At 42.0% G+C, this 267,045-nt stretch overlaps 1 protein-coding gene and 2 long non-coding RNA genes across 6 annotated transcripts; 2 read left to right on the top strand and 1 right to left on the bottom strand.

Annotated features, from left to right (window-relative positions):
• Window positions 1-82,373: 82,373 nt before the first annotated feature.
• Window positions 82,374-125,576, top strand: LOC125331810. Its single transcript, XR_007206206.1, has 4 exons — window positions 82,374-82,775; window positions 97,970-98,156; window positions 113,672-113,897; window positions 125,457-125,576. It is a non-coding gene; the product is annotated as an uncharacterized LOC125331810 (long non-coding RNA).
• Window positions 125,577-133,043: 7,467 nt separating this feature from the next.
• On the top strand, window positions 133,044-265,527 carry SFMBT1 (Scm like with four mbt domains 1). 4 transcript variants are annotated; one of them, XM_048315478.1, is made up of 33 exons: window positions 133,044-133,175; window positions 134,146-134,291; window positions 135,561-135,660; window positions 138,404-138,488; window positions 140,333-140,796; window positions 143,592-143,679; window positions 146,520-146,580; window positions 146,768-146,956; window positions 163,932-164,245; window positions 166,988-167,090; window positions 167,216-167,348; window positions 174,624-174,691; window positions 183,461-183,555; window positions 229,541-229,702; window positions 235,982-236,076; window positions 240,687-240,927; window positions 241,279-241,367; window positions 242,292-242,538; window positions 243,248-243,345; window positions 244,100-244,201; window positions 245,079-245,229; window positions 247,059-247,141; window positions 249,050-249,176; window positions 249,864-249,977; window positions 251,369-251,411; window positions 252,303-252,367; window positions 253,814-253,953; window positions 255,792-255,901; window positions 257,574-257,749; window positions 258,509-258,687; window positions 258,811-259,056; window positions 259,294-259,422; window positions 260,055-265,527. In XM_048315478.1, the coding sequence occupies exons 14-33, from the start codon at window positions 229,675-229,677 to the stop codon at window positions 260,193-260,195; spliced, it is 2,604 nt and encodes an 867-aa protein (XP_048171435.1). In that variant the 5' UTR covers window positions 133,044-133,175; window positions 134,146-134,291; window positions 135,561-135,660; window positions 138,404-138,488; window positions 140,333-140,796; window positions 143,592-143,679; window positions 146,520-146,580; window positions 146,768-146,956; window positions 163,932-164,245; window positions 166,988-167,090; window positions 167,216-167,348; window positions 174,624-174,691; window positions 183,461-183,555; window positions 229,541-229,674; the 3' UTR covers window positions 260,196-265,527. The 4 variants fall into 4 exon arrangements, with proteins under 4 accessions (XP_048171435.1, XP_048171437.1, XP_048171438.1 ...); XM_048315480.1 differs by lacking the exons at window positions 133,044-133,175; window positions 134,146-134,291; window positions 135,561-135,660; ... (3 more) ...; window positions 146,520-146,580; window positions 146,768-146,956 and having other exon boundaries at window positions 162,917-164,245; XM_048315481.1 differs by lacking the exons at window positions 133,044-133,175; window positions 134,146-134,291; window positions 135,561-135,660; ... (8 more) ...; window positions 174,624-174,691; window positions 183,461-183,555 and adding an exon at window positions 190,436-190,818.
• On the bottom strand, window positions 186,424-190,386 carry LOC125331459. The gene is made up of 2 exons (XR_007206062.1): window positions 189,442-190,386; window positions 186,424-187,772 (listed from the first exon to the last, which is right to left on the bottom strand). It is a non-coding gene; the product is annotated as an uncharacterized LOC125331459 (long non-coding RNA).
• Window positions 265,528-267,045: the final 1,518 nt, after the last annotated feature.

Genomic DNA, 267,045 nt, shown 5'->3' with positions numbered 1-267,045 from the left:
TGGTTATTTGCAGATCTGGTTTCTTTGAATGAAGTGAGGGGCATATGATGTACAGTAATTTGGGTAAATGAAGAAACAATTTAAAGAAAGGGACTGTCCCTCATGCTTGAGGAGGGGAAACTTCAGCCATTAAAAAAGTAACAGAAGATTCTGGGAAATCACTCTTTGCCAAGAAAGGTGTGTGCTGAGGGAGTAGTGAAGTACAAACACCATTTGGGGGCGTGTGGCTCAGTCCCCAAGGATTATACAGGACTACGTTTGTGTGGAAAGGTACCACCAGCTGTAAGTGTAGAAAGCGGTTGTGGTGCTGTCTATCAGAAAGAAATAGTAGGATTAAGAGTAGACCAAAATACAAAGACCAGTATTGGAAGGAGTGCTTTAATTGATTCAGATAAAACTTTGAAAGAGTGAATTAAAAACATATCCAATGTTAATATCCATTGTTAAGTTCTTATGGTTTATTTTACAGAATGATGCTACCAGCACTATTGGCTTGAAGAGAAGTAGCTCAGTGTAGTGAGGATGATGTTGATTTCAAGCAAGTGTGTAGCTATAGAGGGATTCCAGAAGAGGTGAATGAAACAGAAGGGAAAAGGTTTGAAACAAAGGAACATTAAATACTGACAGTACTTTAATAAGGAATTTGGAGAATCGTGGAATTTAATGTGTATATGAAAGAAAAATTACTGGTGAAATAGTGCAATCCAAGTGGGATAGAGGTAACATGAAAGGAAGATTGTACAGGTGAGTGTTAGAGGAGCCTTGTGTGTGTGTGCTAATCAAAGCTTCCTCCCTCATTCCCTCCCCTTAAGTGTGTATCTGTAATATTTTCAATGTTAACCATTATTGCATTTGCTTATGATTACTATTTATAAAACTGACTGTAAAAGGAATACCTCTCACTAGAATAAAGGACAAAATGGTAGAGGCATCTGTAGTCTAGTCACAGTATCAGACATCTTGACCATGAACGGCATTTTTTCTCTACAAGCTATAACAGTTCAGAGTAAAGACTTCTGTGACAAGTGTGTGCCAAGGAAACAGGATGATTCTTGGTAGTTAATTGTTCTTTCCTGGCTATATTAGAACACTACTGTAACAATTATTTGTACTAAATACAAAGTTAGCTGCTTCTTGAAGGGGAAAGGTGGAACCAATGGGTATTGAACAAATAGAGAGCAGCCATAAGCAGATCATAACATTATTTGAGCTTTACTGGCTAAAATATTGGCAAAAAAAAAAAGAGCAAGAACGTTGTGCCTGGATACAATTAATGCCTGACAAAGGTGGGAGGTTTGCTCAGTGAATAGCTTAATCAAATTAAAAAATAATACAAGTGATACTGTAATTTTTCTTCAGTGATAACCAAGTATTTCTCTGTCATTAGAAATGACAAGCAACAGTGATGACATATGAATTTACAAAGAATGCCACTGCCATGGAATATTAACTGAAGACATCCCTTGATTACAAAAAAAGCTTTGTGAAGGAAAGAAGTTAAATGAGCCTTACAGTCCAAAACAGAAAACAAACATAAATGTAAGTGAAAGCTGCTCATGCAGAACTTGAGCAAGTCATTACATGCATTAGTTCCTCTACTCTTTGGCCCTGAAATTAATAAGAGTTTTGATGACATATCTCACTTATCAATAAATTGCCTGGCCACTAACAGGAGTAACGGTATCAACATATCAAAACCTTGATGGATTTCTGTGCCATTTGTTGCCACCACAAAGTGCTGATGTTTGCTTGGGTTATGACAGCCTGCACTGACTGCCAAATGCATTCACCCAGGTAAATATAAGTGTGTTTGTCAAACAAATCTGTACCTGTGTTAGAAGATCACAGACCAAAGAAAACGTTTCTGTTACTACACAGCAAGCATTAGACATCAGTGGAATCCAGTTTGTACTGATGTATTCATAAATATTTATTAAAGTTGCAGTTCTTGGGGACCATTTCTTATGGAATGCCAGAGGTAGCTTGCAAATTCTCCTTTGAAATAATTTGTAAAACTCTATGTTTTGGGGTTTGTTTCCTTATTGTTTATGTTGTGGCAGGGTGCACAGGATCCTGGGGACTGTGACAACTTGTATAAAGTCAGGATGAGATAAAGGGATTGTGATAACCTTTGGCCAAGGGAATGGTGCCCTGCTGCTCCTCATGGGTACACTGGTTATATGTCAAAATGGGCTGTTTCTTGGATGTGTATGTGGAGTGACTTAACTTTTCCCTTCTATTTTAGAAGATCACTTGAGAAATTGTATGGAGTTCACCTGCTGAACAGTATTGTTTTTGTCAAACCAAGACTGATTTTTATAAAATACTTCAGGTTTCTCAATTTCTGCCTGAGGGAAATAATTCGTTGCATGTCCTTCCCCCCTGCCCTCCCGACTGTCTCCAGAGTGGTTCACACTGGTTCTTTGATGCCCTGGCTGCCAACCATTGCCAACAGCATCATCTTGGCAAAAAGAACAACAAAGAGAATTGCCCCCCTGTAGGTTGTGAGTCCTTGTTCCCCTCTTTGCTCTCTCTTGGTGCCATCTATGTTTTCCTTCTTGTTCCTTTGCTGTAGCAGCCACAGGACACTGAGGAGATACTTTTTGTGTGTTTAACTGTGAAATGTTTACATGCATGTTCCAGTTGATCCTTCAGCTCAGTCCTGTATTATTTGGGCAAAGTCCATGTGTAGCATTTCAGAAAAGGTTTAGACACCATCAGTTACTTCACTACCTAACTCTCAGTTTAAATGTTTTTGTTCAAGGTAAGAATATGTTCATCTGATCACAGCAAATAAAAAGCATGTCTCAATTCTTTTAAAAATACCTCCCTATTTTGGGCATGAATTTAAGTTCTTAAGTTTTAGAAATCATCTGTTGTTAAAGTAAAGCCTGGGAAAAAAAAGGATCAAAGCCATTTGTTAAGCAAATATAATTTTCCAGTAGTAAATGGATTCTGTCACCTGAATTGAGATATACTACCTGAAACTAGTTCCCTGATTACTTTTAACAGTTTACGAGGGATTCTGACTGGTTATTTGGATCTTTTTTTCCCTGCAGCTGCGAATTAGATGAAAAAATACTGCAGCTGAATATAACATTGTTTTGTCACTAGCTGGCATTGAATTCAGCCTGGAAAAGTAAAGAGGTCATGACACAACATCTGTTTTGTGGACAGCATAGTTTTTACCACCAGTAATACTGCAAACACTGGAGTGGAAAAAATAACTCCGGAGCAAAGATGCTGCAAAGTTGCCTTTTTGACCATTGTTTTATGGACTGTGTTAGCTGGATTTCCCCTCACATGTGTGTTTGGAGGGTAAGTTTGAACAAAAAGCTTGTGGTGCTCAAACATAAGGTGGAGCTGTTTCTTTGTGATAGAATTTCCACCTCATCTCCTCCACGTCTTCATTTTTTTCCCCTCCTTACCACATTTTCAGTGTTGCCAGTGATTTTACAGGCGGTGTGCTGGAGGCATGTGACTGAGGTTTGCTAAACTCCTGTAACGATTCACATTTACTCTTAGGTTTCATTTTTAGCTAACACAATCCATATGAGATGTTAGGGGATCTCACCCTGCACTTAACTGTGGTTAATCCCCTCACCTGTTGCTAATCTGAAGTGACTTGGATTCCCATACTGTGCTCCCTTGGGCTGGTTGTAACTGGCATCTTTACCTCTTCCTTGGGGTGATGGCCTTTGTGTGTTAGTGACAAAAATAATGTAAGGTACATAAATTTTTTTTCTCCACTTCATGTCATTATTTCTATATTTCTACAAATAATTTCAAGTTGTAGCTTCTAATGAACATTTTCTGAGGGCAGGAAGAGTTGTGACATCCTTGGAGGCAACTTTCAGAGTTAAGAGTTAATGTTTTACAATGGCTGCATTGGCACCTGTGGCAATCACAGCATCTCTGAGCTACTGACCCTACTGAAATATCAGAGTGTTGTATTTCTCTGCTTTGGAGGAATGATTGGAAGTATGGATGCAGTGCTCCCAGGGGACAGTCAGGGACTGCAGTTGCAGGCAGCTTCCAGGCATGAGCGCCCTTCCCCTGTGCTTGTAAAACCTCTCTTGTGCCTGGTTTGCTTTAACTTTGCAGTTATTTTCTTCAGGTCCTGACTTGCAGAGATTCAGACTCTTACCCTTCTTGCTAAAAGCCAACTCCTCAATCCTTTCATTATCTAGCTCACTTGAAAGTCTCAGCTGTGGATTTCAAAGCTCCTCTGTGAACTGGATGTGTCTGTGATTTAACTGGGAGATAGCCAGCAGCTCCTAATGTGAAATTCACTTTCTGTGTGTAGCAGATAGTGTTACACAGCCCTGAGAAAAACCCATCACATACACACAAAACAAACTGTGGCAGCCCCTTGGGATAATGAAGGTTTCTTTATCCTCAGGTTTTGCAAACTCTCTAGGTATTAATAATCTAGAAATAATCTTGTATCTGCTCTTAGAAGTTGCCTCCCCTGAGTTCACCTGCAGCCAGTGAGAGAAAACCCTTTTTATGAGGTCACTGTTCTCTCATTCAGTCCTGTAATGGAAAGGTTGACTCACCAACCCCAGCCCTGGAGAGGTAGATAGGATATCTACAGTGTCATTTCACTTTTTCAGCCCTGTTATGCCACATATTAGTCAGAGTTCATTTATTTCATTAGTTTACTTTGTAAAGCAATTACATAACTGTTACCACAATAGGACTAGAATGGTGTTTTACATTTACTAAAATAACTTGGCAATTAATTTCAAATGATCTCTGTGCAGTAATCTCCTACATATAATAGAATTATTCAAATGTCTATGAACATTTTACATGCAGTATTAGAGTGAGTTAGATCAATCAAAAATTAATTGCATCTAAGGCATCAGTATAGCCTTCTGGGATCAGCTGAATGCCAGTATGTCACAATAAAGTCATAATAATTGATGTAGCATTGAATCGTGCCTTTGCTTCTCCCTTATAATGGCAATTTTATTAGCTGAGCAGGCTAGGTGGAAAAATGAAAAGAAAAGAGAAATGAAAGTAAGTTAAATACCAGCTAGTGGCCATTAACTTTGATTTAATTCTGTGCTTATGTGGTTTATCATCCTGACAATTTCTATATGCTTAAAAAAGCTTGTTTTGCACAATTGCACTTTCCCTGTGCTCCCTATTTATATATATGTAGAGTAGAATGGAATATATGGCTGAGCATTCAATTCAAGCTGTCAACCCAAAATATTTCTTCTGAACTTTGATTTGATGACTTGGGCATTTAACATGAAAAGTATCTCTCCTGGTAAGTATTTGGTTTTTCTTGGGCTTCTTTCTTTCTCAGTATGTGACTCTTGGACGATTTGTGTTGTAGAAATGAAGTGCAGATATCAAAATATTTAGTAATTCCTCTTGTCACTAGCAGATTTCTTCTGTTTAATGTTTTTTAAAATTCCTAAACCGGGACTATTGCTGTATCAGAACTACTGAAGAGCTATTGAACTGACTTAATACTTTGGCTTCTTACTCTATGGGTATTAGGGAACAAAGAAATTCCTTAACTTCAAATTCAACTACAAACTTTTTCATGTTTTCAGAGAATCTGTGAACTAGACAAGAGTTTGTTTTCTTTATTTGAAAAGCTGCATTGACAGTCAGCAGGCATAGAACGATAGTGAAGGCAAGCAGGGGTGGTAAGGGGCAAAATTGAACAACAAAACCACACTGTTGCCGTGGGTTAGGGGGAGGTGGTTGGCAGCTGTTCTTTTTTCTTGTTTTATGGCACAGGGACTTGAAAACAGATGGTGAAAATAGTTAAACACACTCAACTTGGTAGAGCTGCAGCTGAGTATTCAGGTGGGAAAAACATTCAAACACAAGATGGAAATCCAGATCTACAAAATTCTGAGCTGTCAGGTTTCATGAGTAATGCAAGAAAGTGATATAAGAGTCTGGAAGACACATTGGTGCCTGAGAGCTGGCAACGGGAGCAATGGAGATTAATGTAGGACTAGAGGAAGTCTCGTGAGTCCACATAAAGTGACTTTTTCCCTGTGAGTTTTCCTGTGTTAGCAATGCTGTTGTGTCTTATTCTCTTTAGTGCTTTATCTATCCAGTCTTTCCTTATTTCGTCTTACTGCTATGTTCTTAAAAGCAAGAGCAGAATGAAACCTGAAAAGCTGTGGTGCCTGTGGACAGGCAGGAAAACTGAGTGTTCCCTCTGAGTGAGCCTCAAATTGAGTGGACTCAGCTTGTTAATGGTGGAAGGTCGAAGACAAATGTGAAAGTCTTTGGACTTCGTTCACAAGAGCTGCTCAGATCCTGATAGATCTATTTAAAAGCACCTGAATTTCAGCAGAGAAACTGTTATCAACTCATTCCTGAAGGGCAAACCCAAGGCAGTAAGCGGGGAGGTGGTGTGTGACTCCAAGCGATTGAACTATTGCGGCATGTGGGTGACTTTGCAGATAAAGCAACTAGAACCTGACCTCTGATTGGGGCATTTCATCACTACAGAGTTGACAAAATTACCTTATCAGAAAAGTGAGTAAAGCATGGAAAAGGGGCTGAGGAGGAAAAAAAAAAGCCTTGAAAGTTTAAAAACCTGCATCCCTTTCAGGGCTGGAATTTTTCAGCCTGCATCTGAACAGCAGAGTTTGAGTTGTGAAAACAGCCAAACTAAAGCCGGTGTAACTGGCCCAGTCCTGGTACCAGCTCAGCTGTCAGAGGGCTGGGTTCATTCTGGTTTTCAGGCACCTGACCTGGTTGAGCTGGGCTGAGACCTGTACACCTGCAACCAACTTGCTACTTAGCCTAATTTTGCACACTGGCTCTGGAATGCCTGCCTTGGTTGTGTGTGCTTAGATTTGCCCAGCAGTTGGTGACACAGTGACAGATGATTATACTGACAGATATTTGCTAAATATGTGCAACAATGTGCAACATGAGCAACAATGGGAAGGGATTGTGACTGTTTATGGGAATCTGAAAGGCAGGAAAAAGGAGGAAGAGGTGAGATAGGTCAGCAGTGTATGGTTTGCATATGGTAAAAACACAACAGTTGACAGGAATTTTTCCTAAATAATAGCTTTTTAATTTGCTCCTCATTTAAATTTATCTAGAACAGATATCTCTGTGGAAGTGACAGCAAAGCCCTCATGTTTGAGAGGTAGTAAAATTAGCTGACATAAAGATGCCGAACATACTGCAGATTATGTGGCTGCAACTCTGTGATGCAAAAAATCTGTTCCCTTTTCTATTTACTGATTATGGGTCATAACATGCTATAGGTATTATCCAAATTGTTTTAATGCTTAAACCCAAATTAAAAGGGACAGGGATAATTCACTGGCATCATAAGGATGTCTTGTCTTGGCAGATATTGCCAGTCAGACTTTCTGATTAAACTTGCCCCTCAGAGCTCCTAATTTAAAATGAAATGCAAAGTGAAGGCATGACAGAAATACTTCTCACAGTCAACAGATCAACTTTCTGATTCTGAGCAGAATTTCCTCTCACTGTTTCCTTTTATACCAAGTAACCTGCAAAAAGGCTTTGTGAAGTACATGGCATCAACAAGTGGCACTGGATACTGAAGAGGCTGCTCAGCCTTTTAGATAAAAATCAATGTTCCTAAGGTAAAAAATGAACACCACTTATGTGTGTGTGGTGTATTTGGCTTTCCCTTCAACATCTGCATGCTTTGAAATTGTGTTGATCTTTCTCTAACTGGAGACAGTTCACTTTAATGGGGAATTTGAGAATATCTCCTTGCCTTTTTGTGCAGCTCTGGGTCATTTGTCACAATTGCTGTGTTTCAGCACAGTTGAAGTGTTTTAATGGCTTCAACCTGATTTCCCTGCAGACAGTTTATTATTTTCTGTTATTTTCCCCCCTTTCCCTTTCCCCTTCTGTACCTCTTCCCTCCTCTCTCCCTGAGTGCTGCCCTTTCAGTAGCTGGTTTGCTTAGCACTGAGCCATTGGATTCCCTTGTTTCCCTCTGGATGTTTCTCTGCCAGGTTCTGTGTCCTCTTTTACTCCTGTTGTACAAGATTTTACTGGTTGTATCCTCCAACACAAAAAAAGTGAAATTAATTTTGTTAATTAATGCTTGACTTCTTATAGTAATGAAGAGTTTATTAGGTTGCTTGTAATTATCTCATTTCTCAGTGTGAAGAGACCATTTTTTTTATTTGACTCAAAATTTAATCATATTTGAGTGATTTAACTAAGCTATTATTTGTGACCTTCATTTGTACAAGTATGCTTTGCTCTTTACTGGCAATACCTGTGAGGCTCTGCATTTTTTTTTTTTCTCTCTTTCTGTGATCTGATCTATAGTTGTGAAGTACAAAGTGTTTCTTCCCCCCTAAGGTGTGCTTGTATAAACAGTTTTCAGTCAATTAAGAATTTCTCTACAGAATTTTTTTTCCCTAAAATTACAGGTAAAGCCTAGCAAAATTTTGGGCTCCCCAAATTCGCTCCCTGTTAGGAGTGTAAGGTGCAGTCAGGGATCAAGCTGGCAGTGGAATTCAGTTGATTGATGTGCCTTCTGCTCCTCTCCTAAGTATTTCTGTCCCAGGTTTTTGTGTTGCAAATTTAAGGCTACTTTGAGAGAATCAGGAGTTCTGAGAACACACCAAAAATTCCGCTTGTTACTGGAGCATTCAATTTTTGTATTTCCATAAATGGATTTGTGAATAAGACTCTCTTAATGCTTTTGTCTTACAGTAACTGAAAAAAAAAAAGTGTTTTTCAAATGAGGAATACTGGGAAATAGCTCCATGTGAGCCCATTTATCTGCTTCCTGTAATCATGGGTTACATTACTGCACATAATGCTCGTATGCCTTAAGCAATGCCATATTACAGCAGCAAAAATAATAGCAATGTCATTTTAATAGTTATATGGAAGTATTTCCCATAACAGAGAAGTTATTCTTACCTTAGGTGGTTTTTTTTTGTCTTCTGTGGTTCTCCAGGGCAGAGCTTTTGTGATGTTCCTAGAGCTGGGTATTGTCTTCATGTTTTAAATCTGTTCATAAGCATGTATTCAAAATGCTGTCCTAATTGTTTACTTGTTCTGTGAGCCTTCTACTTTTTTTCTACAGCTAAAAAAAAAAGCACCACTATATGTTTAATTGTGATAATTCTGTGGGTTTGACTGTTGTTTTGCATTTTCATGGCTGTTATTGAAGAACCTGGTAGGAAGGAAATATTATCAATGACTAATGAATGAGGCTGCTCTTCATCTGCAATAATATTTTCATGCTTCTCCAAGTATTTCTCCAGTTACATTTCTTTTCAAGATTCTTTAAAGATGTTCTGACTTTCTTATTTTTGGTATGGATCTTTTTATTCAAATTAATTAAGTAGCAATAACTTTTAGCAACTTCAGTGAGAGCAAAGTTGTTGTTCAGTGAGAGCAGAGACCTCTTGGACTGGAGCCTGGAAACTTCCAGTGTCTACCAGTTCACGATTGCATGAAGATCTTAGCTGAGACTTGGTGCTTTTAAGCAGCATCATTTTATGCAAGGCATCACTATTTGGCATCTAGTTTTACTTTCTGAATGAAAGATATTCAGTGATGAGCTTTTCCCCCTGTGGGAAGAGCAATGCCAGGAGGCCTTTTGTATGTACAGCACTCTGAGTTCCCAGCAGTTGGTGGAGTGGGAGAGGAAGAGGGAACCCGATTGCATTGCACTCCTTTGTTCTGCCAAAAGATGGAGTAAATGATCTACTGAACCGCCTGTGCTGCTAATTGATTTTCTAGGCAACTAGGAACTTTTTCACAAGGAAGGAAGGTTTTCTGTTGGCTTAAAGTGTTAAAGCTTCATACTTCTCATAATCTGTGCTAAATGTAATGAGGCAGTTCTTCTTAATGAATTGACCAAATTGGTTGGTAACAGATGGGTTGATGACAAATGGGTTAATTAGTAGTCTTATCTAATCAGTTTTTATTTCAATTATTTTGTCTACTTACGTGTGAAAGGGTTATTTTAGTAACAGTCCTTTCACCTCTTGCAGACAAAAGAAGTATCTGCGATATTGGTGAAAGCAGTCCCTTCTACAAATACAGGGATCCTCATCAAATCAAACTAAAAATAGTAATGGTGTGCCATGATTACAAGTGGAAAAGCTGGCATTTTCTGTGATGCAAGCTTATTTTAGACAGTTGCTATGGAACACTAAATTTCTTTGGCAAATAAACCCGTGTGCTGTAAGCGTAGCTGGGTATATATTGTCTTTTTCTGCAGATATTCACTGTCCATGATGAAATTACCTGTTGGATTCTAGTGACTGAGCTTCTGCCATCAATTACATTGGCATGAAAGCAATAGGCTTTGTTTTTTCCCTGTACCTTTGTCACTGTATTTACCTCACTCAGTGTCTGCCTTTGTGCCAAAGGACTCTGTCTAATTGTTTCTCTCAGGTACGCACTGAGTGACTCAACACTATTACCAACCCCTCGAGTTAGGGGCTGCCAGTCTGCACCATTAAATAAGAAGTGCTGGGAAGACTAATCAGGATAAGTTGAAGGAGGCTGAAATCACAGGAGACAGACTGTGCAATTTAGATTCATCAGGTAAATGAACTACAGACGTGTGTTGTGGATAAAACTGGTCCCAGAGTGGCCTTTTTTACGTGGTAACACCATGGTGACTTTCCAAAGGTGCAGCATGGTGAGATGCTGTTTTTACAGCAGTCTTTAGTACTTGTGTTGCATCTGATGTCTTGTGTCTTCCTTTGCTTAGACTTTATTTTCCCCCAGCAACCTCATTTATTTGTAGAAATCTCCCCTGTAGAAGTGGTCTCGTTTGACTGCTTCCAGAAAATCCCTTTTTCAGTCCTGACTTTGTAGCTCTTCAGAGAATTGAAAGATGGAGGACTACTTTTAACTTTGAACATTTCCAATAATGCAGATTTTTTTCCTTTTAAATGTCAGTAACTTGCAGCATTAGAACAGAAGTGAAATGCCTGGTGGGTGGCATAAATGGGGCAGAAAGGTTAAATGACTTATTTGGATGTATTGGGAAGTCTGTGTCAGAGTGCAGTCCAGAGTAGGGTTTGGATTTTGTATCTATTTCTGGTTACAGATGATTCTATTATCAACCTCCCAGTATGAAATTTTAGACACAACTCCTTGATTCCCTCATGTCCTACAAAAACCCTCACAAAAGTAAGCACTTAATAGACGATAATGTGAAATGCAGTGTGGGAAGGTGAAGGAATAACGTCACCAAATTGGAAGGTCGTTTTGATGATTCAATGAATTTTGTACACTTTGGGCATTACAAACACTGGCAGATCTAATTGTGTCTTACAAGACTTTATTCAGCTTTCAAGTGCATTTATATAACTTTCACCCATTATTGTAAAAAAATGCAAGATATTCTAGCTAGATCACAGGTTCACATGAAGAATGTTCATACTGAGAGGATGAGGAGGAGAAAAGCTTTGATTTGACACATGGTGATGAGTTTTTACTGAAATGGAGTCCTTTGCAGTGCCATATTTGCATATTGTACTGTTCTCAAAATAAAAAGGACTCTTGGGCTCGCAGCAGTTCATATTTGAAATACTCTGACTTCGTTGCCTATTCTATGTAAGGCATAACTATCTGGAAGAACAAACTTAAATGTTAATGAATTCAACTGCTTTATCCATTCTATATGTATTCATTTTAGGAGAATTGGGAGGTGTGAGCTGAAGGGAAAGGGAGGTAAGAGAGGAAAAGAGATGCTTTGTGTAAAACTGTTACTTCTAGAAGTAGATTTTTCTCTTCAGGTCTAAGTACTATTTCAGAGGCAGTCAATAGGTGTAATGCACAGGTTTGCTCCTCCATTGCTTAAAAGATATCAGTAAATAATCTAAAATCTGATACTGTTGAGGTGGGGAAGGTAAAGTGTGTTTAAATTTACAGCACACAAAGCAAACATTTGTGAGCCACAGCATGTTGTGAAGAGTGGTGGCCAATACCATGGTGCTGTGAGGTTGGCCTGATGTTTACTCTAACTGCCATTGCCTTGTGTGTTTGGGTTGTTGTGCTGCATGGGAAAGGTCTTCCAATGTGGAGATGACCAATGCAGGTCAAGCTTCAAAGTACAGTTACTGTAGATGTTGAAAATGTGCTTTTTCCCTGACATCCCCAATGACCTCTGGCTCCTGTGGGCCACAGGTGTGGTGATATCCATTTAAACAGTGATGAGCAGATTTAATTCACTGAGGTAGACCAGAGTGTGGGAAGCTCTCTCTGAAATCCCACTGTTTTATTTCTGCTCTGTACTTGCTTTAGCTGTGCCAGAAGTTCTGTACAAGCTCTGCACATAATTTTATCTGTGCTGGGATGCAGGGATGCTGCTGAAATGCTTGCTGTGGAAATGGGCACTGAGCAAGAAGCAAGCACCTGTGGTGTCTGCTTGTGTGGGCACAAGGACTTGATTTAAAAGTTATCTGTGGCTGTCTTGGTGGTACAGGAAAAATAGGAGTGGTCTCACTTCAGTAGCTGTTTACACCACACACATAAATTGTTCATTTCTTCACACACGCTGGCATGAGGCACTGGGCAATGATAAGTCTGTTGGTATGAACATCTTTCTTTCAAAGCATTTAATTCCCTTAAGTAAATTGATTTGAGATACAGGATTAGTCTGCAGCCTGAGCACTCAGAAGTTAGTTAGACACTCAAATTAAAGGCATTCTCTGACCTCTTTACAGGGGAAACTGCAAACGGCAAATATAAGTCTCTTGGGTTTAGTTTGATTTCTGGATGTCCTTTTCTTTTAGCTGCTGAGAACAGGCAGAGTCACGCTGTAGCTTTAGTTCTAGAGTGTGTTAAAGGGGATTGTTTAATCTCTCACTGCAGCATGAGTCTACATCTGGAAAGAAGCACTAAGTGGTGTAATCGCACACACACCTTAATTATATGCTAGTTTTATCTGATCTTGCTCCTATTGAAGTCACAAAACTGTCTTTGAATTAAAGTGGATGTGAAGTTTAAAATCCTGTGTGTATATATAAATGTATCTCAGAGATCAGAAAGTTATCCTGTTGGTGTACTGCTTTTTAAAAGCAGTACTGCAATGTTGACAGTGCAGTTTAAGTCGAGGTATGTGTTTGTGGCAAGGTTGAGTGAGCTCCCACATCTGTCTTTAAACCCAAAATGTTGACAGTAATGTAATCAAAGTTCTGACTTTTTATAGAAGGTTTCCTGAGGCTGTCTGTCAGAAACCTATTAAATCTAAAAAAGAAACAAAGCCATGCTCTGCTAAGGCTGACTTAAATGATTCAGGAAAATCCAGATCTCCACTGAATCTCTCTCTTATTCTTGACATGAGACTAGCATGGACTTTGTGAGCATTTTCAAGTTTCTTTCCATGTGCTTATTTTTCAGCATTTTTAGAGGAGAATGTGCAGGAAGACCCTCCCTAGAGCTGTTAATGGCTTTTTTTTCACACACGCCCCCCCCCACCCCCCCTTTTCTCTGTGATCTGTTTAAAACCATCCACTGGGGCTATTCCTGCCAGGGCCTTTTCTATTTAAATCTTTAACATTCCTAATGTAAAGACCCACTTTTCCTAATGAACTGACTTTTTACACATATGAGTTTGTTTGAAAAGAATTAAAAAGGAGCAATCTGAAGTTTTTTTAAAAGTATATTACCTTAATTCCTAGCTACAGTGTGTACTTCATGATGGGACTCGGGGCATTGATGCACGCGTCTTCCAGTTAGCTGACCCATGACCCTTCATGTGCTACTTTTATTCTAGCCTGGAATACATTTTAACCTCCAAAGTGTCTGATATGCTCATCACAGAAAATTGTGCTGTTCTTTTAACTTTCTGTCAAATTTTTTAGGGAGAAGCCTCCATTTGCAGGAGTGTCTGTAAATAATAAATGTTTGTAAATAGTCTTCTATTTGCTCAGTTGTGGCTTCTAATTTAAAAGATATTTCTAGCTGAAAGCCATCTTACAGTTGGCTGCTCAAATTAATTGCAGAAACTGCTTTTCTTGAAAAAAACAGAATACATCCAGTGGGGTGGCTGCTACTTCATATGTCTCTGACTTGCTACTCATGACATCTCAAACACACTAAAAGGAGTGTCTGTTCTACTCACAGACAAAGATCTCAGAGGTGCCTTGTGTTAATGTCTCCTTAGGTTTGTGAAGGTAGGACTGGATGCTGACCTTTCCCAAATAATTAAAACTCTCCACTGTGTTCTTTATGTTAAAATAAGAAGTTAGTTGACTGGCCGTGACTACACCAGCTCTGCTCCACCTTCTTCCTACCTGTCCTGCAAATGCCTCAAGCTTGGGACTTGTTAGTCTTGTTTTCTTCTGTACTGTAATCTGTCTTGAGAGCATCCTGTATCCCCCTGCAGGAAAGGGAAGCTGAATTGGTAGGGAGTTACTGGTTTTCCTTCAGAGGCAGTTATTTAGTCCAGGTGTTTCAGGAGGGGGAGAGAATTCAAGGAGTGTTCAGTGACCTTCACACTCACCCTGCCATGTGGTTTAGTGTTGGCAGAACGGTTTGTGCTTCCAGTGGCACCTGCCTGGTAACTCCCCAGTGCTGACACAACCATCCAAATTTCCTCTGTGTGGTATTTTTGGACAGTCTTTCTCCTGCAGGTGGGATGTTTTATCTGTGTCAGGAGCATTCCACATGTGTAACTGAAGAGTATTTTTTTGTTTACCTTTACTCCCTGGCCCATTACCTTATTTTCCTCCCTCTGCACACATGAAGGGATCCTCTCATGTCCTATTTGTCCTGGACAGGGGCCAAAGGTCTTTCACAGCACCGGAGACACAGCTGTGGGAAGTAGGGGTGCTGCAGAGTGTGAAAACACAATCCTTGACCCAGCAGAGCTTACAGCCCACTGAGGGGCACCATGTAGAGCCAAAGGATGGGACATGATGTTCAGCTGGGTGAGGTGAAATTAATGCTCAAGCAAAGCAGCAGGGCAGTGGTAGAAGTAGAAATAAATCACAAATTGTTGGAATCACTGGTTTTATTGCTCTGCGTCCTTGCCTTTGGTGTATATAATACAACTTGACCAACTCAAAGCTTCAAATCCAGAAGAAAGGAGCCTTTTACCTTGGCTAGGAAGCTATGTGGCTGCTTTGCAGGAGTAACGTTTGCTATTAAATACAGAAATAAAGTTTTATTACTCATTCTGCCACTCTTGATATGACTCAGTAAACAAATACTTGCTCTCTTGCCTTAGTTTCCCTAACTATCAAGTAGAGACATTGGACCACCTGGCTCTGGACACTTTTCTTTTGTAGGCAAATTGTTACTTTGAGTTGATTTGGTTTCACTGGAATATAATATAAATGAAACATAAATGGCATAAACAAGGTGTTGTGAGTTCATAACAATATCTCCTATAGACTTCTGTGGTGTCAAAACTGCAGGTACTATTTCTGGCTCCAGAGCTGAAGTAAGGCTGAGAACATGTTTGTTGCTTCAATGTTAATCCTGGAAAAGTAGTCATCTAGTAATTCAACAGCAGCATTTTTCTATGTATTAAAAACAATAAATACAAATAAAACAAGCAATGTTCTTAGTACGTGGTAAGAGGAAAAATCTGATATGGAAGATCATAAACCCTGGAGTTGATGGGCTATTTTCTCCTAGGTTTAGATCTCTAATGTTTCTGGACTGAGATAGTTTCTTGCTCTTACCTTTATTGTTCTGTTTTCATTATAGTTAATACCTTAATCTACTTTCCTAAAACTAGAGAAAACCATTATAGCTTCTATGTGCACATTGGTTCTCTGGGAGTTTGTGGCTGTGTGATTTAGAGTTGGGCAGGGTCTGCTGAGTAATTTTCTTCTTACTGTTCTTGCGGTGCAAAGGATGAAAACAACACTGTGTTATGAAGAATGCTGAAAATTGTGTTGTCTAGGCTTGTTTTCTGATTTCCTGTAAACTGCTCAGAGTATCCTGTAGTGCTTCATGTGAGTTAAGACCCTTGCAGAATGCAATTCCCACATGTTGTGAAGTGGGATGTAGTGTGCTTGCTTGGCCCAGTACAGCCCAATTCAGACAGTTTTTCATACCTGCATCCTCTTTGTAGCAATGCTTGGGGAGGTGCCTAGGAAAATGCTAAAGAGCAGGAGAAGCACATAATAACACTTCCCTCACTATTCCAGTGATCTACTTCATTTCTGAACCTTTGTAAATTTTTATATCCTAAGGGAATGAGTTCTACAATGTAATTACATATTGCAATTTCATTTGACATCCTATAGCTCTTGTATTATGAAAGTTATTTAACACTTTTTTCCTATCTAACTTTTCCCTGTCTTCTAATATCTTAAAAATCTTCATCATACTCTTATCTGCCTCTTTCCAGATGTAGTGCTGATATATTTAATTTAGACCATGCTTATTCTTTGTAAATAATTCCTAATATTTGATTTGATTTTTTTTAACTGCTAATGAAGTCTGAGTCAAGGTGTTTTCAGAAATGTAGATTGTGACTTCAAAATCTTCCCAGGTAATAGTTTCCAAGTCAATCACTCTGTGTATAAAGTTAGGATCATCTTTCTCTGCATGCACTACTTTGAATTTGTAAGTGTAGTTTTGTCTGCTCTTCTATCAGTCAGCACAGTCAGAATCCTCTACAACTCTCTGCAGACAAGTTATATTTTTATTATTATAGATGCTTTCTCAGCATAAGCAGACTTTCTCATCTTGGTATTCACCCCTTTTGCAGATGATTTATGAATATGTTGAACAGTTTAGCCTTTAGCAGAAATCTATGAGCTGTATGATCTCTACACGGTTGCTGCTTGAGCAGTGGGGCCACACTGGAGGCTTCCTGGGTTGGATGGTGAATTTATTTTCATATTAGATGGTGGATTTATTTTTGTGTTATTCATTTGTGAACATTTAACCAATTTAACTTGCATACTTCTGTCCCTCACAGATTATTTAATGAGAAATTTCACTGGTATGTGTGATCAGAAGCCTTATGGAAAGCCAACAATGCTATATCAGGCAGATATATCTCATCCATATGCCTGTGACTCTTTCCAAGAACTCTTGTAGCTCACGAGTCGTGATTTTCTTCTAGAAACATTGTGTTGCCTCTTCCTCCATATGTTCTGTTTATACATGTGTCCTTAAATTTTCCTTCACTTCTGGCAGTTCTCCTGCAGCATAAGCCTGAGATTCTGGTCTGTATTTTTAAAATTCTTTAAGTCTGAGTGTTTTTAAAAATTGACACTGCAGTTTGCTACCATCAGTTTCTCTGGCATCAAGAGCACCTTACATCCAAGCTATTCCATTTATTTCCCTTAGTACTCAGCTGTTTGATTTCTGACACTACACTTCTTTTGCGTGCTTCTACACAAACAAAAGGAAGAGAAAATAACTTAGGTTTTTATTATTTTAATGTGAACTGGATCAATACCACCAGGCAAGTGGTCCTGGGCTGTTGTGACAGCACTGGGATAGAAATAACGGATGTGAGCAGCTAGTTGGGACAAAAAGGGCAAAGCCCCTTATTGTTACTGACAAACTATCCCTTCCTGCAGAAGACATCTTAAAATTCAATAATCTGTGTTGTCTCTGTGCTCTAACAAGGATTTTAACGGGCTGAGTGAATCCAGTGTCCTGGCACAGCCAGTGGATTTTTGGGCAGGTACGAGCTCTGTTCTGTGGCAGTAATTAGGTGTCATTAAGAGGGAGAAAGAAGGAATTGTTTTAAGTGGCTTGTGTGGGATCAGATGGAGAGAGGCCAACTTCTCAGCTGTTTCTAGGACATCGAGAGATTGTGTAGATTTGTGGAGAACTTAATTCAGCTGCTTAATACGTGACTTCACCCTTGTGCCACAGGTGTGATTTTGGAGTGCATGGCAGGACATTTTAGTTGTGTGGAGTAGCTGGGGACCATGCTGACTTCCTCAGTGTCATGTTTGTAACATGTTATTCCTGATGAAATTTCTTACCTGTCTGTGTCAATGTTACTGTAACAGAAAAGTTTTTCCCAATCAGCAGATATGCAGAGGAATTAATTGTTTGCTGTGTCTGCAGCTACCTGTGCCAGTAGAGAATTGGATTTGATAGAAAACAAATAAATGCTTTCCAAAGTCAATTCATAATCATTTTGGCCTCATTTTCATTTACATTGATAACTACTGTAGTTTTTCTCCAATTCACAACAATGGCAATGAGCAAAAATTAGGCCTTCCTATATATCTGTTTTCATTAAAAAATTGCATCCATTACTCTTTTTATTTATTCTGTTTGTGCTGCAGACAGAATAAATACTTGTGGTAAGCTATCAGAGGTCTAGATTCAAGTCACAAAGATGGAAAGAGAGGGTTGTGCAATGTGAGATACGGGCAATTTGTTCGTATAATTTGGTGTATGTGTGGCTATTTTAGAGACAGATTGTGTCTCTTTCTATTTGAGCTCTCTCTCAAAATACATAGTATATATGCACTTTAAAGCAATAGAGTATTCTGGTAATATTTTGTCTATAGTATACACCAGGGAGTCAAAAAAATACCTATATTTGTTTGAGAAGAAGTTGGATATTTTTGGACACAGTTGAATTGGATTTTTTTGCTTGGTGAAGTTTTGAGTTGTTCTTAGACCTTTTTCTTTTTGTCCTGTTTGCCCTTATCAGAACTTTGTTCACCTGACTGCTGAAAGGTAATGCTAGCACCTTTATAGCCTATGGATCCCATTTACAAACCCCTTTCCAGTTACAGAAAAGGACAGAGTCATCAGGGGAAGAATTGCACACATTTAAAAATCATACCGCTGGAAAAAAACCCAACCCTGTGCCCTTAATTAATTCTTTCTCAGCCTTATAATATGTTGTAATTTGTAAGTCTGATACTTACATTGTGACAGAGAATGGTTTAGGGTCTGCTTGCCCTATCTGCATGCAGCTGTTCCTATTTTCTTTCATGTACCTGATAGTATTTCTATTTTATCCAGTTAAAATGACAATTTACAGTTTGCTCAAGGCAAAATTGTACAGTCAAGTTTTGAATATATTCAAGGACGGAGGCTCCACAGGGGGTGTGCAGGTGTACAAATGTATGTGGGGTTCACAGGAACTCAGTTGCAGCAGAGATGTGCCCGGTGTGATTATGATGTGAACTAATTAGCATGATGTCATCGTGTCTCCAAGTTTGAAGCTGCTGTTTTGAGTGTTGCCAGACCTCTCTCCTAGTCTTAGTCCATCTGCTTCTGCTGGAATACATTTTAGGATGGCAATTATCTACAATAACTCTAAAATATATTTGTTTCTAGAAAATGGGATCGTGTTGGTGCATGTTACTTATTATATGGTGTTGTTATTGCAGCCCCCAGCAACAAGTCTCTTACTTGCTTTGTACTGTAGCTGCCTCTTCTCATCCAATTCACTGCAGCATTTTGGCCATCCACTAATACAGGGTTGTTTATGTTCCAATCTGGGTAAATTTCAAGATACACATTTACTGTGTAAAAAGCTTAATTTTGTGCAATCAGTCTAGTGGGAAACAATCTATAGATACACTTGGTACTTTCTTTTGAGCATGGATCTCTTCACGTAGCACACATGCTGAAACTTGATGCTGCATGAGAGTGTACACAGTGAGACATTCATGCTTATTAGGGCTGCATATTTCACAGAGGAATTTTCATAGTCAATATAAAAAATTCAATCTCAGCTAATTGTGCTGTCACATGTGCTTTTACCGTTACATTGATTTTTAAAAAGCTGGTGGTTATGTTTTCTGTTACACAAACCCTTTTATCTAGTTTCTGTGTTTAATGAATTTGAGATACACAAGCGTTTAGAAGTGTTATATTTAGTTTGCAATTGGTTGCCTGACAACACAGCATCAATCTTGTCCTTCCCCACCAGAGATACGGTAGTGTTCTTGCTAGTCTTCAAAATACTTATGCTCTTACACTGAGAAAAAGGGTCTGTCAGCAGCATATTACAGGTTTCCATCTGGTGTTTTCAGGTACCTTGTTAAGGTGTACTTGTTACTTTATTAATAAAAATGAAGGTTTCAAAATGGAGCATTCAAATGTTGGGGAAGAACAGGTTTACAGCTGTGTGGTGCTTGTGATGTACAGAATGAGGAGGGAGCCCTGTAGAAAATAAGTCTACAGTTGTGCAAGTGAAGGCTATTAAAGCTTGGGAATGAGTAAAGAGAGAGAACTGACCTTATTCAGTGAGGCTCTGGCCTGGTGTTCCTTAACTTGAAAGCTTGATTTAGCTTGATTTAGATATTAATTCACTCTCTCAGCAACTTACTGCTCTCTGTTCTCACACACACAAAAAAAATGGGTGAAAAATGCTGTCTTCTGTACAGTGTTGTAAAGTCCTGCCCTGACAGGGACATTCTTGTGCTTTGAACATGCCATGGAGGTCTTTGCCAGGCTGATGTAGCTGGTGGCAGTTGCCTGGAGGGAGTGGTCTGTTGGTGCCAGGGGCCAGGAGCTTATGGGAGATGGGAAGAGCCTCACCCAGGAGCACTTCCAGCTCCCGGTGATGCCGTGGATGCAGACGTTGGTGCTCGGGCAGTTCCAGGCCCAGCACTACAGCGTTTGTAACGCTGGCTCTAACTGCAGCTCTCACAGAGTTTATAGGATGAACAAAAGCCAGTTCTCCTGCTTGAAGGTCTGGCCTTTCCTGCCTTGCAAAGTCTTCCTGCAAATAATGGCTTTCCATTCATCAGGAAAGGTTGTTCAGTAGGTGGTAATAATGCTCAGTTTTCTTGCAAAAAAGAAATGCTTTTGTTATGTTTGTGGGGAGCATCAGCTACTGTTGGATTGGTGAAGCGATGAACAAGATGGTGTTTTACACTTGACACATGAAAGAATTAATAAAAATGGAACTTCTTTTTATAAACACTACTCCAGTTGAATTTCTCTTTCCTTAATTTAAAATTTCTATGCCTTTCCTCACCCCTTAAGTGCACGAGAGAAGGAAAGGTTTTAATACCCTTCTGAAGAAAACAGAACTAGAAGTGAACTTTCAATTACCTTCATGTAATGTTTTTCTGCCATTGAGAAAATATGGCAAACTTTTTTGTTAACAAAAATAAAGGTCTTTTCATTAAATCAAATTCCTCAGTGGTAACATCTGTGTTGAGAGGTTTGCCAGGTTTATTAAGAATTCTGGTTGTACTGTATTGTTGACTTCTCACTCTAATATATGTAGTGTGAGGGTATCTTCCCCTACAGTGCCCACCACCCTGCTGCTTATTCATATCCAGAGGCCGTACTGGCTTTGACACTTCCAGGACTTGTATCACCAAGGATCTCCTGTTTCTCACTAATTCACAATCTGAAAATTAAGAGTGGATACTGGTTTATTTCAGCACATCTAGAGCTTTAGAAAAACTGTTCCTTAAATTTGTCTCATTTTGATAATTACTTTTTAAAATTGTAATACTGAGAGCGCTGTAAGTATTTCTGGTTTTGGTAAAGGTTCTTTGCCATGGGACTAATTTATTAGAGCAGTTGAAGGATAACTACATTAGAAGAGTTTTCAATGAGCTTATTGTGGAAATTGATACTTTCATTGGGATTTGAACTCTCTGTTGGTAAGGGTTTGAATCCCAGACCTTTAAAATGCCTTCCAAAGTTATTGCCTTTTGAATGTGCTGTGAAAAAAGTTTATAGTCACAAACCTGGAGTAGCATTAACTTTTTCTTCAGGATTTCTGTGGAGATTGGGTTACAGACTCAAGAGGATTTCCTCAAACACAGAGATCCCCTGGCCTCTCTGTGGCTGGCAGAGACACTAATGTGATGGGCCTGTTGTGCAGAATGTTTTCTCTTTAATGGTTAAGTGCTTTTTCCCCAGTGCTAAGTATTATTGAAACTACTGAAAAGGTGTTTAGGTATGAGTAGTAGCAATAGAAGTAACTTGTAGATCTGATTATAATATCCATTCTTAATAAGTATACCAGAGGTAATTTGTGTGTGGGGATTTCTCAGATGATCAATCTTTCCAGAAGTGGGAGGTAAGTATTTGTGTAATGGAAATAACGTTTCTCTTGAAACTGTTATTGTTCACATGCTGCTTGAAAACTTAGTTTGCAGTAGGTTTGGTTGGCAACAAGTTCTGAATTGTTAAAACAAAGAACGTCATGGTGGCCAGTTTGCTCTCTGCAGCTTTAGGCTTCAGCTTCATGGTGTGCATTGTTAAATATTGAACTGATTTTATTAAAAAGCAATGCAAGTCCATCTTACTTAGCCAGTGATTATATGGTAAGTGGATAAAAAGGTACCTGAGTGAATCTCAGTAAATGCAGAAATGAACTGTAGGTACACATATGATTTTCCAGGTAGTACTTCAGACCTGTAAGGCTGACTAGAAACAGGCAAAATGATCTTTTTCAGGAGACTTGATTCCTCCCTTTCAGGTGCATATTGAATACCCCAGAGGAATAGCTGCTCTTCAATGTGAAAAATGGTAACCCCTGAAAGGGGAAAGTGATAATTCTAGTTGCATTTTTGATCATGATTGAAGCTGGGTGAGCAGCAGAGTTGGCCTAAGTTTCTGTGTATGGACTGTTTTGTAGAAGATTGTCAATATATGCACACATACATGTCATAGTTGCATGTTTTTGTATCTGTGGAAACATACATGAGTTACTATGTATGTGTGAGCTGTGGATTTTTTATGTGAGGGCTTGGTTAAGAATCTGAATATTATTGCAGGACCTGACACTCTAGATATAAACAGTAGCACCTATACATTTGTGCTAATTTAGTCTGATGAAAATGATTCTTTCCAAGAGAAACTTGTTTAGCTTGTCTTTTTAAAATCAGATGGACCTTTCTTCTCTGCTCTAAATAAGTTCTCTGGAAAAGATTAAATTTGAAATCTAAAAAGCAAGTAATCTCTCAGTAATAAAGCACAGTCTGTAAAATATATCCATTTATTGTTAAGTGTAGTACTAAAACTTATTGTTATATGCTGGTCTATTTTTAGGAAAAGAGAATTGATAATAAACCTCTGGTGTCAGTAGTTTCTGTGAAGCCCAGGAGAAGACTTTGTTTATTCTGTCCCTTTCACTGGCAGCTCCTGCAGAGAATGCTGTTGTCTCCTACTGGAAAGTGCTCTGAGTTCGTGGACAGTTTTCCTCCTATCTCCTCTTATGAGGAGGATTTCACAGAGAGGAAATAGTAGTTCCAAAAGAACATGGAACATTTACATGTTTGACACCCTCCTTTGGATCTTCAGTGATTTGACAGATCCTATGAAATAATTTGATCCCCGTGTAGATTTACAGAATGGTTTAAAAGCATAATAAACCCAAGACCCTTCTCCACCCAATACTGAGTATGTTTATGAGTGCAAGAAACAGATGTTTGGAGGGGGCATGTGTCAAGATTTTCCTTGCTGCTGTGCCTTAATCTGAAAATAGGGAGCCTCAAGAGCGAGTTGACCCCTGTGCAACTGACTCTGCTCACCCTGTCCCAGTCATGAGCTGGGAAGAGCTTGGTACTGCTGTCAGTGCCACTGAGAACACATTCATGCTCAAAGATTGGTGTGAAAGGTGTAAGGAAAATAACAAAATCTTGGGGATATGGAAAGAATTTATTGATATATTTCACTTTAGTAACTTCAGGTTTCAGCAGACAATATTGCTCTTTATTCAAGGTCAGAGTGAGCCCTAACCTAGAAGCAGTCAAAGACAGAAGGTTGAAATTAAGTCAAGAGAATGACTAGAAGAGGCAAAGCTTGGGCATGGGCAGAGTAGTATTACAGGGCATTGCTAAAATGGAGTTTAATTTGCTTATATGACTCCAGAGACTGTCACCAGCCATTTCTGTTGTGTGGTGTGTCTGCATGAGCTAATTGGAGAGAGGTGGCCTTACAAGAGAGAGCTGTGAGTTGCCTCTTGAAGGCCAGCAGCAGTGAAGAACAGTTTCAGATAAGGAAAGCAATTAATTTGGCATCTCTGGTCATGACCTCACTTTCTTCTTTAGCATGCAGTGTTCAGAAAAAGGGGAAGGTTTGCTAGAATTGCTTGAGGAGGGCTGTTTATAGGCTTCTCAAGTTTGCAGCCAAACATCATTTTTAAATCCATCAGTGAGATGACATTCTGTACAGTGCAGCTGCTCCTGAACAGCAACATTTCTAACCTATCTTTTCTAAAAGAATATAGCTGCCCAAGCAGATCTCTGGGATAGCTAATGCCACATTTGTTCAGGAATCTGGTGAGTAAAGGCCAGAAGAAATACTGAGTGGTTGAATATTGTGCTGTGCAGCTTCTGGAACTCCAGACAAAGTTTTTCTGTAAAATGTAAAGTATTAGCAAGAATTCTGCAAAATTTCCAGTATGGAGGTCTTCAGAAGTTCACAGTTGCTGTCCAATACATTATTTAGGCAAAAGAATACCTTGCTCTTTAAACTTTCAAATAATGTCCTTCACAGGAAGTGATAGATGTAATAATGGAGTCACCTTGTTGTAACACAAAAAAGAGTTAACAGATTTCGTGGTGTTCATAAAAAAACCATGCCCTAAGTGTCTCACATAAGCTTCAAAATTTGGTCTTGACAAGAAAATCTGGTTTGCAACAACTAAGCTAGTTCATACTCTAGGGATATAGGAATGGGTGTGGATTTAGGGCAGATCCTCAAATACATGGATATCTAGTTTTTCTTTAAGACAGCTTTGCACGGTCCGAGGAACCAGTACCTGGTTGTAATGCATTTAGTCAAAGTATTTTTTCTGTGTCAAGACAGCCACACACTTTGCAGGTGCAGGTTTTGACTGTGTGGGTGTTGTTCTCGGTTTGGGGGATTTTCTCTTCCAGTTACACAGAATTTAGAGGCTTCTTCTACAAGAGGTTTGGTTTTGTTTCAAATAAGAATTCATAATGCTGTTAATGAATTTAACACAGCTGGGGTGTGCTCTAGACCTAGACTCCAATGACAAAAGAAAATCCCCGCCTCTTCCTTCTTAGCTGTTCTTTTGGTTTTTTTTCCTTTTGTGTGGGATGGACAGATGCACTCCAGTGGAAATGAAGGGGTGACTTTGCTTGTGGCCAGTCTGGGTCAGATTTGGACTGACAAGCCCTGGGCTGCAGAGCTGCTGAATGCCCCAGTGAGCCAGGCAGCCCTCAGGGTGCTGGTCAGAAGTGCTGATGCTCTCTGATTCCCTGCCATTTGCTATTTCACTGTGCAATCATTGATCTATTTGAGATTTTTTTTTTAGTATTGGGTTAACACTTTCAGATAAACTGTAAGTCTGGGGGTGCCTAGTATGTTGTTGAGAGGTTGTTAAATAGTTTATGATGATTGTGGGTTTATTCTTAGTTGCTTATGTCAAGATAGTTTAGGATCATTTTGAAAATGCTATGCCTTGACATTAATATGCTAAACCCATAAAGGAATTTTTTTTTATCAGCAGCAGAAATGTTGAAGATGGCATGTCAATATTGGTTGCTATTAAAAGGACTGTCTGTATATTAAATGAAGCACTAGGCTTTCTGGTCGGCAGTGGTAATGAAGAAAGAACCATAGAATATTCTGAGTAGGAGGGCACCCACAAGGATCATCAGAGTCCAGTTCCTGACCCTGCACAGGACAATCTCTGGAATCCCAACATGTCCCTGAGAGTATTGTCCAAACACTTCTTGAGCTGTGTCAGGCTGGTGCTGTGACCACTGCTCTGGAGAGCCTGTTCCAATGCTCAATCACCCTCTGGGTGAAAAACCTCTTTCTAATACCCAACCTAAGCCTCTGTGACAAAAACCAAAGTTCTTACTGCAGCAGCTGAATGTTTGTGTGTCTCCTCTACTGTTCCTCTTGACCACCTTGCAGCACACTGCGGTCGTGGATCACAGCTCTGATGAAAGCACTGGTTCATTTTGCTGCTTTAAACATGGCCAGGAGCTGATCAGCTGGGGGAGCCTTGAGGTCACAGGTGGCACTGAGAGACCTGCTGTGAAAGGAAGGGAGAGTGTCCCTGTGAAAAATGTCCCTGCTGCCAGAAAACTGAGGTCCATCAGCCAATGTGTGAATTGGCAGGGCGAGATTGGATGTAGTGGAGTGAGTTAGTTTGTGTGGTGCTTGGCCGCTTGGCTTTTGAGGTCAATTAGTTTTCTAGAAGTAAGAGGCCAACAAATACAAAATTCAGTCTTGTCAAAAGTTATCTCTCTTTGGTAAAATGAGCAGCTACATCAGTTGTCCTGTGTAGTCCAAGCGACCAGGATCCCATGATGATAAGGATGGTGGGTTCTGACTTCAGTTCTGTGTAAATTAATGTCAAAGTTAGTGGTTTGGTTTCCTCATGTACCCAGTGCTGGCTTATTGCCTGAAGAAAACAAGCCAGGCTGGTCTCCCCTGACCCCATGGAAGCCAGTGACAAATGACATTGAACTTCATTTCCCATTTTGCTTGGGCAAAATCATCCTTATAAAAGTATTCTCTGAAGTTCTTTCAACTTTGAATGAACTCGTTGATGCTGGGGTAGCAATAGACTTGAACCGATAGATGTAATAAATGTTACTGCCTGTAGAAAATGTATCTTTTGCCTCAGATGCTGTTGCATGGTGGTAACTCATTTGATTTCTCAGCCCTTGTCTTCGTCACTTGTGCCTGTTCACCAGATTCATTCGCTTGTTCTTTATAGGCAGTTTTGATTGGCAGTTTATATGCCAGTGTAATTTAAGAACTCAATAAAAGTACTTTTTACACAAATAATATTCTATAAAAGAGGCACATTTCTTCAGGGTAATTCCTCAGATTCTTAATGAGCCACGTAGATCCTGTATTAGATCATGGCTCCTTGTAAAGGGTTTATAACTATGCTCAGATGCTTTGTTTGGTGTGTAATCAGCTTTAATAACGGCTGTGTAACCATTCAGGGATGACAAAAATCCTATGGAAGGAACTAGAAGGGACTATAGAAACTTAATTAGAGTATATAAACATTTTTCTAAATACCTATAAACACATAAAAATCTGAATTGCTTTATAACTCTTTCCAGCCATAGCTGAGACAGTGGAAGATTCTGTTTAACCTGAAGGCTTTTCCCATAAGCAGCTCTGCAGGACTCTGAGCTGCTGACCCCTGTGTGGCTGAGGATTTGTGCCTCTGTGGCCCATGACTCGCTCTGTGTCCCTGTGGGCAGGGGATGCCAGGGATGAATCAAGCACACAGACACCCCTGTGGCAGCCCTGCTGTCCTCAAGGGACATGGGTGTGTGTAAGGGTGTTTGGAACAGGAGTCAGTCTCAGATCACTCACAGAAAATGTTCTTGAAATAATAGACGACTTTTAATTTTTTTTTTTAACTATTGGGTTGTTTTTTCTTTTCCACTCTTCAATGATTTTTGTATTTCAGTGGGATGTCTTAATGTTCTCTGTGGTACTATCTTAATTCCTTAAGGTTATGCCCTCAACATACTCAATATAAGCAGGAGTGTATCCACTTGTGGTTTTTTACTATTGAAAAATTAATCTTCAAGTGCTTGTGGCTTTGCCAATTTAGTAACTTAGGCTCAAGGTAAATGCTAGTATTTTGTGTGCCTAGTGTTTTGTTTTGTTTTTAAATAAGTGATAGATTTGGAGATTAGGAAAAATGAAAAAAACAATCTAAAGTGGTTGAAATTTCTGGCACTGATAAAAGGCAAGAATGTGTCGATTTCCCCCCTCCTTTAAAACTTCCTTGAGGTTTAATTTGAGATGCTAAAGTATGTTTCTAATCTGAAGGGGGGACATGAAATCTGTAAAAGAGGAACTTTACTATCTACAGACTTGTGTTTTTTGTGTAAATTTGTAAATCCAGCCTCAAGTGACCAAAATGTAAACCTCCAGTTTCACAGACACACTACTGCCAGGGTGTGATGATAAATGCTCTGAAGCTGCTCTCCAAGTGATCCCTTCCATCTGCAGCTCCTGCCTGCTGAGCAGGCTGGGGAAGTGCTGGACACAGTCCATACTGAGGGATTTTTGCACCATCCTGTGCTGCATTCAGTGCCTGCGACAGCGTGTGGTGACTGAAATGGGCCCTTGCAAACTACTCAGGGAATTAGAGAAATTAAAGGCTGTTCTGAAAAGCTGGATTTTATCCTTTCTGATCCCACAGAATTCCTGACTGACTCTGGACAAGGCACAAGGCAGGAGCTTTGCAGGTGGCTGTGGTTTTGCATGGCTGTGCCTTGCAGGACTGCTGAGTGCTGGCTGTGACTTAAAAAATGAAAGAAAGTGAAAATCCAGACGACAAACTGAAATGCCAAGTCCACTGACAGTCTCTCACTCCTGGTTATGATGTGGGGTCTGCCAAAACAGGTGTCAGTGCTGTCTGGTTTGGTTTCCATGTGTGTGAAATAGTATCAGTCTCGTTCATATCAATATTGTAAAAGGGAAAGAAGTCTGTAGTGATGGAAGTCTGTAGGGAAACTGACTTTTCTGTCCACTCTAAGGTGGAAAGTACACACTGTGCATGACCGTGTAGGACAAGCGCCAGGTGCTAATGTTATCTGTGCAGTGTTTTGCAGCACTTGCTTGTTTAAATGTTTAATTCTGTGTTTCATTTTCTGATACCTGTTACTTTTTGGATTTCTTTGAGGTAGCCTGTGAGCAGGTTCTCAGGCCTCTGTGTGGCAGAGAAAAGTTCCACCTGTCCAAAGAGCAGGGTATGAGTTGACATCAGGGATTGAGGGAGCTGTGCTTTGCTCAGTGAAGAGAAGCTCCTACTGGGTTGTTCCCTGGCAAAGAGGAGAATAAAGTGTAACCCAGAGGCAGCTTTGCAGCTGCCCTCCAAAAAATAATCAGGGATGGAATGTTCCTCTCAGTACTGGTACAAGGGGCAGCGCCCACAAGCCCAGTCTTGGGAGGGTCAGATTGTGCCATAGGAAAAAATCTTCACATGGACAGTGCCACCCTGGGCAGGTCACCCAGAAGGGACTCTCCAATCTTAAATATCTTTTATAAAGGGCTATTCTTTCCTGCCTGGGGATGGGAGCTGAGGGTACTGACAATTAATCTCTTTCAGTAGCAGGTCTTTAGTGCCCAGTTCTCAGGGCTTCTTTTACTTCCTAGGCAAGGGTTAGGAAAGAAAATGAAGCAAGAGTTTACAGAAATGGGTATGATAATTGGGGGAGGAGGGGAGTACTGGAGTTTGTCATAATTTATGAATGCAGCAGGTTTAACTTCTATTAGTGTCAGGTTTTATTAACAGCCCTTTCACTCTCCTTGCATTCCTTCTATTTTCCAGAAACAAGAACATGCTGTGTCTTCTCCATGGCTCTTTTTTCACTAAAGGCCCTTCCTAGTTCCAAGGCAGAAATGTCACAAAGAGGTAGGTACAAGCAAAGAGATTATTCCTCACTGTTTCATTTGCTGACAAATGTAGAACAGAACACAGTTCTGTTCACAGCTACCAAGGACAGAAAACTGAATTGCCTGTAGGCATTCACTTCATTGTGAATTTATGGTGTGACTGTAATATTTGCATTAATCCCATCAGCACAAAGCATACATAAATGCATTCAGAATTATTTTGTCTTGCTCCTACAATTTACATTAAGGTCCATATGCAGAATTGTATTTTCACAGCAAGTTTTACACATAATATTAAATTTTTTTCTCCTTTTTTCTCATCAATATGTTGCATATTTTTAAATCTAGCTGGGCTCAGTGCCAGCAAGGAACTACAAGGATCTATGGCAACTGCCACATTTGCACTTTTCATTTACAAATCAGTAACTAAACTCTCATTAAATATTCTTAACCAGCCTGTTCAACATATGTTTGCTTGGGTATTAGTACTTAAAAGTTGAAACAAATTAGATCAGTAGCTAAATTTGCTTCCTAATAGCCAAAAATGTTTGAGAAACAATAGGTTTTGGAATGTAGAAGTGGCAATGACTCCTTTCTGCTTTGTTCTTTTAAAAATGAGACATTCAGGTCTGCTCAGCAAAGTAAGATGGAAGTTTTAACTCCTTCTCCACATCTTCCTTCTGTGGGGGGACTTGCACAGGAGGAGCTTTCAAATGAGGCCAGTAAACATCCACAAACTAATGTTGCTTACAAATTAGGTTTTGTTTTGAGATACATTTTCTTCAATTTCATTCATGTTTCTGCCTTTCAGACACCTATTGAATACATTTTCTTTTTAAAACTAAGAGTCCTGCTTGTGGAAAAGCATTTTCATCTCTGACTTCTACGAGCTCTGACACTAATTGCAGGAAGAACCACTTAACAAAAGAAAGTGCAAAATCATGGATGTCAGATCATGTTATACCCTTAAAAAGGTTATTGCCTCTGCTTAAATAGTTATTTCATGCACTTGCAAAAATTGTTAATGATGAGCTTTTAGTTAGTTTCATTTTGTTATCAAAGTCGCAGTGCAAGTCATATTGTTATGTTTCCAGCTTTGTGCTGCTTCATTTAAAGTCAACAGCAGCTCATCCAAAATGGATCAGAGACCACTCTTTATGGTGGGAGCTGCTCCTCCACATCTCCATCTGTCAGAGTTCTGGGGTTCTGCTCGTGGCCTCTCTCTGGCTGTGATGCTGAACTCTCGTTGTCTTTGCCTTTCATTTGAAATCTCTAAAATGGGGTTCCTATTTTTGTATTTTAGCAATATTCCACACAGGTTTATTTTCTGCTTGTAAAAGCTTGTATTTCTGTAATTGGAGGTTGTTAGCAAGTAACAGCTTGGGCTTTTGGAGGAGTTTATGGGTTTTAGTTGTATCTTTGTCCCACTAAGGAAGGTTAAAGTGTGACAATGCCTCTGCATATTTCTGGAGCAAAATCCTTCAGGAAAAGAGCCCTTACTTTTTGCCATATAACCCAGGACCCTGACAAGTCTTTCATTTTTTCAGTAGTCTTGCCCCACCCCTGATCTTGCTTTTGATTTTCTAAGATAAAACAACCTTTTTCCATGGAGAGACTGGGACACACAACTTTCTTAATTCAAAGCCAGAAGAATCAGTTGGGAAGCACATGTTGGTAACAGATCCTACTGCAGGGAAATAGCTCTTTGTGTTAACTGGATGACAGCTGGGAAGCATAACTGAAAATATAACCTACAACAGCCTCTGATACCTAAAATGAAGGAGCAGCTAAATCCCTCCTTTTAAGAAATAAAAACCCAGGCGTGCTTGTTAAGTGTGAATCTTAAGACACTGACATGCAAGTGTGCATGAACCAGTGGGAGGCATTTGGCCCCTAGTAAGAGACTTTTCCAAGTCACTGGAATTTAGAAAATCATTTTGATGCTTTTATTTTTGCTCAGGGCACAAACTGAACTGCAGGGAAGAGCAAATGCTTTCTTTTTGGCTTGTCTTTGGAAGCAGGTTTTTCTGTCTGCTGCTCTGACCCAGGCTTGCCTGGTGTGTTCAGTGTGTGACCTGCATATTGGGGCTGCACAAAACTGGATCAGCAGCTGAGCAGGTGGGGAAGAATAAAGCACCACACAGGAAAATGTTAAAAGCATGTTTGAGACCACTGTAACTGCAGGAAGAGTTTGTGTGTTTGTTTTATAAGCACATTGGTGGTGAGAGGAAAGGAAAAAGCAGAAAGCAAAGCTCCAGAGCAGCAGTGCAGGCATTAACTGCCCTTCTCTGTGCTGAAATAGATTACTTGCACTCTCTTCAGGTGAAAGGTTGATTTCAAGATTTATTTTCCTTCTGTAGGCAAAATATAACCAGTTATCACCAAATACACTGAAATAGATGAGGAATTAGTTCTTTTTTTATTATTATTTTTATTATTTTTATTAGGTCTTATTTTTAGAATGGAGAAGTTTGGTTGTTCAATGATTATGTTTAAAAAAAGAAATTCTTGTCCTTTACAACTCTGTGGGGCCAAAGGAAATTTTGTCAAGTACTGCTTCATTGTTTTAAGAATGCATTGAAAGCCTTGGGAAAGTATCTCTTCAAGCTCTGTCTGCAGCACTTCAGTGACACTAAGCTGTTTTTCTCACCAAGACTAACAGAGCAGAAGTGGCTTTTATTCTGATGACAGTTTGCATATTTAGTTTCTGCATTTTTCAATACTGGTTAAAGCTTGTAAATAAATCTGTGATGCAGTGCAAAAAAAAAGTTCAAGGCCAACATGTTTTGGAAGAAGTGACAACTTGGTTTTTTTTGGTTTTTGGTTTGTTTTTTTCAAGAATCGTAGAAATTTCTTTATAAATGTGTTTAAATGTCAGTTGTTGACAAGCTCCAACACATATTGGATGTTATTTGTCTGAAAATCAGAATAACAAAATGCAGCAGTTGGCCTAAACCATTTCCATTATTTCCAGCTGGCATAAATATTCTGTGATCTTCATCTAAGGTTCTTGCCTTGTTGATTTTATAGGTATTTATTACACATTTGCAGACAACTGACAAAATTGGCAATACTGTGTTTTAGGTAGTGACTCTGGATTATCAAACTTGTTGTTTGAGATATGAAAAGCTGTGCTGAATGGTTCATCTAAACTGCTATCCAATATGCGGTTGAGCTGGAAATCTTGAGGACTGGACCTTAAAGAACCTTCAGACTTCCCCTATTTCTGACCAGGCCAGAAATATTTCTAAAAATGTTGTGTTTTGTGATTAATGAAGGTTTAACACAACGTTTTGTAAGCACAGTTGAGTCTTGAGTACCTCCAGGTCACTTATTTCCATTGTAAGTATCCTTGCTTTTCCTGCCTCTTTACAACTATTTTTATCATAGTGAAAAATGTGCCTTTGTGATGGGAGGGAGGAGCAGCAAAATGGAGCCGTTCTCTGGGTCTTCTAAAGAAGTCAAAACACAGATTTCCAGTCATTTTTCATCATCATCCATCATTAGAGGAGGATTATTAGTTTGGACTCTGGTTGAGAACCAGGTGACCTCTCATATTAGTGCAACATTAATTACGAAGTCAAGTATTTTAAGAATTTTGCACTATTTCTGCGCAGTTGCGTTACTCTATAAAAAGCTTACGTGACTTAAAGGGGGTTAAAAAAAAAAAGCAGGCAGTCATTAGTTAATCTGCACCTTTCTTGTTGCAGTAGGTTTGACAAACCTCTGCAGACTGTTACTGCCATTCCCATTGAGCTGCGTGCAGAGAACGCTGGGGGAAGTACCAGCACCAAGCTCCTCTACACAACACCTTAGAAAAGCAGGCAGTTTGCAGCTGCACTAGGATGTGCCTGCTGATGCTGCAGCAGGACTATGGAAGTATCCCAAGTGGAAAGTACTTAGGATTTCTGATGATAAAATCGTTTTGGTTTGGTTTTGTTTTGCTTCGTGGCTGTTTTTTTTGGTTTGTACTTCCCTGTAGACTGGCACACTTGCTGGAAGGAATAATAGTGGAGCACGAGTGTTTATTTAAACCTTGACAATAGCCCCACTGCCACCAAGAAATGCAGTTTCATCTCTAGTGTATTTCTCAGTATTGCAGTGACTCTGCACTGTTCATTTGCAATAGCAAATTGGGAGTGGAAAGCTTCCAGGGAAAAGTCACTCAGGAGTTACAAGTATACAAATGCACCAGTAAATGATAGGGAGCTGTGATGTGCAGCCCCACTATAAACAATAGTTGTTGCTTATTCAAATGGTTGTGTTCCTGTCCTTACTCACTCTCTAGAACAAACCTTTCAAATTCATGTGGTTACATGCTACAGATACTTATTCAGTGTTAAAAGAGATGAGGCAACCTGCAACTTTAAAGTAAGTGTACCTAAAGTAGCTATAGAAATCAAGAGGTTTGTACAGTTATGTGTTATGTACATAAAATACCCAGCCCCACTCTGTGTTCCTAAAGTATGAGAACAGGTCTCCAGATATTTGGAAATTATTCTGTGATCTAAATTTATTAAATTATCAGCTTTGCCTCCATAAACTGACTGAGGGCTGTGACGTGTTGGAGTGGGCTGATTTAACTCTGTTCCTTGAGCCCTCCCTCCTCCTCTCTTCTCATGCTAGTAACTGGGCATGCTGATGGCTGACTCTGAGCTGATCTTGGAACCTCTCTAACCTGCCTGCTTGGATAAAGTGTGACTTGAACCTTTTGTTTTATTCCCTGGATAGTCTTGAACACAGCCCTGCTCCCAGAAAGAAATACTTTACAAAAGTTCTTGGGATGTATTCCATGAACCATTCTACTCCACAGCACTCGTGGACCCTCCTTCTCTTCTGCCATGGGGCATAGAAACACTTTACATCAAATACTTACCAGACCCCAAGGAAAATTTGCTCAAGTTTAAGCTAACTGTGAGAGATGCTGGATATTACATTTAAAATTGCCCGCCTTCAGTGAGGTAGAAATGCTCAAAGTGGATTTGGCTGGGAAAAAACCACAACAGGAATTCTTGTATGTACGTGTACATTAGATATATAAACCCAACACCATTGTTTTCTATTTAGATGAGGTAAAAAGGCTGAAGTTGTACCTGGATAAAAAATTAACCATTGGACAACAGCCTTACTGGATAGAGGAGCTGCTCAACATTCTGTCAAGCATCAGAGATAATAAAAGGCTGACAAAGCTGAATGACCAAGGATTTACTAGAAATCAAGGAAAAAAAATCCTTCTTGCCAGATTTGCAACTTGAGTGATACTGGCAGTGTCCTGATCAGTGTTAACACTCTTTAGGGAAAGGGATGTATTTGGGCTGTATTCGTTCCTATGAATAGGCAGAAAAGGAAAGTTGGCATCCATTCTTTCAGTTTGCAATCCCAAGTTTAGTAATGACTTGGAAAAGTGAGAGAATATAATTTTTAACAATTTAGCTTCTGCTAGAACTGGTAAATTTGTTCAGTAGAACTAATTCTGTTTGGGGTGGAAGCTCAGGGCACTGCAAAGAATTAAGGAATAAGCAAGCTGCATGTTTCTCCTTGAATGAAATTAGGGTAAGATAGTCTTTCTGACTAATCTAGGCTGAATATTGAACTCAACGAAACAGTGTACATGACCCCAAAAATTCCAGAGAGAGTCACAGGACAATTTGATTCTGCTCTATTCTCTGAAGGCCCAACTGACTGTGAACCAACCTCAGAGCCAGGAAAAGCTGCAGAGGAAACTACTCCTAGCTGGTGTTCTGAATTCTTTTTTAGGCAGTTGTCCTGTGGGTGTTGGAATCATTGTGGGGTTTTTACTTCATTTGTAATGACATGTAAGAGGGATTCCAGCCGGTTGCAGCAGCATGGAATGTGCCTCCTTGCTGCCCTTGGAGTATGGGTGAATTTTATCCTTTCCCTGTTCTTGTTGTAACCTCAAAAATCTTACATGCAGCTGGTGGAGCAGTGCATATTTTGGTATATCTGCTCTGGTTGGTTTGGACAATTAAAATCTTTCTGACAAAGCCCAAGAGAACACAGCGCAGTGCACTCTCCTTTTGGAAGCCTCAAGGCTGGCAACACAGAAAGACAAATAGAGGTTTTCATATTTTATCTTAGTAATTACATGCTTCAGAGGCCACAGGACCATATTTAATGGCTTTAAGTACACTGTGGAAATAAGGAAGAGGAACGTGGTGTTGGAAGAATTCCTGAACTGAAAAAGCTTTAGCCCACCTTTTAGCCCATCTATCTTTAATCTTACATTACCATGTGCTACAAGAAGAAAGAGCTTGTCCAAACTGATGTTTTTCAGCTTCTCACAAAATTGTTCCTGCAGTTCTGAGATAGCCCTTCTGTTTACATACCAAAATTGAGTTTGTCTATTGTGGCAAAAGTAGTAAAATATGAAGCTAGACTAATAATGTGTATAATGGTAACCCACATATGTTCAGCTGCCACTGTGAATGAGTGTTTCCCCATTCTCCAGTCCATCAAATACTTGGGGCAACAGATGTTTTCTGTTCTTGATAATTTCTTAAAAGTAAGAGCTTTGACCACTTTATTTAAGGAAGATGTGAGATGATGTGTGCAGTCTTATACATGTGAGAGAACTGTGTTAAGTAGGTGATTTCAAAATTGTGTTACTCAAATTAATGCAACAGCATCTTACTGCAGATAAAGATGCTTAGTTTACAAGATCTTCTGTGGTTTTGCTTAGCTGATTTCAGATATATTGTTTAAAGAGCAGTCATGCAGAAGGAATTTTAACTGTACAGGTTTCTAAACAGACTGAATTCAGTTGCTTTCATATGCATTGCAGATTTGACACATTTTGTTACTAGAGAGCATTTACTGCCTTATGAGAGAAACAACTAACTCATTTTAACTAGGAGAGGAGATAAGTAGCTGGCAATTTATATACTGAAAAACTGCAGTCTGTACCTGAGAAAAATGCATAAGAATATGATAGTATATCTTGTGCTGGGATTAATCTCTTTTAACTGAGTCTCTCAGAATTAAAACCTGGAAGGCATAAGGTACTGTTAGAATGAGATGTGATTATAATCTCTAATACTGAGCTGACTGGTTTAGTAACAGCTTGAGGTACTCTTTTTGCCCTAAAACCTGGATATAAGAGCTTCTTTTGTAATGAAATCTGAAACTAGAAGATGCTTGTGTGTTTTGTGCTTCATTAACCTCTATAGCCTGTGGTAATTTTGGAAAATATCTCAAAGCACTTTTCTAGTTTGGGTGAATTTCATTAAAGCTCATTCTTGGTGGTTTACTAATGGGGATGATCAGGGTTGTGTAGATTCATAACCTGGGATTTCATCTAGAGCTGCTTATAGTAAATCATTTGCATAGTAAAGATAGCCACAATTTTGTTCTGCTGTCAGTCACTTACAGCAAGTGGCACAGTTTTTAACATGGGCCTTGTTACCTTCTTGACAACTGTATTATCCTTTAAGGAAGGTCTGAAACCTTCTAAGCCCCTTGTAAGTGAATTTGCTAGGGAGGTGAGGGTCGTGTTGCTTTGCTGTTCTGTGTATGATAAAGCAGCACAGGACATTCACGTAGATAAGCACTTCACTTTGACAGACCTGATGTGACAACGAATTAGGCAGCATCTCCCTGCAAGCTTGTGTGTATTTACTGGAGTACTGGAAGTGACCACCAAATGTTAGTAGTGCTAAAAATACAAGATTTGCCAAATTACAGCCTAACTCGTGTTTGGCTGCTTCCCACATTTCTCTGTCCTCCCTCAAAACTGTAATTACAACTCCACTCTCTTTTGTTGGCATTCTCCTCACTCCTGTTCACCTCTTCTCACTTCATTCACCCTGTATTTTTTTTGTTACTGAGCTGCTGGCCTATGACTACATTCCCTTTTCTTTAGCTTACTCCTAACCATTGCCATGGATACAAACTTAGTTGAATTAAATACTGACAACATGTTCACAAAGAATAATGACCCAGTGATGTACGAGACAAAGTATATTAGAAGTCAAAGTGATTGTCCTAATAGGTTTATTGAATACTAAGCAGGGTATTGGAAGGTTCTTGGAGGGATGCCTTTCTAGTACATCAACAGAGTTGTGTTGCCATGCCCAAGTTTCTCTTACACACTGCTGTGCTCAGCACCTTCATCTGACCTTGTCAAAGTATGTTTTGTTCTTGGTTTAGTGTCAAATACAAACCTAAATTACACATATGAAGACTACTTAGCATTTTCAAAAAGCCACCTTTTGTCACCGTGCCTTAGAGATATTAGTTCATGTATTTAGTAAGAAAATAGTTTGGGGATGTGTTGGGGAAGATGAAACAGGAAAGCCTTATAAATATGATTGCCTGACAAAAGATTTTGGGAATATGAAAACTACAGGCAACATCGAAATGAAAGCCACTTTTGAAATACCAAGTCTTAGTTACTGAACAACTGGAAAACAATGGTATGGCCGACTGAAGGTAATCCCCTCTTGATGGAACAATACCCTCTGCTTGCAGGCAGGTCCAAGGGTCAGAGCAGACCCTACTAGCTCAGCAGAAGGGGTCCAAAGAGTAGTTTTTAGAAGTTAAGATGTAACACTCTATGGTAATATAAGAACTCTTATAGGCTGTATGTAAATGCTATAGGATTTGTATCTTGTATTAGATTGGTTAGTGACAATTAGAATATTCAGTGCAGAAGATGATTTATTGTATTGTAACCAAGAGTCCATCCTTTTCCACTCCTCTCTTCCTCTCTCATACTCGCTCTCGCTCTCTCTCTTACCCGCTTACTCTCTTGCTCTCTTGGGCCTGCTCCGAGCTGAGTCTGGCAGCTCTGAGCGGTGCCCCTATACCCACGCCTTTTGCAATAAACCATGTGTCCCAAGATCTGACTTCAGAGATCTCTCGTCTCCGTCCGTCCCGACCGTCCGAACCCACCAGAGCACCCTACAGGGATGAAAAAGGATGCTGAGCATACAGGCCTCATAATTAAACATTATTTTTGGAAAATAATGTTAAAACCAGTTTAGCAAAAACAAAGCCATGTTTCTGACCTGTCTGGTGCATTCAGTGTAGTGTTTTGGCTTGGTTAGCTCAGGGTGGTGAGGGGTGAGTAGCTCTGGTGACCAGCACTGCCTTTGTGGAGCTGCCTTTTCTAGAAGAGTGCACTGTCCCATCCACCTTGCTGAGAGCTGAGGCAGCTCCTGCGTGAGTGGAGGGAACACATTCAGCTTCTCACCTTGTGAGTTCTCTTAACCCTCACACTAATAGTGAGGAGATGGCAGGATTAGGGGTGATTTATTGCAAATGTGTGGGGCACAGAGTAATCTACAGCTATGCAAACTGCTGCCTCAGCCAAAACTACGTGTCTTGGTTCTTCATTTCTGCCCTTTGTAGTTGGAGGAAACCTCGAACAGTCCTGTCTGCCCTTGGAAAACTTCTTTTGTCCCCCATGAAACTTAGCTAAGGTTGGCTTTGGTTTCCTACTAAAGGGCTGCCAACCCTGTGCTGAGAGGTGCATTTCTCTTGCTGTGCCCAGGATCTCCGCAGCAGGCTTGTGCTCCTGGGAGGTGGCACATCCTCTGTCTTCTCAGGGATCTGTGAGGTTTAGGGAGTCTTAGAGGGGCATAACCTATGGTTAAATGACAAACACCTGAGACACTACACTCAAATCACAGGGTGAATGAAGATCTTGCCCATGTTGGGATGAAACTTGTCATGGTTTCTGAGAGCCCAGGATTGTCAATACAGCCTTGTTCCTCTTTGACAATATAGTTTGTAATTACATCAAAGATTCTGCATTCAGGAATGACCATGGAGGGTTAGAAAGAGCTGGTTGTGCTGATACTCAGAATTACAGCTGTTCCCTCTCCCTGGTACTGCTGTTGCTCTGAATGCTGTGTCCTGGTACATCACCCTGGTTCAACCACATGATTATGTGTTTGGAACCTGATACAGCTCACTGATGGCATTTACTCTTTTAAGCCTTTCTAGCATCAAAACCCTGAGAACTGTGGATAAGATACAAAAATGGAGCGCAGAGATAATTTAAGGAAAAGAATATTAACTGTACATATCAGCTTTAGCTATTTGCCAAAAAAGCTGTTTCAAGACTAATTTATCTGTTTCCGTCTTCAGTGTGGTAAGTTAGGGTACAACATCTAATTTCAATTAATTTTTCCTTTTCTTCTCTCTCACCCTGTTAAATAAAACTTCTTACCTGCTAGCACAACTTCCCACAGTACAGGAGAATGAGGAACTTTCTGTGGGGACCTGTTAGGCAGCCTATCAAATTCTCCAAAGGTGTTGCTATAAAATGCCATCAAATATGAACGTTTTTTGGAAACTTTTTGACAAGTTGGGAAGTACCTGAATTAAAGTTATCAGTTCTTGAGAATGGATCCAAGGTTTGCTGTTTTCCAAGAGGAAACTCTAAGACATGCTGTGTTGTTTTACATCCAAAAATTTCCTTACTTACCAATAAAGGCAATTGTCTGAAAATGAAGGAGGAGAGATGAACAGACTTTGAGAATTTGTAGGCTAGTCAGGGAGTGGGATGTGCCCTGTAATTACTTACCCAGAATCACTCTCAGCACTGTGTTACTGTGTTGGTTTGGGTGGGTAACACAGAGCCCTGCAGAGCTGCCCACCACTAAACCAGGAACTGGTCTAAGGAAATTTAACTTGTAAATTTTTGAGTGTGACTTATTCACATGCAAATATTCCCTCAATGTTCTGTAGTGATTTTTACTGTTTTGATAATCTCTTCAAGGGAAAAAACTGCTTTCAAGTTTTGTGATTGATAAAAAGTGCATTTGACCCTGCTAATTTTGAGTGATGTGTGAGAGTTGGGTGCTGCAATGAGTCCTTATTCCCCTTGAGCCATTCAGAAGCCTGGTTAAGAATACACATCCATTAATCTTTCAGTCTGTATGGGACTGATCAGTTGATTGCCTGGCTATGTAAACATTTGCATTTTGAGAATATTGAGTGCTCTTTGTCAGTAACAAATCACATATTGACATCGACCAGAGATGTATCAGTGTTGTCATCCAAGCAGACCACCCACTGCTTTGGCTTTTATGATTTCTTTGTCAGGTATTTGCATAGTAGAAGACATTATAATGAGAATCTACTTTGAAGGGAAGGAATTTCCCTATTTGTGCAATTCTCTGGAGCCTTGGTATACCCTTTATTAGATGTGGAGTTTAAAACATCTGTGTTTAAACTGATCAACTGGCATTACTCCTGGGGGAATAAAGCTATTTTCTTATTCCTGATTTTAACCTTTCATGAGCCAGTTGAACATACTGCTTGGAAATGGAACATGTGTGCCTTCCTCAACCCTTCTGTTCCAGACAGCCCAATTAAAGTGAAATGTGAGGGGTGATTGCTCCAGATGATGTGCTGATCCAATATTAAACAGCTAAAAATATTGAGTAGCTTCATTATAGCAGGGTCCCATATGCTTCTTGCAGCTAATAAGGGTTGGTTTAAATAACAAAATTCAGGAAATAATGAACTTGGTAAATGTTTTGAGGCACCCAGTGTGAGATTTCTCATGTCCCAGTAAGGCTGTTGTGTGAGACATGCCATGGCAGATCTTCACAGACCCCCGTGCAAACCCCAGCAGAGACAAATGGACTGACTTCCAAAACACAGCAACTGCCTTCCCCAAACAAAGGAACTATGTGTAAGTTCTTTATTCTTTGCCCTCGGGAGGATTTGGAGGAGTCACTTGAAGTTTCCCTGCTCCCCCAGGACTTTTGCATCTGTGGTTTTACTCTGAGCAGTGCTGTGGATGCTGGTTCAGGACATGCTGCTTCCCTGCTGGCTCCTGCTGTTGCCATTCTGCACTGGGAACACAACACAAGAATAAGTGTGTTGTGTCAAGAGTCTTGGATTACCTCTGCAATGAGGAGCAAAATCTCAATCAATTTAAGTGTCTCTTCCGATGGAATTTATGTTGTAAAGGGAGACAAGGCTCTCTTACCTTGGAACTGTGAGCCAGCACGGGAAGGTTTCCTGCTGCATGAAGGACTAATCAGTTAAGTACGGTCTGTGTGATAAATCTGTCTTCCCTGAACACTCCAGACCTACTTTTTCCATGGATGGTTGTCTCCTTTTAAAACTAGATTTATTTGTTTGTAGTTGCAGACTGCTTGAATTACAAAGCAAACGGAGGCTTAGGTTATGATGTGTCTGGCATTTTCCATCTGTGGTATTGACCCACTTCCTTGGCTACTCATGTCATTATTCCACCCACTTCCAATTCACAGATACTTATGACAAATGAATAAATATAGGTCCTAAAAGGGAGCAGGAAATGCTGATTTTTGGTATTTTCCCCATGGTCCCCAGTATTCAGGTCATGGAATAATGTTGAAATCCTGGAGTTAAATTCTGTCCTGTTGGTACAGAAGAAGGGGGTTGGAATGGGGTGTAGCATAGCCATGAAAAGATCTAAGCAACCTTTATTTCAATTGAAGTTATTCCTGAATTTGGGCCAAAAATTTCAAGTGTTTGTTGCAAATGTTGGCTGTGGCCTTTAGAGCAATGTGCTGCTAATTAGTTGTCTTCCTTTTCAAACAAAGATCTTTTTACATACAGTCTAAACTTCATCCTCAAAAGCGCTGAGCTCACATTGGTGGCAGCAGCTCTGCTCAGCTGGACGTGACCTACTTGAAATGAATACTTGTGGTTAAGTACAAGCCTGAATTTAGTATCACAGTGCATCTCTCCAGAAGTGTTTACGAATGTGTTTATGAGACTACAGCCTAGGGCAGGAGAGGATGCAGCTGCACCTCGAGCTGGAGAGACTCCTGTGAGCAACTCATGCAAAAGTTTTCTGTATTAACAGCTCTCCTAAAATGCACCCGAAGCAGGGTCTAACAGTAATTTCAGGTAATGTTTTTAAAGATGCTCAGCTGTGAAACAGCTGCAGTTCCTGAGGTGTTTGCTGATTACTTATTGATGCTCTGTCCTGATGTATATAAACAGCTCCACTGTTCTTTGAAGCACGCAAAGCAAAAGAAATACAAGGCTTTCCAATTTGGCTCTATCAGGCAGCAGGTTTTAAGGATGAATAGGCACCAAAAAGAGGCATTTACAAGGACTTAAGGAGTGTTAAGTAGACTTACCAGCTTTATTAATTATAAAGATGAAAGGGCAGTTAAAAATGGGCCAGCCGATTCAGTCAGTGGAGTGGGAGATACAGGGAATGGGCAGTGAGAAGGAACACACCACTTTCTTTTCTTCCAGATGCCTTTTCATAGCTCCTCAGTGATGTGGCAGCATCTCAATCCTTGCTTCAGCCACAAGAGCTATTCATACAAAGTTACACTTTTTACAGTTTTCAGTTTTATGTGGTCTCCAGAAGAGCCAGAGATTATTGCTACGTGTGTTCCTTACCTGGGTTCTCAGGGAGATCGTGTGCTGTGTCCTGGGATAGCCCTCTGCTTTTCCCCTTTGCCTGGTGTTCTAAAACCTCTCTGTCCCAAAAGAAATGCAAGGCCCAAATGTCAGTGGGAATGAGATATGAAGGAAAGATCTCAGGAATGCTCTTTGTCCCTTGGCCACATTCATTTCCAGCTGCTGTTGTTTTCAAAAGTTTATGTGAAGTATGAGCTCGTCTTGTGCCTGTGTTCCAGCCATGGCACTCTTGCCTGGGAAGGAAGGGCAGTTGCTTCTCTTGTATCATTGTGCTCATTTCCATGCACAGTTCTATTCTGGGATCCCTATCTGCCCATCATAAAAACATAGTATAAAAGGCAACATTTAATTTCTCTGTTCTCAAAATCCCTGCAAGTCTGGAAGACTCGGAATCCTGTCAAAGAGGTTTTTTCACTCAGACTTTTCTATTATCTGAGTAATTTATGGGTGAGACAAACTTCCTGGGAGCTGTGTCTGCTACCACAGTAACCGTACCCCAGGAGATAAGAGCAGCTCTCAGTTATTCTGCATATTCTTTTATGTTCCTTATGATGGAGTCTGTTGAACGATTCTTACAGCTCATGTGTTATTAGCTTTGGCCTGCTGTGCAGTGAAAGTCAGAAGCTGTAACCTTGATGTGGGAGAGCTATTACTCTGCATCTTGCACTCCGGCCTCTTATCAGTTGATTCAATCTGCAACCTGTTATTTTTGATGGATGGAACTGGTGAGAGTGAAGGCTGACCTTGGGATGTGCCCACCAAGACCAAAGATGCCATGATGTAAGGTTTGTGCCTTAGCTGCAATTAGCAAATTTGTGTGGCTGCCTCTCTGCTCTTCACTGCAGACCAACCTGCCTGTGCTAATGCTACAGTGAAATTTTCTGGAAAATTTTTATAACAAGTAACCTCTTTGACATAAAATGCTCTAGGATTCTTTTTTATCATCCAAGACTAGTGTAGAAACAATTTTGTATGAAGCTGATGATTTCCATAACTTTCATATTCCAAAGAAAGGGAAGAGAGGAGAGAAATCTGAAGAACAGTTGGGAAACCAAAAGAGAAATACGAGTAGGCTGTAAAACAACATCTCTGCTGCCCAGTGATGAGCACAGTGGAGAGCACATGTTCCTTGCTGCACAGTTGATCATGGTGCCTTCTTAACAGCAGTGAATTCCCTTGCCCACTGTGTCAAGAAATGCCCCATTCAAGAAAACAATTAAATAAAATATCTTAACAGTGGTGATTTAGTCTCTGGATTGTATCTCGTAATATTTTTGACAGTACTTAACAATCAATTCGATGAGTCCTGTCTCAAGGGGCTTTTCTTTTGTTAATAAACTTAGGTTGCATTCCAATTTATACAGATAAGAAATGGCTTTTTCATTTTTGATGTATATGGCTTGTGTGTACCTTTGCTTCAAAATCAGTTATTTCTCACATGGGAAGTAGCTCAAAACCAGCAAGGGCTGCAATTGGTTGGGTTGTGCATTCTGTGGTTGGTGGCTGCATTACCCTCTGTCTGACAGGAATGGGACTAAAAAAAGGCAAACCCATTTTTTTACTTGTGTGTTCTCTTTAAGCATGTATAAGAATACTTTGCTCCAGTGTTCATCCAAGAAACAGCAGAACTTTGTGTGGAAAAATGAGAAAATATTGCAATAAAACCATTTATGTTGAGCTATGTGGGCTGATACTCTTCTGCAGTTTCTTTAATTTTTAAAATATTTGCAGTAGCTCTTATTTTGTTACTTTAGGAAAGGTAAAAAAGAAGCATTGGGAGTCACTTAGAAGTTGTTATTGGTATTTTCTTCCACTTGCAACTGGTGAGACACTGTAATAGAGAAAGAATTGCTCTTGCTTGTTTTCATATAAACCCTAATACAGAAGGGCAGGGGGAAATATCTCTGGGTTAAGGGATCATAAACTCAGTTATGCTGGCTGGGTGGAAGTGGCTTTCTGTTCAAAACAAACAAAAAAAGGGTAACTTCCTAGGAAACTCTTAGTAAATGTTTGGTAAGTCTCCAAGAGGAAGCAATGGAGTAGTTTATTGTTTAAAGCGTGGCAGAGAATGTTTCCTGTCTAGCCCTCATTTAATACCTAAGGGTAGCAGTCTGTGTATTCCTTACAGTGGTGTTTGATATGTCAGACAGGTACATTGAAATCCAAGGGAAAGGCATGCTAAAATCCCTGTTCTTCTCCCAAAAGGCAGGATGTGGAAGTTTGCTTTCCTGAGATGAAGAAATGTTCAGTAGACATTCTCTCTGCACCTCTGGTCAATTAAATGCTTAAAATGATGTATGTTCCTCATATTTTATGTTTCAGAAAAACCAATTTAACAGCTTAGTGCTGGTGCTCTTGCCATGAGAGACTGTAGATCTCCTTTTAAAGCCCAGAAGATGCTGTGGAAACAGGTGACTGAGGAGGTTCTCTGCCCTAATTTCTGTGTGCTCCTGTGTTACAGAGCAAATGAAACTGGTGAGGCACAAGTTCTTTCTTGCTTCTCATTTTACCTTTTTTGCTCTAATACCGTGTTTTTCAGATTCTGCAGCACCAGCTGAACATTTTAAGCACCAGCAATGCTATGTATCCCAGTTATGCTGCAAGCAGGAATTAATCCCCCAAAAGCACTGCTAACTGAATCTGTAGGCTGAAAGTTGTTCAATCCTTTCTTAAGACATGTTTACAGAAACCCAAAGAACTCCTCATGATGACTTTAGAATCAGAGGAGGAATCAGATTAATTCTCAATTTATTCAGTGCTAGTCAGGTTGAACTAAGAGAAATCTGTAATTTATTACTTGAATAGAAAGAAATTATATTCATCTGAAGTCAATGCAATTTCAAGAGCTTTCTGAGAAAACTTTTATAATTGAAAATTATTGGCTTGCAGAGAACAAAGCTCTGGCAGAAGCACATACTCTTCCTTTCAGTATACCTTGGATTTCTGGGCACACCACCACTGCACATGATTTATAGCAGCATGAAACCTGCTGCACTGGGAACAGGGTTCTTTTTTTGGTATGTTGTACATCTTGACCAAAGGAGATCCTTGAGTAAGAAGGCAAACACAGGGAGTAATGATGACTGAGTTTTGCTGATCTGTACCACATCTATCAGTAAAACTCATCCATGTGTGTATTTAGGTCCATGGTTATTTATGTTTCATATTTGTTATATGTGCATACAAAAGCCCCAAAATTTCTTGCAGGAGCTATTTGTTTTGCAACACTTTTACCTTTTTCTTTAATCAGCAATGCTGCAGTTGACAGTTATAAGAACAGGAAAGAAGTTGCAGGGGAACCAGTTTCAGGTTCAACATTATTTTTGCTAAACTTGTGTAATTTTCTTCCTGCTTTTAACCTGGACTTTTTATTAAATTACATATGGTTTTAAAGAGTGACTGCCTTTCAAAGCATGTCAGCTAAAGGATTTGAAGGTGAAAGGGAAGCTCTACTTTATACATTAGCATTTGTATCACTTTGCATTTGCCTGAAGATACTTTGGCTACTCTCTGTGCTCTTTTCATTCCACTGATACCACAGAACTCCAGCAAGAAAAGAGAATTAAAGAAAGGTTTAAAGTTCTGTGTGAAGGAGTATATGGAAAGATGTTTCATTTATTAAAAGATTACGGTTCAGAGACCTCTGTAAAGTTGGGATGTTTGAACTGAGTCATTACCTTTGTTCTTTCTGGCAATTAAATCTTTCATCTTCCCTGAAGACTCTGTTTTATACTACTGAGCTCTGAAAAGGATCCCTCCAATTCACCAACACCCTCAAACTTGCAAGCTGGAAAAATATTTGAACCTAAAAGGGGCCTTTTGGGTTGGAGAGTCTGTCCTTTGACACACAGTGGCTCAAGTGTAGAGCATTTAAAAATGGTGATAGAGTAGCGTACAGGGGAAGTATTTGGGGAGCCTTCACATGTTTACAGCTTGATGCACCTTGCCAAGGTTCCTTTTGCTGGGTTTTTAACCTGGCAAACCTGATCGAGGGTTGATAGAGGTTAATTGACCACCTAAATTAACCCTTCTAAAATTCCATGCATGTGTATCCCACTGGAGCTTCAGTTCCACTGGGGTCTGGGCATAAGGCACAACTCAGTAATTGTCATGCTACAATCCAGGAATGACAGAGCAGGATAACACTGCTGGGTTGTGGTAGCAATTCCCAGCCCTGTCAGAAAGGCTGGGAGAAGGGAAATTGCAAATGTTTAGTGAAAGGGGAGAGGTGGCAGTAGGAGAAATCCTCGAATATGACTTTTTTCTTTTCTTTTATTAGCTCAGTGTGCTGAAATCAGAGCTGGTCTCTGGCCTGTGTGATGTAAGTTTTATGGATAAAGATGTGCTGACCACGTACATATGTTATTCCCAGTTTATTACAAATCTGATAATTTGGTAAATATTTTTTCTGGGAAAGCAAGCACAGTAAACACCGCTAAATTTAAATGAAAGATTCCAGAATAAGGCTGATCTGTTAATTTTGTAGATTGCTGCAATGTAGTCTCCAAAAGGTGTTTGACTCCAGAAGTTGAATCAGGATCCAGATCTGACTTTTTTACCTCTGCCTACTCTGCTGGCTGAAACAAATTAACTGTAGTTTTCTTTTGAAGGGGAATGTGAAAGAAAGAAAAAAGCCAAGGAAATGAAATAACATATGACTCAGAATCTTAGAGTTTTATTTTACAATTTTGGCTTGTTGTGATGCTCTTTATATCTTCTCCTTATCTTGAGTTACACATAAAATAGTCTGATCTTTTGTACTTGGAAACAGAAACCTTGACTTGTCTTTTGGGTTGTCTGGGCTGATTCCATATAAACTCTTTCTAAAGAAAAAAATCAATTGAAATGACCAACAATTTTCACATAGAAGAGCCTGACATGTAGCAGTATTTTCTATCTCACTCATTTCCCCTGCCTTATAATTTTGTCTTACGTTGTTTGCAGTCTCTGATGTGGGTTTTTTCTATTAAAAACTGTTGCCTGGAAACTTGAAGCCTAATATAAATTTTTTCCCCCAAATTCAGTTTGACAGTAAACTGGGCCTCGGAACAGTTTGTAATATGGCTTCATTATAAAATCCTAAAAATGTCCGATCTCATTTTCTGTCACTGCTGAAGAAATTTTTTGCCATTCCTTGGTATATAACACTGTAAGCACAGTTTGTAATTCTGGATTTTGAGGGACGTTTCTCTCAGTTCATGAACAGTAAGAGAAGAGTTCAGCTATCCAGAAAAGATACTTACACTCTGCTTTTTCCATGCATATTGTTGTGTAAGTAAAATTATATCAGGTTGTAATTTAGTGTCTAATTTCTAAAAGCCATTAAAAGCTCTTTGGAAACTTGTAGAATTTTCACTGCTATAAAACAAAGCTCTTGAAAGCCCCGCTTGGTGATTTCCATTAGATAACTACTTCACTTCTTTTAGTACGTGGTCGATGTGGTTAATGACTGGTGTTTTAGAGCGTGAATGAATTTGACTGATCACTGCAAGAATAAGCAGCTTGCCTAAATTAATACGTTTCAATCAGCTTTTGCTGCAGAGATGTGGGTGCCACATTGCCCTTCATGCTCACTTCTCCTTTTTAATTGTTCTCACAATGCCTTATGCGGTGGGACAGACTTTATAAATAGCATTTAGGATTTAAATTATCATCTGCAGTTCAATATAGGTGGGAATGTTAAGTGCAAGGGTGAAACTGAACAGAGTGAAGTGATGCATAGGAATAAAGAGATGGCATTAGCCAAATTTGTAACTAACCTTTTTTCCTGTGGCAGCACAGAGTGCCAGCATTTCTTGTTTCTCTGAAGGGATTGATTGTGATCCCTTGGGCTGTCCTTTGAGGACTCGGGTGCTCAGATCCTGCTGAAGGGGCTCTGGAGATGGATATTGCTAGGACTGTGATTTAGAAATGCTTAACCCTGAGATACAGATGCCTCTTTGCCTACAAGCTGTTCTCTGTTGAGCATAAAAAGAAAACCACCCTCTGTAGTTTCCCCATTTTTTTTTTTCAAGCTACTGATCTTTTCCTAAAAAAATATTTCAACTTAAATCATTTTTCTAAGAAACATCAAGCAATTGGAAGGATTGTATCTGAATGAGGGATAAAACAGGTTTGAAACCAAGCAATAGGATTGGTTTAGGGGCTTTTGTACTCAATGCTTTTCCCCAATTCCTGGACTTCTGAGCATGTCTTTTTGTTTCTGATGTAAATAAGGAGGTCCAGGCTGAAACCTGTAAGGGCTGAAACTCTGAGGAATGATTCAGAGATGTGAGATAGTATAGTGTGTATAATCAATAGTTTTCTTGAGAGAACAATGTCTCCTGATATGCCATGCCCTATTTTCTTCTGGTTTTTGTCAGTGACACTGGTATTTTTTGTTAGTTCTATACACTTAAGAACAGGAATCTGGGTGGTTTTGGTGGGTTTTTTTTCCCTTTCTCCCCCCCCCAAACTTTACACGGCATCAATATTTTGGAGTATTGTACAAAAAACCCTGCAAGGTTAACAAAGCCAGTGGTATTAGATGGGACACTGGAGTTTTGCAAAAGTTGTTGAGTTTGGCAGTTTCTCCTACAATAGGAAACACCAGATTGGTGACTCAGCTTTCACATTAACTGCTTTATTTAGCTTTTCAGCCTCTTGTAACTTGAACCATTAACTCTAAGCAGTGCTGCAATTGCTGTTAAGATTTAATCAGATTTCCTGATCTTGAGATATTCTGTTTGTAACCCTGCAGGTCTCTCATTTTTAGGAAGTCTGGTAGAAGTTCAGTGCGCTAACATTTCATGATTTCCACTATCAGTATTACTCATCTTTGAGGCTTTGCTGCTAACCAGGTTAAAAGTCATCCCACCATGGTTACTCACGATTTGATCCTTAATATTGAAATGGTTTATGCAGTCTTGAAAGACCTTATTTTACTTTATATAAATTGTATCTTAGGTCTGTCTCTGTGGTGGTCATTTTCTTTGTATCTTCTGGCTTGATTTTTAAAGATCTGAGTGAATATATGATACACTGAAAAAAGGCAATAGAAATACAAGAAAGCAAAATGGCATAATTGATAAAAGAAAGTCATTATTAACTATGATGCAGTCTTTAAAACTTTCTTGTTATCTGCTCTTACTGATGTCCACTTTTCCATGCAGAAGTGAAGTACAGCAGCAGCGCCGTGCTCAGGGTATCACATTTCCTATGGTTCGGTTGCACTCCACTGATCCTGCTTGTTTGTACCACTTTAAATCTTAGATGCAGTTACTCACACGAGGTCATAGGCTTCAAGGTAAAACAGCAGCACCAAAGTTACGTGAGGTCAGAAAGGGCTTGGCCAGACTGTTCAACAATCCACACCATTTTCCAGGAACAAATGAACAGGGAAAAGCAAGCGCAGCATGTGGTGGGCTGTATGCAGACATGAGGGACTGTTCCCTCTCTGCCTAGGAGTTAAATCACCACTAGCTTGCCTGGTAACAGAAGGTTGTCATTTTAATTAGTTCTTCACCTGTTTGAAGTAATGCAATGTTCTTCCTGTGTATGAGGCACTGACCAAGGGGATCCTGCTCAACAAGTGTTTCTTAAAGAATTGAAAACTCAAAACTGCTGTGAAGCATGATCAGGAGTAAATTTAAAAAATTATCCTGTAAATCTAAAATGATTTTCACTCTGGGTAACCCACTGTGTGAAACATTGCCATTGGGTTTTAGTTTGCAACCTTATAGAGGTATTTGACATTAACTCAGATATATGATGGAGTATAAATTAATTTTTAAAAATAACTCCCAGCAGTTTTGGAAAGAAGACAAGTCCTTTTAGACTCCTTTCACTCGTTTCTGAAAGAAAATGTTCATATTAGCTGATTTTTCAGTGTCAATTAAATGTAGCCTCTGATGTGTTTAATTCTTTGTTAACCAGAAGTTGGTTACAATAAATCCTACCAAAAGTATTCTGCTTTTGCTGACTTTCTCCAGCATTGGGGTGTGGGTGTGTGAGGCTGCAGGGAGGTTAAATAGTTTCCAACAGCACTGGACAGGAACTGCAAAATAAGTCCCTGCTTAAAGTCTGTCTCCCCTGTCACCTTCCAAATTTAATAATGATGGAATTTGGGAAAGTGCTAAGAGTTGCTATCTGCTGTGTATGTGTGAGAGATAAAGTGCATATGCAATAATAAAACACTCTTCAGAATCTGATCTTTGGTCTGTTAACATGCTGAACATGCCTTTTTTTTTTTTTTTTTACAACAGTGATTTATAGTCCAGCATAACCATGCAGAATCACTTCATTATATTTGAATAATGAAAAGAGTGCCATCAAGATGGCATGTCTCAGGGGAGCTTTCTGAGGCAATACTTTAAACAAATGACTTTTTAGATAAATTTATTATGAAGTGTGATGAAAGCCATTTTTCTTGGCAGTCACATCTTGTGAAATCAATGAGGTTTGTTGTGCTGTAGTGTTGGGGTGGGTTTTTTTTTTTAATCTCTTACATAAGGAAGGCTAAATCCATAGGAATGATGGTTGGTGTTTTGCTGGCACCATGGAAAGGAGATACAATGCTGTAAGGGGCAGCTGTAATCCTGTCTGGTCATGTCTGCTAAATATTTGTGGGCCAAACTTACAACCTACTACCACAATCGGTGGGAAGTTTATTAGTTGCTTTAAAAAATAATTTTTATAGGTTTCCATGAGCACTCCTTCTGTTCTGTTGGGCAAAAATGTGGTTTCATGCAATTAAAAAAATACCACAGCAGCATTTGACTAAGATCTTCTCTATCAAAGGAATATTCAGCCTTTGTACTGGCAATTTGTTAAATTGTGTTATGAAAAGTTAACTTGTGTTATGAAAACAACTCGGAAATCACCAGTATTAGTATTTGTATAATATTAGAAATACCAGTTTGATTCCTCTGGCATGTTTAGCATCCTTGAACCTCTTGTTTTAATATTTAATGTTAGCTTACTAGTAAGAAATAAACTGTTCTTTCTCAAGTTTGTACACGGGTTTTGTAATCAAAGTTGTTCTAGAAGCAAATCTTTTCTGTTCAGGGCAAGTATGTATTGAATGAAGATACCTCAGGCTGTTTTTTGGAAATCTCCATTTTGAGCTGTGTTTTCACTTTCATAAAATTATTTGAATATGTTTTTCTGTCTTGAAGTGACCCCTCCTTGGCCCTTTTTTAATATAATATCAGTTCAAGAGTAGAATATGCTTTAAAAGAGGCTGATATTTTTAAGAGGTGGAATTATGTCTATATGAGACAGAAAATTAACTGGCCTTTATCTAACTGTCAAAGTTTTTGTGCTCCAATCCAGGTATCATTGCCTGAAATGCATTAACAAAACATGACAGTAAAAGCATCTTGACTGCAACTCAGTACACCTGGATTATTTACCTGAAACAACCACTGAGTGTCCTTTAATCACTTCTTTTCTGTACCTTGAAAATAGGATATTTTCCACTTCTTGTGAAGAGCATTGAGATCTAAAACTCAAAAGTGCCATATAATTGTTATGTATTACTAATATTCTCCAGAAATTAAAAAAGGGAGATGCAAAAGATGCTGGGAGAATGAACTTCTAGAGCTGTAGCTGACCTCTTCTCTCAGTGATGACAATTTGCACCTCAGGAATTGGTGGCTGTCAGCTGGGGTGCCCAGTGAGAGCAGGAGGGTGGCAGAGCTGTTGCTGGAGCTGCCTGAGAGCTCCTGCAGGTAGGAGAAAGGAGGAAATGTGTGCCTGCCCTGTTAAATGCTCCTTGATCCTCCTCACCAGACAGATTTCACCCTGTTGCTGAATGGAGCCTGCAAACAAATCCTGCATGATCAGAGAGAAAAAGCTGGTTGTCTTTTCTGGCAAGATTGTTTACAATTGCAGTTTAAAAAATTTCAAAACTGATTTTACCAATAAAGAGCACTAGGAATTTTCTCCCTCTTTAAGGAATAAATATTACATAAAATTTACCCTCAGTAACACCTTCTATTGGGAAGTTCAGTAGTAAGTTGCAGTGAGATCTGACTCACTGAACCTTAAGTAAATGGATATTCTATTAGTCTCCACATTTGAATGTTCTGTATTTTGTTGCATTAACTTAAAAGATATTCAGTCATAAGGAAAAAGTAACTGCAAGTCAGCTTTCCTTTTTTGAATTTCAGTTTTTCCTACAGTAAATGCAAAGCTGGCCATGCTTAATTCCTCCTAATGGGTTAATTGATTTCGCAGTCGGCGAGTGTGTGACCTGACTTCTGGTTCACTGAGTCACTAAATGTGGTATTGAGATGATGCTTTTATTTCTGTTTCATTTGGCGAGTGCATTTTGATCAGAGTTGTGGAAGATGTGAACTGGTGGTGATAGGAAGGAAACCTGCCCTTCACCTCGGGCAGATGTGGCACCCAAGCGTGCAGGGGCTGTGCAAACACCGTGTGTCCCGGGTAAGCACATGTGCTCTGCAAGATGAATCTGCCCTTCCCTTGTGTGTTGGACTTTCTATAGAACTAATTCATCATTTGATTTTTGACATCTCAGTAATTACTGCTAGCAAAACCTAGTCATTTTAATGGTAGCAATATACTGCAAAGCACATTTAACTTTGACAGAAACTTCGAATGACTTTGCTGCAGCTGCTTGCCTTTTCTTTGCGGGCACTTTTACAATTGACTGAGGACTTGTACAGAAGCCTTTGGTAAGAGCTGTTTGCTCCCAGCGACTTCATTGGCTCCATCAGGCCAGGGTGTGATTTCAGAGGTTGTTAATCCCTCCTGGAGCTGACCTTTTTCAGGCCAAACACGCACAAAGGGACGTGCACAGTCTGATTTCTGTTGGATCTGATTTCCTCTAAATCCTGATGACCCTTCAAATGCTGCTGTGATGATCTGAAATGACCTCAAATAAAGACTTTTTCTCCCCAGAAAAACCAAAACATTTAGCAGCAGCTTTTCTCCCATCCCTACAAGTGGTGGTGTTTCCCAAGCCTCTCTCCCTGTGTGTCTGCCGCCTGCAGATGGGCACTGCCAGAGGGTCACACAGTGCAGGTGGAGGTGCTTGGCTCTGACATCCACTTTTGTTACCCAGCTGAAACATCAGCTCCCAGTTCTGATGAGATCTTTTAGGCACAAGGCAGAGCTCAAAGGAGCACTTTCCTTAGTGCTGCCTGTAGCACTCACAAGCTTCTGCTTTGTAATTTTGGTGACAATTTGGAGATTTTCAATGCTTTGGTAGCCAACAATAAAAAAACCTCTCCTCCGTAATGACAGATTTTTTTCTGGACTAGCAAAGTGCTTCTGAAGAGGTTGGAGTTGCTGTCCCTGCCCCTGCAGCTCTCATTGACAAGGGACTACACACATGTGGCAACTCAGGTCAATGAGGACTTCCAGTCTCCAGTCCGTTCAGGATCAGACAGGAAGTATATCCCTATCACCAAGAGAATTAAACCGGGGAAATCTTGCAGTAGCTACTGAAATTAGTTCAGAGAGACTGACACCTGTGAGAGTTAATTTTTAAGGTATCCAAGAGCAATCAGCATCAAATTGTTAATAGTGTCTTTTGGAGTGTTTGAGGCCATGTAAATTCTACTGAGTTTGTGGCTAGCTGGGGTTATTTAGGAATATCTAATATGAGGAATGCAATGACTGCAGGTTGGATGGAAATGCAGATGGAACGTGGAGGGACTGATTTGGGCCTTTTAATTTTATTTAAATATTAAAACATTCTGTCCATACTTCTGTGGCCTCCAGCACAGGTTAAAGGGAGAATTTTGTGCATTTTGTTTGATGTGAGTGCTCACTTTCAACACTTAAATTTTTTTTTCCATAGGTTTTTGGGCAAGAGAGCTACAATTTTCCCAAGGATTTATTCATTTAGGAATTGAAAGGAGTTGAGGATTTTGTCATGCCAAACATATATTTCCTCTGTTGTACCCATTTTAAGCTGGTTGATTTTCTGTTTTGTTTTGTTTGTTGTTTTTGTTTGTTTTTGTTTGGTTCCATTGTTATTGTGGGGGTTTGTTTATTGTTTGTTGGTTTTGGTTTTTTTTAGATGTTCAATTGTGATTTTGGAAAAGAGTTAATAAATAATTCTTTAGACTGAGGCAGGTGGCTTGCTCTGTGTTCCTCCAGTAGGTTAGTACTGCTCATTACATTGCAGCATTGGTAAATCCTTTTATAGTGCTTGTCATTCTGTAAAAGATTAATTTAAAGACATGACTACAACCTGAGATCCAGCAATATATGCAGTTCAGATTTCTGCAGAATGTTTCTTACGCATTCAGGATGTATTTCAGCCCCAATATGCCCAACGTGAGGCTGACAGCAGATTAACCTTGGTGGTTAAGATTGTGTAAGACAGGGATTACAGCTACATATGTTTGCTGCTCAGGTAGCTGATGGAAAGAGGTTGATGTTCTGAAGCCACAGGATTATGTCTGGTTAATGTTTGATCCTACAGTAAAATGCTTTCCCAGACCCCCCATTCTTCTTGGCTTAAAAATGTCAATATTATTTTGGTGCTGTTAAAGAGCATGAGGAAAAGGTAGTGGAAAGAATTCTGCCTGTTGGGGCTTTCAGCTAAGGTGGTGTTTAGCAATTGCTCACATACAAATGTATGTGGTGAGGGTGGAGCCAGTGTTGTGAGCTTCTCCTGGCTCTGCTTTGCTTTGTGGCTTCAGCTTTCTTTTGTGGAGAAAAGGTGGGGAAAATAGGACACTGGGGATATAGTAGAAAATGCAACTGCTATGGAGTAGATTTGTGCCAGAGAGAGTAATGGAAGCAGCAATTCTTTTGATTTCAGCAGCAGGGCTCGGTTCTGTGGATGCTCAGGAAGGAGCACAGCGATGGCTCCCCTTGGTCGCTGTCTCCTTGTGGGCACTTCCAGGCACTCTGTAAATAATTTGCTGGTTCCAGCTGTAGGTGATTTGGAGCAGCTCCTGGGAGTGTCTGGGAGCTTTAGGAGACACCTTCCCTGTCAGGGGATGAGGGGAAGGTGTGTCAAGGGGAGGAGCAGCTTTGCTTAACCAGGAAAATATGACAGAGGAGCTGTACCACCACCAGGTGTCCAAAAGGCCACCACCTTCAGGAGCTCCTGAACAACGCCAGCCAGGTTTGGTTTTGGTCCTCTGGGAACTGATAACCAGCCTTGGTGTTTGTCAGCCATCCCTCTGTCTGTGAATATACAATTTTGTACTTAGCCAGCAGAGGTAGTTTTGTTCTCATGTTCCTAAAGATTTGCAGCTAAGCAAAAAAGCCAAGCAAGAGAACCTGAACCCTCACACCTGTAAAGATAACCAGGAGTTCTGATATGTGCCAAGTAACACCAACACATGGATTTCAGGTGGGAGGTTCTGTCAAAACCTGATTTTTTGAAAAAGCAGAGCCCTCAGTCAGCATTTCATCTGGCCTTGCTATTGCTATGATGTGTGCCAAGAAGGTTACCTGAGACAGTTTGGAAAATGTAATCTGCCTTTTACTATCAAGTAAATAGAACGTGCTCTGAATTATGAGAAGCTACCTGAGACTCTCTGAATGAGTCCCAGGCAGGCTTAGGGATTCACTAAGTCATGGGGATGCTTCAGGAACTTCTGAATGAGATTTGGGTTTTAACCAGCCCCATGTCCTGTAGGGAGATCTTGAGTTTCTGTTTTTTTCAGGAAGCAATGCTGAAACTTTTGTGAAATGAAAGAGAAGATATTTAAAGTGAGGTTCAGGAATATATTAGTTGAACAAAAGCTGTAGGTCATGGAATCCTAATGTCAGTAAAGCCATGTGAGGTGCAGCTTGAGATCATTTGCTCTGTGGTGTTTTCCTGTTGCATGGGTGTGACTTTAAATCCTGGTGTGCCTGTAACTCCATGAGATTGTTTGTTGCTATGAATTACTAAATGTATAAGGATGCTTGAACAGCATCTGTATGTGGGAGGGAAAATGAGCTATTAAAAACATTGAAAATATGAATGTCTGAAATTAGAATTAGTCACACTCTTTTTGGTTAGATTTGCAAGTCTCCCACTCAGAGAACTGTTAAATACTTCTAATTCTTTAGTCCTCCTTTAAATTATGTCTGTTTCAATGTAATTTTTCTAAGCCTTCATTATTCATTAATAATTTTGTTAGGGATTAACATATTTTAGGTATTGGAGTGTTTGAATTGATTTAATACTTGTTTCCTTTACAGCTGTTGGTTCAGGTGACTGGCAACTCTGCAGGTTTGTTTGTTTTGGCTTGTCAGCTCAGCAGTTTCAGTGATGTGAAGATGATGTGTACTCAGCAATTTGAAGATGAGTTCCACTTTTAGTGTCCTCATTTGGATGGCCAGAAATCCCAGTAACTTTATAAATGTAGGCTCAAATGTCTTTGGGTGGTATTTGCCTTATTTAAATTTAGAGGGATTAACACTATGCAAGTGTTTCAGAAGCTTATTCTAGGAAGCCCAAGGAAGTGTGGTCAGTTAATACAGGCATATTCTGAGGTTTTTGCCTATTTTTTTCTTTATACCTTATAAGAGTGTGAGCGGTAAAAGCTTAAAACCCCAATACTCACCCCTCTGCAGCAGATCCAATGGAATGGGATTCGGCAGGGAGGTGCCATGGTAACTGAAGTCACTGAGACAGTTGGTGTCGAGCTGTTTATTGGAGAGTGCTATATTTAGGCTTTGGTTTACACCAGTATGAAAAGCAAATGGAAAGTTTGTTTGGTGGTCTCGTTTCCTACCCTTTAGAACCTAGAAAATGAGGTGACTCAGAACACAGTAGCCTTTGCTACTCTCCACATGGAGAATTGGCCCCTGGAAACCAGGGTTGTCCTTTGGAGCACTTTCCCCCTCTTATCAGAGCCTCTGGCATCCCTGCAGCAGCTGCACTGTCTGTGCTGTCCAGTTAATGATACCCTGCCTGTCTGCAGGAAATTTAGCACCTGGCACAAGTAGAGGAGCCTGTGCTTTGTGACCTTCCAGCTGGGAAAATACCGGGAAGGTCTTTTCCATGGGAAACTCCATGACTGGAATCTGTAAGAAAAGTGGAAGTGGAGTGTAGTGGGAAGACACCCAGCCTTTTCTCAGTCATGGTAAACAGAGCCATCATGCAGGCTGTGAAGTCTGGGCAGGACAATAGATCCTGTTAGCAGATTGTCACAAAAACTGGTGGGCTTCTCTTTCTACATCTGCGAGAACTTTTTAAATGCTGGATTAGGCAGTGAAGTCTCATTACCAAGGTTTCATTTTGTGTGCTTTAATGCAGCTCGTTTATGTGTACACTGATGTATGACCATGCATTAAAATGCAGTCCTTGCTCAAATGCGCAGAGGGGCACTGCAAGGCAGTACTTGTTACTTTGCTCGTTTAAAATTCAGCCACTACTGGTCAGACTTCACTGTTAAGACAAGATAGTGCTGCTTTCAGAAGGAAATAATCACTCTTGGAGCACGGTTTGAAACGCTTTATGAATTAAATGAGTGAAGCAGGGCCCATCAGAGCCTTTTTAAACTGCTGGGAAACTTGTGAAGTCACTAAACCAGCATAACTTGGGTAAGAACAGCTCAGGTGTGAGCTCAGCTCAGAACAGGTGACTGCCATTCTCTCCTGCAGTTAAGGAGACATAAAGAAGCACAGTGAGGAGAACCAGATAAATTGGAAGGAAAGATTAAATCAATAATAGGGGAAAACTTTAGCAAAGTGATTATCTAGATAAAAAGCTGGTCTCAAAAGCCCCAAGGCTTGACACATGAAAAATTAATAGGAGAAAGCAGTAGCAAATAGTTTTCTAGGAGTGATCTTGTATTGGAGAGAGCATGGATAAGATATTTACCAAGCATTTAATTAGGTTATGTCCAACAGCATTATGAAGTAGGTGAATGTGTAGATTGATTCATCTGGTTTTGGATTTTGTAAATAAAGAAGAACAAATTTAGCTGAAACAAAGCAGAGTGATTACGTAGGAAGATTTCATAACCTGTAAAAAATTATTCTGGACCAGATTATTGATACTAAAAGCACACTTTCTACACTGATATTTATACTTTCTAGGCAAAGTAAAAAAATACTTAAGCTTGTGGTGCAATGCCTTGTCAAAAGAACCCAAAGTCTATTTAATCTCAGAGAAATGGGAAGCTGTATGTAATAGCTGCTTTATTTTCTTATATTTGTTTTTTTTGTGCAAGTTAACATAAACCAGAGTTGTTTATCTGATTATATCTATGGCCTTGAATTTGTTTCTGTGGTGTACTGTATATCTCTGCTTTACAGGTTCAGTTGAACTTTCAGTGGTTTACAGCCTCTTGTCAGTTCTCCAGTCTTCAGAGAATGATGAAAACTTTGTGATAATGGTTTCACATTGAACTTGCAGACCTTAATAATAAATATTTTGGGTTAATATTACCTGAAACTACCAGTTAGATCATACCAGTAGTCAGCCGGTTTTCGTGCAGTGGAACTGTAGGATTAAAGCTCACTGAATTTAAAGCTGCAAGGAGCTGGGTGAGTGTTTGTACCACTGCAACCTGTAGTTTTCACTTCAGAGCAAGTGTGTTAATTGCTTTACATAGCGTAAGGAATAAAATGTTTCTCAGATGCAGCTCAGCTGCCGAAGAAAGTATAAAAAGGGACTGCTAATGTTCATACTTTTAGAGGAACAAAGCAGATCAATCCCTCCTGGGACTGACAGGCTACTTTATATAGTGGCACCTGCTACGTCAGGAATTGAGGCTGTGGGAGTGAATTAAGCAATAAACAAGTTCATGCATGTGACTTTTCATTTTTGGTTTGCTGTGGAAAATAATGTAGAAGCTGCTCACAAGTGCATTGATTCTGCTTGCTGGCTTGTGGAGTGACCTAGTTCATAGCAGCACCAGTAGATAAAGTTTCTGGAACTCATCCTGCATAGCACACAAACCAAAACAGATGCTTTTTTCCTCTTAATTACTCTAGAAGAAAGTAGATCCCTTTAGCTGGTATGCTGGGTTAAATCTCAATTGCTTTAGATAATATGTGTAGGTCATTGAGCTTGTGTGTAATACCTGAACATACAGAACAAACACATTCTCCTTCACTCTTGCAATAATGGACATTTGCAGCCTTGGGTCTGTGTCTGCCATCCTCCAAGGTGCTTAACATCTTGAATTTAGTTGCTGGTTATTGGTATGTTTTGCTCCCCCTGTGCTGCCCCCCTTAGTCACCTGTGAAGGCTGACACCTGTCCTAGAGACAAAATTCCAGCCAGAGCTGGACAAAGTGAAAACGAAGTGGAGAAGAATCTTGAGTCACAAGAGTAAGTTCACGTCAGTAAACAACTGAGCAACCAACATAAAACCATTTTCTCACACAAGTGCACATGCCTGCGTTTTTGGCTGTGCCAAAAATCACTGCTGGGTCTTGGTCCTAATTCCTTGCTGCGACACTGAGTTTTGGATGTGTGTGGGCTTTGCCAATGTGCTGTTAACAGCTGCTTGAGAACCACAGGATCAACAGGCTTCAGGGCGCTGCAGTGCTCCTGCCTCTGCTTTCATCGGCACCTCTCATTAGGAGCTGTGTCTGTGCTGGGTCGTTGCTCTGCTTCCAAGTTTGAGAGAGATCCCTGTTTTCTGTGGTGCAAGGCTACAGAGGGAGGGGTGCAGAGTTTTTGTGCTTTGAAATGCCGCTGGAATTTTGGACCCCCGATGAAAGCTTTTACTATCTCCCAAGATACAAAGATCCTGTTCGTGCTATTGAAAAACCTTCTGCTAACAGCAGCTGTTAGTAATGGGCATCACTTCTCTGCAGTACCTCAAGGCATGTTAGCAAGTAATTAGAAAAATTGTTGCAGCATTCAAGAAAAAAAAGGCTACTGGTACAGTAGTCGGAGATGTGTCACAATAGGAACTCTTTGTGCAACTGCTCAAGTGTGACAAGCAAATGTATTTTAAATAATATGTACTGTGGCAGCACTGGATGTCAAAGTGTTTAAAAACACATTAATGGTCTCTTGGATGTGGCATATTTAGCAGGAATTAATAATAATAAAAACTTGAATTTTATTTTTAGACATCATATAAGGTGGCTGAATCGAGCAAGAAAACTCCTTAGGAGATAAGAAGATAAGTTTTCTTTCACTTTTGAATGAGCTTTTTCCTTTGTTCTCCAGTTTTACCTTTTGTTATCCATTATTGCTGCCTTCTTGAACATATGAGGAGCAGTGAAATCTCTCAGGAGTATCAGAAGAGAGGCACAATGCAGCTATCACCAGCCACCACATACATCACCATTTGTCTTCAGTGTTGTGACTGAAGGAAACTCGTTCTGTCTCTCTCCAGTACTGGTAAAAATTTTAATACTATTTTACCTTGTAGCTGACTGATCAGTGTCCCATATCTCATTGAGTAATGCAGGCATTCTGTACAATTAAACTGCAGTAGTATTTTGTACTGTGTGGAAAATACTTATGAATATTCTTTGGTATTCATAACATTAGTCATGGGTTGATTTGATACTAAAGAAATTTAGCATATGATGCTCAGCTGTGGCAGAAACCACATCTGTATGTGTTAAAATGTGATATGTATTGCTACAAAAGCATTTTGTTTCAGGAGGTTCACACACACAAATGCAGAGTTCTAGCTGCAGTGGACAACATAAATTAACTTCTTGTGCCTCACAGCCCTCGTAGAAGGGGAGCTCTGGCAGTGAAATATTTAATAGGTTTCAGCAGTAGTGGGTCAGAATATTCACACAGAATACAATCAGAGAATTAATCATGTTAATCTCATCTGTTCTTGCACCTCAGCTCCCTGTGGATGCTGGTACCCCAGCAGCTTCTATTGCTGCCTATCCTTGGTAGAGAGAGCACATCCACTTGGAAGAAAGTCTGCTGTGGTTTCATTTTAGTTTCTTTACCTTGCCTTGGACATTATTGCTATCTCTCTTCACTAGATGGATCAATTGAGTGTATCCTTGGGTGCTGTTGCTTGGTTTATGCTACCTTTGCAGGTGCTTGTGTGGACAATCACAGCTGGATGTGGGCTGGAGTTTTAAACTTGTTGCACATTCTTTGCAGCTCCCTGCAGGGTTACCTGTGTGACTGAATTCACTCTGACCTGGAAGATGGCAATATCTGTCATATACTCAATTACAGAAATAGGTTTGGGGGAAAATAATAGGATGCTCTCTTTCCAGGAGGCTAAATCTTCAAGGAAGCACTCCAGGAGTGGATATGCAGCACTTACTGCATTGAAAAAAAAAGAAAAAGGCAAACTCCCAAACTTGATATTTATAAACTTATTTATCTAAGTCTATATTTCACTAGGAAATAGTTCTAGGAGGTAAAAATAACTTTGGCCTATTAGATTGAAGGGCAACATTCCTGTAAGTAAGTTTTCTCTGGAGCAGAAGCTTGCTGGTGTTCATGGCTTTGGGCTGGGCAAGAAGCACAAGTGGATGAGAGCCCCTCCTCAGTAGTCAGGGTCATGAGGGGAGTTGTAACACTACAACAGGTGAGAGAATGATATCCTTGGAGCTCAGAGGAAGGCTGAAGATGGATTTGAGGAGGAAATTCAAGGCATCCCACCCTGCCCCATGGACAACCTGCCCGCCCTGAGTGGGTGGATCTGGTAGAGTGCATCTCATTCCCTATGGAGTCAGCGTTGGAGGAGGGAATGCACTGCTGGAGATGGGCCAAGGTCTGGCTCCAAGTGTTTATGCATCTTCTCAGCTTTCATTGTTTCTCTGGTGATTGCTTCCCTATATACAAAATCTGACAAATAATTGCAGTTTGAAGGGCATGCTTAATGGAGGGCCATAAAAGTGATTCACAGGCAACTGTAAACTGAACTATTACACTAAAGGATAAAAAGCTTCCTTAATGAGCTGTACAAGACGGTTATCGATGTATTTATGAAAACATTTCCAAGTACATGTAACCAGGGGAATTAAAAGATAAATATTTAAAGATCGGCTGACGGTTTTCACATGTAGCAAAACTCCAGTTACTCTATTAGGCAGCAAATTTATAAAAAGTATATATTTACATGATTTGTAACAAAAAAGAAACAAAACTTGCATTAAACCCTGATGTTTTTCTCTGTAATTGTGTTTTTCTATTCAGATGAAGAGATGAAGCATGAAGAAAATGGGCAGATGAGATTCAGAATATTAATAAGGTAGACCAACAATTTTTCCATCCAAATAATTTATTAGCATCATGTCATAGAACTGTATTTAAGAGGATGAAACCTAACAACAGTTCAGAGTTTGATTAAGTTTCTTTTCATCCTATCATTGCTGTACACAATTAGGTTATTCAAGTGTGATCCTTAAATGTTCACAATATGATTCATAGCCTTGTTCTTCACACCCCAGAGAGAGAAAAATTGGTCTGTGGCTATGAATCTGATTAATATATGGATCAGTGCATGCCCTTTTAATGTTTATTATACACATGCACTTTTAGTTTGGATAAATGATTATCTCCTTGTGTTACTTGCTCTTTTTAGACGTGTTGTGTTACTGTCTGAGCAAAACTTTAGAAGCATTTTAAGGATTCAGGGCTGACACTGGATTTGGCATTACCACGACAGTTGAGATTACTTTTATTCTTGAATGGATTAGTAATTGATAGGTGTTAAACAATATGATTTTCCTTAGGGTTACAGCTGCTGTGTTGTGCAGCTCCTCCTGACATAACGTTTTTTTAGATGTACCAATTTCTTTGGTTTATTACACCACAGGGTTTATAGATGGAGGCCATCCCAGTGGCTGTGACTCCTTGTAAAGAAGGGGTGAATGAGGAAAACAGGTGACAAGGTAGCCAGTCTATGCAAAACACTGACACCAGCCTTGATCCTGCTCATGGGGAAAGCTATTGGCTGTGCTAAACCGTAGTAACAGAAGAGTTTCAGTCATGGGGCTCTCTTCTACGACATCAAGAAAGTTGTGGTGAAGCTGAATTTAACCCCAGGTGATGATGCTCACCACATTATCAAGTATAAAAACACTGAGTTCATAATTTGGCTAAAAGCATTAATTAACTTCACAGATGTCAAAGAATCATTTAGTAGCCTCCACTAGGACTTGTGAGTCTTTGAAAGTTCAGTACATGTAATTGATTTTAAACTTTTTCTAACTTTCTGATGGGACACTAGGATTTGTTTTCTTCTTTTTTTCTCCTTGACATTATTTGATTTCTTTAAATTTTGCTTTTGTAAGTGACTCCTCTATTCCACTTGGTCTATTAAGATGCAGTTGTTCCAGTCCCTGAGAGTCATAGGCCCTAGAATGAAAGGTGATTTGTGTATTAGGGATTCTGTGGAAAACTAGTAATGACTGGTTTGTTTCTATGTGAGAATGTGAAGGAAGGAGAGTAGAATCAGAATTCTAAACAACGTGATAGTGCTGGAAGCACAGGAACACGCTCGAGCCTTGGGAAAATTTTCAGTCTGGCTCTGCCCACCACGTGTCTGACTCTTGGGATGGAACAGCCTGTGTTAATTATGTCTTTAATCTCTCTTGCACCAAATTGTCAGTGGTTGAGAGAAGAAGCCCATTGATCAAAGGCAGAGTTTTCAAGCATAATAATAATTTGTAAAGCCAGTGTTTCTACATCAAGAGTTGCATTATCTCCATTGCAAGCAGATTGTTGTGCATTTCAGAGCACATGTAAGGCTTCATTTCAGTGGCTATTGCGAAAGCACTTACGCATTTGATTTCTTGGTACATATGCACAATTAAAACTTGAAGATTTTGATTTAAATACGGTTTATGGCTTATACACTTCAACCTGGGCAGTGTTCCCTCATGCCCCTCTTTTGATGACATGTCTACTCTGTGCTAGGAAACTCCTGCTGCAGCTCTTTGCTCAGCTGAGGTGCCTTTGCTTCCATCTGGAGAACTGAGGCATTTTACATGCAGGAAGGCTCCCAGCAACAAGTTTGCAGGTAAGAAGGGAAGAATTCCTGAATGATTCCCTGAGGCTGCCAAACTGTGTTACATCCCTGGTATTCACTGCTTTGCCTGGCACCTTTGGCACAGTGTTACTGTCAGAGCATGGAGCACCCTGTGCTTCAGATACCCAGATAGCATTAGACCTTCTTCTGTATCGATTTCAGGAAATATAGTGTGTGTGTTTTTTAGCAGTTTCAGGTGCATCCTGACTCAAAATCTGCCCCGTGGGTAGGAGTTTATGTTGTCCTACAGCTACTCAAAATGCTGTAGACAACTTTATTTGCCCCACCAATGTCATCCTTGTTTCCTTCCTGCTGGCTGGAGAAATGTGCTGCTCACAGGGACAGAGCTTACATGATGCTGACACTCCAGTTTCTCAAACCTGCAGCTTTCCCTGAGCAGCCCTCAGCCAGGTAAGCCTTAGCTGAGGATGCAAACCCATGGAGATGCATTCAGATTTATGCAGTGCCCAAATTACCCAGGGCAAATGTTCTGTTTTCTGAGAGTGCACACAGATCGTTGGCAGACTCCATCTTCTCTCTGGCGGAGTAGTTACCGTGGCAACTATCATTTGGCACGAGATTTTCCTTGCTAGGAACTAACACAGGAGCTAAATCTGACGTGTGGTACATCATACTCGGTGAATTCCTTAGATGGGAGCACGTGGTGGCAGGAGAACTGACACCATTTGCAGTGTGAGGGGGTGAGTTCATGCCAACAGCAGTGCCGTGCTCAGAGTTTCGGTTCATTAGTGTTGTAAAACTGGTCTGTGAGGTATTTAATGCATAACCAGCATTTTTCCTGGAGGAGTTCAATGAGGGTGAATATAAGTAAAATCCTCTTGCCTACACCCCTTTAGTCAAAGATGCCTTATTGACCTTTATTGGTAGAATAATAAGGCTTTACAGTTCCTAGAGAATCCTCTTAAAACTTGGGTGGTGGGGGTTGGATTTGCTCAAGCTGACTTTTTTTAAGACCTCACATGAATAGAAGAGTGCGTGCACATTGTGAGTTTTCAAAACACTCTAAATAGGGTGCAGTAATATCTTGCACTTTTTTCCCCCTCCTTCTCTCCTGTCTAGGGCAGCTGTAACTCCCAGGAGCATGAATAGTGGTTTGAGGTAAGGAAGGACTTGATTGGTGCTGACAGATGGCACAACCACAGCTCCCGGGAGCTGACCTGCTCTGCAAGTGCTTTGTTGGGTGTGCCTGGTCCTTACCACTGCCTCTTAGGCTCCACAGCATAACAAATTCCCCCTCCTGAAGATCTCAGGATTCACAGTTCTGTTGTTTGGGTGGTGATTTTACAGAACATCAGTAGGGCTTGTTAACAGAGGTGATCAGTGAGACCTGGGTAGGAGAATCATTAAAAAGATCAATTCTGCAATTAATCTGAAAGGCTTTTTTCTGATGTAGATATTTTTTAAGCAGCAGAAAGCTCAAAGAATGAATATTTACCAGTACCAGGGATGTTAAGTCATTCCTCAAGTGCAAGGGTTTGGATGCAGGTGTTCCCATGAGTTCTGGGTGCTCCATGGTCCTTAGAGCTATTAATGACTGTAACTACCTGATACAGATTTCAGAGACCCATGGACATGGCAAAGCTTTTTCTTTCTTTATATCTTTCATCTTTTTAATATTCTAATCACCTTATTTGTCTTCCTAGCACCTGAATTAATGTCATCCTAATTATTCTGCCTGGATTTCTACCACATTTGACATTTGTTGTTAGTATGGGTAGTTCCATTGTTTTCAGCTGCTCCTGGAGCAGATGGAGAGCTCAGCTAGAAAAGGCTGCAGAGAGAAGTCAGTGTCTAACAGAGTCAAATTCAGACTTAGGTTTATACCAGTAAGATCAGGAAAGCTGGGCAGTGATGGAGTTTTACCAAGAAATTTGGAAGGTTGAGGTTAAATCAGAGATGCTCAAAATAGAAAAAGCTCTACATCTTCCATGGGAAAGTAGAGCTAGGAGAGGGATTCTTGGCTGACTTTCTTTGCTGAAGATCTCAGGAGTAGGGTTGCCTATATAAGGAATGCTAATGAGAATAGGACAAGGAATGCTGATGTTGGGTGGTTCTTAGTTGTTTTCTTTTAATAGAAGTTTGAGAAAGGTTCTCTGAAGAAAAAGAAGATTTTAAAGGTATTTATTTTGCCTTGTAGTTATTTTTTATTTAATATATTTATCTTGGAGGGGAGTCTAACTCAGCAAAAGAAAACCCAAGTGATTTTGCATTTTTCGTTTAATGAGCACATCTTTTCATGCGCTTTTAAAGTGGTGTTGGCTTTGTTCTCATTAGGAATCACATCTAGAACCAACAGTGAGATGTGGTCACATGCTGATGTGAAGTTGTCATATTGTTTGTCTTGTCCTGGCACAAGCTCCCCTACGCCAGCTTGGTTAACCCCTGATGAAGAATTCTCATGCTGCTGCTAGAATGGGAGGGGGAAGCTGTCGGGTTGGGTGGATGTTTCTGAAGCTGTGACATCGCTGCCTAGCTAATATGCTGATTTCATTACAAAGTACTGATGATAAGGTCAGAAGGTACCTTTTGCATTGCTGCCTGTGCTTTTACAGCCTGGAGTCTCAAGGAAACCACTGAGGCCAGTCTATAGGCAAAGGAAAGGCAGTGAGGGAAGGCTTCTCATTGTGTAAAGTGATAGTTATTAAACAAGGGAAACATGTCAGATGCTTTGCAGAGCATCCCTGGATGTGGATGGGGTGGCTCAAATGCAGCACATGATCAGGACTGTTGCTTCCTGCTGTAATGAGCAGACTGAAAACTTCAAAAGGAGATTTCTGGCTGTGTTGTGCTGTGTGTGCTCACAAGGCCTGTCAGTCTGTCGTTCCCATTTGATTTAGAATGATGAAAGCAGAAGCAAAATCAAACTCAGTGAAGTGAGTGTGGTTTGATGGGTTATAACTCCCAGTGCTCTGGGGAAGGAGTGATGATGCCTATGGCAAGTGTGATACACCAGAGACAGATCTCACATGGCAATGGATGGGGCCTCAGCACTGCCTGTAAATATGGGCAAGAGCATTGCAACTGCAGCCCAACTTGGAGCTTGCTGCCTTTGGAGCTGTGCAGTTCTTGGATTTTTGGTTTGGTCCACCACAGAGTTGATGCTGAACATGTACACTGCTGCTTTCCCAAAGGTCAGGATATCTGCAGCTCTGGTTTTAGCACTGTGGATGGTTTTAGCTTTTCTCACAGGTTCAGCTCAATCTTTGGGTAAGCAGGTTTTTTCCTATGCGTGTTTCTGAGTTTTGTGGAGTTTAAGACTCTCCAGCCTCACCCCATGAAACAATTATTTCATTTTCCCATCTTCCAACACCAGAGCATTACAACTTAACAGTAATTTACTCTGTTCTGCCCAGGTCTGTGAGGAACTGCATGAAGTTGCTAGCATGAGCATGTTAAAATGAAATATATGTTACTTTTTAAAAACCTAATCCTTTATTCTTAGTAAAGTACAGATTGCATCCCAGAAACCTCATTCAGTTTTTCAGCTGGTGGTGGAAGGACCGTTGCACCACAAGGTTTTTTCCCAGCTATAATGGTTTTATTAGACATGTTCCCTTCTCTGAATGCTTCTCTTATTCCTAAAATGCCAGGCTAAAAGTGCTCCTGCTCCATCACGTTGCACACAGGCACCTGAGTCTGTTTGTGCTGTCATACTGAAGAGAGCAATATCCTCTGCTGTGAATCTGTGAAAATGCTGTGAATGCCTTGTGGTGGATAACACACAGAGCATCTTCCACAATTCGTACAATAAGAACAACAGAACCGACAACCAGAAATACAGGCAGAAAATAGCACAAAGCATGTGCTCAGTAGGGTGGGATTTTAGTCCTGAGCGCTGAAGAACAATGACAAACAACATGCTTGCTGCTGTATTAATAGCTTTTATTTCACTACAACTCTTACATCACATTTTTCAGCTTGTCATCCTTTTTCTGTACTAACCCCTTCTGTAAGGTTTTGCTCACATCTTCCCCATGCTCTGTCCTGTCTGATAAATCTCCCAGGAAATGAAACAGGATAGAAATGCTAGGGTGGTACTAACGAGAAAATATAGACTCTTTCAGTGAGGAAAAATTATGTTGTGATTCTTGTCTTATTTGATGTCTAGATGTTGAAATCCTACCAACCACTCTGTAAGAAGTGTGTAAAATTTGAAAGTGTTGCATGAAATTTATTAAGGTGTTTTCTGTTTTTTAGTCTGAATTTGTGTGTTGTTTGTATGCTATATGCTTCTGTGATCTTTATTTTTAACATTTAGTTCATATTTAACTAGCATTTGAAAACTAACCAGACTCAGCTCTACAGATGAGTGTGAACCCTACTACATAGGTACAATCTTTCTTCCTTTAATTTAACCTCATTTTCCCAGTACTTCAAATTATTAACTGCTCTCACTCAGTGCCTTTACATGGACAGTGCTGAAAATGTGTGACAGAGTCCAGTTTTCTCTGCACGGCTGAATGAAGTTAAGTCATTTTAACTTACATCATTTGATGATCTAAGATTGGTATTAAGGAGGGGAGCCTGAGCAAAGTTTCTTAACTTAGTAGCCCTCTCCTGTATGTCGTTTTCTCCACTAAAATCAGAATATGTCACCAACTTCCCCTACAGGCAGATCTCCAGCAGCACATACACTGTTGATGCTGCAATGCCTAGCTGCTTTAATTTCTACACACAAACAGAAATCTGGTAAGTGAAACTGCATTTTTTAGATCAAACTGCATTTGTTAGATCATCTGATATTCAAATGGAGGCTGATTGAAGCAAAACACTGCGGAAATGTAGCTCAGGAAAACTTTTGTTTCTCCCAGAGCAATGATTTTTGTCTTTGCATTAGATTATAAAACAGCTGGCTTTTAGGATAGCTCGCTTTCTAAATAATGACACAGCTACCAGGAACATCTTTTCATTTTAAAAAGCTGCAATTATTTACTTATTCTTAATATGTATTAGTTATTTTGGTGGCTTTCTCAGCCTGTTCTGTATTGTAAGTATTTAGTCATAGTTCAATTTTGTGGAAATAAAAAAGATTTCTCTGCCATAAAAATACAGTATTACCTCAGACAACTGGGTTAATTTTCACTTTGGCACAAGCATAATTCCTGAACAGGCACTTAATAAATTCAAAAATATCTGAACATGAAGGCTTAATACTTGGTTTTCAAACAGGTGCTTGAATGCTGAAGCATTCAAATAAAAAGTGAACACAGAACTTTAGTAATAGTGCCTGGTCATTAATGTGTTGGCTTTTTTTTTTTTTCACTTTACCATAGTTATAACTGGCAGTGATTTCCAATTTCACACTTTTGCTTTAAGAATGACTTTTAAAACAGCAAGTGTCTGTTCCATGGGGACCTTTTCCCTCTGTTTATTCTTGCCCTTTAAATGTATAAAATGGTCTGATGTAAATGACAGCTTTTCGGACTTTGCCCCAAATAACCAGCAGGATAAGCTGTTTTATTTTTCTTCCTGCAGTTACCATGTGAGTTATAACTCCTTATTTTCTTCACACTAGATTCCTTGGACTTCACTTTTTGGTGAAGCAGTATTTCTGTGTGTCTGTGGAAGAACAGATTGTTTTGGTCAAATCATCACTGGGGTTTTTTTGTGTAAGAATGAAAAAAATTATTAAAAACTAATTTTAATGAATTGTGGCCAAAGATCTACAAATTACTTGGGAAAATGGCAAATTAAGAAGTTACTGTAATTAACTGAGGCCTTGATCCTGTAGGAATTATTTTGTGGGTACTTTGCTTTAAGGAGATACCATTTACATCAATGAAACTCTTCTGGTTGTGAATTGAAGCACACGGACTTTTGGAGACTCCACGCCAACATTTTTTAGGTACTGCACTTATCTAAGTTAATCCATTAAACACATGAATGTTTGTGGAGAGGATTTTATATCCATGTCCTTAATCCTGGGCTGGGCGTGCTGTAGGGGTGTACACATGTCACCCCCGCGGGAATTTGGGATGCTCAGGAGCCGCGATCCCAGTCAGGGTGTGCGGGTTCCGCATCCCTCCCCGGAGCCGCGGAGCTCAGCGCTCGTCTCACAGAGCGTGGGGACTCCTGATGAATGCTTGAACACTCATCTGCTCTACAGCTCTCCACTCGACGGAGATAACATCAGTGACTTGAAATTCGGCTGCGTCTACAACAAAATTGATCACGCACTCGTAGGGGAAGCAGGTCCCGAATGGCAGCAGCGCAGGAGCTGCTGACTAATGCATGACCCGGCTGCTCGGGGGCTGCTCTCATTTACGGGGGCCGGCGATGGCTCAGAGCAGCACATGTTCCACATTAGCGCCCAGGGGCAATTGCTGTTTACATGATGACAGTGTCAATTATCACCTACAACGCTCCTGCAAGGAGTAAAACGGCGCTGACAAAGATGCAATTATTTGGTCATTTGCTTCCCGGTTCTCTGATAATGCCGGTGTCCGACTGCTTCTCTAGTGATGTTTTGAAGTCTGTGATGTCTTGCAACTGCAATGTGTTGAAACCTACAGCTTCTCCCACTGCCTGTGGATGTGTTGGCGCGGGGAAATGTGGTGGTTAAAGAAAAGCTCCCACCACTCTCTCCCCTTTAACTTCAAGCATCCTTGTGATTCTGCTGTGTGGGGTAAATAGATCACAGCAATGCAGTAGCCAAATCAGGGTCTGAGGGAAAGGGTGAGCGCACAGGGGAGGGAGTTTGAGCACCTCTAGTTAGCTCACTTTTGCAGTGATATATTTCAATATTAGATAAATCGATACCAGGCTGTGGCTGCCAGTTTCAACGCGGCTGCAGAGTCTGCAGGTGGTGGCTGCTCTGTGGCTCTAGGCCAGCCATGGCCCAGTGTCCTGGGGAGAGGAGGGAGAAATGTTGGGGTGACTCGGTGTGGTGTCAGCTGGGACACAGCCAGGGGCTGTTTGCCCTCCAGGGAGCAGTGGAGAACAGAGGTGACAATCCTGAGTTCAGTCCCTGGGTCTCTGGGACAGCTGCACTGTCAGGGGCTGGGGAGAGAAGAGTAAATGGACTGACACACTGTGCCACTGGCTCTCCGGGCTGTGGCTCTGCTTCATGGACAAATGCTCTTTCCTCTCAAGCTGACCTTTACATCAGCCCTGCTCCTCAGAGTGTCCCTCTCAATTTCCACAGCTGCTGCTAATTGGTGCCGCTTAATCACCTCCTGGAGCAGTGGGCACAGCCAGCTCTGCCTGCTGCTGGTTGTGCTGCCCAGCCAGACTTTCCCTCCAGGAGGACAGATATCTGGCACAGCTTTACAACTTAATTTGTTTTAGGGAGACAAAAAGAAAGAAGAAAGAAAAAAAAAAAAACTGACAGCTTTATTTCTTGATTAGTTTCCTGTTCAGAGCATGTACTAATGATGTATTTAACAGAAAATCTGGAGCAGGACGAGTTCATTGATTAGTTGTTTCCTTACCACTGGTGAAGATGGTTTTCCCCAAGTGCAGCCCATCTTGCCTCTAGGGAGAGCTAGTGTAACTTTTTCTGTGATTTTCCACTTGGAAAACCTCTGTTGTGGAAGCATAACCTTTCTTCATGAATCTCTCCCTTTCAGTAGTAGACTGTTAATTTAAGAAAAACTGAAAGAATCTGATGATGAAGCTGAAACATTTTGTTTGATCATTTTCAGAATACCAGATTTGGGGAATTTATTCCAAGAAAAATTTATTCCCTACACTTACACTGTTACACGGTCAAAGAGAGTGGAAATCAGAATGAATTCCCCTGAAGAGCTTTTTAATGTCATAGGACATGTTTTTATTCTTTTGAATTGTAGCAAATTTACAAGATGTAAAACTTGCAGTCTCCTGGAAAATTGCAGGGGTTTCTTATAGCTCCTACCAGTAACAGGGAAGAATGTTACCAAGGTGTTTCTCTGTTTGCGCAGTTAAAATACTGGTTTGGGCTTCTTTGTTTGACCTCTTGGTTTCCCTTTCCAGCAAAGGCAGGTGTAAAGTGAATGTAAGGGATGAATGGGCTCATCTTAACCAGGAATTTTCTTCTGAACTTGGCAGGACAATCTATCTGTCAACAGGCCATGATCAGCAAAATTGTGCTGCTGGTTGGAAAAGTCAATGCTTATGAAATGCTCTTCAGGACAGAATTCACTCAACTCCATATATATGGAATTCTGAGTCACAAAAAGAAGCAGCCCAGTGTCAATCACATGAATTACTTATGCAACAAAATGTTTGTTGATACTGGCATTTATAAACTACAAGCGAAGTTTTTATCCTTCCCAGTGATTAGGGCCGAAAACCTAATTACAACATGTTCCAACATCAAGTGATGCGTTCCTGCAGCTCTTGCTCCCTTTGAGCACAAGTAATTGGCTGCAGAAGCAATCAGAGTTCTTGTTGTAATAGAAAATAGTAACATGCTCTGAGAGCCTTGGTGAAAGAAACCTGAGATAGCAGCAAACCCCCCTTAGTGACCTCAGGGAGGTTTCAGGGGCTGAGGTAATGCAGAACCCACTTTCAGCCATTGTGGTAGAAGAATCTGACATTATTATTTTTGTTTTAAAGCCAAATCTAACAGTGAGACCTGCAATTTACTCCTGGCCATCAGCACACGCAGTGAGGTTGTGCTCCCTTTCATCTTGGAGTAACCTAGAACTCGGCTCACTTTGTTGTCTGATGAACCTACCCAGACAATTTACATTAAACAGTGGCAAAACCTGGTCTGTAAGGAAGTCGGTGTTCAGGAATGGTTATTGCTGGCATAAGGAGACAAACCCTGAGTTCAGTAACTATGGAGTATTTGTTGTTAGTGCTATAGGAGGAGCCCTAGTACAGAATACAGGGTTACTCTTTTAAGAGAAAGCAGCTCACCTATTTCATTCACATGTTTAAGTGTGTCAGCCAGAGCACAGGTGTTTGATGAAGCAGAAATGGCTTCTTAATTAAATTGTACAGGAACACTTCCTCTAGCCTTGTTCTTCAAAACACTGCCAGGTGGTAATCAGAGGGATGGACTCTTTACAGAGTCGCTGGAGTGATGGGTTGCTCATGTGCCATGGAAGCACAAAGGAAATATTCTGAATGTGTTAGACATCTGTGAAAAATGTTACTTAGTTTTATTGGTGCTCTGCAGGATCTTGGAGATGCCTTTTGAAGGATGTTCAGTTTCCTGAAAGGAATTAGGGCAGAGACACTCTGACATTAGTAAGTAAGAGGGAGTAAATAATAAGTGTTATTTGCACAGGGGAAAGTTATCTGAGTATAACATAATAAGATAATAAGGAGAAATTAAGTAGTAAAAAGATTTTGGTTTAACAGCAAAAACTGCATGCTGAAAATTTGCCTATTAATCTAATTTCACTGCAAGTTCCCTGTGGAACTTTTAGTCTCAGGGGGTCATTTGTCAAATCTTCCGTTAATGTTTCATTAAAAGTAATTTAAACTTGTGGAGAACGTAAGTAAAATTTGCAAGTGCACATTATCTCCCCTCAGCTTCAGGCTGTCCTGACCCTTCTGGCTAACTTTGGCTGCTGCTCATCAAATATTGAGCAGCTCTTAATGTAATTGCATTCACTCCACAGCCCCATGAAAGAAAATCAAGTCTGGATGGGCCAGGCAGACCAAGCAAAAAAGAGGAGCTAAAGAAATAAAACACCAATAAACAAAAAAAGAAAGAGAAAATGCAGAAAAAAAGCTGTTGCCAACCTATAGCATCCTGAGCTGGGATTAATGAAGGTAAGCCTCACTTTTCCCTGGCAGGTGTCACATCCCTCATCCCTGCTGTTCAAAAGGTCACAAGGAAGGTGAAAGTTCAGTACCAGCTTTGGAGTTTTGATGCGGTTACTCCTATTTATCAAGAGGAAAATATTAATTAGAGCATTTAAAAAACTAAGTATAAGCCTAGTTCTTAAAAATATTTAATAATATTTAACTGGAGAGTGGGTCAGAATGAGAGAGACAATGGTGATGATGTTGAGAAGACCCCCAGGTCTATTTGGAGGGCACAGCTGGGAGAAGTGTGCAAGTACAAAGCTGGTCCTCTATTGTGTTAGATGTTAATGAACATTTAAGAGGAAAAAAAAAATTTTTAGCACACTATTTCTAAGTACTTGAGCTGATATTTTCTAAGACTTAGGTATAGGTATAACTTTAATTTTAAAGAGCACTGTGCACCAATTGAAATGAAGATCTTTAGTTTTCTGATTAGGTAGGTGAATTATAATGTCTTTCAAGAAGGAAAGACCCTGTCTAAGGTCACAAATGGTCTTTAACACTATTGCACATAACTTGCAGTTTATATTTATCCCATTACAGACGAGCTTTCCTGGCATACTTGAAAACCATTGTACATGAATTTGGTGGTAATGCATTAGTTTAATTGTAATTAGCCTGATTAACACCAGCTGAACTTAATTTATTAAATCTGTGATTAGGACTGAGATGTGGTGTTATGTCTGTTTCTTCACCAATGTGCCTGGGAAGAGTCCAGTCTGGGTTAGGCTGGTGTGTGGCAGAGTTTGCAGGAAAACTGTCGTGCCCACTTAGTGTCCGTGAGCAGGAAATCCATTCTAGCAGATCAGGGGAAGGAGCTTGCAGGAGTGCTGTGACAATTTCAATTAAAGGTCTGAGAATGGTAATTATGTTTACATACCAGCAGTCTGATTAAGTGTAAACTAATTATGTGACAAGCTTAAACTGTGACCTGAATTACTCTTGTAGCATCGCAGTTGAATTTCGGTAGAGTTTTAGGATAATATATTAGCATTATACAAGCTTTCTTTTTTGTAGATGTGAAATATTATGAATATTACTGGAATAATCTGACCTTCCTTTCCTTACTTTTTCCATCCAGCTTCAAGCATAACCTGTAGCTATTATTTATTTCAGCTGTTCAAACCCCTACTCATAAAGCAAGAGGTATTCACAGAATAGTTCAGGCTGGAAGGGATCTCTGGAGATCATCCAGTCCAACCCCCTGCCAAGGTAGGGTCACACAGAGCAGGAACACATCCAGGTGGGTTTGGATGTCTCCAGAGAGGGAGACTCCACAACCTCCCTGGGCAACTGTTTCAGGGCTCTGCCACCCTCAATGTAAAGAAGTTACATTGAGAAGAAGAAAATCGTTGTCAAGTAATTCCTCTTTTGAAGCAAATACGAGTTCAGAAGAATTTGCTGACCTGGCTTTAGAGTCTCAGGCAGGTGGGATGAGGCCAGTGTCTGTGCCCAGCTCTCTTTGCTGAAGCCTCTCAGTGCTCTCAGGAGGAGGGTGATCCCTGTGGGCTGTGTGCAAGTTGGTCAGCTGAGGAAGAGAGTTTGTGACCCTCTCAGAACCCATGAAGGCAACAGTTGAAAGAAACTGAGGTATTTTAAGGACCAAGTGCACAGCTGGGTACTGGAACCACGGAGGGGTTTTAATCTGCTTAACATCATCTACAGCCTACCCTGTACTGGAGCTCAACCAGCAATCTAGAACTAAAGCCTTGCAGTGTGTGTGGGTGTGTCATGATCTGACACCAATATGAACTGCAATTCCAAACCACTAATGCACAGCAAAGTGGCAGAATTGAAGAACAGTTCAGGCTGGAAGGACCTTGGGTGATGCCAATGCCTGGTCACCTTCTCTGTGCAAAGCAGGGCTGAATTCAATGTTAGGTTAGGTTGCTCAGACTCTGGAAGTCCTGCAAACTATATCCTTTCAGTACTCTGTTGTAGTTCTGGTGTTTCCACATGGGGACAAAGTCCACTGGATTGGAATGGAAAAATCTCTGCATCAAAGTGTTGTCTGGTTCCCAAATCCTTTTGATACAATATAAATCAGTCTCAGAGCCTGTTCCACAAGCCTGAATGTAGCATCCTGTGATCCTTTCAAGGGATTTCAGTATCAAGACCAAAATACATAAAAAACTGAGATGTTTGTCTAACACTGACCATCATCCCAGAACTTCAGATTTGCAAATTCTGTGTCTTTTTCAAATACTCATAAAAATGTGAACTAACGTGGCAACAAAGAAACAATTAAATTCAACTAGAACTGACTAATTTTATGGTATTGTGAGAAGATCATATCTTATCAACTGCAGTTAGGGATTGCTCTTTTGGTTAAAGGATGACAACACCTCCAGCTCTAAAAATGTAACATTTTAAATTGATCTGTGAATAGGTCTCAGAATAAGTCTGAGTTTTTCTGTTCTTAGTCCAAAAGGAGCAGAGCCTTGGTTACCTGCAGTGGTTTTGCTTCTGTTCTTCAAAAGCTGCTCCAACTGGTTGCTTGCTTCTATATGCTGTAGATTGCAGACAATTCCCACAGCAGAACAGAATCACAGCAAATGATCTTATTTTCTCTTCTCTTCCTTCTTCAAGAATTTATTTCTGGCTTTATTCATTGCCTACATGGAAGATAAGACTGGCAGAAACATTCAGCAGAGATTAAATATAACCACATCTCAGTTTCTTTTCATGGCTTGTTCCCAATATTGTGAGTGTTTAAACATTGGTTTAAATACCTCTGTGTCTTTTCAGGGGTTTTATTCATTCTTTAAAATCAAACTTTCGGAATTAGTTATTTGGTCTCTACATTTTGCATCAGAATTACTGGGATTTTCTGGACTGTTGGAACAGCAATTTATTTTGGGGGGGGGGGCGAGAAAAAAGGAATATGTACTCAGTGTTTTAATATTTAAAGGGATAGCTGGGTTTTACAGAAACGTAAGTAAATATTTACTTCTAAAGTAAACTGACCTTAATACTCTTGAAACGAGTTTATATCAATATTGGGAATGTGGATTATGGCAGCGATATTTATGGGGCCTAATCCTTTAATTATAGGAATCCATGGACTTTAAAGTCATTTGGTAGCAAAGTGCTCAATTTCTAGCATTACTGGCAAACAGCTTCTTCTGTTGCATGGGAGAATGTCTGTTTGTTTTTATGTACTCGCTGCTTTTTCATGAGGGATAATTTAACGCTGCTGGAGATAATTGAGCTTCAGGAATAGCATATGTAGAATTTTGGTCATGCAGAGCATCTTGTGGCTTCTGCTGTGCTAAAGAACTGGCACACACATATACTCTTTCCAGCCTGAGCTAATTTGATGCTCACACCGAGGCCTTGCAAACCTCATGTTTAACCTTGCACAACCAAAACCTGTGTTACTTTTTTTTCCCCCTGTAGCCGAGCAACAATCAGCCCAGAGAGCCTCTCAAGGCATCTCTGCTGGCTGTGCTTAGAAAAATTGGGGTGCAGAAATAGCCCCTCTTTTCCAGTAAGTAAGGCCTGCTGCCTTTGTCACCAGGCATTTCACACTTTCAGAAATCACAAATAACATCTTTGTAAGATCCTAGAGATCAATGACAATTGCTACATTTCTTCTTGCACATCTCTTCACTGTTCAGGCAAATAACTACAAGGTGCTTCAGTGTTTCAGCTGGAGATGAAAAAATGCCATTTTATTCTTAAAATTCAGAACAGCTCTGGTTTTCTCTGCATCTTAATTAAGTTTTCTCCATATATTTTTTCTGATGCAATTACTTTTTTGTCTTTATAGTTCAGATTTCAGCCCTAGAAATTTAACTGTCGTGCTGACTTTTAGTGTCTCCAGGATTAGGAGTAATCTGTACCCTACAGCTTTGATTTTCTGAAGATTTGATTGATTTGATTAAACAGGTGTTTAACTAGGTACTGTTCATGGGGAATTGGACAAACTTCAACTTTTAAAATTAGTAAGGATTTTGCAACCTTTTAAATTCAAGTTTGTTTTAAATGCTGAGGAGATTAATCTAAGCAGCAGTATCCTCTTGTACAATTTTTATAACTCTATACTAAAAAGAAAATAGACTAGTTTTTTAAAACTGATAGACTAGATTATCATCATTGGGTCTTAGGAAACTTTTCCATTCCACTTAGTATCAGTGTGATAAATATGTGCATATCACACAACAGATTTAGGCCTTGTCGTCAATCTTTAATGAATCAGAGCTTTGTTTCGTGTTGCCAAATATTACGGTCTCCTTTTCACTCATGCTTATCAGAAGATTGCTTTGGTGTGTAATCAGTACTGACAATCTTAGAAACAGTCTTTTTAATTATTTATTGCTTTAGTATCCTCACTCTATTAGACTGCAACCTGACTGAAAGGATTGGAGACTTATTTGAGGCGAAAGAAATACTCATTTTTTAAGAAAAATTAGCAAAAAAAAAAGAAAAAGGGATTAATTCTTGTTGATACTGCAGACAGAGATCAGCAAATCACATCACTTCACTGACTTACTGCTTTGGCCCCATCAGTTCAAACCCGGGTTTCTTTCATCCTTTCATTGCTTTTGTGCTGGTTTCTTCTACTTCACCTTAGTGAAGAGTCTAACTTTTCCCTGCTGGTAGGGCTTGGGGAGTGCTCTTGTGCCTGTCCCTGTTTTAGCCATGGAACTGTTGAAGTCACAAGCAGGGAGGTTTTATTGTAGCAGTGGTATTTTTATTAGGAATGGGACTAAAAATGTCCTGGTCTTGGCATTTCCTCCTTTGGCTCAAGCTCTCAGGTTAGTTCCTGTGGCTGATACCCAGATGTTGTGATGAAGCACCTGAGCCCTCCCTGAGCACTGCCAGAGGGTGCCTTGTGCTGCTGCACAGCCCTGTGTCCATCCAGGCTGAATCCTGAGGAACGACCCATGGGCTGCTCCAGGAAAATGTGTATAGTATGACTTAGATTGTCCAGCTGCTGCTGCTTCCACCTCTGGCTGGGCTCTGGCTGAGGCAGGAGGCTGGGCTGCCTGCTCTTCTGCCCTTGCACTGCTCTTCTGCCCTTGCACTGCTCTTCTGCCCTTGCACTGCTCTTCCCACTGGGACTCGCTCTGACCCAGTGGAGCAGGAATCAGAATCTCTTCTTAAAGTATTATGTTGCTGTCAGATTTATCTGAACCATGCTGAGGCAATTTTAACGCACTTACTCTTAACACAAGACTTTAAGTTATTTTTCTACTTAGAGAGTTTAGCCTGGGAGACAGCAGTGTGTTCTGAAGTTCCCAGATCCATTAAGAGACCTTCTTTTATTTGACTTCTAGTGAAAGCAGTTTTGCTTTAGTTCAATATGTTTGAAATGGTGTGACAGCATATGCAACACTAAGCTTTGAAAAGTCACAGAGCTGGATGTCATCAACCTAGAAATGACAAATCACATCATGCTGATAAACAGCATCACCTGGAGGAAGGGTGGTGTAGTGACGTGACGCTGCACTAGACCTGATCAAGAACCCTAAGGGATCCTATAAATAATGTCTGTAGGGGGCTGGAGACGGCTCTCTGATGCAGACAGGCATTGGTTTGTTATACTAAGGCTTTGGTCCAGGCAAAGCAGTGCCAGTCTGGCCTGTGGAACACTGCAAAGGGCACATGAGGATATTAGACCTTACAGTCAACACTATTAACTGCAGCCCTCTGATAACCACTGCTAAAACGCCACCAGATTGACTACATTACTAAATCATTAAAAAGCTCTGATGAGCTGTTTGTGTGCTACGACAGCACTGATATCTCACAAGATTTCCCAGTAGGGATGACTCGTCACTACAGAACAGTCTGAATAAGCCTCTGTTCTATCTTTAGTCGCCAATACACAGAGCAAGGATTTAATGACCTGCTCGAATAATGTGGGTGGTATAAATATGTATTTAAATATGTTTATTAGGTCCTCTTAGGCTGGTTTTGCATCTTTCTAATGTTTAGTTCCAGGGGAGTGCATTTCCTGAGAGCTATGTAATCACAACAGGAAATACTAAGGAATTGCTGGGAATACTGACAGGGTTAATGTAAAGCATATCACCTTGAGATCTGGACTGAGGACCCTCTTACAAAGCAGCCTGAGATGATTTGAAATGGCCATAATGAGAAAATAAATTTTAAAAAGGGGGGGGTGGGGGAAAGAAAGGAAAAAAGAAATATTAAAAAAGAAAAACAACAAATGAATCAAATATTTCCTCTCGCTGCTCATTTGGTTCTGACAGATGAAATTACCTGTGTTATCATCTCCAATACTTGCATGACTGGCCAGGTAATATATAGAGGAAATAGCAAATGTGGGAGAATTAGTGAGAAGTGGTTGAAGAGTCATCTCAGCAACTAAACAAGGAAGAATTATGCTGAAGGTGTTCAGCATTTTCAGACAGAGGGATGTGTATGTTTAATGAACTTGTTGCTGTGGTATTATTTACAGCTATCTGAGTGCTACCAAATGTTTACATTTATTTGAAATTCTTTCTGCATCCAAGTAAAGGTGCAGATCTAACATTTTTATGGGCTCTCTCTGGGGCTGACCAATACAACAGAGCAGACAAGGAATAATTATTGTAGACATACTCCAAACAGTGCACTGAGCAGGTTATTACTATGAGATGCCTAAAAATAGAATCCCAGAACTTGCCTGAAGAGCTCCTGTCTATGCTGAAGAAGAATGGATGTGCCACTTAGAGCCTATTATTTAATGAGAAAGGCAATGTTGACACAAACTGAATTGCTTTAAAGTAAGGTCAGTCATTTTTCATAAAGAGAAAGCCTCGTGTTTCTACCAGTCAACAGTTCCCACTGGTGACCTGATTAGGCTGACATAGATACAGGGATGGAAGAAATTATTCCACTATATTTAAACACAGATATGCTTCTGGTTTTCAGTTGAGCTGAGCTGAACAAATATTAGCTTGGAATGATCTGAAACTGAAACATTTCAATAAATGGAATATTTTTTTTTGGGCTGAATGAAGAAATATATCCAACCGCGAGTAAATTGAAATTTCAACTGCTCTTAATAAAAGCAAGAGGCTGTAGTCATAAAATGGAAATCGCTGAAGTCAAGCTCTAATTTGGAAGGCAGTTCTGCTTGAAACTATTTTTCTTTTATTTATTATGAATAAACCTTTCATAAGGAAAAATCCTTCAGTCCTATATTTCAAAAATAAGTGCATGTATTTTGAGTGGAAAAGCGGAGTCTGTGTTGCTCGTTCAGTTCTTCCCAGTTGCAAAATGCTGTTCTTGGTGGAGGTGACAGCGAACTCTTTCTGAACAAGTTTCATTTTGGAGCAGAATGTCTCCTCATGTAACAAATCACCTGCTCCCTTGTTATTTAATCTTTCAGAATTTGTCAAGACTAGAGTCTTGAAGTTGAGAAATAAATTATAAAGTTGAGTGGAGGTGATGTTACTGCACCTTTCTCATCCTTGCTGCTTGTGGGGCTGTTCCTCATTCTTTTCCTCACCCTCAGTGTCAGGCACCGCTTTCCCCTTTCTTAAGTATAATTTTGGAGGAACAAAGTGAAGGGAAAAGTAGTTTGTTACCTGAGCCATGAGAAGGTATTTCTGATGGTCGCCTGGAAGAACAGAAGCAGAATCATGGGGGGAGAGAGAAGCAGAGCCTTCTCTATGTTGTCAGCGTCAATGGGAGAGCCAGTTCTGAGTCAGAACTGAGCAATGTGACCCAAAAAGCTGTTGTTGGAGACTGGAGAGGAGAGCTGTGACAGGACATAACCAGTCTGGTTCAGGAATGAGGAGATGCAGGAAGGAAGATGTGAGGACTGAGGAGATGTTCAAAATGATAAGTGTGTGGTACCTTGGGCTCCCCTGACGAGTCCCCTCAGGTGCACTGCGCCGTGGCCAGGGCTGCACAGCATGGACGGCACTGGGAAGGAATGAGAATTGTGTGCACCTAGAAAAAATGGAGTCAATACTTGCTGAGTTTTGGGAGGATCAGTCGAGTCTCCCTCACAGCCTACTCAGGTGTCTCTTGTCTGTGGCATCATTACTTCTCATGAGCCTTGGCCTTTTATCATTTGTTTCCTTTTCTTTTGGCAGACTATCAGTTTATGAAGGAAAGCTGGCAAATGCAGTGTGATCCAATGCAGACTGACCTGTGCTCTTTCATCAGATCTGAGAGATGGTGCCAACTTCACCTCCTGTGTGTGCCAAAGCCCTGTGACATCTCTTTATCTGCCCCTGTTACAAACTTACATCTGCAGACTTTTCCAGCAGAAGTCAGGCTATCTGGGGATAATGGACAGAGCACTCACAGTAATTGCCTCTTCTCACTATTCATGGGGGCACAAGAAATCACAGAGCAGCTTTTCAAAAGGATTTGGACCCTGACATCATCACCTTGGGGCCACATCACTGAAGGATTTTCCTGAAGTAGCCAGAAATATTTCCTGGGGAGCCTGTGGTTTGAAAATTTCCAGTCTGATGAAGTAGAAGAAATTGGAGAACTAGTCATGGTAAGAAAAATTAGTTCCTGCACTTATATTGTTGTTGCCTTAAATTGTTTACATGTTTATTATTTTTCTGTTGCTGGCTACATTGAATATCAACTCTTCTACATTTTTTGGCAAGTCTCTTAATCTGTGGCAAACAATAACTTTTCCATTTTCTCCTTATCTGTAACAATTATCATTGGAAAGTCCTTTGCACTGAGGAAGTAAGAGAGAATTTCATGTTTTCCATATTCTAATTAATAGCTTGATGAATTATCCCAGAGAAGAAATAGTTGCTGTAATTGGTCTAGAACTAATGAAAGAGGAGCTCTGATGAAACATATTGATATTTACCATAGTCTGCCTACAGAAGCAATTTTTTTCCTTCTTTTTTTTTTTCTTTAAATTCAAATTAATCTGTGGTAGTAAATACTAAATGCTCACCACTTAGAGAGAGGGGGATTTGTCACAGAGCAGTGGCATTGTGGCATTTGTAGGGACTTTTCCATCACTAAGGGATAATGGGTTTAATGATGGTGTGAACAGATTGCTAAGTGCTGTGGTGAGCTTTCTGGGCTGGAGGGAGGAAGTTGGAGTCTGGCAATGTCAGCAGGTACCTGGCAAGAAAACACGGTTGGTTTCTATACCAAATGTCATGACTTTTTTGTTTTGTCTTCATTTTTCTTGTGGGCTCTTGTTCTGAGCAGCAGTTTTATTGCACAGTGCTGTTGTATCACACTGGAGCTGTTCATTGTGGCCTGAAAGGCTCTCTGCCCACTCAGGGCTGCAACACAGGGTGGTGTCAGTGCTTTCACACAGCTAAAGTGCACACCACAGCCTCTTAGCTGCTTTATTCTGTGTCTCCTGCTAGATGTGGTGTATCTGTGGATGGCAAAGTGGGCACATTTTATTTTCAAGACTCCTGTGTATGAATCTAGTGCAATTAAAATTGTTAAACATAATTAACAATTCTGTAGCGTTGTTGTCTGATGCTGTGAAACAAACAGCTGGTCCCATTTTCGACCACAAGCTTCAATAAGTCTCAGATAAATAACTCCTTGGTTGACCTGTGAAATGGGAAGGTGTCCAGATCCCCTTGCTCTGCCACCTTCTGAGGTGAAGACAGAGACCCAAAATCCAACAAAAGTCCCCAGACAGCTTGTCAGCACTGCAGGAGTTAGGGTGCTTGTGAAATGCAGGTTTTGACAGTACCAGAGGTTACTTATACCAAATTTACACTCGTTTAAAATGTGTGATGAATGAGATTCTGAATTAAAAAACATTTCTCTGAAGTTGTGGCTACTTAGCGGAGCCCTCAGACAATGTTTGTGGTAGAGGGTTTAAAGAGGTCCAAGCACTTCACTAGGACATGATGAGACACCATCAGGAGAACTGGAAGGCTGATGGGGATTTAACTGAATGCACTTCCTTTTCTTTTAAATTTATGGTATGTAAGACACTTATTAGAATATGCAATTAACCTTGAGTTTCTAAAATTGTGATGTATTTCTTTCCTTGGAATACAATTCCAAATGAACTGCTGGCATAACTTCAGAAATGTCCTTGAGGTATTTAATACATATTAATTTAACAGGTGATTTTATATACAGGTGGAGTGCCATATAAATACCCATTCTTGGTTATAAATATTAGATTTAATCTCGGTAAGGACACTTAAAATAAAAGTGAAATATAGGTAGGCGTCAATTCCCAGGTCACCTAATTAAGTGGCATCCTTGCTTTGTAATTTTTATTGTGCTAAACAAGGAATGTGTGTACTAATTAAGATGACTAATAGTTATGTTCAATCTAATTATAGCACTGCCAGGAGGCACTATAATAATTAAGGGTCTGTCAATGTTTTTACTACAAAATCTTGGCATTAGCGGTGTACAGCTGAGCTATACTGTACTTGCTGCCTTATGATGTGGTAGAAGATTTCACACTGCATGTGCTGTCTTGATTTGAATTACATTTGTTTACTTGAAAGGTATCTTTTTCTTGGTGTTTGAGATAGAAGGTTCAAAGTAAATATAGTGTTTATTGGTTTTGAAGCACACACAAGCAAACTTCAAAAGTTTACGTCACCGCTTGTTCAATTTGCATAAATATCAATATTTGGTTGTTTATTCGAGTGGAATCTCCTGTGTTAGCCGAACTGAACAGGAAATCCAGCAGGAGTAAGATCTGAGCAGAGCTTTGGGTTCAGTATTTTTATCTGAGATGGCTCAGACTGGCATAAATGGGAGGATGTGCTCTTCATTTTATACACACAGGAGGCAATGCCCTTGTCTTTCCTGGGGCAGAAATGGGAACAAGGATGTAAAACATACCTGGCACTCACCTGGGCCCTGCTGCTCCACTGGGTGTAGGTGTAAGGCACAGGATGGGATGTTTTGAAATGGAATTCCTCCAAATCAGTATTTATTGCCATGTTCTATCCTGAATGGAGAAGCTCGTTGTTAGGATTAACTATTTCCTATTAACTTTCTTGGTTGTTGTCTACTGAGGACTCTAAAAATTGACAGAGATGAAATAGATTTGGTGAAGGATGGTAAATATGGATACAGAGCAATGTATTTAGAAAATAATAGCCTTTCTTTATTGAGACAGTGATATATCTCGTGAGAAATCTGTTTAAAACTATTATTACACATGCTGAAAAAATTATTTTGGTTCTGGCTGCTGTACAACTGGAGAACAGCAGAAATGTACCAAGTCTTCTCAAAAATGAATGTGAGAGAGATGAGTTTCTTTTGGTTGGTTTGTGTCAATTTTGATATGGTGAAAGGCGGGACAGGTTGGACAAATCCCACTTTCAAATAACCTAAACCAATGTTCCTTGGTACACCCGTGGCAGAGCTGTGTTCTCTCTCTAACAAGAATGACATTTTTCACCTGAATTTTCAGTGTAGTCATTGTACAAATGGGTGACAGAAACAATGATTGTCAGGTATGCCCTGGTGTGCATCAGTCCTGCTTATGCTGGAAAAATTATCCACGAGGTAACACTGCTCCAAATGAACAGTGTCTGTAAATACCAGGGGACTCATTAGCAGCCATGTCTGGGCAATCAGCAGTTTAAATCGTGGCAGTGGTGAGGGAGGACGTTTCACAGGATGAAACATCCACAGGATATTTCATGAGCTGCCAGAGCAAGGGAGAGACAGTGGGGCTGAGGCATGAGTGTTCTCCTCTGGGCTGAGACGCTCAGCACAGTCACAAGATCAGTAGTAGGGGTTGCTTTTTCTCACTGAAATGCTCACCCGGAGCATTGCCAGTGCCAGAATCTGTGGAGGGGCCAGCTTGGTTTGTTTTGTGTTGGGGTCCCTCCCCTGCCGTGTAGCCCTGGGAGAGGGGCCCTGAGGGCACAGACACGGGGCTTCCCTGCCCCTGCTCAGCCTCGTTCCCATTGGTTGGTTTGTGTTCCCTGCGCGGGCAGAAGGACCCTTGGTCCCGTGACTGGGACAGTTCCTGGGCAGAGCTCCGGCCATGCGGCTGGAGAAATAAACATCTCTGAAAACATCTAGCAAGAATCTGTCTGTCCATATATATTTCCTTTCCACGGGACTCCTGGTTTGATATATGCGTGTTGCAGGATCCCCACTGCAACAGTTTTGTGCTTCTGGCCTCGCTGGCTGAGGCCAAGCACCTTCACTCAACCAGCAGTGCTCAGAGCACTCCCTGAGGGGCCTGTCTGCCTCCTGCCCCTTCTCCCAGAGCTCCTCCCAGAGGCCCAGGTTCAGATCTGAGTCCACAGACTCCCCACACAACTCATCCCATCCAGTGAGCATCTCTGGCTGCTGCTCACTTGAAGGGATTGTTTTAAATCATGCTCTCTTTTATAGCTTCCTCCTTCTCCAGATTGAAGCCCCCCTCAAAGAAAGCAAAAGCAGCTCGTCAGCCTCAGCTGCTTCCCTGTTCCAGGTGTGGTGGTACCTGGTTATTGGCTGAGCAAATATTCCTGATGCCCAGTGTTTACTTTGCATCATCATACAAACAGACCCTTTTCCTCCACCCTCTCAGAGGTCAAAAAAAAGTTGACAGTTGGTGTTTAATATTATCTTTTGTACGCTGCTTGCTAGAAGATTCGCCACCCCTGCGAGTGTCAGGTGTTTCATTCAAGAGACCACTGAGACAGTCAATGAAGAGAGAAATAATGCAATATAAGGAAAAGCCTCTTAAAATGAGCTTGGAAATTCACTAACAGCCTGTGTTGTGTTTTGGAGTGTCTGGTGCTGCACAAAGGAAAAACATACAGTCTTAAGAAAAGGTCTGCTTAAACATGAACTCTGTAACACATTCTGAATGTGTTTTTTTTAATGTAAGAGCAAGGAATTGGAGGGGTTTTTTTACAATACTATCTAAATAAGCAAATGGAATAAAGTCTTCCAGCACTTCATTGTCAATATTTCACTTCTCAGCTATAGGACTGGATGCATCTCCTAAGTCTTCACTAACTTTGATTTTCTCACATCAGCTGTGTACATTTGCAACCTGATAGACTCATGGATTATGGAACTTTTTGCTTAAGGGGTTCAAATTCGACTTGAACTTTGTCATACTCACAGGTTTATTTGGTGCTGGCAGTGCACCAAAACCACAGCAAAGGAGAGTGGCCAAGTAGCTGAGGGACTGTGCCAAGAGGTCTGAGCAGCAGGTGAGGAGCATTTCTCTGATGTGTCTCCAAAGAAAAATTCAGTCATTGGACATCCTGCTTGGATCTTTCAAAGAGATTATTCTGATGGTTTCGAATGGGAGGCTCAGGAGTTTGAGCAGTAGGAGTTTTCACAGCCTGTCTTGGTGATGATCACTCCTGAATTTCATTTGACATGTCTCACAATTAAGTATAACACAGCTGTGAGAATGTAGGTCAGCGGTCTCTTTATTCTAAGTATGATTTGTTTTCAAGGGGAAAAAAGCCCAAACAACTTTAAAGGAACTGAGAGAGAACAAAGAGCAGAAAAATTACTTCAAAACAAACTTTTAATGAAGCCTTCTGCTACACACTTAAAGAAGAGGGATTGTGTTTCCTGGAGCACTATTTACATAGCTGAATTACCTTTATGTGCTGCCACTTTATTCTGAGCCTCCCCTGGTTATTGTGACTTTGCTATGTGCCACAGCCTCTTAAGAATCTGCTGGGAAAATAGGTCCCCAGGCTGTGAGTTAGAGACCACAGGGCTGCAGATTTGGTCTTTTTTAAAGTAGGGGTCTCTGCAGCATTAATAGTCCAGCTTTTATAGTAACTCCAGCTGCCAGCCCATCTGCACCACCCATCTTTGATGCCCCCATAAAATCCTCGTGCCCTGGCACAGCCGTCCCTGGATTCTGTGCTGGGATAGAGCAGGAAGGGTTCTTCTCTACCTGGGGGAGTGTGAGGGTGTGAGAGCAGTGCTGGATTCCCCAGGGCAGCTGCTCATCACACACACACCTGAGTCAGCAGAAATGGCCTGGTTTAGGAGGTGTTGAATTTAAATTTCAGTTTCTTCCTTCTGCTAAGACCAGAATTACCCTGGAGGCACACAGCTGATTGTTTTTCCCTTACAGCAGCACAAGCCAACACAGAATGACCATAATGGAAGACATGAAAATGCTAAACATTAATATTTAGCATGTAGCAGCCTGAATTAAGGACCCTTTATGTAAAACAAGACACAGAACAAAAGCACATTCCTGCGAAAACTCCTGTACTGATGGTGGGAGAAACAAAAGATGACTGAGGCAGCAGTAAGACAAGGATTATTCCAATAACCAGCAGCCACAGCACACCAGCTGCCCAGAATCATAGCAGAAACATTTTTGGGTGGTTTGACAGCAACTTCCAACCGTTTGCTTCCCCAAAAAGCCACGTGTTTGCATCTTAATCATTACTTGGTCTGTTCTTTCATTCAAAGGATATCAAGGTATTGAGTGTAGAAATTAACCTCAGTGTGCATTTCCCTGGTGCCTGGCTTGATACCAGAAAGAGATTAGAGATGAATAAGCATGTTGTGAGGGAGAAAAACTAGCGTGAAATTGAATTTCCGTCTTTTGTGGGGTTTACAACACCCCTTCCCCCAAGTAAACCATGCTTGTTTTAAAACAAGGTGAGAAATATATGTGTAACCGATAGAAAATAGCATTCAGACAGCTAATTACTTGATTGATTGCAACTGAGATGGATTGGCACTGAGATGGATTAATTGATTTTCCTGCGTTTGGCAGGAGCCAGGTCTGTCGGAACAATTCTGACCACTTCACAAACGTTTGCCCTCTTGCTGTCAGGTATAATTTTCCTTCCTATACAGATGGGGAAAACCCAGCCGTCAAGGATGAGTTATTTGCCCCAAGTGAAACATCCTGCCAAAAGCAGATGTGGGTTATTGCTGCATCTCAGCACAGAAATGCCACAAGGAGCCCTGTGCCTTAGTGACCTGAGTTTTGATTTCATAGCTTTGTTTTGGGGATGTAGGGCCAGGTTACACTGAGGTGTTTGCAGAGCACAGGGTATAGTTCTACAAATGCTGTCTCCATAGGAGAGAAGCTTACAGCCATTTTCCTAATTCACAGCAGTCACTGATAAAGTATCATGAATCCCAAAACACAATGAGATGTAGCCAGTCTTTTCAACTTTGAACAAATATATAACTAGTTTGGGAATCAGAGGTTTCTCCCACCTCTATTTATTATCTTTCATGTCCTCTCCTAACTCTGACAAAAAGATTAAAATAGATGGCCTTATAAAAGCCTTACAACACTAAAGACCTATTGTCCTGGCCAGTAGGGTTTACCTTATTCATCAGATGGGGCCATTATTATTATCAGCAACATCAAATACAAATACATCCACTAAGAGTCTCATCTCTGCCTTTCTTTACTCTCCTTCTTCCATTTTGGGCTGAGGTATTAATACAAAAATGACAAGTGGGAAATCAATGTCAGATATAAAAAGTGTTTATTATCCATGAGAAACCGAGTACTGCATTTCCTGCAGTGTCAGCGGTGATTGATGAGGCTGACAGAGGAACATCACCTTGTTTTGACAAGTTTGATAGAGCCTTTGACTTGATATTTTTTTCCTGATGGATATAATGGAAACAGGTGTGGCAGGCAGAGTGTGTATAGGGGTTTTTTTTGGTACATTTACTGTCTGCTGAGAAATCCTGATCTTTGCAAAGAAAAACCTTTGAGTAGCAAGCTTCTCTCCAGCTTCCCCTGCAATAGCTTTACACAGATTCACTTCTGCAGTATCATTTCCTATCCTTCCATGCCAATGACACTCTCCCTTCTCTCAGCCAGTACACAGTGGTAAAATCAATTGTTGTTTTACTACTTTTATGATCCCTGATTTTTTTACAAATTTTAATTGAGGACAGCCCCTCATTCATTTATGCTCCATCCCATTACCTTCTCTTATAGCCTGTCTCTCCAAGTAAAGTTGTAGGCTGGTCTGCTGGATTCAGGGTTATTAGTGTCAGTAAAAATTAAACAGTGAGCACTTGGTTTCACACACTCCAGCTGTTCCTGGACATCTCTACGTTCTAAGTGCTTCTGAATGGTACAAGGAAAAGAAAACCAGTCCAGTTAAATCAGGCTTTGTTTAAAGCAAGGGATAAAATGAGACAGGATTACAGAATTACCTTTTAAATTGAACACTTACCTCTTTTTTTAAAAGCTAGATTTAAATATTAGAAGCAAAAGGCCAAGTCCTGCTAAAGCCTGACAACACACAGTGCTTAGGGTGAGGGTGTAAGAGTCTATGTTTATTAAATGTTTGATGTGCTGCCAGGTTGGTGGGGTTAATTCACCCCCAGATGAAAAGACAGTTTACAAACCTGAAAGTTAACATGGTCATTGAAATGCTGAGAGAAAGAGCAGCCATGTCTGGAGACAGGGACAGAGCTACTTCTCATGACTGTGCTGTGTTTTAAACGTTAGAAAAGCCAAACCTCTGTGAAGGTTTCTTATGTGTTCTGTGGTTGTGGAAAGGTGTCTGCCTTGAGCTCCAAGTCACTTCTTTTTATGGAATGATCCAGCCAGAGGAAGCCAGGAATTGCCACTTGGAGGCAGCTGTCTTGTCACCAGGACTTTGGGCTACTGGGTCAATGTCTTTGGGATTTTGCTGCAGACCTGATATAGAGGCATCCAGCTGCATAGTTGGAAAGGGAAATCACCCTTCCCTAACCCAAGACAAGGTGCTTTGGAGTGAGGGCTCCCACAAGAGTTAATGGCACAAAGCACACTGGTGTTCAACAGTGTCTTTGAAAGCATCTGTATTTCTGAAATGTCATGTTGGCAGCATTAATGTAACAGTTTGAAGGTTCTCTGGGTTTCTTTGGTGGTCAAATGACCACAGCTACATCCTCCATAGGCAATGCACTGCAGGCTTGTATTCAGGCTTGCTCTGCCTGTCTTTGGAGCTGGGTGATTTCAGAGTTTGTGGTGAGTGCTGTATAGTTCTGAGGAATGGAAGAACTGGGAAGTTGAACCAACCTGGTTCAAAGTAGCATAATGAATTAGAGATTTCTACAAAGATCTGAAACTCCACAATTTAAATTTCTGTCTGGTTTGGTTTGAACAGCTCTAAATAAAACTAATTCAGAAGAAGTGTCTTTACTGATTTAAAAAAGAAATCAAAATAACAATGTAACATCAGATGCATCATTAACTTTTGTCATTTGCTTCTGAAGAAAATAACACATTTTTCCCTGAGATAAATCAATTATTTTATCATGTGTGAACTCTGCCAGAGATAGAGTATCTGTCATGTATGTGAATTCATGAAGCACCTGTTGATTTTGTTTGCCAATAACAATGCCTCTGGGCTCTACAAATACCTATTCTTCAAGTCTCTGCAGCTCAGCATGTCTGGCTGTAGCTCCCTGCTACTACTGCATCCAGAATCCAGAAATCTCAGTGCTGACATAGTGATCATTGATACTCTTATCTTTAAAAAAAGGAATAAGCAGTACAAATGAAACAGGGAGGGTGAGTGAGGTAATACCGTGTCTCTGTTGTTTCACAAAGGGCAAGACAGAGATGTCTGCTCTGTGAGCTCGGGTCAGCAGCTAAAACTTGTTCACAGAATTCAAATGGAAATTTTTGAATTTCTAGGAAGTCAAAAAGTTAAATGGTACAGCCTGGCTTTCAGACTGGGGAGGCAGCTCCAGGGGATGAGGCATAACATCTTTCTTTTTTAATTTAAGAAATGAGTACACTTCATGTTAGCAACTTGCGGTTTTCTCAAGAGTTAATTTTTCTCCCCTCATTTTCCCTTGGGTTTATTCCAAGTTATCTTAATCACAGGCTAAAAAGTAATTAAAAAATACAGATCTTTAGATCCATCCCTCAGAATGGCTCAGAAGGGAGTATGTGGGTCAGGGGAATGTTGGCTCTGGAGCCTCATCAGACTGTGACAAAATAAATTATTCCACCATTTGTGAGAGCAGAATATGAGGTTTGACATAGTGAAAACTGTAGCTCCTTCTGTGCCTGAGATGTTACATATAACAGTGGTTGTGAAACATCCCCCAGAGGTGTTTGTGCAGCTGTTTTATACCACGAGTTTTCTTTATAGACACTTTAACAGGCATGCAGGAGCAGCTGATATAGCTGTGCCACGAGGAAGGTGTCAGGGAGGGAAAATCATGTTTTTGTCCTGCAAATGTTCAGGAACTAAAAGCAAAAAAAACCTCAAACCAAAAAAACCCCAATGTGATCTCAAGCCCCTTGGCTGAGGATTTGAGCTAACAGCCTGGCTGAGTGTTTGAGTGTGGAGGCTCTGAGCAGAGCCATTGCTCTGCACCAGAAGGGTCTTTTCAAGGTGATCTGTCCAAACTGGTAAATTGGGACAAAACGTGGCAGGTGAGCAATACCCTGTGCGTGTAACAGAAGTCCAGAATGTGACTTAAAACATTTCCGTTCACTGCTGAGAAGTGCTGGTTTGCAAGAGGAGCACTAATGTGTGTAAGAGGGCAGGGCATTTCAGGATCTCTTAGTTCTGCCTGTTTTTGTCATCCACAGATTTGGCTTCTGCTAGTGGGAAATACCTTTTTCTCTGAAAACAGAGCAGATGCTCACCTGTAGCTAGAAGAACAAAACAAAACCATGTATGAGTGTACAGACATTGACTCTAGGCTGGCTCAGCAGAGTTGCAGCTCCAAGAAGAGCCCAGCCAGCAGCCAGGTTCCCCTGGAGAGGGTTATCCTTTGAGCTCTGAATCCCCCATGGCTGTTCACCCATGGGCCGGAGACACAGAAACACCCCCTTCCACCACTCTGCTCCCCCTGCCACAGCCCAGCCACTTGTTGAAAATATTCCTTTCTACCATGCTTTCCTCCTGTGACATCCCCCTGAGCTGTGAAGACAGGCCAATACAGATTATACATTCAGACTTGGTGCTTATGGATCAGATATCCCAGAAGTGCCCCAGTGTGGCCTGAGGATGTGGCATTTCTGGAGAGATGGTGCCTTCCCATTGTCTTTGGAGAGAGACTTGTGTGGGAGCAACAGCCTTTTATTAGGAACAGAACCCAGATCTGTCTGCCCAGTCCACCCCAGGAGAAGATGTGTTTGGGAGATACAGTCACTGTGTGGTAGATGGGTTTTCTCCCTCCCCAAGGCAGAATGTCACACTTGCAAGAGCTGCAGTTGTCCCAGAGCCCTGGTAGCTGTGGATTTTGCTGGGCTATGCCAGGAGGCAAGGGTGGCTCCTTGAATCACAGAAAATGTCCCACATGCAAAGCTGCATTACTTGGACTGTACTAGCAGTGGGAAAGATCGTGAAGTTGATGCCCACGAGGATTTTTGAAAGGATAAAGTGAAGCCCACTATAATACCAGTAATACAGATAATGCTTTCCTGTTCTGCAATTCTGAGCATGATTTAATTTTCCATCGTGGTGGCAATATGATCCAGGGGCTCTGCGATCCTCAGGGATCCTGCACTGGGTATTCTTTGGCAGATGTGGCAGTGGGAGTTCTTGGGACCCCACAGTGCCAGCTGCTGGGAGCTGTCTCTGAATCAAAGAGCACAATGCCCGTGTCTCTGGTGTTCTCCTGCAGTCACCTTGTGCCAGTCTTGGCTATTCCGAGGGTGCAGGGATGGGGCAGAGGGAGAGGCCTCAGCTGTAACCCACCTGGCTCCAAATACTTGCACTCCTCTGCCACCCCCACACAGCAACTGAAGGGTTTTTCAGGATTCCTGACTAAATAACACCCAGGCTCAACTGTAGCTTGTCTAGAAACGACCCCCAAATCATCCTTTCTGTGCAACAGGAAGACAGATCTCAGCACTGCTCTCCTTATTCCATTCTCCATGACCATTTAACTGAGGTAATCTCTAAACACCTGCTCAATGCTTACAGGAAGAGTCATTTAAGTGCTGTCTTTACATTAAAAAGAAGTTATTTTCTCTTTGCAACCCAGGAATCCTGTGAGGGAATGGTCTGAGCTGGGAAGCTACTGATCCCTGTTCTATTCCCCTACTCTTCCCAGTGACATCTACATAAAAAGTCTCAAGAAATAACATGTACACAGCGCTTTGACTTTGCCTGCTTTGAAAACTCCTTTCAATCATCTGTCAAATGAGTAATAATATTTCTACATCTTCAGCAGTTCAGAGGTGTTAATTCAGATTATGATACAGCTGCAGGGCTCTGGATTAGCAGCTTCCCCGGGCAGTGGATTTGCAATTGGACTGTAAAGCTGTATCCAGTATGGCTTAACTGGAGAAGGCTGGTCAGACAGCTGACTTAGAGCTCTTCCCGAAAAATGAAACAGCTGGGGGAGTGTGGGGGAGAAAGTTCATCCAGGCACTGTGGCTGACTCTGTGCTGCAGGTCTGTAGTTCCCTGGGAAGCAGCAGTATAGTTGGTCAAACTGTAATTACAGCTAGAATGAGGTGTTTTGTTCAAATAAATTAAATGCTTCAGAATAAAACCCCAAAAAACAACTCTTTCAACTCTCCTGTGCAGATACTGTTTTTTCAAAATGGAGTTTTAGTTCATTAGCACTTTTTTTCAGGGAGCCAAGCTTTCTTACTAGGTGAGATGCTGAACAAGTTACTGGCCTCCAAGGAGCACAGGCTGATAATTATGCTATCTGATCTGAGATATTTCACATGTTAAGGCTGTTCCAAATTACTGTTTTCCATATAAACCAAGTGGAAGCTGTTCCTCTTCCTGAGTGACTGGCCTGTGTTGTGACATTGTTTTGTCTTATGGCAGGAAAGAATTCTGTTGGTTGACTATTGAGTAAATGCACAGCACAGTAAAGTGACTTGAGCAACAAAGGTGACAAAAGATAACTGAAATGACACAATGAATAATAAAACCAGATGCTCTCCATGGCTGATGGCCTCAGTGACATAGCTGCCTGCTTTCTCCATGGCATTAAATGATTAATTCTAAAGTCTAATAGTTCCGTAAGTGCCAAAACGAATTAAAGAAGAAAAAGTCCAATTAAAATCCCAAATAAAATAACTGGAATTTTTTTAATTACTGGGATGTTTGTCACAGCCTTCTGACTTGGACTCTGTTCTAGCTGCCCCCAAATTAGCAGGCAGAGAAACTGTTTGGGTTTGGAGCTGGTAACACGCAGAAGGTCTGGCCACCGAGAGGGTGAGGACAGTTCCAGAACAAGTTGTGCCTGGGAAGAGAGACAGCTATGACAGTGGGCTCCAGGAAGCCTAGGACTGGGTGAAAATGATCTTTTAGAGTTTTTGTTGTTAAATATAACTGTGAGTAACACAACAATTGCCTTCATAATTTTTCCTGCAGAAATGAGGCATGTTGAACTGCTTCCAGGTAGCAGATGGTAAAGGATCCCACTCTCATGTTGGCTAGATTTGCAACTGGCTGGAAAGCAGCTTTTCTTCTGTGTTGTGGGATCTGTCATGGGAATTCTCAGACAGAAAATAAAAGGTACTGAAATTAAAAGACTAGTAAACATTTTCCATTATTCTTGGATGGGGAGGTAGATCCTGCCTCAGCAAACTGCTGCAGCCCACTGCTGCTCAGAAAAACACTCACTATTTACCTCCACATTTGCAGATTGGAGCTGTGAATTCAAATGTCCTTTTCATAACTTTCTGGGGGTTTTTTTTAAGTTGGCTGTTGACAAGAAGTCTTTCTTTACAGGCAGAGTTCAAAGTAAGATAGGAATATATCAGTATTTCCTGTCTGTTATCAAGGGGATCACTTCCAGCTGATGGTCCTTCCACTATTTATCGGTGATTGATCTCAGTGACCCATCTTCTTGAGTCAGCCAAGCTAGAGCCAATGAGAGAGATAAAAATAGTAGCTCCCAGTGTTTCTGCTTGTCTCTATGAAATATGTCATTATCTGAGCTGTGGCAAAGTAAATGCTGCTGACTGTTCTGTGCTTTGTATACTTGACTTTCACTGTCCATGGCCAGTGAGAGCATTTCCCAGTAAAAGATGTGACTGATCCTGCTTTTCTTGGCAGTCAGTTTGTCTAAGAGGTGTTTCGGTTTGGGGTTTGCAGTTCTCTTAACTGCGCCTCAGCCATGGTGCTGGCAACCCTGTGGTGTTGACTGGTACTGGTGATACAGCAAAGGTAACAGCCAAGGCAGTTGGCAGGGTTTTGGGGGTGATGGCAAAGCGCTTATGATTTTAAATGGCAAAATGTGTAAAGTGCCTATGACTCCATAAAGATGCTGAAAGAATAAATAAAATAAATTGGACCATCTGGCACTCACAACTTTCTATGCAGCCTTAGCCAGCAGTTCGTAGGAAATTAAAACATGGTAATATTGTCTCTCTCTCAATGGTTGTTAAGAGTGATCATTGTGAAACACATGTAAACATTGAACTGGAATTTTTGGAAACAGCAGTGTATGCAGAATTGGCAGAAAATCACAGTGCTCTGGGGATCAGAATAACTGGAAGGAGAGCACCAGCAAGCCTGGAAAGCCTCTTGGATCTGCAGGATGAGTAATGGCTCTTGTGGAATTGCTGGCTGCCCGTGCCAAGACGCTGACAGGCTGAAGGGCTGCTGGAGATATGGCACTGCTCAAAGCCATCTCATTCCTTGCAGTCTGAGGGCTCTGATAGGGCTGAGTGACACAAAACTCCATTTCCAGCTCGCTGCTTGCCATCCTGCCCTCATCCTTCAGAAGGGCCAGTTGTCAGAGGCTTGTAGAGGCTGCTGTGAGGAACAGGCTCTGCTGAGTGTGTTCACGAATTCTTATTGTTTCCTAAGTGCTAATGAGTAAATCATGGAGAGAGCTTGTAGGAACAGGCATCTTATTTAGCAATTTATAACCTATTGACCGCTGGGTTTAGTTGATTTGAAATTACAATGCTCCTCTCCTCCGAGTCTCATATTTTAAATTCTTGGCTTATGTACAATGGATCTCAAATGTTTTCTTCTATTTGAACCTTCTAATAACTTTTTTTTTTTTAAATCATAAATGTCAGTTTTAAGATTGAAGAGGAAAACATAGTAATTGGAAATCTTTATTAAGCTCTAGTGCTTGATGTATTCATCTCCTTGTTCAAGTACATGGAACTTGGGAAAAGTGGAAAAGAAAGCCTAAAAGAATGCTGTGCTGAATATTTCTAATTTTTTTGTCATCTTCTTGTGACATAAATTGGGGATGAAAGGGACAACCCTGAGCTTCTAGTCTGTCTGTGTGTAGCAGATTGGGATAAAAAGAAAACTTAATAATTTTTTAATCTGAACATCAGCTTGTGATACAATGCCTACCTCAAAATAGATCAGCATATCGATGCTGGATTTACCCTTACCTGGCGCTATTTGACTGGGAATATAAAACAAAAGATCCAGCTCTCATTTTAAAGTGGACAGCCATAAGGAGCTCAAGTCACAGGATCAGAGGAAGAGGCTGAGAGACAGAGTAGCTTGAACCCCTGTGGTGGAAATTAGAGGCAAAATTCACTTTGTGCCTATGCATACCAATGGAATGGATTGGTTTTGCTCCCTTGCGGTGGAGTTGTGGCACATGCTTGCACATCAGTGGCATGTATAGAGAGAAAGAGGTTTTATTTGCTTCCTTTCTTTTATCTTTTTAAAGGTGACAGTTGTGACTGAGACTTGTAAAAGGGCCATATCCCTACCCCGGACCCCTTTTGCACTTTGTGACGTGGTGGAAACCTTTCCTCCTCCCAGGCCCTAACGGTGCAGGATCCAGAAATGCTTCTCAGTGCTAATAAACTGTTACTGAATTTCACGTATTCAAGTGTTTCATGTTGCAGTTCTAAAGAAAACCCTTTAAAGTATGATGAAAGCAACACAAGTCAAGCTGATACTGGCAGCTGAAATCCCTGACATCGGGCCATGAGCACAGGCAGAACAGAGGAGAGCCAAGCTTTCATCCTGCAGTTCCTTATCTTGGGAGAAGAAGTGGTCGATATCCAGTGGTTTTAATAAATTAATCTTCAGGTAAGACTAATTTCATCTAGCTACTACTGCCTGGGAGTGAGCTATGTGGTGTTAGCCACATTCAGTAGCCACCTGAGAGAGGCAGGGATCTCCAGAGACCCCTTGGTTCCACCTTGTTACACACCTGTTGTTAAGTGAGCTGAGAGGAGTCAATTCATCATCCTGTGTTCTGAAGACTTAAACTGTTGCTATCACAAGATTTGACTTAATAAGGCTTGTTTGTAGGCAGCATTTGAATGAAAACATTTCATTTAACTTGATAAAAGTAGATGAACATTATTTTTGGGAGGACTTAAAACTGTAGTTTTTGCACACAAAGTTAATTGAAATACTCATTTTGCTGCTCCAAATGAAAATAAAGCCTTGAGTATTTCTCATATGGCAGGTTCTGCTGAAGCTGGTTGTGAGAAATTCCTACCTTCAGAAATTGATGAAGAACCTTTTGAATTTTCAAGTTAATCGGGCTTGATGGTTTCTGTTCCTTTCTCTTTTTGTTTGTTTTTACATTCAGTCTGGTGAGAATTACTGATGGGCAGCGTGCTATTGAAAAGCAGTCAGAGCCAAGGGATGTGAGAGCGAGATGTTTTATTCAGTGTCAGGCTCCTGCCTGCTTGGTTGTGTGCAACACAGGACTGTTGACAGTAGTCAAACAAAAGATTGCACTTTGGCCTTAAAATGTAGAGTGCAACTCTTCAGGAAAAAGATCCTGAATCCTTATTTTTGTAGGCACAACCAGTGGAGGTTTTTTTTCCCAAAGCTAGCAAAGTGGCTAAATTTAGGTCGATTTTTGTGGAGATGGTGGGAAGTGGTGTTATTGTGCCAGTAGCTGCCAAAGCTTTGAGTTGTGTTCCCAACTGCAGGGTGGGCAGAGCCAAATGCGGTGAAGGTTGAAAGCTTTTTATTGTGGGCAAAGCAGCACACTGCCTCCTTCATTTTGATTCAGAAACAGCTGTATTGTTTTAGCTGAAAATTAAAAAAAAAAGAAGCTGCTGGACGCATGTGCCCAGCGTGTAAACTTTCACCCTAGAGCTTGGCAACAGCATAAATAACTGACAAAGGGCCTTATAATGGAAAGAGCTGTGCAACTTCAGTAATGATGACTCTCATCCTTCAGATACATTTAAATGGAAACATCCAATGTCCATTGTTTTACTGGGTTTCTTGCTTGCAGCTGGCATTGTTTCTTTATATAGAAAGAAATGCTGGAGCATTTTGTTGGGCAGAAAAAAGAAATTTCTCTACACTGAGAATTGTGCAACTTGGCAAATGTTGGCAGAAAAGCAAGAGCAACTGTAAAGTAGCCTTTTAAGTTAACTCTGGTTTCTGCATCTCAAGCACAATTTATTTATTATTGTATATTGAGCCGTTCTGGACTTATTTTTGTTTTAACTGCCATATTGCTCCCATAACTTTTGTAGGACATAGATCCTTTACAGCTCCCAGGAAGGGGCCCAGCTTTAGTGGCTGTTTCAGATCTTTCTTTCAGTGAACCAAAACCCAAGTGCTAAAACTGGACCTTCAGTTTCAGCGGCAAAAATGGATCGCTGCACATCACCAGAGACACCTTTCCAGAGCAGATCCTTTTCTTCCCATTCCTCAGTAAGAGTGAGATTGATTGAGGGAGGGTTATCTGTTATATCTGAGAGGAAAGGAAAACAAAGAAGAGCTTGTACATCATTGGCCTGGGCGTGATGGTAACTGCATTTCATGGACAACTTGTTGCTGATATTTTTAATAAGCGTTTTTAAAAAATGCTGGTATGCTATTGAAAACTAGAGCTATTTCTAATTATTAAGATTGCAAGATCAGGTTTCTCATATTTAGCTCTACCTTCTTGCTTTTTCCTGCTTCATTTACAAAAATAAGCTTTACACAGCAAAATTAGAGAGCAAAACACTAATTAATTGTTTGTTTGGGCAAGGCAGGGTTAAAAACCCAGCTCTCTGCATGAACAAAGGCAACTGGATTTTTGATTTAGCAATGTCTGATGCAGGGGATGTTCTTACTCCAAATTCAGTCACCATGGAAACAAAACTTCTCTTTAAGCATGCTGTATCTTTGAAGGAGCAAGAGGTTCTTTTTGGCAGACATTTTTCCATCTTCTTTGTGGATGATGAATACTTCTGGAACGAGCCACTTTCTTCTGTCTCCTCTGAAATGCATTGAGTTTCTACTGTGCAGTAGACAGTGTTGCCCTTGAAACAAAGGCACCACTTCTCAACATGTTTCTGAAATCTCAGGAGGTTTAAGATCTCTTTTTTCCTCCAAAACTATAAAAAACCCGAGAAGATTCACATGGTGTGTTGGTAAGAATTTCTATTAAAAGTTGCTTTGACTCTCAGAGGTAGCACAAGCATCAAGTAATGTGAAAATTGCTATGGTAACTACTTTTATTGTACTCTTAAGTAAAAAGTCGCATAAAACCTGTGCAGACACTAGTGAACAAGTGAAAACCTAGGGCAGAGCTCACAAAAGTACTCTCCACGTTGTCTATCTTATTCCTGGAGTAGGAGCTGTGGGTGCCTGGTGCTGTGCATGGAGGGTGATGACCCAAATGCTCTTGAGTGGCTCTTGATGGTCCTGCTGAAAGGGCTGACCATGAACCACAAACAGAATAATTGGCCCAAAAAAATCAAATGCCTAATGCTAAAAACTGTGTGGCTGATAATGTAGGAATAATAGGCTGGTAATGTAAATGGAATTTAGCACACCTGCCTTTCCCTCTCCAGAGTTCAAACCACTCAGCTGATGTGAAGAAAATGTCTTAATTTTTTCATCTGAAGAGCCACTGATAAACAGAGCCATGTCCTTCCAGCTGTGGTGCTGTAAGGGTGATGTGGAAATGGGGACAGACAGGAATGGGCTGATCCATCTAGACAAGGGTTCTCAAAACTTGGCATCAACTTTGAATGTGGAGAAGAGCTTAAAAAGCCCAAAAGAAAAATCTTGAGAAGTGCCTGCCTAAAGGTATTCTTTCATTTCATGGGGCTCACTCAGATGGTTTTTGTTCAACTCATTATCACTGCTCTATGGAGAGGAACATCTCTAACATTCAAGGTATCAAAAGATGTTTGTCTTTTCTAGGATTTGTGTTGCTATTCCTGAGATTTGTTAATGCTCACAGGCAGACTCATGAGGACTTTAGAGCTGATTGTAGTAAATCAGTAGCAAAAAGACTGAATGAAGTCATGACAGGATTTTAATTGCTTTATGGCAATTGGTAGAATCAGCATTCCTGGACCTCATTATACTAACTACTCTGTGAAAGTTAAAAGGAAAAGATTCAGTTCTTGCTCCAAAGCTTTATAGTCCAAACGCAGGTTATGCATTCTGGAGTGCAGGGAGGGGGATTGGCTGCTGCAACGTGCATTTGGATTCTCTGATGGTTTTGTGCTGGTGGTAACACAGAAAAGAGAACTGGTAAAATCCAGTGGGCCCTTTATAGCAGGGTCTGGACAGATGTGCCAGCTTTCAAGTGTCACTTGTGTTTGAAGGATCCAGTCAGGAATTTTTCATATATGATTGGGACACTGTTTAAAAATAGGAAAAGGCTCTCTTTGAACATACTTGTAAGCCACCACATGTTTGCATGTCTTACCTTGTCCAGAAAATTGTTCATGTCTGTTACCTGCTTAAAGGTCTGTGAACAACCTCTGTTAACAACCTCTGTTAACAAGCTACAGCTGCACACTTTTAATGTGTGACATTTTGGCTTTTTGTACCAGATTTTTTCTTCAGACAATTCTGAAAGCTGCAGAGGACTGAATGTTTCATAAAGGATTATAGATTTTGGTTCACTGACCCCCTCCCTGGCTGCACACAGTTTCATCAAACTTATAGCAAGCTGCTTCAGGACTTCAGGTTTAGGCCAGGGGGTCGGTGTCTGCTATGGTTCAGGATAATAACAGTTGTGACAGCGTCTTGCTCTGAACAAGACTCTCCAGGGCTGCCTTAGCAGAGGCCATTAGAAAGAAGCAGATGTGTCTCAGTGCTGCTTGGATTGCTGCAGGTATAAATCCTATTACACAGCCAGAAAGGCACCTCGGTGCCTATTTCCGGCACAGTCACATAATGAAGCATTTCAGAAATTTTGTTTATAGAGAGCTCTTCTTTTGTGTCTTTGAATTTATAACACCTAAAGCTTTGACATCTTGCTGCTGCATTATTGATACAAATCATGAACTTATTGTACTCATTGTATTGTATTGTCCCCTGTGTTCCCCAAGGGGGAAATTACTCATTGTCAGCTCAAGTCTTATGCTCCTATTGGAACTTCTTACTACTCATATTTTGCTCTGTGGAAGACTTTTGCCTACTAGCAGTAAACAATACAAAGAAACTTCAAGGTTGGGTGATGTCAGCAAGAGGTCTGTGCCGCATTGCTATTTGGCTTTGTCAAAAAATTTATTTGCTAAAAGAAGCTATGTATGTCATAAAGAATTTGGGGATAATGTTTTAGGTATTGCTGTGTTGGGTGGATTGACTAATTCAGAACAGCCTGTTATTCCTGATAGATACAAAGATGCTACAGTCTTGAAGAAAATACATCAGGGAGTGTGGGAACAGTCAGTAGATGAATGGATGTAATTGCCAGTCTGGCAGAATTAAGGAAATGGGCTCAAAAGTATCTGGTTTACAAAACAGACCCTACCTAGAAATACAGGTGATGTAAGCACAAATGAGCAGCTGTGCTTGGGGATATCACTGCAGGAATTGGAGAGGCTTTCAGAAGCTGAAATGTGTCAGGTAAGGAAGAAAAAGGGGCTGTACACATTGCTTTTGTGTGTTCATTTGGATGTATTACTCTTTCCTGTAACTAACTAAAAACCTGGTGCTCAGTGAGCTGGGTGGTCCCCAAACACCCCTGGAAGAAGCTGCAGCTGCTGCAGGGATGCCACAGGAAGAATGTCCAGGAAGAATGAGCAGGTAGCTGGAATCCAGATATTTGAGTTTATTCAAGGGCCTAAAGCACAGTAATTCCAGGGTCCAAAACCTTCCACTGAAGGGGTTCATCTGAACACAATTTATGTGCAGTTTTACATCTCCGTGTGCTGCCTTGGCTCAGGGTGGCTGCTCAGTGCCTTCTGTGTGCTCCCTGCAAAATTCTGGTGCTAGTCCTGTGTCATTTTAGGAAACTGAGTGACAATGAGAGGCCAAAGACTAGAAATCCTGCATTTTTTCTTTCAGCTCACCACACAAGTGGTGTTTGGGGATACTACTGGTAGCAGCAGGTTTGGAGGGTATTTCTCTCCCTGGAACTGAACAACTTGGACTTGCAGCGTTAAATCCAAAGTACAAACTGTTGTGTTTGCCAGCTTGCAGACACTGAAACGTGTAGGGTAACGGTGAGAGGCGTCAGAGCACATAATGCTGTCACCTTGAGAGTGGAAAGGCTCATGGCACTGAAAATTCATAGAAAGCATCACCCAGAGATGTGATGCTGCAGTGGAAAAATCATGATATTTCTTTATTTGACCAAGTCATCTATGAAAGGCCATAATGGCATAGCTCAGTGTCATTGGCCTCTGCTTTTACAGAGTGTTTTAATCTAATTATTTCACGTGGCCAGAGATGGCTTTAAGATGTTTGACTTGATTTTTTTGAACAATGGGTCTGTCTGAATGTCTGTCCCTTGTTACAGTAAATAATCTAATGTGTAAAGATGCTAAAATCAAATTAGAGGCAGACAGACTTCAGCTCAGCCTTTCTGTCTGCAGGCAGGAGGAACTGTGCTGTATGCCTTAAATCTGAAAGCCAAAAGGGCTTCCAAGAAAGTTACTAGTAGAATAATGTAAGAAAAACAGCCTGTGCTCAGCAGCCTCATTGTTTGTGTGTTGAGAATCCCATTCAGCATTTAATCCAGCTTTTTGTGCTTGTAGTAGTAAGAAATACTCACTGGGGAATGTTACAGTGGAAACATTTGTAGGACAAATTTTTTGTAAGGACAAAAACAAGCTGCAGAGGACAGATGCCAAAGCATTGTGGCTTTTCAAAATTACTGTGCAAACGTAGCAAATGAAGTGATTTTTTAATTTGCATGATACCTTCTGATCAGTATTCCATGCACTGACCCCCAGAACTAGCAGGGTGGCCATCCTGGGCCACACTTTGTCCTCTCCAGTGAGAGGGGGTGTCATGATGGGCGTCCCACTCCTGCTGATCTGCCAGAGGGCTGCGTAGTTTGGATGCAGCTCTTTGCTTTTATTCCTCAGTTGCTGTGGGGACTGTTTCTTCACACCCCTCAGCCATCAGCCTCGTGTTTCGTGGGCCAAGGGTTACACATGAAATAGGGTCTAAGTGTGTTTTGATGCTCACAGCAGACACTCAGTGTTTGCAATGCACTTTCACAATGCTGCGTTTGGCAAGAGGGGTAACACAGTGCCACATGGAATTAATTTCCTGAAACAGTGGAAGCACCTACTTTCTCAAGTATTTTTGCCACTATTGAAACACTAAACCACTTGTACAACAGTTGCTGTTTGCTGTAGCTGGTGATTCCCTACTCCAGAGGCACATAGGCAGCAGCAGCCTGGTACCAAGGGTGCACTCAGATCTGCAGCCACAGGCTTTGGCAGCAGAAAAGATAAAGCAACATTCAGGAGCTGCCTCAATCAGTTGGGCAGTGCTGCCTGGTGTTTTGTACAGGGCACAGAAAACCAGGAAGGCAGGAAGGAATCTCACAGGCTGAGGTTGTAATCTTTCCTTTCAATCCAAACCCCCCTTCCTCTCGAGGGTTTAGAGCCTATGGTGACCATAAGGAGGCTTCAATGGGCTCCTTCAGGCACTTCCAGAGTGAGGAAGAATATCAATTTCCCCCTGATTTCCAGAGGGAATTCAGAGTCTCTGCTGGCCTGAAGTGTTGCTAGAGGCTTTTGACCACGTGCTGTCTGTTATTTGAACTTGGACACTTGGGATTTATGTGCGAATGGTACAACTTGTCACTGGGGTGAGGTCTGGATTTCAAAAATGGATGGTGTGGCTGGTCCTGTGCTAGCTGGTGTTCAGAACATGTCTGTGGCTGATTGCTGAGGTCCTCTCCAGCCTCTTGGCAGGAAGAACAACTCCAGTTCTTCCTCTTGGACAAGTAAATGTACATGTGGGAGTTCAGTAAATTCAGGCACTCTTTGGAAGTCTCAACTTGTGTGGGTGAGGCCACTGTTGAGAATGATGAAGCTGTGGTCCATCAGATCCTCTCACTGCATCCCCTGCTGAAGGCCAATCAGCCCCAGCAGGAAAGGGAAGGACACACTGCTGGGGAAGTTTGGCCCAAAGTTTTTTTTAATGTCTCCAGCTTTTCTCTAATCCCCAAGCCAAGAAGCTAACTGAACTTTCAGCCTCTTAATATGAGTGGAGAGCATCCTGAAAATAATTGCTGCAAACAAAATTAATCTGGCCCTGCCTGCAGGACACCCCTGAAGGATTGCCTCCAAAGTGCTTGGAGTTAGATAAGAAGTAAGCTCTCTTTAGTGATGCGTGTGCTTTCTAAATAAACTCCTTTTAAACAGACTTGCTGTTTAAATCTGTTTATTTACTGTGGCACATTGTGCAGGTTATATTTTAAGGAGCTCAGCAACCAACATCAGAGCTTTTACATAAGTGAGATCTGAGGAGAAATGGGAGTGAGATTTCAAATATCCCATTAATCTTTTCACTTTAGGTCTGAGCCAGCTTCAAATTGCACCAAGCTGCTGCCAAGCGTGAGTGAGTTTCCATCCAAATAAAGGAGACTTGGCAGGTCTGAGCTGAGTCTTTGTTTTCAGGAGTGTTTCAAGGAGAGTGGGATGGAGTGGTGGTGGTGGAGGCTCTGCCGAAGCGGCGCAGGGCTCCGTGACTGCCGTGTGCCAGGCAGCCCCAGCTGCACATGCTGAAGACACTCCTGGTTTTTACATTTCTTTGCCTATGTTTTCAATCTGTGTTTGCAGAGGTGGCTGTTAAATGTTTGTACATGGGAGCCTGGAGTTTGATGTGACTTAATCCTACACATGTGCAATACAGCATCTGCCAGCCTCTGGGATTTAGGCCTTCACGCCAAGGCTTTACCTCAATGGGAACTGCAGGGTCTTGCAGCTTTTGGATCAAGTTCTGCTCCTGTGCACTTACAGTGGACCTGAGTTCATTATGTTGGTCCTGTGTAATGTGAAGGCAGAGGGGTTAGAAGGGAATAACTGGAACCACGTGCTGTGAGCAGGGTGCTGGCAGCGCTGCGGCCGCCAGTGCCCTGTGAGGAGCCGAGAGGAGGCCTCTGGGCCAGGGGACGGGTGCAGCTGCAGTCTCACAGCCTACCCAAGAACCAGAATGGCCTCTCTGGTTTTGCCTTTTATTTCTGGGGTTGTGGATGGAGTCAAGCCTCCCCACTTCACAGAGGGCAAGCAAGAGCTGTCTGGAGGGACAAGCTCTTGAGATTCTGCTGAGGGAGAGGGAGCTCCCTCCATCCAGCATGTTACCAGCTCAGGATTTGTGCATGCAAAACCCCTCCTGGTGTCTGCCTGCTTTGTGTTCTCCACAGTCAGCTGTTTGCAAAGTCTTCCCAAACACTCTTTCCTTGAATTTTCCTTGAAAGGGGGACTTTATGACAGGAGAAGTGAGGAGGCCATGGCTTCTCTTGTCTCCCGCAGACATAAATCAGGGTATCTGCTGCACAGTGTGAGCATTGGCCAGCCTTGCCAAGATTCCAGGTATTAGTCTGGAAGTATTTGGCTGTGATCTGAGTGATGACATCCACCTAAGACCTCATTTGCTGAAAAGCACTTACTGCTTCTGGGGGCTTTGGAGTATTTGTATCACTTCTTGCAGAACCTAAGGATTGAAAACGAAAATTTTTGGAGTTTTACCTGTCCTCGTTCTTCCTCCCCTGTCATGCCCTTCCCACTCCAATGAATGTTTTCACTGTGGATATAGGGACTGTGAGCAAAGAAAATAATTGAAGAATTCCCTAGAAAACACTGGTATTTTTGGCAGACACAAATTTTGTTAACATCTTGGAGGCTCTATTGCCTGGAAAGCAGGTCTCGGTACCTCTGCTTTGTGTTCACACCATGACTGCTGCCCTCAGCCTGACTGCTGACTTTGCTAAGCTAAAGCATTAAAATAGACTCAATCGTTTGGTGCCCACAGGCTCTTTTCTCTCAATAGCATCTGTTTGATTTTAAGATGGCCCAAACTTCTTCAAAACACAGTAAAATTATGTAGCTGGATAAAACCTTTTCCAGGACAGTTTTTGTGTACTTTTCCAGCCCAGTGACTCACACCTCTTTGTGGGGTTGTGGCACTAGGTACCTGCTGCTTTTACTTCTCTGCCTGGTAACGCTCTTGGTTGTCTGTGGACACAGTTTTCTCCCCTTTTTTTCCTACAAAACTTGGTGGAGAAAAGCTGCTGTACTTGGATTTCCCTTCATCCTCAGCATGCATAGAGCAAATGCAACAACAGATTGTGGTACATTCTCCCACCCAGAGCTTTCCCACTTTTTATGGATCTCTGGGGTGCCTAAGGCCTATTTCTGGCATTCCCTCTTTTCCCTTTCTGCTGACCTTGGCTCTCCTCACACACACTCAGCTATTCCCTGAAGTCAAGCAGCACATCATCTCTGGTGCCTGTGGTACACACAGGAAGCTGAAGTGCACAGCTTTTCCACACCTACAGAATTAGGTGTTAGCCCCTTTGTATGCCTGTGAAAAGCCAGCACTGGAAGGAGGATGGAGACTTCACAGTGTTATCACCTGTCTGGCCACTTAGCTAAAATCCAGTCCAAGTTTTGCTGAGGCAGAAACTTGGCCACTGAAGCAGCAGATGCTGCTGAATTTCTGAATAAAATGTCACTGTGTGTTGGCACAGAGAAAGGCGTGTAGCGTCTTGCAGAGCAGCCAGCAAGGACAATATTCCTGTCTGGGAACTGAGTGAATCAGGAGCAAGCCCATGTTTTCTGCTCCTGGTACCTGGGTTGCCTGTCTGCCTCCTCTGAAGCCGATCTGTCGCTCTGGCAGAGCTGCTTCTGAGGTTAATCTGCTCTCAGAGAAATTGGAAGCCAAGCAGCAACTTAAATGGGCAGCCCAGGGAGGGCTTTTTCCACAAGATTGTCTTCCATTGATGCTACACACTGACACCTGCTGAGGCTTGTGGTCCTTGTGCCACCTTCTCCATAATTAACATGACAGAAAGGACACATTTTATCATCTGAGTGGTTTTTAGGGGAGCTGTACCTTCTTTAGGAACAGCTCAAACAGGTCCCCCTGTGCTAGATAAGAGGCTGCTTCCTAGAACATTCCTTTTGGGAAGAGGATTTGTATGTAGAGGAATTTCATCTTGGGTGGAATGAGGAGCAAACGCAGGTGTCTCTTTTATCGCTCAGCTCGCTCTTGCAATCAAAGTTTCTTTCTAGTAAATGCTGGTTTGTTCTCAGAGAAACCTTGGATATGATAGATTTTTTTAAAAAAAGGATTTTGGGACTTTGGAGAAGTGCAAAGTTTTCTCTACAGCACACCTCTTAATCCCTGGAAATTGAGCTGCCTGTGCAGCAGCACAATGCAGGTGGGTCAGGAGGGCTGGTGTCTCTCTGGCTCTTAATGCTGTGCCAGTGTCACTCATAGCAGCTGCCCTTCCCTTCCCTGGCCATCTCCAGCCCTCCAGGATGGCACTCAGCCCCCGTGAGAGTGTGTGTGCAACTCATTGCTGTATCAGATCCTGAAAAGAACCCCAAAAGTAGAGTGTAATGTTGCTGGGAGGAGTGAAAATTGCATCAGTTTTCAGGGCAAAAGAATGTCAACAAACCCTTCTTGAGCAGAGTGTCTGATGAGGGCCGGACTGGCCCTCTGATTCTTTCTCTCTCTGTCTTGTTCAAATGTGTATTGATAAGCTTTGTTTCTTCCCTCACCTTGGATAAAACCCACCAACCTCTACTGAATGCCTGTTGGGCTGTTGTCCCTTAGCAGTCCCTCAGTCAGGAAAAGGTTCTTCCCCCAGGAATGGTGGGGGCTGAACAGGCTCCCCAGGGAATGGACACAGTCCCAAGCCTTACAAAGCTCAAGAAGTGTTTGGACAAAGCTCTCAGGCACGTGGGGGGATTTTGGGGAGTCCTGCACAGGGACAGGAGTTGGACTTTGGTGATCCTTGTGAGTCCCTTCCAGCTCAGGATATTTTATGATTTAATTACTTGTATTTTTGGGTGGTCACATGCACTCCAATCCTCTCTGGCTGATGCCCTTGTTGGAGGTATCATTGCTTCTGTGGAAGGTGGGATTCAGCCAAGTGAAAAGTGCTGCAGCCAGTGAGAAGGCCTACAAGAAGTCATCATCTGTATGTTGATTTCTTTATTTTTTCTCACAGCACAACTTGTCTGCTGCCTTTCTGCTGCTTCCTAAAGAAGACAGGTGTATTTGTTTCCTTTTTGAAGTAGGAAATTTTAGGAAATGTGTTTTTTGTTTTGCTTGGAGGTACCTAAAAATTGTTACATTAATTTTAAGTCCAGTGTTGAATAATAACTGCCTGGAGGTTTGTTACTTGTGTAGCAGGTTGGTGCCTGATGTGATTTTAAAAATGACCAAGACCCGAGAGCAAGAATTTATAGAGAAGAGATAAGAAGATTTTTATTAAGAGAATGTGCTTGCCTTTCAATTTATTTTTTTCTCCTCCTTAATATTATCTGGGGCCAAAAACATCCCAGAATTTGGATTGTCCTGAACATTGTCATTCTCAACAGCACTTTCAAGGGCAAATGCCTCCTGAAGTGCTGAATAACAGGTCTTGTATCCATTCTTCAGAGAAAATCCTGTGCAGTGCCCTGAAATTCTTGCTCGTTCCACCATCTCCTAACCTGGAATGTAATTTTCCAAATAAAGTGTCACTGATTCTTCACCCAGCACACAAAAGACTGTAAAATGTGCATCCCTCAGGGTGGGGTTTGGACCCTTTTCTTTGGCTGGGGCTCATTTGGTTGTCCAGGTGCACCTTGGTCCTTGTTGGTGCCTCAGGTGCTGAGAGTACCAAAAACAATCTCCTGGCCAAGCCTGTATGAAATTGTGCCCTGTTATGCTTCAAGCTCAAAAGCCTTTTCTATGGCAGCTTCAATGTTTCTGTAGTGTTAACTATTTTAAAATTATTTGTCTGGATGATGTGTGAAGCTGAAGTTTGGAAAGAAATATAAAGGTAGCTGCTAGGAAGTTTGAAGATTAGAATAGTGTAACGGTAGATTAAAAAAACTTTTTTGTTTTAATCTTAGTTGTTCTAAAGTGGATCTGATCTATGAGATAAGGGAGACTTGCTTTTGAAGCAGAAAGGGAAACAAATATGCAAATAACTAATGATTGAGGAAGCATACACTTAAAAACTCCACCACTCCAGCAGCGTGTTCAGGAGATCAACATGCATATCCCAACAAACTCTGTTAAAGCTCATGGTTTGTTCTGGGGGAAACCCAAATCAGCTCAAATGCCATCAGACAAGGACCTCAAATAGTTGCTGTATTTTGAAATCCAGGCCTGCAACTCTTCTGGTTATTGATAAATGTGTATCCTGTACATACTGGGATGTAATGGGAAGACTCTCTGCTGAGCAAGGTGTTCTCTCTGCTTCATCCCTGCAGCCCTTGTTAGCTGGGCCCATGGGTCTAGATACTCTCCTGGGTTTCTGCAAATGTTCTGCAATTGTTCCCAATTAAGGGGCATGATATTTGCTTTGGTCTCTTTGATCCTTTAAAAAACACCACCAGCAATTTAGATGTTTATGGCACATTTAATACACTTGAACTGCTGTGCTACTGCTATATCATGTCTGCAGATCCCATGCACTGTATTGTAAACAGCAAATTGTGGTATTGGCATTTCATTTTAACTCTTGTGATAGTCTCTTGCAGTTCTAACAGTAATGGTATCCTGGCTACTTACAATAAATGTTGTAAGTTTAACTAAGAGTCTTTCCAAATAGAACTTGGGGGAATGTGTAGTAAGAGCATGAGAAGCAGAAACAAGCACCATACCTTGGGGGTAGCACAATCTATGCTCTCTGTGAGCAAAAGGATCCTTGTAGCTGTGGTAGATCCAATGAAATGGGATTTGGCTTTTTCAGGATTGGGGGAGAGAATTGTTGCTTGTTTACTGCTGTGATGCTGCTGTTGGTACCCAAAGAAGGTGATGTCTGTACATTGTTCAGAGAGGACTGCACAAGGGCACCTGCATATGTGGGCATTTTTTGGGATACCAGCAGCAGAGGTGACTCCTCTGCACCCCCTGCAGCGCTGCTTTGGCTGCTCAGGCGGTGCTCATGAACCCTCCCGCAGTTGTTTACAGCAAATCCTGCTTGAGGGGGTGATTGCCAAGGGTTTTACAGCTTTAGGGATGTGGCATCTCACCAGCGACTTGCTCTCCAAGGCATTCCTAGTGTTAGATGAGAAACATCCAAAATAAGTTGAAGTAAAGGACGGGGATGTGGGGTATAGGTGAGTTCTGTCCTTCAGCCCAAATGAATGCAGTGCCTTGGACTGCTGCCTTGCTCTGCTGCCAAATGTAACTTGGATAAGAATTAGAACCAGGTTCTTGATGGTTTGTAATCACATAAGATCTCATGATGCTTTTGAAAATGTGTAGCTGCTAACCCCAGCATCCTGGCCACTTTCCAGCTCACAGAATTACCGTCTGTCTTTCCTGCTCCCTTCCGTCTACACCCCTGTAGTTTCAGTTAGATAAGTCATTCCTTACTTCTCTCCAGAAAAATGCACAAGCCTGTGTTCTCCCCACAGAGAAAACCTCCCAACATCCATGGTATTTTTTTTTTTATCTAGACATCATTTGCTTTACATTGTTGTTTTGTTATCTAATTAGTATTATCCTGTCAGTGCACCTGATGCGAACTGTCTAGTTCTGGGGCCTGAAGGTTTGCAGGGAGTGCAGCACACAGTTAATTTATTAATCTTCTAAACTCTACACGCAGTCAATTATTTAGACTGGGTGTACCAGGCTTCTCAGTGGTGATTTTTGTCCAGAGGATGTTGGTTTACTCACCTGTACATGGTGATACAAACATCAGAAGTTGGAGTCCTTCATGACTCATTTCTGGCTGCCGTGTGGTTTTTGCACAGTGTTTCGAGGAGCACTGTGGGGATGCTGAAACAGGGTTTTCTTACCCTGCTGGTGAGCAAAAGCACATGGCATGGGCTGACCCAGTGTTCTGGAGGCGGTTTGGGATGTGGAGAGTGTTTCAGAGTGGCTGCAGCAGTGCCTGGCACGGTGACATGACACTAAAGGAGCTGACCTTTGTTAGGCTCCAGCCGTGCGTGTGGCGGCCTCAGCCTGGGCTCCAGAGTGGGAGATTTTGAAGTCCTTAAATGGCTGATTTTTCCTGATATGCTGTGACAGTGCCCCTGTAAAACAGTCTGAGCTTCGTGGCTCACTGCATGTGATAGCAGAGGCATTTCTAGTGCTTTTCAAACTCAAATGACTTTTTACACTTCAGCAAAGAAAGCAAGTCCTTTACCCTGGGATGTGAGCTGTGAACAGATGGACAATGATTTTTCACCAGCCAGTCTGTTGTCAGAGCAGTGATTCTCATTGACAGAGAAGTTAATAAACATTAGGAGGATATTCCACAATTGACATCTCCAGTCCACTGCCTTAATACTGGTTGTAATTCAACTCAGGACCTTACAGAATCTTGTGTTTCCCAAGCTGTCATTTGAATGTGTTGGATGGAATTAAATCCAGTCAGGTTCAGATGTGGAAAAATTGATCTTTACTTTCTGTACTCAGGCAGGATTTGGCTGGGACTGTAAATTTTTGGAAAGAGCCTGTGCAGCTACAGTATACTAATGGTTTGGTACTTAGATTTGCTTATGGAATACACAAAAGGTGTGATATAAATAAGAAAAGACTACATACAACAATGGAAGAAAATCAACTGGGAATAAAAAACTGTTCTCAGAATCTCTTAAAGACACACTGTATGCCTAAGGAGGAGAGTTTAATTAAACTCCAGGGTGAAATGCATCCCTGGGGAGAGGGCCAGCACATGGCTTATGAATCAGTTGCACATTAACCTGTTTCTTCTAGTTTAGAAACAGACGTATGGGGTAAGTGTTTGCTTCTCTGATCGATTGCACTGAACAAATCAGTGCCCCTTGATGTGTGCAGGGGGATGGTGTTGTTTAGGACTTGGGGTGTTTTCCTTCCATTTACCCCTCTGTTCTGTTTCTCTTCAGCAAACCCCAGACTGGTTCATTACAAGAGCATGGGGGGACAGGACAAGGGGGAATGACCACACGGAAGAGAGTAGGTTTAGAGTAGATATTAAAGAAAAATCCTTTACTGGGCAGGTGATGAGGCACTTGCCCAGAGAAGCTGTGGCCGCCCCATCCTTGGAGGTATTCAAGGCCGGGTTGGATGGCTCTTGGAGCAACCTGGGATGGTGGAAGGTGTGCCTGCCTGTGGCAGGGGATTGGAAGGAGATGGTCTTTGAGTTTCTTTCCAACCCAAACCATTCTATGAGTGTTTCTATGATTTCCCACTTGATGTTATTATCTTTCTCCTTTCAGCTGCTGAGGAAAGCTGCTGACCTCCACTGCTGCCTTGTGGAAGTCTGTGTGTGCCAACAGCCCTGAGGGAGACCCTGAGCACCCTGTGCTTGGAAGGAGAAAGTGCAGAGGCAACACCCAGAAGTGTCTGAGCTCTGCAGAGGATTGGAGCAGGTGACTTGCGTGTCCCAAAACAGCTTTATGGAGGATGTGCCAGTCTGGGGATCAATCTCGGCCTCAGAGGAAGGTAGGAGAAATCATGGTATTTACCCTGTAGAGAGGAGCACCTGCTCAGTGTTGCAGAGTACTCTTTGTTCTGATGAGAGCCCGTGGAAACACTGGAATAAAACCATTAGGATGTTGTGGCTGCTTCCTGCCTTACTTTCTTCACAGTCTGTTGCAGGTGTAATGAAAGCAAATGTGGCCCATTGGGCAGCTTTCTACTCAGGGGGGTACTGTGAAGGCTGTGATACCTATTAATTTGATAAAAATAAGTATGGGGCAAATCTTGATCTGTTCCAAAGCCATCTGTGGAAAATGATACATTCTCAGTCAGATCAGCTTTCTGTGGTTTTTTAGAGAAGTGTCTTACCAAGCCTGATGAACACAATTCTTTTACGTCTAGTATAGATGAAAGGACATCATTCTGCTTCAGAATTATGGCTAAGTAAGTGAAGTTGTTAGGAAAAGTCAGTTCTTTACTAGCCCTAAGTAGTCTTGCTGGTACGACAGACAGTAGCAGGGAACAGATAAACAGTACAAGCAGAAGTGTGTTGGCAAAAACATCACACTTTGAGATTGAAGTAGTATCAGTGAAAACTTTGAGTATGAAGAGAACAGGCATGTGCCAGAGAACAAAATCTTTCTGGCTAGAAATTGCCTAAGTGAAAAGACAAAAACCAGACCTTGGAATGCTACTGATCAGGCACTGTGTTAGGTAAATAAGCTTGGTAAGGCATTAAAGCAGCTTGAAAGAGCCCTAAAAGTGAGTGATAAGTTTTTTGTGGCAACTGAGTGTTTTCCTGACTCGTATTAACCTGGACTTTTGCAGGAAAAGTGGCTTTGTGGAAGTTCAAATAAATTCTGTGTGTGTGAGCAAAGTGGTTGTACTGTGCAGGTCTGGGAACACCAGGATCACTGATTCCTGTGTGTCCTGTATGGACAGCCTCTGCAGGTGAAGGGAGAGCTCTGGAGCCCCAGGCAGACAAACTGATCAATAACCACATGGAGCCCAACATTCCTAAGACAGATCTGAACAAGTTTATTAAACCTATGCTAATAATATAAATGAGTGATTTTCTGAGCTGAAAAATCACTGCATTCTACAAATCCCCATTTAGTTCTCTCTGGGTAAAATTGCATGGTAAACATAAGCAAAAATCCATGTCTATTACTTAGAGCTGATTTAATTTTTCATACAAAATGTTTCAGTAAAAAGGAAATAAATTGGGCAGGGCGTTTTCTATGCATGGGGGCTTTGCAGTGCAGCATGTTTGTAAATAAGTGCAGAGTTTGGCATTTCACAGGATCAATAAGGCACATTATAGAAACTCGGAGCCAGGAGTGTTTCCCATCCTTTGTGTGCTGGGAAGTCTGGGAACAGATCAATGAGTTTCTATCAGCATTCAACAATGCCACAACATCTCTCTGAAGTAATTGGGCAATTCACAGAATGAAAGATGCCATCCAAAAGCTCTAATACTCGTTTCTGTAGGAGGAACATTTATCTGGTATTGAGGTGTTCTGGGAGATCAGGCAGTCATCCTTCTTTTTCTTCTTCTTCTTTTTTTTTTTTTTTTTCTTTTGAGGTAATTCACTTCCTTTTAAGGTTACAAGTAAACAGACTTCAAAATGACAGCAGAAAGGAGAATGTTGTCTTCTCATGGCTTCACCACTGATGCACAGAACAGCCTTAGGTTGGATCACTTCTTTTTGCCCAAGGGCTTTGAAAGCAGGTCCAAAGCTTTCATATTCCAGTGCTTGCAATACAGATGGACCAGAGAATGTCTTTATGCTTGTTATTATTTATGTCTTTCAGTGCCTGGAAGTGAGATGTGCTTGGTTACCAGTGTCTCCTGTTTCCCTCCTTTGCTGCTGAGCTGTGAACAGTTGTGCTCATAGGGGAAGGAGAGAGAACAGGAGGTGTTTGTGCTCAGGACTTCCCCACAGGGAGCACGCAAGTCTCATCCCTGTGTGTCTTAGTGAAAATGCTGAGAGCTGTACCTCTGTGGTGACATGGGGAGCAGAGCATCCCCCAGTGAACGAGGGCTGCTGGGTTAAGCCCAGCTTGTGATAAGAGGAGGGTCTGCATTATGTTCCTGCTCCGTTAGAAAGTGTCAGAGCTGCTTTGGGCTGAGAATTGCCATCAATGCCAGAAAGGAAGAGTGAGCAATACCAAGCATGAAGGCTCCTGAGACATGTCACTATCACACCCTGGTCAGAGACCTCAGGAGTTTTGTGGCGTGGCCAGCTGAGAACTGGAAAACTTGTGTGCAACATCCCCTTGTTCCTTCAGTCATACTCCATACTTCAGCAGCACAGGAGGAACCTCAGGACAGCTGTGGGCATCTCTGTGGAATTCGATGACTCTTTCTTGTGCTGTCACCCTCTCTAAACTGAATGTGAAGTTTTGGCCTGAGACAAATTGTGCCAAATATTGGAGGTTCAGGCTGTGCTCCAGCCCAGTGGCCTCTGGTCCTGCTCAGAGCAAGAGCGAATGGAAATGGCTCTTTCAGCCTGAATTCTTGTCTGGGAGGGGTATTAAAATATGTCACACTGGGAACACACTTGAATTCTTAAACACAAATCACATTTGAAACCACACAGACCTGAAATTATCAGGTAGGTTTAAGATCTAGAAATTGTGTGTGTAAAAATCAAGTGCAAGCAGCAGTGAGTGCATGCAATGGCTTTTGCTAAATGTTGTCTGTTTCTGGAGAAGGGATACCCAGAGGGTGGGTAAAGGGTGTTTGTGGTGCTATGTGAAAATTAAAATCAGAAACTGAATTAATCTCTGGAATAAATTCCTGTTGTGGAACTGTTTCAGGAACGGCACTGGTTTGGTGTGTAGAACCCCCTCTAGTCTAGTGGTCTTTTCCTTCCTCACCAGTCAGAAACTGCTGGTTTAGTCCTTTTTTCCATTATTTCCACTTGCAAAGGAGCATGTGGCCACCATTGCTTTTCTAGTGTGCTCAGGCATCACTTTTAGGAAGTATACAGCACAGAAGGGGAATTACCTTCTCCACCCTTCCTCCCCCAACCCTTGGACCATCCTTTCTCTCCTGGCTTTATCTCGATACATGCCCTGTATCAAATGGCATTTCCTAGCTCAGTGCTCGTGTGGCCATGTCTGGGAGGTGCAGTGGCAGCTTGGTGGCATCCTTGGTTCCTCTGAACTCAACCTGTGCAAAATGCAATCTGTGCAGAATGTCTGAAACGTGAGCATGTCAAGCACAATCATTATCAGTGGAAACACAGACCTGGAAGAATATTATTCATTACAACATGGGGGAGATTGAATCAAACCCTGTTTTATTTGTTGAGGTAGGAGGTTTCTCCTCATGGTGCCAGCAAATTCTTTATTTGCCTCACTAAGGTATTCTTCCTAGTTCTGAATTCTGAATGGTTTCAAAATAAAACTCATTTTAACTGTGCCAAATACTTTCTGTCATTTCTTCCTTCTCTTTCAGAAGTGAATCCCTTTATTTTTCTCATAACTTAGTTCTAACTCTTGCAGTTCATAAATTGAAGGGGGGGATTGCTGGATTGCTGCTTTGTTATAACATGAAATTCACTTCGTATGTAAGTGTTTGTTTTGATATCTGCTTCAAAAGTCAGTCCTGAGCTCAGGAGAATGAACCATTATTTCTTTCAAGCTGATTTAGTCCAAGTGGAAGAAATTGCCTCTCTACTGCAACATGCACTGCAGAACCAAAGAGCTCTTGGATAATTTTGCTGAGGTTGCAACAGGGTCTTGCTTATAGTGCAGAGCTGATATTTATTGTTCAGCATTTTCCAGAGAGCTTAATACATGGTTGCATATTAAAATAGAGATAGGAAAGGATAGTCTGTGACATGCAAGGTAGATTTGACAAGAAAATCCCTTACATTGCCCAGAGCTAAAGCAACAGTGATGAAAATGAGGCAAACCTGGCTGATGTGCCTCAGCCCCAGGTGACAGAGGGATGATGTGCCAGGCAGTGTCTGCCCATGTTTCATAGAGGTGGCACCATGGGAACCTCCAGCTGGACAGTGATAACAGCAATGCACAGTAGGGCAGGATGTGATGCAGCCTCTCCCAAGACTGCCCTGGCCTTTGCATTTCAGCTCAGGGTAACACCAGATTGTGGTTTGCTTTTCTGTCTAATCACTCATCTTCAGGCACAGGTGCAAAAGAGGAGACCATAGAGAGAGGGCATCATTGAGCAGTTACATTTTCATAGTTCTTTATTATTATTAACACTATTTTTATTTCATGTTATTCAGCTAAAATTAGCATTCTGTCTCCTTGACTGCCATCTCCCACTCTCTGGCTATTTGGCAGTTAGGGTTGGGGGTTTGTTGTTGGTTTTTTACCTTCCTCACTAACTGGGACATCAATTGTTTGAGCAAGAAGGAATTAGAGTAGGACAGATGGCACCACCTGCTGCTAATGCTTTGCTCCTTGAAAGGTTTCCTGGCCATTGAGTCCGTTTTGGGCAAGATGAGGAGGAGACAGCCAGGTTTATCAACTTTCCTTAAATCCAGAGAGTAGCTATTGTTCTGGTTCTCCTTCTCTCTCTCTCTCCTGTGAGCAGCACTGCATCCCATCTGCTGGTGGCAGGCAGAATAAGATCCCGTTTTCTTTGAGGCTTTAAGGTCTTCTGGTTCTTCTGCCGTTTCTGCTTCTGCTTTCCAGCTTCTGCTGCCAGCTCTGTGCCTTTTTGCCTAGTCCTTCCCCTCCTTGAGAGTCCAGTTCTGGACTGCACTGGCCAGTTAAGGGAGGATGCCAGCTGGGGAGGAGAAGGAGGAAAGAGAAGATGAAAGGAAAAGGTCAGGAATTGCTGTGGTCCCTCCGTCCTGTGTGAGCTGTGTCTGGCAAAGCTGCTGGTCCTGGCAAGATCAGTCTCTCCATGTGATGTTCACTGGGCTCCTTCCCACAGCTTACAGGGAGTTCTTGAGAAAAATGATACCCACAAACTAAACATGAAGAGTACAACCTACTCACATCTTTCCAAACCTGTTCCAAGTCCATTTGTCTAGAGTCTTTACTGAACCTGATTATGAACAAACCACAATAAAAACCCCCTGATTTCTCTTCATAGAAATTAATTCAAATGGAATCAAACAAAAATGAGAAATTTCTACTGGAGATCCTCAGCAATTTTCTTAGCTGAGTTGTGCCCAGCAGAGTGACTTTGGCTTGAATCTAAGTGAGGATCTAGCTCTTGTATCCAGTTATATGCAAAACACTCACTAATTATGTGTATGTCTCATCAGGTGCCCTGTCAAAAATCCCAAGCAGACTGGAAGTCAGGAGGCAGCTATGGTTAGTCAGGCAATGAATGGCACTATGTCCAAATATACATGGGAGCAATAAGCAGTCAGATACAAATGAATTTTTAATAATTACAAGTGGTAGCTGACATTTTTCCCCCCCTCTCTTGAAAATGGCATCTGCAGCTTCTGAAATGTAGAGAGGCATCTGTTGTTGGGGGAAACATGCTCTGAAGTCTGGTACTTTCTTTGCAAGGGGCCAGAGCAATGGGTCTTCACAGAGCAGCACTATGTTCCTTGCTTATGGGGTATTGAAGAAAAGGGTAATTTTTCAGAATTATTATGTTAAGAGAACAACACCAGCACTTTGAGGCAAGGGCTTACTCAAATAAGTAACCATGTAAAGAAATACTAATTCTAATGGATTTCCTGTACATGCCATATGGATACAGGAGTATTCAGGAAGTGACTCACCTGATTGTCCTCATCCCAAGTGCCTGCAGAAGAAGAAGTTATTAGAGAAAAGTAACTTTCTTTTAAAACCAAACAAAAAATCCCCATAAGAAACAAAACCATCAGGGGCTATGGTAGGCAATTTAAATACTTTTTTTTTTAATCTTAAAAGCATATACCCATCTTATTCCTGGTGGGCTTTGCTTTAGATGTTTTTCCTAGAACTCTTCCTAATTAGCATACTGGCTGCCATTTCCCACTCTTTAAATTGCAGAAATCATCCACCTTCTGATTTCTGGCGACAACTTAGTAGGGAAATGTTTCTGGAAATCCCAGATTTTTATCACTACTTTAAAAACATCACCTATGTGTATTCAGGGGAAAAAAAAAAGCAAACCCATATTTTTTTATGCTGCAGCCTTTTTGAGCTAACTCCTCACTTTTGTCTATGCTAGTGTATCCCAAAAGGGGAGCAGGGACCTGGAAGGGCTGGCTGATGCTGCTAAAGTTGTATTACGATATTGCCACTAATCTGTCCCCCAGTTCTCTGCTTCAAGTCTGGTGTAATAAAAACATGTAGCAATGAAAACTCTGCTTTCAACGAGCTCAGGGTTTTGCTGTGTTTTGGGTTACAGCTGCAGGCTGATTTCCTTCCCCTTCATCATTCACAGATCAGGAATCCTTTTTCTTTCTCGTAAATTAACAGGAGATTTGGGAAAATCCTAAGTGCAAACACACTTCTGCCATGAACAGCACCAGGTACCTGTTCAGGTTGTGTTTTTTCAGTCCCGGTAAACTCCTCTGTAAGCTCTTGTTCTGACAAAGCATTCGCTTAATCTTTGCCATATTAATTTAACCTAACAATCCATGTCGGTTCCTATCTGGAAAACCTGTGAAGAAATTGATGCAAAATGACCTCTTTCTGAAGCCTGTGGAAGAAATGCTGCTGAAGCTGAATCCTAATCCCATAGTACAATTTTAGTGGAACCGTAAATGGGAAAGCCGAGCAGTCCATCTGGAGGAGGCTGCCCGATGCATTAATTTCCCATTCCGCCAGCTTTCCCCACCTGCTAATGATGTGTTTGGCTGTGGGAGGCTGCCCTGCTGCCTCCACTGCTCCCAGGAGAGGGCAGCTCCACTCCTTGGGATTGTGAGAATTCCTGCGGGAATTGTCAGCGAGTTTCGGGGTCGTTATGACCAAGCCAGGAAGCGAATCCTGAGTTTGCATCCTCATGGCTGTTTGGAAGTGAAGGGTAGTCAGCAAGGGGCTGCAGCTTTGGAGGGAAAGAAGGTATGTTCCCAACTGGAACATGGATTTTTAATTCCTGGCAGGTTGGTTTGTGGTGATCTGTGCTGTGGCTGAGCTACCTGCCTCCTGACTTGCCTGTCTTTAAAAAAGGAGATCTCAGTCTCTGTCTTTAGTCCTTCTCTGTGATGAGGGAGCTGCTCATTGCTCTAAAGCCCTTCCTTGTGGCAGGATAAGGGGAATGGCTTCAAACTGAAGGAGAGCAGGTTTAGGTTGGATAGTGGGAAGAAATTTTTTACTGTGAGGGTGGGGAGGCCCTGGCACAGGTTGCCCAGAGAAGCTGTGGCCACCCCATCCCTGGGAGTGTTCCAGGCCAGGTTGGACAGCGCTTGGAGAAGCCTGGGATAGTGGAAGCTGTCCCTGCCCGTGGCAGGGGCTTGGAATTGGATGGTCATTAAGGCCCCTTCCAGCCCAAACCATTCTACAATTCAGAAATACATTCTAAATTCTAGCTATATACAATAGGCTCGTGATTTCTGGGAGAAGGTGGAAGCCACTGGAGGCAGCTGTTGGGGTGGATGGGATTGTTGTAGCTGCTGCAGAGATCACAGGGAGAAGATGCTACCTGTGACTTGTTTTTCCACATTCATAATACTTTCCAAAAAGTGAAAACTGGGGCCTTGGTAACATCAGGACTCAATCTTTCAATACACACCTGTCTTGAATTTTCAGATGAATAGAGGAACCACTAGTAAGGGCCAATAGAAAATGCTGAATGCTGGAGTAGCTCAGAACAGAGAAATGTATGGCAAGATCTTGATGCAGATCTCGAAAACTCTTCCTTTTCCCACTTGGTCTTTCATTGAATGCAAACTGGAATTTTCTTTAGGTTAGAACTGTGATATAACACATGGTTCTGAGGAACAGATACTTTGTTATAGAAAAAACCAGGGGGTTTCAATCTGTGAGCTGTCAAAAGAGTGATGATAGTATCTTATGAAGTGTGGTTTGGGCTTCATCTCATGTTTGACTACAGAAAATTGTTGGAGCACTGACAAATGGTGTTAAGGGCAGCATGATCTACAGCATTTGAGTCATGGTTGTGTTCTGCTGTGGGCTTCAATGTGAGTTACTGGATGGTGCATCAGTTTCACTCTCTGAGACAAAACATGAATAACACTGAGATCGAAAACTAGTTTTAAACTGTAAATATTGTTACTGTTATTAAAGCATTTTTCTTTTTCTCCTTTTTGTCTGTAGTCTCAGGAAGTCTGAATTACTGTCATGTGAATCTTTTCCATAGCTGGAAAGAAAAAGTCCATTTTGACTGGATTTTATAAAATACTTCCTTTCATTAAGATAAAAAAACCCAAATTAATTTGGATCAAATCCTTGATGTAGTCTGGAAAGAAGTCATTCCCATTTTTAAACATGTCTTGAACATCAGAGTAGCAAAGGAAATAAAGAGCTGGATTTATACAGAAGTGTGAGGGTGAGAGATGGGAAGCAGTGAAGGTACTCCTCAGATTGTGCACTTTGGGGTGATGGCCTTTGCTGAAGATTGGACAAAATCCTACCCCAAAGGACCTCAGCAGCCAATGTTCAAGCCACCATGGGCAGAGGCTGCAGGGGTGTTCTCAGCCTTTCATTAGTGCCCTTTCATTTTGTCTAAAGAACTTGAATATTCATGAAGCAGAACCGACCCCTCGGTGTCCTGCCTGTTAAGTAGATGCTCTAATCAGGCCAGAGGACTTTCCTTCCTCTGCCAGCTCAGCCACTGTTGGTCTGGGTTACAAACTGGATGAGCTCCAGGCAGAGAGGCTTGGAAGAGAGGCCCTGGAGTTTGCTTTCCTGCTTCCCTGGGCTGCAGAGTGGTGAAGAAGTCACTTTTTGGGGCTTCTCTAGAGGCATTTCATGCTCACCAAGAGGATGTGCTTGGTGGCTTGCACAGCCTCGGGACACACTCCTGTTCTATGGGAAAGCACTTCCTGGAAAAGGGAAGACTTATTTTAAATCTCTGCTGTGAAATAGAGAATAGATGGATTTTCCATAGTCTGTGTAAATGTCCTCGTTGTGTTGGGTACAAGGCTGGGAGTCTAGCCTGAAAATAACATCATTTAGCTGCAAACCATGGGAGAACTCAGGCCCCTTTTAAAATATCACCACATAACCTCCTTCCCTGGATGCCTTTTCTCAGCATTAGGAAGAAATGTCAGTCCCTGGCTTGGCTAGCTGATATTTTGGGTAAGAGTTGAGTCATCATGTTCCCAAGCTTCTGTTTCTGCCTTTCCTATTTCTCGATAACCCTCTGAAGCCATGTTAGCAGGCCTGAATATTGAGCTGTTCTGTGCATTGCCTTCAAATATCAGTGTTTTATCCTGGGCTAACTTGCCAACTGGTTGTTTTTCAGTAATTTGCATCTCTCATGTTATTTTTTCCCCTAAATATTAATTTAGCTCAGAAAATAGAGCACATTGTGGGTAATCTCAGAGAGCTGAGCTCTTCTAGAAGCTGATATGAGATAAGCTGGTTCTCATTCTGTTGCAGAGGGAGAGCAGAGGACCACACATGTTCATTTGACATCAGGAGCAATAATCTGGGTAGCACATGAAGAATTAACAAAGTTCAAGGCATCTGAGCACAACAGGGATTTTTGCTTTCCATTTGAGATTTTGAAAAAGCAATGGTATACTGTTTAAGGTGATAAACTTTGATACTAATTTAGGTATTGCTTCAACAAGCCCTTAGCTTGGGTATTATAGTAAAGTGTGTTCAAATGGAAGTAGTCTCATATCCTAACAAAACAATGAAATTAGAAAACCACTTCTTGATCATTTGGATAATAATAGCTTCTGATCTGTCCAGACCTTATCTATTGGAGAAGTCAGGTAGAAATCCAGTTGCATACATTTCCTCTTGCACCTAGAATTATGTGGGACCAGAAGGAAACACAGAAAAGTGAGGAGCTTAGATCTTGGGAAAAGTTTTTAGTGAGGCTTTTTCAGGAGGGGGAGTGGGTTGTTAAAAAAGCTTTTTTTTGAGAAAACTGTGCTGTTGTTCATGTGCTGCTTGTGCAGTGGGACATGTAGGTGGCAGTGGACCATTGTAAGAGCTCCTGCTTGTTGTAAAAGTCTCAGATTAAAAGGGGAAACTGAGGAATCTGTTGGAATATTTCTGTCTGGCACTCTTCATGCAGCCATTTGAGGACCTGAGTTCTCACCTCAATAGTGGAGTGCAAGTGCTGGCTTCATGATCCCAAAGATGGCCCTCATTAGAGCTGCCAACAAAACCCTGGCAGCCTGGCACAGTGTTGTGCTATGGGTATCAAGTGACAGATGAAGTGGGCAATAAACTTTATTCAGAGCTTTAAACTGTCACAGTCCCATCCAGGTAAGACCCCAGAAATTTATGATGATAATTTTGTTCTTAAAGTAGTAAACTTCATCAAATGCTGAAACATCTCCAGCAACTAAGACTCCAGACTCTTCCCCAAGGCCATGTAACTCTTAGTTACTTTACACTTGACTTAAATTACTCCAGTTAATATATCTGTCCTCTAACCTTTGCCAGAAAGGTCAAAATCATTTGCTAGCAAATGATAAACTCATTTCCTGCCCAAGGACTCTCAGGAGTATAATGATTTCTTCAACTTACAAATATATTTCTGACCAGTGTGGGCAAACCTGGTAAAGGATTTTACTTTCTACCACCTGCTGTGCCCTGTGTACTAATCCACTTCTACAGGGGCTGCTCATGAGCTGAAGAGAGTAAGTCCTGTCACTATTTAAAAATAAATAAGTAAACAAATTCAGTATAGTTAGATGCATTTCCATCTCCTTCCCTTTAGATGTGCTACGTGCCCTGTCAAATTACACCATGTGAAAGGCCAAGATAAGCAGGTTTCAGTCCTGCACCAGTGACAGGTTTTCCATGCATAAACCCCACAGCTTTGAAGTCCATTATCTTGCTGTTCTGGGTTAGAAACTTCTTTTCTCTTGGAGAGGGGACTCCCTGCATTCCACATCAGCTGGGCGTTCTCTCTCAGCCACAGGAAGGCTCCTCGGCACCAAAGCCAACTTAGTTTCAGGTCATTTTTGAGGGTATAATGTGTTTTATGAGTCAGGCTCAGGATCACTAAAGGATGTGGCTTCACTTATGACAAGTCGTGCAGGAGCACCGACAGAGCAGAGCAGCAGGCTGAGGGGGAGAGGTGGGAATCCTGCCCTGGCGCTGGCCCCAGTGGATGCTGCAGAAGTTGTTCCCCTTGTGGCCTCTCCTCTTGTAACCCACAGAGGAGCCTGCCTGTGATTTCAGAGGTCAAGGTTAGGATCTCTCACACTTGGCTCACATCTGGGTATCAGACTGGCAGCTTCCCAGGGCAGGTGTTCTGTGCAAGGAGGAGGTTCAGCACCTGCCAGCAATCTGGACTTTGAGGTGCCAACTTGGCTGGTTTTTGTTGGCAATCCTGCTTTTGTGTGGAAATACTGTTGTGCCCTGAGGTGTGAGCAGTGCATGGCTCTGGCTGTAGCTCTGCTGGAGTCATGCACTCTCGTATATTGAATGTGTAATGTATTCATACACTCAGATGTGTCCTATGCAGGACACATTTATTTTGTTTTATTTGTTTTTCAGCTCTTGCCTCAGTAACTTTCTGAAGACATGCACATTCTCCACATAAAGGAAAGAAGAAAATATATTTAATTTGGTTTCCTCTAGAAGCTACACCCTTTTGGCACAGCTTTCATTTACAACTGCAGTAATAAGTAAGTAATTCATCTTTCAGTGCAAATCAATAGGAGAATCTTGTTTCATCTCCGTTTCTTTTCATTTTGTTTTTCTTTGCTACACTGCTTTTCTCCTGCCTGTCTAATCCCCCTGATGGGAAGCTCAGCCCTGCCAAGAGCTGCCTTTGGGTAATTGAGTCACTCACTCTTTCTCCTGCAATCTCTGTCCAGCTTGAGAAGGGTTGGAGCACTCAACTGCTGTTAATGTGTGCTTAAATTTAGCTGAGTGTAGTTGTGTGTGTGAACAGTTATGTGAAAAGCTGTGTCTTATTTCCTAAACTGCACCAAGCTGGCACATGGAGATCATCCTCTGGTAGCCCTGTTCTACAATCTCTGCTGTTTCCTCCATGGGATCTCTGCTCCTTTGCTGCATGTGTCAGATGAATTGGGGAAATAAATCCTGCTTGATCTTCATGAGATCTCTGCCTCCACTTTAGAGCCTCTGTGTATATGTGAGGATGAATAAGAGGGATTTTTTTCTATGTTCTAATTTACAGCAGAACACACAGTAACTTTCAGGGGGTTTGTGGTAGATACTGGTGGTTTGAAATCTTCTGGTCAAAAAGTGTCCTTTCCTGCATGTTTCAGTGGGATTTCATTGGGGACTTTTTCTTTTCCTTTTTCTGTTTTCATCAAAAACTTGAAAACTTTTTATTTGGATATACTGGCAAAGCAGAAGAGAACATCCTGAGACATCAGTGGGGAGTCTCTCTGTCTTCAGTCTCTTGCCTGAGCAAGTGTCCCTGCCCAAACTGTGCATCCTGTGGTAAACTGTTATATGGGGCTCTCTAAATACTCTGCAGTGTCCAACAGAGGGGAACAATTACCTGTTTTACTACCTAAAATACACAGCTTGGTCATAAAGGAGAATAGTGACTTGAAGTACAGGACTGCAGAGCCACCAGGATGGCAGCATGAGCCAGAAGAGTTGTGAACAAAATTTCAAGTGATCTGTTCAAGATGTTCTGCTTCTGCTTGAAATTTTCTTAGTTTAAAATATTCATGTCAGTCTTTTCCTAATGGAATCCCATCGTGGAACCAGCTACAAACAGGGTTTCCTTTGCATTTCCTTGTGTTAGTGTTCTCCTGTGCATCATTCAAATGAACTTTTGAACTGATGAGCAGAGCTGTAGCTTCTTCCCTTGTGTGGGAAGCACTTCTGGTGGGCAGCCAAAAGAATGGATTCTCCTTTCAGTTTAAATTAACAGCTGTTTTAATGAAGTAACTGAGCCGCAGTCAAATCTGCCACTTGTTAGCCTCATGTCATTTCAGTTGCTGCTGACATGTAGCACAGGTATAAATTTTATTACTGTGTGCTTCCAGATGTAGAAACTGTCCCATGCAGAGAACATCTCTATATCAGTCACATCAGCACTGATAATTGTTTATTAATTGTTTATTTATTAATTGTTTAGCTTTTCACCCAGTGGAGGCAACGCTGTAAGTATCTATTGAGCCTTTTATCTGTGGGTTTGGGGTGTGCTGTACTGAGAGAAGGGCCACCTGTGTAGTAAAATATGGGTGTGTTTTAACAGTTTGTCTGCAATAAAAGGAAAAAAAACCCAAATCATTCAAAATTAGTCATAGTCCAGCACAGAACAGGGTGTAGATTTGGCCTATCACTGCATGGGATTCAAATGTTCTGTGTGCACAGTTTTTGCCAGGGAAGATGGAGGCATTGTTTGCTATTTTAAACTTGTGGATGTGTGTCAGATTGTTAAGGAAACAATCAAACCCCACACTGAACCAAAGAGCATAACCAAGAGGGGATAAACAACCTCTCACTTTTGAAGTTTCATGTTGCTGGGACTAGCAAAAATCTAAAGATACTATGCTGCTTCTACTAATTGCTGCTTCAGCTTGTCCAGCCTCTGGGTAAGGTCCCCACAGGCACCTTTTGAGGGGCACCTGAGCTTGCTTTATGGACACCTAGGCAAACCCACTAACCTTTAAACACTTCTAAAACAATGTGTGTGAGAAAAGGGAGGTGGCACTGAATGTGATGCACAGCAAGGAGCTGGTGGGGCCTTTTAAGTCGTCTTATGGGCTTCGAGCACTGGCAATGCAGTTTTTATTCTGTGTTGCGCTTCAGAGCTTTCCCCCACAACTCTGAGCCTTAATAATAGTTTTAAAACACTCTCCTGATGATTCTTATATAAATGCAGGGCCTCTAGAAAAAAAATCCAGGCGTGAAACTTGAGATAAATTGTTGACAATGGGCACTGCTGTTCTTTGTGGGAATACCTGTCACCCGGTGTGGAGGTCTTACATTGTCACTTTTCCCTGTTTGAGACCAATTACTGCTGGGCAGGGAAGAAAGAATATGCAAGAAATCTGTCTACTAACCACTTTTGAGGTGCTTTTATAGTAACTTTTTGTAGCTAGCAGTGTGCTAAACTGTTTACCTCCTATAGAGCATTGCTGATGAAAGGCCCAATGTAGTTTTAGCTATAGCTTTTTGCAAGTTCCCCTCAAAAGGACCCTTCTCTTCTCATTCTCACCCCTTTTGTTACCTCTTTCTTGCTCATTTTAATGGAGATAACCTGAATTTTTATTGGAGCAAGTGAGGTCAAATTCAGCCTTACCATCTCCGCTGTGATTTGGGAACTGCTTTTGTGCTCAGGGAGCCATTGTTCTCCAGCCTCAGCTTGGAGAGTTCTCACAAGGATAACACTATCTCATACAATTAAAACCCATGCAGTCAATTACTGGGATTTTTTTGGTTAGTAATTAACTATTTTGACTGACATTCTGTCCAGGTTTTTGGGGAAGGATTTTGCTCTAAGGAAATCAGTCTACACATTTAATAGTTTGGCACTGAGAAAACCTTGAAATATTAAGAGGATTTTTTAATATAGGCTCTAGCATGGCTCGAGGCATCAGAAGTTTTAAAAAAAGTTTAATGTTTGGTTTTGTGGTCAGAAACTGAGATGTAGTCAGCCCATATAGATGGAGCTCTTCCAAAATCTGTTTACAATTAGGAATACCAGCTCTTTTGCAATCTGACCTTCAGTCTTTTGGTTTAGACTTCAATATCATTTTCCTCAGGCTGAAAGGGCCACTACAGAAATCTCTTTTGCTGTCAAACACATCCTTTGCTGGACTTGGTTGCCAGCAGCAGTGACAGGAACTCTTGTTCACCCTCTGTCTCTGTACAGTAAAGCACATCCTTGTAAAAAAATCTTATAAAACCTGGGGTTTTCCTAACATGCCAAGTCCCCGATAACTGAGGCTATGTTGGATTAAAATAAATACCAGATCCAGACTGCAAGGCCTCTCAGGTGGCTGTTCTGGCAGCCTGACCCCAGTGCCCATCCTCCCTTGGTTTTGTGTAAGGAAAAGGCACCAGGAGTGGGTTACTGTGATTGCACTGGAATTTTCTGCTGTTTCCTGACAGTGGCCATTTCCTCTTAACAAGCTGCAGCTACAGAATGATACTGAGCAATCACATTTGAGAAATGCAAATGGGGGGTGATGCAATACTCCCCCAGTCACAAGCACAAAATTCAGGCTAATATATAGCACCCTCTTCTTAAAAACGCCTAAAGGTTTGTACCAGGGAAATTTGCCTCATTTTTTAAATTCCAACCAAGTGCTTTTTAAGTGCTAAGTGATTCCAGAACCATAATCCAAAAAAACCCCAAGCCATTAAGGGAAATTTTTAGACATTCATCCATATTTGTCAAGAAGCAACCTAAAATTTTGACAGTGGTGGCAGAGAGAAATGTTGGAAAGTGCTGTTGTGGGGTCAGGTCATTGTTTAATGAAGATATGTTTTGTAGTCAACTTCCATGAAGATGCTCTCCAGATCTGACACTTAAACCATTGCCTCTAATCACACTTACTATGATTAGAAAGCAGTTACATTCACTGCCCAGCCATACCTGAATTGGTTTTTCTTTCACTGTTTTGAAGAGGATGTGTAGAAGTTACCACTGGGTTGTGGCAAGTGCCCTTTAGGGAGCAGAGAGTGATCAGAACTCACCTAAAGTAGGTATTATAAGAAAAAGATCAGTTTGCTTATTTCCTTGAGGAAGATTTCTGAATGTTACAGAAAATTTAGTAAATGGAATATAAAGGAATTAATAATCTGAAGCTGACTCAGTGTTTATCCTGAGAAAATGCAGCTTTTCAAGGTGTGTCAAGGTGAGCAGTGGGAGTGGAATCCCCTGCTCCTTCTTTAAAATGTTTGGAGTGTTGATGTTGTTTTGTTTTATTTTATTTTATTTTGGGGTTTTTTTTAAGACAGCTTGTGATGTTTGTGCTTTCACAGTGGTGGATGGTTGAACTCAGCAGCCAAGCTGAGTCTGGTCTTCAGATGCCCATACTCTTTGTCTTGTATAAAGAGTAAGGACAGCTTTAAACATTCAGTGAATGGCTGGGCTGGGATTGCTGGAGCGTAGAAAGAAAGACCCTTTCAAAAGCTTTATTTAGGTACAAGGCTCAAGGAAGGAACATCAGTCTCTAACAGAAAACTCATCATCCAAAGCCTGGGTGTGATGCTTTAACGTATCAGACCAACTTCACAATGCAGAGAACAGTCAGCCCTAGCAATCAAAGCATCAGTGCTTTACACATTCCCAGTTTTCTGCAAAGAATTGAGATGTCAAATCAAACAAATACACAATGTTCAGTCTATGAATGCTGATTTTCTTTTAAGATGCAATTACCTGCAGGTGGCTTTCAGTGCCTCCTTGTTTGCCAACTTGAGTCCCAGCAAAAATACATGCCTTGAGCTGGATAGGTGCTTTAGCTGGGCAAGGAAAGCACATCTTTTCTGCTAGGGAATTTTAGAGATATCAAGGGTAAAGTGGGCATCACCTTACTGGAACTTGGGCAAGCAGCTGAGTGCAGACTTCTGATGGGTGCTCAGGGGTCCATGGTGACTGCATGTGGTCACTGAAGATTTTGCCTCTATATTTATAAAAGGCATAAAAATTGGGTACATATAATATAAATATATACAAGGTACTTGTTTGCAATATACAGTATATGTATAAAAGCACACTGTCATTCTCCAAGGGGAAGTGATTTCCTTAAACAATGAAGAAATATTTTCGATTATTTTTAAACAAAAGAAAGGAAGTTTTCCTGAGTAATTCCAGCATGCCAAACCCAGAGCAAGTGTACACTTAGTGCTGAGGAAGGTGTATATTGAAAAGACTGAATGACTGAGTGTCAGCATCAAGGGAAAACAGTGGCTGACAGTGAGTGAGTGGGAGATTGGGCTGTCACATCAAGGGGGAAATCAATGTATGGAAACAAAAATGAAGTAACATTTTACCAGCTAGTTGGATAACTTATAATGATGTTCAGCTTTTGGACACAATGCCTTAGGCAGACTGCTGATGTGTGAGGAGCCCTAGCAAAGATCTGCCAAGTCATATGTATTTTTAGGTGTTCACACAGATTTCAGTAGGTGCAGGGAGAAAGAAAAGGTGGAAAAAAGAGATTACAGTAAAAAGTGTTAGTGCTCTGACACCATGATCTCTGGGAAATTATGCCCCTTAGAGGGGAGCAGGACCCAGGAAATACAGATGGTTCCTTGACAGGACAACCACAATTGCATCTGTACTCAGTCACTGCTCTTGTATAAAATGATTGCTGGCAAAAAGTGAGTGGCTTAAAACAAAATCTGAATTCTAGAGATTTTCATCTTCTTGTTAGTTTGCTTCCCAAGGACCCAATTATCTGGCTCACGAAAACAGATGCTTATACATTCCCCACCATCAATTGGTGTCTCTGTAGGTGCTAAGCCCCCTTCTCCTGCCATGATTTTCACCTGCTGGAAAGGCGAGTGCTTTGTGACCTCTCCAAAGGACAGCTCTGCCAGCCTGGTGCTCTTATTTGCTTTATTTAACAGCTACATGTGTACCTGCAGGAAAGTCAGCTCATGACTTATTAGCAGAACAGAGGAGTGCTTCCTCTCTGTGCCCCAGCATTGCTGCAGTCTGGTCATTCCTTTTCATTGTGGAGGACTGGGGCAGGGGCAGCCTGGGCAGCACCTTCCCTTACAGCATTTCAGTTGTATAAAATAATTTCATGCCTTAGGTTGGACTCTAAAATAGGTGTGGGTCCAGTGTGAAACAGAGGTTTGGGTTTAGGTTTGATTAATTTCCTGAATTTCTGAAGAGTTCACATAATTATGGCTGGTTGTTTCTCTTATTCTTTCAGTCTTTGGGGGGAGGTGAAAGCCCTGCAGCTCAGTGGTGCTGCTTTTGCTGCTTGGGCACCTCCCTGTGCCTTCAGGCTGGGCAGGAGCTGGCAGCCCCAGTTTCCTCCATCCATCCAAGGAACACAGGTTGTCTGTTGGGAAGGTTCAGTGCAAAATTTTTAAACCTTTAAAACAAACTGCTCTCATAAAAATTCCTAATTTAAAATACCTTTGTGCTCCATGTGGGTCATAAGTGGAAATAAAACACCGTGTGGGCTTGCTTGCCCTCATCCGCACAATGTTTGGGAAGGTTTTTGTATGGGTTTTTTGGTATTTTTTTCCCTTGTGTGTTTTTTTCCATATTTTAAAAACTGTCATTGTGTCCAAAAGCCTTATCTCTGACATGAGTTCAGGTTTGTAGGCTAACAGGTTACTGTAGTCAGTGATGCCTACAGGAGTGTGATGTTAATTAAAGAAAATATTTTGAAGTTATGGTGAAATGATTCAAGCAATAATGTTACCCACCTGAGATCTTTGTGCCTCAAAGGTATCACTACAGACAGAAAGAAAAGTGTAAAGCAGCTGCTTAGGCTGATGTTTTCATACTGTTGTCCTTGGATGTTAGAAGTAAATGCATGTGAGCACTGAGCTGTATAAAATTGAGCTATATTTTATCATTTGAGTCCATATTTCACTTCCAATTAGTTTTCTCTGTGTGCTTATTTTGATTGACCTCTTCTCATTTGCATTAAAAGCTCATGAGTAATTTCCATTTCTGAGGACCTTTGCTCATGTGCCTCTTGCTGTGGTCTCACCAGGGTGAATGCACTAACCAGGCTCCAGGCAGAAGGAGTGCCTTGGTCAGGAGCTTCCAAACGAAACAGAGGAGCTGCTGATGAAATAATGAAGTTGCTCAGCAGACAATACTCATTTGCCTCAGTGCTGACTGAAGTGGAACTTGCATTTGGTATTAAAGATCACCATCCTGATGATAGGTGAAATAGGGGAGGGATAAGAAGTGTTGTTTCTTCTAATCTTGCCCCTCAAAATATCTGCATGCATAAAAATGTTCACTTTGGAAAAATGCATGTTTGAAAGCCAGAATGTACTAATGTGGTGCTTTTCAAACCAAATGACTTGGTTTGCTTTTACAAAACATTGATGAAGTGTCTCTGACATGAGGGAGAATGCAATGGTTCTAAAAGAGTCTGTTTCCTTTTTATCCTACAAAAATATTCTGGATTGATTCCCTGCTGTTGGCTCCTTGTGAAGTGGCAGTTCAGGCTGAGAGAACCTTTATTCCCGTCGTGCTGGAGCCTTTAGTCAGTGCAGGTGGGAAATGATTGTCCAAACAAGCTCCTTCAGCTACTGGGTGTCCTCCTGCACATGCCCCCAGCTCTCAGACGTGGCCAGGTCAGTGTGGCTTGTGAAACCCCTCTGCTTCCTCTGGTGTCAGGCTGCAGCTCTCTGCGGCTTCTCGTTGGTTTTATAAACAGACCCATGAAACAACAGACTTTGGTGTCACATTTAGAAAGTTTGAATCATTTCCACAAAAACACTTCAAGAGCCTGTGAAGTAAAATTGATGTGTATGTGTTCTGGACAAAACAGAAAGGGATATACTGAACAAAAAAATGGGGAGTTGGCCAGTGGGATGGCTGGGCATTGGCCAGCAGGTGGTGAGCGATTGCATTGGGCACCACTTGTTTGGTATATTCTTTTATCACTATTATTGGTATTCCTTCCTTTTCTGACCTATTAAACTAGAAAACTATTTCACCTTTTTCCCAGTTCTCTCCCCATCCTGTGGTGGGGAGCAAAGGGCTCTGTGGTGTTTGGCTGCTGCCAGGTTAAACCACACCACTAATTAGTGCTGTTGGTGAAAAGGCTCCTTCTTAACAACCCTAAAAGTGGTGTGGGACAAAATGCAGAACAGAAAGTTTCTTTTGGAGAAAAGATCAAAAAGTGAATTTTTCTTATGAAACTCATTATTTTTTCTTCTGTTTTTTTCATTTTTATACGATTTCACAGCCTGCTAATACCAGCAAAGTGGGCTGTTACATGTCAAATCACGCCAGCATTCCCAATCATCTCCCATGGTGTAATCTCAATAGAGTATTTCATTTTTATTTACTTTAAACCTTGTAGGCAGATGAACATTACTTTTTGTTTTCAGCTCAGAAGAACTGTTATACATTACCAAGAAATATTTTTATTCTGTGATTAATGCTGTTATTAGAAAGCAATGCTGTTCCTGCTGTGTCATCCAGTCAGGTCAAACAAGAAACATAAACAATTAAATAAAAAACTGTTTCAAATTACCTCAATATTAGTCTAGGGGGATTTTTTTTTACCATTTTATTTCAATGTCTTCTCCTTTACAGGGAATTTTGAAAATGAACTGGGTTTTAATTCCAACCAGCAAGACACACTTTGGATTGAAATCAAATCTGAAAAAACCCGTCAGGAAAAGCTGAAACCTCAGGCTCTGTGTGCGATCATAAAACTTTTTGCTGCAGCTTCTAATCAGGTGAGACTCCAACTAAAATTGATAGAAATTCTGCCTGTGGAGTTTTGGCCTTGAGAGTGAGCTGTGAACCAAAAAAGGAAAAAAAAAAAAAAAAAAAAAAAAAAAATCATGGAATCAATGCCAGGAAAAAAACAGGAAAATATTAATGATGGAGTACAACTCATGTCTTAAAAGACGTAATACAATATTGAATAAAATAAAAGCTTAAATAGCATACTTTTACACAAGTAGATGTTGAAATTCTGATGTTTAAGGGCGTTAAGAAAGAGTAACACTGTGGCAACTAAGAGTCCAACCTGCAAGTATCTTTCAAGGATACTTTCAAGGACCAGTTGTTGAGTTTCTGCATTCTGGGGTCCTTTTAGAAAGAACTGCATGATCAGGTGGAAATGTTTTGGGAACTGATGCTAGCCAAGCTGTATTGCAGCACAAATTACAATCAGTGGTAATTACATGCTTAGGATATTTATCTAATATTACATCCTGCAACCTGATCTTCTCCTCTGTGCAAAAATACCCACTGTTCATTGATCAAGGAGCTCTTTGTGTCTTTTGAATGTTCTAAAGAGAGTTGTCTCTGGAACGTTTTGAAATCTATCCATCATGTAGAGATGAGCTTCATGTCCAACCACTTGTTTCAGCTACAGCTATCAAAAAAGAGTTAAAACCCCCTTACCTGCTCTGGGACAGTAATGCTCTTCTAGAGTAGTTAATTCAATCAAGTGTCAACAGACAAACGACCTCATGAATCAAAGGAACCTATGGAGAGATCAGTGTGGAAATTGCAAGAAGATTTATCAGTGATAAAAGTCTTCTTAGTGTGCAAGTCAGTGTTCCCTCTGGGAGTCTGGGAGGAGTTTAGAACGTGTGGAGTTAAACCCTCTGCTCTTCTCTTGCCCCCATGACTCACACCAAGGTTCTCTCTCTAAGATAGGGCTGCCCTAAAACACCACAAGGTGACTTGGGATAAAAGGAGTCCAGTGAACTCCAGTTTCAAAGCCACTGGAGGAAATTGGTCAATGCAGGCTTGGTCCCAAATGACTGTTTGTCTAATTTAAGCCTGAATTAAGAAAATCGTAAGTAAAGGTAAGTTATTAAAAAACAAGGAGGATAAAGCAAAAAGCAAAATATGCATCTGCAAAAGCTATTCCACTTGTGTGTATAAATCAGGAGACTGTGTGCTCTAGTTGAGAATTAGGCTGAGTTGCCTGCTGTTATGCATTTAAATTAAGCAGGAGTCTAATAGTTTTTTTTAAATCTGGCCCTAAGTGTGTTTAGGGTTTTTTTTTTGTCTCAGGGAAGAGATCACCTAATCAAAATAGAGCTTTGGAAGGAAGAACAATTCAATACCGAACACAAGTGAAGAGCTGTAAGTACTGATAAAAACTGCACTGCTCGGGAAAGATTTGTTGCTGTTGGTAAAAGCCTGAAGAGGCTCTTTGCAGCCAAGTTGCTGGTGGAGCTGGGAGCAGAGAGGAACGATTCCACAGTGCTAATGGAATGAGTGGTGTCTCTGTCCTTGGGGCAGGTGCTGATGGAAGAGCTGCTTTAAGTTTACGTGCTCTCTCTGCCTTCCCTTCTGCTGCTGCAGAGCTGTGCCGAGGTTTTGTTCCAGGTAGGCCCCTGGCTGTCAGCTCAGCACTGCTCAGGCACAGGATTTCTTCCCGTTAATGCCTCACTTCCACACGAGGTTGCACACGGGTTTCTATAGAATTCCTCTCCTTTGATCTTTTGAACTGCCTTCTGAAACAGGCAGCAGAAATTTCCTAGAAAGTTTTGACCTAATTTCTTGTCCTATGAAAAGAAAGGCTGGTGTTCCAATCAGCTGCTTCGAGGCAGGGCAAGGAAAGCAACCTTTCCCCCATCGCCGGCGCAGGGAGGTCGTGCTCCAAGTACAGCACCGCGGCTCTGGGGGCTCAGCTCTCTCATCTCCCCGGGTTTCCAGCAGTGTTTCTCTACCTGCAACAGATCATTTTGGCTCTTTATCAAAACATTTTTCTCTAAACATAGGATTTCTGTGTGAGCTGGACATGACAGCGCATGGGCAAAGTATTTCTGGTACAAAGCACCCGAGCCTTTCACCTGCTATTGTTGTACCCTACAAATACCTGAAAATCAGAGGGAAATACTGCACTTGTCCTGCAGAGATCAGTTGCTAGTGGGGACTTTAAAAGTGAGTTCAGTCTAATTGCTGCATTTTTGAGCTTTACAGAATAGCTAATTTCACTTGACTATTGGGAGGTGAGGTTAGGGTTTTTAGGTCTGCAATTAGGAGACCTGAAGGTGCCTGCACTGTCTCTGGGAAGGATGAGGCTAAAAAGCGAGCCCAAAAATCCAACTGTATTCCCTTTGCCTGCCCTTGGTCCTAGCTTTTACTGTCTGTGTCTGCTGCAGCTGGAGGTGCCCTGGCAGCTGGAGAGGCAGAGGATAAAGGTGAGACAGAGGTGCTGAGCCCCTGCTGTCTGCATGTTTCTGTGTGCACTTGGAAAGAAGCAGGAATCGAAAAGGAAGAGCTGGCCTGGATGCTTTGGGTGGTGACTGAAGTGCTGGGCCATGTGGGACACAAAGGGGATGCAGCAGACATGGGGTGGGAGGCAGTCCTGGGAGTCAGAACAGCTCTCCTAGAGGCCATTGGTGTTTTAGAAAGGGATGCAATGTGTCCAGGTATTCCTGGCTGGATACTCTGAGCAAATCAGCTCCTGAACAATCTTATGTCCTGAGCTAAACTAATCTACAGCACAACTGTATTGTCTACAGCACAGAGCACCAGCTGGTAAATCAAACCATTATTTCAACTTCCCCTTATTATTTTTCCTCTTCATTCCTGCTTTCTTTCCCAATGCAGAGCTGGGAATCTGTGGCCAGGCAAACAGAGCCTTCTACACCGCTCTGCTATGGAATTACCTCTTGGAGCCTGGATTTGTGATGCTGCTCCCTGGTCAGCATCTTCAGCCTTTCTCAGCCTCCTGTGTGGCTACACCTATTTATACCCTGTTAGCAGCTTTACATCCTTTATATGAGGAACTCAAGGCCTGCTAATCTTGCATCATTTGTAGTCCTGTCTAAATTCTGATCTTTACAGCCGCTGCTCTAGAAATGAAAAGATTAATCAAATGCCAGCAGATTACTAGAGCTTCAAACCAGTCAGAATCTGACTGGGAAAACATGTTAATCACTTCTCACTTAACCTGAGCACATACTCCACCCTGTATTTCTCCTCTTGCTCTTGTCCCTGATGTTCTGCATAATGAGCAGCTCTGGTTGACAGATGCAGAAGAAATTAGTGCTTTTTTCCTTCTTTTTTAACAGATATGTCTGTGTTGATGCTCTAGGTACTCTTCAGACATCCTGATCAAGCCTGTATACAGACAGGCAAGATCTCCCTACGAAAATTCACATGTAGAAATACGATTGCGGAGAGTTATAGAATTATTTGTAAGGTTTAGAAAGTACTGCAGAAAAGTAGTAAATAAGTCAAGAAATAAGAATAAGCTACACTATTCAACAACTCATTTATCAGATTTCTGTAATTTGAACATAAAGCTGTTTCAGCAAAAAGCAAAATTTGTTTCAAGTTTTTTAGTATAAATGCATTTAATTTAACAGAAGACGAATAAAAATCCTTGACCTTTATTGCTATTTTGAGCATGTGAATAATGAAAAAAAAAAGCAGCACTTTTCAAACACTCGAGTTTTTCATCAGCACCTAGTAAATTAGTCCTGCTAGTACAGCTGCAGTTGACAGGATTGCTGCAAAACTGTCCTGGTATGGAGCTGAACGTAGAGCAAATCCTGATATGCCCTTTGGGCAGCAGAGGAGGACATAAAGAAACAGAAGGTTGGGGGGGGGGGGGGGGGTTTGTTCTTCAGGAACTTGTCCATGTCCCACCCTACCACAGACCAGTCCATGCATGGTACCTGACACTGATATCTGACTGTATCCCAAAGCACTCACAGTGTACAGATAGACCCTCTCTTCTGAATTGTGCCTACAGACACAATTGGCAGGAGGTAAAGGAAGAAAAGATATTAGTTTGTTTTGCTGTTGTTTCCATCAAGTTAATTACTGATGTGATCTGTGTTGGGTTTTACAATCTTCATCTGATTTTAAGTTTATAGAATGACTCCATTCCCCAGCATACCTTGTTGATTGGATCTGGAAAGAGAGAAGTTCCCTTCAAACAGCTCACAGCTCAGGTGAGTTTAATGGGCTTCATTTTCTTCTTAAGTTTTGGAGTGATTTTCTAATTTTCCTTCTTGTGGTCCTCTAAGACTATTGATATTTAACTGTTGGGGACCAGAGGAGTGTCTACCACTCTGTGGCTGCAGCTCCTGTAAAACCTGCAGGTTTATACTTGTGGTGGACTTGGGAAAATACTCATTTTGTGATGGAACTGTGTCTAACACCTCTGGATAAAATGGTACTGCCCAAAACTCTCAAAAATGCTTGGGCTGATCATTTTTATAAATGCATAATAGGGATTTCTGTGATTATGTTATCCAAGTAACTTCAAGGAGAGGCATTAGAAGGTAGAACACAGAAAAGTGACAAACAAAAAACCATTTTATTATAATGAAAACAGTTTCTCATGCTGCTTCTCTCTGCTACAAGAAGGGCAGGGCTGTGCATGCATAAATCACAGCCTTACAAGTATAAAGGAAGAGTGTGAAGAAAACCTAAGATCATCCAGACTTTTTTCACATGGAAAAGAATCTGTGGGATGGGAAAAATATCATTGACTTACAGGAAACAATAAAATGTCCCAAAGAAAATATAGGAGCCAACTGATTTTATGTGCCACCATCTGCAATCTATAAATACCCCCGTGGCAAACTCAAAAGATCTCAGTTTATTTGTGACTGGGAAATGGAGACCAAAAGCAGCCTCATATATAAATACAATGGATTTCACAGCCCCAGGATTTATTGTGTCTCCTTCAGCAATGGGGGTTACACACTGAAACAAAGCTGAGCCATAATGGGAAAACTGTCCTACTTGGGATTTATGAATTTATAAAGGATATAGGCAGTTCTGTTGTGTGATTCAGCAGTAAATCACTGCCTGTGGGTGCCAGAGCTTGCCTCAGGTGGGAAGGTGCTCGTGGAAGGACACAGCACAATTCCCAATGCAGCCACTGGGCACCAAATGGGAATAAAGGGAAGAAGGGTGAGCAGAGAACCTGCCCCAGATCCAAAGTGCTCACTGAAGCACAGCAGTAGCCAGCACTGGAAAGATAAAACTTCACAGCCAATATTTGGAGGGGTTTTTAAATTAGGAAATATATTCTGTCAGGCTTGTATTTAACTTTGTTTGCCTCATCCTTTCCTCACCTTTTGCTCACTGTCTGCCTGTGAGTAGGTTAGGACAGGTCACGGTTACATGCAGGTTTCATTTACCTGTAAATTTAAGTTTCCATTGCTTTATCCCTGCATTATATGACATAAAGTGTTTGATGATGTGCTGCAGCATCTATGAAAGGTTTCTCTTTTCATAATTGCAGCTGCTATATTCAGTTTCGTAAGGGGGGTGGAGTGTGTGGTGATGGAAAGAGAGGTTTCCATCCCCAGTCTGATTGTGGCAGGAAGGTTCTGCTCTCATCCTTGCAGAGGATGTGCATGTTGAGAGACAAGTTTCTGAACAGCAGGCACAGTGCTGTCGAGGCTCAGATGGGATCAGGCTGCGGATCAGACTTCAAATGGGGCTTAATCAGGCGTTCCAGACCCCTGCTCATGCTCCTGGAGGATTGGCCTGATTTTCAAAAGTACCAGGCAATCAACAGCCCCTTACTGATTTCAGTGGGAACTAGTCAGCCCTCAGTGCATCAGAAAAATTGGGCTGGTTACCTAGAAACCTGCATATGGTTTTCAAATCTTTACTCTGGGGGTGTTTTATTTTGACTATTTTTTATCGCTGGAACTAGCCTCTGTTTTCCTCTGCTACATATGCTCTTCATATGCTTTTGCTTACTCTGCAAATAGTGGCTTTTTTGGCACACTCAGTCCTGGGAGTTCTGTTGATTAATACATTTTGTCTTTTCTAGATCTGCCTTGGAGGAGTTAAGGAGTTTGGGTTTGGTAATCAAAGGGTGGTTTGCCCTCTCCTCTGTTTCTCCAAAGTTTTCCAATTAATTTTGCTGAATTGGGAGTCTTATTTTTGGTTTCAGCTGACAGAGACCCCCTGCCATTGACATGATTTATAATCACTGAAGTCCACAGGTGACTATTCCTTCTCCCCTTTTGGTACAGTAGGTCTTCTGCATGTTGTGATTCAGCCAAATGTCTGCTCTCCCCTCTCATCCCAGGGAAAATGATCAGCAGTAAGAAAGAGGAGGGGTCAGAAACAATGATCTGTGAGCAAGAGCAGAGTTTCAGCAGAGGAAAGAAATGTCTCTGCTCTGACAACACAATCCCAGAGGTGATGGGGCTGTATCCCTGTTGTCCCCTGCCTCCTTCTCCATAAGAGCAAGACAAAAGGGTGTAAATTTTGCAGCAAAGAAAATGCAAGGTGGGTATTAGGGATGCTTCTTGCCTGTTGGGGGTTGAGAGAATGCAGAGGGCTGGATAGGCAGGTTGTGGAGCTTTTGGAGGAGCAATTAAACAAGCAGGTTTTGGGACCATAGGGTGTTGAGTCATTACAGACCGAGGAAAGTTCCATCCAGGGAACTGCAGAGGCGGGAGATCCACAGAGGGCTGCAGCTCCTGTGGGTGGACATGTGGATGGTCCTGAGCAGAAAAGAGGCTGAGAAATGCAGCTCTGGAAGCAGGTCCCTAGAGGAAGGACGGCAAAAGGGGATGACCCTTCCCTTACTGATGTGACTGGAGCTGTCAATGACTGTCACAGCCAGGTGCTGGTTTCCTTCCATCTGACACTGGGAATGTCCTGCTCCTTTGACTGACGTGTGTCAAATAACACACAGGCTGGGAGCATCCAGGGATGCTTGTCCTGCCTCTGCAGCAAGGGGTCTTTGCCTAATTTCACAAGCTCTTTCCCAGTTGTTAGCGCAGAAGCAGTGTCCATCAAGGCAGTAGAGTGCCACTGAAACTGGAAAAACAGCTGGAGTTTGCAGATATTCTTTCAAACCAAAGATCCAAACAGAGCCCTTATTCCCACATTGGCTTGCTACATGTTTTTGTAATCAAAACAGTGGAACAGGCTCACAAACAGCCCTTCCTGAGGGCTTGGAGGAGTCAGAGGTTCTGTCCTTCTTCTCTCAGTCTTACAGCTCTCCACACCTTTCATCAGAGACTGGGGCAGAATGTCTTTTTGGATAAAACTTCCTATTCCTTATTCCTTTAGCAGCTTCCTGTGCTGCCAGGCAGCAGCATGGGGCATGCCCAGGAGCAGAGCACAAAAGGAATCTCAGCCAGGTCCCCATGTCCCCAGGGCACCTCAGCTAGTTAGAAGCCTCTGTGCAAAGCACTGAGCAGAGGTTTTGTGTAGCCATCGTGACAGTAACGTTATGAAAGATGCTGCTGATGTCAGTCTGAGACAGGAAACATGTAAGGAATTAGAAACAGACTCCCTTGAAAGAAGCAAGACAACAGGATATATTACAATATCAAAATTTGCTTGACAGGTGGGATTTATATATCACACAATGAAAGAAGCTGTTTGGTGAGTGATACATTTCATATTAAAATATATAAATCATTCACTTGGAGAAGAATTGGACTCTGTGGGCAAGTAGCTTTGCTACTGCATCTGACATGCTGCCTGTTAAAACAGATATATTCATTTATGAATCTGATAATCATTACCTACTTTTTGTGTTTATTCCATGGTAAAATTCAGAATTAGATGCATCAGTCACAGCATCTGACGATACTCTGTGTCTGTTACTGGCCTGATTGTGTTATTACAGGGTTGCAGGATAGTTAATAATCCCTAGTTAATCAGTGTATCTATTGATTAATATATATTCCCATTAAAGTAAATATAAATCATAATAAATTAGATAACATAACCATAATAAACCTGCTGTATCCAGTATGTAACACACTAAATCAAAATTAGCAATTACTAATTGAAATTATACCCCCTAGTATAGCATTATATAAATCAAAGGCATTTCTCTAAAATCCATGCATCATTCAGAAGATTAATCCTCTGGCAACTGTAAATGTTTTTCTACTACATTCATTTGGCTAAGCTGGATAATGGTAATAGCCTTGAGGTTAAGTACACAACACTGTGTTAGAGCTGATGGGGTGGTTGTTGCCAGGGTGTCCCTCTTGCCCATCTCACTGCACCTACCACTGAGCCCAGAGCGTGCTCAGGGCACTGCACCCACCTTCAGCTCACAGAGTTGAGGGGAGATTGTCTCTGCAATGTGCTGGGAAGGCTTTCACCCTGTGCACTTGGACACAAAACATTGGGGCACGAAAAGAAAGTGCTCATCTGAAAGCAACATCGGGGCTTTGGATGATCCCAAACCCACTGGGGCTTTCCTCTTCCTTACTTCGTGCTTGGAACTTGAAAGACTTGAGAGGAGTGTTTTGAATTTCACTCTCCAACATCCCAGGGAGTGGATGGGAACACCCAGAGGAACTGCTGTCCCATGAGAGGGCAGGACAGTGACTGAGTAACTCTGCATTGACCCAACAGCCTGGCATGGACAGCATCAGGCCAGAGGGAGGGGATGCTGCCGGGGTCCATGGAGGGTATCTGGAGAGAAATACCCATAATTAATGATTTTGGAGTGCATTTCTGTAGGGATCACCCCTGCTCTGTCAGCAAGGGTCTGGAGAAGCTCGGCTTTGCAGCCCATGCAGTGGGGGGAAATGCTGATTGCTCTGGGGTGAGGAGAAACAGGTGAAGCAGCCTGAGCTCCCTTCTCTTGCAGCAGCCTCACAAAATGTCCTCATCACGCCCAGAAACCCAAGTGGAGGTTACACAAACCTCTCCTGCTTGCTTTGCATTTTCAAAGCCGAGGACTGGGCACCAGTCCAAACCCATAATCTGTGTGAGGGCATGTCACAACAAATAGGAAAGGGATAATTAGAATTTTATGAAGTGGCTCTCTATAATGCTACCTACTGTTTACTTACCAACAATTTTAAATTTAGCAACTGATGCATTTTTAAGACCAATTAAAAGAAACCCTCTAAGAAGCTCATATTTGCTCGTAGTTATGTGGGTTTTTTAAAACAACCCCATTTCCCCAGTGGAACCAATGTGTGTGCACGTGTGTGTGTGTCTGCTCATAAAATGGTACTGAAATGTATGAGAGCATAGGAATGTGGCTTAGCAGATAATAACTCTTGATTTCATTGTTTCAAGTGTTGTGTTTTTTCTAAAAGTCAAGGAAAGTCCAGTTCACTGAAGAGAACAGAAGAGAATGAACCATTCCTGGGCTTTCAGCAGTTCGGGAGAAGATTCATGTAACAGGTAAATCTAAAAGCAACCCGAGATGGAATGATTTCTTCATTGTCGTTGATCACAGCTGTGTAACTAAGCTAAAGTGGTTTTCTTTTACCCCAGGCAGGGCTCTATTTCAGTGGTATCTCACACCTCTACATTGTGTCCAGATACAGTAATTTGACTTATTGTTTGGGAAAAAAAAGGTGCTTTGGCAAGACACTGCATTTTATGTTATTGATTTGTTGTAGCTAATAGAGCTGCATGGATATTCTTATCCATGGGCAAATCTGAGAGTATTAATCTACCCACACAAAGGTTTGTTTTAAAAGCCAACGCAGAGAATGTAGCTCAGCTCTTGACCAATATTTGATATCTGATCACCACTGAGGCTCCCAGTGCACAAACAGAACCACAATGCAGGGGCAGGGCAGCCTCTGCTGTGTCCTGCCAGGAAATCACCCCCCTCTTCCAGCCTTAACACAGCTGGACCTGGGCACTGCTCTCTCCTTCTTACAGCACTTGGAGGGCCATGGTTTGAGGAGGAAGACAGGGAAATCCTGTGTCAGACAGAAGGGCTGTGAATCATGGGGTAAATTATCCATGAGCATAACCTGACAGGGATATGGGACAACTCAACCTCACTCCCTGTCTGACTTAGCTTCAGGTATTTAAATCCAGTTCTCCCACCCATGAGAACGCTGCCCTGGAAAATGTTTGCCCTGCTCTCAGCAAGAATTTCTTTGTGCTTCCTCCCTGCTATGGCAGCATTGTGCTGCCCAGCTCTGGATCTCTGTGTGTGCATCTCTGGCATGCCAGAGTTAAGGCTGGGTGGTTTAAGGAGTTGACTTGTGCTTATAAAGGTAACCCCATTAGACATCATCAAGGTCCAATCTGTTCATGTAAAAAGCCACACGTTTAAACACTGAGCTACATCCAAAATCTGAAAGTGTTGCTCCATGGTGCTCATGATTAATATGTGTAATAAGTTTTCATGATGTGGACAGGGTGAATGGTGAAATGGATTCAGGTCTTTTTATTTTCTTTTTAGCTTGTTATTATCTAGAGAAAAAAACACTAATTACTAGAAGCTAATAGCTAGTGTGTTACTTATCCTCTTAATTAGAACCCTAATTATTAAGTGTGGTGATAACCACTAGTCAGAACATATTTGCTTTTTAAGACTTTGTTTATCTGTCTTCCCATTCCCTCTTTTTAATGACACTGATACCAGCAGAGTTGCTGGAAAGGGAATACCAATAATTTCCCAGTGGGAAATGAGTCATTTTGAGTCTCCTGAACACTGTTATGATTTTCATTCTGTTGTAAAATGCTTTTCACCTTTGAACTGCTGGCTTGTGTTAGATTCTGATATTAAAGTGCCAACATTCGAACCTGTGAGAATGAACTCAGGCCAGCAGAAAAGGTCACCTCAGCAGCACAGGAGCTCACTCAGCTTCTGCCATGTGGGAGGCTGGAATGCTCCTGAACAACACGGTCTTCAGCTGCCCATCCCAAAATCCTGAGGGGTTCAGTGAAGGATTGCTCATCATGCCTGCCTAAAGTTATGATGTCAGGTTGGGATGTAGCTCCACTGACAATCTCCTGCTCTTCATCCTTTGGAGTGGGAGGCTGGGATTTCTGAGTGCTGCCGTCCCCTGTGTCTGCTCTGAGCCCAGCACCCACTGCCACAGGAGGTGTCTGTTCCAAGTTCATCCTTGCTCAAGGGAAATGCCAAGCAACTACATGTGAAGTGTTAATAAAATAGCTGTTTAAGTAGAGAATTAAGTGTAAATACCTGCCAAAAATCCTGTGTTGAGGTGATTGGTATAGATGGGCCACTGCCAGAAGTTGTAATATTACAGCATTTTTATGGAGTCTTATTAACTTTTGCCAGGGAGTGGCACATTGGAAGTGACTGAAGTCAGTGATTTAAGATGTGTGGCAGAGGGGAAGAAAGATTTCTTGATTACAGAGGGCAGTGTACGGCTGGGCATGAGCTGGATGTGCTGCAGCACACCAGAAGAAGTACTCTGTTAGCTGTAAAATCTAATGGAAGGAGCAAGACACCCCTGCTCCTGCCCTTGATTCTTGGCAGTTTGGATTACAAAGTGCTTAAAGGATGTGGCTCAGAAGAGATGTGTTAACTGTATGTACAGTCGGTGTTTCTGTGGCCTCATTAGCATTCACAATGCTGCACACTGATTTGACATTGTTTCTGCCCCGAGGAGCTTGAAATCTAAAGGCAAAACCCTGTGACCATCTGAAATCTGAACATTTCTAGGAAAGCTCTGAAGAAAGGATTCATGAGACTGTGAACAAATATGTTTTAGTTGCCATGTCAGAAGCAGGGAGCAGGCGGGGAACAAACAACTGGAGCGGAGGAGAAAAATAGTGAGAGAGTCCTAATTGTTGTCAGCTTGACTCCAGCCTTGTTCACCCCGACAGACTCTTTGTCTGTCTTACATCAGGCTTTGCTGATTTACACTGATGTAAGCAAGAACATCCTCCATGCTTTTATCCAACACAGCTGCTGCTGGAGTGGTTTTAACCCCCTGGTCCTTCTGCCTTGTTCAGTCTTTACAGGTGCACGGGGAGGAGCAAGCAGCAGCACAGCCAGGCAAGGTGGGCAGGCAGCTGGTGGTGCTTCTCCATGCAGGGACACACTTGGAAGAGCTGCAGGGGTTGATCTGTACTCCTGCACAGCACCTGAAGCTGGCCCCAGTTTTTCTGAAAAGTGATGACCTTCCATGTAGGCATCTTTTCCTTTGGGGTGTTCTGAGCTACCGAGAGCACTTGGTCTGGGTGAAGTGCAGGTTGTCCATCACATGACCAAAAAACCTTTTCTCTTGTTCCCTTCTGATTTTCAGATGTAAGCTCCGTTACTGGCAGTAGAAAATTTTAGTTTCCTTGAAAGACACTCAGCCCAAGGTGGGTGGGGGTTTCTTTGTGGAAATAAATATGATCAGCCCTTTCTGATTCCAATTCTTGGCAATGCTGCAAGAGACAACAGGCTTCAAAAGCAGCTCCCTTTTCTGTGCTGGTTTATAAATGTCTCTGTAGCTATACTAATAGCATAACATGTTCTCTTTTTTTTCTTTTTTTTTTTTTTTTCCAGCTCTCTTCTGCTGGAGGGGTGCTGCAGCAAGAGATGGAGAGGAAGGAAAACTCTTTGTCTTGAGGATTTGGCACATGCTGTCAAGATGCCACCACTTAGATGGGACCCAGCTCCCTGAGCACCAATCCCTTGAGGCTCACCAACACTCAGCAGAGTGTTTTGTAAGGTCACAACATGTCCCACTGCCAGGTAAATTCCATTTGTCCATCTTGCCTGGGAGGCTGGGCTGTGCTGGTGTCTCCCACACCTCTCTATTATGAAGTCTTACAGGCTTCTCCAGTCCTGCCTGCAGCAGTTAAGCTTTGGCTTTCAAGTGTGGTTTTTTGCATCCATGCAAGTGTTTCCGTGCAGTGATCAGAGGAGCTTTCAGCACGATTTATTTATTATCATTCTCTAATATAACACTTTCTTAAAACATTTATGTACATTGCTAGGAAAATGTGTGATCACTTAAAATTGAAAGCTGCCTGTTGCTGTTGGAGCATTTTAAAGAAGTTAATGACTACTGGGGTGGGGACTAATAGCACAGTGCTTTCTAATTTTGTGTTCGTTTTATGCTTTTTAGCACAAAAAATGGTACCCAACTGTAATATGGTTGCTCACACAGAATTACATGTGCTGAAGGTGCCACCTGATGTTTCCTGATGTTGCCACACTTGAGGCCTCTGTGTGACATTTGTCTCTGAAGATTTCTGGTCACTGTACTAATAGTATCATTCATAGAATATAAGGGATAGAGAGTCCTTCCAGGTGTGATCTGCTCAGAGATGCCTCAAATTTCATAATTATTCATGATAATGGCCCACGAACAGGAGACACATTTTCTCTGTGGAAATGATAGGAAAGTAATTTCTGAAACTATGTGGGTCTGTGCATTCAGCATTCCCTGGGAAGGAGCCTGTATTGGCACAATTCCCTTGCACAGGGTTCTTGTCCTTACTGGCCACTGGCAGAACTGAGTTCACAGGTATCTGTATGTTGCACTGGGTTTCTTTCCCTCTGAGCTGGAGAAGTGCAAGGAAATAAAATCATTAAATTGTTCCAGCAGCAGGAGTCCAGTGAATGGGTAATTGTCACACAATGTAAAGGTGTTTGAAAGAGTGGAGGAAAAAATAATCTAAATGTTCTCCTTTTTCTGGGAAGATGTATTATTATTTATGAATAATTTTTGCTGTTGAAGGGAAGTGGAAGATACAATCAGAGACACCATAAAAATGAAATGTATAAAGTGTTATTTACATTATATTGGAGAAGAAGGAACCACTGGTAGGGGGAATACTGGTTTATTTAAATACAAAATCAGGTTATTCAGAATTGTATTCTTAGATTAACTGCTGTACAAAATGTAGTCCATAATTCTTCCTGCAGTAGAAATATGAACCCTGGTGAGTGCTGCTAAGGCTCTGTAAGTTTTGTTTGTATCTCCAGACCATGCTGGTGTCTGGGGTTGGGGCTATATTCTGCTGCAGCAGGAGCTGAGCAAACCCAGAGCTGAGTGAGAGGCAGTTTTCTGAAAAGTTTCCTGTCCCTACAAAGAGTGAGAGAACCAGTGAGACAACAGCACCCAGCACTGGAACCAGCACTGCTGGTGTGGAGCATCCACAGCCCAACCGCCTGGGGCAGGAGCTGTCACTGTCCTTCTTCCTATTCTTAAAGAATAGACCAATTTTTAATGAGGTTTGCTACTAATTTTCAACATTCAAAAGTTCATCACTACATCAAGACATGAAATTATCCCTACAGATCCTCTTTGGCTGTCAAGTCTATGGAACCAGGGTTATATTTGGGATGCTTCCTGCTCTCTTTATCCATCCGTTGCTTGTTACAGTGCTAGAAGCAAGATCTGGAGAGATCTTGGAAGACAAAGATAGGACAGAAAGGAGAAAAAGAACACATTTCTTAGTTCCCAAGGTGCATTTGGAGACTGGTGTTGCTGGACTTTGTAGGTAGATGTCGCACCTGATTTGTAGGATGGGTGATCTGTAAAGAAAGTTTTTTGCATTTTCTGTTTCAGTCTGTCAGTAGTGGAGCATGAACAGGCATGAAATTTCATAATCTCAGATATTTGCGCTTCTGTATTTTACCATAAAATTGACTGCTTTCTCAGATTGGAGCGATTGGACTGTGCTGAACAGATTAGGGTCTGTTAGCACAGGGCAATCCTGCTCATCCGTTAAACAGATGAGCACTCAAAAGGGGATTGTAGTGTTGGAAATTCTACCCAGAAGGTGATAACTATGGCCATGAAGAACATTTTCTCATCTCTTCCTACTGACAGAAAACCAGCCCAAGTAATGTAGGTTTATAGCATATCAGATCCCTGCCAAGGGAAAAGCATTGCTTAAAATCAGCTCAAACCTGCTCTTTCCACTGGGAAAGGGAGTTCCTACAGAACTGCAGACTGTGGTGGGTGCTTTCTGCTTTGCATGAGAAATGACAGTTCCCGAGAAAAGGAAAAAGCCTTGCATTGAAAGTTTGGGGTTTGATAAAGATTCCAAAGTTTTGGTGAGAGCTGGAGGAAGTTTTATGTTCTGACCCAGCAGCACAGAAGTGCAAGGAGCAAAAAAGGACTGTGCAGAGTGAGATACTGCTTTAGAAATGTCCGAAACATTTCTTTCCCTTGACAATCTGCTCCACTTGCTGTCATGATCAGCTGCTTCCTCAATCCCTGCTTTGATGTGTTCAGGGGGAAATTCTAACCAGTGCTCTGGTTTGCCTGCAACCCTCTGTGTGTGTGTGTAACCATGCTTGGGAAAAGAATAAAGGAAAAGCACTTTTGCTTTCTTTTCAAAGAGGAGTTCTTCCTTCTGAATACTGAAATAAAGCTGATGGATGAAACACAATTCCAGGTCACCACCTCCTGAGCCATAGGCTGGTGGTTCTTGATGCTCGGACCCTCTGGATGCCCAATTTCTACATCTGCATGTGAGGCTGAACACCACAGTCTGCAAATATCTTAAAGAAAGGTCTGGAAAGATGAGGAAGCCTGGATTTTATTGACACAAGGCACAAGATTCTGAATGGCCCATGCATAAAGCTGCCTATAATGAAATGTCTGCACAAAGCAAATACAACAGTGCAACTCCTTTTTACCATTACGACACCCCACACAAAGCACAGACTTTGTGAATAATTGGCACAGTGATATATCCTCAAATTTATGGTATTGCACCAAGTTTTTCACTGTGAGAGTAAACACAGGGGATATGTTATCTGTCAGGGGTAAGAGGGGACAGGCAGGCTCAGAAGCTGGAGATCTGGAACAGTCCCTCGTGAGCAATGTCCACAATCCAGGGAGAAAATGAAACACTGCCAAGTGTTTAAAAATCATTCATTTTATTCCAGTATTACTCAGTGCCTGTAGCTCGGTGAAATATTGTTTGGAAAGCTGATTGTTCAAATGGGTGTGGATATAAAACCGAAGAAAATGCTGCCCTTGGAGGCAAGGCCATAGTCCTTAGTTACAGTTAGAAGCAAATAAATAGTAACTATTACTCTGCAGCCTTTTGAGAGCTTTTTGTGCTCTTAAATCCATGAATGACTGTGTGAGGGAATAAAGAACTAAAAGCTAACCTGCTTAAGATAAAAACAAGTTCTAGGAGTTTTCTCTGCTAATTTTGGCTCAAGACTCCTGCTGAGCCTAAAGTAAACACTGTGAAATTGGAAGAAACCAAATAGGCTGTTTAGGGGGTTTTATTACACTCATTATTTTTATTTTTCCTTTTGTCTTTTTTTGATTTTCCTGGCAGCACCTGCTAGTCCCTGCCTATATGGCCTATGGGATTTCTCCTCCTTTCTTTAAGCTCATTCTTTCCAGAGTTAAAAGGTTCTGGTTACTTCAGAGACAGAAGTCAGACCGTGCCATGTATTGTTCGCAGAATGCATCCAGAACTACTCAGGTTCCAAAGTTACAGGACACTCAATAAAGTTCCTTAGAGGAGGTTTGATGATGGCAAGATGCACAGGAATTATAGGAGAAAAGTTCTGGGTGATTTGTATGGTTTGAAAAATGGTGTTGGCTTACAACCTCTGGACTTAGTCTTGAAAAACATCCTTTAAAAATCAAGACAGAATTTGGGGATTTCAATTTAAATCAACCTGAGAAACCATAACTTGAGTCATCAGTACTGAAACATGAGTCACTTGTTTGCCAAAACATGCAAAAATGTCTGTTCTTTGTTAGAACACTGATTAACCAACATCAGCTTTGAAAAACTGGCAGGTCTCATCAATACTTCCAGATAGCACAAGTGGAGATCAATACTTACACTGAGATCTGAAAGGGGGAAGGTGAGGCTGCTCCTCATTTTCCCCACGGACCATTGCTTTACCTGCTCTCGAGTATAATCCTTTTCAGCACAACCAAACTTTTCAAGTTTTCATTTTTAACATTCAATCCACTTTGAAATTCTTCGAGATGGACTTCAAATTGAATTTGGTTTTGGTATTCTGAGAGCAGCACAAGGAGTTCATATAATAATACTACATAAAATGATTGCCAACTTTTTACTTTGGAGGCTTTTACAAAAATTCCAAATCACTACTTATAAGTGCAAATATTTACATATACAGACGAAAATCTGGCTATAATTTTTATTTTGCGGACCACATTTCAGAGCCAAGACATGAAAGAAGTGGATTCCTGGGCTACAGAGTCAGGTTGGTTTATTTCTTGCTAATAAATTTCTAACAGTGTACATGTTTACTGAGATTTTCAAAATTAGCCTTTTCTGGGAAGGTTTGGAACATCAGTTGTCGGGGTGTACTTTAGAAATACAGTTCTGTATTCTATTTACCCTCAGTCCAAGCAGATGCTCTGGGTGGCATCTCTGCCCATGGCAGAGGGATTGGAACTAGATGGTCTTTAAGGTCCCTTCCAACCCAAATCATTCTGTGATTCTATTTTGAGCTCACAAAATGGCAAATTCTTAATCTTTGTGAATTTTTGAGGGTCACATAGTTAATTTGTCACTAATTCTATCCAGTTAAGTACAAACTTACCTGCAGAATGGAATTATAGGGAGGTTCCTTTGTCTTTAATTTTTGGCAACAATGGTGTGTGTGTGTGATAGCTCAGATTGGAGAGTGAGTATCTGAGTTTGCTTATCAGATAGCTGAGTAAGCAAACCTGTCTGTCCTCTTCCTTTTTATAAAATTTCCACCCATCTGACCACTTTTATCTTGGAGAGAATGGGAAGAAAAAGCAACTTTCCCCACTGAGCTTTAAAGACTGCTGGTGAAATAAACAGTCCCACTCAGCAGAAAGTTATCCTCAGTGAGTGGGTACATTGGAAAGGTTATGAACTAAAAGAAAAAAGCAAAGGCCTAAATTGGATTGCTGGCAGCAACTCCTCATGTTTCACTTAAGCCACTTTAGTTAAAATGACTTTCCTTTTTGTTTGCCAGGAAAAACAAGATGCTTTGTTTAAGTTCATTACCTCTAATATTTTATGAGTAGGTGAGTACTGAGCTATGCTCTGTTTTCTATGACCTGGACTCTGAGATGAGAGCCTTTCTGTCTGGGAAGTTGCCATTCTGTGCATTCTACTGGGATGCAGAGCATCCACCATTGTGCACAGACTCTCTCTGAGTTTCCATTTGTACCCTCTCTGTGCTTGGGTTTGCAGCCTCAGCAGCTGTGCTGCTTAAATAGGGGGGAAGTGCTTTTTTCTCCCACTTAGTTTTATTCTTTGCTTCTCAATGTTGGGCACAACTGAGATGTTTCTCTCTTGGGTCAGGAATAAGATCAGATTTAAAGCACAAAGGTGGTCTGTGCTCACCATCTCAGGTTCCCTGGTGCCTGTAGAGGTGTAGGAGATGATTTTGCTGGGAAACACCTTTCCTGCTGGCTACAATGGACAAAATTCCCAGTGTTCTCACCTTCCTGGACTGATGTGTCCACAGCACACAAATATTCTGCATCAGGCTCTGGCCCATTTGTCCTCTGCCTGAGGCTGGCTGGCTGCTCGCTGCCATGTAGGATACCAGATTCTTTGGGATGCTCTTTCACAAGAATTTACTACACACGAGAACAAGGACCTTTCCCTGTAGGCAGGTCGAACTCAGATGTTACTAAAGATCTGAGACTTGTCCCAAATTGTCACTAAATCATGGCTCTTCTGAGGAATAAAAGTATTTTTTAACTCTGCTCCTGGTTTCCTTGGCCGCATCTGGTTTAGTCTGGGTGCAGCCACACTGGAGGTGTTGCTGTGGGTCCCTGCAGGGCTGTTCCTGGAGAAACAGTGCCAGAGGCACCTCACTGATGCCAAGGAATCTTCAGTACACAAAGGGGGTCCTGCTATTATGCATTAATCTCATTTCAGAGCAAAATAATTGAGAAGACAGAGTATCACAAGGAATGATGGAGGGTTAAAGAGCAACCTCTGTAAAAAGGGTATGAATAACTTGAGGAAGGCACATCAAAGTGCTCTCTTGGGCTAAGAAGCAGTCCAGCCTCATCCAAAGACTGTAAATAATATTGCCCCCAGGGTTCTGCTGCTCAAGCAACAGTACAATAAAATTCTTTCTGCAGACCATGGGCTCGATTTGGATGCTGGTGTTACTGCAATTTCCAGAAAGTTTAAGTACTGCAAAGACAGTGGAAACTCAGCAGTTTGGCTTCTTCCTGGCGCCTGCCCCGAGCCCCCCACAAACACAGAAATTGCAGCTACAGAGGACTGGGACTGTGGGCCAGAACAGCCCCAAGCCCTCCCCAGTTTACATAGGGGCCAGTTTCTTTATTTGAAAACCAGAACGAAACAAAACCTCACAAAACTAAACAAGTAAAGCTGCTGCTTTAAGGGCTCTTTCTTCAGTTTTAGCATCCTCTAAACGACTCAAATGGACTTTGTAGGCAGACACGAGGCACACTGTGGGTGAGGATTAAGCAAGCCCAGTTTAATCCTACAAGGAGTAATCAAATGTGAAAACACCCTATCCTTTCCCCTTGGGGGACGTTCAGTGAGTGGCCGTGTTCAGAGCAAGCTTTGTTGTTGGCTGGAGCCACCTCCTTGCTGGTTTCCTAATATTGCAAGAGTTGATGCAACCCTGCCTATTAACTTTCTATTTTATGTTCTGTATACTTTTATTATGAAAGAGGGTAGGGAAACCAGTGTGCTTGGCTGATCAGGTTTATTTATATCCAGCCCTGGTGTTGCCATTATGACTGGAACACACACAGTAAAGAACTGGGATCTTTTGCCTTTTTTTGAGAGAAATACCAGGTATTCAAGGCAAGTTGTTAGGGGACATGGTGAGCAAGTTTTATTTTAGAAATGTCATTCCGTGCTACCTGGAAATTGAAAACATCCATTCCAGGTGTCTTTGAGCATTTGGAAATGATGGTCACCTGAAAGCTTTGACCCAAGTTTCACACAGAAGGCAAAATGAGTAACAGTAACTAAGTGAAAAGGAAAAATTAATTGTCTTTTTCTCCCTGGAGAAGAGATCCATTCTGCTGGAGCTGGATAATACTTGGAGGCTACAGAGCTCCTTTTCATTAGAGAAATGAAAGGCTCATCATCCCTAGAGCTCTTAATTAGGCACCTTTTGCCATTCACAAAATTCTGTGTCTCCGCTGTCAAGTCCTATTTGTTTTAAAAATTGATTCATTCTCTTCAGTTCTTTTGTTGGGCAGCAGAAATGAATAGACCAAATGAGTCCAAACACTTTGTAAATTGTAAGAGGTTTAATATAATCAGCGTGGCCACGCCAAGCTCAGAGAACAAGTGTACAGCAGTGCTTTGGTGCCAAACGCTCACAGAGCAATAACAAAAACCACGTTCAAAGTGGAGAGGGCTACAGAGGAGAGGGAAAAAAGTACATATGGAGTATTAGCTCCCTGCAGACCTATATGGTACTCTTTCATTTATGGTGGCTATTAATCCACAGGAATGACATATCAGTTAGGTGGCGGGGATCAAAATGAAAGTGCTTGGTTTTAAAAATACTCAGGCTGAATGTTTTTAGTGTAGGTTTTCTGATGAAAAAGGTTTAAACCTTTCATTTAAAGGAGGAGGAACTTCTTTTTCAGCACCACCTGAAAAATAATGTCTTTTGGGTGTTGAATATAAACTGAGATCAACTGTGTTTGTGAGCCTTCCTTTGAAGCGTTTCCCCATATGATAATATTCAGTGTCTGTTTACAAGGCTTTGATTTCATGCAGGAAACAACTGCTTTTGTACAAACATGTAAATGTATATATGAATGCGAGTATTTGCATATAAATGTTTCCTCTTCATTGTTTTCTTGTTTTAAAAATCTCAACCAACCTTGAAACAGGAACAAAACAATAACCATTGCTAGTGGGACCTGACTGACTGGAGCTCATCAGTGAACCCGAGCAAAGCTGATGCAAGTTGCACCCTGCAGGAGGCTGAGCCTTCCAAGTGTGTGCTTGCTGCTTTCCAGGCTGAGAAGGTTCTCCAGTTACTGCATTTTCAGGTTTGCATGATCTGTTCAAGAGGTAGCACTAAATACACAGAAAGTTTTTCTGCAGAATTTTGTGTGAACATTCTAGGTTTTTTCCAAAACCCATCTTCTAGGTTTAAAGCTACTTTAAAATTGTTTTTTTCATGGTTAGAGGGGCAAATGGCCCATTATTAATCAGTGTGCTGCATTTTGGAAGGTGCAGACAGGGAAAGGTAAGTATTTAACTTGTGTAGAAGCTGTACATTCTGAGGAGAAAGAGTTTTAGATAAAGGCCAGCATGATTAGAGGGAAAGGGTAGATATAACTGATTGAAAGTCTTACAGGAGTAGTTTTCACACTGATTATCTGATTGTCTTTTCAGTACATACATCTTTCTCTTTAAAAGTGGTGCCAGTTTGAGTCAGTGCTTCCTGTGTTGTGTGGTTGCACAGGTGAGCTGTGCTGGGAGAAAGCCCCAAAGCCTTTCCTCACATGCACATGAAGGGTTACAGACCATGTGTTAGATGCGTGATGTATCCCTGCGAGCTCCATCAGCCAAATTGTGCCAACACTGGTGTCTCAGCTGTCAGTGTGAGGTTTCAGTCATCTTTTTTCTCAGCCTGTTAGAGAAGTTGTCAGAAAAAGTATCAGTGTATTAGAAACAGCTTAAGAAATTATAAAAAATGCTCACCTCTTGTATTTCTGTGCCCATTTGTTTTTGCTGGTGGCTTTTCATGAGATCCAACACAAATACCTTTATTTAGTTGAGTACAGTGTGATTTGCTTTTTAGTTCCTTCTTTTCCAAAGATAAGGAGGTCTTACTCCTACTTTATTGATTGAAAGTTGAAATTTCCATAAGCACACTGAGAGTCTTGCTGACAGAGCAGTGTAAGCAAATTGTCTGAGAGGTACTCCCTTCCCAGAGGATGGAATCGAAGAGGATTTATGGAAGAGCTTCACACAAGAAGGAGTTCTGCTTTTTCCCACATGTAGGAAGTGCTCACAATGCCCAGCTCAGATTGCTGAGTTAGATCATGGACATTGCCAACAAGGCCTTCTCCAAAGGCAAGTGCAGCATTTCATGCACACATTTTTTGCCCAAGGTTACAAAAGTCCCTGCAGTCTGTATTTTGCTTACAGACATGAGAGATGATCCATGCACGTACTCTGCATTTGCACTGGATTATCTGTAATTTGCAGCACAAGTTCTTTTGGGTAATGAAAGTGAAAGCATTAAACATGAGGGCCTGCTGGAGCTGTGCAAAACCCATCAGAGGCACCCTGTAGACTCTTAACTTACTTATTTGCACTTTAAAAATATCCTTGGGTCACCACCTGTGGAAATTCAGAATGAAACTCTACTCAGAAAAGCAGTTTCATCTGGTGGGGTATCAGGGCCAGGCATCTGGTGGTGTCAGAATGAAAATGTGACACGTTGTGTTCAGCCAGACCTGAGTGAATTCTGAAAATTGCTCAAGCTTGGAAAGCTTTACATGATTTGAGAGTAGGATGAGCTGCTGAAATGCTCAGCAACCACTGCAGATCCCTCATATGTGTTGAGCAACACAGGATTAACAAATCTCAGGCCCGAGAGAGAAAAGTTATTGGGGGAGAATGTAAACCATGCAAAGCCTCGTGTTTGTTTCTGGAGATTGGACAGCTCCAGTAAACCACTGGGTAGCTGGCAAAACAGTATGAAAATCTGCAGCTGTTTCCTTTGCCAGCAGGTTTGTTTAACCCCTGACAGAATCACTCCAGTAAAGGTGAAGAGTCTGGCCACGGCTTCAGTTTTTGAGTTTTAATCAGTCTTTGAGCAGTTAGCTCCAAGCTGTGTTTCAGATCACAATAAGTCATGATTTGGACCTGTTTTTACCTTTCCATCTGAAATTAGGACGCTCAGGTTAGCCCTGCTGGTGACTGGGAGAGCCATAGTTAGAGGACACATGAAAAGAATCTGAATTCCAGTTTTCCCTCCTGTGTGCAGCACTTCCAGTGCTCCAGCACTTGCAAACAGCTGTGTTAACACATCTGGAACTGCTCCCATGGGGATCCATCATGCTAGGAGCCCTCCATAGCTCTGGGAGCACACCCTGGGGCTCAGGCAGGCATGAAACCAAGTGAAAGAGCTAATTCCTGACAGGAGAGCACTGCCACTCGTGTTGCTTTGCTGTGACAAACAGAGGAGGTGGTTACAAACCTATGTCTACATCTTCCCATTTCACTCAGCTCCAGTAATTATTGACAGGTCTAATTGCCATCAGATGGCTGTATTTTAGTGCAGGACAGTATCAAAGACCCCAAAAGCTTCTGTGAATGTGTGGGTTTTACCTGGAACCTTTGGAAGACAGAGAACAGTACTGATTGAAAAATTGCAGAAATCACAGAATCAATTAGGTTGGAAAAGACCTCTGAGATCATTGAGTCCAACCTGTGACCCAACACCACCATGTCAACCAGACCAAATAATGATTTCTGAAACCAGTGGGAGTTTTGCTGACATATACCAGATATTTCAACATTCTAAAACCAGCTACAAATAAAACTGGCAGCACTCAACTAAATGGGAGCAGGAAGGAAAATGTGTTAGGGAAGGGAAAACAAATGCTCCATTTACATAACAATAAAACTTTATATAAAAAAAGAAGCAACCTGGCAGTGTCAAATACCTTTCAGTACTGCCTGCTCAGGGCAGCATAGTAATGCCTGACTGAGTAATCTCAGCTGAGAGATGCAATGTGGTGGGAGATGCAGAGGATGTGTTTAATCACCCTGTTCTTTGCTAAGTGAGTCAGATAAAAGACTGTGTGAGGACCATAGTCAGAGGAAGGAAGTTACTGTCAGTCCTGGGCATTGAAACTGAATGAGTGTACATTTTAAAAGTTTCACATATTACAGCCTTCTGAAAGATTTGTTGATTCAGGGATCCTAAAACAACAAACAACCCAATGTTAAAGGACAGCCTTGGCAAGGGACGTACTGTCAAACTCTGCAGCTGGGGGAATGTGGCCACAAGATATTGATTTTGTAGAGTCCTGAAATGATTTGGGCCCACTACTATCTCCATTACTGCTTTAAAACAGAGTCTGAAAATGCCTGTGTTTGGAAGAAGCAATTCTGTGCTGAATTTCCCTGGCAAATCCCATCACTCACTCTAAGAGAGGAGAAGTTGCTGAACTCGCACATGTAGGGAAAGACAGTGAATTACAGAGGTTTGCAGCCTCATGTGGAGAGAAAATTGCAGGATTCATAAAGCAGTAGCTGGAGGAAGTGTGTACAGATGCTTCAGAGACCTCTTGTGCAAACAGGCAACACCTTAACTCACAGATTTAGAAGCAGAATTAACTTTGTTCTTCAGCACTGATTCTCTTAACTGCTTCACTGCTGTCACAAATGCTACTGGAACATGCTCTGGGCTGCCTTTTTTCATAGAATTGAGTCTGTAATATCTCCCCCCAAACTAATCACCTTCAGCAGCTCTCACTGGATTTGGTGGCTGGGCCCTGGTAGCATGTTCATCTTTTAACTTCCAGTATCTGACAATTTACTGTTTTCTTAATATTTCACCCTGGACATAGAGGGTAGTACCTAACAAACCTGACTGTATGCACTTGATTTTACGCCCTTGTTTTTCAATTTAGACACAGCTGACTCTAGATGGGATTCATTACAGCATGAAATACCTGATTCAGCAGATGTAACATCACACGGTGCCATCCTCATTAGCAGAAGTTTCCTGAATTCATTTTGAAGTTTATAAAAGACATCAAGTATCAGTATGGTCAGTTTTACATACCATGAAGCAGTCAGGGTTACTCATGGAGCTTACCACATGTTTTCTCTTTATTAAATTGATGCAGAATTCATTATATTTCAGAGGGAAATTTGATTTTGTACTAGATAAATAAATATACTTGACTCTATAGATGATAACTCCTATATGTATTTTTTTAAAGTTCCTGTCTGTATTAGAGATGTTCACATACCCACCAGAGCCTTGCCAAACTAGCTCACTCTTATTTCCCTGTCATGCATGCCTTGTGGGCTATTAATGAATAAATAGATTTTTTTCTTCCTTTCTTTTTTTCCTTTCTTTTATTTCTATAATCACCTGACCATTTGTCCTGGAAGTGAATGCCTGCCCCTGTGCTTCCCTCACAGAAAATGCACTTTGTTAGGCATGCACTGTGTGTCCCTGTGGAAGTCCCTGGAACCTGATGAGGCAATCCCTCAGCAAGAAAGTGCTGTCAGCAGGATCTCCAGATCCCATTAGCAAACCTCTGTGGAGCAGGGCACTTAAACAGCCAGCTCTGGATGTGTCTGTGAGAGCTTTCCAAACGGCACAGTCTGCTGGAAGCATTTATGGGCTCTGCATGGAAAGCTGCCCTAACTAGGCCCATGCTACAAAATGTCCCGTGTGAGCTGGGCAGAAGCTGAGGGGTTTGGAGGAGAATAGTTTTGAGGAGAATGGTTTCAAACTGCTGGGGTTTGAAGTTTGTTAGAGACCTACTGAGCAGCACTGCCTCGTGTTCTCCTGGAGCTGCTGCCCTGCCAATGCAAGGAGTGACTGGGCAAAGGCCCTGCTGGGCACCCCAGGCCCACATCCCACGGACGCTGGGCTCATTCATGGGCTCTTCTCTCGCCAGCTTCGGCCACGCTCGTCTTGGGGCTACCTCTGCTGGGTGTTTTCCCCAGCTCACCCACCACCTCCTCCAAGTGCCCCCTCAGCCTGTCCTCGCTTGAAGAGCTGCTCTGAACAAATCCTGTGTGTACAGGGTCTTGTAAAGCTCAGCAATGGAGCACCAGACTCCCTCCAAGGAGAGCAGTGATGGGAGCACTCCACAGAAGCTGCTGTAAGCAGGGGTCTGAAGAGCAGGATGAGAAGGTAGAAGAGATGAGTCAGATGTGCAGCAGGCTGAGTGTGCACAGTGTAAGAAAGCTTGTGGCACTCTGAATGCATCTTTCGGTTTTCTGAACATGCTTTTGATTTGTACAAACTAAATCAAAGAGCTGGGTGAGCTGGGTGATCATTCTCAGAAGGAGGAGGCAGCTGTATTCAAGCTCTTCCCCTGACCTGAATTCCTGGCTGAAAAGCAAACCAGTTTCTTAGCTGAAAAGTAAATGTCAAAGGATACTAGAATTAAATTATTTTTTATTTCCACCTATCAAAGAAAATTAAGTGAGAGAGATTAAGTGGATAAATGTATCAAGTAAACCAGCAGTGAAAAAAATATACTCCCTTTCTACAACTGTAAACAATTACTACCATGTGATTTGGAAACTGTCAATTAGCTCTAAGCACAGTGAATCAGAGCTGCTTTCTGGTGTAATGAAAATAGAGCATCTCCCCGTCACATCAGTATAGATTGCATTAACCTTAATGACTCCTGTAAGGCTAAACCTTGTCTTGCCGGGCAGATTGAACACTGTGCCTTGTAAGCTTTGCCTTTAACTTATCTTTGTAAAACTTGCATTGATTCTACTCTAATTTAAACTAGAAATACAGAAATTGTCAGGTCTGAACAGACCACTGGTGCAACTAATTTGATTTTTTGTTGCTAACTGCAACCAGTGATGGATGGACTCAGGGAAAAGAAGAATGATTCATTCCCTGTCCCCTCTGCTTTCCTCTTTCCACTTGTACCCTTTTCCTAATTTGTTTAATTAAGTGTGGTGTGATTTCTTTACCCCAGTTGATGACAAGTTTGTGTACTGAAATGGAAATATTAACAGATCTTGTGTCTTCAAACTCCCCAGTATTATTAGAGATATTATTCTTGCTAGTGTAAATGTCAAATCCCAGTTTGGACATAATTCTTCTGTATCTCCTGTATTAAATGGATTATTCTAAGAAGTTTCCAAATCCATTGTCAGGAGCCTTCTTTTTTAAAATTGTTGAATGCTTCCTTTCAGTGGGAGAAAGTGTAAATAGGACCATGTTCCTCCATGAGCACCACCATCTGCCACATCTCCTGTTTCATTATTAATCTCTGGCTAAAGTTTATTTGGTGAATTCGAGAGGAGTTCCTCTTAGACTTATCCCAGTGCAACAAAATCCAACCCTCTTTCCTCCAGTTACAGGGAATTTCTGTCTTCATGATGCACTTAAACAAAATTGCTAACTCTTCATGGGGAGAAAGATATAAGTTGATGTCTCAGCTAGAATAATGTCTTCTTGGTCTAATGGCTGGTATATCTTTATTGATTAGCTTCTCTAAAATATCTCTTAAGTTCCCAACCTATGACACAATGAAGTGATTTTTCTATGGGTCGTTGCTCAGCACTTCAAAATTGGGCCCACGGGGGTTCCAAACTCAGGATTTGAAAATGAAGGTACCAGGAGTTAATTACTTTTTGTAAAAAAATAGGATGTGATTTCAATTTCTGAGATATGTGAGCTCCAGTTAGCTCATGCCATGTCAGGCTTTCTCTTAACTGAATCTCTACCACACATCAGAACAGTTCACCTACGAACACAGCAAAGCCACTGCTCCTGTCAACCTTATTGCTGCACAGATTATTTCCAAAGCTCTGGTGCTGTGGTTTAGAGAATGTATATTATCAGCTTTATATGTTCCTCACATTAGAAAAAAATCTGCTTATGAATTAGGAAAAAATCCAGGAATATTTTATGATGACTACAAATACCACAACCTGCTGCAGTGCAGACTAGAAGGCTGTACTTGAATTAAAGAGGGAAAGAGTCCTTCAAGCTGGGAATGTAGCTGGGAATCTCTCAGCAAAGCATTTTCCTGCTCAGGTGTGAAGCTGAAGCACCTGCTGGCATCTTGCCACCAAGCTTTGCCAACCCAGCTATGTTTGAACAGCAGCTCCACTGCAGGCAATGTACCATGATATTTTTAAAAATTCAAGTATAACTACTTTTCCTGTCTTTATTCCTTGCATTGGTATGTGCAAAAGCTTCTCATTCAAGTGGGAAATTAAAAGATAAGCAAGTAAGAATGAAGCTGTCAGGAGGTTAACCTGCCAACTCCCAGACCAAGCAGGGAAAATATTTAAAAGCTCAACACCTTCAGTATCGTGACAGAAGGGAGAAACATCACAAAGACCACATTTGTGGGAACCTGTGCAAGATTTTTTGGAGTTTCAGAGTGTGTGGTAACTTCAGGGCTGAGTGAATCTGAATAACAAATGAATTTAGGGAAAAAAAAGAAGATAAAATATTAAAGGCCCAAATTGCTGGTAAAGCTTTCCTCACTGACAACTATTAAAAATAATTAAAATAAATTGGGAGGTAAAGGCAGAGGATTTCACTAACTACAGAACCTTGTATTTGAAACCGAGCCTGTATTTCCAGCAGAGGTGTGTGCATACACAGGATTGTATGGCCTAGTGGTTCCCAATCCAGTTCTCAAAACAGTGGCAGAAAGCCTTTTCCCGCAGAATTCTCCTTTGCAGCTCTGCACTGTCAGGGCCTACCCTCCAGATCAGGTGCAGGGAGCACTTCTGAGTTGGTGTCTTGTTTGTAACAGGGCCACCATTGCCACAAATTTGTTGTGCTTAATCACAGCAGAGGCCAGAATCCAGAAATTTGGATGTGGCATTTAATGCACATGGATGATTCTGTGCAGTAAAGGAGCTGCTTAGTTTTGTATATCAGCCAAGAAGTGCTGAGCAGTGTTGGCCTACGTAGCTTGGAGAAAAAGAGAGAGGAGATGCTAATGAATACAAAATTTATAATAATCTCATTGCTTTAGAGCCACCGGAGCTGCTCAGACGCAGTGTTAATAGCAGAACTTTGCAGTTGTCAAGTTTGATCCATGTATTTGTTTCCAGTCTCCCAGTCCTGATCCTCTTCCCTTTATGCAGTAAATCAAACAGGACATATCTGAACTTCTAAAGGTTGCCAGATGTTTCTTTTATTAGGTTATTGGAAGGCAATAACTTTCAAAGGGCAGAAGAGTTTTGGCTATCTGGTGAATTTAATCAGAACACATGGGAATGGGATCGTGGGGCTGTGTGAGGAGTGGTCCCATCAGCTGGGCTCTGGGGAGCAGGAGAGCAGCACAGCAGAGCTGGGTCAGGGGTCCCCTTCTGCAGGGACTGTCTGGAGCTTGGGCATCTGCACTGCCCAAATGCAGATCAAAACCATGTGACAGGGAAGTTGTTTTGGTTATCGGAGATTAGGCCAGAAATTTGTAGAGTTCAGTTACTACAGCCATATCCTGTATCCTGTGTGCACCACTGGGATTCCTTCTTGCTTTTTTTTCCCAATAAGGCAGGTCTCAGTGCTCTAAAATTTCACTGTTGTCAAAACCAAGTGCATGATGACTTAACTGCCACTTGAACAAGCCAAAAAGCCCTGTTGTTTAAAGAGATCTCTTTCCTAGTGTACCTCCAGGCCTGTTTGCCTCTTCCATTGACCATCTAGTGAAGAAATCTAAATAAAGAAAATCTAAATAAAGAAAAGCATTTCACACTCTTCCAACTCCATTTCTTTGTCCAAAACTCAGTGTTTGTCCCTCTCAAAATCACATTTTTAAGCTTATAAACTGTCTGTATTAAGTAGCCTATCCAACTGGCAGATTTCTGAGGGCATTAGAAAGCTGAGAAGGACAGAAACAGCTGCATTCAGTAACTCCAAAACTCCTAATTCTGCATAAATGCCATGGGTTTTACAAAGAATAAAGCTTTGTGTTTAGAGAAAGGGTATAACAAAGAAAATATGCCAAGGGGTCTACACCTTACATTCCCATTGTATATAATGCCATTTGCAAATTGTCTCCAAAAACCAGAAACTTCCAGACTAAGGAACACTCCACTGGTAACACAGGAGTGACAGCATGGACTGCTCATCGCTCCTGGCTGCATCTGCATCCATACCCTGGTGCCAGAGGGGGACCCTTCTTCCAGAGAACCCACAAGGGACACTGCAAACCTCCTGCCTTCAACGAAGAGGAGATGGAACAAGAGCTGTGCCTTAGTGTCTGCCAGAAGGAAATCCCTGCTGAGCTGCTCACCTGACCTTGAACCAGCTCCGTGCCTTCCCGAGGTGCTGCAGGTCCAACCCGCTGGCCACAAGCCCAGGACATCCTCGTGCTGCAGCCAGGTATTGCTGATGCCACATGGGCTGTTTTCCTACTTTCCTTAGTTAATCTGCTTCTCACTTTTGCAACCTCACTACAAAAGTACTCACTGAATATCACAGTGGTCACAGTTCACTGAGTATCACAGTCTGGTCAACTGCAGTTTGTTTGAGCTCATATTTTCTGTTTAAAATGCCTGATTGGTTACCTAAAATAACAAAATATTGTTCTCATTTGTGAAGGCTGAGACTGCTTAAGCAGAGGCTTGAATTACTACTGAAAACTGTGTAACAGACTTTTGTGTAGAGTTTGTGTCGTGTGCTGTAATTTATTAGTCTCCCAAGGTATGCAAAATTGTTCTGTGACTATTCAGTAGCCATAAAATATATGAAGAAATGCAACTACCCCAAATTTCCAAGATTTCTTTTGTGTATAAGTGTATTGCCACTTCTAAAATGTTTATGTGGCTCTAGGACATTCATTTGCAAGACACAGACTGCTTTAGTAGTACCCAGAGTACCTTAACCTTGGCTGGACTTGACTCTAGGTGCTTCTGTAACACAAAACTACAATCAAATTAAGCTCTAACTTCAGTAATTGAATTTTAGTAGCCAAATTTTATGAAGGAAACAAATTTCAGTTACACCTGTGTATTTGTAAAAGATGAATTTTCAGTGTTTAATGTAAGTGTTCATAGACAAGCTTGTGCACTCAACCAAAGAGAGAAGAGAATCAATATCACCCCTGAGCAGCAGCTCAAATTTCAAATATTCACAGCTTGTAAAGTCGAACTTGTGAAGTTTAATTGACCAGGAATAATTTGAGGACAGTGATCTGTATGAGCTTCATAGGCAGAATGCAACCGAGTTATTCACTGGAAATTATTTATTCCACTTTAGAAATAATGGGGCACTTGCAATGGGGCTGTGCATTTGCTAAAATCTGAACTTTAATTTGCCCATGAACACTGCATGATCCTCAGCAGAAAAGGAACAGCAATTAGGAGCTTGTTTTCATGGAATTCCCTCCCACCACTGCTCCTCTGAGTAACCTGGCTATCAATAAGCACATCCCTCCTGTCACAGCCTCACAGCATTGTAGCTGTAAAGGAGAAGATTAACAAGGGATCCGTGATCTCTTTTGCTTCTGTGACTTTCAAGTTCAGAGCAGAATTAACCTGTGATTCTTCCCTCTGCTTCTCTGCAGTGACCAGTGAACTAAATGCCCATTTTTCTTCCTCAACTGCCAGTGAATATTTACTGTAGTTTTTCCTGTAAAGCCTTGTCCCTTTTGCAGACCTGAGAATTTGGCTCATCCAATTTCAGTGCCTCTTTTGTAACCCATGGCAATGCTTTCTCTTTTTTGCTGTGGTTTAATATTACATGTGTGGAAATGCCAGGCAGGAACCAGGGGCTGGTGGAGAAAGTGCTTCTGGGGAAATGGGACAATCTTCAGCCTCCCAAATATTGTGAATAGTGTACTCATGGACCATAAAAGCCCAGCTAAATGAGTTTTGAGAGACAGAAAGGTAAAAGTAAAGTGAACAGAATTTGGAACGTAAGTAACACTTCAGTTATTTTGATAAACTTAAACCTTGGCCTAATTCTGAAATTGCACATTGTTTAGGAATATTAGTGTTGGCAGAAATAAAGTCATTTGGAGGAGCCTGTTGTGACTTAGAGATCCCATATGAAATACTGTGATATTTCGTGCATGTAATCGATCCTCCTCTCCTGGTGTCCAGTTTACCACTTCTGTAAAGCTCAGAAATTAATCCCCAGTCAGCTCCCTTCAGGAGCCAATGCACCAGGCTGGGCTGGAGAGCCCATCCAGCCACAGAGCTGTTGTGTTTGCAAATCTGGCATCCCAAATTACACAATGTCTGTACCCTTAAGCTGAGGTACCAGGCAACTGGTGAGGCTGATACCCTCTAAGGCATCTGTGAACTGATTAGTGAGTCCAAAGTACAAAAAAGCATGAAATGGAGCCCATTTGGATGAGTCCTCACCTCACACCCAAGTATAGGTACAGTTAATAAATAGATACATACTGGCTAGAGAACAGATACAGAGGGCAGTGACACTGCTTGAAAAACTGTCACATCCAGACTCCAGGATTTAGATTTTTCAGGTGGGCAGTGGTGGCAGAGATCTTTCCTTTTCAAAGGTAAAAATGAAAACTGAGCACGTAGCAGTTTCGTTCTTATGTTTTGATCTTTAGGTACCCATTAAAATGGTGAACTCCGGGGTCCCTAATTAGGAGCTACAATGCAGGGGTTCCCTGCCAAGGACATGGCATCCCCACCATCGTGTTCAGCTTCCACATGATGGATGTTAAGAACCTCTTCATGTTAGAAATCTTAATTGCTGTGTTTGAGAGCAGGTGCTGCAGGCTGTGGGGTGGGAGTGCTGAGCACAGCTGCCTGCACTGGGCTGACCCTCGAGCTGGCTCCCTGCTCACCTCTCTGCTCACCCAGCAGCATTTCAGTGTGCATCACCCCCAGTCAGACAACTTTTTGTGTCAGCCAAGCAACTGCTGGAAATTATCAGGAATCTTTTGTGCTTTGCCCTATTTTTAAGCCCCTTTGTCACTTAACTGTACACAGCTTCAGTATTTAAGCAATACATGTTGGGGGCTTTTTTGCTTTACTCCAGCTTGCTTGAAGGGTTATCTGTGTTTGTTCCCTGTTGAAATTCTTATCCAGACTGTACATCTCAAGTTCCTTGGTATAAACCACCCTGAGAAGTCACCATCTCTGTTTTCAGGTCTGCCTCAAACCCCAATGGAGGGCAGCCTTTGGCCAGACTGACCTGATCTGTGCAACATTAAAATCCTAAGCAGCACAGCCTGCTCAAACCAAAACACCTGGTGAGTCTGAGCAGAATTATAACTCTGGCCTCAATACCAGTGGTTAAGCAAAAGGTTTGCAGAGTGATCTACAGAGAACTTGTCTGAAAGAAATAATGTTTGCTTTTTTTTTGTTACTTTTACAGGATGAGCCTCCCTAGTTTGCAGTTCTTTACAGCTTTAGGCTGCACATTGAATGAGAGTCCTTCACCAGCTTCTAGACACTTCTTTCACAAGAAAATTGACTGGCAGGGGCATATTTTTTCCTTGTCACTCCAGGTGAGATGACTCCATTGACTTCTGTAGTTCACTGACTGAGAAACGATCAAACCCCAAACTTTTAGGGGTATTGAGATTGCTAGCAATGTGAAGGGAGAAAAAATAAGCCAGATTTCTATCCTTTTTGTACAGCTCACCAGGGAGCATTTCTTCCCAGACATTCCTTGTTTTTCTTTTCTTCTGGAGTGGACAGGGTTGTCTTCCTTGCCACTGGCCTTGCCTTCCAGCAGGTATCCTCCCCCCTGGTCCCAGCAGAACAGCTGCTGTGGTCTGGTACCTATTTAGCCTGGTGTAGACCCAGTGGCCACAACCAACCTGTGATTACCCAGATATCCTGTTTGCCCTTGCTGGCGAGAAGTGCTGAGTGATGTACGCTCAGTGGTGGCAACAGCGTTCACACATGTGCTTCATTGTGCTCCAGTACCTCAGTTTCCATGGCTACCACAGAAATTGCAGGTTTGCTGTACAAATTGGTAGGAGAGATTCAGAACCCGAGCCCATATGCTGCAGCTGCCTGAACCTCATTCCCCTCTGCTGGACTCAGACATGCTGCTCTCTGTTAGGGGCTGGAATGCTGGGCTCCAGCAGGTGCAGCAGGCACTGCTGGGCTCTTCTGGGGAAATTGGGTGCCTACACCAGCCTGCCCCTGGTGTGGCTCTGGGCTGTCAGGTTTTTGAGCAGGGAAGAGGATCAGCAATTTGATGTACAGCCAAGGGGCCTGGGGGAACTTTCCTCCCTGGTGGTTGGGTTTTGTGCCACTCCCCAGGTGTAAAGCAACTGAGTAAAGGCATATTTTAGCATGTGATCATGGAGCTGTATGCAGAAAGGCTGCAGGGAGAACATGAAACCAGACAGAATAGGTAAAACAAAGCCCATCCAGACCAGTACCTGTCACAACTGGAGACTGACAGCAGGGTCCACAGGGAGGATTACAGGGTTGCAGAAGCATTGGAAATACTCTCCCTGTGCCCAGGTAGCTGCAGCTCTGCTTTCCTGAGTCAGAGATGGTATCTGTGTCTTTATTTGCTGAACTACCACACTAGTGAATTTTTTTTCTATTTATTTGCCTAGTTGTGTTTGAGCTCACATCCAATTTAACCTCTGCAACAGCTCAGCAACAGGCTCCACAGCTGAGCTGTGCACTGGGTGACCAAATCCCCTGCAGTCATATCCTTCCCAGCATTAGCAGTCCTAGGTCAATTATTTGAAGTCATTTAACAAGCAGAAGCCATTCCATAACTGTGATTATTGCCCATCTTCATGTGTTCTCCACTTCTAGTAAATCCTTTCTGAGAGGGTTGGTGACCAGAACAGCTCATGGCTGTCAAGATTCAGATGCATTGTGGATTCCCTGTTCCTTTCCTGGTACATCCCAGTATCTGGATTGTTCCTGAGCACTGAGCTGGTACACTCTGTCAGAACACAAATATTTCTTTCTTCACTGGTAGCTGTAAAAGCACAGCCCAAGACTCTGTGCTGACACAGCTGTCTGCTTGGAGGACTCTGCCAAACTTCTTCCTTGGGACCAGCCCACCCTGGCATCCCCTGGTCAGTGGGGTTAAGAATGCAGCTGCTTTTGAAGGCTAAACCAGACTTTTGACTTGTCAGGCAGAAGTTTGGTTCACACTTAGTCTAAGGTTCCTCTTCATGAAGTCTTTGTATCAGCATCATCTTTCTTGAAGGCCTTGTCTTTCACCAGCTGTCTGTGGAGAGCAGGACTGCAGGATTCTGCAGCAGAAATGAGTTACCTGCCTGTCATGGGGTGTTTCTAGTGGGCACTTCTGCACTGTGGACTTTGGTGGTCCTCCAGCTCTCCCATCTCACAATACTTTTGCCTACCTGACTACTGCATGAGAGATCCTCAAACCAGAAATTCAATCCTCTACCACGATGTAGCCCAGCTTCAATTTTAAGCAGTTTATTGACCAGCATTTATTTGAAGTGAAAGGTATCCTTAATGGGGCAGTTCTGGCGCTCATACAAAGTTGTCCTGTTGTTGCTACTCATAAAAGATCCCAGAGGGAGGTAATTTTGGCAATCACAGAAGGAGACTTGTCCCATTACAGCCTCTGAGGTAACGTGTGCTCACAAAGAGCACTCAGACCAAGTTCCCTGCAGTGTGTGTGTTCTGCCTGGCACTTTCAGCCAGCCAAGGAGTGTGTTTATCTGGTGATAATCAGATCAATGTGGTGTGTTATTACATTTCAGTGCATTATTGCAGTTATTAAATAGTTTTCCCAAGGATTGTAGAATAGCTATTTTTCAGTAATATGTTCCATGATACCACCTTGAAAAAGAGTTCATGAGGATTTTAAAAGGTCTGTTAGCAACATTCCAATTTAGGTAAGTATTGTGGTTGAACTCAAATTGTGAATAAAATATGAAATAGATTAAGAAAGATGAATGGAGTGTTGAAAGAAGATCCAAAATCTGTTTTGGCTAATGCTCATAGCATTAATTTTCTAGAACTGCTTTCTTCACACACTACTGACTGAAACTGCTTCATCCATTCAAATATATACAGTGCCACAGAAAAGTTTCTTCTACATTTTTATCTTTTATTAACTTGAAATTGAAGGGAAGTGACCATATAGAATGGCTTCTCAGATACATAATTCTAACATTTAAAAAAATTTAACTCTGCCCTGTGAAGTCACACAGCACGTGTTTAAGATGGTTGAAGATTTTGTCTCCAGATTAGAATAAATTACATTAGCCACATGGAAATTTTAATGTTTTCTTCTTTTCATGGTAGGTCTAAGTGTGTCTTTGCAATATTTCATACTTAAAGATTTCTTTTGAGTGAAATTCTGACTTAATCACTTGCATTAACCTGTAAGTAACATAATTTCAGTTTTATTGTCAGGAGTATTTCCTTTTAGCCCTTATGATAGTGTTCTTTAGGGATTTACTTAATTTTGTATATTCTGACTAAATCTGCTGAAACAATACCATGGACTATTTCTGGCAGCTTGACAATATATAGCACTGACCTTGCTGAGAAGCAAGAATATCCTTTCTTTGTTTTCCAAGATTAAGAGCATCACCAGATTCACTCACTAACATTACTGCTGCCTCCCCTAATAATGTATTTTGTGAATTTGTCCTCCAGCTTTAATGGAGGACAGTGCAAGCAATCTGGAAAATTTGGCAACATTACTTATTGTAAAAAGCCTATTTACATATATTAAAGATGCCTTGCTAAAGTTTAACAACTAGACCTCCCTGAACAGCCCAGCAGCACTGAACCTCTCAGGTACCCACACAGCACTCAACTTGTCTTTGCTGCCTGGGGAGGTTAATTTATGCAGCTGAGTCAGCTAATCATCACTGCAAGGAAAACACATCCACATGTTAACTGCAAAGCACCGAGATCTTTGGACAGGGACATTTACCATCACTGTAGAGAATAATAAGATATCAAGTCAGGAAAAGACCCATTTACTCCAATAATCTGTGTCTGGCCTGCAGCAAATGCTGTGAACAACATAAATACAGGGCAAGCATACAGGGATACTACCCAAAATACCCTCCCAGTCTGCAGTCGTCTGCAGCATAATTCCTGAACCAGTGATTGTGCCTGTTTCAAAGAACCTTTCTCCCATTAATCTGCCCAGTAAGTTGTGTATCCCTGTACATTTGCATTTACAGCCTCCTGTGGCAAGGAGACCCAGTGGTGGCAAGGATCTTCTTCCAGTTTATCCTGCTTGCCTGCCTGATGCATCAGTTCCAGGAGAGGGTTTACATGGTGGAAGGTGTAGAGCAACTCTTATAGAACACCTTGGGCTGGTTTCAGGGGGCATAAAGGGGATGTCCAAACAGCAAGCTTTGCAAGCAGGAGTAACTCACGTTCAGTGAGCAAACAATAGCTGGGAAGCCAAAACTAAGGTTTTGGATGAGTTCTAGTCTCACATTTTCCCTCTGCTGTGTGTTTGCAGCTTAGTCTGCTGTAAAAAATGTAGGTGCAGTTATGGTCCTGTTTGAAACAACTCGGCCTCCTTTGAGAAATGATGTGACTGTTTGGGTAGGACTGGACAGAGTACGATACATTCAGAGCAATTTTAAAATCCAGGTGTGCTTCCATTGGTTATTCTGTGGGACTGACCCACGGCTGTATGCAAAGTCCTTTTCAGACACTTGTAGTTTCTCCTGCAGCTGTTAATCTCCAAGGCAAGTCCTACCTGCACTGCTCTTGCATGTTGATCCCTGTTATAATTTATCAGTGTTACATCTGCTCCATTCTGTACTCTGATTAAATTAGAATCCCATTAAGCACAGTTGGCTGTGAGGCAAAGGAAATGTCTGATCTTATTTTCAATATAAGGCATGCCCTCTGCACTCCTGCATGTCAGAGAATTTCCAAGGACTGATAAGGCTGAAGTTTTGATAGGATTCCTGCATTTCTCCAAGGACTTGTTGAAAATGTGGCAGCTTAGTAGTTGAATACTAGATGGTTAAGTGGCACAGTGCAATGTATTGTGTATAAAGGACTTCCTGAAGAGCTGCCCACTCCTCAAGGGTGATCTTTCATGGCATCAGTGATGCCACAGCAGCAGGACCTGGGCAAAGACACCCCTTCAATCCATTAAAACAATCACACAGATGGAAGCTGTGTCCCATCTCATGATAAATAACAAACCTAGTTTGGTATTCCTTGGAGAAGTACTGACAAAACTTGAATTTAAGGTGCTTTGTGTTTTTTCTCTTTTTGTTGGAAAAGCAGGATATCAGTAGAGCATTTGTGTCAAGGGCCACATGCTGAATATTCCCTTTGACATTTCTAACAGGCCCCACCAAACTTGCCACAGTGTTCAAGGGATTCCTGACACATGTCACCCCTACCTGTGTTTCTGGTCCTGTTGCTGTAGGGATTACAAGTCCTTATTCATCAAGTGTTACTTTGAGTGCAACATGAGCTGTTGTTTCAGCAGCCTGGTCAGTGAAAGGTGTCCCTGCCTGTGACATGGCATCAGAACTGGGTGATCTTAAAAGGTCCCTTCCAACCCAGACCATTCTGGGATTCATGTTGAGAATATTTGGCAAATCATCAAAATTTCATCTTGCTTGCTACTGTGTTAATATTTGGTATTTTCCTTTAAAAGGCAGCCTGTCTTCTGCAATCTTCCCCTGAAATCAGGTTGCTTAACAGCTTAAAGTCTTTAAAACAGTGTGTGCCCATTTTCTTCTCTTGGATCATTCTATGCCTTCTCCTAAGCAGTAATAAAACAAAACTAAAATACAAGATTTTGTTTTAAATATTCACTCCTTAACTGTACATCCTACGGGCTGGGCTCAGCTAATCTCTGGATTTCAGTGTAAAATATTATGGCATTTATCTGTAAAACTCATTTGTACCACACAACGCTCTCACTTGAGAAAATCCCCAAACCACCCCCTTTTTATACCCGGTACGTTCGTTTTCTGCTATCGGAGAAAAAAAAAAGCTTGAGACCACTAAGCAGCTGCAACCTTTTCTGTAGACCTTGTTTATCTGATATTAACTGAACTGTGTATCGCAGTTCATAGAAACAGAAAGAAATCCCTGTTCCAAAGCAGGTGTCTGTGCTGCTTGTAAATGTCAGTCAGCCCTTCCACATCAGAAATTAATTGTGCCCCCACCACGAGAAAGCGAGCAGGTCAAAGCACTTCTGATGCTGTGCTCTGGCAGGTTATTAGGTTTTCACCTCAGGAAATCCAGCTTCAAATGCCGTGTGACCTACCTTAGCTGGTCACTCAGGAGCATGTATGCAACAGACACAAAAAGTTAATAAAAATACATCAGGCACCCCCCGCTGACAGCTGTTTAATTACCCATCATTTGCTGCTCACACAGAGGAGTAGCGTGTTGTCCTCTTGGGTGCTTCATTAGTACCATCCAATTTTGGCTATGTCAAGGTTTATTTTGTGGTCAGTCCTTTAAGAATAGAAAAATCAAATATAATAAAAATACAACCTGTAACGTTGTAACTGTCAGGGTAGCAACTCTTGCTTTACTGAAATCAGAGCTTCCAGCCTGGTTTATAGTTTCTTTTGTTGTTTCAAACTATTTTGATGATAAGAAGGAAGTTTTTAAAAAAGAAAAATCAGATTGTGTTGTTCTTCAATAGAGTGTGGTGCCCAGGACTTTGGGCCACTCTGTCACGACAGACCTGCAGGGAATCCCAGTCCTGCTCAAAGGATTAATCCCTCTCCTTTCTGCCACAGCACAGCTCACCAATTTTTGTAGTCCCTCAGTCAGCCCAAAGGTTAGTGAGCACTGAGGATCATTACAGAAATAGTGTTTGCAGATGATTTAAGATGGGAGGGCATCAGCTGTGCTGCCTTCTCCTCCCTTAATTTAAGGTTCCATTCTGGCCAGTGGAGTTTAAATAACCAGAAACCATTTTGTGTGTGAAAAAAATGTTCAGAAAGAATGAAATGAAAGTAAGGGACTCCTTAAAAAAATCTCGTTGGAGGATGTAGCAGATTCTCAGGCTGCTTCTGCCATTACATTTTTTGGTTTTCCTTGCTCAGCATGATAACTGCAATAGCTCCTGGATTTATATACTGGAGGAGGATTAACACATGCACATCACTATCTTTCTGCAGGTGCAATTTATGTTTATCTTCTTCCTGCTGCTGGTCTCATCTATTGATTTCCAGCTGCTGCCTTTTTACCTAAGCCTTGCTGCAGAGGGAGATTTAGTCAAACAAAAGGTCCACACCTGATCCTTGGGAATGGCTCAAGGTGCTTTAAATCTCTTTCAGCCACTGAACTGTGGATCTGTGCTGGAGCCATGATCATCTCTTTACTCATTCCACCTGGCCAGCCTTGTTTTTCATGTCATGGACACTGAGTTAGACTGGCAGCCCTGAGCAAGCTGGACACCTTATCTCTGGGGATGGATCTGTTCCCAGCTGCCTGTTTAGAGTAAGTTTTGCTGGGAAGAAACTGGGTGGACAGTGGTGTTTTGGGTTTTTCCAGGACATGTTTGTATGCCACTGCAATGCCTTCTAACCACTATGAGCTCCAGATTTTTTCTGATTTCATTGAGTAGTTGATGCTTCATTTCTGTGGCATCAAATTATAGGTAGATGTTGTGTTCTGTCAGCCAGTCCAGGTCACCAACAGCTTCAGTTGTCTTCACTGTCTTTTATCTTGCCATGTTTCCAGCCAAGCCCTGTGAATAATTTTGGCTTTTTTTTTTTTGGTCCAAGAACAGTAAGCTCAGGCTTTGCACCTACACACAAGGGCTTTGCTGTCAGTGACTAGTTCTTCTGGGTTTTTCTTTCCAGAGGCTCTGTGACAAGTTTCAGTGCTCTCCTGAAAGATGCGCCCTCCTGAGCTTCTGGAGAAGGTTCAGGTTGGTATTCCTTTCTGCAGCTGCATCTCATTCCCAAGCTCGATGAAGGACTGATCCCAACTGAGGCTCAAAGTCTGAAGGAGAAGCTTTGAGCTGAGCTGCCTCCAGCACACAGAATGTGTCCTTTGGGAAATAACCATGCCTGGCATCACCCCTGCTCTGTGTCGCTGCTGCTGTGCATGAGCAGTGACCTCTCACGTCCTGTCGAGCCAGGTCAGAAAGGCACAGCACAGACAGTGCTGTGGCACTGCTGGTTCTGTGCTTTTCTGCTGCTTGGTTTTATTCAAGATCCCTTAACAAAGGCATTCTTTCGCTGCTTATTCCCTCATCTAGTTTTAATTCTGTTTGGTGAGTCTTCGGGACCCAGCACTTATCTGCATGTACAGCAGTAATTAAGTGGGGATCATGAAGTAAATTTATTTGTATGATCTAGAGAAACAATATTCAGAAGCATTTTTATACCCTGGTTTTTCATTAAGGATATGGGCTTGTCAAAGCAAAGTGTTTCTGGGAAGATTTTTAAGAATAATTTTGTGGATCCAATTCTGATTAAACCTAGAGAGCTGGGTCAACCTCCTGAATAACCCTCTGCTGGTATTTAAGGTGAAAGTCTTGGTTTCAATCTCCTCTTTAAGATCAGCAGACCAGGAACTTGAATTCAGAGCAAATTCTAAAATACAAATCCTTATCTTGCCTTATTTCATACTCTCACAAACCAAGCCTCATCTTTTCCACAGCTTTTAAAGAAAAACTTTGCTTGACCTAAAAATCAGCCATACAGAGCTCCAAGAACCAGGTTGAAAACTTAATTGCACCTTCTACAATCCAATGTAGCATTATTGATTAGAACAATTATTTAAAAAGTAGATTTTTTTTTTTACGTACTTCCAAGCTTTATTGCCCAGATAGTGAGATTGCTTTCAAAAATCCCTAACCTTGAACTCCACTCATCAGTATAAATTCGTTACCCAAGTTAATCTTGCTCTGTAGCAAATAAGAAAGGTATATCCAGTATTATGTTCCTAGAAGCATTTCCAATCTCACTTTGGCAAAACACTGGGGTTGTAAGGGCTTGAAATTGTGTTTGAATCTTGTTGCAGCTGAGATGGGAAGAACACAATCTATAATACTTTTCATTTTCTTTATCTACTAAAGTGCCAGCACTGTTCTATACCTGAGGTTATTACTGACATCTCTATACTAAAGCAGTAGAGTATGTATCACCTTAGAGAGGTAATTAGTGACCTACCCTTGTTTTTCATCTTTCATGATAGAGACAAATTCTAACTTTCTTTTCTACCTCTTTTCTCAAATTCAACCTGGCAGGCAAAGATTCACGACAGGAAATATCACCAAGTGCTTTCCCTGAGGATTCCTTTGCCTTGGCTGCTGGTTTACAATCTCTTTTTCCTACTTTAAGGTCTGATTGAAAAAAGCCATTTATTGGTAGTTTGTTAAATTTAGGAAGTAGAAAAATGCAAGGTGCAGGGGGAAAGCACTATCCAAAGCAAGCCATTAAATTTCAGTGATTTCAAAAGTCAGAGCATCTTTTTGAGGTATTTGCTGTGTTGTGGTTGTTGCAGAGGAGAAAAGTGCTTTAGTTAGGCCAGCTGTGAGGTTTAGTGGGGCTGAGCAGTGTATTAGCATCCCTGCTCAGCACCACAATGGTAACTTCAGAGCTCAGTCACAGATCATGTGTAAATGGTACCTTGTTAAAGTGGTACCTTCACATCTACAGGTGTTGCCACCTCTCAGGGCCTGGTGTGTTACCTTAAAGTTTACAACAGCCAGTTCAACTAACTGCATAAAAATTAGTACAAGGATGTTAGCACAGCTGCCAACTGTGAGTTTGCAACTCTGAGAAACAGACATGGTTACCCTCTGGATCCCAGTTACTCTTCTTCCTTCCCACTAAATAACTACAGAGACAAAAATTTTCATCTGAGCTCTTTAATCAAGGAGGTCGCAAAACAGCTACAATGACATATTCTTGACTGTGAAGGCAAACAAACACATCTGCTTTCCAGAAATCCATCTGTTTGGTGACTGTGACAGAGCCACCAAGGCAGACAGCATCATTTCCCCACAGCCTTCATCCACAAGAAATACAGCATCCCTCAAAGGACCTTTCTGAAGCAAGCGCAGGCCAGGGAACTCTGTAGCATGAGGCAAAATTGCCACTTTCTAGAACAGTCATGAATATTGAATCAAGCTCTAAAATGATGATGTGGAAGTTGCCCCGCCTTGCTGAGTAAAATGAACTTCCCCTCTGTATTGAGTCTCTTTGGGTGAAATAGATTTGTTGAAGTAGTTTGGTTTTGTTAGTATTGAGGAGTCAGCACAGGTCAGTGGGCAAACTGAATTGTCATCTGTCTGCCTGAAACAGAATTGTTCACTCTGTGCTCACCCTTGGTGGGCCTGGGGAGCCAGAACCACATTCTTAGCCCAGCCCATCCTCTCTAATGCACAGGCAAAGGGGCTTTCTGGGTGCTGGTATAAACCATGCCCTCAGCAAATGCCTCCTTGGGAACAGCCACTGCTCCTTGGCTTGTCCAATCCTTGTAGAACCACTTTGCACAGTGAAAGGAATTTTTTTTTCACTTTTATGTTCTCTAACAGACATGAAAAGTGATTTCTGAGATTAATGCAGTATAAAATTTTAACTTGCTTTGTATAACTTCCTTCTTTTTAGACAGGAAGGATTTTTTCCTCATCTATATTATGACATGCTTTGGCAAAAGCAATCTTACTCTTTTTATCAGTGGCAGCTTGGGATGGGCATAATATTTACAAATGATGCCATGAACAAGTTATGCAAATCACCCAAATGAGAAGCAGTAAGCTTTTATATCCTGCCAAACAATCGTGTATTGTAGAAATGCCACGTTTTACAGTCAATTTGAGAAATGTGTTAGAGACTTTAAAACATTAGTGCCCTATTTTTCATATTGCTCAACATATATAACAGGATTTGTTAGTACCATGAGTCCAAAAATATAAACCTTTGGAATATGACAGAAAAAATAACCGTAATAGATTTTAAAAACCTAAGTGACTTCGAAAAGCCTCTTGGAAGTTCATAATACTGTCAATTTTTTAAAGATCTTGTCTAAAATTGAAAACCTGTATGACTGCAGAGAGGCAATCTGTGCCTTTCTAACTAGTATAAAAATACCGTTTCTTAGTGCATGTAAATGAGCCATTATAAAATAAATCAGAAAAAAAGTAATGGATTCTCTTAATGCATTAAGCTCTCCAAAAGGCTCATCTACACTGCAGAATTCACAAGTGTCTGAACTGAGCCAAGGATCAGTGACTGCATGGCCACATTAACTGAGTTTTGACATTGTTCCACGATCCCTTTGGCAGTGTCCTGGAAAGCTTCTTTTTTTAGGAGGTTCTGGCTACTTAAAGTAGGGTTCCTGGAAGCCACATATCCCAGGGACATTTGCAAGACCCCCCTTTCCTAATTCAGTGTGGGACTACTAGTGAGAAACGAGCAGAGCCAATTCAGCCTGTCAGCTTCTATGCCATAACTAGCTCATTTTAAAGCGATTTATCTAAATTTGAAGAAATTATTGAATTATTTCTAAGCTTTAATTTTTTCATCTTAAAAGGGGCATGTGGATTTTTGGATTGAAATATAGCACAAGTTTTCCCTTGGAAAGGAAATTGCCGCTCATTGTAGTAACCCACACAACTCTCCTCCCCAAGTGAAACAAAGGAACATCGTGGGGGGAAATAAGGAACAAATAAAATAATAGTGAATTTGTGAGAACTACAAAATTATAACCTTTTAAAATGTGCTGTTGAGAGGTTTTTTTCAAGCAAAGATGTTTTCATGCCCTATTACATCTGAAATTCTTATAACAGCTTTCCACCTTCCCTGTAAAGACCTAGGAGAAAGGGCTTATATTTTCAAAGCTCTTCTAAGTCTCCATCTCCCTGCCAGACTTTATTTAAAAGGTTACAGAGCACCAATGCCTCTTTCCTGGTGTTTTACTATCTGTGTGCTGAGCCCAATGCCCTTGGTTTGCACAAGGCTGGTGGTGTGTGGCTTTTTTCCAGCAGTGAACTATTTACTGCTGGACAAGGGCAAGTTGGGGATTTCCTAACCTTGGTTTTCTGCTAACTCTTTTTGTTAAGGCACAAGACAATTTTGTTTTGATTGAAGCTGTGACAGAAGCACCTGGGCTGGATGAAGCCAGGCCAGGGCCTGCCAGGGGGGACATTTCAGAGGTAAAAATAAATGCACAGGATGAAGAGGGAGGGAAGAGGGGACAGGGACAGGGGTAACTGAGTCCTGTGGGGTGCTTTGTTAGTACAAACCTTTGTGTAGTACAATTAAATATTGTACATCCTTGTACCTTGAGGGACCACAGGGCCTCTTGAGCTGAGTCTTCAGCACTTTTCCACATTTATAAAATATTGCTCCATGAGGGTGTTGAGTGTTCCCAATCCAGCTGGGACCCCTGCCCACCCTCTTGCCACATGTTTTGCCATCACTTGGTTTGTTAGGCCCAAGTGTTGGGGCTAAGTGAGAACATTAGCCCTCTGTGAAGCACCCCACAAGTTTTTGGCATTGAGAAAGTAACTCTCATAGTTAGTTGTGCTGGCAGCGTAGTATTGTGAGCTATTTCACCAGTGCTGTGGCTTGTGCAATATATATTGTGCGTGTTGCAGCAACAGGAGGGATGATGAATGGGTTATGTGTGCCCTGCTCCCTGCTTCTGTTGATAAGTGACTGATAAAGCTGACAAATAGCTGGATTAAGTAAACAGAGCCTACATAACTCATTCAAAGCGAATAACTGTTTACAAATTATCAATTGCTATCTGCACAGTTTTGAGTTAGGAATGATGGATCCCATTCCTGTGTGGAAATAATGGGCCAGTGATGTGTATCACGTATGTGAGCAATAAAATTGGCCACCTGACAGTGCTCATCCTCGGGACAGGGACTTCTAAGATAGAAAAAAAAAAGAAATGTTTGGAGCAAGTAGAGCAATTTTTGACTCCAGCAAAGAACAGGAATCTGAATACAATAGAGGCTTCTGGATTTGGCTCCTAAATACAATCAGAATAATTTTTAGGCTTGTTTAGAAGCTATTGTAACTAGTTACTACTCAAGGACCAATTTCCATCTCATTCCCATGAGTAGTGTTTGCAGAAAATGTAGAATGCGTATCTTTTTATTAGAACAGGAAAAAATGCCTGCTAATATAACGCCACTTCATAATTCACTGTAGGATGGGAATGGGATTTCAGGGCTGCTGATGTTTTAATCTCATGTTTCCTTGTCCAGAGTAAAAAGCTGTGCGTGAACCATGTCAAGTTAAACAGATTTAGTTCCTCGGTGGCTGTGTCATATTTGTAGCACATATTAAAGGTGGGGAGTGTTTGTGTTCAGCTCTCTATGATCAAGTGCTTGCTTTTAATTTAGTGAGCCGTCCCTGCAACATCCTGATAACAAAACGTGGCTTCAGATTCCTGAGATAACATTGAGTGCCAATTGCACATCAGAGAGAAAATAACTTGGCTCGCAAGAGCCTGGATTGATCCACAAAGAAGGAGGTTACAAACAGGGCTGGAAGTGCTGACACATCCAAACTGCCCAGCACAGCTCCCGGCGAGAGGGAGCCCGCGGCTCCCCAGGTTCCAGCCGCACCGCTGGTGCTGGAGCAGAGCTTCCAGCGGGGAATCCGATGCGTCGGAGCTCCTGGGCCTGGCTGCGCTCCCTCTGGGGGTTTGGCACCCTCTGCTGTCCAGTTTTTGAACAAAAACCCCCAAAACACCCCAGAAGTCGGACCACACGGGAGACATAAAAGAGCAAACCAAGCTCTTAACTGAGTAATTTTGGTGATCAACCCCCAGCACTCTTTCTCGCTGCAGCAAGCAGTGAATGTTAACAAAAAATAGTATTTTTCCTGCTTCACAATAGTAATTGCATAATTGCATTGACTCTGCTTCTCGTAAATAAGGCGACCAAGCCTTGGCTCCTGAATCCACTGTAAGGCTTCCTGACTGTTCAGGCTGGATGCAAACGAAGCACAAAGACTCTGGTGCTGGAGAGGTCTCAGATCTGCTGAGGGAGGCTTTTTCTACCTCAGCAAGGGCTCTGCACAATTATCATCGAGTTAAAACCCTACCACAGTGGAAACAAGTGGGTTTGTACCTAACATCTGGCATGACTATTCTTGCTACACGAGCATCTTGTGCTGCAGCTGAGAGTGCTGAAAATTGCATAGGACACCTTATGCATGTTTTAGCTATTTAGTTAAATGTTTATTCACTCCAGGTTTTTTTGGAAGCAATTAACAAATGCTTTCCTTGACAGAGGGACAGAGAGCTTCACTCCTGCAACAGAAACATGGGACACCTGGCTCTGCAGTAAGGGGAATTTGAATCTAAAAGCTCTGGAAAACAGGAGGTCTGTTTCTATTGTGTGATTACCTCCACTGAAAACCTCCTATATTTGACTGACAAGGTAAAAAAATATTCTGTATAGTAGGCATGGGAGCCTGTAAGGAAACAGCCATTGTTTGTCCCTTATGTGTTTCACATTTTGGATCTGCACTTGCACACTGTATTCAAGCTAAAAAATAGAAATTCATCACCCAGATCTGCAAAGCACACGGTGCCAGTCTTCCCTTAATAGGACACCAGGAAACCAAAGCTGTGCTTCCCAGTAGAGGCCTGTCAATGGCTTTGATTGTCAAATGGTTTCAGTTACGTCTTTATGAGTTTTCAGTTATCTGTGGCTTCAAGTACAAAATCCATGGCAAAAGTAGGACAAAGCACCGTTCTTCTGAGGGCACAGATCCTGACAGGCATTGCTTCATTCCTTCCTAGGTTAGCTGGAGTTCTGAGCCACAGTCCTCCTGCTAATCTGGACTCCAGAAGACCCCCACAGTCCAGGGCAACAGGCACAAGTGCCTGTGTAGGGCACGTGCCATGGTTTTGTCCAGGATGGGCAGTGCCTCATCCCTTGCCCTGTGTGCCCTGGAGCTGGGGGGTCTTGGGGTACAAGTTCAACCAGAGGCTGTTCTGCAGCAGCTGCCTGTGCCTGCTAATGTCCACTGCATCTCTAGGGGAAAATAATTTGGGGAATGCAGCTATAGAGTAAATTGCCATTTGTTTCTCTTACGTTTCACTTCACTCCAGCAGTCTCGATGCTGTTTCCTTAACAAAGGATTAAATCCTTAACTGGATTTACTAATCAACTGCTTTTCTTTCCATACCCACTCTGCTTCTCCTCACATCTTCTCAGACCTGGGAGGATAACTAAAGGCTCAGAATGCTCATACTCATTTCTATTATAAGAAGAAGAAAATACACTGATTCTAAGAAATTCCACTTTTGGAAATAGCTTTGGGGGTTTTTTTTGCTGCAAGAGCCATGGTGTTCTAAATAGACTGCAGCTCTTCACATTCAGTCTCAATAGAAAATAAAATGGAGGAAGTGCAGAAGGCAGCACTGGCACAATTTGCATACAGTCTTTGAAAACAAGCCTCGGATAGTGGCAACTGAAAACCAGCTTTATATCAGGCTCTTGCTGCAGCAGTGCTCAAGTCAAAGAAAGAAAACCTGACCCTGTGACAAAATAATCCTCACTCTGGTGGATATCTGAAACAAACAAAAAAAGATAAGACATTGTTATTTTAAACAGGACACAGAATTAGATAGAAACTTGAGTGGTGGGAAAACACTAAATAAAACCCAGAATCCTTATTTGAGATCTCCAGTGACTGGAAGCCATGGTACCTAGTGCTGCCTGTGCATAGGGCAGGCTGCTGCTGAGCTATGTATTCAACCACAGATTGGTTTCCCCAAGCATCAGCCAAGACATTGTTTTTATTGATTTATTTTGCTATCTTCCCACTGCAGTGATAGGATGACAAAAGAACCACCTGTGGGTATCCTAATATATCTAATGCCAGCAGATTTTCAGGTTGAACAAAAACAATAAATCTTTCCAGCCACAAAGGGGAAACGGTGAGGTAAGTTAATTTGGGAAACTAAAGAGCATGATTTAGGAATATTGGGTTTGTTAGAATGGATCAGACCAGTCCTCCTGGTTTACTATCTTCTCCTCTGAGGTAGTTCCTAACAGATGGCATAAAAGAACACAAAATAAACCCCAAAATAGTCAAGTCTTCAGTGACACTTCCAGGGACTGGTCTGCTTTCTGACAGTGCAGCAGTAAATTGTGTTACACCAGTGAGAAAGAGGTCTGACTCTCATGGCATTATGCACATTACAAGTGCTCCAAAAATGAGGTAGAATTTCCTGAGGAACCCAGGTACAACACAGGTGCTCGTGGCTGTGCTGATCCCTGCACCTCTTGAGGGACACAGCCTGTATCTTCCCTAGGGCAGCACAGTTAGGTTTGTTGTACAACTTCCTCTTAAATTAAGGGAGAAAATGAATAAACATGTAAACCTGTTCAGCTGCTTAATATATGCACAAATCAAGGCTAAAACAGTAGTTAGTCAAAGATGGTGTAGAGTCTAGCACACCAGAAAACAAAGTTCTCTTTCTCCTCTCTTCTTCCAGTGGGGTTTCCTGTCTCCTCACTTCCATGAACAGGCTGAACTTGTCTTGTGGGATGCTCCTAAAAATGCACATTAAGCCTTCATGGTAACACGAGGCTCCTTGGATCCAATCTATTTCAAAACAGTAATTTTACACTCTCTTGAGCTTTCTGCTAGTAAAAGCTTCCAGAGTGACACATCTCTGATTCTACACTACTCTGCTTTCCCCAAAGCAGGTCCAGCATGGGCAGGAGTGACTGCAGTTCCCTACCAGTGCTGCTCTGCTGATAAATCTTAGCCCTGACCCATTCTTGGCAATGCATCTGGAAAGGTTAGTTTTTGCTTTATAAGAATTTCAACGCCTGGTTTCTTCATCATATCTGTCCAAATTTTGATTCTCACCTAAGAAATCTAGGCAATTTTATGTATCCTGATCTTAGATTTTTGATAATTATACTACAAGATGGTATATGTATGAGCACTGCTATGTATGTAGGTCAAGAAAGCAGTTTTGAATGATCTGGCAAATTGTCTAATATATTTACAACCTATTTACAATTGTCTAATTTTCTTTAGATTGTTTAAAGGAGCGTGAATAAAGGCAGTGTATCTGCCCTTAAAACCCCAGATATCAGTAGTGGATGCCTTTGTAAGGTCAAGGCAGTAATACACACATGCCAAATTCAGACCTGTACCCTTCTCAGACACAGGAAAAAAAATCAAATTGAAGTGAAGATATAAGAGCTCCAGAGATATTTCAAAGGAAGCCAATAAAAGAGAAAAGCTGGAAACTGACACTCACCAATAACAGGATTCTTAAAGCCTCAAATTCGATAAACCCACAAACCAAAAGAAATTAAGCAGGCTGTGTCACTTCAGGACATCATGCTATGGGATTTTAACAAGATTCATGGGTACTAAAAAGTAATGGCATAAATTGGGTATTTAAAGTCAGTATTGATTTGTTGCCAGATTCTGCATATCAACAATTGCACTTGAGTGTCCATTTACTTTGCTCAGAAATAAATATTCCTGCCCAGCTGCATGTGCTAGTTGGAAGAGAATCAGTTTTCACCACTGGCAAAGGGACAGGTTGTTATCTCAAGCCACATGGTTCATTGATTTATCCGTGGCGGAGTAAATACAAAAATTTATAGGAATGCTGTCAAAATCATTTATTTAAAAGCTTTTTTTTGGAAGAAGAATGATAGCACATTCCCAGGTAAGAATGCAAGAGGCTTTCTGAGTATTTAGACTTATTAACTGGTTGAGGTAAATTATCTCCATTTGATGTTTCTGGCTGGCAGAGTTAATTTATTTGTACAAAAGTATTTAATGATGCAGGGAGATTGTTATTGGTGGTTTAATTATTGTTTTGATCAGAGCTTCTGTATGGGTGGTAGTACTCCTAATAAGATAATCATACTTTTTCATCTGTTAATGAGTCTTTGGAGTATTCCCAATGCAGTTTTAAGTCTTAGTTGTTTTCCCGCTCTTGGTTTAATTTCTGTGTTTCATTTGGCTTGCATAACAAAACAAGATGGGCTGCTTCACTGCTGTTTATAATAGGCCTTCCTAATATGGTTTTCTGTGCTTGGGCTGATCAGGATTCTCCAAAACTACATAAATATTTTTAATCTGGGGGAAAAAAATCACTTTGCCCGTAAATAGAAAGCAGTAAATTGGGGTTTTGTTCTCAGGTAAATTATAATACTGTTTTTGCACAACCTCATTTTGGTATCTAAATATTATCACTAAAAGCATGTTGTCTGCCTCTCTTTTGTATCTATATCTGTTAAAAAAAACCCCAAAGCATTCCTCTGCAAATACTTGCTAAGCAGTTGGTGAGATCACAGTCAAATACAGGAAAATGCTGACAATATGGGCAGTATTTGAAAGTTAACAGTGGGAAGGGTATGGCCTGACTGAAGTCAAGGGTACTTCAGCAGTGGGTGTTGATGTAAACCATCTTGTACAAATGTTCATTTGAATTGTATAAAAAGCTGGGAAGTGGATAGGAATGTTAAGAGAAGAACCATAAAAGAGCAAAGTCAGTATCATATAAACAGAGGAGCTTTGCTTTTCTCTAAAGGTGAGTATTCTAGTTCTCATAGTATCTTCTTTATGGAGTGTTTCTATACTCAACTTTTCCCAGTTGTGTGACTACACTTCCTTTCCCTCTGCTTCATTTTTTATTCTGAGTTTACTGGGCCTGGCTCTCCTTGTTTTGCAGTCCACCTTGGTTCTGTTGCAGTAATGTGCTCACAGGGACAGCCCACACTGCAGAGGTATAAAACCATGGAGACATGAAAAAGCAAGTGGTGCCTAAATGTTCCTGTGTTCTGCCTGCCACAAGCACAAACAATATTTCAGTCCTCTATGACAGTTATACAGGTGCCTACTACAAAAATTGTACTGGAAGAAGGTGACAGAGAATTCCTTCTTCTCCTCTGGAACTTTCTCATCCTCTTTGATGCCATGGAAAAAAAAGAAATGTGCTTAAGTAGTAACAGAAGTGTTCCCAGTCCAGCTTTACCTTCAGAGCTGGGTGATGGCTTTTTGTTAGGTCATTGTTAGGGTCTCTTTGGGACTGTTTCTCTGTTTCTTACATGATGGGTGTTTCATTTGTGCCATCTCACAGAGCTTCCAGTGGCAACAGGAGATCTACAGAGACCTGGTAAAAAAAGAGTCTTTTTTACCAAAAAAAGAAAGAGAGGACTGGAAGGAACTAGATTAGGGAGGAATGGAGTTTCTTGTATTTTTATCAGGTATCACAGATCTTCAGAGTTAGCAGCAATTTCCTATTTGGTACACAGTGAGCTGGGGAAAGGGCATCAACCACGTCTGCCTATAATTTAGCAAAACTGCAAGATTACTCATAGTTTCTGCCCTCATCTCTCCCAGACTTTAGCTTGAGAAGTTTTTCCCTCTCTGTTGTGACCTGTATGATGTGCCTTACACATGCAAAGTCTTCAGCTGTATTAAAAATGACAAAAATTATGAAGATTTTCATAGTATGGCAAATATCCTAATATCTTAATTATAAACACATTAACATGGGCAACACAGCTAACACTGGACCTCGTATATAGGGAGCTGTTGCACAAGTAGAGATTAAAACCCTCTGAAAAGCTAAGTCTAAATAGACTAAACAAAGGGCAGAGGAACATTACATATGTAAAATGAACAGCACCATGGCTGGTAAAAAACCAGGTTTCTTCAATGAATTTATTTTCCTTACAGTGTTGGGAATTAATCAGTAATGAAAAATAAACCAAACAACCCAAGTGAGGTACAATAGACACTAATAGGAAATAATAAAATAGGATGTACAGCAGTCAAGAGAAATGAGAAAGAAGCAAAAATGCCAGTGAAAAAAGCAGTCAAACATAAAAGAACATGCTCAGAAGCTGAACAGAGAGAAGGTAGAAGATGGGTGTCCCGTGCTGCAGGGACCAGCCTACAGATGCTTTGCTGCTGCCAGCTGAAGGCCTAACTAAAGGCCCTGTAGCCTCTTTTTTTTTGTCACTTACCTAAAATCACTAAAATGACACAGCCTTCTTGTTCCAAGTCTGGAGTCTCTAAGCCAGAAAGCAGACAGCTGGGGAAGGGAAGGTATGGAGCAAACTGCTTGGATCTGTTTCTTCCCCTCATCCTACAGCTGAACCTGATCGAGCATATCTGCATGCCAGCAAAATGCCTTTAATATGTGAAAGAAAGTGTTGCCTCAATAGCTATTAACATCCCCAGTGTCCACACCACACCCTGCTGGCACACCTGGCACCTGCTGCTCACGGCAGGAGCATCTTTAACAAGGCCACTGAAGGAGCTGCATGGTCTGAAGTGCACCACCTTGTGTGCCATCAGCACACATCTGCAATAGCAAAGGGAAGAGTCCAAGTGGCTCTTCCCTTGTGTCTATATTAGGGTTCCTTTGAGGATGAACTGATTGTCTTTCATAGGGCTGCCAGCTGAGCCTTTCACCAGCTTTAAAACTGCCATAATTTTCAGGCTAACCAAAGTCTGAAAACAGGAGGAGCAAAGCAGAAGTCCAGGGATGTCACTCACTCACCCACAGGAGGTTATCTTCTGGGTTAGTCTGATCCACTGGCCACAGAAACGGCAACTGCAAATACTTCAGTGCATGTCTCTGGTTATTATTTCAGAAGTACAAGCTGTGGAGAGCATTGAAGGTTAAAAAGTCCTTGGCAAATTTTCTTTAACACTGTAGTAGAATATTGTACATTTTGGAAGAAGACATGCAGTTCTAAGCTAACAGCTGAAGATCAACAGCATTTGCTGAGAAAGTCCGTGTAGTTATGGAAAACTTCATGAGTTCAAACCACTGGGGCGAGCTCTCTGTGGAGAGTCAGACTGGCTTGGCTTGGTCTCAGCTCACCTTTGGGAATCCTGGGCAATGTTTCCCCTGCAGCTCTTGTAAGGGCCCTGTTTCCTCCACAAACACCAACTTTTTCCCATTAATGAGTTGGGTTGCAGATGAAGAAGGTCACAAGGGATCCAAGGATTTCAGAAGCACTCTTGGATTCCCTATGTAAGACACAAATAGTAATTCCAGTAAGACCCATATATGTTCTTCATACGTCTCACAACCTTTACTCAACAAAATCTACCCTATAAGTAGGGACAAAAGCTTTTAACCAACACGTAACCAATTTGAATTAATGTATCTGTAACTCTTCTCTGCGTTTTGCTCCCACAGCCACAGTGTTCTTGTAAACGAATTATCCCCACTTCACTGAAGGGGAATGCTCTGTTCCATGAGTTTCATTTGAGTACAAGCACAGAACTGCAAACCTACACCAGCCCTGTTCTCAGTGCAGGGATGTGCAGCTTGAGCCTGCTGTCTGTGCACAAAAAAGTTCAGAGGGACTTCTTGGCACTTGCAGTCTATAGGAGTGTGGTGCTAATTAATGTAGCAAAACAAAGGCAAGCTGAAAGTTTTGCTGAAAGGAGCAGAAAGCCCTGCTAGGGAAAACTGGCTGGCACTTAAACCTGGGTACTGATTATCTAATGCTGTTTGCACAGCTTGAATGCTTCAGCTTCAAAACAGGTCTTCTTTAATATGAGAGAACAACTGAAGGAAAAGATGGTGTGATGCTAACAATATATGTGACTTACTGGATCAATTAAGGGAAAATTTAGAATTCCTCATTTATCACTTAACGTAAACAAGGAAAATAAGTTTTTAATGATCAGAAGGTTCCTAAAAGACATGTGGCTTATTTTGCATGAAGCATTCTAGTTTAATTTTGTAGAAGAAACGGCCTACCACAGTCTGCACCAAAACAAAAAGAAGTGCCAAAACACAGTGTGAGGTTGTAGAGAAACAGGTGAACCATCGTGGTTCTTGGAGATTCATGTGTTGCCAGGGATAGCTTTGGTTGAAGAAATGGGACATGAGGAATTTGTGGGTAGCCTGGATGTTTCACAGAAGCTCAGGAGCAGGCTGCTTTACAAGGACAACATTTGCCACCTTCCTGACATGGCCAAAAGTGTGGACAGGTTGCAGTGAGCTGCTGGAAAAGGGGAAACCTCTGAGCAGGCTGGGTGGTAACTAAATTGAAAAATAGGACAAGATGCATATTTTTATGGTATAGTATCTTAAACTGCTGTAGCACAATTGATCTATTGCCTGGAGTACCAGAAATGGGTTGGAATATAATAGCAAGAAGTCATGCACTCACAGATTAATTAGAATAACTGCGAGGAAGCTCAGAGGTTCATCAAATGTGAGATTACAAGAGGAGGAATCCAGGTACATTATTGGTTGTAGGATAACTATGATGCCACTCTAATGTGGTCTTAAAAATGCTAATGTATTCTGGGATGCAGCGAGTGAGGCATTTTCAGGAGACTGCGAGGTATTAATATCGTGGTACAAGGCAGTTGTTAAGACCTTGTTTAGAACAGTGCACACAGGGTAGAAGGTATAAAAGGACGCTGGAGGAGTGGAAAACCTATTTGGAGAGAAGATTAAAAGCAAAGCAGAAAGACTGAGAATGGATGATCTAATTGCTATTTATAGGGACTTTTTAGGTAAATATCAGAAAGGCAAAGTTATTTAATTTGAAGGGCAATATGGTAAAGACCAAATGGCTATAAATTGGTCGTGAATACAGTTACACTGGAAATTAGAAAGTTTCTAGTTTCAAAGAGTGGATGCTAGAAAAGCCTTGAAGGTAGAAGCAAGGCACACCTTGGCTGTCTGATGGCTGCTTAGTTACTCAGTTCATCCTCCAAACTGGATAATAAAATGGTGTTGGGTTTCTCACAAATTCCCGTTCCTGAAAAGAGGCTATAAGGAGATTTAATCCCCGTGTGATGAAATGTGTATTTGCAGTGTGTTAGTCCCGCGTTTCAGGAGGTTTAAGATGCCAGAAGGTCCAGAAAGATTCCGCTTCCTTTCCGTGCCTTTATAACCTCCAAATCACCAGAGATTACACAAAGTTAACGTATCATGGAGCTGGCCAGGCGAAGGTTCTGTAAACAGCTGTCCTTCTGTGACTGAAGATTAATAGGACATAGAAGATCGTTTATATGTTTCACGGAGCAGACTGGTGGATCACGTTTCTTTCCGTACGCAGTTGTGTGTACCAAGGACTCATTTCCAGGATCGACGAGCAGTCTGAAAGGGCGTGCTTCTCGCTCTTGTCAGCCTGAGAAGTTTGTGATACCTGACTTTTGAGGTTTTCTTCCTGTTGCACACCAGTTTGGGGCTTTTGCAGAACAAGTCCTCAGTTTCTTAGCGGTTGTGCTTTGGTGAGGGGGTGGCTGCCGTGCCTGGCGGTGGCCGCGGAGATCTTCGGGGGACTCACGAAGTCTGGCCGGCTGGCCCGGGGCTGCCTGGAGCGGCGCTCGGTTATGCAGCCGGCGTCTGCTGGGACCCAGTTAGGTGGTGCGGCAGAGGTTTCATTTGAATAGTTAATTGCGCGGTGCCGGGCCGGGAGCGCTCGGCGGGGCCCTGCGGATCGGCATGGCGAGACCCCCCTCTAGCGGAGGGCCCGGGCCTCGCCCGCCCCTCGGCGGGAACGGCAGCGGGAGCGGGCGGGCCACCGCTCCGGGAAACGGAACCGCGGGCACGAAGCGCTCCAGCCCCGCGGGGCCCGTCCTCGGGCAGCGCCGCGGCCGCTGCGAGCCCCGGAGCGGCTCCTGTCGGGAGCGGGGCCCGCTGTCCCGGGCGGCGGGCGCGCTGTGCTCCCTCCCGAGTGCCACGGAAAAGGTCGCCACTTTTTTACTTCAAGCCAGTGGGAAAAGGAGGTTTCTTATCCTTGTGGAGAGCAGCATCTCTCTGCGAGAGGGGCTGCGTGGCCGGCTCTATCCTGCCTGGCATCGCACCGCATCGCTCAGGAGTAATCGGAGCCCGGCGCGTCTCCGCGGTGCCGCGGCGCGCAGAGCGGTGTGTGCGATCTGCCCGCTGGATGCGTAATGAGCAAGTTCATGGTTCCATTCGTTCTTCCTGCCCGCTGTTCCGGTACTGCCGCTCTGTTTATTTGTTGGCACTTCTTTGCTCCAGAGACAAACCATTACAGCTCACTCGATCCGCCTGCTCTTCGCCTCGGAACACTCGTTTCTGGTCGGTAGCAACTGGTGTCCAGCACGACGCGAGGGCACGTACGCACAGACGAGCTCCGGTGCCCGCGGGCTGGGCAAGCCGGCCGAGAGCCCGCGGCCCGGGAGCGCGTCCCTCCCGGCGGCGAGCGGACCGGAGCGCGGCCGCAGCGCTCCCGCCGCCGTCTGCGGCCGCCGCCGCCGGCGGGCGGATGCGCTCCCGGGGAGCGCAAAGGCTTTTCGCGCTCTGCTCCCGCAGTCCCCCGCCGACCGGCGGGCTCATTCCCGGCCACCGCCTCGGTGCGGACCGGCTACGGGAATCGGGGTGGGGGGCGCTCCCTTTCCGCCCCTCCGTCCCCGCCGCACGGGCAGGAGCGCGGTGTTGCACAACCCGCTTCCTTTTTCTTTCGCTTCGCTGCGCCGCGGGCAGCGGCGGCGAGTGCGCGGGGCGCCGGTCTCCGCCCTGGGTGGGGGGGACGACACGGCCGGTGCCGCCCGCCCGCTCCCCGCCAACTGCGGCGCTGGCGCGGCCCCGCCGGCTGCGCGGGCCCGCTGGGGGGGGCCGGGGGGGCGCCGCTGGTCCCCGCGCCCCGACCGACGGGGCCGGTTCTGTCCGAGGGGAAGGGGGCTAAATTCTCGCCGGGGCGGGGGGGTGGGGGGGGGATGGAGACAGGACCGCGCATCCCGCGGCAGGCACCGACCGCCCGCTCGCCCGCCGGGCCGTGTCCCTTTCCGCGGCGCCCGGGCAGGGCGTGGACACCCGCCCCGCCCCGGCAGAGTCGCGGCGGCGCGTCCCGTTACCGGCGGCCGATCCCGCGCTGCCCCCGGCGCGGCGGGAGCAGGTGTCCGGGGGCAGCAGCCCGGGGCAGCGCGGCGGGGGCGGGGTCGGGGCCGGGCCCCGCGGGGCCGGGCGGGCGGCGGCGGCGGCGGGCTCGGCGCGCCCGCGGCAGGAGGGAGCCGGAGCGCCCGAAAAGCCGTGAGGGGAGGGGAGGGCGGAGGGGCGGGAGGGGGGAGGCAGGCGGGCGGGCGGCGGGCGCATGCGCTCTGGCGGGCCGTGCCATATTGGAATGAGGCAGTGAGCGGAGCGCTGGGGAGCCCGAGCCCCGGCAGCGGCTCAGGGCTGGAAAAACTCCCCGCAGGTGAGGCGGGCGGCGGTGGCGCCCGCGCGCAGGCGGAGCGGCCCCGGGCGCAGCTGTTGGGGGCGTTTTGCCGGCGGGGCGCGGGGCCCGGAGGGTTTTTCCGGGCTCACGAAGTTTGGATGCGGGAAAAAGGCGGCGAGGTAGGAGGAGGAGGAGGAGGAGGAGGGAAGAGGCAGGCGGAGCGCGGCGGGGAGGCGGCGGCGGCAGCGCGGGGGGGACGCGCCTTCGGCCGCGCCGAGGAGCGATGCGCGGGGCTGGCCGGGCGCCGCCGCGCAACTGCCCGCGCGCAACTCTGCGCGCTCCCGCCAGGGGCCCGCGGCGTCCCGCGGCGCGCTCGGCCGAAGTTGCCCTCCTGGCCGGCCCCGCGCCCGCCCGGGGACGCGCCCGGCCCCCGCGGGAACTTTGTGCGCGCCGCGACGCCGCCCCGGCGCGGCCGGTCCCTGCCCGCGCCCGCGGGGGGCCGAGCCCACCGAGCGCCTCTCGCTCGCCCCCCTCCCCCTCAAAATGGCGGTGGAAGGGGACCTTTAAACCCCGCGCCGCTCCGCTCCGCACCCTCGCCGGGCGCGGCCGCGCTCCGCTCGGCGCGGCGCGCGTCCCGCCCGGGGCAGCGGCTGGCGTCGGTCCCCGTCAAGTGGCCCGTCAGCGAGCGGCTCTCGCCTCCCGGTCGGGGTGGGTGGGTGTGCGGGGAGAGGGGCGGGCGCCGCGGCCGCGCCGCCGGCTCTCCCGCAGCGCCGCCGCCCGCGCTGCGGGGCCTGCGCTGCCGCGGGGCCGGGCATTGTGTGCGCGCCGCGCCCGCCGCCGCCGCTCCGCACCTCCGGCGGCTCCGCGCCCGGCGGCGCTCCGGCGAGCGACACACAGCCTTTGTCTCTCGGGGAGTCGGTCTGCGCTGCCCGCCGCTCCTGCACCTGAAGTCGTAAATCGGCCGCCGGTGACACTGCCCGGCCGGGCGCCGGGGATGCCCCGGGACGCCAACTTCGGGCTGGGGAGGGAGCGGCGCCGGGGCAGCGTCTGCGGGAGGGCTCCCGCCCGGGCAGCGCCGGGTGAAAGCGGGAGGGCGGAATGCCCGCATCGGAAGGACTGAGCAAGTTTTCCGTCTGTGGCTTTTGCAAACTTGCTACCAACCCCCCATCCCCCCTCCGCCGCCGCCCCACACACAGTGGAAATAAAGAAAGGAGAAGAAAAACAGCGCGGGCAGTTAATTGTGGATTTTTAACTACATTCGCTATTGCAGTTCTATAAGGCCCTTATTTATTGAGAAATAGGCCAGTGATGCCTGTTTCACAGTCCCATGCATGCTTTAGCAGAACAATTATATCTACTTTAGAGAAACTTGTTGCCATTATAAAAAGATTGTACATGGTAACCCTCATGTCTGACAGTTTCACCCACTCTGACAGCAGAATTTTGGTGGGAGAGGTTTTGCAGAGAAAGAAAAGGCCTAACTTGCTGTTTCTTTGCTGTTCCTTCCTTCCTTTATGGGAGCTGGCTGCTGTCAGTAGCCCAGGAGGTTACCATAGCGAACGGTTCCATGAGGCAGAATATAAGCTGCACCACGCAAAACTCACGCTGGAAAAAATGATAATCCACCTTGTAACTTCAGAAATATCATTGTTGCAACCTACTTAAGGTTTGTGATGTGTGTGAACTGGTCAGAAACATCTGTCTTTTAAGAGGAAAAGTTGTTAATGGCAAGTAGTTTTGCTCCTTCAGGTGTGGGGACTGTAACTTGTAGCATCTACAGCATCCAGCAGGATGGATTCCTGGTCTGGCTGCGGTCTGTGATTACTGTTTCAAAACAGCCAGCTGTTGGGACAAAGTAAATCAATGTGAAGGTAAAAATAGATCAATTAACTGAAAGCCTGGGTTTCTTGTGTGGTAGGCGTTACTGACATGGATTTTACAATTTTAAAAAAATGAGTAAAAAGCTATCTATCTATCTAAAAGATCATCTCTAGAGAGAAGACTTAGTGGCCTTCCTGCCTTCAATTCAGCCACTTCCTCTTTTGCATTTGGTTTGTGAATTGTTGCTGTGATTGAGGGATGAGAATGAAATCTGGTTCTTCCCAGAACCTATGTTAGGAAGATGCTTATGGACAAGACAGGCAACCAAATAAAACTGATCTCACTGCCTTTTTTAATGACTCATAGTTAGGAGGTGGCATAGGAGTGTCGGGAGAATGGCTTTGCTGTTGTTTGGTGTGTCCGTGCTGGGCACTTACCCTGGGACACCTCAGGATCCTGTTACATTAGAGCTGACACGCTCCTTCTCCGGGGGAGACAGCAGTGCCCGGCAGAGAGCAGGGAAACAGTAGCAGATCTCTGTAGTTATTGATCTGTATGGGTTTTCCTTTGCTGGTTTTTTTCCCCCTCTACTATTAATTTGCTGGTATTGAGTTATCTTATCTGATTCTTAAACCTGGCAAATCTCCTAAGCAATTGCTGTAGGGAAAAGGTGGATTAAGTGTAAACTGACATGTTAATGACTGATAGAGTTTTTGCATGGTGTAATCTTTATATTCTGGGAACTCTTTCACTGCCTCATGGGGAAGATATTAATGAGTAAAAACAACACGTGCCATAGTATGTTTTGGTAACACTTTTTAGGGGCTCTTTTGGTCATTTCTTGGCAGACCAGGGACAATTGTAGACCACAATCTTTCTGTCGTGGTTGCCTTTTGAATCCACTGTATTTGGAATTCACCTTAACATCATTGCTGTGCTTCCACTTGTGAAGTTTGGCCGTGGCATGATCATCATGCAGTGATGCAGACATCAATACAGTCATTTTGTGCTGGCTTGATTTAAGTAATTGTCCTACAACTGATGCACTTGAGGTACGTGGCAACTTAATTACACGAACACGCTGACAGTGAAATGATTCATGTTAGATCCACTATAGTGTCCTTTAAGTGCATGGGAAAAGTAAGCCTAAAGGGGTTTAGCAAGGGGCATTTTGGGGAGAGAGCTTCCAGTGCCTGAAACCCCAGGGCTTGCATTACATCCATTGTTCCTATAATGACATGGCAGCTTTAATGCTACAGAATAGTCTTGGGGTTTAGTTTCTTGACTTTTTAAGTGTGCAGTTCTGTGTCTTGTAGATTGGTCATTGACTTGAAACAGTGTAGCCTGTGCAAGTTACAAGTGTTTTCTGGACCTATGACAGCTTTCTTTGGTGTTGTTCATCTCGCTCATCTTGCTTGATGATTAGCAGATTTTATGTGTCATCTTTGTTTTGGTCTCTTGGAGTATCAGTGTTGCTGCTGGTAGTGGACTTGACTTTGTGCTCCTTTCCTTCTACTTTCGGGAAGTGGCTGTCGAGTTTTAGATCATATGTTTAAACCTGAAGTGGGTGTTACTTAAAGCTTTTAAGGTCGGGGTGGTTCCCCCTCTCAGGATTACTTTCTAACTTGAAAAGTCAAGGGATAGAAAAAGAGGGAAGGAGGTGATTTTTTTTGTTTTGATTCAAATGCTTGTTGAAATGGTCCTGAAGGCAAACACTGTGTCTCACAGTGTGTGAGATCCTGAAAGGGAGATTTAGCAGTTCACATTCTTGAAGTTCAGAAAAAGTCAAAAATGAGAATAAATTTTTATCTTAATTTTACATTAGTATCTTATGATTTTTAAAGCCATTACATCAGTGCAATGATATTTTATTGGAATTACATATTTTTCTAACTTTAATCCATAATTCTTTCCACTGTGCATGGTTTTCTTTATATTGATAAAACTTATGAAAGAAGCATTGAGATGCTAATTAGTGCTCTTTTGATTTTAAAATAGTTTTGGTTCCCAGGGTACAGAATATAAATACATTTTTTTTAAGGTAGATTTGGTGCATATAAGACACACGTTTTCTGTTCACTCTGTACCTGTGTTGATTTTTCTTCCTTTTTGCCAGACTTTGCTGACAATCTCTGTGGATTGGTGGTGATCATAGGATAATTACAGTAGTAATAGTAGTAATAATAATAATCGTAGTAATAATTATCGTTATTATTTTACACCTATTTATGGGTGAGATTGTGGTTTTTTAAGGGTTCCTAGTGAAGGCTGGTCTGTAGAATTAAAGCATTACAACATAAATTCTACTCTGCATTCTTAATAGGGCATCTCTTAGGGGAATTACATGTTTGAGTATTTTAAATGTTCTCCTGTGAGAAAGGAGGGTGTGAGCTTAGGCTGGAACAAGATATTGTGCCTATCAGTTGGGACTCTCCAGGTAACTCTCCACGTCTCTGGGAAATTAGTGAATTTTAAGTAATGCAAAGCTGCATGGTAGTTACAGAGTGGTAGGGGAATGCTTTAATAGCCTTCGAAGATGGAAAGCTGTAAGTCTTCGGGGTAGTTTTCTGTTTTGTTTGGTTTGGGAGTGTTGGGTTATCACCCACACACACCATTGAGGAGTGTTTAGATGGGAAGTGTGCAAATAAAGAAGGCCTGGGAGCCACACGACCGGGGAAGCCCAGGTCCCAAGGTCTCTTTCTTCCTCTCTCTCCCCCTCCTCTTTTTCCCTTTCTTTACCTCTTGTGGATTCTCTGGGATGTCTTCATTCACCTTTCAATGGAGACAGTGATGTTTGGATTTATTTTCCCTATGAAAATAAGCATCCTAGTACAACACTTGTTGGATCTCAGTGTCATAGAAACCCCAAGCCCTCAGTCATGTTCTGTTGACTGGGTTTGAGGAAGGGTCACGATAGGAGAGGCAAAAAACTGCACACATGCAAATATTCCAAATTAATCTAATGAGCTTTGTTTCCTGGGATAACCAGGTAAGCAATAATGTTAAAACCTGAAGTAAGGAGGGCTTCAGTGATGTTTGCAGTAGAACAACCATCTCTTCTGTAATGCCTCTCTCTAGTACTGGGATTTCTGTTCTTTCAAGCCATTGTTTTTTTTTATGAGACAGAGCAGCCTTAAGTGACACAAGTTTTTTGCTGCACGGGTTATTCATGGCAAATAATGCACAAGTAAGAGTTTTCCCTTTACTTAAAGTTGGTGGGAACCATATGTATTTTATTTTGGCTTTTTCCACCCACTGGGATTTGGCACATGGACAGGTTGCAGATGCTTTTACCTACAGTGCAGGTGAGTTGTAGCTACAGAGGTAATGTCAGCAATTTGTTCAGATTATGTGGACATTTAAAATGTGATTATAGTCCCTAGAGTCATCCTGAGCAGCAGCTTGCTGGTTTTCAAGGTCATTGTTTATGTTGCTGTGGCACTTCATTTACACTGGTTTATTTGCTGTTACACTTGAGGACACTCTTGTTCACTACAGAAATGATCTCTTTCTTCAAACAGATGAGTTGGGAAGGAGATTAGTGGAATGTGATGTTATCTAAAAATGATGCAGCTATTAAACTAGCTTTGAGATTCTCTGAGAGTACTGATCAGTGAGAGAAGAGATGCATCTTGGATTATTTTTTTCTCTAAGAGTAAATGATGCAGGGCTGAGCGACCTCCTCTCCTATTTTGTCTGATTGGAGTTGAGGGCTCTCAGCATATCTCAAGAGGTGCTCTGTCTTGCAGAATTGGGTCATTGGTTGAAAGTAATGATGGTGATGGGGAACCCTGCAAGGTTTTGCTGTTTGTCACTTAATCCTTTCCAAGGATGTGAAGGACTGGAGCAGTGATCCTGAAGTAGATATCAAGTGGATTGGAGAAGATGAACTCTGTCTTGATGTATTTAGGGGCTGTAGTCACTATTTCTTCTGGCAATGGGTGACAGAAAGCCATAAATAGCACCTTCAGATTTGTCATTGTTTCCAGAAGAAACTGATCAAGTCAGGAAGTGAAGGCACTTCCCTTCTGATGCTGGGTGCACATTTATTACAAATGGCTCTGCGAGTTCTGTGGGTGTCTCACCTCTCTGTGCTGGAGTGAGTGATGCTCTGGCATTTCTTACTTTTTCTTGATCTCTTGGCCTGGGAAAATACATACAAATGTACAAATTTTTTTATTATTATTTGGTGTATTTTTTCTTTTTGTTGCCTGACTGAATGAAATCCATTTAGGATTCCCTGCCTCCTCGGGAGCTGTAGTAATGTGCACGTTTGCAGCTCAAGCATGCACTTTGCTCTCTGCATGGGGAGCCGTGACCTCTTGGTTTAAAAAAAGAAAGTTATTTGTCTTGAAATCATAAAAAAAAAAGAGAAAAAAATTTAAATCTAAGGTCTGTGAAACTCCGTTATACTGTAAAGCCTTGTCTGAAACCCCAGTGGGTTTTTGAGAGTATCTTTCTTGTCAAAGCATCCTTTTGAAAGGAGGCCAATGCTGGCTTCAGTGCCCAATAACTTTGAATGAGGACACGGTGCTGAAAAGCTGTGATGTTCCACAGCAGTATGGAGAAATGCTACTGAAGCCTGACAGGTCTATGTATTATAGACACAGGCTTTGCCTCACGTATATATATAAATATTAGTATTTATTTTTTCCTAATGTCAAGTTCCAAACATGCCCTCATTAATGTGTTAAGCACTAAATTGTTCAAATTGTGCTTTCAAGTAAATTACAGGGCCTGTCATTGGATTCCTAAAGAAGTGTCCAGGTAGAGAATGCCAAGCAGACAGGCAGGGGGAGAACACAGGGATGCTTCCTTGCAATTGGGCCAGCAAAACTCACGAATGCACATCCTAAAAAAGAAATTATTGAAGTAGGCAGTGATTCCTTCCAGGATTAACTCTGCTCATTGCTCTTTAAAGTGTTACCATGAGGGTTAAACTAATGGCCCTAAGAAATAATGCAAGCACAGGATCAGTCACAAGTGTTACAGATATAGCACTAATTGGCTAATTGAATAGAGCTAATCAACTCCTTTTAAATGAATTTGACCATGGGCACGGGCATAGGGAAATCTCTTCTTCCAGGGAAGTTTTTCCTCCTCTCTTTGCAAAACAAAATCCAGTCAGTTTAGCTGTGAGGCTTTTTATTCCAGTGGCCAAGAGCAAAAGTCTTCTTTTTCATGTGTTTATTTTATGTCTTAAGTTATTTGTTAAACTTTTTAAACAGATTTTGGGGAGGGAGAAGGAGCTTAATTTTGAATTCCCCTTTTTCTTGTGGCCAGATCTTACATTTTGAACTTAGCAAAGTTAAACGTGTATTTTGTTGCTCCCCTTAATTAAAACCAATGTATTTAGGGAAGTGATTTGTTGAAGCACGAGTCCAGTTTGTTTTGATAATAAGCCAGTTCTAGATAATTCTAGCCTCACTGCAAGTGTAGAGGGAGTGTGTCCAACAGCTGCTTTGTCTGGTTTTGATTTTTTTACTGGCTCATGTTATGTAAGAAAGAGATAATGACTGGAAACTGAAGAATCAGGGAAGGTTGTTTCTTCTTCTGGTCTTCATAGAAAAAAAAGACAGCAAGGAAGGGCAAGGTGACAATAAAAGCCACACATTTTTAAACTGAAGTTAATGTTTCTTGGTTTAACTCTATGTTCTTACTTAATGAATACCAAAACATTGTCTTCTTTGTTTCTGCCTTCTCTGTAAATGCTTTTAAAGTAAGAATACTCATTATCCAAGTAAAATGAAAGTGCAGGTTTTTTTTTAATTGGAGTTCAATTTCCATCTAAAAGCAACTCGACAAAAATTGTAATTCTTATAATTATCCAATAAGAAGTGCAGAAATTATCTTTTCATAGTAAATCCAAGTTTTTATTTTGATATTTAGGTTTAATCTTTTGCATTTATATTCTGTTTCCAAATGGTGGTTGCATCTTACTGGAAACTATTTTTAGGTTATTCAGAAATTGCAGTATTGTGTTGTTTAATACGCTTTTATTTAAAGCAATTTATAGAAATGCTTTCCTTTTGTGCTGTGACGTAGATTATGACATCAAAATATGCTTCATTAGTCTTGATGATTCTTACACGCAGATGTGAGTGTAGATAATATAGCAGAAAAAATAACAACTTTCTGTCAATTACTCAAGGCATCTTTATGGAAAAACAGCAGCATTGATGCTTCTGAAGAGGTGTGGTTTTAGAACGCTGGTCACAGTGGTTGCAGCAGTCAGGCTGGATGAGTCTCTGAATGAAGCAGTGTTTTTTGGGTTTCAAAGACTAATGGTGTATGATTTCTTCATTATCTGCCTTTCCTCAATGCACCTGACAAACAGCATGGCAAAATCCACTTCAGTGTGTAAAATTAACCCTTCTGATATTCTACCTTAGCAGTGATGTTTCAAACAAAAATATCACTGCGGTGGCTCTTGGGGGTGGTTGAGAAGTTTCTTTGCGTTGCTGGAGGAAGAGTGGCTTCAAGTCTAGCTAAAAGTGGGATGAGCATAAAAATTGCCATAATGTGTCAGATCAGGAGGACACCTACTCCTGTGTCTCACCTCAAAAATCTCTTGAAATGAGGGTAAGAGGCAGTGAAGTAGAGCACAGCTCCTTCTTGCCGACCGCGCAGGAACCAGGGATTGGCCCTGTTCTCTGTCAGTTGGTCTGATCCCTTCTGAATCCACAACTGCCTGTGTTTGGGTCTGCAGTTTATTGTGTGCCATGGCAAAGGTGCTTAGTCTGTGGTTTCTGGTCCTTGTGGTAGGAGAAATGGTGAATAACCTTTCCTTATATTTCTTTTTGATGCTAGTTTTGATTTTGCACGCCTCTTGTACTCTTCTGTAGTTGCACTGTTCAGCTCAAGGAAGGAAACCTGCTGTGTTGTAGAGAAGATGTTGAAGCCCATCTGTAGCTTATGTCTGCAGTGCTGAGCAGGGCAGGGATGCTCTTTCTGATTGTGGCTGGTTCTTACCTTTGCTGTAAAACTGAGTTGTACATCCGTCCCTGTTACTATCGAAGTGTTTCAAGCCTCTGATGGTCTTTCTTACCTTTTTTGGTGCATCTTTTAGTATTTACATGGCTGTTGGACACCAGCACTACTGGCTGTCTCAAGGGGCTCTGGATTTCTAGAATTGTAGCACAGTGTTTGTTGTTTTCTTCTCCATTCCATGGGGCTCTTAATGAGTATGAAATTGATGTTCCAAGAGAATAAGTTGTAACAGTTGCAAAATTCCAAGTTGCAGTAGCTAATTTAGATCTCATTGTATAGGTGAGGTTATTTCTTTTTCTATATCTTATTATCTTGCCTTTAATTTCATTTGCTATTATCCTTCTGCAGTTCTTAGCAAACAGAATTTATTTTTTATCTCTTGCATGCTTCTGTATTGTCTTAAAACTTCACACTCATTTCGTGCTTGTGTTCTTCTCTTGGAAAGGAGGACACAGTACAGTCATTAGTCCTCCTTGTATTGTGAACAACTGCTTTTTCTTTCTATCATTATTTCATGTCTTTATAATGAACCTTTTGAGATGATCTTCCAGAAGAAGCTCCAAAATATTTCAAGTCTCATTGGATGGAAGCGGCCTCTCACCTGAGGTGATCAGTAGACTTGGGTTTGAGCTTAATGCCCAGATTGTATCATATCCTTTCTAAAACTCTTACTTCTTGACAAATTAGTTGATGAATTAACTTCATTTAATGAAGTTTTACCATTTAGTGATCTTTGACTAGATCTTCTGTGCAGCATATGGTGTGGAATTTAACACTGATATTTTCAACATTTAAAAATCTTATTCTGAAGTTCCCAGGTTGTGAAGCTTTTGAAATTACCAAAGTGGGAATTCAGCTATGTATTCCCAGACACCAAGCCTGCGTGCTATGGTGTGAGTAGATCAGTGGATGCTTCAGTTTGGAAAAGGACAAAATGAACATCCCTGGTCTGAAGGAACAAGGTCAAATCAGTCTCCTTGTGGAGGCTCCATGCTGCCTTGTGGCCACACCTGTGTAATGTGCACAGGAGAGCATGGATCTTACATTTAATCCCTATTATACGGGAATATGCTGCAATCCAAAGGATTTATGTTGCACATGATTTACTTTGGTATAAGGTAATATGTTGGAGATTGTTGAATCAAGAAAAGTGATTTCATTTTGCTGTTAATGAGTGTTTTTCTGTCGCCCTTTAGAAAAATCCATTCACTGTTTCTCTGTACCCCAGCAGTTTTCTGTTGATTTTGTGGCCATTCACTTCTTCTGGGTGTGCCAGAGAATGAGCTTTTAATCTTTTGTGTTTAGAAGATGTTTTCGTAACCATAAAGGCTAACGAAGTACCTTACAAGAATTAAAGTTAAGATGTTGCAGAGATGTTGACCTCAGCTTTGGAAAGCTTTTAGGGAGTATTTTTCTAGGCCAGTTCTTCACTCAGTTGATGTGCTTGCTTTGCATAGAGATCTGATAATTCATTTTTTTACATTCCTGTTGCTCCTGGAGCGATCGTGGCAGTGCTGGGCTGTGCAATTTCCGGTTGCTGCTGAGGGCAGCACTTAAGTGGAGATGGTGTAATTTACATCCAGTGCTGCACTTGCCACTTAATGTTTTCTAGCAACTCCATTTCTATAGGGAGCAAATCAAAACAGACTTGGGCTGTCAGCAGAGATGTGTTTTTTAAACACAACCAGGCAAATGGTTTTCTTTTCCATTTAATCAAGAGTATATTTAAAATCGAATGTCACAGCGGAAGCATGTGATTATAATACATGCAGGTATTTCTAGTGGGTTTAGCTCTAAAGAACTTCCATGGGCTACACTTAGATGCAAAATATTGGCACGGGGGAAGAAAATGCAGGAGACTTCATGAAACAACTTTTAAAGGTAGTGTTTTCAGGACAAAGGTATCCTTTGGTTTTTCTGAGGCACTGTTTTTATTACATCCTGCTACAGAATTAAAATTTTGATTTAATAATCACAACTAATGATTCAAAGGTTGAAGTGGAACTTGAATAGAGGAGTATTATCTCTCTTTTGTATATATTAATAACAGGAACAAGGTTACATGTGACAGCAGAGTGATGTCTGAAAAAATACACACTGAGCTTTACAGGGACAGGGCTGCAAAAATAATTCAGTGGGGAGGAAAAAAAGTATGAATTTGAAAACACTTCTTATGACAGTGTAAATGTTCCATTGTTGTCAGGATCAGGCTTTGAAATTGTACTCCTAAAAATAGAGAAATCTTTTTCAGTTGCACTCTGTCTTTTGAGCCCTTAGGCTCAAGTCTTGTTTTTCTCTCTGTATGAACAGAGAAAAAAAAATCTTAAAATGAGAACAGATTTTCTTGTAATTTTACCATTCGTGATGTTGGGATAATAAGAGCATCATCCGTTACTGTGAGCTCTTTACTAAAACCCTGTGCTCTAACTCTTCTTAGGCCTTTAGGCCTGTTAATGTTCTTGTGATTTGAAATTTGTTGTTTAAAGCTGTTGTCTTTCTTTTCTTAACCTTTCTTTTTTTTTTTTTTTTTCTCCTCTCTGTCTAAGCTTTCAGTACTTTTTAAAGGGAGGAATGAGAAGGGAGCACATCAGTTAAGGAGCAATAAAAAAAGGCAATGCCATATTTTTGTGGCATTGCCTCGAGAGAGAGAATTCCATGATTTAGCACAGCTCGTAATACAGTAATTCCATTTAGGGGGAAAAGATCTAGGGAAAAGCTGTGTTTTGCCATCACAGTTTGCATGTGCAAAGAGTGGTAGGTGACTCAAAGGGAGCTTTAGCACGTTAAAACTGCATTTCAGTGGATAGTGCAAGCACAGCTCATGAGCTACAGTGAAAATAGGTGCCTGTTTGGCTCCCTGTCAGAGGGTTTGAAGATCATGTTTGGTTGAAGATGTTCCAAGATCATATGGGGGATTCATGATGATTATTTATCTTGATGCCTGAAGTCTCTTGGAATTAATCAATCCAGGAAGACCTATACTGGCATTACAGCCAGCCTAGTGTGTGTGTTTTTCTCAGTTTTCTAGACTTAAAATGCCACATTTAAAGCCTTGTTACTCCGAGATGTTTTCTTAGCCTGTTAGGAAACGTCACTTACTTCACTTGAAAGGTTTAGGTACTGCTTTAACACCTAAAGTGTATGAAGTAGTCCAGGCTGTAAGGTGAGAAGGAACCATATTTCTGTGCTTTTAGCCTCTTATTATTTCTGCTTGGACATAATGTTAAGAGATGTGCTGGCAGTGGAACTGAAATGGTGGCCAGGTTCTGCTCGGTCAGTAATGATAGCTGGAGAGGGATTTTCTTTTCACACACGAGAAGTTGTGTCAGGGCATCAGGCAGCCAGCAGAGTGTATTGCTGACACAATGGCAGTGTGTTCAAGCCGGCTTGTCTTTGTGAGATTTGTTGGATCTCACAGGTAGAATGAAAAATGTTATAGTACCCAGATCTGTAATTTCACATAGAATAGTGTGTCCTGTACTAAGCCCTTTGTGATGGAACTTGGGACATTGATATTTCTGGGTTACATTCAGATAAAAAGGTAAATTTTTGTATGTTGTCCATATAGTGCACCTCCTCTAGATATGCATGTATTTCCATTAAAATCCCATTTGCTAATCTGAGCTGGAACCCTTTTAAAACAAAATGCAAATAAAATCTTGGAAAGCAGTGGGAGACCTCGGGACTCTACAGTGAAAGGATTGAACTCTGCCATCCACAGCCTCTTATGAATAAAGTTAGCCTTCTAAAGATAAAAGAAAATTCAATTACAAAGCAAGAAGGAGGGCGAAGGGGTGTAATTAAAACACATAATCCTAAAAACAACATGAACAGTGCTTTTTCATGTTATACTTAAAGCAGTCTGCTTTGTGTGTGCAGTTGCTATTGCTTAAGATTATTGATTTAGTTTCCTGGGGGAAACACTTTTGAGAGGATGCAAAAAGGATGACGTCTGTTGGTGTGACTGGCAGTGTGATTTCACACGAGCATTCTACTTAAGGCAGTTTGCTGGAGAGTTTTCCTTCACTGCTTGCTAATCTTTCTTTGTGAAAAAAATAAAAAAAGGACTGAAATGAAGTGCTGCTTCTCCTTTTTTCTCACGCTAGCGGCAGTTGTCCTGTCAGCCCGAGTGCTTCAGGCAGCAGGAGGAACCAGAGGCAGCACGGGGGCAGCGTGTTCTCTCCTCTTACATCTAATGCAGTGCTTGATTCCCAAAGTTGCATCGTTTGGACTTAGATTTTCAGATCATTTGCACTCCACCTTCCACTGAAGCCATCCACACTGGTGCTGAACACCTTTGATAGGATGTACAGCCCGAGGTCCACATTAGTCTGGGAACTCGAGAAACCTCTCTGGAGTTTTGTGCCAAGTGCTAGTTCGGTGTTGTAGTAAATACACATCTGCTCTGCTGTGCTGTTTCTCTGCTAATTAGCAGCTTAGTCTTATGCTAATGGCAGGAGTTGGGTTAGACCACCTATCTTCTTGGTAGTGAGGCATTCCCTGGCTGGAGTTAAAGCATTTCCTTATCAGGACTGGCTTTTATTATAGAAATATTCTGATTCTGTCTATAGCAGGGTGAGACACACACTGACCTGCTCTGCAGCTGGGTCAGAAATGAGAACCTGTAGGTGTTCATGAGTAATTGAAGTTGACAGGCTGTCCATCTTCGGACCTCATTCCTTCAGGAACTGCAGCTGGTTTGATTTCACAAACAGGGATGATGCCTGATTTGGTGGAGAGGAAGAAGCTGTGAGGAAGGAAAGGTGGGAGGGAGCAGGCAAAAGAAAAATGTAGATGAGTATAGAGATCAGGATTGAACATGGACTTGACGGTCAAGAGGTTTCAGAAGGTCTTTTGAATGCTCTTCTCTTAATGCTTTTAATGCCATTCAGAAACTCATCTCTTTCACAGCATTCTAGAGTTAAGTATTACAATTCCTTGGATTATTTGATACTTTAGGCTGATAGCTTGGTAAAATATAAGTAGCATTATTTCATAAGTTACTTTGTGCAAAAAAATTCTCTGGTAAGGAAATATTTTGAATTATTGTAAAGAAAGTATGCATTTCTTAAAGCAGTTTATGTGCCTGTCTTGTTGTCTGCTTAAATATTTTGTGCAAGCTTAAAGAAAAATTGCTTGAGTAAACGTAATGTAAGAAAAAAAGCAGTGTAAGTTTTGTTGTGAGGTTTCTTAGTCAGTAAACATTCTTGCCTCTATTCATCTTTTACCTGGAATGCCTTATGTCCTGTTTGTCTGCTTTTGTAAAAATAGCTTGTGCCATCAATTTAGTTCCTTTGATAAAACGAATAATTAGAAGATACGCAATCAGAAACTAAAAGTAGCTATGCTTTTCAGCTGGAGAGAGCAAGTGTGTAATCACTGCTCAGGAACAGATTCCTGAATTCAGGTTGCAACCAGTGCATTTGCATTTTGAATCTATAAAAAAAAGGCACAATCCCTTCAGAAAAAGTCAGTGGAAAACCTGAGATGAGCTTGCTTGTTTTCTCCTGATCTGCTGGGAGATAGAACTGGAGGAACCTAACCATGTTCATAGTGTTTTTCATGAATTGAAACACTGTGTGTGACTCGGATCCTTCCCTGAGGATGTGTTTCCTGGCAGCTGTGTCAGAGAAGTTCTGGGCTTCAGTCTGAAACTGGCCTTTCCCAAATGTGTCTTGCATTAAAAGTTTCACAGCAGCTTTTAAATGCCTTTAAGTGCCTGTAGTCCTTTGAGGAGCCTCATCTATGATGGGTTTAATAATTAGCTGCTGGCAGTGGATTGGTGTTGGTGGGGAATGGAGCTGGGATTGCGGGGAAGGTCTTTATGGTGTTTAAACCCACTTTTGGGATGGATTGAATCAATGATGCAACTGCAGTGTAAATGTTTGGGTCTTGGAGACTGTAACAGTGGTTTCCATGTATTTCATGAAATATCTTGGGGAGAAGTTTTGAGTATTGATAGAAAACCACATCAAGGTATTCTAGGTATTTCTGATGCTTCCTCATACAAAGGGCTCAGCAGCTTTCACCTGCTGTAGGTGCCAGAGAAGTGCAAGGAATGACTTACAGAACAGAATAAATACAGGGCAGTCATAGATGCTCACAGGTGGCTCTCTTCCCCAACAACAGGAATTTGTCTTTTTTACCATTGTCACTTTTATATGAGTAGGGTATTTTTGGTTTCTTTTTTTTATAATAAGTCACCCCCACTCTGTCATTCCTTTCACACACGTTTGTTATCTTCCCACTTTTGATGGTGGGGTTTTAATTCTGCAGTCTGATTATTATTGCCACTGCAGTGCTGGGGATACACTTCTGCCAGCACTCGCTTCCAGCAGTTGTTTTGTTCTCTTATTCATCTCAATTCATGTACAAGGAGATGCACGAGGCCTTCACGTGTGTTTGCAGGCTGTAGATGCTCTTGCAGATGAGGACTGCCCTTCGCTGACTGGGTCATAAAATACCTCCTGTGCCAACAAGCTGAATCATTTCCACACTACAAATTCAAAGTTACGAGGGTCCCCCAAATGTGTGGGATATTTTTCTTTCTCTGTTGCCTAAAGTTTGCTTCAGGGAAGCAAGTGGAAGTTAATGGAAAGTGAACCTAGCATTAGTTCATCCCCCTGAAAAACTTGAGAAAGGGTGAATTGGAAAGTTTAAAAAAAAATTTATAAACTGCAAAGACATAACCTTAACGGTGCTGCAAATGTGCTAATACAGAGTTGATCTTTATGGCTTGTTATCCTGTGTCTTTCAATAACCAAGCAACTGTAAACCAAGAACTTCTAGCAAGACTATTTTAACTTGAACTTTATTTAAACTTTTCTGTGTTGTTATTCCTTTACATTGGTCAATAAGATTTCAGATGTGGCTGCTCATTAGCCTGATTTTATCACTATAATCCGTTTTATAAATTGTTTTAAGCATAAAAAGATAGTTTTGACTGTCCTCTGTAGGAAGCTACAGTGATAACTGATGTTTGCTGATAATTTCTTGTTATATATTTAACTGTTATTTGAAAAGTAAACTGAGCTTAGACTAAAACTCTTCTCATCAATGTGGACACTGTAATCATGCTAGATAGATTAACAATGGAAAACCAAGCCTTTGCTAATTTACCTCTTTCTCCTCTTACCACACTCTCGCCTGCAGACTAACAAAGCCTTTGCAGACTTTATACAAATAAAAAGGCTGAAACCATTTGTCCTGTTGTGAAAATAACACAAAGTTTGCAGTACCATTAGTTCAGAGTTGCAGCAGATAAGAGGTGTAATGTGCCTTCTGGATTTTTGTGGGTTGCCCATCAGGTTTTAAGAACTGAAATGGAATATTGTGTTAGAATAGAAACAAGATTGTACCTACCCAAATACAGGAAGCCCTTAAAAATTATACGAAGTGACATGAGGAAAGAAGAGAATTCATGTTTGCGCGTTCATGCTATCAGTATGATTTTGGGCACAAGATGAAGAGTGTTACAGTGAATACCGTGGCTGGAGGAAAGAGTTTGACTCTTGATCAGGGGAAGGGGAGGTACCAGTGCATGGAAGGACTGGAGTTAACAGTATGTCCCAGAAATAACAGGCTGCCAGAATGAGAAAGCCTAGAATGGGGTGGCCTTGGTTTAATGTGCATATAATACACAAAACGTAATGATCCATTTTTGTTGCCTGCCTGCTCTTTGTTGCTTGTAGAACCTTCCATAACAATCTTTGCTTTGAGAGACCAGAAAAGAAAAATGTTTAAAAAAAATTCCAGGGTTTGGCCATTGCAGCTTTTCAGTCACTGCTCTGTGTAACTGCAGCAAACCCATTTGTCTCTTCTAGTTAGAACAGAAAGGAGTTGTTTTTCCTGTCAGTTGAGCCCATTTCTGGCCAGGATGAAGGATGCAGGGAGCACACGGGCTGTTGTCACTGCCCTGTGGTACCTGCCTTGCTTTGTGTTATTGTACAGACACCCCATCAGTGGCTTTTGACCTCCCAGCTTGAGCTGCCCTCGTGCTGCCAGCCTGGAGCTGCCTCACGTGCAGGGCTTCCTGTGCCTCTATCAAAACTGGTTCAGTGCCAGGTTTCCTCTCACCCCTTAGCTGTGCTCACCCCGGCTCACGCTGCAGCTCTGCCACAGCAGCAGGGAGCACTCCCAGCCTGCACTCAGTGCCCGAGTGAGATACTTACACTGATCAAACTGTGGAGCAGTTCTAGGTGAGCTTTAATGTCTTGCAAATCCCCTGAGCCATCCAGCTCTCTCCACATAAATGTGTCAGGTGGCCTTTTCAGCTGCTTGACCGTGACTGATTATGAGTGTGGGGAAACTTGTATGCTGTGCAAAATTTCTGTCTCCCCTTACTTGATTTCAGTTTCTCCTTAACCATGAATTTTCCTGTTCTGATGATGATGTCTGGTTCTCCTCATAAATTGACATCATCTATTTCTCTGATGTTGTCATTTTAATATGTATGTAAAGCGGAAAGGTATTTCACTGAGCAGGTGAAAAGCTAGATATTAGGTCTTGTTTAATCTGATATCTAAGGCAAAGCTGTTGATAAATATGTTTTAATAATTTAATAAACATTTTAAGGTTCATAACTCAATACTTTTGAATAACTGAGGTGGCAGTCTGAGCTTGCTGTTGGAATAAGTGCTCCCTGGAGTCCATGTAGAAAAATTGGGTAGAAATTTTGAATAAGGAAGGTGTGATATGAATAACTATAGTGGATTTCTAGGAAGTGTTGACATGTTCCACATGTTTTAAGCTGTGCTGAAATGTGGTTGTTTTGACCAACAGGAGATCTGCAATTCCTCCAAGTTTTGATTAAATTTTGATTTCCTGTGTGACATCACATCATCATGATGTCATGCTACTGGGCTTCTCCTGCACAATCTCATTGGCTCAGTGGCAGAAGTGACCTGTATGGTTTAGCTTTAGCTGTGGGGATCTGCTCTGTAGATGGAGATGCCTTCAAAATTACTTTAATTTTTATTATCTTTCCATTTAAAAAATCACCCTTATTGCTGTCTCTTTGCAAGGATGCCCTTTTTTTACTAAAAGGTTGGCACTGCAAAGCACAGCAGTGTTTGTACAGCAGTATCACTTCAGGTATTATCACACAAGTCCCACATGCCCTGGCACACCTGAGCTGAATTCTCCAGTTCTGTTTGTGTTACAAGGAGAAGCTGTTGTGAAGTACAAGTATAGTACAAACCAGGGGGAGGCACCTGTCCCCTCTTGGGACACCTGATACAGTAATTCAGCAATTTACAATAGGAGTCTGAATCTCTAGTAAGTAGAAATGTGATGTGAAGACTTGGATCGTACCTGGGGCATTCCCCAGCTCTGCCACCAGATGATTTCTTGTGCAGTTTGCAGTGTGAGGAGTTGCTTCAAAGAGGATCCTCGGAAAGCTGCCAGAAGTTGTTTTGCTGTCTGCAGACAACACTCCCATATTAAGTCTTTAGCTTGGTGCATCAGAGAACAAAAAGCACATGCTGATAAAGTAGGAGGTTATTTTCAGCTTTACTGTTGAAAACAGGAGATCTGGAGTGTGAGCCTGGAATCCCATTATTGCTAAAACAGTGAAGTGGCAGTGAAGACTAAACCAAATTTCTTGTTTCCTCTTAACAACTCCCCAAGAGCACTTGATTTCGGTAGTTTTTCCTTAGATACTGATAGTGGATTAATTTGGTGACATTCTAAATTAATAAGCCCTCATGGCGTTTAACTTAACTCCTACTTTATTTATTTCTGTTGCATTTATTGTCTTTAACATCAGTGCTGCCATAAATTGTGGAAGCTAATCTTGAGTGTCCTCTGCCCACAATTTCTTCATAGCAAAGTAGTATAGGCTGTGCTACAGTGATGAGTAAGAATCACTATAACAGAATTGGTTTGACTTTGGTTTTTTCTTTTTGGTAGGCATCTGTTTAAGATCAGGATGGTTCTAAGGCCACTGTCATTTATGTGCCTTTTGGGTAGTTATGAATTCTTGGTAATAGATGTTCATGATGTGATCTCTGTCTGAACTGACTATAAATGCATGAGCTATGAAAAAAATTAACTTGGGATTTTGCATTAAATGAAAAAGGTACTGAGAGCAGAGGCAGAGAGCCAGCATGGGTTCACTCAAATCCAGAGCACACCCAAGGTCACACAGCATTGCTGAGCTAATCCACGTTGTCTGTGTTCAGTGACAGCTAAAACCAGAACTCATTACACTCTTGGTAATTTTGATTAAAAGAATAAGACTGAGCAGTTGTGTGGCAGTGCTGGATGTCACCACCTGACTGCCCATCGTTGTCTCTGGCTCGTGGATCAGCTCAGTGGAAGCCTCTCACAGGTCAGTGTCAATGGTGTTACAGACAGGTGGCATTTCCACCACTTGCTCGGTTTTATTTCTGTTTGTGGTGACAGTAATGAAGTGGCTCTGGAGCAGGGAGGGCAGGAAACTTAAGATAAAATTCAGAGCTGCTCTTCAACTCCTGAGCAGCATTTGGCTTTAGCATCTTTAATCCCCAGCTGCCTCCTAGGAAGGCAGTGGCCTTTTGGGAAAGCGTTTCTGATCATCCTTACAGTAGTGGAAGTAGCTGGAAACAGCCAGCCTGAGGAATAAGCCAGCCATAAATTCCGTATTTCCTCATTTTTCTCTCTGTGTTTTCCCCTATTTGGGTAGGAGGATTGCATCCCTCTGTAGCACTTTCTCAGACGTTCCTAATTTCTGTTATTTTGTCTTCTCTGCTGGCTTAGAAGAAAGCCAAGACAGGGTGCACTGGGGTTCATTGCTTTCCTTTTAGAGGAGAAGAGTGCTAGGGATGCAGTGCACTGCAGGAAAGTTGGACTGTCACATTCCCTTCTCCAGAGCTTGGCTGCAGCAGCAGGCAGCCGTCCTCTTGCTGCTCTCTAGAGGCAGCAGGGTAATGTGATGTGCTGGGCAGTAGAGACCTCTGAACTTAGAATTTGGTGCTCTTTAGATCTGTTCTACCTGTGATACTCTAAGCTCAGAGGACATCGTCTTTATTCACCAGTCCAAAATGGATCTGGCACCATAAACTAAAGGCGAATTGAGTAAGCTGCAATTAAAATTAAAGAGTGATTACCCAAGAAGAAATATTAAGTAAAACCCACAAAATGACATTATATTATCCTGAGCAAGGAGGGAAATGACCAGGCTGAAGGGTTGATTATCTAAGGTTGAACAACTGGTGCTGTTTGTGCCAGGAGCCAGGTGGCAGGCTCAGAGCACTGGTGGCTGTGTCTGTGCCAGTGCTGTTGGTTACCAAATGGTTTTCCTGCTTAACCAAAGCAGAAGGCTCACAGATGATGCTCAAAGGCTGATGGCATTCCCCACTTGGGGACTTAGCTCTGTGGTGGTGCTCTTGTGATGGATCTGGCATCATCACCATTAAATAAACTGTGGTTTTCAGGTAAAAGCAAGTAGATATTTCCTTTCTTGAGCAATGAGTTTCATGGATCTGGTCCAGCTGACTGCTTCATGCAGGATGGATGTCTGAGGCTTTTGGTAGTTCTAGATAAAAGTGTTATTTCCCATTCTGTTCAGTGCCTGCTAGGAGGAGAAAGGAAGATATCCACTGAGCCTAAATCATTAATAAGTAACACTGAATTATCTTGACAATGGACTTTTTTTTCATCTGAAGAATGAAGAGTACAGGTGCTGTGTTCTTGACAGTGACTGATGGATGCAGCTCAGAGTCTAAACTGTAAGCTGGCTTTCATATTGATTAAAATGTATTTGTGTACCTTAAAAGTTTGATCTGGTGAGCACAGATGAATTTTCACATATAAGTAAATGAAATATATAGAAATTTATTAACAAAACAACAGTTTTCCCTATATTTGAGGTTCAGTTTATATTCCTGATCTATGGTAAATGAAGTTGTACCTTTAAAAGCAGCTGCTAAAATAAAGATTTTCATTTGACACAAGAAGCTGGAGCGTGTTTCTCCTCTTAACAGGTTTTTTTCCCTTGGAACCAGCACAGTTACTGTCGGATATAAGTTCACTTGAGTTTCAGAGGTACCAGACTGTGCTATAGTATAAACACAGCTGCTATTGAGTAAAATAGCTTCAGTCTTCTCTAAAGTATACAAGTTCAGTGTTAGTGCAATAATAGATGCTTATTTTATTAACTGTTAGTCTGCCTGTAGACTTCCTTGGCAGACTAAAGCGATGAAGTTCACCATGTGCTTGGCCTTCCATTAACTGATAAAGGATGCACATGGAGGGTAATGCTGGAGCTTCCCTGGGAAAACCTGCATCTCCTGGTCACCCAAAGGATTGGATAGAGGGGGTTCCTTCCTCAGATTGTGGTATGGGAAGAATCCATGTGATGAGGTGCAAACCATGTTATTTATGCTGGTTAAGTTAGTTTATATAACATGCCTGAATGTCGGGTGCTTCAAATATCGGCATAGATAAGGTCATCTCATGTTTGGCACTGCATGGGAAGCTGGTCAGGAGCAATTAATCAAGTACTGGTGGATGCTGATAGACATGGCCCCTCCAAGTCCTTGGCAGTACTGCTGGCATCAGGGAAGCAGAGGTAACCACCCTCTATGGAAAAATTCTGATTTTATTTTTTTGGTCATTGTATGCTTGTGTTTCCCTTGGCTCTTTTCCTAATTGAGAGAAGGTGGGGTTTTATTTTTTTTATTTTTTAGCTTATGGAGGACAGCTTTATCTAATCCGTAGTGAAATGACATAGTGATACAACTTAGCTGATAAATGAGAATCTCTGAATGGCTGTGCTTATTTCAGACAATCTGGGCATAATGGTTCTCTCATCAGAACCAGCTTTAAGGAGACTGATCCCATAGATGTGTCTCAGTTCTGCAAGTTCTTGGATTAAAAAAGTAAAAGTGCACCGTGGAATTTTGTCCTTAGGATAACTAAAATATAATTTTAATAAAACAGGTCAGCTTTGTGTGTGTAACCATCCAATGACCAAATATGTGGAGCTTGTTAAATATCAACATTTAACTTATATAATAAGGCTGAATTCCCTTGTGCTGGTTGTGAATTGGTTTTTTTGAGGACTGTGGTGTGTAAATCTCCTAGAGCTGTAACAGCACTGCTCTTCTGTTCACAGCACAGAACCTGTGGAGCGAGTGGGTGACGCTCTGGTGGGTGGAAAGCATTAAGAAAAAACAGCTAGAAGGGGAGAAAGCGTTTCAAGGCTTCCCAAACATTATTTGGGGCTGATAACTAAAGAAATCAGTTGTTGCTGATCAGTTCTGTTTTAAGTGCAGTTAACCTGAAAGTATGATCCAGACTCCTGTTTTGCATTTCAAAACTCACTGAAAGCTGCTGTGTAGCTCCAAGTTGCATTGATCAGCCAAGTCCTCGATGATAGAGCTGTCTTCCCATGGCTTCTCCTGGCGCAATGCCTGGGGAGAGTTCCAAAATATGAGAGCCACAGAACAGTGCCAGTCTGCTGTACTGCTCTGTGGCTGTGGCACAAGCTTGTGTTTGAGCCTCTGCTGCGCATCTCTTCTCAGCCAAAACACAGTCACTGACCTACGTGCTGAATGCTGTGAGTGCTGATGTTGCCAGTTAATGCCTGCTTGAGAACTTTGGGGAGTTCATGTAAATCTAGAACACAAACATTTTCTTACTCGAGCTCCATAGTTTCTGGTCTGTGCTTGGATATTTCTTGTGCTCCATCGGAACAGAGCCGCTGCTCCATCATCCTGTAGAGTCAAAGCACACTGCGTGGCAGCCAGGATGATGGGACACTGACAGGCTTATAAATAACTGAAGATTGGAAGTTTCATTCATCTCTGCTACTAGAATTGAATACTGTACCTGATCAGGAAGATGAAGGGGGTAGTAGTTGTTTATAAATCTTACAAATAAAGGGAGGTTTAGCTTAGACACAGTCTCCGGCTTTGCTGCGTGAGTTTGTTCCAGTGGAAAGTTTAGTGTGAGGTAGGGATGAATGAGTAGGTGTGGAATTACCTGCTACAGAGTAGTGCAGCCTTATTTTGCTTTAGTTATGAGTGGAACTACAGCCAAGTTATAAAGAATGTTCACAAGTTTTTTAAAAACATGGAAGTGGTGGAGTTTGGAAACAGACATTTTGAGATACGTTTCCTTGTTGCATGCTGAGGCTGAGCCCTGAGGAGCTGTTATTCTCAAGAAAAGCCTGACCTCTTCTTTCAGGTTCCTCCTCTTTCTTTAACATCAGAGGTTCTCATAGGACATGTTGAGGCAAGAACTTATTTGGACATTTACTGTTAGTGCTTTGATTTTTGCTCTCTTCATTGTTGCTCACTTTATGGAGTTTGTGGAGGCATGATGCTTGTGGAAGATTTTTGTGGTGCACACCCAGGGTCAGTGTGATTCCCACCGTTTCTTCACTGAATCCAGGTATGGAGGTGAACAAAGCAATTGCACAAGGCCCCTGCTTGTGTCGGGGTAGTTGGAATCAGAAGCCTGAGATAGCTCTGCGTTTTCACTTCCCTTAACTCACCAAAAACCTAAACTGTCCATGAGTGCTGGACTGAAATAAAATTCAGGAGAGGAAAAAGACAGCTCTAAAAAATTTACTTTTGTTCCATTTTTCTCTCTCATGCTGAATACTAAGAGGCCAAGTCTCTTTCCCCCTTTCTCCCCTCCAGAAGTTGTCCTTTTTGAGTGCTGGTGCCTGAGAGCTGGAAGCAGGAATAGCACCGAGCACGTCCCCAGCCTCCTGGGTTGCCCTAAGCCAGCATAAAGGCATGATGCATACAAAAAATTTAGGCTAGAAACAGGCATTAGGTTTTTTTCTTTCAGTAACTGAGTTTTATCACAGTAACTGACATTCTAATGAACCAGCTTGTAATTAATGTCAATGAAATTTAACTCTGTTGTTATTTAAATAATGCAGTAGTCTTGGTAGCACCATTTGTGGGGTTGTGTACCATCGTGTAGAGAAGACAGAGTGTGGAAAGTAGAAGGTTAAAGAGTAAAAATCATTGAAAGCTGGCAATTTAGGAGGCTGTGAGAAATATTTACAGTGTTTATTGTAGTAATGGATGCTGTAGAGTTCATGGATGCAGAAAATGAATAAGCTCTTTGGGACGTTGTTCTTGGAGCCTTTTCTCACATCACAGAGGAGGATGCGATGGATTTGTTTGGCTGAAGCGAAGAAAAGCTTCCAGTCATGAAAGAAACTGTTTATATCGACCTGGGGTGGCTGCTGTGTGAGGAAGAGCAAGAGTTTTTTTCTTAGCTCTTTGTTTTTGCAAAGAGTTTGGCAGAATGAGACCTGTATAGATAACATTTATCTTAATTTGATTCTATTTTTCTCTGTGTTCTTTAGATCTAGGAAATAATCACTGTAACACTGATGTATCAGTAAGTTGAACTTGTAGGGCAGGAATTTTAAATGTAGAAGAGATTTCCTGCACCACTGTGGTGTGGGTCAGTAAAATAAATTACCAGGTCTTTTCCTGAAGCATTTGGTGTGCTTGGTCCCCAGCTTTTTCATGGAAATCTCTGGACTAACTGGTTAATGTTTAAAGAAGGAAACTTTGTTTCTGAAGCAACTGGATGTTTTCTAGGTGTTTACTCTTTCTTTTCCCATTAGTTTCTCTGATCCTTAGGGCAAACCTGCAGTGATTGCTTTTATTGGCCCCCTGTTTTCCCTCTTCTTTCTCTCGCTCCCCCTCTCCCCAGCCGTGTGTGTACCGGGAGGAAAAGCCTAAACCCTTTTCCTTCTTGAGGCTTTTCTTACCAAATTTAAGTTTTTCAGGCACGATACTTCTTTAAATATGTATGATGTAATGTGTCTGTGGTCAGGGAATTGAGTGGTGCTAAAAGTGATCTTGTCTGAGGAATATTCTGGTTTTTGCTCTTTTGAATCCAAGCAGAACTAAGGAGGGAACAGTGCTGGTTCTAAGGCAGTAGTGAATCTCCACAGCCAAAAATGTTTAAAAAGTAACTGGTACCACTGAGTGAGCACATAGGTAAAATAATGTTTAAAAGTCCATGGAAAGAAAAAGCGTTTAAAATCTGCCTCACTCTACATTTCAGAGTAAGGTTTAAACAAGAAAAGTTCCTCATCTCCCTTACCTGTTACATTTGCAGCATCTGAAGTGCAAAGGTAGAGTTTTGGCATGTTCTAACTTCAGCACTGCAAGGCTGCAAGAGCATTGTGTTTGTGTTCGTGTTTTTTAACTAAAGTGCTTTCAGAGTGACCCCAGCTCCAGAGCTGCCAGGTGTTAATTTAACTTTCCAGTTTATGATTACATCTTTTTGACCTACTTGGTAAAAGCCACTTCTTTATGGGGTCTCCCACAAGCTGATTTTCTTTTTCCCTTGGAAGTCCTTGCTTCAATATAAAGGCTGGTTTGCTGTGATGTCTGTCTCCCTTACTTCCACAGCACTGTTTTCCTCTCCTTGCTATTTTGATAGCTCCCATTTTACAGAGCTGCAAATTGTAACCTTGTTTTGCTTGGTGGGTGAGGAGCCTTGATGCAGTTCACTGCCACTGCAACCTTATTCTGGCTCATCAGCATCTTCACCTTTGCCTTCTTGCCTTGAGCACTTAGACTTTAAAAATAACCTGTCCTCCTACAGCAAAGCCTTCTTTACCCTTCACTCCAAGAATTGAAATTAATATCACTTGGACACATCTAAAAGTGAAAGATGTGATTTTTCTGTGGAGAAGAAGTGGCTTGCACAGATCATCTATGGCACAAAGCTATGAAATAAGTTCTGTAAAATTAAAATTCAGGTGGGGGGGTATGCAGATTGCCTTATTTGAATATTTAAATGTTCTGTAGCTTTTTGATGACTGCTTTATCATTGTTTTCCATATATATGCAATGATGCTCATTTACAGCCTTCCCCAATCAGTTATACAGCAAATACCACTGCTATAAATAAAATGTCATTTGCAGGAGACAGAGTTTTGGAAGTTAAATGAGGAAGAAATATTAGCTGTGATCAGTTGGTCAGGATTTTCTCTACAGGATTATTAAAAGGAGTAGTTGAAATGTGGATTTCCCATTGCCCTTCTCTGTTACTAACCAAGGAATACTTTAGGGTTTCAGGTAGTGTTTCAGAAAGATTGTCCAAAAGAAAGAAGTCTGGGGATGTTATCTCATGTTGCAGCTCAGTCAATGTAGTAATTGGCAATCAAAAAGCAGCAGTGCTGCTTGTCACCATCCCTGGCCGTGCAGTCTCGCCCTCCTCTCTGCCACGGCTGTTGTCTTAATCCTGCAGTCAGCTGTTTCTTCTCTCCAGCGGGAAACTAATAGCTGTTGGTTTTTTTTTTTTTTCTCCTTGTTCTTTTCTTGGTCAGATCATGCTTTGCCTTGTTTGGTGTTTCTGCACTGTCTACTAAATAATTCAGATATTTCTGTCTAGTTATTCAGTATCGCTGGCTTTGCTTTTAGCATTTGAGCAGTGTCACTAAACTCGTATTTGTCACCATCAGGGAAAATACACTTATTTTTGCTGTTACACTCTGAAGCCCCAGCAGTGTCTGACAGATGCTCCACTTGAGCAGCTCACACGGGCACACCTCGGGCTGCTGAGCTGCTCCTGATCCTGCTGCTGCCATGGGCTTTCCTGCACCTGCAGGGAAATCACATAACCTCCTCTGCAGTTTTATCATGTCCCACATGGGAGTGATAGATCCTGCGCTGGGCTGGTGAATCATGTCGAATCAGTCCTAAAGTAACTTAGATTAGATTAGTTCAAGGTGATTATACTCCAGACTTTCTCATCAGTGACACTATCTCTGGAAGATATGGAGCAGCTCAGGTCAGAATGCATCTCATGGTAACAGCACAGTAGGTGTTCAAGAGTGCACAGGAGACCTATGAAACAGGTTGGGGATCAAAGTAAAGATCTGACTTGAAATCAGACTGGAGAGGGCTTTTTCTTGAACAGCTGGTAGAGGTTAGGATGTAGGAAAATCTGCCCTCAGCACTTACTTTGTTAAGGGATCTTTAAATATGCATTGTAGGAAGTTGAATTTTGCCTCATCTAGGATTTCTGACTGGAGGTGATAATTTTTACTCGGTGGTTGAGATGGAAAGTGATTTTATTTAATAAAAGTGGAATTAGAAGTTCTTATATTCACATTTGGAGACTCGAGCAAAGGGACACAGGCTTCAAAATACATTCCCCATAGTGGGGCCCATGCATGGTGGAATTGTGGTTTTGTTTTTGGCTGCCCCTCAATTTTAAGGTGATAATTGACAGTCATGTTTTGACTTTGAAACTGGGGAGTGCCCGTGAGTAGGAAATGTAGTCCTGGCAAGGACTAACATTTGGATGGTATGTAGGTACCATGCATTGAATTGAGCTGGTCTGCTGGGGAGGAGGAGAAAAGAGCATATCCTTATGGAAGAAGTGAAACCGGCTGCTGTTTAATTTTCTCTGCTGCTGGTGTTTCTGTGCTGGTGAAGGACTTTGGGAAGAGTGGGTCAGTCCCAGGCTGCAGGAGCTGCGAGGAGGAGGAGGAGGAAGGGGTGTCCTCACTGCTCCTTGTCCCCAGGCTGGTAGGGCAGGGCTCCCTGTCTCTGCAGATGCTGTGCTGGTGCTGGCACCTGCTGCCTGCAGAGCTATTTGGGAGTGTTCCAGGACTGCTCTGGTAATCAGACTTGCCTTGCACGGTAATGAAACAGCGAGATTAAGCTATGACAATTAAAACCTGAGGCACACAAGTCCTGAAACGATGCTGGACTTTGAAGCATGGGTTTGTGAAGAAAATGAAACAGCAAGCCCCAAGTCCTGACTCTTCCAAGTCTGTAGCCTCATTTATTCGGGTTTCATCTGAAATGAAGAACTGCTTATCAGCGTTTCTGAAAGCGCAGGCTGAGCACTGATGGCCTTGATGATGAGGTGGCTTTGTAGAGTGTGGTCAGTGTGTGCTGGGTGTGGTTGTCACCTGTGAGTCCTCTTTCCTGTTAATCCTTTCCAAATTTATTACCTTCAGCGCTTGAAATCATTTAGTAGGTTGAGGCTTACTTCTTGCTAATAGGTAGCAGAGAGTCCTTCCTTGCTTGTTTGCCTGTTCTGTGACCTGTGCTGGTCACTCAGGAATAAGTTAATTTCTTTGTATGGATAATTGTGAGTTCTGAGTCTGTTTTGATCCAACTTGATTTGTTGTGATGACTGCTTCTGCTAAAACTGTGTCCTGTTTGCTTCTGCAGCTTTTATTTGCAATCATGGAGGGGTTTTTTTTAGTGCCACTGCTTGTTAAAATAGGTTTTCTGTCTGTGGGACAGTTTGATTTGTGGTTGCATCTGTCTGTACAGACCTTATGTTAAAATGTCATTAGTGGGCGTAAAAACAAATAAAGATCCTGTGATTAAGGGCTTTTTAAATTGGAATTATTTAAGATTAAATTACTTAGATTGAAATTATACAATACCAAAACAGCAAACATTGAAATAAATTATTTTCCATCTTAATTTTCACTCTAGCCTGCCAGTAACAATTTGACTAACGGATTGTTTGTTCAAGGAAGAAGGCCTAATGATCCATGTATGCAAAGAAATATAAATGAAATCCCACTCCCTTTGTTTTCCCCTAGTATCAGTGCCAATATTTTAAGAATAGGAAGCTAAAGTTTAACCACTGAGTCGGTTTTTAAACCCAAAGCTAGGATTTGGTTATGATTTCACAAGTGATGTGCACCAAAGAGTTAAACCTTTTTTCAACTGGAGTTGAACTCAGTTTCAATTGAACTGTGGAGATATGTTGGAGTTCCTGCTTGCCCTAGGAAAACGGGATCTAGAACAAGAGGTCAATGTGTTGATAAATAGATTTAGCTCCTAATCTTTACACTTCTTCTTGATGGGGTGGAGAGTGTCCTTATTGGGAATAAATGTAAAGTTGGGCTTTTTTGTGGATTTCAAATGTCTGGTAGTGGTGTGAGCCCTCACTGGCTGACGGGATCGGAGTTGTCCTGTGGTTGTGGTGGCATTCCAGGGAGAGCTGCCCTTTCAGTGTGTAGCTTGTGGCTGAAGAAGCCCTTGAGAGAATCACCGAGGCCCTTCAGCATAATGTATTACTTTTTTCTGTATTGTGTACCATTTCAGTGACATGACAAAGGAAGGAAACAAGTAGGAGTGTGCTTTTACATACAGGAGGTGTTTTATGTGATGGACTTTTTAAAAAATGTCTTATTTGCAAGGTACCTTCCTCCCCCCACCAGTCTTCTCCTTTAACTGTTGTATTGTCTGCAGTGGTGACATCCATTAGTTAGTTCTCTGAAACAGGAGTTCATTTTCAAAGAAGGATTTGGAAGATAGTGCAGAGTTTTTTCCCTTTATGTGATTGAGTGCTGAGCCAAGTTGAGTGTCCTGCTCAGATTTCATTCAAAGATTTTCCTATAACATATGCACAGAGTAGGAGTCAGCAGCGAGGGCTTATTTGAATAAATCGAGCCTTGTGGCAGTATGAGGGAACTATTTATTGTAACTTTGTGAAGACTGCATTGACCTTCCTGTGTTGTCTGTAAGCCTGACATCCTTCTAGATCAAAATAAGTTTCCAAATCTGGTGTTCTAACAGATGATTTTTTTCTCCAGTAATTCTCATGTTTCAGGCACTTACAGGTTAATTTTCTTTGTGAATTGCCTGTGTGTGTGTAATGAATGTAGTTTTTGATTTAAAACACTTTTCTCTCACATAGTGGATAGCTGAGTATTGTATCCTCCATTATGTTCATCCGTTGGTACTTTGTCTTCTTCCACATAACAATGCCAGTGCTCTTCCTTGACACCATGGAAAGGGTGTGATTTTCTTTTATTTTGGAGCAAATAGTTGTTAAGAGCTAATGCAGGTGCTTTGCCACCCATAGCTCCCCACAGGCTGCCTTCTAGGGCTCTGTGCTGCAGATCTCAAATCTTGGCATTGGCTCAGAGTTGGCTCCTGAACAGCATCTGAGTGAGTTTTAGGTATTTTTATTTCAAGCCAGAAGAGTGAGACTGGTGGTGACTGACAAAAAGTTCAGTCATTTCACTAAAAGTCTAAACCACAATGCTATACCCATTTCTGTCATGTAGTTACTCTGGGGAAGCTGAGAAAGCAGCTGTTGGGTAGTGCTGTGTGTGTTGGGGAACATTTCAGTGAGAAGCTCCTCAAACCGAGTGTAGAGGGTCCCTTTCTCTGCTGGCAGATAAACTCTTGCCTATCGCTTCCTCATGGGCAGCATCCCCTTTCCCATCACTATGTCCCATGGGATTCCATACTTACATGCACCAGGGGTTCAGATCCAGAGGTACAAGTCAGTTTCTTTCCATCTGAGTGCTCTATTTCATCTCACCATGAATCATACTACATTTGACTGGTAGAATATTTGCTTGTTCATGCTGCTTGTCTTTGTATGGAGGATAAGAAGCTGCCAGGCTGTTGTCTGAGACTTGGGAGCAGCAGGAACTTCACATTTTTCCTTCATCTTCTTTTCCAACTTGTAACTTCAGGCAGTTGTATTCATGCAATAGGATATGAATTTAAAAAAAATCAACAATGAAAAGAGAGCAGTGTGTTCTGTCTGGTTTCTTTATTTGGCCCATAACCCCCAGTGTGCTTGTAGTCTGCATGCCATGAAAGTAGATGAGGAGAGCAGAATAATGCTGCAGATTTTGCATTTAAAAAGGAAAAACAAGCCTTAAGGACTTGACAGAACTCCCCACTACCTTAAAGGTTAGAGGCAAACTGATCAGTATTTAACAGCTCCTATTTGCAACCACTTGTAAACATAAGGGAACTTCTTGGGACACCTGTTGTGTGTTACTGCCCTGTCAAGTCAATGCTTGGTCTGTCCAGTGGCACTTAAATTAGCTGAGAATAGAACTGTGACTTTTACATTCTCACCTGGACTTAACGTGCAGTCCCATGGAAATTGCTTTAGTGGCTGGGTAGCACAGCACGGGTTGTAAAGCCAGATCCTGTAACTTGTTGAGCTGGACCTGAGTGTTTCAAGATTCATTAACCAGGCTTCCCGGTTCTAGGTGTGTTACCTGGATGGTCAGGCAGATCCAGGCATTGAGTCAAATCCTGGAAGCCACTGGACTTCAGACAGGGGTCGGGATTGGAAAACAGACTTAAATTGACCTAACCTAAATGGAAAAGATAATCATCACATATGGTATCAGCAGAATTCTGCTAAATAGGTTATTGTTGGTTGGTTTTTTTTCCTGTGACGTACAATAGCTCTAATAAAAGATCAAGTTAAAAGGTATGAGCACTGGTCCCGTTTTGTGACCAAATAGATTCTCCTTTTCTCTGGTAAATATTTTTCTGCTAATAAAATGCACGTTCACAGACATTTCCACATTTTCAAGGCAGAAAGGACTGCCAGGCTGTAGCCTTTCAGTCTGCTGCGAGGTTCCTGTTGATTTGACTGTGTAATGGCAGCACTTGCTGCCTTTAACCTGACGTGAGGGGCTCTGACACCCTGGTGCAGCGTCGGCTGCGGGTGGTGGCCCCTGCCCTGTCCTGCTGCTGTCCTGGTGACACAGCCACTGCTGTCCCTGGCTGCTGCAGGTGCCTTCCCTTTGCTGCAGGCAAGGAGGCACCAGGAGCACAGCTGGGATGCTGCTGTGGGGGGTGCATCACTCAGACGCCTGTCTGGGTCCTGGAGGTGAAGAACACGAAGAGCAGTGGTGTTAACTCCTGTAAATAACTGTGGGGTTTGCTGGTTCAGTGTGGACAGAGCAGTCCATGCTGGTGTTCTGCCACCTTGATGGTGGGCATTGGGTCAGCACAGGGAAGCTGTCACAAACACAGGCCTTTTGTTTTGGATGAGCCCTTGGAACAGGAATAATACGTTTCTTGTTGCACTGCAGTGCAGTGGTGCAGGCTGGCTTAGCATCCTCTGCAGGGGTGCTTGCTTGTGGTCACTTCCATGTGGAAGGTGTGAAGCATGTTCCAGAGCCACACAACTCTGTAAGCCTGGCCTGCTGTTGTTGGCAATGGCCTGGATCCTTCACAGCAGATTCTTTGCCCTTTTTACGTCTTACAAGAATTTCTTTGGAAGTGTAAGAACAGAAGGTGTGTTCTTTAAATGAACTTCTCTTTGAGGAGTCTTAGCGTTGCTGTTGCAATGGAAGGGATGAACCTGGAGTTCTCTTCTGCTAAAACAGATTCCATGGGAGCAGCAGGGAGTTAGAAGGATGGAACTGTTAGGACTACTGGTCTGTGAGCAGAGATTTCAGTGCAGGTGTGAGAGAAATTAATTAATTAAGAGTTTTAATAATGAATCTAACTCTGGTGATGGTTCCTATTTGCATTTATATACATGTATAGTCTTCATGTTCAATGGGTTTTGTTCTCAGAGGCCACACAGAAGCTGTTCAGATAAGAAAACTGAAGCATGCTCTTGGCAGGCAAAGAGATGAAAGGGGTTGCAGGAATCCTGCGCCCTGTCTTCAGGAACACTTTGCAAGGAGCAGGGGTGGAATATTAGAGACCAACATAATTTCTGCTCTTGCAAGGACAAAGCCCAAATAAGTTGACAAGAAGAGACTTGGTAGAGAGAGATGAGAGGGGTTGAAATGTCAGAAATGTTGACTGCTTTTGGTGAAGAAAGTATTTCTTGTGGAGGCTGGTTGGTTGGTGTTGCTGCTGTAGCTGTGCAAGGCACAGCCAGAGCTGCTGGAGAAGTGTTGATCAGTGGCACAGAGCTCCTATGGCCTCTTACAAAAGCCCAAAATGGTACCAATTTGACTAAGACTGGTTAGAGGGGCAAGAAGAGGTGATGAACTCCTTTGTTACTGTTGAACTACCAACTGCAGAAGTGTGGAAACATAGTTGCCCCTGTTATTTGGGTTTTTTTTTTAAATATGGGAATGTTTTGCTTTTATTTTGGATATATATATCCAGTATGCAGTCAAGACAACCTAAAGGAAATGTTAGTGGTCCTACCTGCGTAAAAGGTGATTCAGTTGTTTGATAAATCCTTACAGGAGCAGGCAAATAAGCTGCTTTTTACAGACTGGCTGTTTCATTTGTGTGTGTAAAAATAATGCTTTTAAGAAGTGCAAGTCAGCCAAAGGCTTCTGTTCCCCATGTTGGATGGGATCATTCCTTCAGCAGCTGTGACTAATGAAATTGGTAGTATTTTTATTACTTTGTTATAGAGGCATCAAACTTTATTTTGCTTATCTGTAGTCTGCTTTCTGGACCTTGCAGGTCTTGGAGAGATTTGGAGTGTGCTAACAATGCTGAGCCAAGGTTTCTGTGGCAGGTAGTTTTCTTTCCTACAGAAACAACTGGAACTGATTTTTTTTCTTGTCACAGAACAGCAATTAAAATGGCTTGGAAAATCGGAATTTCAGCATAAATTGGAGATTGTGAGAAATCTTCCACTTTGTCTTTTGTTTGTGGGAAGTCAGGTACTAGGAAGGCTTGTGAAATACTTACTTTGTTTATACAACTGAAAGTTAGAACCTATCTGCAGTGTTATCCATGCTTCCAGCCGGTAGGGACTAAGTAAAAGAAGACAAGATTATAAGGAAGTCCTTAAACCCTATTTTGACTGTAAAAGGCTTGGAGAACTTGGAGCTTGCATGAAGTATGGGACCCTGGAGACCCTTTCTTGGAGAAGCAGGACCTCTGCCAAGGGCTCCAGCAGGGAGAATGGCAGGGGGATGGAGCAAGAGAGAAGGACATAGATGTGTGTACAATAACACTTTGCTTCCTGAGAAAATAATTTTAATGTCCTGTCTGACAGAAGCATCATTATGGTTGTTGAATGACAAACCATGAGAGTCGTATTCCATGTGGCAGCTGAGACAGAGGCTGGGTTTGTGCCCACAAACCGTGCAAAGCCTTGGTGGCTGTAAACACCCCTGTGCTGGTGTCTTGCAGCTCCTGCAGCTTTGTGGGGTTTGGTGAGCTCCCCATCCAAGCACAGCAGCAGGGATTGTGCAGACACTTGCTGATCTGTGAATCTTAAACAGTTCCATCACAGGTATTAGAGATTTCTCACACCAGATGCTCTCCCGAATATTTGTTTCCTTTTGCCTCTCTCAGCCCTGATTTCAAGGGTGAGATTTTTGTTCAAAGGAGGCAGAAATCTGCCGTTGTGCCTGATGGAGGTGGTTGCTGATCTGCTATGGCAGGTAGTCAGCTGTATCCTTCCACCAAGCTGGCAGCAGTGGCTAGCCAGAGTCCTTGACATTTTCCCCCAAAATGATGGGGCTGTTTTAAGGAAATGTACTGACCCCAGTGTGAGAGTTTGGCTGTTTGTGTAACTGCGAGTGTATTGCTACAAGAGAGTGAATGAAGCTCACACTGAATAGCTTGAAAGGTAATTTTCTCCAGCACCATTGATTTTGGTTCTAGTTGAGAAATTTGCACAACATACCTTGTTTTGTGCTGAAAACAGTTAACTAAGAGTGATAAGAAATTTGCCAGTATACCTGGAATGCATTTCACAAAAATGTTTATGAATCAAGTACTACACATTGTAACTTGAACCTAAAATTAAGTTGGCTCCTACCCGAGAAGTTCATTGCATTGGGTTCTTTTTGTGCTGTAGAATTTTAATTTTTTTAATAAAACACTTCAACTTAAGTTCTCATCCAACAAGGTCCTTTCCATTTTTGACTTTATTGTATCAGTGAGGAGTTGGCAGAGTCTCAGTCAGGCTGGGTGGAGTCTCCTTGTCCTCTGAGCAGATGCAAGCATGTTTTCCAAAGGGCTGATGTTTTCAGCCTGGCTTATCTCCCAGGGCAGAGGACCCCATGCAACTGCATTTCTACCTTAGATCTGCTTGTACACTGATAAGTGGCTTTACTGTGGCCTGCAAGTACCCAGTGGCATACAACTCTTGATTCCAACATGCTCCCCTTTTCCCCTGGAGCCACTATCTCATCTTCACGTAGCAAAAGGGCTAGCTGAGACCTATATTCATCATTGACTGTAGTGGTGTTAGGTTAGGAAAAAGGTTAAAAAAAAAAGCTTGAAGTTGTTTTGGGGTGTTTTTTGTAGGCTGTGGAAATTGCTGATTTCTGCAGCAATAATAGAAGCACAGGCAAGTGAAGTGTAGGTTGTAGTTGCAGTTGTGCACGGCAGCATCAGGAATAAGGATTGTGGTGGGGTCTGTGCCCTGTGGTTTGGAGCCCTCTCCAGTGCAGCATCAGGATCGGGCCCACCGTGAGTCCTGGAATAAAAAATGTGTTAGAAAAAGTCTTTAGAAGAAGTGTCAGTTCCCCTCCTAGGAAAGGCATAATTGCTATTTCTGGAAGTGAAAAAGCACAGGTATGTGTGTGAATGGGCATAGGGGCCAGGAGCCCCTCTCCTCCCACCTCCAAGAGTAACAAAAGGACGGGATCTTCACCTCCCTTGCTGCATTAGCAGCAGATTTTTGGGAGCAGAGCTGTGGTTTTCAGGTGCTGAGGGACCCCTACCCTGCCCTGGCAGAGCTGCAACAGGTTTCCTGCCTGCCCATGCCGGCTGCAGCTCTGTGGTGGACGCGGGTTTGAAACAGATTTTACTGGATGCCTTGGCATGAAGGAATTCGCTGAAACCTGATCCTTGCTGGAGCTCCATCCCCAGTCCTTGGGGGTGTCTCCTGTCCCCATTGTCTCATGCACCTTTGTTTTAAAATAATATTAAGCCTCAGACACCAGCTGATTTACTTTAATTCAACATCCAACTTATGTTTGATTTCTTTTCATATTCAAGTGAGCCATCTGGCTTTAATGAACTGTAACTGTTTTTAATGCTGCCTCCAGTTGCTAACATCTGAATATTTCATGTGCTGAAAGAAGATTTGAAATGCAGAAGTGAGACTGAAGAGTCCAAAGTATTTCCAAATCAGCTCTGTTCCAGCAGCACTTGTGCTCCACTTCCCTTGAGATTTATCAAAAGATAATCTTTGGGGTGCCAGACTGTAAGCAGCAGCCATGGTGGGTGCTAATTACAAGTACTCTCAGTTTTGTGTACATAAAACACCACAACTGCTTATGAAATCCTGAATAACAACCCAACTTGACTTGGGCAGAATATCAATCAACTTCAACAGGAGCTGCCAGTGTTTGGCATCTTCTAAATCAACAGCTTCTTTGGTGCTTGGGGTTTGGTTTTGTGGGTTTCTTTGGGGGTTTTTTGGGGGGAAGGGTGGTGTCTTAAACATTTTCATGTTGCAAAAAATACGGAATTTAGTTACGTCACATAGTTTAGTTATAGAAGCTAATTGAGAGCTGTATCCCATAAACTGAAAATAGCTTAATTGCAACTAATTCTGAGGATACTTTGCCAGGGCTCACTATTCTAAAGCAGTGGCATATCCCCAGATTTGTTGGAGTACATGCTTTGCTCACAGCATTGCCTTTGTTTTGGCTAAGCATTGTGACAGCTGATAGACTTGGGATAGGCCATTACCAAGGCATATTTTAATTAATGATTAAAAAGTGTTTTATTGGTTGGTTCTTCTCTGTGTGCTGAGCATCCTGCCAGTGACATCATCTTCCAGCATCACTTTATAAAAGATAGAATAGGTGGAAGCTCAGTCTGTGTAGGAGGAAGGTCTTGGGAGAGGATAGTCTGGGAACACGTGCTTGAGTTATCTTATCCTGCACTGCTTTGTCCTGAGAGCCTGGAAAAAATGTGTGGGGAACTAGTGGAGAGTGAGAGGGGAACCTGTGCTTGATTTCTCAGTAACTCTGTCACAGAGGCAGAGCTGAATTGGGAGTTAACGTGTGACCTTGCAGTTACATGCTGAGCACATACTTTCTGAGCTGGAGCAGAGCAGGTTAGAAGCATATAGCAGAAATTGGCAGCTGGGTCCTATTCCAGACACATTCCTGTGAAGCTATAATGAATAAAAGTTATTAATATCTTCCGTACAGTAGATTCTTGTGGCATTAAGCTGCCATTCAATAGGAGCTCTTATGATAACTCTTGCTAGTCTCAAAAAATTTTTATTTTCACATGTAATGAAAATTTTTGAAGTTGACTGTAGTTTTGATTGTACTTGAACTTCCTACGTGACTGAGCACTGCTGCTGGATATTTTATTCTATTCTAATTTGTTGATTTATTTGTGTGTGAGGGAAGCTACCAGTGTTGTGTACCTCTAAGGATTATCAGGTTGTCTGCACTGACACTCTAGCTGTTCAAAACTGGAAATCAGAGACTTTTCAAATGTATAGGACTTCCTTTTTAGAAACCATTGTTATTCAAAACGCATCTATCTCAGAAGCACAGCCTGTGTTTTTTAGAACCTGATTATTTGTCCTCTACATTATTTCAGGTATCTCACTTAAAACAAAAATCTAGGTGCTTCACAGACATTCAGCTGGAATGCAAAAGCTTATTGAAATGATCTTTTTCTTACAAGAATTTTTAAGCCAATAATCTTATGTGGGTTTGTGGCCACTCATCTCATTGATTTTTATAAAGTTGTCAGTCAGAGTGTGTTATTAATAAAGATACATGTTACCTGGACTTTTATTGACTATACAACTCTGCTTTTGTGGAGAATTTTGTAAGGAAAGAAGACTCGTGGTTCACTGCCAGTGAACTGGTGGGCTTGCTTTAGACATGGTTTTGCTCATTTTCTACCATTCGTAGTGAAATAATTATTTAACTGCTCATAGGAGCAGGTTTGCAAATTGGATATTAGGAAGAAATGCTTTCCTGTGAGTGTGGGGAGGCCCTGGCACAGGCTGCCCAGAGAAGCTGTGGCTACCCCATCCCAGAAGTGTTGAAGGCCAGGGCTTGGAGCAGCCTGGGATAGTGGAAGGTGTCCCTGCCCATGGCAGGGGATTGGAAGGAGATGATCTTTGAGTTCCCTTCCAACCCAAACCATTCTAGGATTCTATCTTAATAGCTAAAAATGCCATGAAGATTTTCTTACCAGTTGTTCCTTTCAGGTGTTTTCCAGGGTCCCTTCTTGAATGTCCCGGCTGCTGTCGAAGGCAGGAGGCGACTCATGACCACCAAACAGTGACAGCCTTGGCTTCCCCTGCTTCTGGCTGCTGGGAACAACCACTGGGCTCCTGTGGAGATGAATGGAGAACAGCAGTATGATGCAGGTAACAGTCCAGCCCAGCTCCCTGGCCAACTATTCTAGAAATGTGGAAGAAAGATGAGCACAGGGAGTGTCCCATGGTGCACATGCCTGGTGCTGTGCACAGGGAGAAACTCCAGCTTCACAGATTCTGAGTTAGGTTCTGGCTGTGGCACTGTCATGGCTGTGTTTGTTACTGCTCTGTGTCAAAGCAGGGTGTATCACTGGCTTAAGGGAGACCAAAATCTGACCCATCTTGGTGGTTGTGTTTTTGGGAAGCTGTGACTTTCCTTTTTGTGCTACCACTGTGAGATGGGCTTATGAAAAGTTTGGTGGTGTTAACACTTACTATTTTAAGGCATTTTTCTGTCAGAGTGGTTAGTATCTAGTTCTGTCCTTGTGTTCATCTTGTTCTTAATATTTTGGCAAGCTTGTGCTGCTGGTTTGGAAAGTCAGATAACTGAAGCTGTTTGCTGCCATTGTAATCTGTCCTGTTTTTCTGAAGTGCCTTGGTGTGTCCTCTTTGATAGGCTTGTGATATCAGTTCCTAACCTGCTGCAGAGTGGTGTATTACGATAAATCAGCTCAGGTTTTGGATCCCCTTGGAACACCAGGCCAGGAAGAATGTTAGTCTGGGATGGCTGGGAATCCTAACAGCTTTCTGAAACAGTTCTGGAATTGTACCCTCGTGTGGGGGTAGGGACCATCCATCTTTTCTGTCTTGCCTGGCGTGGCTTGTCCTTTTCTTTGAGGAGGTCCCTGCCTATTACAGTTTATATAAAGCAAATTTTAATTTGTAGTTACCAGTGTAAACAATTGGATCAAGATTTTATCAGAGTATTACTTTCCTTTGGTACTTGTCCAACAAACTGCTCTTCTCGCAGGACAGTTCACTATTGGTAATTTTGTACTTCCTTTATGGAAATCTAATTGTTGTAAGTGTTGCTGAAGAAATGTTAAACATAGTTTTAATCTATGGTGCTTTTTAGGAGAATGCTATCATCTGCTTTATGATGCTGAAATAAGCTTTTTGATTATTAATTACAGCAAGTCAGTCAAGTTGTTGTCAATGTTACATCCTCAAATAATCAAGAAAAGGCGTCATGGATGTGGATGTAGAATGTCTCCTGGCACATGCAAATACTTTTTCCTTGGCTAGTGGAAACTGCTGGCTTCTGTCACAGAGTGTAAGGAGGGGAGAGGAACAGTGAGGAGTTGTTTACATGGTCAGCAGTGGTGTGTCCACAGGCTGTGATAGCACATCCCTCATCTTAAAACCTTTATTGACATTTTTCCATCTTCCTCAAAAAGCACCAGGTCGCAGAGTCCTCTCTCACAATGTGCTTTTGAATAGCTAAGGAAAGGTTTGATACTGGCTTGAAATTACTCAGCAGCTATTTCCCTGAGCATCCTTTTGTGCCAAGTTTGAGTACAGGAGGCTGTGAAGAGCAAACAATAAATGATGAGAGCTTTACTTGCATTCAGAGATAGTTCCCAGCAAATGCTGCCTGTATAAGCATAAATACATTGGTTTTGTTGTGCCCTCTAATGCTATTTTCTGAAGTGCTTTTGAATTACACCAGTCCAAGCCACTGCTGGAACATTCCCTTCGTGTTCTTTGACTGGTGTCATTTTTTTCCACTTAATAATTTGCAGCAGTTTTTGAAGATTCTCCTCTGTTTTTCTGGTTTTACATCCAAGCTTTCTGCCTCCAAGAACCCAGACAGAGCTCAGGGTTGTTGGCTGTGGTGCTCTCCTGCACTAGTAGGGAAAACACAACTTTGATTCTTGTCACAGTCTTTCTCAACTCCTGAAATTCCAACCTGTCTTTATTTATTCATGGCCTCACAGCTGGTGTAGATGAAAAAGATTAACTGTTATTAAAATCAGATTGAACTATATCTACATTTCAGGGTGAGAAACCTTTGGGTTAGCCTTACTGAAGTCTGCAAGACCTTCAGTTGTGATGTACTTAAACGTCCAATGTGACAGTCTTCAACTAAATCACATTAAAGATGCATGAAAGTTATTTGCAGTGAGAATTTAGCTCAAATCCAAAGATCAGAACAGCCTAGCATAGACTGTTTCCATTTCAGATATTTTTAAGGGCTAACTTCCTTAATATTTCACTACATTCTCCAGTCTAAATGGTATAATTCCATATTCTTTCTCTGCCTGTATGTATCAGAAAGCAGCAGGATGTAATTTGTGATAAAATTCAGAAAGAGTGAGTGTTCCCAATAATTCCAGTAGAAATAGTGACAAATGGGAAGTGATGCACCTGCCTAGGAAACTGCTGGTATTCTTACAGAGAATTTTCTCACCTCCAGTGTGGATGAACATTCTCTACAGAACCTCTGTAGGACACTTCTCAGATTTTACTTAAAATGTAAAATGTTAGCTTGATTTGAAAGTTCTTCTGACACAAACTGGTTGCATGACAAGGCCAGAGATATGGGAATTGCACCAGGTTTCTTCCCCTGCGTTTGCCAAAGTTGTGCTTTACCTCTGAGCTGATGTGCTGCTCAGTCATCCTGTCTAATACAGACAAGTAAGTCTCCACATAGTGGAAAGCTGAATTCATTTAGGGCTTGTAGCAATTAAGGATATGGGGAGAAAGAGAGAGCATAAATACGTACACTCATGCAGCATTAGATGAATAAATTGTGCTTTAGAATCAAATGCATTAAATATGGTTTTGCTTGTTGTCATCTGTCACACTGATTTGCAAGTTTCCTTACAGTAGCAAGAATCTCTGCTGTAAATGTCTGTGGTTTTATTGAGCAGTCTGAACTCAGACTGATCAGAGTGTTTAATGCAGACTTACGGCCCCTCAGGAATGTGGCTTCATTAAACTGGTCCTGTGTCTCCAGGGATCTGCTAACCTGTGAGGATGGAGCTGTGCAATAGGGTCTTGCAAAAATGCCAACAGAACAGTTTAAAGGCTTGATTTAAGCAGGGCCTGCTCTGCTGCCACTGTCCTGCCAATAAAACCAGAAAAGTGATTGGATTCTGACTCTGAAAGCCTTACCAGAGATGGTCCTTTGCTGCACTCTTGGAGTGCTTCTGCATTCAGATGTTGAAAAAGAGAGGCTTATTTCAGAGGTTTTTCATTGTTTATGTAGTCCTACCACATGCCACAATTAAAAAGCTAATTTACTGCTCTCACTATGAATCCTCATACTGCATTTTTGCTTGGAGCTTTGTTCTGTGAGTTTTTCCTGCTCCACATTGCTCCAGCAGGAGCTATGCTAAATAACCTGGAGTGCTGTGGCAGGTTTGTGAGAAGGAGCAAACAGACTGGTTCAAACCATAGCTAAGCACAGCCCTCAGCTGTGTCAGCCTCTGAAAGGGAGGAAAATTCCCCAGCTCTGGGCTCAGTGGTTGAAGTTAGAGGCTGATCACCTCAATTGTAAAACCTCTGTAAAGTGTAAACACAAGCTGAGTTCAACTTTTATGAATGAATAAACAGAAAAAGTTGTGGGTGCTTTTTGCAGAAGTTTTAAAAAATCCCTCTGACTGAAGGAAACTCCCTAAAATGAACCGGGAAGAGTAGTAAATTTGAAATGAGTGTTGGACGTGGATTTATGACTTGGTTTGGTTTGTTGGGGAGTTTTATTTGTTTTTCTGATGAAAAATGGATTTCTAGTGAGCTTTTGGTTGTGCTGGTGAGCTCTGGGTACTGTGCAGTACAGAGCAATCTGAGCCCTTCTCAGCACCGCACAGACCTGCTAGGAAAGAGCTCTCCTGGATATGGGACAGGCTGCAGAGCCCGTGGGTGAGCGGCGTGACAAAGGAGCTGCGGTCCCCATCCAGTTGGGAATGGGTTTAGCCGCAGTTAAAGGCGAAGGGTCGCTGGAGCAGCAGCAAACCGGCTTTCCTGGGAGCTCCTTGTAGCAATTAAGTGGCAACATAAGTTACTAATTGACCCTTTCAGTGTGTGAAGTGACCTGTGGCTCATTTAAGGAGCTTAACTGCCCCTCCGGCAGTTATCTGATGATAACGGGGATTGAGGACTCGGTGCTGCAGGGCTGGGGACAGCCCCAGGTCCCTGTGGCATTCCCGGAGGAGCTGCCGGCTTTCAGAGTGCCTGGGAGGCACAGAGCAGCCACACTGCTTTGCTTCCCTTCAAACAGGAACATGTTAGACCATGCAGGACCTGCTTTTTTGGGGCTGGAGGGGAGTGGGGTTGTTGCTGCAGGGTGATTTTTGGTGGGAAGGGTGAGATGGTTTTTGTTGGGTGGGGCGAAAGTTAGAATTCACTCCTGGGTCTGACTGACCAGAGCTGATGTTTGTTCCCACTTTGGTTCTGGAGCTGTGAACTTAAGCATTTTTGTGGTCGTATAAAAATAAAATTCTGTTTAAATGAGTTGAGAAATGTTAATCTATTTTAACAACATTTTGCAATGAAATTGTTTTTCTTAGAATAGCTTGCAGCAAAATCTTTGGTCAGCTCCACCCTAATTTGCAAACAGCTGTAGTCTGTGTCTTAACCTTTTATTCCCTCAAAAAATTTCTAAATAAAACTCCTTATTCATTTCTCCAGGTCATTTCTTCAGTAAGTTAAAAATTATCCCTTAAAAGTGATGGTGATATTCAAGCTCTGAATCTTTTGAGCTCTTAGGCTTATGAAAGGCCAAAATAACCAGCTGTGGTTAGTTAAAAACAGACAAAGTTGGGTTCTGGAGAGATAAGAGCCTCTTTTAAAATAGATAATGTCATCAGCAAACAACAGCTAACTGAATATACATTTTTAAGTTTTGGGAAGTGATAACTCCTAGAGTCACAATGAAAAGTCAAAGATGAGCTCAACCATCAGTCTGAAGATAAAACAAACCTTTTAAACTCAAGACTTGTAGGTTTTCAGCCTATTTAACGTGTCTCAGACTTTTGCACAAATATATTCTCCTTTCTATTGGGGGACTGGGGACTGTCCCAGAGCTTACTAAGCAGGTTTTCAGCCTGTCCAGGGGTCTGATAAGGGCATGTGGTGGTACTTAATTCATTTTTTTTTATTTGTAATGTTTCCTACTCCAACTGCTGCTGCTTGAAAGATCAGTTACTGCCTGTCCTAGGAAAGGCACGGGGTGTAGGAAATGCTGGTGTCCTGTAACCTTTGCTGAGCTCTCCTTGGGCTTGTGATACACAGAGATTTCTCTGTTTTCAAATATAAACAGGGTATCAGGTTTCCTGGTCCTGAGAGGGGGAAAGCTTCCTTGTTCATTCATAAAGACAGCTCTGGTGCAGATGGTGGAATTGAGCCTGAAAATGAAAATGAAAGCTCTGCTCTTGTGTCCTGTCACTGCCACCACATTTTGCTGCTGAAGCTGAACCTCGTGTGTTGAGATTAAAAATGCTGCTTGCATGGGCTGGGACCTTCCCTGGCCATCCCACTGTGTGCTTGCAGGAAAAATGTCACGTGGCTGCCTGCTGAACTAAACAGGGGACCTGAAATCCACCCCGTGCTCGTTTGGTGTCTTTTTAGCTAAGTGGGTACATGTCAGATAAAACGGGAATGGGAAAGGAGCAGGGAAGTGGCTCAAGCCAGAACTGAAGGGGAGACCAGGGCTGGGGGACAGGCTTGACAATAATAACAGAAAATCTGACTGATCTGTAGTGTGGCTTATTACAGGTGCATGCTTCCCTAACAGCCTGACTGAGTTTTGAACTGTGATTTGAGTGGTTTTAGCATATTTATGCTTTAAATGCATCCCATAATGAGGTTTTCTTGGTCTAAAGAAGTTGTTGCATCTTATGAGCTGGACTTTTTAAGTGACCAAGTTGAGTGGTCTTTATTTCAGTTATGTCTCAAGTTGTTTTCTTTAGAACTACCCTGAATCCCTCTGTTTGCTTTTGGTGTTTTAGAACAGCTAAATGCATACTGTCTAAATTTAAAAAGAGCACAGTCATATTTCAAAGGTTTTTTTAGGCTTTTTTTCCAAATCTGTTATTAGTGGGTGGTTTTTAATTTAAAACACCAACAGTCCAGTGTCCCAAGAGTTCTGAGTCTCTCATATTTGGTGATAGAAATACAGAGCTCTGTGTTCTCCTGTCACAAGTTCTAAGCAAATTTGTGATAAACCAAAATCCTCAGGATTTCACTGTTTTGTAGACCAAGCCTACTTAAAAGTGCTGTTTACATGCAAAGAAAGGCCAAATAGTGTTGTCCATTTCTTGAAATGTGTTCACTGCACCCTTGTGTACTCAGTCATTTGGAATTGAAGCGGGTTTTGCTGTGATTTGTAGTAGCCTGAAACTTAAGCCAATGAGTTGCTGAATTAGAAAAGTTTGGCTTCTCTTCCAGATGCTGGTTCCAGTGTGGAAGAAATGGAATTCAACTGGGATGAGTATCTAGAAGACACAGGAGCAACTGCAGCCCCCCATGGATCTTTTAAACACGTGAGTAAGGGAGTTGTGGGTGTGCTTACTGTCTCCTGCATCGTTTCTGTGATACACTAAATGTTCAGAGTTTCTTTGAATGAGTCGCTGCTTTCAAATTGGAAGACTAACTAGAATTGTGTTTTTTATAGAGAAATGCAGAATTTAACCTTTTTATTATTGTTTCTTGTCTTCCTCTCTGTACGTAGCACGGGGTAACCCCACCCACAAGTGCTGAAATCTAAGGAGTTAAGGTCTTTTCTGCACCAGAAGAAAAGCTTGGTTTTTCTCAAGAAGCTCAGAATAGCCAGTCTCTTTCTTCTTTTGGTGATTGCTACTGGACAACTGCTATGGAGGAGTAGCTTTAGAAAGCTCGTGGCAGAATATTTCTTGAACAGCAGAATTCAAATGTGCTCTCAAAGAATGCTTTAATGTCAGACCTCAAAGAGGCAAGGAGAAAATAACAGCTCTGCCAAACACCTGACTGTAGTAGTTAGAAAACTGATTAGGATAATTGTTTGATCACAGGCTTAATGAATAGGATGAAGTCTTGATAAGCCCTTGTCTTTGCCCTTGGACATCTTAAATGTTTGTTGGTAAAGTCCTGGAGAGCACTGTCCCTTTGGGGGAGATCTGAATGTGAAATCTGCCTTCTTGTACAGGGTCCTCAGTGAAGGTGAGCTGTACAGAGCTGATGTCCAAACCTGCTGGTTCTTTTCCAGCAATTAAAGCACCTTCCCGAGTGCCAGGCTGGTGACTGTGTGTGACACATTGCTTGGAAGACACCCTGTGGTGCTTGTGCTTTTGGGTCCAATACCATGACTGTCAGTATGGGGAAACTTAAATCAGCAGGAAAACAGACTGAGGTCTGTCTGTGAAGGATCACGAAGCATGTTGAGTCCAAGGGTAACCTGGAGAAATGAAGACTATTAAATAATCGGTTAAAATATGTCAGTTGTGTTAGTAGTAAAGATGTGCAGAAAATACAGACTTCACAGAGGCTCTGCGAACACTGGGATGGAATTGTCAGCTTTTTGGTCAAAGTAAAACCTCAGGTATCTCATTTCTGAATGGAAGGGGACTGTGCTTGCTTTATTTTTCCTGGGTGTACTGAGGCTGTAGCAAGAGCCAGCTTAGAGTGGTGGTGTCCATGCAGCCCACACTGAGGGCACAGCATGGAACCAGAGCAATGGCATTTTACAGTAATAGAAGGAATGGTCTGTCTCTTTTGGTGTGATTTACCTCACTGGATCTCTGTTAAAGAGGCCTGCTATCATAGCTTGGACACTGTACAACTATTTGTAATGCCAGCTTTACAGCAGTGGCCAACTGAATTAATATTGTAGCTGCATTTTGTTAATCAGCAGTAGACACACTTTGAAAGACTCACTGCACCTGCACCAGCTCAGCTGTGTCAAGTCAAAGGTCTGGTGGCTGTGGCCATGTTGGTAAAAATAGAATTAGGTTTAAAAAACCTCCACATTTTGCGTTGTTATTAATCCCTACCTGTGAGGAACATGGTGCAGTTTTGTTGGTGAGGTGACATTGTGGTGGAGAGTGGTTTGGTGAGGAGGTGTGAGTAAAGCCCAGCCCTTTGCTCAGCCCTGTCCCGCTGCTCTGGGGGCCTGGACCTCTGTGAGGGGTCCTCAGTGAGCATGGAAATAGATGCCTGCATGTTCAGAGTGGAACTACTGGGCATTTTCTAGCAGAGTTCCATAGAATTTAGCTGGAGACTGCTCTGTAAAAAGCTTGGCATAAAATTTTGAGAAGTTACTGCTGACACTGAATTGACAGGCAGAGGGAGGAGTTTATTTATATCAGAGCCTTGCAGTTACAGAAATGCAGGAGTGCAAGGTCACACGCTCGGGGTTTCTGCGGTCCGTTAGAAGGTAATGTGTTGGAAAAGGAGGAGCAGAGAGCCTCACTGCCTCCCAGTGGAGAGTGACAGCCTGTCTTTGTGACAGAGCACTGAGAAAAGGTTAGTGTGATTCCAGGATACATCAGGTGAGTGATTTTCAGTGGAGAGCCTGCAGGCACTGATGGGGCTGTGCTGGTGATTGTGGTCCCTCCAGCTCAATTCTGTGGTCCCAGTTGCTTGACTTCAAGAGTGACGTGTTTTTGTAATCCAACGTCAGGAGAGCTAACAAGCTTTACTCTCAGAAAAACAGTGGAAAAATCTAAGCCGAAGAATAGTATTGGCACAAGAGCAAATGAACATATATGATAGATTAATTAATTTAAATGCATTTCTAAATGGAACCGTGCGGCTTTAGTTTGGTTCTTTTTAAATACTGGAGTAGTGAGACTGTGAGCTCCCATTGTGAGTTGTGGGTGAGAAATACCCAACTCACGTTGGAGGAGAATACATGGTCAGGTTAAGAAAATGTAATCCATGATTACACAGACTGTTTCAGCAAAGTACCAGACTTGCTGATGAGAGAGGTGACTTTTTATATTTGTATGCTTATATTAATTCTGAAAGTTTTGCCTTGCTACGAGTAAGACACATTGGAAAATTTAAGCTACTTCTCAAATTAAGTATGTTCTAATGTTTAATTTGTTAGCATTTTAAAAATTAACCAATATCGAGATCAAAGTGACTGTTTGGCATAAAATGTAGCAGGAAAAAGAACTTACCAAAACCTGGAGCTGTAATGAATGCCAGTGTTATCCCCCCAAGTCTAAATACACTTTGTCTAGGACTGTTGAATGCTGGTTTTTAATTCCTTTCTGCCTCTTTCTATATGTGTGTGACCATTAAAATCAAGTTGGTCTTAAGCATCATCTGAACACTTTTACTTCCTGTGTGTTTTTGCATGCTCTTAATCCTTTTTGTCTGTTCTTTATCCCCCCTGAGCTGAGTCACATCCCTGGCTCTGGCTCGTGCAGCGGCACAAATGGGGTGACAGCACCTGATGGGAAAGGGGGAATAGGGTTGGGGTCACAGCTCCTGGCCAGCTCAGCTTGCCCTGTGGACAGCACCAAGCTGCCCTCTCGGCCACGCTGCTCCAGAGGAGATGCTCGGGGGGTGCCCAGCCTGCCCTGCCGACCCAGGAGCCCTCCTGCAGAGCCCGCAGCTCGTTGTGCTGTCACCGGCCCCGCGGCGCTGCCGGGAGAGGGCGCGGGCGGCGGCTCGGCCTGCGCGGAATTCCCGGGAAGCGGCCTGGCCGCCGGGAACGCTCCTGCTGCCGCGCTGTGTTTTGCCGAACGCCACTCTCCCTGCTGGGAGGCTTTGTTGAAAGGTTGGGTATCGGGAGGTGCACAGATTTCCCAATTCTTCAAACTCTGCGTCGAGCTCGAGGCTTTCCTCTCCGGAATCAGAACATGAAGTTTTTGGGCATATCTCTTCAACAAGACAACTGGTTTTTTTGAGAGACACCCTCTATAATACCACTTCAAAATGCCTGCAGGTATTGGGTCCTGCTGATTATGTTTTTAAGAAGAGATTTCTCCGAGTGAAGGGCATTAACCTGAAGGATATGAACAGTTAACACAAGCATATGCTTTTCTTTCTGGTGTAGTTCTCTTAGTTTTATTTTTAGCAAACCAATATGTGCTGGCTGATGAGACTATAATAGCTATGGCAGTTACTGAACTGTCAGCGCAGAACTGGGAATAAATACCCCAGAAAATATCTGCTCCATCTGCATCATACTGAAAGCCTTTCTTGTAGTTGATTCAAAGAGGAAAGGGACCTCTTAAAAAAGAAAACACCAGTTACAGTCAACTGAGAATGGGGAATTGACATGTCAGAGTTTTAATTAGGACTGATGCCCTGGAATTAAGCATAGATCAGAACAGGGTCCATCTGCTCTTTTGGGATTGTTTGAGTAAGGAGAAGTTAGGGATATAAGAAGCTTAAGGTTTGCATTCTCTTTTAAATCTCCCATTTCATTGTCTGAATCCTGTGCAGTCAGATTGGTCACCTGCACACAGCACACCCACATACACACAGAGCACTCCCAGTGTTTGGTGCTTTATTGTTGTCAAAGTGTGAAGAACACAGACTGGTTATGTTCCGTGCAGTTTATTTAACAGTGCTGCATATAGAATTATTTAGGTTCTTGGATTAATTAGAGAGGTTAATTTAATTTTAAATTAGAGAGGTTAAATTAATTTTAGAGAGGTTAAAAATCCTTATTCTGCAGTTTGTGCAGATTTGTGACTTCTTAGATGAGCATGGTGGAAGAGACAGATACTGTTGCCTAAGGCATGTGTATGTACTTTAAATGGTCTTTTTGTCCAAAGACCTTGAATGACACAGTTTAATGCAACAAGTCAAAGTTGTGGTGCAGAGTTTGGCCTTTAGTTTTGCTCAGGTTGACATCCCAGCTGTGAGTGGGAAAGCCTTTCAGTGATGCGGGAAGGTATTGTTCAGGGCAGAAATATGAATGGCACGATATTGGTTTAAGCTTGAAAAGATACTCTGAAATGCAAAGAAGATTTCATTAATGATGATTCTGTGTGCATTCCAGTTTGGGTTCCATAACATGATGAAGCTGTTTCTCTGAAGAGACTGGATGGCATTTGGCTTGAGTTTTTTTGCTAATGAACTTGTCTAAATTGTTCCCCCTGGTATTCAGCAAACTTTCTGAGATGTGCTCAGATGCGATGATCTTCTTCTTCTTCAGGTGGATACAAGTTTGCAGAATGGTTTTGCCCCTGGTATGAAGCTGGAAGTCGCTGTCAAGTCTGACCAGAACACGTACTGGGTTGCCACCATCATCACCACGTGTGGGCAGCTGCTGCTGCTGCGCTACGATGGCTACGGCGAGGACCGCAAGGCCGACTTCTGGTGTGACATCCTGACAGCTGATCTGCACCCCATCGGCTGGTGTCAGCAGAACAAGAAGATTCTCAAAGTGCCTGAAGGTACCAGCTCTGTGTGCAGAAAGAGGGTGCACCAAAGGGTGCTGTTGTCCTGTATCAGCTGGACAGGCAGCGTAGCTGCTGAGGTGTGCAGGTGCTGTTGCTGGGGACAAGGTGAGGTTATCTGCTGTGTTTTCCTGAAACCCCATGACAGAGGCTTGTGGTTATCTTAATCTATCACCCACCAAAATCTACTGCTTTGATATTTCCTTTAAATTTTTTTATTTGTTTTGTTTCTTTAAGTTGTTACCGGTGTGTGGCAGATTCTCATGAATTAGGCAGGTGTGGTAACATCTTGTGTCTGAATAATCTGGCAGGAAAAATCACAGTCTTTCTTTTTCACTCTTTGCTTAGGTATCAAGGACAAGATACCTGACCAGGAGGAGTTCCTTCAGCGAGTGCTGAAGGGGGCATGCAGTGCTCCTGCTAACCTGCTGGAGGGGGTAAGTGCTGCGAGGAGCTGCATACTGGGTTTTGTCTTGGTTTTGCCCTTCATCATTAAGGGAACCCTTATTTGGATTGTCAGTTCAATTCCCTTTTTAAGTTTAGGGAGCATTGTAATATGCTGTTGACGTTAGAGTTCCACTCTCTAGTGTTTCCTATTTACAGTATTTAATTTTTATAGTGTTGTCCTGAAACATATCTGTTGCTGCAGGTTTGGGTTGTTCATTAATCCTGTCAAAAGAAAGACCTTTTTACACTCCCTAAGGTTTCAGTCTTCCTCCTATTCTGCTCCTTCTCCATACAGCTCTGAGAAAATAATGCTTTATTTATCTGGCTTTCGTGTTGTCTCCTTTCTCAATTGACTCCTTTCACTTTGCATTGTTTTGTTTTGGCATTTTTTACTAACGGGCACGTTATTGTTTCACTTAAATATTACATCTTTGCTAGTGAAGAACCAAATTTTAATCCCCTCCTCTGCACTTAAAACAATATTTGCACCTTATATCAGTCTCTGGTTGTAAAGTACAGAACATAATGGTTTTTGGAAAGTGCCTTTGACATCTTCATTACAGCTAACATTTCTGTCTGTATGTTTCTGTCTAGTCATCTTTGTATGCTGGATGACTCAGTTTTAAAAAGAGATTATTCACGTTTCCTTCAAACCTGGAATATATAAATGATAATGTCTCTGAAAATGATAATGAGGACTTAAGTGAAGTGTGTGACTGTAGGCAGTGCAGAAGCTCTGACACAAACACCAGCGATTCTGAACATTGTCACTTCTGACTTGTGTTAGGAAGGGACATGGATTTCTGTGCTTCTGTGTTCATACTTTATTTATGCAGACAGGATGTGTGTAAAGAGGTGGAAGTATGGCATTTGTTTTGTTCTGTTGTACAGAATAATTTGTATTCTTTTTGAAGCTTCACAGAGGGAAAAATCCATTGGATCTCATTGCACCTGGCTCCCGACTGGAACTGCAAAACATCCGGGATTCCCTGGAAGCCTGGATAGTCACTGTGGTAGAAAATGTTGGTGGGAGGCTCAAGCTGCGATATGAGGGCCTGGAGGATTCAGACAAATTTGACCAGTGGCTGTTCTACTTGGACCCTTTCCTTCACCAAGTGGGTTGGGCAGCTCAACATGGATACAGCCTGCAACCACCTTTAGGTACTTGGAAACACAGATCTTGTATGTAGTGATCAGAGGGTAGAGGCTGCTGCTTTGGTGCTCTGAATTTGCCTTCTGGGTGCACATGGTGGTCACATAATCAGTGTGATCTGACAAGTCCTGTACCTAATAAAATGCAGGTGAAGGTACAAATAGTCCTACAAGACTTTCCACCCACTCATTCAAAAGCTGCTAAGTGATTTTGCCTGTCAAAACTTTCCACCTGTTTGTGCAACGGAAAGAAGTGAGGAAGGGATTGCCTTCATTATTTGGTTATTTTTGGTAGGTTTGTATTCCTGGGGTGGCAAAAGTCTTACAGTTTTGGAGTGCTGCTCAGCAGGAGCTTTTGCAGTTGAGACCCTTCAAGCCCACTGGACTAATTTAGATACTGTTTAAAGATATGAAAATGTCCCTTAAAAGAAGGAACAAGTGCATGGAAGTGGAGGCAGAGGCTGGGATGGGTGGACATGCCTTTCAGGCATGTCCGTGTCAGAGCAGGTCATCAGAGGAGTGAGGCAGAAAGTGGCAGAAGCACAAAGGGGTGGATTATGAGCTTACTAGTGATGTTACATGTTTCCTGATGAGGGGAAACCTTGGGATAAAGAATTTGGCAGTTAGAGGGGCACAAATCAAACTTTATTGTTTTGTTTTCTGAGGGAAAAGAGGAAGAGAAATGACTATTCACTCTTGTCCTCTCTTTTTCTTCAAGCCATTAGGTCCTTGAGGAGCGAAGCAGATTGGCAAGAGATCCTGAAGAAGGTGAAAGAGGAGGAGGAGGAGTCATCTGTTCCTACAGATCTTTTTAAGGTAGTCTAATGCTGTGGATGATACCATGGAAATGCTATTTTCCTGAGAAATGATTCAGGGAAGTCAGCCACCCAAAATTCTTTTCCTGTTTTGTTGGTTTTAAAAATTTATTTCCTTTTTCACTCTAGTTAAAAAATGTAATTATAATAAAAAAAAATCATGCTGGTATCAATTCTTGATAAGTTAGACAATGCACCCATCACAGTTATGTGAGTCCTTAGTCGTCAGAGTTCACATGTTTTAGTCCTTCAGGTTCTTAGTTCATTTTTCTCAGCTTTGTTTGGACCCATAAGTAGAAGCAGAGGTGCTGTTGCTCTTGAATGTGTTGGGTCATGCACAGAGCAAGATATAGATAATTGTGGAGCAGGAACCCTGTTCTGGAGGGTTTTGTTAGACTGGAAGTGGAGACCTGTATGGTTCTCAGTTCATGATGAGTGCTAGAAGTTACAGGGAAGAACCTCAAAACATTTCTATTGACTTACAAGACCACTCTGTATTATCAAATCTTGCTTCTGTGTGGAGAATGTCAGAGGACACAGGGACTCAATTTCCTAAAACTCATCAAAAATGGTCAGTCTCAGGGGGCATTGTTGGCCTTCCATTTAGAAAAGTTGCTGGTGCTCAGACATGCTGATTTCTTGGAATGAACTAAAAAAAACTCTTAAAAAACTTACCCTCTTCAGCTGATTTATGTGAGGTACATCTCTCTTTGGTGGAGGAGGGCAGGTAATCACAGCAACACGTCATTTTTCAGGATAAACCTGTGATCGGAGTGCATTCGTTCTCTGAAGGCATGAAGCTGGAAGCTGTGGACCCAATGGCTCCATTTGTTATCTGTCCTGCTACAGTTCTCAAGGTACCAGGGTTCTTAAGCTAGTCCTGCTAAGATTCAGTTCTACTGCTGTTCTTAGATGCTCAGGGAATTCTCATGAACTGGTTATCTTAAAATCTTGCACTAGTTTTCAAATAAAGTACTTTGTGTGTCTCCCTCAGGCTGCCTGATAAAACAACTGCTGATGGTGAAGCCGTTGGATTTGAATGGAGGGGAAAAGTTCCATAAAGATACAAGTTCAAAAGATCAAATGGCTAAAATTGTCAAGCCCAGATTTTTAAAATTGGAAATAATCCCTCTTAATCTGAGTATCCATCTGAAGATAGATTTTTGGGGGTTTGATTTTGCAAAGGTTACGTCATTACTGTGTACATATGACATTTAGGCGGCCTGATTTCCAAACAAGGGGTTTCAGAGTTGAAACGAAAACACTCCAACATGATCAGGTGTTACTTTTCTTGCTATTTGCCTGTCCTGCTTTTATTTGCTTCAGGACTGTAGTGGGTTTACTTGTGACAGTCCATTCTGGGACACAGTTCAGCCTTGTTGAAATAAGCAGGTTGTTACAGAATAGCAGGAGGACCACAAATGCTAATTTCTGTGCATTTTTCATGAGAAATTTTCCTAAAGCACTTGATCACCTTATCTTTTAAGGGCTCAGACGCTAAGTTTTATTATTTGTATTTGTTAAGTTTCTGGATAACGCAGATGAGTCTGCTGGTTTATGAATCCAAGAGATTCTTTTAATTTTATTTTTTTGTAACCTCACAATATTTCAAGGTAAAGGATTTCCATCAGGCAGTATTGCTGTTTAACAACCTTATTAAAATGGGGGAGAAGGAGCAGTGGATCAGAATGTGCCTCTCATAAGAGCCTGTGGTTCTCTTTTGGCTGACTCCAGGTGTACAATGACAAATATTTCATGATAGAAATCGATGACTTGAGACCCGAGCGTGCGACCGGCCAGCGCTACGTTTGTCACGTCAGCAGCGCCGGCATCTTCCCGGTGCAGTGGAGCCTGAAGAACGGGCTGCACCTCAGCCCCCCCCCAGGTACATCTGTGCAGCCTCCTCCTGCTCACCCCTCAGCTCAGAACAGCACTTGGGCAAAACAACTGCACCGTAGCAGCACAAGAAAGATCCAGTTCTGAAAATCAGGAGGTTTGAGTTAGGGGAACTGAAGGTTCCCAGGCATGAGCCTGGATTTGGGAAGGTGAGAGAGGCTGAGGATGCTGGTCGTGTATGAAAGCCTGAACACTGGAAGGAATGGAGTGAGTGTTGCAGGGCTGAAAGAAATGTTGGTTTCAGCCTTAATTAACATGATATCGGAAACAGTAGTATTTGCATTGGATTTTTGCTTCTGGTTAGAATGGAACATTGTTATCCAATATTTTATAATATTTTTAGGCTATCTTATCACTCAGAAGTTAATGAACTATTTTTTTTTACCAAAGACCTATCAGGCACTGTTGCAGTTTGCTGAAACATTGCTTCAGGACATAAGGGAATAGGGTAGTGTTCCTGCACTGCTAAAATATTTATTCATTTTCTCAAACTGGAAATGTCAATGGTATTGTAAAACCTGGGCCTCTGTTCTCTTATTTGCCACCTCACAATTCAGAATGTTTTGTTTTTGCTGCTCCTTATATCAGAGGGGCAGAGACCATAGGGTGTTTGTCTCCTGCCTTTCCTTGCATAAGGTATGGAAAATGGCTCTGCCTGACCAGCATTTGCTAGAACTTTGCATGTGAAAAGTGAAATCTCACTTTATAGTCATGTTACTGAAGCTGACAAAGATTTTGTGTTCTCATCCCCCTGGACATAGTGGGCATTCTGAATTGTGTGAGGTTTCAAGAGCCCTACTGGCACTGGTAAAACTGAGAAAAATGAATAATTAAGTCCTTCTGTGGTTCAGCCCTTTCTGAGGAGAAGAGTCACAGAATAATTTAGGTTGGACTGGTGAGGTCACTCCTCAAACCCTGGCCTTCCGTTTTGGGCCTCTCACTACAAGACAGACATTGAGGGGCTGGAGCATGTCCAGAGAAGGGAATGGAGCTGGGGAAGGGTCTGGAGCACAAGTCCTGTGAGGAGCAGCTGAGGGAACTGTGGGGGCTCAGCCTGGAGAAAAGGAGGCGTGGGGGAAACTTTATGGCTCTCTACGATTTTAGATTGTCATGTTAATGCTATATCCTTAGACTGAGTTTGAAATTTTGGTTTCTTAAAACTGTTGTCACAGGTGTCCCTTTAAGGGGACTGGAATAAGTGCAGCACTTTTGTCCTTGCCAATTTATTGCCAGCCTCAAACTGACATGGCAGCACACTTCTGTGCCCCTTTTCCTTCAGTTTTTTGTTAGATCACAGGGAAACCAAGTATTTCCCCCAAGAAGAATTTAATTTTCCTTGAAGGGATGCTCTGTCTCCTGATGGACTCCTTGTTAAGACACTTCCCTTCAAACGTGTGCAAATCTACAGCTGTTATCAGACTTGATGAGGCTCTTGGCACATCTAACTGCTCTCTTTAACGACTTAGTATTTAACATGTCTTTGAGAGAGTAGCATGTTGATATTGTGCACATTTTGAGTGCTCTGTTTTAAAAAAATTGTTTCAGAGCTGACACAACAGCAATTGCAGAAATTTTTCCTGAATTTCACCTGTACTCTGTGAAAAGGGTGAAACTGCTTTCCCATGTTTCAGTTGCTGCCCTTGTCTGCTTGGCAGATTGATGATTCAGGTTGGAGTGGTCTGACCTCACGTGGCTCGCTGAAGCCCTGTCAGCTCACAAACCTGAGTGACCCAAACAGATCTCAGTGCTCTGTGTCAGGTGGGTTTGAAATGAGTCTCAGCTGTTAAACTCTTAACCCTGGGCTCTTTGCTCTCCTAGGTTACCCTGGGCAGGACTTTGACTGGGCTGACTACCTCAAACAGTGCGGTGCTGAGGCGGCTCCCCAGAGCTGTTTCCCTTCGGTAAGCTTCTCCTGCAGGAACATCTCCTCTGCTGCCTGACTGGTACTCTTCATTACAGGGAGAAGAACCTTTTGCATGTTTTTTACTTTAGTTTCCTTTCCAAGTCAAATAGAATATTTCAGTTGGAAGGAACCTGCAATGATCAATTATCCAGTCCAATGCCTGAGCCTCTTCAGGGCTGACCAAAAGTTAAAGCTTGTTAAGGGTGTTGTCCAAGCACTGACAGAGATGGAGCTTTGAGCACCTCTCTGGGAAGCCTGTTCCAGTGTTTGACCACCCTCTCAGTAAAGAAGTGCTGCGCAGTGCCAAGTCTGAACCTGCCCTGACACAGCTTGGAACCATTCCCACAGGTCCTGTCACTGGAGATCAGCACCTCCCTCTCCACTTCCCCTCTTCTGGAAGCTGCAGGGAGCAGTGAGGTCACTCCTCATCCTCCTTTTCTCCAGCTGGACAAACCCAGGGTCCTGAGCTGCTCCTCACAGGGCATTCCTTTAGCCCTTTCACCAGCTTTGTTGCCCTCCTCTGAACACATTTGAATACCTTAACACCTTACCTTTGGTAACTCAGGAAGCAGGAGAGATAAGAGACTATAAATGAGTGTGAACTGAAGTAGCTGCATGCCAGCTTCCTAGATAAGGAAGCAGTGGACTTTCAGTTGTGATAAAGCAGACTGGAAATAAATGCTTGTTTTGTGAAATTGAGATGTGTAAGAGTCCGTGGAAGAGACATAGAACAGCATCAGTCGTTGGCACTCCTGTAACTGTGGAAACAGGGCCTTTATTATTAATAGACCTTATTTTCATTTACTTAGGGCACTCTTGCAATCTTCCATCCTTTCAGCTTGAAAAATTAATTCCATTGTATTAATCAATATGAAGTCATCTTAAATTAGTACCAAATAATCATTTTACATTAACCCGTGCCTGAAGGACTTGCAAGATTTTGGGCTTTGTTGGTTCAGTGACAGTATTGCTGTCCCCCAAAGCACATTAGCTTGTCAAGCAGAAAAGGGTACTACTAACACCTGCATTCCAGTTCCATTTACCATACTTGGGCTATTGCAGTGCTTAGGGGGAGAAATTAAAATGAATAATTACCAGTTTTTGAAGAGAGTGTTGCTGGCTATGAATTCTTGTTGTCCTTGTTCTGTCTTGTAAACTGTGGCATCTTAGAGCAGGTCATTGAATTTATTATCCTTTTTCTGAGAAGAGTTGATCACTGTAGACTAGTTCCAGAATTCATAATGTATTGATCCTGTAATTACATTGCAGAGTGGCTCTGGGAAGAGGAGTTCTCTGTCTGGCTGGTACTTCTTATCTTTAATTCAGGAGCTCCAGAGCTGGATAAATACCTATTCTTATGTTTTAGGGATTTTTTTAAAAAATATATAAATGCAAACTATATTGGTGAATAAAGTAAGACCCTACTTATCCAAAAAACGTAAAATGAAAAGAAAGCTTCCTATTCTGCCTGCCAGAACTCAGATGAGGCAGGAATGTTATTTGCATGCGTAAAATGGATTTCCAAGTTAACATGATAGAATAGAGAACCTGGTCAGATTATTTGTCAGACTTATCACTCAAGTGGCAAGCAGCAGAGAATTTCTGATTGCTGGGAATGCACTCAATCCCTTCAGTGAGCCTCAGCATCCTTTTTTTTTGAAGACAAATACGTTCTTTGCTAGGTCTGTCTGTAGAGCCTTTTTTAACTTAAATTCTTTGTAGTTCCTAACATATCTTATGTGTACTCAGTGTGCTAATTATCTGAAATCTCCTCTGTCTGTGTTGAGTATCTTTCTGTGTTATTCAAACACTGAAGGTTTTATGTGTTGCTCCTGTTCATGGATATTCATATCCTATCCTGGATACACAGCTGGTGTCTTACTGAAGTATTCTGGCTTTTTCCTAGTTAACTTCTGACCATGGATTTAAAGAGAACATGAAACTCGAGGCTGTGAACCCAGTTGATCCTGAAGAAGTTTGCATTGCTACAGTCACCAAGTTAAAAGATTCTTACCTCTGGCTTCAGCTGGAGGGTAAGCTTGGTTTGGGGGAAGAGAGGAGTGCTCTCTTTGGTTCTGCTGTAGTGCCATCCCCAAACCTGAGGAGCATCTGAAGCAAACTCACTGTGTGCAGAGTATGGGCAGCAAGTCACAATTTCCTTGGTGAAATCACAGTCAAAACCCACTTGGATTGTGTGTTTCCAGTTTGCCTTGGCTGGCACTGCTTATTTAAGCCAAGAATGGCATTTGTGCATTGCAGTGTCAGTGCTGGGCTCATGCACCGTGCAAAGTGCTGAGCGGGGCCGTGTGGAAAGCAGGGCCCTTGTGACAGTTTCACACATGAATGACTTGCATTCTGAGCAAGCTTTGGCCAGACCTGGGAAGGAAAGTTTTACAGAGGTTCTTCATTAAGATAGAGTAAGCCTGTGTCAGCTGTTCTCCATTATAATCCCATTTCTTGATTGGAAGTACATCAGCATGCACTTACTATGCGCTGTGCATCTCTGCGAAACTGCGGAAGGAAAATTCCCATCTCCAGCCTTTAGGAGGAAGTAAATGAGGTCAGGAAAGAATCTGGTCAGTAAAGGGGATGAATAAATGATTGTTATTGTGTTCTAGATGCACCATAAGTAAAACTAACACTAACAAACATACAGTGAATGTGAACCAAGTTAGGGGGTTTATGACTTACTTCAATTTTTCCTTTTCTAAACTGAACAGGCTCCAAGAAACCCGTCCCTGAGTGTATAGTGAGTGTGGAATCAATGAATATATTTCCAGTGGGTTGGTGTGAGACGAATGGATATCAGCTCAGGCCTCCTCGCAAAGCAATAGGTACCAGTTCTCTTCTGTTTGCAGTGGTGGGTTGCTAGAGCTGGTGAGACCTGCCGGAGCAGATTACTGCGGGGTTATTGCTGGCATCGCTGAATTTGGAAACGTTCATCATGCACAGAGAATCTGTGTGTTGCACAACTGTCTCTCTGGCTGTTGGGGCCAGTTGGAAGCCCTACAACAACTCCAAACCCCACAGTGTTGGCTTGAGGCCACTGCAGTGCTGTAGGAGCCTGTGAGGACAATCCATTTGCCATAACAAAGAAATCCTATCTGTGTATTTACACACCCTCCATGCTCTGCATTTACTTCTGTCTGAGCTGTTGTCACGTGTCTGACCCTGATACTGATTTTACATTTGCACTTGTGCAAAGTAAAGTTAATACCACAACAAAACAGTGTGGAGTGTGTGCACATTTTGGAGTCAAAATAAAGGGGACTGATTTCACAATGGGCCATGTGGTGATGATCCCTTAATGACAAAGTGCTGAGAGGTAAACCCTACCTTTTTAACTACACTAGTAAGTAGAATAAGATAGTGCCTTCTCTCAACTGCTTGGTGAGACATTTATTAAAGTTAAATGGGGGTTGGAGAAACCAAAGAATTTCTTGAGTGTTCATTAAGTGTAAGGTAAGAAAAGTTTTAGATTGAAATGAGCTGTCTTTTTCTGCATGTCAAAGCAAGAGAAACGAATCTGCTTGCACTGCCAAGGACAGACGAGGAAGAAGGGGGGATCCTAATTAGATAAAAGATGATGTGAAAAAAAATCCAGAAGTTTGTTGGGGCTAAAGCCTGAAGTTGCTAAAGAGGCATAATGTTGCTTTATCTTGTTTTATTTTACTACCTGATTGTGAAAGCCAGAATTAGCAAGTGGACCCATCACGTAGATGACTGACTTGGTTGCAGTAGTGTTTCCCTCCATAGCAATTATCCGAAGCCATTTGTGTTTCTAACCAGCCGATTTCATTCCATTTCTAAGCTGAAGTGTTGCAGTTACTGTGCCAGTAAAGTGGCAAGTTGGGCTGAACAATATAACCTTGGGAGCTGAATGAGAAAGCGTGTCATTCCTTTTTGGCTGGTAGTACAGGTAGTTTAGCGGCTCTGATGCAAACAGAGAGGCACAAAAGGTTGGATTTCCTTGAAAACTGGGCATATGCATGCTTGATTTAATGAATTTTTTAATGGAAGTTTAAGTAAACCTTTTGGTTTTCTTCAAATTACTTGGGCCAGTGTGCCTCTCGTGCAGCTGGGTCAGCTGTCTGACACTGCAGTGACTGGGAACATAGATCCTTTTTGCTGTATAACTTAAAAGAAATGAGTCCACTATATGTATTGTACTAGATGTTTCATTTGCTTGCCTCTTATATTTTGTTGGGTATTTTGTTTCTTTCAGTAAACAAGCAGAAGAAAATTGCTGTAGTTCAACCAGAAAAACAGTAAGTAACAGGTTTTTTGCTTTTATTTTTTGTTGGAGTTTGGCATGAGTTTTGTCTCTTTTTTTTTAATTGGAAAATGTGCTGTGTTAGGGGAGATATAGCTTTGCAAATGTGCTGTACTGAGGGTTGAGAGATTCCACAGTCCATTTGTGTTAATGCTGGTAGATTCTGCTGATGTTCTAAAAGACCTCTTGCACTACAGTAGGAGGAGATAGAAAGCTTAGAATTTGTTTCCTTGTAATTGTTCCTTCCCAGATGAAATTTGGCCCAAAGTAGGCCAAAAGAAGAGTTCTACTAATATCTACAATTAGTCTAGAAACTCTGTCATGCATGTGGAACTCATTCTTGTGAGCCTGCTCAGAAGTGCTTCATGGAATGCTCACAGTTGGCTTTATTGACTCTTGCAGCTTTACAAACACCAGAGCTGTCAGTAGTCCTGCCAGTGTTTGCATTGCTCCTAAAATACTGAGCAGACTGTTCTCCCATGTTTTGTAACTGGGATCCTTACCAGATCCCAATGGAGTAATTTTGGTTGTATTTTGTTGAAAATCCAGCTTTTTCAGCATGCATAAGGTGAGGCTACCCTGCCTTGTGCCGTGAAAGGTGAAATTAAAAGGAGTCAGGGAATGTAAACTCCTGTTTTGGGAGGTGTCTGTCACCATGGTGCCCCATGGACTTCGAGCAAGGAAGGATTGCTGCTGGCTGTAGCAGGACAGAAGTCCTTTCCAAATGGAAGTTGGTAGTTTCTGCATGTTATTACTGTGAAACAGGGAAGGTATAAAAAGCAGATTAATAAGGCTGGAGCTGAGGAAAAAAATATAATGGTGTTTTAGTAACAGAGAGGTGACTGTCTTTACTGTGTCTGTTTTCCCAACCTTCTTTTCATTTCAGAATTTTGTCTTCAAGGACAGTTCATGATGGACTAAAGAACCAGGAACTGAACTCTTCTGACTCAGGTATTGATCACAGAGGTCAGGCTAACAAAGGCAAAATCCTGTACGAGTTCACCTGCTCAGCACTGTTAGGAGAGGGAAGAGGAGGAAAGGGTTTGGAGATTTTCATCCTTTAATGATTTGTTGAACTTCAAAAATGAATGAAACAAACAAAAGCATGCAGTTGCTTTTGTTCTGCTGTTTTGCAATTCATATGTGCATTAAACCTGGAAATCAGATTTTTACACCAGAACATTGCTCCTCCAGCAGAGGATATGTGGAGCTGAATGTGTGGTGTGACCCGTGCAGGTGACCTTTTTTATTGTCACCTGTTATCTTTGATAATGTGGGAGAAGCAGGTGTGCTATATCTGTGGTCTGGAGTTGTTTGATTCTGGCTTTGGGAAGCAGATCTCTCTGGTTTTTATGTTAACTTCATCATGGTGATAAACAAAAGCAATTCAAACAGTAAACTGCTTTGTGTGCCAGATGGCAAAATCTAATAATTTTGTAAAATGTTGCAAGAAGGAATGTGATGAATAAGTACATCTGTTGGTGAAAGTCACACAGATCCATCCATTTGGCAACAGAGTGCCTCCTCTGCTGTTTTCTGTACAGTGAAGTGCACATCTGAAGCTTCACCAAAAGCAAGTGTGATAAAAATGATGTGTGCTTGTTTAGCATCTTAATTGGCTTTTAATAGACTCATAATGTAAATTTGACTTCATTTATCTGGCAGTTTTCAACTGCTGAATTTAAGGTCTTTAAGTGATAGTATTGCTCAATCAAGAAAAAAGTACAACACTGCTGGGTAAAACAATATTGGTTTTGTACACAAATGTGTTGCAATATATATTAGTACTTGAATTTTGAGCAATGCTGAACCATTAAATAGGTTTAGAGAGCTTGATGTCACTTCATCAAAGGTCAGTTTATCAGTTGCTGCATCTTTTGTTTGCTAATCAAAGGAGAATAATCTGAAAATGCAAAACAATGTGATACTGCAGTTTAGGATAAACAGTGGAGAATAACTGCCAGTTTCTCTGGTGGCAGAAGTTTGGGGGAGAGAAAATTGACTGGAGAATTTATCTGTAACTGCTGTGTAGGAACTGCTTCTGCTACCAAAAAGTTGGGGTTGTCTTTGTCTTTGCTGTTCTCCCTGGTGTAATACCATGAAGCAGCAGACTAGCCAGGAAGGAGTGTTTCTTTTCTGATATATGACCATCTTTATTTACTGCAGTTTGACAGTTTGCAGGCATGGGTGTGAAGTATGAAAACTGTTTTGGCAACATGGCATAACTAATGCTGCCATGGCAAACGTGAGACAGAAACTACCTCAAATCCCTGTCATTCAAGGCTTTTTCCCCTCCTTTTCTTACAGCAGACAAACTGTTACGTACTGTGAGATTCTTTCCCGGGGCGTTTGCAGTGTGTGATTTAAACATTTGTTTTCTCCTTTCTCACCTCTCAGTGGTAATCAATGGCAAATACTGCTGCCCAAAGATCTACTTCAACCACCGGTGCTTCTCGGGGCCTTACCTGAACAAAGGCAGGATTGCAGAGCTTCCCCAGTCTGTGGGGCCTGGGAACTGTGTTCTGGTGCTGAAGGAGGTGAGCTGGAGGGACAGGGTGGGCCTGCAAATAGCAGTGTGTCTCAAACACTGGAGTATTTCTCTGTTACAGATGGGAAATTCAAGAATTGAAGCTGATGATGTGTAAGGAGTGTCTTTTTGCATATAATAAAGTATAAATCATGAATGGTTTTATGAATGGCTGATAAGAGCAAAAGCCTCTCATTTATCTAAGTAACACTCAGCCTTCTACTGCTAAATCTTATTTTCTGTTAAAACAGTATAACCTGTAATTACTACAATCAAAGGAGTTAGTATCTTTTTATAGCTGTAATAAATGTTTCCATTTTAATTAACAGAATTTAGCTGGAGATAATCCCAAAATTCCTTTACAGTCTGCACTGTGGATGGTAAAACAGAGGAAATACAGATTATTCTTAGTCAAAATGGCAAACTACGTTCAGTGATTGGGAAATGAATAGAATTTTCTGTGTTTTATAAGTTGGATACAATTTGCATAGATCAGGTGAAATTACAGTTTGGCTTCTTAAGGTAATTGAGGGAGCAAGAGGCCATTCTTTAATGCCAAAGGGCTTCTTCTCCAGAAGGTGTTTCACAGCAAATTTACAGGTACTTCAATAATTATTTTTCTGAAATTTCAAGAAAGGTCATGAGGTGCTTATCTGACCTGAGAGGCTGGAAATTTCCCAAGACATAACTGACTGTATATGCACATGTGAGCTGTCATGAAATGATCACTTTATATATAGGAATTGGCTTGACATACCAGGAATTTTACCTTCCCTACCAGGTGTCTTAACTTGGGAGAGACCTTAAGAAAGACTTTCTGGCAGACATGCTGTAAAACCAGGGTCTGGTTGTCAAGAAGCAAGCAGATTATTGAAAAAGGCCCATTTTTGCATGCAGAAAAGTACCCTATCCTTTCTGCCAGTTTCAGTACTCTAATGTAAGAACTGCAAAAGAGCAAATGTGAAATTCTGTGGCACCTTTGTTTGACCTTGAAGGTTTGCTCTGCTTCGTTGCCTGAAAGCAGAAAGTGTGCACAAATCCTGCAGATGTGCAGGTGCTGTGTATTCATTTCAATTGTGAGTCTTGCTCACTGTATGAATCCTAGAGAGAGTTTGGTACTTGCATTACATTTAATACTTTTCTTTGATTTCTGGACTGCTGCATTAGTAGCAATAAAACTGCAAATTTGTAATGTCAAGGTTGTGATGCACCCAGTTGGGAATGATTTGGAATGAGCACATAGTGAACATAGAAAGTACAATTAGAGTGCACATTTTGTACTATCCCCCACTAACTTCAGGTTATTCACAACTTCCAAGTTACTTTACAGTACCCAAGAAATTATCATTTTATTAAAATACAAACCTTATCATGGTTCATGGAAGCAAAACAGATGAGAGCTTAGGATTCTGCACTACAATTTTGTTGTAAGTAGAGGGTTGGCAGGCAGCAAAATCCCGCAGCATTTTTTTGGCACATCTTCACATGACATACAATCTTTAAGATAATCACTCTGATTTAGCCAAGGTTATGCAAGTTTGGGAGAACTCAGCCCCAGGCGTTAATTTAGTGATGTGTAATTCAAGGGCAATGACTTGGAAATTGCTGGATACACTCGTGGCTCTGCAGACAAATTCTGAGGGCTGGGAAGGCCCAAAGTGTCGGCTGCTCTCGGTGTTCGTTTTGGCACTGTCAGGAGGTGTCTGTAATCCTGCTGTGAATGAGTGCTTTGATGCTAGATAATTTGGATGAATAGGAGTAATTTCCTATTCTGCCCTGGCACTTTAGAACAGATGTATTGTACAAATAACTTACACATGTTTTCTGCTCTTCCCTCCCGCACTCTAGGTTCTCACTCTATTGATCAACGCCGCCTACAAACCCAGCCGTGTCCTGCGAGAGCTGCAGCTGGATGAAGAGGCTGCATGGCATGGCCATGGAGAGACCCTAAAAGCCAAGTAAATTCTTATCCTGTCCTCTGTCTAGTCAGTCCCAGTAGCTGTCCTCTGCAGTCTGTGCTTTAACTTACATTTCAGGGAAGGAAAAATCGCTTAGAGCGTACCAAGATGCCAACAGCCATTAAATGTTAAATTCTTTATAAATTTCTTTATGAATTCTGGTGCAGTGCATGTGATTTTAATGCTCCATAGTATGGCAGTGTACTCTGCTACAGGCATGTGAGCAGCTAGAGACTGGTGTGGTAGTGGTACAACATTGTGCTGACAGACCTGTGGGTGAGGTTTAAGATAATTTAATTCACCTGAAGATAATTGTCAGTGTTTTAAAGCAGAAGCATGTACTCCTTAGGAAGCTTCTCAGGCACTTCCACACAAATTCCTTAGTGGAAAAAGATTCTTCAGAAATAAAGTTAGAAGCTTTGAAATGGCCTGGCATGGAAGTCTTTCTACAGCAGTCTACCCTAAAGCACTCCCAGTTTTCCTGCTGAGCTTTTTGGGTTGAAGCTTCTTTGCAAGATGATTTTTACAGCTAGGAAAAAAGCAGTGAACATATTTGCATATATTTGATAAGTCCAGATATTCCTTTATAGTCTAGGGATGGTTTTGTAATTAGGTCACTGTGTTTGCATATTAGAGATTAGATTTTCCCAATGTGCTGCTGCACACTTCCCTACATAATTTTGAACATGTCAGTAATTCTTTTGTTGGATCAGTTTCATGTATAAAAAGACATCTTTCCATATACTGAAGGATTGCTCTGAATTGGGCAATAGGAAGATGACAAAGGTTAGTGTAAATAGAAGGTGTAGCTGAGGAATAAAAAAAAAAAAATATTTGCTTAGTCTCACTGAAGTTGCTGTTTGCTTTCTTTTTCCACCAAAAGTGGTGTTTTGTAGTGACACCAGGGGTGTCTGGACTGTGATGATACAGCTCTTTTTTTCAAGGCATTAACTATGTACTTGCAGGCCTGAAACATCTCTGGTAGATATCAGCACATGCCTGTAGCTGTGCTGGGAGAACAAAGCAGAAATACTGAGCAGCTCTGGCAGATTTTGCACAGTGCAGCTCTTTCAGGGTAATGGCAAGGTTGGGGAACAAAAAGAAATCTTTTCTTCATTTAAATCAAACAGGTGCAGTACCTGGAGTCATGGCAAGTGACTGTCCTGGGGAATTATTCAGCAGTTAGACAAAAGCTGATTAGAAATGTGGCAGTGGTCCCCTTGTCTCCACAGGATGAGCACAGAAAGGCTCACCAAAAGCTGTCTGATGTTACCTGTATGAGCTCAGTGGGTGCTCTCGGCCTTGGTTTGAGGGACCAGCTGTCCACAGTGGGCACTTCTGCAGTCCCATAAAAGCAGAGAGACAACAAACCATCTGTGAACAAAGAAAACAAAATATCTAAACTCTGGGGCAGTCCTCTCAGATGATGTTTTGTAGTTGTTGATGGGGCAGTGTTGCTGCGTTTGGTACTGCAGCCACCTCTGTGTTGGCTTTCCTTTATTTGGGGAGCTGATGTAAGAGGCAGGAGCTCCTGTTTCCTGGACTTGGCTGTCCATAAAGTTCATCACTGCTTTTTTTTTTTTCTCTCAATACTCTCGTACACCCCTCAATGAAGTCCTTTTATCCTGGTAATTAGAAGATTCCTGAATTATGCCCATGTTTTCAATGCTAGATACAAAGGCAAGAGCTACCGTGCCACCGTGGAAGTTGTGAGGACGGCAGATCGGGTGGCAGATTTCTGCAGGAAAACGTGCATCAAGCTGGAATGCTGTCCAAACCTCTTTGGCCCTCAGATGGTGCTGGATAAGTGTTCAGAGAACTGCTCTGTGCTGACGAAGACAAAATACAGTGAGTAGTTCCCTGATCCATACCAAGGTGGAGTTTGGAGTGTTATATTTTAGCTTCTTTTGGCTTTGATTCCAGAAGAAATCCAAAATACATTGCTTTTCTTACAGAAGGAGCAGATCAAGCACTGCACACAGAGGTCTACAAAATATTCATGTGCCTGTGTGTAGGGGAGAAAAAGTTAATTCTGTATTAAGTGGTAGAACCATGGCTTAACTTCCGTTGTGTGCTTAAAACTTTATCTTTTTAAAACAACTTTTGGGACAAGAACTGACTAAGGTTGTATTTTAAGTGGCATTATAATTGCTTTTATCAATTTGTTGTGGGGAAAAAAAATGCAACACCTTCAAGCTCCTTTCTTAGTTTTTAGGGTTTTTGTAAACTGGCTTTAACCATTTGACACTGTGAGCACAAACAGTGCATTGAGGCCATGTTTAAAAACTACAAAACATCATAAAAAGTGCCATTAAATTGGACCAAATCTTTGATAATTGTTGTATAAAATAGGATCATTTGGGGGCTTCGCAGAGATGGAGGAAGTAAATCTTTACAGGGCAAACAGAAAAATTGATCAGTAATTCTTGTTCCTTAAACCAAATTGAAGAGGAAAACACAGACATAGCGATCTTGAAGTTTTGCAGAGTTGGGATTCCTCTTGGGAAATGTCCTTCTACTGATTTTCCAGTCCTGATGAGGGGCAAACATAACTAGTGACACTGAAGGTGCATTTCAACACTGTGCTCCTTTCTCCTGTCCTGGTAGCGCACTATTACGGAAAGCGGAAAAACAAGCGGATAGGTCGGCCCCCGGGTGGCCACAGCAACCTGGAAGTAGCCATGAAGAAACCAAATAAAAGGCGGAAGAGGCGGAAACATTTCTTTGTTCATAAGAAAAAACGTTCTTCTACTTCCGTGGATAACACTCCAGCTGGATCTCCCCAGGTAAGGCACTGCCAGCAGGGCTCATAGATCTGGGATGTGATCTTTGCTTCATTTGAAACAGCAAACATTAGTTCCTTGTAACTTCAGGGTTACAATGTTTTTTCTTTATTCCTATCTCTTCAGGGCAGTGGGGCAGAAGAGGAGGATGACCAGGACGAGGTGGATGAAGAGTCTCTGACTGAGGACAGCACCTCAGAGCACCAAGATGAGTTGCTTGAAGAATCAGAGGTGTCAGAGAAGAAATCCCTGTCATCATCTCCCACCCAGAGTGAGCTGTCTCATTCCCTGGCTCAGGACCGAGACAAGCGGAAAAGGAAGCTCAGGACCTTTTCCTTTTCTGATGATGAAAATAAACCTCCTTCGCCAAAGGTAACTTGGAATTACCTTGGAAAACAGATTTCTGTCCTGGCTTTCTCCCTGTTAGGCAAGCACCAGTATCTTGAGAGTATTAACCACCATACGTGTGTTCTCTGTTACCTCATGGAAAGGCATTGTGAAAACGCTACAGAGTAATTAAAATCCACTGTGCTTATTATGGCTGTATCATAGAACTGTAATAAAGACTAAGCATATGTGATATTTTAGGAATTCTTTTGGCTTGTCTAGGACATAAAGATGGAAGTTGCTGAAAAGCTGCAGCTGGACAGCAACCCTCTGGAATGGAGCGTGGCTGATGTGGTACGATTCCTCAAATCCACTGACTGTGCTCCACTGGCAAGGATTTTCCTTGATCAGGTATCATTTTTTGTCTGTTAAATGTTGAATCTGTCACTTGGCTTCTTATCCTCTAAGGAGTCAGAAAAAGAATTTTTTTAATATGGTTCTGAGGAAGTAAACATTTGTGCAGCCTGCAGCAGTTTGGGAGAGGAGAGTTCAGGGAATGAACAGAGTTTTTCAGATTTCTCAGGCCATTACAAGAGTCAACACTTTTTTTGCATCTTGGTTAAAATTTGCCATAAAAACCAGTGTCCGTTAAAACTGTACTACTGGAGCTAATGGTTAGGGTGGTTGGTGGTGGTGGATGTTCCAGATATACTTCATCTTGTAGAACCTCTGTTTCTATAGAAAGGTGCAATGGTTGGTTAAAATTACTTTATGCATGAAATTCCCTTGGTTTCTTTCATTGGGTTGTATTTTTTTACAATAGAGTCTCCTGAGAGTCTGTGCCTCAGCCAGTGAATTTCAGCTGGCATTTTAAGAAAGGAGTTAATTTGTTGTGTGTGAGAGAGATTTTTAAGCTTCCTGGGGGAGCATGAAAGAAACATCTAATTCACAAACGGTCACAAATCTGAAGTTACAGCAAGTCAAAGCTGAAGGAGCAGGGAGAAAAACAACAAAGTCACTATGGAATTTTTGTTTTCTGACAGGAAATCGATGGCCAGGCACTGCTGCTGCTGACCCTGCCCACTGTTCAGGAGTGCATGGACTTGAAGCTTGGACCAGCTATTAAACTCTGCCATCACATTGAGAGGGTCAAACTTGCCTTCTACCAGCAGTTTGCAAACTGAGGAGCAGCCAAGTTGAAGTGGACCTTTGAAGCACAACTACAAAAACATGCTCCTTCCTCTCTAGCAAGTAAAGCCAAATGAACTTAAACTGAGGCCCAGATGACCTAAAAGTGTGTGTCAGCCTCAATTTTTCTATTTCAACAAAAGGAAGACAACATCTGGAGCAAAATGCCAATGCAAACATAGGGGCTACTCTACCAGCTGCCAGCTTGGGAACACAATAGTCTCTTGCTCTATGGTTCCCTTTTTTTAATGTATTTTTTAATGATTACAGAAAAGTCTCCTCATGTGAGAAATGACATTTCAGTAGTTCTGTTGGCACAGAACTTTAAAAGGAGAAACAAATCCTGTTTACGTTCGCATGTAGGCTGCCAGAAATAACCTTTCTGTTCCTGATGTTTCACACAATCCCCTTCCCTCCCTGTGGATGAACACTTGCTTTACCACAGCACTGACTTTGGAATGTGTTCTTTGCACATTCGTGTGTTAATGTTGAGATTTTTAATGAATTTGTTCATTGTTAGGACAACAACGTGGCCACAGGGTTCTGAATGTACAGTATAGCAAGAGTGTGGTTCCTTTGCAAGTTTTTTTTGTTCATTTTGGTTTGTTTCATTGTTGTTGGTTTTGGTTTTGTTTTTACTACCTCTGTAGCCTGAACAGTAGAAGTGATGAACTAAAAAGGGAGGGAACTGCTCTTTCTGGACAAGTGGTCTGTGGCTGCACAGCAGTCCTGCTTCTGTGGGCGTGTCCAGAGTGCAAACCAATGTCAGCACACAGAGCTTCTGTTCTAAAGCTTTAGCTGAAACTTCTGTAGGCATAACATGGGTGTTTCCTTTTTTCAGATGTCAGAAAACTTAATTATTTTGCACTTCTCTTACAGGCAGGCTGTAGGACATAAGGAAGGAAAGAGAAAGTGCCTCTGCATTTTCTATATTTGGGTTGTCAGATTTTTTTTTTTTTTCAATTGTGTGAAGTTATTTCCTTTTTCTTCTAACAAACAATTGGGCCATGTACATAGAGCCTGTCAGCAGACTTTTGCTTTGCTACCTGAACATCTTTTTAGAGAATACACTAAGGAAACTGCAATGAATAGGGGACTGCAACATAGCTCTGCCAATGTTTGCATTCTGGAAACTCTGATGAGCTTGACTTTGTATTTTTAACTATCCGCAGATGCTCAGGATCAGACTTGGTGAAAATGTCGTGGGTTGGAAAGAGATTTGTGTGCTTTTATTAGAGAAAAGGAAAAGGACCAGTGAGACATCTTAGTTCCATCAGTAGACTCACATTAGGATGAACTGCTGATTTTAATTTTCCAGGGTGATAAAACCCAATCAGCCACTTGCTGTGGACCTGCTTTACACATTGAATAACAGGGCTTACGTTACTTTCCATTAAAGGTGTGGGGAAACTAGCATCAGACTCAAGATCTGCATCAAATAAGCATTGAGTTTCAGCTGGCTTGTATTCATTCACTCTGCCTGTTCTCAGAGTGTTTGGAGGAGCACAGGCAGGAGCTGGATATGTGCAGCCCTGGTCCTTTATGTCCTATTCAAATCCATCTTTGCAGGAAGCCCCTGGCCTACGAATGCATTTGAGTTAGGAAGGTGCTCACTGCAGGAATCAGTTTAGCAAAGATGCAGTTACTGGGTTCTGATGAGCAGAGGTTACTCTGGTCAAATGGAATGATTCAAGTGTCCCTTAGGCTCAGCGTGACTGGCCATTCCAAAGCTGTGAGCTGTAGGATTCAGCAAGGATGTGGTCTGTCGGCTGAGAGCTGAGTTGGCACAGCCTGTGACTGTACCTGCCACGGTGGTGTTGAGGGGGAGCCACCTCCAGTGAAAACTGCTGGGACTAAGCAGAGCTCAGTAACTGGGGTTTGTTGCTTTTGCCCCTTAGAATAACTGCCTGGTCAAGGCAGAACTATTCACACAAGTGTTAAAATCAGATTTTTTTTTTTTCATTCCAGAATCAAAACATAAATGTCAGACTATTAATTAGCTGAATATTTATGATGGAGGGAGGGCAGTGTGTAGCTAGGACAATTTTTTTCTCCCACATTGTAAGCAGAGTCTGAAGACACAAACTGAAATCAAACTGTCCCTTTTTCCTCCTTACACCAGATATGTGGCCAATAAATGGATGTTTTGGCTCTTCATAGATCATTTGCCTGTACTCCAGTCCCTTAGGACAAGTTCAGTCATAAGCCATTAGGCTTGAAAAAATTTTAAAAGAAACACTGCTGCTTTGCTGTCAGCATCTTGTCTTGAGAAATTTGACCAGTAGAGAACTTCTGGGCTGGAAGATGATGCTTTTGGGTCAGTGCAGTAGAATTCCCAGAGTTCTGTTGTTCTGATGCCTGGCAGAATTGACCTGCATAGCCAAGAGATGTTGCTTCCACCTTCCCCCGTAGACAGGATAGATGTCTTTTTAAGTAGTTGTCAGGAGAGAACAGAGCTGAAAGTGTAATTTAGTGGACCTGTTAACATGGTGCCTGGAGTTTTAAATACAAATGTCATACTTCCTTTTCTCAGTAAATAAAGCAGTCAGCAGTTTCAGCTGTTAGTGGGATACTTACTGGTCACCTTTGGCATGTTTTATAGGCTGGATTTTTCTGCCTTGTTTTGGGAGGCACTGACAGTCTGGTCCCAATGGGATCTATTTTTGTTGAGATTTTCAAAAGGGATGTTTTCATTATTTGTGAAATGTTTTTATGCTGCACACGGGTACTGTACACTCTGTTTCCTGGAAAAAAATGCACTCTGTTTTATTGCTGGATTTAAAAGGGATAATTGGGGCTTTATCTTGATGGATGGTGTTTCTACTTGACTGTTTCAAGTTCCTCTTTCTCTATGCGTGGCAGATGACACAACTGCACTTATTTGTTCATCTACTCCAATATGACTTGAAATGAGCTCACGCGCTGCTTTAGTCGCTCTGTTTCTTAAAAACTGGATTTTGTGTAGCTGGTGGCTGAATCCTGGATTTGGGTGATAGCAATGTTTCACCATCAGAAATTGCTGGGACTGCAGTAATTTAGGGTTCAGGGATTTGTGCTGTCCTCTAGGACATCATTCACCGGACAGTACAACAAAGCTGGAGTCCAGGAGAAAGGGACTGGTGTCCTACAGATGTCTCCAGTACAAGAAAATGAACTCTCCACTGAGCCTTGTGTACTGTTTATGTGGCTGGTAACAAGAGTTTACCCTTGGCTTGACATGCTTGAGGGTTTGTGTTCTTGCTTGGCATATTTTCATGTGCATTGTGCAATCTTGGGTTTGCACATCATAGCTTTAGAAACCTGGTGGTGCCACTTTGGCTGTGCTAAGCTTAGCCTTGTTAGGCAGAAAGATTTTGTTGGGTTACTGTTCTGTGCTTTCTGCACCAACTCAAGGATTCTGTAATAGAGAAGTATTTGACCTCCAAAAATGCCATGGAGGTTGAATGTGGTAGAATTATCCCCAAAGCACAAGCAGCTTGTCCATCCTAAACTCAAAGCAGTCCTTCCAGGAGAGGAGAGGTACAACACTGATCTTGGTGAATGAAGACTACTTTTTTCCTAACTCTAAACATTTCTGAAAGTTCCTCTTTGAGGAATGAAATAATATGCAGATTAATTTCTGTGTTGTATAGAACTCCAGGAGTGTTTGCAGTCTCTCCTGGGATTGATGGAAACAGTACATACAGAGTTCGGGAGTGGGTTTTAAGATTACTTTGTCTGTCACAACTTTTAGCAGTATTTTGTTGTTGTTTTAGGATTTGCTAGTGTTTGTTCTTTATTCCAGTGATGCTTTAAAGGAGGGAAGGAGTATTTAGCTGCTAGGTCCACAGAAGTGTAAATATATTTACAGTCGATTGGACTGAGCACTCCATTCTTCTGTATAAAGTACAAAGCCTTGGTACTTCGTTGGCAAAAAGCCCAGCGGCTTGTGAGATTTTTGAATGTAGCAAAACAGGCTTCAAAACTATCAAGCTCGAATTGGAGACTGGATGCCTTTGGACCAAATCTGTTGTTACTAGATGAAGTAGCCTTACCAGAAAGCCAAAAATATGATCCTGTACAAAGCTACTCTTTAACCAGTCCTGTCACGTAGTGTCAGCCTGGTTACTGCCTACTGTGAGCTCAGATTACCTAAAAGTAACTAAGCACAAAGACATAGGCTCGGTCAGGAGACTTCAGGTGTAGGATGAAGGCTCCGCTTCAAAGGGATTGTGTGCTGACCCCTTGTTTCAGAGTGCTGCCGCCCTTCCCCAAATGTGCACGTAGCCTTGTTTTCAAAGGCAGCCCTTTGGGTGAGGGATTACAATGGGACTTGGGAACACCAGAGACAACAAGCCTGTTTTACTGCTCTAAAACCAAAATGCCAATCTGTATGAAACACAACAAAAATGAGCTAAGGTTAGTGACACTTTGTCTCCATGGTCATTTGTAGCTTCCTCAGCGTGGCATGTGTTCTGCAATGCACCAGGCATGCAGATGGACTTTTGATGAGAAGACAAAGTTGCTCTGTTCAGGTGCCCAGCCAGCAGTGTTCGGCTCAGCTTTAAGCCGTGGAAGCGAGAGCAGGTCTTGCGCTGACGAAGTTCCAAGGCAGTGGGTCTGAGTGACTTAGCACAAACAATGGACCCCTGGCCTGGCACAGACCAAGGGGAGCCACTCTGGGGCTCGGGCATGCTCACTCACAGTACAGGGTCAGCACTGAGCTCTGGGCACAAAGGAATTCTCACCCATTCTGAAAGCTGTTGAGCACCAGTTTCCAAGAAACCTCATGGCAAAAAAAAAAAAAAATCTGGAGGTGTCATGTTTCTCCTCTCCTTTTAATTTTTTTTTTTGTAGTTATAATTTCCTGTTTAAAATAAATTTAAAATAATCTCTATAGACAATCAGAGGTCTTCTAGGAGACTCTACCCAAAAGGGTGACAGCTCCGCACCTGTGGGCCTCTTTCTTATACTAACTCATTGGAACTGATGCACTTTTCCTGTATTTTGCCTTTTTTAATTAGCTGCTTGTTCTCAAACAAAGATTTAAATGCATATTGTGTTGTGTCCCTTCTGCTTGTTGTTTTATCTTTCTTTAACTTTTAAAAGAAAAAATATATATGCAGTGAGACTGAAGTACTACATGGAAGAGAAACATGCACAAGAAAATATGCCTATTAAGTCCCACCATTGTTTGAGCAGGTGTAACAATTTAATCAGAGGATTTTTTTAAAAAATATTTTGGATGGATATTTTACTTGTTTTGTCTGTAAATAGTGTACAAAAGTTTGTGTTATATGACAGTTTTAAGTGGTTGTAAGAAAATTAAAAAAGATACTTAAACTGTTACTGATGGCTTTGGTATTAATATCATCATAAATACTGCTGCTCACCATGAGCAGTTTTCCGTCTTGGAAAACTGTGGAAAGCTGTCTGGCGTGTTCCATTAGTTGCATAAAAGGTAAATGCAAGCCACATAAATACCACTTGCAGAGGCTTCATGTTAAAGAGCTTGATTGGGTTTATTCAGTTCCCTCAAATGCAGGAGTCCTCTTTATCCAACCTGCTTCTGGGCTAACAGGTTTTGTTTCACAGGGTGCTGAAGCCAATTAATATACAGGAGCTGAAGACAGGACCACAAATTGGAGTAATTTTCTTTTATTGCTTTCTTTGAACCTTGGAAGCTGCTTGATACAATCCAGGGCAAACCTTGCAGGTGCTGCTGCTCCTCCTGGATGGTTTCGTAAAGGTTAACATTACCTCAGCAAGCTGAAATTTTAAAAAGGGCTGGCTTCGCTTCCTCTGACTAACATGAGAGTCCACAGGATGTGTCAGAAACAACTTTGCCTTGCAAAGTTCTTGTTTCCTTACTTGGTATTCCAACAGATTGTACTCAGCACTTGTTTCTTGGCTGCACTTCAGTTACCTTGAGCTGATTTTACACTGGGTGCAGAAAATGTATAGGAGTGGGATGGAACTGACTTGCTTAACACTGTCTTTAGACCTCTATAAATATGTAGGATTTAACATAAATCTTCTACTTGCCTTCACAGAGCACTGTCTGCTTGAGAGAAATCTGAAGGCTTGTGAATAGTACATAGCAGGAGGCAGTGATTTGTCTGCCACGGGTTTCAGAAGGGCTTATAGGAGTCATGAGGAGATGAAACCCTTGAAGAGGTATTTTGGGGGAATTTAAAGCATGGAGTATGGAGTAACATGAGGCATAAGCCCCCTGAGTTATGTTTCCAGATTCATGTCTGAAACATAAGTTTTTTGTGTAAATAGCATTAGGTAAATCTTTAATCAGTACTGGGGTCCAGGTCACGTATGTGTGTGGGATGTCTAATGTTCAGCAGCAGCTGTGAAAGCTTAAACACCACCCCTGGGCCACAAATAAATAGGTCAAGTCCAGGTTGGAAATGCAGTGTTTGGGGGCTGTTACCACTGTGTGCAAGGGGGAGAAAAAGCAACCTGCTTTGGTCCTTGTCTTTTCTGTTAGGTAACTATTTGCTTTCCTGACCTCTTGCTTTTGGCAGCTCAGAGCAGAAGAGTGTTCACCTGGGGCCAGAGGCACCGGACAGAGTATTTTGGCTGTGTGCTCTCTAGGTCAGAGAACTGACAGCATTTCTTTTTCAAACTGTAATTTCCAGACATTTAATGGCACAGCCTAAAAATCAGAAAAATTGCTGTCTGTGCCAATACTGTTTGTCATTACCTGCCAGGAAGGACAGTCACACAGGTGGGTTTGTGATGTAGACACAACAAGTGTTATTTGAAGAATTATTGCTTCATGTGCTCAGCTTTGTTTTCTGACAGACTTCAATGTGCTTTCTGAGTCATACTGATAAGTGAATTCATATTTAGACA

Source organism: Corvus hawaiiensis, chromosome 11 (genome assembly GCF_020740725.1).
Source record: "Corvus hawaiiensis isolate bCorHaw1 chromosome 11, bCorHaw1.pri.cur, whole genome shotgun sequence".
NCBI classification, from domain to species: domain Eukaryota; kingdom Metazoa; phylum Chordata; class Aves; order Passeriformes; family Corvidae; genus Corvus; species Corvus hawaiiensis.
The sequence above is the reverse complement of the archived record's forward strand: the minus strand, read 5'-3'. Positions and strand labels throughout refer to the sequence as shown.

Coding starts and splice junctions, on each gene's coding strand:
- SFMBT1 (XM_048315478.1), top strand. CDS start 229,675: ATGAATGGAGAACAGCAGTATGATGCAG. Junction 247,142..249,049: donor CCCAGAGCTGTTTCCCTTCG/GTAAGCTTCTCC, acceptor GCTTTTTCCTAG/TTAACTTCTGACCATGGATT. Junction 259,423..260,054: donor CAAGGATTTTCCTTGATCAG/GTATCATTTTTT, acceptor GTTTTCTGACAG/GAAATCGATGGCCAGGCACT.